General features: G+C 32.9%; 25 protein-coding genes and 4 pseudogenes across 65 annotated transcripts; 21 read left to right on the top strand and 8 right to left on the bottom strand.

Annotated features, from left to right (window-relative positions):
* Window positions 1-5,184: 5,184 nt before the first annotated feature.
* Window positions 5,185-9,475, top strand: LOC100781635 (oligopeptide transporter 3). The gene is made up of 6 exons (XM_003549226.5): window positions 5,185-5,819; window positions 6,379-6,476; window positions 7,361-7,930; window positions 8,114-8,369; window positions 8,462-8,644; window positions 8,737-9,475. Exons 1-6 carry the CDS (start codon window positions 5,319-5,321, stop codon window positions 9,352-9,354), a joined length of 2,226 nt encoding a protein of 741 aa, XP_003549274.1. The 5' UTR covers window positions 5,185-5,318; the 3' UTR covers window positions 9,355-9,475.
* Window positions 9,476-11,694: 2,219 nt separating this feature from the next.
* On the bottom strand, window positions 11,695-14,285 carry LOC100805688 (SNF1-related protein kinase regulatory subunit beta-2). Of its 2 annotated transcripts, none has more exons than XM_003549206.5 (4): window positions 13,859-14,285; window positions 13,449-13,627; window positions 13,211-13,373; window positions 11,695-12,232 (listed from the first exon to the last, which is right to left on the bottom strand). In XM_003549206.5, the coding sequence occupies exons 1-4, from the start codon at window positions 13,991-13,993 to the stop codon at window positions 11,900-11,902; spliced, it is 810 nt and encodes a 269-aa protein (XP_003549254.1). In that variant the 5' UTR covers window positions 13,994-14,285; the 3' UTR covers window positions 11,695-11,899. The 2 variants fall into 2 exon arrangements, with proteins under 2 accessions (XP_003549254.1, XP_006600288.1); XM_006600225.4 differs by having other exon boundaries at window positions 13,211-13,301; window positions 13,859-14,216.
* A 3,076-nt stretch (window positions 14,286-17,361) lies between these two features.
* Window positions 17,362-19,573, bottom strand: LOC100527138 (uncharacterized). The gene is given in 2 exon segments (NM_001248532.1): window positions 17,362-17,829; window positions 19,299-19,573. Coding segments are annotated over 2 exon segments (531 nt in total). The 5' UTR covers window positions 19,528-19,573; the 3' UTR covers window positions 17,362-17,527.
* A 4,263-nt stretch (window positions 19,574-23,836) lies between these two features.
* LOC100798445 (ATP-dependent DNA helicase 2 subunit KU80-like) lies at window positions 23,837-27,173 on the top strand (annotated as a pseudogene).
* Window positions 27,174-35,107: 7,934 nt separating this feature from the next.
* Window positions 35,108-37,419, top strand: LEC1-B (nuclear transcription factor Y subunit B-6-like). Of its 2 annotated transcripts, none has more exons than XM_041010896.1 (2): window positions 35,108-35,208; window positions 36,210-37,417. In XM_041010896.1, the coding sequence occupies exon 2, from the start codon at window positions 36,624-36,626 to the stop codon at window positions 37,227-37,229; it is 606 nt and encodes a 201-aa protein (XP_040866830.1). In that variant the 5' UTR covers window positions 35,108-35,208; window positions 36,210-36,623; the 3' UTR covers window positions 37,230-37,417. The 2 variants fall into 2 exon arrangements, with proteins under 2 accessions (XP_040866830.1, NP_001239679.1); NM_001252750.2 differs by having other exon boundaries at window positions 35,109-35,208; window positions 36,601-37,419.
* Window positions 37,420-43,445: 6,026 nt separating this feature from the next.
* LOC100797921 (sister chromatid cohesion protein PDS5 homolog A) lies at window positions 43,446-64,698 on the top strand. Of its 3 annotated transcripts, none has more exons than XM_006601327.2 (33): window positions 43,446-43,714; window positions 44,552-44,755; window positions 44,909-45,090; window positions 45,671-45,797; window positions 45,906-46,124; window positions 47,553-47,769; window positions 47,870-48,015; window positions 48,125-48,267; window positions 49,662-49,811; window positions 49,920-49,968; window positions 50,048-50,239; window positions 50,956-51,138; window positions 56,757-56,911; window positions 56,989-57,115; window positions 57,361-57,510; window positions 57,607-57,663; window positions 57,824-57,960; window positions 58,063-58,180; window positions 58,356-58,490; window positions 58,580-58,776; window positions 59,656-59,812; window positions 59,909-60,052; window positions 60,834-60,905; window positions 60,993-61,607; window positions 61,698-61,805; window positions 61,955-62,034; window positions 62,593-62,644; window positions 62,764-62,850; window positions 62,974-62,999; window positions 63,250-63,306; window positions 63,396-63,535; window positions 63,717-64,126; window positions 64,207-64,698. In XM_006601327.2, the coding sequence occupies exons 1-33, from the start codon at window positions 43,631-43,633 to the stop codon at window positions 64,255-64,257; spliced, it is 4,971 nt and encodes a 1,656-aa protein (XP_006601390.1). In that variant the 5' UTR covers window positions 43,446-43,630; the 3' UTR covers window positions 64,258-64,698. The 3 variants fall into 3 exon arrangements, with proteins under 3 accessions (XP_006601390.1, XP_014625191.1, XP_014625190.1); XM_014769705.1 differs by having other exon boundaries at window positions 61,946-62,034; window positions 63,420-63,535; XM_014769704.1 differs by having other exon boundaries at window positions 61,946-62,034.
* An 845-nt stretch (window positions 64,699-65,543) lies between these two features.
* Window positions 65,544-73,005, top strand: LOC100780213 (probable acetyl-CoA acetyltransferase, cytosolic 2). 4 transcript variants are annotated; one of them, XM_041011258.1, is made up of 17 exons: window positions 65,544-65,725; window positions 65,962-66,078; window positions 66,192-66,287; window positions 68,402-68,471; window positions 68,652-68,750; window positions 68,840-69,013; window positions 69,110-69,215; window positions 69,500-69,638; window positions 70,033-70,110; window positions 70,202-70,267; window positions 70,846-70,931; window positions 71,153-71,252; window positions 71,333-71,443; window positions 71,515-71,556; window positions 71,708-71,794; window positions 71,983-72,068; window positions 72,678-73,005. In XM_041011258.1, exons 4-17 carry the CDS (start codon window positions 68,447-68,449, stop codon window positions 72,706-72,708), a joined length of 1,230 nt encoding a protein of 409 aa, XP_040867192.1. In that variant the 5' UTR covers window positions 65,544-65,725; window positions 65,962-66,078; window positions 66,192-66,287; window positions 68,402-68,446; the 3' UTR covers window positions 72,709-73,005. The 4 variants fall into 4 exon arrangements, with proteins under 4 accessions (XP_040867192.1, XP_040867193.1, XP_006600285.1 ...); XM_041011259.1 differs by having other exon boundaries at window positions 65,708-65,725; window positions 65,965-66,078; XM_006600222.3 differs by lacking the exons at window positions 65,544-65,725; window positions 65,962-66,078; window positions 66,192-66,287 and adding an exon at window positions 68,133-68,169.
* On the top strand, window positions 65,969-67,120 carry LOC100797382 (protein C2-DOMAIN ABA-RELATED 11-like; annotated as a pseudogene).
* A 2,222-nt stretch (window positions 73,006-75,227) lies between the features above and the next one.
* LOC100796853 (WEB family protein At1g12150) lies at window positions 75,228-77,980 on the top strand. Its single transcript, XM_003550418.5, has 3 exons — window positions 75,228-75,367; window positions 75,689-75,869; window positions 76,101-77,980. The coding sequence occupies exons 2-3, from the start codon at window positions 75,717-75,719 to the stop codon at window positions 77,670-77,672; spliced, it is 1,725 nt and encodes a 574-aa protein (XP_003550466.1). The 5' UTR covers window positions 75,228-75,367; window positions 75,689-75,716; the 3' UTR covers window positions 77,673-77,980.
* A 137-nt stretch (window positions 77,981-78,117) lies between these two features.
* Window positions 78,118-83,009, bottom strand: LOC100797194 (phosphatidylinositol/phosphatidylcholine transfer protein SFH2). 3 transcript variants are annotated; one of them, XM_006600220.4, is made up of 12 exons: window positions 82,798-83,009; window positions 82,551-82,680; window positions 82,385-82,413; window positions 81,602-81,685; window positions 81,444-81,497; window positions 81,151-81,228; window positions 80,770-80,823; window positions 80,583-80,642; window positions 80,406-80,501; window positions 79,914-80,015; window positions 79,698-79,778; window positions 78,118-78,633 (listed from the first exon to the last, which is right to left on the bottom strand). In XM_006600220.4, exons 2-12 carry the CDS (start codon window positions 82,603-82,605, stop codon window positions 78,352-78,354), a joined length of 975 nt encoding a protein of 324 aa, XP_006600283.1. In that variant the 5' UTR covers window positions 82,606-82,680; window positions 82,798-83,009; the 3' UTR covers window positions 78,118-78,351. The 3 variants fall into 3 exon arrangements, with proteins under 3 accessions (XP_006600283.1, XP_006600284.1, XP_003551080.2); XM_006600221.3 differs by lacking the exon at window positions 82,798-83,009 and adding an exon at window positions 81,835-81,882; XM_003551032.4 differs by having other exon boundaries at window positions 82,551-82,804.
* Window positions 83,010-86,568: 3,559 nt separating this feature from the next.
* Window positions 86,569-88,312, top strand: LOC100527773 (uncharacterized). Of its 2 annotated transcripts, none has more exons than XM_006600093.4 (4): window positions 86,569-86,908; window positions 87,374-87,498; window positions 87,567-87,709; window positions 87,791-88,312. In XM_006600093.4, the coding sequence occupies exons 1-4, from the start codon at window positions 86,647-86,649 to the stop codon at window positions 88,032-88,034; spliced, it is 774 nt and encodes a 257-aa protein (XP_006600156.1). In that variant the 5' UTR covers window positions 86,569-86,646; the 3' UTR covers window positions 88,035-88,312.
* A 5,789-nt stretch (window positions 88,313-94,101) lies between these two features.
* Window positions 94,102-96,626, top strand: LOC100792810 (DEAD-box ATP-dependent RNA helicase 21). The gene has a single exon (XM_003551002.5). The coding sequence runs from the start codon at window positions 94,324-94,326 to the stop codon at window positions 96,442-96,444; it is 2,121 nt and encodes a 706-aa protein (XP_003551050.1). The 5' UTR covers window positions 94,102-94,323; the 3' UTR covers window positions 96,445-96,626.
* Window positions 96,627-100,047: 3,421 nt separating this feature from the next.
* Window positions 100,048-107,630, top strand: LOC100795800 (C2 and GRAM domain-containing protein At1g03370). 5 transcript variants are annotated; one of them, XR_005889387.1, is made up of 11 exons: window positions 100,048-100,975; window positions 101,283-102,542; window positions 103,351-103,533; window positions 103,886-104,169; window positions 104,283-104,399; window positions 104,515-104,777; window positions 105,900-106,068; window positions 106,180-106,449; window positions 106,599-106,832; window positions 107,034-107,177; window positions 107,285-107,630. XR_005889387.1 is itself a non-coding variant. In XM_026126532.2 (10 exons), exons 1-9 carry the CDS (start codon window positions 100,630-100,632, stop codon window positions 106,788-106,790), a joined length of 3,057 nt encoding a protein of 1,018 aa, XP_025982317.2. In that variant the 5' UTR covers window positions 100,048-100,629; the 3' UTR covers window positions 106,791-106,832; window positions 107,034-107,630. The 5 variants fall into 5 exon arrangements, 4 of the variants coding, with proteins under 4 accessions (XP_025982317.2, XP_025982316.2, XP_025982318.1 ...); XM_026126532.2 differs by having other exon boundaries at window positions 105,900-106,041; window positions 107,034-107,630; XM_026126531.2 differs by having other exon boundaries at window positions 107,034-107,630.
* Window positions 107,631-114,390: 6,760 nt separating this feature from the next.
* LOC100795262 (BTB/POZ domain-containing protein At5g47800) lies at window positions 114,391-120,977 on the top strand. Of its 4 annotated transcripts, none has more exons than XM_014769357.3 (8): window positions 114,391-114,810; window positions 114,921-114,988; window positions 117,315-117,649; window positions 118,070-118,181; window positions 118,272-118,341; window positions 118,433-118,837; window positions 118,926-119,669; window positions 120,309-120,977. In XM_014769357.3, the coding sequence occupies exons 4-8, from the start codon at window positions 118,123-118,125 to the stop codon at window positions 120,786-120,788; spliced, it is 1,758 nt and encodes a 585-aa protein (XP_014624843.1). In that variant the 5' UTR covers window positions 114,391-114,810; window positions 114,921-114,988; window positions 117,315-117,649; window positions 118,070-118,122; the 3' UTR covers window positions 120,789-120,977. The 4 variants fall into 4 exon arrangements, with proteins under 4 accessions (XP_014624843.1, XP_006600280.1, XP_040867191.1 ...); XM_006600217.4 differs by having other exon boundaries at window positions 114,902-114,988; XM_041011257.1 differs by having other exon boundaries at window positions 114,393-114,810; window positions 118,439-118,837.
* Window positions 120,978-124,009: 3,032 nt separating this feature from the next.
* Window positions 124,010-130,743, top strand: LOC100791045 (calcineurin B-like protein 3-like). 2 transcript variants are annotated; one of them, XM_006600114.4, is made up of 10 exons: window positions 124,010-124,257; window positions 124,494-124,631; window positions 125,817-125,971; window positions 126,292-126,374; window positions 126,628-126,687; window positions 127,366-127,474; window positions 127,666-127,718; window positions 128,466-128,546; window positions 129,129-129,241; window positions 130,079-130,369. In XM_006600114.4, the coding sequence occupies exons 3-10, from the start codon at window positions 125,848-125,850 to the stop codon at window positions 130,134-130,136; spliced, it is 681 nt and encodes a 226-aa protein (XP_006600177.1). In that variant the 5' UTR covers window positions 124,010-124,257; window positions 124,494-124,631; window positions 125,817-125,847; the 3' UTR covers window positions 130,137-130,369. The 2 variants fall into 2 exon arrangements, with proteins under 2 accessions (XP_006600177.1, NP_001241908.2); NM_001254979.2 differs by lacking the exon at window positions 124,494-124,631 and having other exon boundaries at window positions 124,172-124,257; window positions 130,079-130,743.
* A 5,072-nt stretch (window positions 130,744-135,815) lies between these two features.
* On the bottom strand, window positions 135,816-136,753 carry LOC100777379 (40S ribosomal protein S15-4). Its single transcript, XM_003550947.4, has 2 exons — window positions 136,593-136,753; window positions 135,816-136,518 (listed from the first exon to the last, which is right to left on the bottom strand). The coding sequence occupies exons 1-2, from the start codon at window positions 136,593-136,595 to the stop codon at window positions 136,054-136,056; spliced, it is 468 nt and encodes a 155-aa protein (XP_003550995.1). The 5' UTR covers window positions 136,596-136,753; the 3' UTR covers window positions 135,816-136,053.
* A 4,588-nt stretch (window positions 136,754-141,341) lies between these two features.
* LOC100794732 (subtilisin-like protease SBT5.4) lies at window positions 141,342-146,142 on the top strand. The gene is made up of 11 exons (XM_041011028.1): window positions 141,342-141,517; window positions 141,694-141,803; window positions 141,902-141,999; window positions 142,100-142,267; window positions 143,045-143,150; window positions 143,672-143,697; window positions 143,819-143,978; window positions 144,362-144,607; window positions 144,703-144,817; window positions 144,919-145,132; window positions 145,329-146,142. Exons 1-11 carry the CDS (start codon window positions 141,428-141,430, stop codon window positions 145,865-145,867), a joined length of 1,872 nt encoding a protein of 623 aa, XP_040866962.1. The 5' UTR covers window positions 141,342-141,427; the 3' UTR covers window positions 145,868-146,142.
* Window positions 146,143-147,291: 1,149 nt separating this feature from the next.
* Window positions 147,292-147,672, top strand: LOC102666271 (uncharacterized). The gene has a single exon (XM_014769501.1). It carries the CDS (start codon window positions 147,292-147,294, stop codon window positions 147,670-147,672), a length of 381 nt encoding a protein of 126 aa, XP_014624987.1.
* A 1,812-nt stretch (window positions 147,673-149,484) lies between these two features.
* Window positions 149,485-154,141, top strand: LOC102666034 (probable galacturonosyltransferase 4). 2 transcript variants are annotated; one of them, XM_006600213.4, is made up of 9 exons: window positions 149,551-149,845; window positions 149,917-150,073; window positions 150,204-150,280; window positions 150,402-150,480; window positions 150,564-150,811; window positions 151,647-151,915; window positions 152,104-152,461; window positions 152,734-153,309; window positions 153,683-154,141. In XM_006600213.4, the coding sequence occupies exons 2-9, from the start codon at window positions 149,971-149,973 to the stop codon at window positions 153,956-153,958; spliced, it is 1,986 nt and encodes a 661-aa protein (XP_006600276.1). In that variant the 5' UTR covers window positions 149,551-149,845; window positions 149,917-149,970; the 3' UTR covers window positions 153,959-154,141. The 2 variants fall into 2 exon arrangements, with proteins under 2 accessions (XP_006600275.1, XP_006600276.1); XM_006600212.4 differs by having other exon boundaries at window positions 149,485-150,073.
* Window positions 154,142-162,168: 8,027 nt separating this feature from the next.
* On the bottom strand, window positions 162,169-169,419 carry LOC100784510 (uncharacterized). Of its 3 annotated transcripts, none has more exons than XM_006600211.4 (14): window positions 169,238-169,419; window positions 168,379-168,593; window positions 167,593-167,674; window positions 167,372-167,475; window positions 167,120-167,246; window positions 166,905-166,999; window positions 166,107-166,230; window positions 164,842-164,922; window positions 164,170-164,268; window positions 163,892-164,071; window positions 163,132-163,269; window positions 162,995-163,048; window positions 162,623-162,751; window positions 162,169-162,545 (listed from the first exon to the last, which is right to left on the bottom strand). In XM_006600211.4, the coding sequence occupies exons 2-14, from the start codon at window positions 168,417-168,419 to the stop codon at window positions 162,354-162,356; spliced, it is 1,446 nt and encodes a 481-aa protein (XP_006600274.1). In that variant the 5' UTR covers window positions 168,420-168,593; window positions 169,238-169,419; the 3' UTR covers window positions 162,169-162,353. The 3 variants fall into 3 exon arrangements, with proteins under 3 accessions (XP_006600274.1, XP_014625506.1, XP_014625505.1); XM_014770020.3 differs by lacking the exon at window positions 169,238-169,419 and adding an exon at window positions 168,689-168,845; XM_014770019.2 differs by lacking the exon at window positions 169,238-169,419 and adding an exon at window positions 168,709-168,840.
* A 6,183-nt stretch (window positions 169,420-175,602) lies between these two features.
* LOC100808557 (uncharacterized WD repeat-containing protein C2A9.03) lies at window positions 175,603-179,367 on the top strand. 4 transcript variants are annotated; one of them, XM_006600209.4, is made up of 11 exons: window positions 175,610-175,797; window positions 176,105-176,134; window positions 176,338-176,485; window positions 176,580-176,747; window positions 176,825-176,911; window positions 177,127-177,261; window positions 177,351-177,461; window positions 177,852-177,943; window positions 178,077-178,182; window positions 178,599-178,685; window positions 178,774-179,367. In XM_006600209.4, the coding sequence occupies exons 3-11, from the start codon at window positions 176,342-176,344 to the stop codon at window positions 179,182-179,184; spliced, it is 1,341 nt and encodes a 446-aa protein (XP_006600272.1). In that variant the 5' UTR covers window positions 175,610-175,797; window positions 176,105-176,134; window positions 176,338-176,341; the 3' UTR covers window positions 179,185-179,367. The 4 variants fall into 4 exon arrangements, with proteins under 4 accessions (XP_003550920.1, XP_006600272.1, XP_014625524.1 ...); XM_014770038.3 differs by having other exon boundaries at window positions 175,664-175,797; window positions 176,105-176,130; XM_003550872.4 differs by lacking the exon at window positions 176,105-176,134 and having other exon boundaries at window positions 175,603-175,797.
* Window positions 179,368-182,451: 3,084 nt separating this feature from the next.
* LOC102665345 (sodium/hydrogen exchanger 6-like) lies at window positions 182,452-183,877 on the bottom strand (annotated as a pseudogene).
* A 763-nt stretch (window positions 183,878-184,640) lies between these two features.
* On the top strand, window positions 184,641-187,934 carry LOC100794207 (transmembrane protein 64). 2 transcript variants are annotated; one of them, XM_003550414.4, is made up of 5 exons: window positions 184,641-184,877; window positions 185,808-186,077; window positions 186,717-186,953; window positions 187,064-187,281; window positions 187,516-187,934. In XM_003550414.4, exons 2-5 carry the CDS (start codon window positions 185,823-185,825, stop codon window positions 187,766-187,768), a joined length of 963 nt encoding a protein of 320 aa, XP_003550462.1. In that variant the 5' UTR covers window positions 184,641-184,877; window positions 185,808-185,822; the 3' UTR covers window positions 187,769-187,934. The 2 variants fall into 2 exon arrangements, with proteins under 2 accessions (XP_003550462.1, XP_006600270.1); XM_006600207.4 differs by lacking the exon at window positions 184,641-184,877 and adding an exon at window positions 184,889-185,035.
* Window positions 187,935-192,705: 4,771 nt separating this feature from the next.
* Window positions 192,706-195,418, bottom strand: LOC100794019 (endoglucanase 25). Its single transcript, XM_003550632.5, has 4 exons — window positions 194,049-195,418; window positions 193,840-193,975; window positions 193,562-193,734; window positions 192,706-193,438 (listed from the first exon to the last, which is right to left on the bottom strand). The coding sequence occupies exons 1-4, from the start codon at window positions 195,195-195,197 to the stop codon at window positions 193,037-193,039; spliced, it is 1,860 nt and encodes a 619-aa protein (XP_003550680.1). The 5' UTR covers window positions 195,198-195,418; the 3' UTR covers window positions 192,706-193,036.
* A 2,344-nt stretch (window positions 195,419-197,762) lies between these two features.
* On the top strand, window positions 197,763-202,121 carry GSTZ3 (glutathione S-transferase GST 25). 2 transcript variants are annotated; one of them, XM_006600174.4, is made up of 11 exons: window positions 197,763-197,888; window positions 197,976-198,066; window positions 198,149-198,205; window positions 198,291-198,376; window positions 198,474-198,545; window positions 198,745-198,798; window positions 198,941-199,016; window positions 200,160-200,221; window positions 200,549-200,608; window positions 201,538-201,658; window positions 201,791-202,121. In XM_006600174.4, exons 1-10 carry the CDS (start codon window positions 197,886-197,888, stop codon window positions 201,634-201,636), a joined length of 660 nt encoding a protein of 219 aa, XP_006600237.1. In that variant the 5' UTR covers window positions 197,763-197,885; the 3' UTR covers window positions 201,637-201,658; window positions 201,791-202,121.
* Window positions 202,122-203,991: 1,870 nt separating this feature from the next.
* On the top strand, window positions 203,992-209,339 carry LOC100526991 (uncharacterized). 10 transcript variants are annotated; one of them, XM_014769290.3, is made up of 11 exons: window positions 204,001-204,116; window positions 204,189-204,267; window positions 204,339-204,383; window positions 204,477-204,562; window positions 204,630-204,713; window positions 204,801-204,854; window positions 205,024-205,099; window positions 207,515-207,576; window positions 207,941-208,000; window positions 208,795-208,915; window positions 209,107-209,339. In XM_014769290.3, the coding sequence occupies exons 1-10, from the start codon at window positions 204,033-204,035 to the stop codon at window positions 208,891-208,893; spliced, it is 729 nt and encodes a 242-aa protein (XP_014624776.1). In that variant the 5' UTR covers window positions 204,001-204,032; the 3' UTR covers window positions 208,894-208,915; window positions 209,107-209,339.
* A 4,279-nt stretch (window positions 209,340-213,618) lies between these two features.
* Window positions 213,619-215,918, top strand: LOC100793685 (leucine-rich repeat receptor protein kinase HPCA1-like; annotated as a pseudogene).
* A 1,176-nt stretch (window positions 215,919-217,094) lies between these two features.
* Window positions 217,095-219,460, bottom strand: LOC100806061 (START domain-containing protein 10). Of its 2 annotated transcripts, none has more exons than XM_014769373.3 (6): window positions 219,371-219,460; window positions 218,779-218,840; window positions 218,353-218,605; window positions 217,852-218,010; window positions 217,413-217,559; window positions 217,095-217,320 (listed from the first exon to the last, which is right to left on the bottom strand). In XM_014769373.3, exons 2-6 carry the CDS (start codon window positions 218,823-218,825, stop codon window positions 217,201-217,203), a joined length of 726 nt encoding a protein of 241 aa, XP_014624859.1. In that variant the 5' UTR covers window positions 218,826-218,840; window positions 219,371-219,460; the 3' UTR covers window positions 217,095-217,200. The 2 variants fall into 2 exon arrangements, with proteins under 2 accessions (XP_014624859.1, XP_003550552.1); XM_003550504.5 differs by lacking the exon at window positions 219,371-219,460 and adding an exon at window positions 219,257-219,321.
* Window positions 219,461-222,239: 2,779 nt separating this feature from the next.
* On the top strand, window positions 222,240-226,611 carry LOC100793151 (uncharacterized). 5 transcript variants are annotated; one of them, XR_005889386.1, is made up of 7 exons: window positions 222,241-222,462; window positions 223,316-223,399; window positions 223,685-223,723; window positions 223,966-224,012; window positions 224,577-224,690; window positions 224,817-224,923; window positions 226,293-226,611. XR_005889386.1 is itself a non-coding variant. In XM_014769367.3 (6 exons), the coding sequence occupies exons 1-5, from the start codon at window positions 222,352-222,354 to the stop codon at window positions 224,680-224,682; spliced, it is 387 nt and encodes a 128-aa protein (XP_014624853.1). In that variant the 5' UTR covers window positions 222,240-222,351; the 3' UTR covers window positions 224,683-224,724; window positions 226,293-226,611. The 5 variants fall into 5 exon arrangements, 4 of the variants coding, with proteins under 4 accessions (XP_014624853.1, XP_006600269.1, XP_014624852.1 ...); XM_014769367.3 differs by lacking the exon at window positions 224,817-224,923 and having other exon boundaries at window positions 222,240-222,462; window positions 224,577-224,724; XM_006600206.4 differs by lacking the exon at window positions 224,817-224,923 and having other exon boundaries at window positions 226,308-226,611.
* Window positions 226,612-229,572: the final 2,961 nt, after the last annotated feature.

Below are 229,572 nucleotides of genomic sequence, written 5' to 3'. Positions count from 1 at the left end.
ATATAAAAAGTATTTAATTAAAAAATTGAACATTAGACAATTGTTTCTTAACTAGTATTTTATATATTACGGCATGCCTTCTTGAATAGTAGGCTAGTGAATATTAGACAATTGTTTCTCAACTATTTGAACCATTTTATATTTTTTTAACATTTCTTTGAACATTGTGAAGACAGTGGAAAGTGTTAGTGTGTTACAATTGTAATTGCATTTTCCATCAAATGATACAGTAATTGAGCTATATAAACTTTGAATGACGTACAGATAAAAAAAATATAAACTCTGAATGCAATAATATTACTGTGAGATATGTATTTATTTTGATTTCTCATATTTGACTCTAGCTACTATTTTTTTTTCTAATCCTTACAAATAAATCTCCAACATTGATGCCATTGGAAATCATTGTTGCTGCCGTTGGATTTTTTTTTTTAAAAAATTACATTGACATAAAAAATCTCTCAGAAACCATGATTCGTGATCAACTCGTTCTATCTCATTCAGCAAAAAAAGCTCGTTGTATCTATTTCTTAATTACACCATCGATTTCTTCTGCTGCAAAACACTAGATCAGTCTTTGAAAGTTACTGAGAGAACGTGTTAAAATTTTTAATTATTTAAAAATAATTTTCTATTAATTTTTTATTTCTTTAATTAAAAGCAAGAAAATAAATTTGTATATACCTTTTTAATATCATGCATAATATAATGCACACACCATTTCTTATCCTTCGTTGGAAACAGGATCGGTGATTCTTTGATGACGTTCGACTGATATCCAGTTTTTACATTTAGCATTTATTTATTATTTTTTCTTGTAAGTGGATGGAAGTTTAGCAATAATTTCTTGTAACAATCATTAAGCCGAGTATACATATTGTTTTTTAACAACTCCGACTAAAAGAGACTTCTTTATTTTCTTAACAATTTTTTTAATGATCATTTTATAATACTGATGAATAATTAAATATTTTTAAATTCCATATTAGAGCATATAAAAATGCATGATTATTTACTTAAGTTATTTATTTTAAATTTGTGAGTGTGACAGATAGATTTAAGAACTTAATATAAAAAATTACTTCAATGAAATTTGTTTGACCAAATATTTAACTTGAACCATATTAAATTTTAAATTAAAAAAAATCTTTTTTTAATAATCACTTAAATAACGCATTGGCAAGTCACTAGTTCTAATAGAAATTTTTATTAAATTACATTGTTTAATTTTAAGCAACTCATTTAAGCATTTTTACTGGAGATGCTCTTAATAATTAATGTGTTTTTAACTTTTAAGATAAACTAGTGTAATAATTCGTATATTGCATAAGTATTAAATTACAATTTTATATTATTATAATGTATTTCTTAATTAATTTTTATTTTTATTAAAAAATAGTTTTTAGTTCAACAAAAAAAATTATTAGATTATGTTCAATAAAATCAGTTAAAAAATTAACTTATTAAATAAATGTTTGATAAAATTAAATATTAAAATAATTGAAAATTATAAAAATGATTAAAAATAATAAACACATGAAAAGGTTAAGTATGAAATTAAATTTGATAAATATATTAAAGATAAAATATAAAAATATAAAAATTTATACGCTAGAAGCCAACTTTTAAAAAATATTAGTTAACTTTTAAGTTCTGCTTCAAAAAATGTTAAAAATTACTCGTAAGATATTAAAAAAGATTATTTATCCAACAACCAAACAAATATAGTTAATAAAAATAATTAAAAATCAGTTAAAATACATTATCAAATATCATCGTTGTAGCTTTGTATATCAATATGTATAAATATATTATGGATATTAATAGAAATTTAAATAACTTTATATTGATAATTAGCTAATATGTATTTATATATCTTATAATTATTAATAATAATACAACCTATTAAATCAGTTTGTTTAAACTTATTTGTTGAAATAAATATTTATTTAAAAATAATAATTTTATGTTTTTTTAGTATGTTTATTTGACTGCTTATCCTATAAAAAACAGTTTTCTATTTATTTTAAGAAATAAATTTCATTTACTTCTTAAAAAAAATACTTACACAAAAATATATTTATTTTAAATTTATTTTAAAAAAATTTAAACAACCTCACCACATTATGTCATCACTAAGTCACGATTGAGTTTGCAGTTCTCAAACATTTTAAAGTTAACCAAGGACTAAAACGGACAACAAAGAAAAAATTGAAAGAATAAAATTAAATTAAATCATATTTACACGGAGAGAAACACGTATAAGCCAGTTTTCTTTTAATTGGAACATATTGAGTTTATTTAAATTTATTTATTAAAACAAATATTTTTTTAATAAATTTTTTTTTTATTCTTTAGTGTGTTTGTTTAAATTATTTCAGTTTAAAGAAAAAGTAAATTTATGTTTATTTAAAAAAAAAGAAATATTTATATCAAAAACGGTTATTTTAAAGTTACTTTTTAAAATTTTAAATAAATTAAGAATATCGAATATTAATTTCATATGTTTAGATTGAATTGCATTGAATCTTGAATGTCGTGATTAAAATTTAGAGCTTGTGCATTTTTATAGTCGAGTTGTGTGATTGACGATAAAGAGATGAATGATAATGACTTCTCTTAATTAATTTAGTATATATTTGGAAATTGGTAAAAAATTATCTTTAAGGTAAAAGTAATTTTGGCAAAGCATAAAGACCTGCATTAGAATGGATGCTGGATTAATTTTAATTGCAAATCAAAATTATATTTATTTTATTTTAATACGCTACATGATTTCTCGTCCCCCAAATATTTTTTTTTGTCTTTTTTTTTCTCTTATTTTTCAAGTACCACTCCTTAAATTTACTCAATATTAACTTGCCTTTTATATTTATAAATATAAAGTTTCTAACTTCAAGTTTTAATAATATGAAGTTAATAATTTTATGCAAGTTATCATCGAGGAGACATATCAAATTACGCTTTATTGATTTTATCTTTTAAAATTGTTTCATTCATTAATTGGTTTATTGTTTTCTTAATTCAATATGTTGTCGTTACGTATTTTAAAATAGAAAGAGTATTTTAAAAGTTGTACAAAAGATAATTTTTTATTGATTAAAAGTGTAAGAAAAAAAATATACACTAAAAACACATGCTTATTAAACACATGATTTTAAATAAATTTAATTTTTTCACAACCTCTTCTTTTATATTTATCATACATAATTTTTTTATATATTTTTTGTTGACACCAAATATTATATCTTTTTATTTTTTAATTATTTTTTCTCCACGCTAATAAGTGCGAGAGAATCATTATTTTAGCAATTTAATTTTAAACCTAGCCATATGAATTAATAAAGATATTTTTTTACGAAAAAACTAAGTAAAATAGTAAGGGATTGGTTTATTAAATTCATCGAGTTTGAATAAATAACAAACACTTCTAATAATCATACTAAAAAAAACTTAATTGTTTTTAGAGAGACATGTCTCGTGAAATTACATAACACAAGATAAAATTTATTTTATTATAATAATTAGGAGTGTAACCTTTTTGACTAAATCAAGAGTTTTGAGAGCACGGCACATATATCGCAAATGATTGGAACATGATAAACTTTATGTTTCATCGCCATACACTTGTAATTGTTACGAGCAAATTCAAGCAAAAAGAAACAATTAACGATTTGAAAACTTTCCTCCGTGAATTTTTTTAATTAATAGAAATGAGGAAATAGGCAAAAGTCTTCACTTAGTTCCAAAATCCTTATCCTTAGACTATTAAAACATGCCTTAGTAGCTAAAATAGCCCAAAAAAATAAAAGACGCGGTATATAAATGGAATAAATCTTTGAAACATTTGTAACTGTAAAACGTAGGTGCTGATCATAATATATTTCAAGTTCCAAACCAAAATCATATCCATTGTTTTGACTTAGGGGGTTCTTTAACATTCTTAATAAATAAATGGACAATAGCATGGACTTAACCCACTAACACTAACGTTTAACGTGAGGCCAGCACGAGCTTTGGTGCATTGTGCCAACGTGGAGTTCGAAGTGTTGTCTGATTTGGCGCCAACGTTGGCATGTGGGCCCTACTCAGCTAACGTGGTAGCTTCCTTTAGGACGGAGATTAGAAGGTAAGCATGTGACACTCTTCTCTGCACCTGTCATTCACACGCTGCATCAAATCTTCACTACATTAATGCATTCATTGCTCCCCTGTAGTTAACTAGAAAAATATTAAATGTATTTTTTTTTACTGCAATTAATGAATGCATTAAATTTAATATGCACTATTTCTGCAATTAATCCAGTGTGAGAAATATTAGAAATTTAATTGCAACAATTTCTTATTTTGAAGCACTTTTTACTTTTGAATTTTTTTTATAATGCTTAAATAAATCTAATTTTTTATTGACAAAATTCGTACGTTATTCACGATTATTGTCTATAAAAATCCATACTTTTATTGTAAGTTTATTAACATTTATAGTATGTAAAAAATTATCTAAAAATTAATTTCGTATTAATTAATAATGTAATTTTTTTATGCGGTATGACAATTAAACTCACAAGTATTTAATTTATGATTTTGTTACATTTAACTAAAATAAATAAATAAAAATTCCTAGTCTCTTGAGCTAGTTTTAATCTGTATTTCTAAAATAGGAGGATAAAATAGTTTATCGTAATGTCTGCCAAGGAAGTCTGCAGACTGCACACAGCAGCAGCGGTCAAGCATAGTTGGGAAACGCATGCATATATATAGAAACTGCATTTAAGGAATTCTGCTGAAAGTTCAATTCCAGAATCTCAATTCGTAAAATACTCAACAGTATAAACAGTGTTACCATTTTATTAACTTCATATTTTTAGGAGCAAACTACTATTTTGTCCTAAAAATATGAGAGAAAAAAATTACATATCGATAGTTTTATATTATCATTTAATTGTAAATGATTATGTATAATAAATTTAGTAATATTTGGAATGAAAAAAAAGGTATGCTTTATTTAAAGACTTATTTAATTTTTTAGAGACCAATGCAAGAACATTATACATTTCTAAAGACTAAAAATATAGGTTATTCCATTTTTTGAATTAAAATTTACATAAAAAGCTTCTCCCTTATGAGGGACACTTTGGGGATTTCACAGAAAATCCCTCATTCCTTTATAAGCACCGCGGAGGGACATTTTGTCCATGTGTTAGCGACGAAGCAGGAGAGACAAACAAAAACAGAGTAACTCTCACTCTCAGAAACAGAGCACTCTGTTTTTTCTCCGAGCTTATCCATCCTTTTCCACACCCAACAGAGATTCCTCAATGGCGACTGTGAAGAGCAGCAGCATGGACGCCGAGAAGGCGGCGAACGGGGAATCTCCACCGGAGCGGTGTCCGGTGGAGGAGGTGGCTCTGGTGGTGCCGGAGACCGACGACCCATCACTTCCGGTGATGACTTTCCGAGCATGGTTTCTGGGAATAGCCTCATGTGTGCTCCTGATCTTCCTCAACACTTTCTTCACCTTCAGGACTCAGCCACTCACCATCTCTGCCATTCTCATGCAAATCGCGGTTCTTCCCATAGGAAGGTTCATGGCCGCGACTCTTCCCACCAAAGAGTACGGCTTTCTCGGGTCGCGCTTCACCTTCAACCCTGGACCCTTCAACATGAAGGAGCATGTCATCATCACCATCTTCGCTAACTGTGGTGTTTCCTTTGGAGGAGGCGATGCTTACTCCATTGGTGCCATTACTGTCATGAAGGCTTACTATAAACAGAGTTTGAGCTTTCTCTGTGCCCTCTTCATCGTCTTAACTACTCAGGTTTCGGTTACTCTGCTTCAAATTTTACATCTTTCTTGTCTTTTTGGCCTTGCAATATTTTTTTAACTTTTTTTTTTTGGTATTTATGACTAAAAAAATATACGAGGTGAGGCTTTTAGAAAGTGTTTGTTTGTTTATATTTATTATTTATTTCTTAACGGAACTTTTTAAAAGATGATTATTTTTTCTTGAGGAAAAGCGCTTGCCAAACAGTTAATTTGTGCTTGGACAAAGATTTTTGGGAGATGGGGTTGCTAGGAAATAAATAATTCTGCATGTATATATAAAAATCAAAATGAAGCCTAGCTTTGAGATTTGCGAAGATTGAAGGTTCTCTCATGCTATGCTTTCTTTTTTTAATATTAAAATAAAACCCGTTTCGTCTGGATTATGTTTTATTGTTTGTTATCCTTACATATATTTAATTTATTTATTCTGAAAGACAAAAAAGCTGGAAGATTAGTTGAATTTGCAATATAATATTTTTTTTCTTCGGAGCATATATTCTGATGAACAATCTGTTTACTAGAACTTATCATTCAAAATTATTGAGTTGCAGATGATGGGGTATGGATGGGCTGGGATTCTGAGGAGGTATCTGGTTGATCCCGTTGAAATGTGGTGGCCAGCAAACCTTGCTCAAGTGTCGCTCTTTAGGTTCATTCTCGCTCTTTTGCTTCAATATTACGCTTTATTAAATTCAAACTGAATTATGCATAGAGAAGAACTGTACTGCACTCACAAACAAACATAAAATAGTTTTACAAAGTTATATAAATAAATAGTTATTTGTTACTGTATAAAACTATTTTACTATTTTACATTGTCTTCGATAATATTGTAATAGAGTTTAATTTTTATATATTATTATCTTCGTTGACATTTATAAGTAGACGTCAGTATAAAAATATTTTATTCTTATATTTAAATTTAGTATCTCTGCATAATTATGTGGTGATATTTCTTTGTGCCTGGTTAGACCTGGTGGTAATTAAACAATTGGAACTTTCCAATGAACTATATTTGTGCATATACATATATCTTGTCTGACTAAAAAGTTCACTTCACCCAAATGAAGGCATAAAAGATGCGGAATTTTACTTGCATTAATAAGGGTGGTTGTTACACTTACTGCAAAAGAATTTATGCGGAGTTAAATCAACAAAGATAAAAGCGAATAAGTCTGTCGTTGACTAAATGACTAGTAATTCCTAGCTTGTAATTGTAACAAGAAGACATTTATTTTAACATCATATGCCAATTGACAAATGTAAATATGCCACGACCTAAGCGCATCTTGAGCGTTGTAATATTCTCTTTGCAAGAGAGCATAACTTGAAAGTGAAAAGGTCAAGTGGAAGATAGTATATTAATATATGGTGTCAATATTCATTGTCTACTGTAGAATTGACATATAGGCAAATAATCAGTATCTTCTCCAAAAGAGCTTACGCAACAGCAGTAACCAATTAATTAATTGAAGGTTCTTCTATTATATCCCCTAATGTTATTTTGATTACATCATTAACCCTATGCTACAGGGCACTCCATGAAAAGGAGCCGAAATCAAAAGGTTTAACGAGGATGCAGTTTTTCCTCATTGCCATGGGTGCAAGCTTCTTGTATTATGCACTCCCTGGCTATCTCTTCATGGTCTTAACATTCTTCTCATGGATATGTTGGGCATGGCCACATAGCATCACTGCACAGCAAATTGGCTCAGGTTATCACGGACTTGGGATTGGTGCCTTCACACTTGATTGGGCAGGGATTTCAGCTTATCATGGCAGTCCCCTTGTTTCACCATGGTCTTCCATTGTTAATGTGGGAATTGGATTTATCATGTTCATCTACATCATTCTACCTCTCTGTTACTGGAAGTTCAACACTTTTGATGCACACAAGTTTCCTATATTTTCTAACCAGTTGTTCACGGCCAGTGGACATAAATATGACACCACCAAGATCTTAACCCCTGAGTATGTCCTTAATGTTGATGCATACAACAAGTACAGCAAGTTATACCTTAGCCCTCTGTTTGCATTATCTATTGGATCAGGTTTTGCAAGATTTACGGCAACCCTCACTCATGTAGCACTCTTTAATGGAAGGTAAGGTTACTATCAAAGTTTTTAACATAAATTTATCTGTTATATGCTTGCATGAAATCATTTGCAGACATGAAGTGCATCAAGTTAAATCAGTCAAATAGTATAGAGTTTCCTATAAATTAATTGGTCTAGTAAAATGGGATCTTTTTCGGTTGACACTGAAATAGTTTTCTTTTCCCACAGAGACATTTGGAGACAGAGTAGATCAGCAATGAGTAACGCAAAATTGGATATCCATGGTAGACTGATGAAAGCTTATAAGCAAGTACCAGAATGGTGGTTCCTCAGTATATTGTTTGGGAGCATGGCGCTATCCTTGCTAATGGCTTTTGTGTGGAAAACGGATGTGCAACTGCCATGGTGGGGTATGCTCTTTGCTTTTGGTTTGGCTTTTATTGTAACCCTTCCTATTGGTGTCATTCAAGCAACTACCAACCAGGTACCATCTCCACTATTATTTTGATGCAGAGTGGGAAGCAATAGAGGTTTAACATTTTAACACTTTTTTTTTTTTTTGTGGTCACCTTGCAGCAACCTGGATATGACATTATAGCACAGTTCATGATTGGGTATGTCCTTCCTGGACAACCAATTGCAAACTTGCTCTTCAAGATTTACGGGAGAATCAGCACCGTCCATGCTCTCTCTTTCTTGTCAGATCTCAAACTTGGCCACTACATGAAAATTCCTCCACGGTGCATGTACACCGCTCAGGTATTTTGCAGCTTCAAATCTCCTAATCTAAGTCCTTATTTTATAAAAAAATTGTCATTACTAATTTGATTTTGTTTGTAATTTCCAAACAGCTGGTGGGAACTCTAGTTGCTGGTGTAGTGAACCTGGCAGTGGCTTGGTGGATGTTGGATAGCATTAAGGACATCTGCATGGATGATAAAGTGCACCATGACAGTCCTTGGACATGCCCTAAGTACAGAGTGACATTTGATGCATCAGTTATATGGGGTCTGATTGGACCAAAGAGGCTATTTGGACCTGGTGGGCTGTACAGGAACCTTGTGTGGTTATTCCTGATTGGAGCAGTGCTTCCAGTTCCTATTTGGGTGTTGAGCAAAATCTTCCCTGAGAAGAAATGGATACCACTGATCAACATACCAGTTATAACCTATGGCTTTGCTGGAATGCCGCCAGCAACTCCTGCCAATATTGCAAGCTGGCTAGTGACTGGAATGATCTTCAATTACTTCGTGTTCCGCTACAACAAACGCTGGTGGCAGAAGTACAATTATGTACTATCTGCAGCACTGGATGCAGGCACAGCTTTTATGGGTGTTCTGATATTCTTTGCCCTGCAAAATGCTGGCCATAATCTCAAATGGTGGGGAAGTGAATTGGACCATTGCCCATTGGCCACTTGCCCAACTGCACCAGGAATTGAGGTTGATGGCTGTCCAGTATTCAAATAGAGAACAGCCATAATGATAATAGCTATAGGGTGAAAGGAATAACCAATTGCTCAGCAATTCTGTAACCTTTTGTGTTTGGATCATAAATCTCAAAATTTCAAGGAATTTGAAATGTCTATAATTTGAATTGCTTTGATTTTAATTTACTTTATTATTTAAATACTTTGTTTGGATAAATCAATTCAAATTTTTTTATTTTAAATTTTTTGTTTAGATAGGATAATTTAATTTCTTTCATATGTAAAATTTTAATTTTATATTTTAAATTGATGAAATTTTAATATTAAACTTTACATAAAATAAACACAATCTAATTTTGAAATATTATTTAAAAAATATTTTTAATTTCTAATAATTTATAAATACAAAATATTGATAATTTTAACTAAATGAAAGAAATTGAGATTGATGGCTGTCCAGTATTCAAATAGAGAACAACCATAATGATAATTGCTTTAAATTAATTGTTCAGCAATTCTGTAAATCACTAAATGCTTGCTTGTCTTTGTGGATGGTTTTCGTTTTTTTGCACTCTTCTTTCGATATCTCCATGATCTTTATTAGAAACTGTTTTAGACACGGAATTGCAATTTTATGGCCTTTGAATCCAATTCCAAAGGGAATAAGATGCTTGTAATATCAAATAAGATGGCGTGCCGGTGTTGTAACTCACTCCATTGAATAAGAACACATAATTGCTAGCTTTGTTTTCTTCCTTTCTCCCATCCCCACCACAAAATCAACCCTTTACCAGGTTTCACACAACGAGACCTAGGTAATAAGATAAAGAGCATATAGATATGTAATATTTGGAGGAGTATTATCATAACATTTTTAATACTCTTTCCAACACGTTCTTTTAACATTCTCATATACTAATGAAAATTTATCAAAAACCATCAAATATAAGTGAAATTCAACAAATCAATATGAAGTAAAACTCAAAAAATTATGATTTCTATTAAATTTTTTTATAATAATAATATGTTAATAGCATTTTTCTAATAAGCCGTTCTTGGAATTCGTACGTGCTACTGTTATATTGGAATACAGATCTTCTACAGTATATTAGAACAGTATTTGAAGCATTAAAACCTTTATTGAGCGATCTTAGCCTTAAATCATACAGCTAATGACACTAGATTCATTCTCTATAATATTCATAGATATAGATTGCTTTTAAAAGTTTAAGAAAATGGATTTTGATCCACGTTTAAAGAACATAAAATAAATGAAATGATACATCTATGAATATTATAGAAAATGAATTTAGTCTGATCAAGTATATGATTTAAAGCTAAAATTGACCAATAAAAGTTTTACCGTTTCAAATACTGCTATAGTCTACTGCAATAGATTTGCGCTCGTCATGCTGCAGCAGTAGGTAAGATCCTTCTCTAAACTTGCATCATTTTAGAAAATGAATATTGAAGTATTGAAGTTACCAAGGTAAGAAATATGAAGCTTAATTACACCGTACTATAAGCAAAAGCTTGCTTGGCCAAAAAAATAATAATAATAAAGAAGTAAAAGCCCAAATTTTTTCATCAGAAGAAAACTCCTTAGTACTCCATCAAACGCAAAACTTAAAGGGCTATAATTCTACTGAAGATCTCGTTGACCATTAATATTCCACTTTGTCAGTCCTCAATAAAACCCCAATTCCTTATTCTAAAAAAAATAAAAAATATCGCAATTCCTTAAACAGAAAAACCTGAGCATTGGAATAACTTGCATTCAACACTGCATAAGGTAAGCAAATGAGGACACTATAGATGTGGATTCTTAACAATTAAACAGATTTATAAGAGAGAGAGAGAGAGACACAAGAGACGAGTTACACTGGATTTTTAAATAGCAGAAAATTTGTGCATCCATCTCTCTCTAGAAAAGGAAGGGATCCATATATGGAAATTACATTAGAAGTTTCCACGGGTTTCATTCAAATTTTAGAATTTCCAGTATCAATTTTCATTTTCCAAAATTACGAAAAGCATCGACAAACAAATTCCAAAACACCCTCCCAGTAATTATCAGATTGAAAATTAAGCAGCGAGCATCATGTTATATTTATATTTAAGCTTTTATATGAAAATATAGGCGAACATGAATATGCACGTGTTAAACTTCGTGGCCAATATATTTAAAATAGAGCACCAAACCCAACCATCAGGGTACGCAGAAAATTAGAAAATAAAAAAGGGAACGGAAAAAAAATGCTAAAACAGAAAATGCATATGTGGAGGTTATCCTATCCAACAAATTGCTCTTCCAACTATATGTGATTAAAAACTGTTATAAATTATTTTTATCCTTTGAATCACCCAACCAAAATTCCTATTGAAAAGCATCACCAACTATGTAAGAATTGGAACTGAATTGTCAGATGATTGTCCATCAAGCAATGCATTATATATAATACAATCTTGACTTACTTGTAATGATACTTATGTAGCTTCTCATTTCTCTCCTATAACTATACTACGTGACGCTCTATAAACAAACTAATAGAAGGCGTTAAAACTGTGCTCCTTGTCATTTACGTTTATGGTTTACCTTGCAACGACTTGTACAGCACAACAGTGACATATTTGGCTAGAAACCGATGAGTTGTACCAAGGCCAACCACTGAAGGACTGCTCTTTCCTTTCTGTGCGTAAAGATGATTCAGCACTCCATGTCGAGGTCTTGACATAGGAGGTTGGATTTTCATATTTGTTGCAGGCACATTTAGCAGTGTCATTTGCAAGAGTGGAGGAACTAAAGGTGGCTCCTTAGCATAATCTTCAGAACTAAGATATAAGTTATCATAACTCGAGTCTGGTGATTGAGGAGGCTCAAAACTAGAAATGCTTCCAATGTCTTCAGGAACATAATCCTACATATATATTAGATTAAAATAGTTACCCTCAATGTAGACATCAATGGCTTTCAGCAGTAAAATAATGCAGGCACTTAATTTTAATCATAGAGGATATTCTACAAGATTCATTAAAGGCTACCATTTACGTGTTACTTCAATGTCATGAGATTCTATTTGAAAAATAAGTTGCTATATAAAAATGAAATAATTCAAATAACAATATGGAAAACTATTCTACAACTATTGCAAAAACAGATTCATGCAGATTAAAGGTAGCTATCCGATAATTAAAAAAGACTTCCACAGTTACCCAGCTACCAAGTGAAGAAAAAGTACCAAGAAGAGGCTAGAAGTAGACCGCAATTAAGGTGGGGGCTAAGAGTGGTCACAATAAGGAGGCTTTCCCACACTGTTAGCCTCCAAAAGAAATAACAAAACACGAGTTATCATCTCATCACCCCAGTTGACTTCCCTTCACAAGTCAAAATGAATGGAAAATATTCATATGGGACTACAGTTATGACAAGGCATCGGTAGTATATATTGGGACACATTGAAAAAGTATGTTCCTGAAATGAGTTTGAGATCAAATGCATCTGAAACAAAATTCTTGCATGAAGATAAGGGACATGCAGTCAAGGAGTATGAAAAGGAAGAAAATAAAAGACATCCAGCAGTCCAGGGAGAATGCTCAACCGCAGGGCAAAAAAAAATGTGAAAATGAACAAATGTTTGTACTCTTCTAAAAGGAGAGAAAAGTGCATTCAATGCCAAGTTTCTGAAAAATATTAAGGCTTTCCCTTCACAATTTAATCACACTGGATTCATATTTTTTGCACAAATCTTGCCATGTTAAGTTAATGATCCTTAACATAAGCATAATTCTTTTCCCAAAGACAAAAAAACTTCATCATATTAATATGAATTGACCATCATATATTGATTTATTTATTTATTTTGTGTTCAAAATAGGTCAATATATAAAAGAAATACCTGTAAGTCCAAGATGTTGTAAGCATCCCCAGCATCATCTTGGGCCCAAGGCGAGTCTGGAGTGTACCTCATCCGTCCATCCACAATAAATCTGTACAGGTAAACACCAGATGGCAGAACCTTCATTATTGCAAAGTCCTTCCCTGATCTCTCCAGGGGCATTCTGATGAACAAGGAATATAAGAATCTAAGAAACACACAAAGCAGTCAGTGAAGATAAATGCTAAGGTATCCAAACCTTGTTTTCCAATTATCCCACGATCCCTCCACAGCTACTTCCTTTCCATCATAACTCCAAGTAATCACTGTTGGAATTCCTACTTCGCGGTACACATCTTCATACCCTGAAGTTGTCTCCATCCAGGAACAACTTGGAACATGCATCTCATCAGGTCTTTGTAGCGGAACCACCGGAACCTATACAAGGGAAAGGGAATTCTTGCCAATTGATGAAAACAGAGAGTCCACGAGAGAAAAGGTAGCAAAAGGGCCACATCCAATAATATATAATCAAGTGAACAAACCAGAGACCAAACAACACATCTAAATTACTCGGAAAACAAATATGAGGGGGATGGGGATTTGCATCAAATAGGTAGTGTGCGGTGTGTGAGGGCGGTGCAACATTGAATGAAATAGATACCATACCTGAGGAGCGAATATGAGGGGGAAATGGATAGCCGTAGGAGAGGTGGGAGGAGACTGAGGCATGGCGTTCTCATCGGTTGCCCTTGCACTTGCAGAAACTTCTTCTTCTTCAGGAGTCACGTTCACATTGCCCATCCTCAACTCAAGGCAAGAGAAGAATAATGAATGAAAGGAAAAAAGTTGCAAACTTACAGAACAAGAATAAGAAGCCAAGCACTCGTCTCATTATTATTAATTAATTAATACTAATAAGAATATTCTCCGACGACTTTGGATTTGGAGGGGTGAGCATTGAGCCACACAACACCATCACCACCGCCTCGCCTCTTTTCTTCCATTCAGATGCATACATACATACGTTATTCGTACTCATTTAATGTCGTCAAAATTCTTGAATATCCTTAAAATTAAAAAACAATTCTAACATATTTTGAACAACTGTAAAATATTACCATTTTATTAGTTTTGCTGACCGGAAAAAAAAAAGAAATAATAAGAAAAATTATTGATTATTTAAAACTTTTTCATGAACACTTATAAATAAGATTAGATGAAATAGTTTTTTTATAAACGATAATTTATGCATTAATTAAATTCAGCTCTTCAATGTTCTAACATGAGAGACTTTTTAATTTCAATATGAATTAATTTCAATTTATCTATAAGTAACTTGTCGATCATGTCACTCATAAGTGTTTGACATAACAAGTCAAATCATTGTTGAGTAGGCCTTGTTGTCACATGTGTAGGGTCTAGCGACGGGAGGTTGTCATAGGATCACGATGATGATGGTGACGGTATGGCGGCGCAACGTGACCTTGTTGAAGTTGGTTAAAAGAAAAAAACATAGCGAGAAAAAAAAAAGACAATGATGAGAACATTTGAATAAATTAACAATGAAAAGAACAAAAATAATGAGCAAAAAGGAAACATCAGCACTTGAATAAATTAACAATCAAAAAGAGAAATAATGACCAAGGTGCCCACACCGACAATAGAGGATGCAAGCATTATCTGGAATGATTGGGCGTAAAGCGTTTGTAGGTGGCTTTTTAAGTTTGTCGTCAAATCCCAGGGCTCAACCCTGGGCAGGCGGTGGAAACTACCAAGCTGGAGTACGATAGGGGCAGAGGAAATTTCCTCTGAAGCGGTGAAATGCGTAGAGATCGAAAAGAACACCAACGACGAAAACACTTTGCTGGGTTGACATTAACACTGAAAGACGAAAGCTAGGGGAGCAAATGGGATTAGATACCCCAGTAGTCCTAGTCGTAAACGATGGATACTATACACTATGTGTATCGACCCGTGCAATGCTGTAACTAATGCGTTAAGAATCCTGCCGGAGGAGTATGTTCACAAGAATGAAACTCAAAGAAATTGACGGGGACCCACAAGCCAAGGTGGCCCTCGCCTGTGGTCAAGGTACGATATTTGGAGAGAAGGTTAAGAGAAGGAGACACATATAAAAAAAAAAGTGTGGGATAATGAAAAACCAAAAAATATGAATAATATTGTATTTTTATTTTGGTGAACAAAAAGTTATACTATTGTTTAGTGAGTTACAAGTTCCTGAATATTTATACAATTCATCATTTTTTATTTTAGATTATTCTTTAATTATTTTTTAAATGAAACATTAGATAAATATTTTTGCATTATACCATACTTTTTTTAAGCAAATCAAATACATCCATAAATCGTTTATTTTTTTAACGAATCACACGCACGTATAAAAATCTGATTTGTGAGATGCTTGACAAATAATTTGGATGATGTGTTAGTTTCTTTCGTTGATGTTGAAATTAGTTTCACGCAATTAAATTACTCCTCTTATGTATCAAATAAAAAATATGACAATAAAATTATAGATACATGCATCATGTGAATGATAAGGCTAAAACAACACACTTTAGTTTATCCCTGAGGAGGAAATGTTTAAAGTTGGTATGCTCAACTCATTTTCGAAATAGACAATAGGTAGTTATTAGATGAATTCCCATCAAATAAGGAATAGAATAGTTCGGCTCCAAAAAAGAAAGAAACAGGAACTTGGAAGCATAAAGGTATCCACGACTGATTCATCAATGCAGTCTTTGAGTGACACAACGATTCCCTATTGACTTTGTTACCCAAGACAAGATTGATAGAGGGGCCATGCTGGATCCACTAACTACGGGCCAGTCCTCTGGGTCCTTGGCATGATGATTAAATGCTACATCGGGCTATATGCAGAACCATAACCTTCCTTTTTTTTCATCCCACGAGAAAGGGTTTTTCAACTTTCCACGTGGAAGAACTATGAAGCATGGGAATCTCTGAGGCAAGACATCGAACACGTAGCCGACCAATCCCACTTGTCGGTGAACCAATCTCAGTCACTCCGTGAGTGCCCATTTCATTCTTTGAGTTTTGGCCAATACCGTATTACGTGCCAATTGGTTCTGACTTCTGAGACGTTAGTTTTGGATTCCCGGTTTTGTTCTTGTTCTTGTTAAAGTAATTCCTACTCACTATGCCAACATAGCATTACATCACATTCTAGATTCAAGGGTGGTGCCAATGGTGCCTTAACTAGATTTCTTCATGGCCTTTTGAAACCTTCCCTCCAGAAATGCATTAAGGTTCATCGGCCATTACATTAAATTAAGATCAGTGGCGAGATCCTGACTGAGCTTGGTGGGCCGTTACCTCGGTCAGTCATGGGCCAGACCTCAGTCGTTGGTCCCTTGGCCTCCGTAAGATGGTCAGACCTAAAAGTCGTAGGCGATTACGCATGAATATCCACTAAAATAGAAAAGGATGTGACATTTCTTGAAAAATTCCTATTCCTGATTTCCTTGATCCTAATGGCAAGGAACAATCACCAGGATTTTGACTAAATTTCTAGAAGACAAAATTACAATATAGGTTCTAAATAGTGACTCGTGATATCTTGCTTGACAAGAGATAAGTTAAATTAGTATAGACATTTTGATCCTCGATCAATTATGTATGGTCATTTATTGAGCTACAATCTTTACTGATCATAACCAAGACTGTAGCTTGAATTTACAATATGTTAAATTCATCTGGAGGTCTTTCAACTATTTAGCAATTTTCAATTAATAGGGTCATTGAATTTATATTTATTTTTTATTTAGGTTCAACGGATAAATTTTCATAGTCTTTGGAGCCACCAGTATGAGCCAACGCTGACTTCTCAATAATTACTGTAATTCTTAGGTTGGTGCATACAATTTTTTTATGGTTGAGCTATGCGGGTCTCTCCTAAGTCTGATAACTTGCAAATATGAATGTTAGTTGAGCTACTCTACATTAAGGTGATTCTTGGTAGAGTAGACAAAAATTCTCAAGGTTTCCGTGATGGATATTGCAAGTTGAAATAACTGGTTTTGAAAAATATTAATTAAGGAACAATTCAGATAAATTCTTTCAACAAATATTCATATTATATATGTGACCAAATAATAGTGGTCTTCACACAACAATGTACGTAACAACTCACGCAAGTCTCAAATTTGAGCCGCGTATGCTTTACAAATTAAGTGATGTATATATGTATAGAAAATACTATGCAGTAATGTACGTGTACAGTGTATGTACCCATGCAACCCAATACTGTGACTATAAGCGCCATAGAAATGAGCCATGCATGGTCTTAATTAATCATATATGTTGGATCCTTATGTTTCCTGCATTGTAGGTGCGGATGCCATTCCCAAAGGAAGAGAGTGTAAGTCCCTTGTGTTTCTTGATCACATGAGCTGGCCGACAAAGTGATGCCTTAGGAATCCGATGAATTTTCACTATGCACACCTTTTCCAAGTTAGGAATAGCATGAAGGTGGGAAGGGAGGTCGATCATAAAGTCTCCAAATTCATCTGTTACACCTGTTGCTACCATTGACTTCCCCTTATTCCACTTATTATTCCTGCCATGGCTCTTGCAGTTCACACCAACAGAAGCTCCTGCATCAAATCATAAATGAAATTTCGTGTATTCAATGCATATATAACGCATCATATGATTCGTAGAATCGTAGTGTACAGAAAACTTGTAGGGGACTTAACCTTGTCAGCTTAAATGTCATACGGTTGTCTTACAATAACTTATTTTGAAACTCTTTTATTAGGTATGTTTATCCATATCATATGTTATTAACAATGTGTTATTGCTGTAAAAAAAAACAACAGTGTGTTTTTGTCCGTGATATTAACAAATAAAATGTCTCAAAAGCTAGTTGGCGGTGTTTACTTATTTTCTTTTTCTTGGAAATCAAGTGCTGGTTTGTACGTACATAAATTATTATTATTATTAGTAATAATAATAATAATAATAGATTAGTATAATAGACTTTAATTATAAGAAAAGAAGGTGTGAGAAAGCTAGGGAATGAAAAATGATTGGAATATTTTGCAAAGATCAAACGCGCAGTACTCGTAATTAATATTCATCTTTACTAACTCAATTAACTGAACTTATTTAAGGGAGCGTGTGTAGTACTATTTTCTGATATATTAATGTCTCTTTATTTCAAGGATTGATTTTGAAGATATGAGCTTCTACATTCTGCAAATTAATCTTTAGTAAGAAAATATGATTGGTTAACTCGCATGTTTATGATCTCCACATCACTAATGAAAAAAAAATTGACATAAATAAGTAAATAAAAAACCACAACATTCTCACAAAATAAGAAAATAATGATTAAATTATTATCATCATAACATAAAAATAGTGCTTATTAATTAATTTATATATATATATATATATATATATATATATATATTAATTTCCATAAACCACAACTTATTTTCCCTTGACGTACCATTATTATTATATAACGTGAGGTAAAAAAGAATTTTCCTTCCCCCACCATTTGACAGAAATTAAGGTTGGGAATCATTGTCATGGTATTTTATCTGTGGCATCAATTAATTTATTTTTTCATTTATGTTACAATCAAACACAGACAGCTGATCAATAATATGTCCAATGCGATTTAGTGAATTAGAATCAAACCTAGCTTAGCTTGTATTGTTTTTAGAAGAAGAAATTTTACCAAACAAGCTTTTGCTTGCCACCAAACAAGGAACACCAACTACCGCATATCTTCAGTTTTTTAGGCAACGATGTTTTCTTCGGGGGGTGGCCGGGGTGCAAGAATCTCTTAACCCAGCCAACTTAATTTCTAATTTATATTCATTCTTAGTTTGATATACTAAGTTCATAATTAGCAATTAACAAGCTACTTAATGAAGTTAATATGGAGAATCAGAAACTGTATATGCCCTCTAATTAATTAAACTGGTCTATTTTGCTACAACCTTATTTATATAATTATTTATAAGGCATGTAGGTTGCATTACTAAACTTGATCCTTAATTAATTAGAAGGAGCTAGAAAGAGGTATTAGTTTAGAAATCCAGATATATACCTTGTATTGGCCATGCATGAGGTTGAGGTCGGTGTGGTGCCTCACAAGTAACTGAGCCTGTAATGAGGACTGTGGAAAGCTTCTCCTCTCCATAGCCAGCAATTTGCACCACTTCATCTCTACTTGATAATAACTCCAACAAAGGGTGGTTGTCCTCTCCTTCTGCCGGAGATGCAATTAGCACCAAGATGATCACAAGGCCGTGGCAGCCGCAAAAGTAGTTCATCATCTTTAATTTGTTTATATCAACTTTTTGGCTTTACGTAAGATATGTTGAACCCCCCCTCTAGACACACGACAACACAATATAATAACTGCTACTTCCTTTGCATTTATATAGCCCAATCCATTCTACCATTGCCCTCTCAAATTTACCAAATTACAGTTTTGCCCTTATAGGTTTGACTTTGAATGTTTAGCTAACCTATCTAGCCCCCATTCATTAATCAATCAAATTTATATATCCGGACGTCAAGTAACAAATTTTCGTGTGGTAACTAACATTAGATTAGTTCAAGTAGAACCGGAGACTTTATTTTTTTAAGAAATGTCATAAAATGAAATTTTTGTATAATTAAAAGAGAACTACATTTTTTTATGAAAATTAATTATCAACAAATTAAACCAAATTTATCAACAACAAATATTAATTATATTATTAGTTAGAGTTAAAATTAATTAAATAAACGGAAGAAAGATAAATGGTACTGTAATAAAGACTTTATTGTTGCCTCAATAGTTCTTGTCAATTTTTTTCAATCATTTCCACTTTCATCGAGCATAACGCTGCATATATACATATATCTTCTGCACTGATAGAAATAGGTAATGAAATTCCTCAATGCTTGATATTAAGATGGGAAGCATGGATTGGACAAAAGGAATGCAACGAGAGAAAGAAGAAGTTGGAAGTTAGAAAGGGAAGTTAAAGTATTAGGTTGGTGGCCTACTTTAATCGCTACGTATATATATTCAAGTCTTCATTAATAAAATTAGTTTAAGAGCAGACAAAAGCTTTAAGCAAGGACACGCTTATAACATAATCTTGGTGGCATAACTTTGAGCCTCTGTGTTTATATATTTGATGTATTTTTTCAAGCCTGTCCCAACTATATTATCTCTTCATATCGTAGCAATTCACAATTTTTGTCTAGCTACTTCAACGTAGTCAGTCCCCAACCCCATCTTCCCCCCGCCCAAAGGAAATTAAAAATTAGAGTGGCTGGTGAAATTATTTATTTTAACCACATCAATAAATATTGACCTTCCCAATTGTGACAAAAGTCATCCAACACCTCCTTTGGCGAAATACTAATAAATAGCATGATATACAACTTTACCAATCTAATTCACCTTGTGAATTGAAGACGTTAAGTTGGTAAAACTCAAATGTTGATCATAATTTTAATATTTTGACAGATATTATCGATTTATCATAAATCAGTGAATTAAACAGATTATATTGATCATTAGATTGATCATATGATCAATTCAATATAAGCCGATGTAATCTAATTAGATTTGTGATTGAACTAGTTATTGACTCAAATTACTCAAAAAGACATTACTTTATTGTTGTAATGTGGTTGTTGATTTGTTTTTGTTTTTTTATATTACTTATTCAATTTGTTGTGTTTAAAAAATTTCTATGTTTCATTATTTTAGGTTCTTGATATTGTGATTATGTTTATAAGTAGTGTTTTTTTTAGGATTTTTTTAATATAGGTATAAAATTTTCATATTTATTTCCATTAATTTAATCATTGATCTAGTAAATCACTATCCTAATAGGATCGATCATCGTATCAATTTTTAAAGCTATGATACTAACATTCGTTTCCTTAAAATTTGAAGACTTCAACTAGTAATGTCGTATACCAACATGAAAGGTAGTATTACCTCAAATTCAAATAGTAGTTAATATAAATGGTGGATGAGATATTTCCCTCGGAAAACACAATTAAGTCCATTAAAAGTTATTTCATTTTAAAATAATTATTTTTTAAATAAGTCCTTACTCCTTATAACAAATCCTATTCTATTGAAGAATTTCTATGGAACAATTTTTCTTGTAACTAGAACACAAAATTCTGGATTGGTGAAACCTTTGGGTGTTTAAGCTCACCCTTCAATAGGATTGGTGGAACCTCATCCTTCAAGCTTCAATTTGGTACAGCAAGAGTTACTCTTTTTATTAACGCCGTTTAGACTCCGTTGGGAGCAGTTTGCATTGGTTTAACAGCTGTCAAAATTTCTGTGTCAAGGAATTATTGGATTGGACCACAGAAGATGTGATAGTCCAGGAGCAGGGGAATAGTTTCTCTATTGAAGCGGGAAGACCGAAAGATCATAAAATGAACAAACGGCATACATATAACATAAAAATCACCTCCTTCAGCCAGCGTGATCTCGCTCTCTCTTCCTTTTTCACCTATGGCTCGAAACAAGGTACAATTTTTACTTCATTTCTTGATATCCTTTTGCATTTCTCAACTTTAGTTATCTGGGTTTAGAATTATACTTCAAATTTACACTTTTTCCGGGAAACCCCATTTAGAATGTGCCCGAACTAAAATGATATCAGAGTACAACTTTTTTGTGCCTCAAAACTATCTTCCTGTAGCATGCACTTGCTGCTTATATATATTATACAATAAAAATAGAAGCTTTGATTTTCTGAACGTGGCAAATCCTCCACGGCACACATTTTCGAATAGGCATTCCATCCAAGAGTAGAACATAACCTGGAAATATTTAATAGCAAACCCACTTGGCAGCAAACCTTTGGGGAAACAAGATGAAAGCCACCTACGCCCACCACCAAATGTCAAGATTAAAAAACTGATTTTGAGAAAATAATTGCTTATTTGCTTATTTGTTATCACCTTTCTTTTTATTATTCTAATTTTTATTACTTCTAAATGCATAAATTTTTATTTGTTTTTTATTGTCACAACTAAATTATGGAAAAAAAAGGAAGCGTTGCTTTTGCTGCTTGATGTGGGCCCATCCATGCATTCTGTTCTTCATGTAATTGAGAGAGTCTGCTCCATGTTTGTACAAAAGAAGGTATTGGTCATTCCCACTCTCTTTTCTATTTTGTTTTTGTTATTTCAATATCGTATGCTTGACTTTGTTAGTTGATAGCTTCAATAACATTCACTTTAATCCTTACTATGCAATGAATCATGTTGACTTGGTGTTTATTGGTTTCGTTAGTAATTGTGTTGTCATCTGATTACCAAGTTTTCCTTGCACTAAAAATGGTAACTATCTGTAATGCAGAAATGGGGAGCAAGAACTAAGAAACTATCGCATCTTCCTTGATTTTCTTGTGCTTCTTTTGTGTTTCATTTTCATTCTAAATTGAATATTTGTCCTAATGGCTACCCAGAGTTTTTTCATTTTGATTTCCTTAGTGTCACTGGAAAAATCCTGCCTGGACTGTGTTATTTGTTTTCTTTAATTCTGTCATTTTCCTGTGATGGAATTTGATTAAGGGTACCAACATGTTGTGGTTTTGAAAAATACTAAAGTTGTGGATGAAGATACTGTTGAGGCTTTACAACAACTGCCTCGACGAACAATTAGCGGTGATTGTATCGATAAAGTTATTGGTTTTATATTATGCTAGTTTTTACTTGTTAATTGTTATCTTCTTCTGTTTTAATATTTTGTCAAAATATTATATGATTTTGAGTTTTGCCCTGCATTAAAATATTAGCACGTTTGCTTGCTTCTGGCAAAAAGTATTTTCTTTTGCAAGTTCTTTACTTTCAGACTATAATATCTCAGATATTTGTGTTTCTGGTTACACGGTATTACTTAAATTACTTAATGCCATTGATTTTTCATTTTAGTTCTTTTATTTTCCTTTTCTAATACTTAGCTATATGTCTCTAATTGTGTTTCCTTTTACACTGTTTGATATAGTTTTTAGCTTTTTAGTTTCTAATAATTAGCTATATATCTCATGTTTACCCTTTTCTGTATACCTTGTGTTATGACAGGAACAAACCAGCAACAATACAGACAGCAAGCAGGCACAAGTGACATTATGCAGCAAGCAGACAGGGTGCTTGACACGAATCAGAGGCCTAAAAGGAAAACCACTAAGCCTCAGCACCTCAAGGATTTTGTATAAACAATCCTTGCAAAGCGTGCTGAGCTGGCAAGACCTTATTGGCCACAGAAACATAGACTGTCTGCCATTTATCTTTTTTCTGTTATGGTTTATTCCTTTTCTGTTGTTGAAGATTCCACTAAGGCCGGTAGTGCCATTCTTGTTAGAAATCTGTTAGAACCTTTTGTCTCTATCAGTAGCTGCAGTGCCTATAAGAATGAATGATGTATCGTGATGAAGCAAGCAGAAAATAAAACTTCCCTTTCTTAGCTTCTTCTCTGGAGGTTCCTAGACCTCGAATGCTAGGAATTACTAAATTGTTCTTGTTTTTATCCCTGATCATATCACCTTGACTTTGATGTTAGTTCTTGATGTTGTCATTGTTGGCGTGGATATGTTAATAAAAAAATTTGGAATGACAAACAAGGGAAAGAAACGTCTCTGTCTTATTACAAATGCCCTATGTCCATCAAAAGAATCTGATGAAGGAACAAAGGAAGAGCAAGTTACCACCATTGCCAAACAAATGACTGCCCATGGTATGAAAATGGAAAGTATAATTCTGAGAGGAAAGTTCAGTATGGCTGCCTATTGGTATGAAAATGAACGCTTGTTAGATATTTTTTCAAAGGAAACATCAACAAGATTGTCGTGTGTGGAGAATCCAGTTTCTTTGTTTGGTGCTCTTAAAACAAGAAATATAACTCCAGCTGCAGTTTTCAAAGGGGATCTTGAATTCAGTCCAAAACTGAGGATTAAGGTGAGATATCTGTATATAAATAAATTTAATTTCCAGCCCATGATGAATAAACTTTCTAAATGTCATTAATATTCATTTATCCTATGATAAGCCATGTCATTTTGCTTGTTTTTCATTTTCATTGTCATATTAATCAATTTGATATTTAACGTCTTATGTCATCTTACAAACTATTTTTCTACTGTAAATGATTATCAAATATGAAATGCTCCAATTTTGAGTTGTCCATGTACCATGACACTCCAAGGTGACTGTGGAGGAGCATAACCAATGTTTTCTCTTGCATCTGCATCTCAATATTTAACATCATATTTCTTTTAATTTTATGTTAGAATAATGAATATAATTTGTTTGGGAGTTATGTATATCATGATTTGTGCACTGAATTTACAATTGAAGATTACTTGTTTTCTGTGACTTTATTTTTCTTTCTTCTCCGTCTGGCAAGTAGGTGCTGCATGCAAGTGGGTTATTTATCCAATTTGTCTTTTAAATAAAACGTTCTTAGTAAAAAAAAATGTATTTCGTTTTCATGAAAATGTTAAATGATAATCAGGTAAAACAGCAGAAGACAAATTTCCAAGTCTGAAGAAATATTCTGATAAGGCTCCTCCAAATGATAAATATGCTAAACATGAAGTCAAAGTAGAATAAGTACAGGAGTTCTGAAGACCCTGACAAAGTTGTCCCCCCACACCAAAGAACTAAAGGCTATCCTTATGGATCTCAAATAGTTCCCATATCCTCTATGAGTGGGATGCTATTAAATTCAAACCGGAAAAGGGTGTGAAACTTTTGGGATTTACTGATTCTTCTAATGTATTTAGGTAAGATAGTATTTGCTTTAAAAGAATATATTTGATTCTAATTTTTAATGGAGATTTCCTGACTATTTGTTCCTGTCTGAAAATGAAATGTGCATTAAAGGCACCATCACATGAAGGATGTATATGTTTTCCTACCTGAATCTGGAAATACAAAAGCCATGCTTGCACTTTCTGCAGTAGCAAGGGCTATGAAGCAAATGAACAAGGTCGCAATAGTACGTTGTGTTTGGAGATGGGAACAAGCGAATGTTTTCATTGGGGTCTTAACACCCAATTTATCCGTTAGAGAAAATATTGTAGGTTTTTCTGTCTCTGCTTCTTGTATTTTTGTATTGGTTTGCTCTTCATTTTTATTTATTTCTTGCTTCTCTGATTATGCTGTGCAGCCTGATTCATTTTACTTAAATGTACTTCCTTTTGCTGAGGATTTGTGAGAGTTTCAATTCCCTTCACTAATTTCCCAGCATCGTGGCAGCCAAATGGATTACAGCTAGAGGCTGCAGCTAACTTGATAAAAACGCTTGATCTTGCTCCACATGGGCAACATGGTGTTTTGCTACCTGACTTTACTTCAAATCCAGTGTTAGAGGTACTTGTTTCTTTTTTCTTCTGTTTTTTCTCTCAAGGATTTGAAGTTTTAACTTTGACTTGGGATTTTTTTTAACTCAAAAAAGATAATCTTAAGATAAAATCAAACATAGGATCCAGATTTCTTCTCTCCAAATCCAGATTTTTTTCTCTCCAAATCCAATGGAGATTTTTTTAACTCAAAAAAGATAATCTTAAGATAAAATAAAAAATAGGATCCAGATTTCTTCTGTTTTTTCTCTCCAAATCCAATGGAGAATTTTTCAACTTTGACTTGGGATTTTTCTCTCAAGGTTGAAGTTTCAACCTTTTCAGTGCTTTTATTGTCATCTTGAGCTGAAATTAAAGGATCCAGATGCGGCAGTACCTCCTGTTGATAACACACTCAAGAAAATTACAGAGCCTGATCATGCTGACTTGCTTTTGCGAAAGAAATCTGCAATAGACTCATTTTGTAGCTCTTTTGAGCTAAAAGGAAATCCCTTGGTAAGAATGTGTGTGTTTTGCTCCTTTTTGTTACAAACAAACATCGATTATGATCTACAATACATTTGAAATATCTTGCTGTAGAAAAAGTCAAGGTGCTTATTTGGATGAAAGAGATATTTTTCAAATGATCAAGAGGTTATGGGAGCTCAACCAGCCAATCTCATTGAGAAAATCGGGGATCTGACTCCTGTCCAAGATTTTGAAGCCTTGTTTTCACGCAGGGATAGTCCAGATTGGGTAGAAAAAGCAATTAATGAAACGAAAAAGAAAATATTTGATCTGGTGGGGTACTCCCACGAAGGCGATAACTATCCTAAAGCACTGGAATGTTTAGTTGTGCTTCGCAAGGGTTGCATCCTTGAGCAGGCAACCATCTCCCATATTCCGGCACATAAAAGATGCTTAGGATTTTCCTTGTTCAACCTTTAATTTATTTGCTATCACTCTTTGAATTTCTTTGTTTTATCGGCCTTGGCTTTTTAACTTGTTATATTAACAATTCTTTTTGTCTGTGAAGGAACCAAAACAGTTCAATGATTTCCTTAAACATCTATGTAATTTCTGTCAAGAGAAAATTCTTCATAGTTTCTGTAAATATTTTGCTTCTAAGGAACTTACCTTGATCTCCAAAACAGAAGCTGTTGACATGTTTTTGTATAATCACTTTTCTCATTATTCAATTCATATGAATGTTTTTTCTTATTTATTTGATCATAATTTGTTACTTGGTTTCTTTATACAGTGAAGTTACTGATGACGAAGCCACAAGTTTCTTGATGACGAAGCTGTTGATTGATTCCTTCACTACATGTGCTGAAATATCTGAGAGCTTCATTTTTTTTGACTCAGTAATGAGTATGAACAACTGTTTTGGAAAAAAAATATATTGTAACTCATTGTAAATATTATTTGTACTCACCTTAGATTCTGGCACTTGATTTCATTTGTGAGAAATCAGAATTTGCAAGCTTGAATTCATCAAGCATACACGTTTAACACACGAAACTTTTGCACTCTAGTTTGGGATATGATGTCAAAACCATACTGTAGAAATATAAGGCAGTTATATAAATCTCTTAAATCTTAAAGCTTGTTGCAATGATTGTTCACATGATAACTAATATTCTTATTTAGGAGAAGTGCTAGGAAGACACTGGTGTTTAAAAGATTGTGCTAGAAAATGTGTTGATAACACTCTTCTCTTATTTAGATATATAATTAAAGCAATATTATCATTAATTCTAATTAAATTCATTAGTTGATGAATTAAAAAAAAATATTATTAATGCACTTCATAATTTTTGGATGTGTGCTGAAAATGAATAGACAGTCACGAAGACATAAGATAAAATAACTTTTGTGGAGTGATTACGACTAGACAGGATCCAAGATAACATTTGAAAAGAAAATAGTGTCTCGGGTTTGTCTTTTTGGGATCTCTTCATTAGAATTACTGGGTTGCGTCAGGTCTCCTGCACAAACCCTGACCCTTTAATTTAAATTGGAGAAGTGGCCAACAGTTGAACCCTAACTCTTTCTTAGCTTTCTTTGATCTAAGTTGTCAAGCCAGAGAGGAAGTCAGTCTTAATTTTAATTTGTTGCCTGCTTGGTGTTTGATTGATTGAATTTAGCTGCTTGAATCTTCATTTTTCTGTCATTGGGTTTGATTTGGTTTCAATTAAATTGTTTGGTTGAGTTGAAATAATTCTTTATTTTTGCAACCAGATTTTTGTATTGGATCATTAGACGTGTCAGTCCCTAATGGTTTTAGAATAAGAAAGTTTACCAATTCAGGCTTAAGAAACTTGTTTCTGGCTCAGTCTTTTACTCAAATTCTACTAATGTAAATTTTGTTAACTTACCTAATGTAGATCCGCGTTGTTCACACCATAAATCAAATAATAATTTGTTAGGATTGAATCCTTTCTAACTGTGTAAATCTTTGTCGAAGCCTTACAAAGATTTGCACATCTTTAGGCCTCCAACATTCAAGTAAAGATAGTTCTTGTTCTCAAAGAAGTTCGATGTAATGGATACAGGAGTAAATCCGAAATATTGTCCATCAATCTTTGCCAAGTAGATATCATTGGTGTACTTCAGAAGCTCAAACTTTTCCATAAATGTTTGGGCTGCATATTCGTCGAAGGGCATCCACTGTGGCAGAGAACAATATCAAGAATCAAAATGTGCATTTAGGTATAATGATTTTACATTTCCCCAAGGTCGTTCTTGTAAGATATTAAATTTATTGCCAAACTTGCATGGGTTAAAGTAAAGTAATCTCAGAAAAAGAAAGTTCCAAATGCACAATAATGAAAGGAATAAGAGATCCAAATTATGGTTTTATGATCCTTAAATATCTAGCATTCAACATTTTAAACGACAAATGAAGAACACTCGTACATTTGCAACCTCTATCTCTACCTCTTGTATTTGAATGCTAAAAGAAAGAGGGCGCAACAGACACACAAATAATAGATCTGACTTCTCAAAGAAAGACATGTGACTTTGTCTGTTCAACAGATATTCAAATAACATTACAAAGGAACTCCAATTATCTAAATTTTAAACTCGACAATAATAAATAAATAAATGAAAGTTCCTAAATTTTCCAACAACTAACAATTAAATGTGTAATATATACATAAGTACCACATAGAGATTACTTACTATTGTTTCTTATTTGACCTCTCTCACTGTTGCTACACAAATATATCTTGTAGGTTGAATAAGTAGAATACATACACATAAAATAACTTCCTAAACTATAATTGCGAAAGATATTCAAACATTTACCTACTCAACAATTCCATTAGAGTGTGTTTGGATGAAAAAATTTAAAATTCTGAGAAATTTTAAATTCTAAGAATTTCAAATACTTCAATTGAAATTCTTTTATTTTTAAAATTGTATTTGAATAAAATAAATTATGAGAATGAAAAAAATGAATGAAAAAAAAGAGAAGATATGATTAGTGTGCTAGTTATACGTGTTCCTCTATGTTCACACCTGATCGATATTTTAGGAGCTCAGACAGTATTTCTTGAAGAAGACTGTAAGAAGAAAATTTCAATTTCTCACTTTTAAAAGGAAATTAAAATTCCAGATTTTTAATTGTTTAAAATTCTATTTTAAAATTTTAAAATTTTAAATTCTTCGTAAAATGCATCCAAACGCACTCTTAGGAAATTTTTAAATATTTACTAATGTATACAATTTTTTGTTTTTAGTTAAAGTATGTTATTAGAAAGCTATATCATTAGTATATTTTAAGATAACTTATTACTTAGTAAAATACTCCAATCAAAAAATAAGTAACATTAACAAATTTCTCTCTCAATATATATAATAACAAATGAATCTTTAACAAAATCCAGGACATATTTGTCTAGTTAGTTCTAAATCATTCAACATAAATCTAAACACGCATTAAAAGTCTTTAAAAACTAAATACCGGTGATTATGGGATTTGTTTTGCGAAAACAAAATAAGCACACCTAGTTATCAAAGAGCCACTTCCATTCATCATTCTAGTTCTCCTGGAGATTATAGAGGATATGAATAATTGTAATTGTTATTGATCTGATGCAGTCACACAATGTACATAAATAGATGTGTTTGTAACAGAAAGACAAGCTGCTGACAACTAGACGATTACAAAACAAAATGATAAGTTAACTACAAAGTGAATGATAAGCTAACAACTAGATGACTACAAGATAATAGCAGAAAGATAAATGCTCTGTTGTTCCATTTGTTTTCATACCATACATATTACTTGGATTCTCTTACTCTTTCATTTCACACCCAAAATTCAATACACAAACCTCTTTTCCACTAAAACAATGAGAAGTAAAAAAAAAATCTTGTAATTTTATCTAAATTCGTTTCATTGGTTAAGTCAACCTATGTCTATAACAAAATGTCATTCATATAATTAGGACAAATTATGCGAGTAATTTGTGTTTTTATTTTTTGTTAATCTTTGATTCACTTTAATTACTGTATTTTAGGAGTGCGATGATGATATTGTGTCAACAATCACACAAGCCCTACACGCGAACATCTGAAATGGTATGAAGCTGCAATTAATATTTTATAAAATAAAATTGAAAAAAGAGAGTAAAATAAACGAACATAACACCAAGAGGTTGGATTTGATCATACAGTTCTCCCAAAAAAAATATTTCAATATAGAAATGGGGGATTTCAAAAGATGATATTACAATAGCTTTCTTACATTGGTTTTCCTTGCAATATAGAACAAGAAAAGACCTAAAACCTCCAAATTATCATTTGCCAAATACGTCATTCAAGCTTTATTATGAGAAAATTATCAACCGATTGCGCCATTTCACCAAATGAAAAGTGCGAGATAAAGTGAATAAAGGATAATAAAAGTAGGGATAGAGCAAATCCACAGAAGTGAGAAAACTGAAGGTTCTGGCGCCACATAATAAGGGAATATCAGAATTAATGACACTAGGAGCATAAGTATCAGCCCAATTGCAATCCTCCTGCAATCGACCAAGTTGCAAATTGTCATTCTATCAGATGAAGTGTTCACGCCGTTCTTGCTCATATGATTCCTTGTCACTGAATTTATAGACATTATTATCTGAAAACTAAAGAGTATACTCAAAATCATGGGTCTAACTTAATTGGTTATGTGAGTATTATAATTTTTTTTTATTTTTAATTCCTACGTATTAAAAAAAAACTCAGAATCTGAATTTAATTAAGAAAACAAAGGTAAAAATTAGAAAAAAATATTTTTCTTTCCAAAAGTGCAATATACTATTTGGGTAAGAGAGCCTTTAATTAAATAGGCTTAAATTCACTTATTGCACATTTGTGCAATTTTAGTTTCCCAAAAAAATTTCATTCCACATTTGATGTGTCATATTTTTTAAATTTAACAATTTTGATCCACTTTTATTGTGTTGTCATATTTTTTAACAAAAATAATTAACATCACACATTAGTTGTGATGTGACATTAACATACTCACATATCAGCTTAAGTATATGTTGTTGATGTGACATTAATAATATGCTACATGATTATTTTCTTTATGTACAACATGTTGTTAGTATCACATCAACATATGTGTTGAATTGTCATATAATATATCATGTCAACATGTTAATGTTACATCATCACTAATATGATAATAATAATTTTGATAAAAAATTTGACACCACATTAAGAGACGGTCAAATTTGCTAAACTTTGCAAGCATGGGAAACTAAATGTGCAATATAATTTTTTGAAAGTTCAAAATTGCACAATCATAGGGTAAGGACTAAAAGTATATTTAAGTCAATTAAATAAGTTACCTCAATGCAACTATATGCTTCACATATATTATGTGGAACTTTGATTTTTAAACACCTAAAATTTGATACTCACCTTACATGTTTTGATATTTTCTTCTTTGCTTTCACATTATATTACTTATAATATTTTTGTATTTTGTTTCCTATTTCTTTATCTTATGTTTGTATAAGTTACTCTACCAAAAATGTATCTACAAAACAAATTTTATTTTATTCCATGAGGATGTGGTAACAAAAATAAGTTTAAATACATGTATTTATTTATTTATTGTTTAGCTAGATCTTTTGGTTTTATCAAATAGATAATAAATGGTGTATATTATATGGTAAGACAAAACTAAAAAAATAAAAAATAAAAAACTCACATTAATGAATAAGGCTATATATTTAATAAAGAGAAAAAGAATTATATATTAACATTGTAAAAAGTTTTATGGTGTCATCCAAATACAGTCCATCATACATGATAAGAATGATGACTTTTATGATAATTACTTTAAAAATGATATAAACGATGATTTATGATTGGATGATGGTGTAAAACTATTTTATACTATCAGTACATACTCATCAAACTCTTTGATAAAACTAGATAAAAAAAAATTATCTGAAAATTGAAAACTAAAAATATAATTAGAAAACTCCAAAGTTTGTTAATAGTTGAAATATGGCATATGAAAATTATTAAACTAACTTGTTAAATTATAAGTGTTTGATAAATTTGTCTATTGAAACAACTAATAAAGGTAGAATAACATTAGTAGACATGCTTATAAGATGATTTTATATAAAATTTATTTATTTTATTGACAAAATCTTGTGATTTTTCTTCTTTTCACACAATAAATATTATGCAACCAAGCGAGTATTTATTTAGGATTTTTTTCTTCTAAATTGACATTTATTATGAAATGGAGGGAGTATTAAATATTAAATAGTAGTTATTGGAAAATTATTTTTTTCTTCTAAATTGACATTTATTATGAAATGGAGGGAGTATTGAATATTAAATAGTAGTTATTGGAAAATTACTTAAAGAATACAATATTAAATACTTTTTTAGATTCTTATTAAATTATTTTATTTCTTACATACATTTTATATTTAAACACTGAACTATAGAAGGAAATCATTAATATATAAAATATGGTGTATATTTTGTTTAGGTAACATGTGAAAATTAAATTAATACTCCCTCTCTTTGCATTCCTTTTTATATGTCTTTTAAGATTTTTATGTTAAAACTAGGAAAAATATAATATTTTTTATTTTAATAAAATATTTGAGGTTTTCTATTTTATTCTTTTTCATTTCTACTTCAAAATAAATATATATGCATAAATTAATTAAATATTAGGTGAAAAGTAAGGGTATATTTGATAATTAATGTTGTCTATAAATTAAAAAAAACATATAAATGGAAAAAAATTCAAAAATTTGACAATTAGAAAGAATCGATGATACTAATTAATTAGTTTGGTGTTAAATATCTATCGACTTTGTCGATTAATAAATTTAAGTTGATTTTTTTCTCATAATTATATTTTTTCATCTACAAAATTTGAACATGTGATAATAAATATTTATAATGTTCCAAAGATTAGATTTATCTAAAAGAGCAACCGGCTAAGGTCTTACATTGTCTCCATCAACAACATTAATGTAAAATTGTTATTTAATTAACATGGTAATAAAATTTATTGGTAGGTATTTTTTATATGATTATTTTAGGTGAATCAACTCATTTATTTCGTGTATATATAGACTCACCAAAAAGTGAGTCAAGTTAGATTAATTCACCTTTTAAGGAAACACAGTAGATTGGATTGGACCACTTTAAACCCTCTAATATATAAGATTGTAATATGTTATTATTTCTTACCAAATAATGATTTTTATAAAGCTCTCACAAAAATAATAAATAAAATACATAGATACACTAAAACATTTCCACCAAGCTCCATTTTTTCATAACACTTTTTTGTTTCTTTTTAGAAAAATCTTTAAAAAAAATTTCTTAGTCCCTTTTTCACAAGAATTTTGTTAAATTGTTTTTAACAAAATAAGTCCTTATAATTTTATTTTGGTCAATAAATAATAAATGCGAAAAATTAATTTTTCGTACTGTATCTTGATGAGAACAAAAGAAGATAAACTTCAACCGCCTCTTCCATTCAATTTACCTCTTCATAAACTGTCATTACTTAAGTGAAGGTGCACTGATTAGTTATTTAACTAGATAAAAGAGAATTATAAAGAAAAATAATTCAATTAATTTTATGGGTAATTGTTAAAAATTATATAAATTATTAACAAATTTAATATTAATGACAAAATTCATTAATTCTTGTAAACTTGTCGAATGGATTCAATTTGTTCAAGCCGCAAGTGAGAATAGATGTTAAAAATATGTTTCTAGTCCTTCAAAAAGTAAAGATGACACCATGTACTGGTTGATCGACCCAACACATTGGACCAAATGGTCAAAACAGGTCTCAGGCCATGTCCAATTCATATTCTCGTGGAGTGTGCTTTTTTAGGTTTAAATGAATTTATCTAAAATAAAAAATATTCTATATAAAAATGAAAAATAAATAAATTCAAAAGGCAAAACATTCAGTTGAAAAAAAAAACAAAAATTTATTCATCCTGTTTATGAAAGTTCAACTTGTGTATGAATTTAAATAAAATAAAAACTCTCTGTGATTTAGCAAGCAGGGATGTGGAGTTGAGTTGTAAGTGGAGAAGCAAAGCAAAACAATTAAGTTTGAGAAATGTGGGTCTGGGACTTGAAAAAAAAAAGGGATGAAGGCCCACGAACGATAATAAACTAATAATATTACTAATTTACTATATTATTATTAGTGCATCTTTTATTTTATAATTATATATTGGACTAACCAGTAACCAGGCCACTAGGCTAGGCTAAACGGATAGGAGCAAAAAAGATCAGCCTTTATTGGAACTATATTTTGTAGAATCCAACCCAGTTCTAATTATGGATTGATAAGATCAGTCCATCGATTCTGATCCATATTGTCATCTCTATTTAAAAGCATGTTCAACACAAAAGATACAAATGAATGTCTTCTATAAATACGTCCACCACCCCACTAATGAATTTCCAAATATAGCCAAAGTCCCTATATTGGTATATTTTATCATTGTCCAAAAATTAATTTGAAGATTTTTTTTAATATGTGAGGAATAATTTAGTGTATTTGTAATACTTGAAGGGTCATTTTTTATAATTTGTTTACTATAAAAGTAGTTCATTTAAAGTATTAAATATCTATCAACTTAATTCTTAAGTTGATATATTTTATCAACGTTAAAGAATTAATTTGGAGAATTTTTCAATATTTAAAGGACTATTTAGTATAATTTTCAATACTTTAAGGATAATTTATATAATAAATAATGAATTTGATTTATATTTGAGTTGAGAACAAAAGATTAGCCGTTCATTTGCCAAAATTGATGAGGCCTAACTAAGATCTAAAGGGTAATATGACAGAGGAAGGAAACAACCTACGGGTGTCGGTCTTGTCATTTAACGGATGTCTAATTGTCTGTTGACCGGCTATTGCCCATTTCGGTGTTCCTCGTTTACATCGCCCCCGTTGACACGTTGTTCCCAAAATTTAAGCACTATAAATCTCGACACTTGCCAAGTACTCCAACGCCTACTTCATCTCTCTTATAATCACACACACACCTACCTTAATAGCTATGGAAACTGGAGGCTTTCACGGCTACCGCAAGCTCCCCAACACCACCGCTGGTAAACCATATAGTATTACATTAAAATAACCATACTAATAGATACTATATGTTATACCTTACATTCTTTTTTATGTTTTTTTTTTCATCTATTCAATTTTTCTTTTAACTCTATATACGACTTGGCTCGTGCTGGATATACATTACTAATATACTTCTGAAATATATCAATGTATATTTAATACCATACTATATATAGTAGCTGTCTCGGTGATTCTACCATGCATGCAACCTATTCATCTCTTCAGTCTTCACTTTTTCTTGTCAATTCCACTGAACCCTGAGGTCATTTGGTGGAATCAGTTCTTTCATTAATTTCTAACATTTAATTTGCCGATCTCTTTCTTCTGCGCAAAATCTGATATCCTCCTAATCATATATATATATATATATATATATATATATATAGCTTTTGAACTTGTAAGCTATATACTAGCACTATATTTCTTTTCCGCAGATGATTTTATTTTCTTGATTCGTTTCCCTATTATAAGGCCTAATCTGAGTGTGAGGTGTGAGGTGTCTCTTCCACCCTACCTAGGTGGTTTCAGTAAAGCGCATAAGGTGAAATGAAGATGATGACAATAGTGGGTTATGGCTTTATATTTTAGAGTGGAACAAGTGGCACGCATGCATGCATGCAGTTACTGACTTGTGAGTTACAAGTGTCATCCATGCATTCTCCAAACATCAAATCAGAATACAAGGATCTGTCTCCACTACAAACCTTTTCATCTTCTTGTCTTCTTATTATACCCTCCTTCCCGGCCCTGGTGCTTTGGAGGGACATATATGTACATGAATTATGCAGTTCGAAGAATAAATATTACTGAACAAGCCCTAAGTTCTAACTCTTTTTGAAGGGTTTTTTTTTTTTTTTAAAAAAAAGGTGTCATCTAGTATTGAGTGTGGATGAATTATATAATTTTTTATTCAAATAAACGTTTGTCCACATGAGGAGTACTCTCGATCTGATTGTTGAGTTACGATAATTTGAAGCAGAGAAAATGAGTGTGGACCATGTTGGTGCGTTACATGCAGGCAGCCCCGGGCCTTTGAAATGCGTTTCAAACTGACGAATGCATGAAAACAAAAAATAAAGGCATGAAAAAGAGGACCGTGGTCTGTCCCCTTTAATATTAATGTTATGACTTGAGAGCTGTTTTTTTGTCCTTTTCCCCATACATACTAGTATTACTCTTATCAAGAAAGCAAGCAGGGCAAGTTGAAGGTCTCAAGTCTCAGTACGTTTCACACCGGCCTTCAATTCAAGTGTATCCGCTAACTTTACCTATCCCTCCAGTCCACCACCACCACCGATTCATTTTCAGTTAGTTTTTTCGATAGTAAATTAAAAAAGTAGTATTATATATAGCCTGAACGTTTTTGACAGGGTTGAAGCTGTCAGTGTCAGACATGAACATGAGGCAGCAGGTAGCATCATCAGATCACAGTGCAGCCACAGGAGAGGAGAACGAATGCACGGTGAGGGAGCAAGACAGGTTCATGCCAATCGCCAACGTGATTAGGATCATGCGCAAGATTCTCCCTCCACACGCAAAAATCTCGGACGATGCAAAAGAAACAATCCAAGAGTGCGTGTCTGAGTACATCAGCTTCATCACAGGTGAGGCGAACGAGCGTTGCCAGAGGGAGCAGCGGAAGACCATAACCGCAGAGGACGTGCTTTGGGCCATGAGCAAGCTTGGATTCGACGACTACATCGAACCGTTGACCATGTACCTTCACCGCTACCGTGAACTTGAGGGTGACCGCACCTCTATGAGGGGTGAACCACTCGGGAAGAGGACTGTGGAATACGCCACGCTTGGTGTTGCTACTGCTTTTGTCCCTCCACCCTATCATCACCACAATGGGTACTTTGGTGCTGCCATGCCCATGGGGACTTACGTTAGGGAAGCGCCACCAAATACAGCCTCCTCCCATCACCACCACCACCACCACCACCACCATGCTCGTGGAATCTCCAATGCTCATGAACCAAATGCTCGCTCCATATAAAATTATATAATTATGACTAGGATTCAGAACAAGACTTGATGATGATTAGCTTAACTCTCAGTAATTGGTGCTAGAGTACTACTGTTGTTGAGGATACTTTATTTTATAATTAAGGGCTGGGAAGGGAGTTAGTATATTCCTAATCCTAACTATGTGCATCTTTAATTTATGAAATCACTTTGTTTTAACCTTTGATGATTTCGATTTTCTTGTGTTTAATTAAATTGCTTTGATGAATGTTATGTTGTTCTAGTGGTGATAAGACCTGCTATTTTTGTTTATGCCTAAAGGCACTATTGATCAAAATTAGAGAAATTATCATTTAATAAGTGTTAAGTTCCATGTTAATTTCAGTCCACTAAATAAAAAATTTGCGGCTAAAAAGACAAAAAAAAAAAAAAAAAACCAGTAAAAAGCTCCACCTTAAACTCACGATCTTTCGCTTACGAAGCTAACGCACCACCACTATGCTATGGAAGCTCCACCTTGAAATTTTTTGACAATCAATTAAAAAGTTGGATTGTATACCGTACACAAAAACTTGCAAAGGGTAGGTTTTTGCGTAATTAAAGACCTAAATTTTTATTCTTTGACTAGCTCGACAGTTTTTTGTATTTTTTTTAAATTCATTTTTTAAAAAACATTATTGATTAAATTAAAAAGTTACTTCCAATATTTGAAATTATTATTTCATCTTAATATTTATACAAAATAATAATTCTACGTTTTAATTCCTGCCAAAAGTTGTCTGTAGTTTCAACCCTTTGTTCATAAAATGTTTTATAAATGATATTATATTTTTTATGTGGAGACTAAATAAAAAAATGCATTCTTAAATTTAATATATAGTTTTTTGAATAAGAGCTAAGATGAAGTATAATATTTTGAAAACCTTTGGTAAAAAAATTATGAAGATCTAGATATAAATTTTCAAATAAGAACAAAACAAAAAATATTAGTAATTTAAGAACAAAAATCCAATTTAACTAAAAATATTTTATAAAACATGAATTAAATATATATATATATATATATATATATATATATATATTAATTCTACTATCATTGTTATGGTGTGAGGTTGGTTGAAGGCATTGACCAATTAGTTGACTTGACTTAAGAAATGAAATCCTTGAAATTCGTTGGACTCTCTTCTTTTGTTGGTAATTAATGAAGGAACTATAAGTATGTGATCAGTGGAGGCAAGCAGCAATTTAATGTCACTGATCTTTCAGTGAAATAGTACACAACATTTCCCACCCTATCTTGCAGTTACAGCTTGCAGGTCCTTCATATTTTCCTACTCAATTGTCCACTTATGGAGCCCTTGAGCAGGGCATTGCGTCTTCCATTTACGGCATATATATAACAATAATATAATCTACAGGTTCGGTTATTTGAAGGGGGAAAAACTCCAATGGTTAATTAGCAATAAAGAACGATTAATTAGTTTTTTTTCCTAAAAAAATAACTATCAAAGTTTAATAGAAGAAATTTGAATGATTTATTAGCACAAAATGAATCAAAAACCATTGCGCTGGACCAATTGGCATGGACAGATGTAATCGAAGAAATTAATATTTGATAACATGATGAATCAAAGTTTAATTTTATATCCGAAGAGGTATTCATATATTTAATATCTATGTATAATATGTCTAATTAGAGTAATTATCTTTAGAGATTATATTAGAATATTTATCTATAGTGTGTCTAATTAAAATAATTATCTTTATGAGTCTATAAATAAGAAATTAGAATGTGTATTATATGCTATTCGGTTATTCTATGATCATGGTTGATTAAACACCTTAAAAACTTGAATTGTGATGCAACTATACTCATGTATTCTAGTTTATCTTTTTAATAAAGTTCTTCGATGTTATTTGATTAATTGTATCTTTCTATTGCTCTCAATTTTATATTGGATTTAATCACTCTAATTATTAGTTAATTGTGTGTTAGTGACAATTTTCTCGTAATTAACTAACCTATAGGATGATAGTGTTCATAAAGTTTGCATGACCAAATTTGACAATATGAATCCCCTTTTTACAAACTTTTCTGTTATTCATCCTTATCCTAAATTAAATCTCAAATGACTAATGCACGGTTGATTTAGGGGGGGGGGAGTATTTACAGGACCTTGACCATAGGCTAATAACTAAAATAAGAGGTATTAGACAATTAATTAATAACCGGAAGTTCTTAATTAAAAAAAGAATTAAGACAAAAATGGTACATGTGAAACAATAATCTAAGTCGCTTTTATTCATAAATAACTCTTTTTTGAAATTATTGTTTGTCTTTAATTTTATTTTCTGAATGTAAATACAAACAATCTCTAACTCAAGATAAAAACTCAAAATTATTTAGTTTATGTGATTTAAATTATTTGAAAATACAACTAATCTTTAGGATTGATATATATCTAGACTTTCGAGTTTACTGTTGCTATGGTTTATATACTTGCTCTTAACGAATACATATTTTGTGCATCAGTCTACAATTTACAAAGTTAACGTTGTTAAATTTTTTGTTAATGTGACTAATAATGTGTATTTTTTTTACCGTTCTAGAAATATGATTTATGACTATTTTAAATTTGCAGTATTTAAATTAATAAGTAATATTTTAAATTATGTGTTGTGAAGGTTTTAAACTCTCAAAATCCTAAAAAGCAAAACTATAAAATGACAACTTGTTTTCTATTAAAACTCAATTCTATTTTTCAATCTTGTTCAAACCTCAACAACCTCCATCAATCTTCTTGTTTGCGTTTTCTCTTGCTCCTCCAATTTCACCCTCACCTTTTCTTTTTTCATTCTCGCTCTACCCTTCTCAGGTGGTCATTGCCACCACCACCATGACAATGTAGTTATTTTTTGTTTTCTTTATGCTCGTCTTTGTTTCTCTCTATCACCCGCTTTATATCTTGCTTGGCACTCTTACCTTTCTTCATCTTTCTCACTCATATTCCCTTTCTCTATTTTCCATGTTCCTTGTCACATTGACGTGGATGGGGTTTCAACTTGCATTTTTCTTTTTCCGACTAATGTATGATGACCTGTGACTGGAATACGTGAACATGGTATTTGATTTTGCTTTACTAGATTTTGGGGTTTAACATCATCACATAAATTAGTTTACAACATTATTCTTTAATCTAAATTTTGGGATTTAAAACTACCATAATTCTGTTTTAGAATCCTAAAAAAGAACATTGTTAGCCATGTTGACATATTTTTAATAATGTCAATTTTGATAACCAAAATGATCTTTTTCAGTATTAAAGGATTAAATAAGGAATAAAAAATCAAGAGACACAAAAATATATTTAAGTGTTCAGTGTGAATCAATTGAATATAGTAATTATGTTAAATGACAACTTGCTTGGGTTATACTTAAGGAAATATAAATCTTGTGGTGAATACCTAACAAAAGCTTATTCTTGTCTAGCTAGATATTTGTAAATCCTTAATAATCCTTCTAAAGGATTGAGTCTTGCCCTCCGTATTTATGTTATAGACACTTAAGGTGTGTTTGATCTGTTAAGAAGACAGAATAAATAGAATAACATTGAAACAAGTAATTGAATCACAAGATAATTTTTTTGTATTGTACGATAATGGCCGATGAAATATTTAAATAAATTAACAACTTATGCCAACAGCCAAGGTGGTCCTCCCTGGCGACCAAAATACAACGTTTGAAGAGGGGGACACATGCAAAAAAGAAAAAAAATGTATGGATAATAAAAAGTTAAAAAATAAGAATAGTATTGTATGCTTATTTTTATTAGATATAAAACAGTTTATACGGGTTAATAAATTACAAGTTTTTGAATATTTGTGTAATCTATTATTTTTTATTATGTACTTTTCCTTTATTATATTTTGAATTAAACTTTGATAAATATTTCTGTATTGTTCATATCCTTATTTGTTAGAGAATCAAGTACATCCTTGGCATGTGTTTGTGTATGCTTAAAGATAACACAGTGAAAAAGCAAAAATCAAGTTGCTTTGACGTTCTTGCATTGGAACGTTAAATCTTTCTGTTGAACGTGGTTTTAACGTGTATTTAAATGCAACCTTAGTTTTCGTGTTTGTAATTATTTTTCTTTATTTTTTTCATTTATTAACTTTTCTTTGTCTATATATAAAAAACATATTATATTATTTATCAAATCTATTATTATTTTTCTTTAAAATTCTCTTTTTTCTCATAAAAAATGTACATTTAACAATTTTCAAGAACGTTGGAACAGGAATACAACATTACCGATTCACATAAAGGTAAAAATTATAATACGAAGGAAAAATATCAACGAACCTACTAATCAAACATCTTGCACAAGTAACTCTTGGAATTGGATTATGCTTCATAATACGCCCTTGATATTTTTTTTCCATACAGTATATAATTTTAAATAAAGAAGGAGTACTTAATTTGTTTGTGAAGTGATGAAATGCATTGTGTCAGAACTGATGCCACATCACACGATCAACCAATGCAAATAAAGGATCTACTAGAGTAGTGTCAGTATACTCAGTTGATTAAAAATAATTTTTTATATGTTTTTTTTAGTTCTGACGAAATATGAAACTTGATTTTAGTGACTTTTTTTTTAATTTTAATTTTATAAATCTAAAAACTTTGAAAAATAATTTTTTAATATTTACTGATGTCATGACATACATTTAAACATACTATCTCATAACAACTGCATAATATACTTACTATGTAATCACAAAACGATGATAGTGACCATCAAAAAAATATATATGAGAATTAAATTGAGCAATTTTTTTAAACGTTGAAACAAATATTTATTTATCTTATATATATAAGTAAAATTTACTTAAACCTTTAAGAGCCATTGATCAAAATTTTAATTTTATAATAACTGCTGATATAATTTAATCATGTAATTAACATTAACAAATAATTATTAATTTTATCCTTTATCTCAACACTTTTAAGTTATCATATGCATATCAAAATTTTATTTTTATAATAGTTATTGATATGATTCAATGTGATTTAATATTAATGAAAAATTATTAATTTTTAAAACTTAATATTATATATATATAAAATTATGAATTTAATATTTTTTGATTTATTATTTTTATTAAATAGAAATAAAGATAGCTAAACAAATAAGAGATCATGTAAGTGTTTCAAAATAGTATTCATTTTCACTTTTTCATTGACATTGTTTATGCCTCTACTGCTCTCACTCCTCTCATCAACAATAATAATAATAATATACAACCTTAATAAATACACTAAACTTTAGCATTCAATTTATGATACAAGTTAATCAATTTAAATCTTCAATAATATCATACAATAAAAATTAATATTTTTAAAATTATTTTAAACATTATTTTAAAATAGTTAACAACAATATCCATTTAATAAAAAAATATAGTTTTCAAAAAATTTAAAACAAATTTTTACTTTGCTGATAAATAATTTTAAAAATTACTACATAATAACATTAGATCATTAATCAATAAAATAAACAGAAATTTTTTAATAATTACATAATATTATATATTCATATTTAGTATGTTAATTTTTTTAATTATTATGATATAAGAAAAATAGACATAAAAATGAAAAATAAATGTTTAATAATATTTTTTTCCCATACTTCGTATTGATTATGTGAATGAAATGATATATAAGTGTGAAATTTTATAAAATCATTTATTTATGATTATGATCTATAAAATTAGATTTATATCTTTCAGAGTTAATTATTTTATTTAAATGTTAATACATTTTAAATATATAATTCATAAGAAAATATTTGATATGTAGTATTTTTTAATCATAACCTCATGAAAAAATTGATAGCATGTTTAATTTAAAAAATATACATAATACTTAAAAATTCAATTTACAAAGAATTGATGATAATAAATTATAAACTGATAACAGTCTTCCAACAATATTTTATAATACATGAGTTTAACAATTATTTTAAAATAATAATAAAATTATATTTATTATTTTTATTTTAAATTTATACATTTCACATATCTATTACATAATTTTTTTTTATAAATATTATTACATGACTATTATTATAAAAAAAAAGTTACGATAAGGGTGCGATGCGAGAGAGATTAGAAAAAGTAATTAATTAAATAATAAAATTACTGTATGTAAAAAAAAAAAAGAGATGGAGGATTTTGGAGTTAAGTTCGGTTCGGTGTTGGAAAATCGGAAGGCGAGTGGCTGAGTGAACAGAAGAAAACATAAACATCGGAGCGGAGCCAAAACCAAAACCCTCTTTTCTTTTCTCCTCTCTTCCGCTTCTTCTAAGTCCGTCCGTCCATGAAGAAAGAGCAGTGAAACAACACCGTCTAATCCAGCGAGGAATTATGGCTCACTTGCAACTGAAGGAGCTGGGATCCAAGCTCCAGACCCTTCCTACCTCCAAAGACGCTCTCGTCAAGCTCTTGAAGGTTTTGCATTTTAATTCCCCAATTCTCATTTTTTTTTTTGCCTTTTCCAATTGAAGATTTTGTTTTCTCTTCTCGTGTTGCTGGTTACTTTCCGTTTGGTCGCTGCCGAGTCGCTAACAGGAACAAAAGGAAAATAGAGTCGCAATTTCTCTCTTCAGCTGATTTGTGTTTTTAGGAAAATATATTTTATTTTTAGCTCAAGTGCCTTCAGTTTGGTGGCCTTTGCTTCCGCCGATTTTTTTGCTTCTTATGTTCGTTCTTTGATTGAGAAGAACAATTAATAGATTTACTATGTTTGAGGTGAGAGATATTTTTGTTGATTTGGATGAGAATCTATTTAGTTAGGTCAAATTTTGAATGCTCGCTGAATTTGTGTGCTGCTAACATAGGAGAAGCTGTTAACCTGGGCGTTTAATTATCTTGTGCAGTAGTTTATTAATAATAAGTTGTCTATACTTTGGATAATGATAATACTGATAAAAATAACTTGTCATTTACTCTTCTTCTTTCCTATTTTGCAACATTCATGCCTGTGATTTAGAATTGAATGGAATGAAAGGAAAGAAGTTGAAATAGGAAGGAAGAAGTGTAATTGAGGGATTGTAATAATGTAATATTCATTTTTATATGCATGGGAGATTGAAGGGGTTGTTTACTTGAGTTGGATTATGAGATCAACTGGAAAGATTTTTAGTAAAAAAAGGTGAAGAGAGAAAATATAGGTTCAAATACTACTTCATGTTTCATGGATCTAGTCGTAGTTTGTTATAAAGCTACCAGGCTTTTAGTTTGGTAATTACTAATCCACCCCACCCCTCAATATTTTTCCATATGCAGCAAGCCACCACGTGCCTTGCAGAGTTGGACCAGTCACCTTTGACCTCAACATTGGAGTCAATGAAGCCATTTTTTAATGCAATTGTTAAGCCAGAATTGCTGAAGCACCAAGATAGGGATGTCAAGCTTCTAGTTGCAACGTGTGCTTGTGAGATAACTCGGATCACGGCACCTGAAGCTCCCTACAGTGATGAAATTCTAAAGGTTCATTTCATTTACTTAGATTATCTAACTATAGTTCATGTTCTTTTCTACTGATTAAAAATACAATCATTTTGCTTTGTTTCAACCACAAAAAAGTTGGGAACATAATTTACGATTATCCTTTGTCCTGATCTTTGTTAGACATCCTTGCAGGATATCTTTCAGTTGATTGTTGGTACTTTTCGTGGTCTAAGTGATACCAATGGTCCATCCTTTGGCCGGAGAGTTGTCATATTAGAGACTCTTGCGAGATATAGATCATGTGTTGTGATGTTGGATCTTGAATGCGATGATCTAGTGAATGAAATGTTCCGAATTTTCTTTGCAGTTGTCAGGTTTGTTTATCATGACTTCTTTATTTATTGAATTATGAGATGTGTATGCAAAGATCACAAACTAGATAATTTGTAGTATTTTTTTTTTCTGGATACTTTTTTCTCTTTTAGCCGACCTCACTTAGCGGGATAAGGCTTTGATCCTTTTTTCTCCTGTCATAAAAAAAATAATGAGAAATGAATTAAAGATTATGAGACAAACTATACATCTTTGTGTCCTTGGAATGCGATGTTTTGATAGGCAAGTAAGTGAGCGTCTTGCTATATAAACTGATCATCTAGTTGGATAAGGCTTGAGTGTTGTTTTTGTTGAAGCTTTAAAGTGTTAGACACTGAGGTGAGAATTAAGAAGATATGACTAACCATCTCTTCTGTGTCAGATTTTCTATGTTTGTTCCCGTTGGTCCTAACAATGTCTTGCTATATAAACAGTCCACCTAGTTGGATAAGGCTTGATTGCTGTTGTTTTTGTTGAAACTTAAAAGTGTTAGACTTGTTCATTTCTTGTATGTCAGATTTTCTATGTTTATTCTTTTTTGGTACTAACGATGGTGCCTATATATTTTTGTTTCATGCTTAGAGATGATCATTCTGAAAGTGTTCTGTCATCCATGCAAACTATAATGGTGGTTCTCTTAGAAGAGAGTGAAGATGTCCGTGAGGATATTTTATCTATTCTACTGTCTAAATTAGGTTGTGAAAAAAAAGTAAGTATTTTTTTCATAAATTCATTTTCCTGTTAAATGCAGATAACTGATTCTCTTGCTGCTCTAATATTATTCAAGAAACTTGATGATGTAAGATTTTAATTACAGGGTGTTAATATGGCTTCGAGGAGGCTTGCTATGAATGTCATACAACAATGTGTAGGAAAACTTGAACCCATCATTAAACAATTTTTACTATCATTAATGTCTGGAGATAGCAAGCCGGTGAACAGTCAAGTAGAATACCATGGAATTATCTATGATCTGTATTGCTGTGCTCCTCAGATCCTGTCTGGAGTTCTCCCTTATGTGACTGGAGAGCTACTGGTAATTAGTACTTTAATGTTCTTTCCTGACTGATGTTAGAGTGATAGATACTGGTTCTGAGAATTGGAACTACTATGAGAAAGAAAAAAGAATTTTATTGGTATTTGTAACATGGATTGTATGTTTGATCATTGATAATACAAAATTATACTTAAACATACATCACATATATGCATAAAGCAGCACAAATAACAAAAATCACTGATAAATCACAAAATTTAACTACTAGTAATCTTAAATTGAAAATTCATACCCATAAGTTTACATATAAATCATAAGTACATAAAGTACTAAAAGACAGAGAATAGAGAGATAGTGATGAGATAATCTTCGATGCCGAAATCAGAACACAAGGCAGAGATGCAAATGACCCAAATTGGAAACCAAGGAAGAGACCAGAATGCAGTTGCAGATTGCTGAAATCAGCACACAAGGCAGAGATGCAGAAGGCCAGAGTGCAGTCTCAGATGGCTGAAATAAGCCCACAAGGCAGAGGTGCAGATGGCTGAAGTCAGAACCCAGGGCACGGATCGGAATGCAGGTGGCTGAATTCAGAACAGAGAAGGCCAAAGTCAGAATTCAGAATGCGCAAAGAGAAGACAGAGAGTAGAGAGATGCCCAGAGTCAGAATTCGCAAACAGAAGGCAGAGAGTGGAGAGAAAGAACAAGGAGTGAGAGGGTGGGGGAGATTTGAGAGTGCAAAGAGGGAGAGACCATGATAGTAGGGCATGAACGAGGCAATCATAAGATTAGGGTTGTTTTGTGAAATTGAGATGCAAAACCTGACCTGTAAAACCAGTTGCAATAAGCTAAATTTGCTTGCAAAAGATTGCTGATCTCACAATCCTAAAAAGATCAGTAATTTCACTCTGGTCACACCAGTTTACGGTTAATGCTCTGTTTCATGTAAAGAGCCCTTAAAAAGTGCAAGATCAGCAATTTTACGATCTTACTCATGATTTTTTGACAATATTGCACAAAATGACGTGATTTGAAGTGTGAAATCTGGTGTGGTGTGGCAGCCACTCTATGAAAAAATGCAACACTATGGCTTACCCATAGCTGTCTCCAGCCACATTACAGTATATGCTGCCATAGGTTGCGTACTATTAATAAATATGCTGGCTAGGTCTAACTAACTGGGCCCGTCCTTATTTCTCCTGTTGTACACGTTCCTAATTGGGAGTTGGATGCTAACATTGATGGCTCATGTCTTTTTGAGCAGTGCCATTTATTTCCATTATAATAACCTTATTGCTATGATAACGATTTTTTCAGGTTGAATTTATATGTTATACTTTGTGGAGGTTGAGTTTTGTAATGTATGAAGTTGTATTAAAGTCACTTAGGCATTTTTATTCCTCATTTTTTTGTTCACGGGTTTAGCAAAATAGTCTGGATTCTCACTTTTAATTTGGAAATTTGTAGACTGACCAGCTGGAAATCCGTTTGAAAGCTATGAACTTGGTTGGTGACATAATTTCTCTTCCTGGATCTTCCATTCCCGAAGCATTTCAGCCTATATTTTCAGAATTTTTGAAGAGGTTGACTGATAGAGTTGTTGACGTTCGCATGTCTGTCCTTGAGCATGTAAAGAACTGTCTGCTGTTAAATCCTTTCAGAGCTGAAGCTCCTCAAATAATATGTGAGTGCATTAAACACTTGTTCATCCAGTCAGTCTAAAGTTTCTTTGTTGCCTTTTGTTGTTGTCCTTTATCTGCTAATTTTAATTGAATCAAACTTAGCTGCCCTTTGTGAACGGCTGCTGGATTTTGATGAAAATGTTCGAAAGCAAGTTGTGGCTGTTATCTGCGATGTGGCATGTCATGCCCTAAATGCTGTTCCACTTGAAACTGTGAAACTTGTTGCAGAACGGCTTCGTGATAAATCTGTATGTATTGTATACCTCTAAATTTTTGTTTTTGTTTCTATATCTTAATTAACTGATTGATAATTTTAACTACAATATCTCAATTCATCTTTTTGCTTTGCATTTGTAGCTACTTGTTAAAAAGTATGCAATGGAGAGATTAACTGAAGTGTATAGAGTTGCTTGTGAGAAGAGCAGCGACACTGTCAATCCTAATGAATTCAACTGGATTCCTGGGAAGATCCTTAGATGTTTTTATGACAAAGATTTCCGGTGATACACTTGTGCTATATTCTTTATCACCTTTGCCCTTGTTTGCATCATGATCATCTTATTCTTTAATGTTGTTTTTTGTGTTGACAGTAAAGTAAGGACTGACCCCTTCTTTTGAAACCTTAGTTTAGTAGCCAACAAGCGGAAACACTTGTTTAGCAAATTGATTTGACCTATTTTCTAAAAGAAATGAATTATTTGTATTGCATAAACTAAAATATTTATTCAATCCAACTAAGGCTATGTACTGTAAAGTTTCATTACCCCAGATTCTAGTAGAAAATTGAGAAGTTTTATCACCTGAGATGACTACCCAATAATTATCAAACCAAGTGAAATGTATATGTTAGTATTAATTTATCATTTTTTCTATATAAGCAAATTTTTATTTAGAGAAAGCAGAGAAAATAATTAACATTTTAAATAATCATCCAACCACAAATTCCTATTTTTTTAGGGCAGAGTTATGTTTATATATGTTTGAAATATATTTTTGGTCCTTATACATGACTCAATTTCAAACTGGTTCCTATATGATTTTTTTTCTTTTAAAATTAGTCCCATACATACAATTGTTTTCAATCAGGTGGTCACCCTGTATGTTGTTATAATACTGTTGGAGTTGCAATATGATTATAGGGAACAAATTGAAAATGATTCTTACGTATAGTCACCAGAATATATAATCTAGTCCCAATATATAAAATTCAACGATTGCACCTAAATTGAAACCCTTTGTCATATAGGGACCAATTTAAAAATAAGTGTCTCGTATGGGGGTCAAAAATCTATTTTTTATAACCTTTTATTTGTCATGCTGGTCATCATAATATTTATTTAGTGTATTCCACCCATCCCCAAATTTGAGCTTGGATCTCAAATACACAAACAACAAGTATATTTTAGTATAAAACCTTATTACTGTGAGTGTAAAATTGGTAAATCATTAGAAGAGTGTGACCCCATTTTAGTAGTAGTGATTTATGAAAACCAAACTTTTGTAATGGTTTCGCTAAGCATGATTGGATGATAGTATACATAAAGTTTAATATATATTCTGTATTTTCATATTTTGATTATATTATGGATTTTATTTATTTTTGTATAATACTCATTAAAAAATATTATGCCTTTCAAGAAAAGATCTTATGATTCTTAAAATCCGTGCTGCACAGAATACCTAAGGTCAGTCTATTTTAGTGTTACATAAGGTCAATAATTTCCATGTTGTAGTTTGTTGCCGTGGGTTTTTTTTTTGTCAATACTCAATAGCATAACTTGTTCCAGTTTCTGCATGCTTTTTCAAGTACAAATTGGTTTTTCTATTGTGGTTTTTTGACAGCATTAGAGTTGTTCTAATCAATGGTGTTTCTCTATTTTGTTTCTTTTTGCAGATCTGATATAATTGAATCTGTTCTATGTGGGTCCTTGTTTCCTGTAGAATTTTCAATCAGTGATATTGTTAAACATTGGATTGGGATTTTCTCTGGATTTGATAAAGTGGAGGTAAAGGCTCTTGAAAAGATACTGGAGCAGAAACAAAGGTAAGCTTGATTGATTTCTGTCATGGGCTGATGGCTTATTCAACTCTGGTGTCTCAACATCTGTGAGCAATAAAAGTTTCCCTTTTAACTAAACCTCTTTGGTAGCAGGTTACAACAAGAGATGCAGAAGTATCTGTCTTTGAGGAAGATGAGTCAGGTATTTGACATCGGAGATTGGAATGAAAATCTAAAGGAAATTTGATGAGAAAAAGTAATTGATTCTCATTTAAATGCAGGATAAAGATATTCCCGAGGTCCAAAAGAAGATTGTTTTCTGTTTCAGAGTAATGTCCCGTTCATTTGCTGACCCCATAAAAGCTGAAGAGAGTTTCCAGATTCTGGATCAATTAAAAGATGCTAATATCTGGAAGATTTTGACAAATCTTGTTGATCCAAATACTAGCCTCCATCAAGCTCGGGCCTATCGGGTAAAATTACCAGTAGCTGATAGATATGTTATTGGGGGTACTTATTTGGCAAATCATGGTTACAGACTGTATGTGCATCAATCTTTGAAGATATGAGAACTAAAACTTTGAACTTGATGCTCAATTCCTGTGATATATATCACTTGTTAACTTGCCATGAATTTGGGTGACCATTTTCTCCATGAATATGTTTGATTTCAATTCTTTTCTGGCACTGTCATTAATTGCTACCCTTGATTGTACTGCCAATAGACTATGACCTTTATTTGTTTTTACTTTTTTGGCTATCAATCTGATTAATTATTCATTCACTCTGCCTGTGGGTACTAGCCATGATCAACATAGTAATCTAGTGCTAACCTGCATTACATAATGCATATTGTTTTTAACCTAATCTTCTTTAAACACAAACAGTTTAATGGGATTCAGAATTTGATGTTGATACGTCTGTCTATGTATCTTCTTTCCTGAAGCCATTATGAACATTTCTTATAAGTGAACTGCAAACATTCAATACCATAATTCCAAGATATTTACTTTTAGGCGCCTATGGTAAGGAGCAACATCACAAGTTTCAACATTTAAAAGATAATCTCATTGTTATGATTCTGAGAAACATTGTCTTATTTTTTATTCTCTCGTAGAGAAAGAAAGAAGCTGTAGCTTGTAGTTTGTTCTTTACTGATTTTACCTATTTATTTATTTTTTGTTTGCAGGATGATTTGCTTAAAATACTTGGAGAAAAACATCGTCTCTATGAGTTTCTGAATACCTTCTCTGTGAAGTGCTCTTATTTGCTTTTTAACAAGGAGCATGTAAAAACAATTCTTTTAGAAATAATAGCTCAAAAATCTGCAGAAAATGCTCAGCGTACACAATCTTGCTTGAATATGTTGGTGGTAAGAACATCTCATTTGGCTTTGTTTTTTTGCTCTGTTATTTAACATTTGTCTATGAATTATAAACAAATACTTCACAGCTTTTGCTTATAATAATTGCAAAGCAAGAATTTATGTCTTTGTTTGATGCTGGTTTATTAGAGTATGTACTTGTACAACTGTGAAAACAGTTTTGTAAAATGATTGTTAACAGCACCTCTCTAGTGTTAGATAGCAGATTCTGTGTCTGACTGTCTGTACGAGCTGTTAGCTTTGCTAACTGTACCTCACTAATATTAAGAAGTCAGAGTCTGATAGTGTTAGTTTAGAAGAGTCAGAGGTCTATATATATCTCTGTTGTAACAAACTCTAACTAACTTTTTAGATCACAATAATATCAGTTACATTTTTCTTTGGTTTTCTCTCTTCCTCTCAGTTTCTCGAATATGATATCTAGAGCCATTTTTTCATAATCATCGTCCTTTCGCAAGTTCCAGATCTGTGCATCCATGGCTTCTGCTCCTTTGAATTTCGTTTCTTAGTCGTTCCCAAACTCTATCGTCAAGAAACTTGATGACTCAAACTATTTCCACTAGCACTCATGTAGAACTAGTTATCAAGTCGCACAAGTTGCAGCGTTTCGTTGTTAATCCCATCATTTCGCCTCGCTATCTCACAGAGGATAATCGAATTGCTGATCGCGTGAATCCTGAGTATGAGGCTTGGGAGGTTCAGGATCAAACACTCCTCGTTTGTCTTCAATCTACTCTCTCGAAATCAGTTCTGTCGTGCGCTGTTGGCTTGAATCACTCCTATCAAGTTTGGGAGAAGGATTCATGAGTACTTTAGTCTTCATACGAAGTCCTGTGCTCGACAGCTTCGCACTACAATGCGTGCGGTTACACTTGACGGCAAATCAATCGATGAGTATTTGCGTAAAATCAAAAGATATGTTGATGAACTCACTGGCGTTGGAGTTCCTGCTCGTCATGAGGAGTAAGTCGATGCACTTCTCGAAGGACTATTGTCAGATTATGCGCTGGTAATCTCTGTAATTGAGAGTAAGAAGCGCACTCCATCCATCCCTGATATTGAAGCTCTACTCTATGGTCATGAAACTCATCTTACTCGCTACAATAAAGATGCACAGGTGATATCCGTCCTTGAACTACACTTAAGGCTATTCACACCAAAATTCGTATAAAACTGGTGATTCTGGTGGTTCTCAGAGTTCATATGGCCATGGCGGTAGTCACGGTGGTTTTCCTGACCGAGGTGTTGGACGTGGTGGTGGTGGCTTCGGTAGAGGATGTGGTGGAGGTCGATTTGCCAACTTTCAGGGTCAAATCTGTCTTAAATATGGACACACTGCCAATGTTTGTCACTTTAGGTCTGATATGAGTTTTCAGTCCCATGAGTCACACACCTTTGATCCTACCACATTACAACCAATTCCCTACTCCACTGGTTCAACTAGAGCCTCCAATACTTGGATTAATCCTAATTCCAAGGCTGCTGTTCCAGCCCCCAATCAACCCAGCGTTATGCTCACAAATTCTTCCTCTCATGGGAGTGGTCATGTTGGCTCTACCTGGATTCTAGACTCTGGAGTCAGCTTTCATGTAACTGGTGAATCATAAAATATTAAACAATTCACTCATTTTGATGGACTTGATCAGATTTTCATAGGCAATGGTGAAGGGTTTAAGTATCTCTAGTGCTGGTTCCTCTTCTTTTGTGTCCCCTAATGATGATGCCATAACATTTAAACTTAACAAATTATTACATGTTCCTTCAATTTCGAAAAAATTGTTAAGTGTGAGTCAATTTGCTAAAGATAACTTTGTTTTATTTGAATTTCATCCTCACTTGTGTCTTGTGAAATCTCAGGAGACCAATAAAGTCCTTTTTCAAGGAGTTGTTGGTGCTGATGGTCTTTACTCCTTTCATAATCTCAAGCTTCAAGACAACTCTCCTCTGCTGTTGTCTACCTCTACTTCAGTTTCAAATACTGGCCTCACTAGTTCAGCTACTGTTGTTAATAACTCTAGTGTAGTTTCCAATTCTGTTGTTTCTTCCTCTAGTACTGCTAACCTTTGGCATGCTAGGTTAGGTCACCCTAATGGTCATGTAATGAAACTTGTCTTCAATCATTGTAACATTTCTCCATAAAATAAAAATTTCACAGGTTTTTGTTCTTCCTGCTGTATGGGAAAATCTCAGAGATTACCATTTCGCACTTTTGTTTCTGTTTACTCCCCTTTGGAGCTTATTTTCACATATTTATGGGGACCTTCTCATTTGACTTTATATGTTGGTCATAAATATTATGTCTCTTTTATTGATGCTTTCTCCAGGTACACTTGGATATTTCCAAGGCTGAAACTATTTCTGTTTTTCAAGCTTTCAAGTCTATGGTTGAACTGCAACTTAACACTAAAATCAAGAGTATTCAATCTGATTGGGGGGTGAATACAAACTTTTCTCTACTCTCTTAACCTCTTATGGCATCTCTCGCAGACTAATTTGTCCCCACAGTCATCACCAAAATGGTGTGGTTGAAAGAAAATACAGACATATAGTTGACTTGGGCCTTACATTGTTGTATCATGCTTCTTTACCCTTACAGTTTTGGGATTATGCTTTTACTACAACTGTATCTGATTAGCAGACTTCCTACTGCTTCCCTCAACTTTGCCATTCCTTTTGTTACACTTTTTAATAAGGATCTTGATTATCTTTTTCTTAAAACCTTTGGTTGTACCGATTTTCCCTTGGTGAGACCTTACCATACACACAAACTAAATTTTCGATCTTAGGAATGCTTATTTTTGGGGTATTCCTCTTCCCACAAAGGTTACAAATGTTTGTCCTCATCTGGCAGAATCTACATTTCCAAAGATTTTTTGTTTAATGAATTAAGGTTCCCTATTCTGACCTGTTTCCCTCTTCTTCTAACCCCATTAAGAATCTTGATTCCTACTTCAACCTTAATCCCACCCTATCTCCACCTTCTGTTACTCCTACTCCTCAAAACTTTCAACTGTCTCTCTCTCATTCTCCTTTTGTACCTCTTGTTCCCCATGGGTTTTCCCCTATTCCAACTCATTCCCCCACAACCTCTATTTCTGTGCCTCATCCATCCACTTCCTCTGAACCTATCTCTATTCAACCTTGAATTTCAAAGTCCACTACCTCCTGTGCATCCACTTCAGAGTTTGTTTCAGCACCTAATTCTATACCAGTTAATACACACCCTATGCAAACGAGGTCCAAATCTGAAATTCACAATCCTAGACTACATCCTTCTTTATTTCTTACCCATTCTGAGCCCAAAACTATGAAACAAGCTCTTGAAAATGCAGATTGGCTTGCTGCTATGCAGCAAGAGTATGATGCTTTGCTGAAAATTAAAACTTGGGACTTAGTTCCCTTACCTCCTAATAGACAGGCCATTGGGTGTAAATGGATTTTCAGGGTAAAAGAAAATGCTGATGGTTCCATCAACAGGTTCAAAGCAAGATTGGTAGCCAAGGGGTTTCATCAAATTCATGGATTTGATTTTCATGAGACATTTTCTCGTGTGGTCAAGCCTGTCACCATTCGAATTGTTCTCACCCTTGCTCTGTCACATGGGTGGAAATTGTTTCAGCTTGATGTGAATAATGCTTTTCTAAATGGGTTTCTTGAAGAATCTGTTTTTATGATACAACCCCTTGGTTTTGAAGTTGCAAATAAGTCTCTAGTCTGCAAGCTCAACAAAGCTCTCTATGGCTTGAAACAAGCTCCAAGGCAATGGTTTGACAGGCTGAAATCTATGCTGCTGTAGTTTGGATTTGTTGGGAGCAAGTGTGATTCTTCCCTTTTCATCTACAGGCAACAAATGCATATTGTCTACCTTTTAGTCTATGTGGATGATATCATCATCACAGGTCCCTCTGCTTCTCTAATTCAGCAGCTCACAAACAAACTACACACTGCATTCTCTCTCAAGCAACTTAGTCATTTGAATTATTTTTTGGGTCTAGAGATCAAGTATCTGTCCAATGACTCCATACTGATGACTCAAACTAAATATATTCATGATTTACTTCACAAAACTCACATGCCTGAGGCTCATTCTATTCTTCTCCCATGGTCTCTAATTGCAAGTTATCTTGACATGGTGCTGATATCTTTCATGATCTAACTCTATACAGGTCTGTAGTTGGTGCCTTACAACATGATACCCTTACTAGACCGTAATTAGCTTTGCTATCAATAAAGTTTGTCAATTTATGGCTGCCCCTCTAGACTCTTACTGGGCAGTGGTGAAAAGAATCTTAAGGTACCTCAAGGGCACTTTGTTTCATGGCCTACTCCTTCAGCCTAATTCTATTACGAAGCCCTTGGTTCTTCGTGCATTCTGTGATGCTGACTGGGCATCCGATGTGGATGACAGGCTCTCCACTTCAGCAGCTGCTATATTTCTTGGTCCAAACTTAATATCTTGGTGGTCTGGCAAACACAGTCATTGCCAGGTCCAGTACTGAAGCAAAGTATCACAGTTTAGCTCAAACTTCCACTGAGTTAACTTGGATTCACGCTTTCCCAATAGAGTTACAAGTTCCATTTACTACTCCTGTAATCTTTTGTGATAACCAGAGTGCTGTGTCTATTGCTCACAATCCTGTGTTTCACAGTCGTACAAAGCACATGGAAATTGATGTCTTCTTCGTAAGAGAAAAGATTCTGGCCAAGCAGCTTTCCATTGTGCATATTCCAGTTCTGGATTAGTGGGCTGATTTACTGACAAAGCCTCTTTCTGCAGCAAGGTTTGAAGTTCTCAGAGGCAAACTCAATGTGAAGAGTGTTTCTTCTGAAAACTCTTCCCCTTGAGTTTGAGAGGGGTATTAGAGTATGTAGTTGTACAGCTGTGAAAACAGTTTTGTAGAATGATTGTCAGGGCTGTTAGCTTTTACTAACAACACCTCTCTAGTGTTAGATAGCAGATTATGTGTTTGTACAAGCTGTTAGCTTTGCTAACTGTACCTCACTGATATTAAGAAATCAGAGTCTGTTAGTGTTAGTTTAGAAGAGTCAGAGGTCTATATATATCTTTGTTGTAACAAACTCTAACTGACTTTTCAGATCACAATAATATCAGTTACATTTTTCTCTGGTTTTCTCTCTTTCTTCATCTCAGTTTCTCGAATATGGCTAATTGGAATTGTGAGCTCAGAGTGATTGTGTCTGTCAAGTGCAAATCATTCCACATGCTTAAGTTGTTAGGAGAATGCCTAGCAATTGTGAAAGCCCTTCAAGCTCAGTGTGCACAAAGCTCAAACCTGGCACTACAGTGGGGTGAAATTTAATTTAATGTGACTACTAGGATTGAACTCTTGACCTTGGAGAGGTTTTGATACAATGCCATAGAACCAGTTCATCCTAATTGTTTAAGCTGATAGGAGAGGGCCCAAGACTGGTTTTCATTAAGTGTCATGTGTTATGCTGCTTTTTATTTTTTAATATCTCACTCCAATAATTTAATGTTATTTAATTCTGTTATGAAACAGTGGTATGGTTTGAGTCACTTTGGACATGATAATTAAGAATACTAGAATAATAATTTTAACTTCGGGTTGACTTGTAAATTGCAGATAGTTGCTCGTTTCAGTCCATTGCTCCTTCGTGGCAGTGAGGAGGAGCTGGTGAATTTACTGAAAGATGATAATGATACAATTCAGGAAGGTGTTCTAAATGTTTTAGCAAAGGCTGGTGGTACTATTCGTGAACAACTTGCAGTCACATCAAGGTGCTACTATTAAAATTGTTAACCTTTTAAATGCATTTTCTTGTACAATTTTCTTACCATTTCCTTGTGTCATACAGTTCTGTAGACCTTATATTGGAGAGACTATGTTTAGAAGGCAGTCGGAGGCAGGCAAAGTATGCTGTCCATGCACTGGCTGCAATAACTAAGGATGATGGCCTCAAGTCTCTCTCTGTCCTATACAAGGTTTCATCTGGTTGATTAATTTATTTTAAGCGCACAATTTATTATTCTGATTTTTGTCAGAGGATGAGCCTTGGTGTGATGGTAATGTTACTGCCTTGTGACCTGGAGGTCTCGGGTTCAAATCCTGGAGATAGCCTCTATGCTTTCAGTGATAAGGCTGCCTATGTCTACTCTCCAAACCCCACTAGATGGGAGCCTTGTGCATTTTGTTGCCTTCATTCTGATTCTTGTCACCTTATTTGCAGAAACTTGTAGATATGCTGGAAGATAAAACACATCTGCCTGCAGTACTTCAGTCTCTGGGGTGTATTGCGCAGACAGCAATGCCTGTCTATGAAACCAGAGAGAATGAAATTGTAGAATTTATACTAAACAAGATTCTAAAAAGTGATAGTGTAAGCCTTTCAAATCCGTTTTGAATGGTGTGTTTGTTTTTGAAATAAGCATGAAAATAATTGATTTTCATCTAAACGTGTGCCTTGCTGTTTCAGAAAGAAGATAACATGAAAACTTCTTGGGATGATAAAAGTGATCTTTGTATGTTGAAGGTTAGTAGGAAGAATAGTCAACTCTGTTTAAGATTCTTTTGGTTATATATTTGTTCTGTAATTTGATAGATAAGAAAATGCTTGTAAGTTGGCTTCTTTTATTACATCTTATTCTCTCTATTTCTCTCTGCCCCCTCTTCTTTTTCTTTCTTTACTGCAGATATATGGCATTAAAGCATTTGTGAAGAGCTACTTGCCAGTCAAAGATGCTCATATTCGTCCAAATATTGACAGTCTTCTGGATATCCTTAGGAATATTTTATTGTATGGTGAAATATCGAAGGATCTAAAATCAAGGTATATATATAAGCTTCAGAGTTACATACTAATTAATTAATTTAAAATTTAAAATTGGACCATGGGTTTAAATACTATGTACTCATTTATGCTTACTTGCAGTTCAGTTGATATGGCCCATTTGAAGCTTGCTTCTGCAAAGGCAGTTCTTCGTTTGTCTAGACTTTGGGATCACAAGATACCTGTTGATCTTTTTCACTTAACTTTAAGGGTGTCTGAGGTGGGCTGTGTCTTCTGGTTACTTAATTTCCTGTTGAGTATTTATTGGTTTTTCATTGCATTATTTTCAAGATAAAAGACTACTTCTATTCATATTTAAAGGGAGGAATTAATTTGTTAAAATTTTCATTTAAATGTGGGAATAACTGCTTCTCATGGCCTTTTGAGTTTTGCAGATTAGTTTTCCTCAAGCTAAGAAGATTTTCTTGAGTAAAATTCACCAATATATCAAAGACCGCCTTTTGGATGCCAAATATGGGTGTGCTTTCTTATTCAACATATTTGGATCCAAGCCAGATGAGTTTGCAGAGGTAAGTTGTTGATTCATTGTCTTTTTCACAATTGTAAATTTTCTTTGCTTTGTCATCAAAATTGTGTTTTTGTGATTCTGTTAATGCAGGATAAACAGAACCTCTTTGACATTATTCAAATGTACCACCAGTTGAAGGCACGGCAACTTTCTGTGCAGTCAGATGCAAATTCCTTGATCACTTACCCTGAATATATTCTTCCATACCTAGTTCATGCTCTTGCTCACAATTCATGTCCCAATGTTGATGATTGCGAGGATGTTGGAGCATATGATGATATATACCGGTACCATCTTACCCACACAAGACATCTCTATGCTGAATACAATGATGCATTATTTGGATACTCTTTAAATAGTGTGTGAAAAGCGATGCTAGAATCTTCTCTGGACAACAGTCTTGAGTTCATTTGGGATTGAGCAGTTCTTCTAGCTTCTGTGGTGTTTAGCTAGTGATCTTTTTAGGAAAGTGTCTTTGGAAGATTGAGAGATGGGCACGCTGTGTTGCGCATGTTTCTTGGTCTTTTTTTATATTCTTTGTGATGTCTTTTATGCTAATGCTTTTGTTATCCTCTTACCTTTTTATGTTTCTCTTCTCTTAATAAATTCTTTGTTTATAACAATGGGCGTGAAAAGATTCAAAAGAGAGACCTAGGAGAGAAGGGATGGAGGAGCTTTAGTTTACTTTTGGTAATTCATAAATGTTAGTGTTATGTCTAATGATTTTATGACATTTTAATGTATGAAATGCTAATATTTGAATATCTGCAATTTAAATTTGAAAGATATGAAGAATGCCACATGCTTATTAAATTGAGGCCTTCTAAAAAGTTTGCCTTTATGTACTTAACTGCACTGTATTATTTCACGTAATGTGGTAAGCTTTTAAGAATCTTGGTTTGGTGCCACAGTAAGCTTATAATATAACCTGTCTGAACACATTTTTAAAGGTTCCAAACTTTTTCTTATATTATTTGGATTTGATGCCTACATGTATCTGTTTTTACTGATTTGTTGTACTTCTCAAATACGTGTTTATGATGCTGATTTGAAATTTGAATGAGGAATGCAACCAGTCTGATGCCTACAAATTTATCAAATCTCAAAATGTAAAAGGTTGGAAATGCTCATTGTTTTTGAATTTATATTTTGTTCTGAATTTTCAGGCAGTTGCACCTAATACTGTCAATGCTACTGCAAAGAGAAGAAGATGCTAAGTCAGAAGTAACTACTGACAAAGAGAAGGAACTTATATCTACTATCACTTCTATCTTTCTGAGTATCAAGCATTCTGAAGACATGGTTGACACATCAAAGTCAAAGGTTGGAATTAATTTTTTTCCCCTGACATGTTAAAAATTGCAAAAGTTAAAGTGATAAGTGACTGTATTCTTACATCTGTTATCAATGAATGTCCAGAATTCTCATGCATTATGTGAGCTTGGTTTAGCAATTACCAAACGCTTAGTGCAGAAGGATGTTGATTTGCAAGGATTGTCCCATTTGGTTTCTCTACCTCCATTGCTATACAAAGCATCTGAGAAGGAAGGAGATGACACTTTGGTATGCTCCTTATTTTTGGTCAAATTTTGTAGTTCCTTCCAGTATGCTATCTATTCTTGTTCATACTCTGTGCAAAGTGATTTTCCAACTGAGACTGTTTTGTAACAGTGGAGTTGCTTGCATTATTAACTTTATATACTCATTTTATATCTCGTTTGATCATTTTAAATTTATGCACCTTAAGTTGTAGACTTGATATTTTGACTCAACACTAGGTATTTGATTAATTAAATTTGCATGATGCTTGAATTTCATCATATAGACTTGGGTGATTTTGTTGCAGGAAAAAACATTTCCTTCCAATTATGCATCTTCTTCCTATTGCTTGATTGATGTGATTAGGGTGGTTTTGTTTAGGCTCTTTTCTGAATGAGAAATGATACTTGCACAACAAATTGTACAGCAAAAAGAGACAAAGAGAGAAAAGACAGAGAAGTTTGAAATGTAATAAATAAATAAATGATGGGATTGAGAGAAATAGACACAAAAAATGATGTTGAATAAATTTTATGAATTATTGTATGTGTATCACATCTCTTTCTGAACAGGCAATGAAGTTGGATTCTTTCATGAATATTGACACAATTTAATGACACTACCTCCCCTACAAGTAAAATCTAGTCTACTCTGAGTAACCTAAGAGCAAAGCTCAGTTAATGAAGTTGTCTTTTCCTTGAATCAGATAAACAGTATTATTATCTTTTAACATCTATTAGATCTTGGATTACTTCTAATTACAAATAAAAATAGTTCTTGTTAATGCCTCTGAAATATATGGCAGGTAACTGAAGTTAAAAGCTGGTTGGCTGATGAAAGTTCCTTGACCCACTTTGAATCTCTTGAACTAGAAATGGTATGTTCAATGCAGTGGGAAAGTTACATGACAGCTTTCATTGTTTTTTAAATCTTGAACTGTAAGATCATGCTCTTTTTATGTCAGGTTCAATCCCAATCAGCAGAGGATGAAGCTTCTAAGGAAGATGAAAAAGATGGAAATGAAATACCTTTGCGAAAGATGCTAAAGAACATAAAATCTCAGGGAACCAGTGGCAAAAAGGTGAAAAGGAATAAGTCTGTGCCAGCTGAAACAAAAAAGGCTGAAAATGATTTTGACATCTTAAATATGGTCAGAGAAATTAATGTGGATAACTTGGAGACCCCCACTAATTTTGAACCAAGTAATGGCCATGACCATTCTTTGAGTAAGAAGGAGCTGAAGGATCCAGAGTCTGCAACAGGCAAAAAGAGAAAAGCTAGAGAAACAACACCTGCTCCAGTGCCTAAACGTAGGCGGTCTTCTTCTGCTCATGGAAAATTGAGATTATCGACTAGTATATCAAAGGCATCTCGAAGAGTTTCAGGAGAAGACTCCCCTCAACCCAAATTACTGCTTGATGAAGAAGTTAACCCTGATGCAGATAGCAAAACCATGCAGAGAAAAATGGTCAAAGGAAGTGAGAAAGATTTGTCATTATCCTCATTAAAACGAAAAGTTAAGGGTTCTGACAGTTACCATAATGATGAGTTGAACAAACATGATGAACTTGACATGATGGTACAATCTTACTGTCAAGTATATTCTAATGTATTATCTAATAGATCAATGTCGTAGACTTCTGCTTATTATTTTTTGACTGTGTTACAGAGTCCTGATAGTACACAACTAAGTGATAAGACTGTAGGAAACAATAACAAGTCTTCCACAGGATCCGCTAAAAAGGGGAAAAGAAAAAGTATTTCAGGATTGGCTAAGGTAAGCTCTCTTTACTAGCCTTCTAGTCATCACATGTGGATCTTTTATGCTCCCCCAACCCCCTTTCCCTACCCGCCTTGTCTATGTTATAATTTGTGTTTGTGCAAATCCCTTGGAACACATAGTTTGATTTCATTTAGTATGTGCAGTGCATGACAAAAGAAGGTGAAATTGATACTGAAGATCTAATTGGCTGCAGAATTAAAGTTTGGTGGCCTACAGATAAGAAGTAAGTGCTAATGATAAATTTTATAGAGATCAGTTGCTGAAGCAAAATAAGTTAGTTCTGGTCATTATTGGGGAGCGCATGAAAAATATAGAAGCCTTATTTGAATAAACTTCTCTATAAGCACTTATAGGAGAAGAAAATAAGAAAAAAAATGAAATAAGCTCCCATAAGCTAATTTGTAGAAGCTTTCTCATATTAGCTTCTCTAAAAGCTGACTTTTAACTTGTGCATGAGTTAATTTTAGCTTATGTGAGAAGCTTATTTCATGTTTCCTTCTTATTTTCTTCTACTATAAAGTGTTTATAGAAAAGTTTATCCAAACATGGCCTTAAATTAAAGGTTTTTGTGCACAATTTTGAAGATGACTTCCCTTGCAAATTCAGCTGCTCCTTTTTGATGCTGCTTTCTTATATTTCTTTGTTTTTCATGCCTCCATCTGTTTACATTCTATGTGGCTCTTCATCTGACATGCTTTCTGTATGCCTTCTAAAGTCATTATTTTATTCTCTTGCCTTCTCAGAATTTCTAATTGAAGTTCTAATGTTTGATTCTCTGTAGATTTTATGGAGGCACCATTAAGTCCTATGACCCTTTGAAAGGGAAGCATGTGGTAAGCTGAATGATGCTGAACTTGCCCATAGAATTTTATACAAAGTTTTTCTTCCTGCTATCTATTAACTATTACTTATAATCGTGAAACAATTTTACTGTTGTCATGTCATGTGGAAGATATTATATGATGATGGAGACGTAGAAATACTCCGTTTAGAAAAGGAGCGCTGGGAGCTTATTGACAAGGGCCGCAAATCTATCAAGGTCTCTGGTTTTCTTTACTGCTCTTCCTTTCTCTGAAATATTTCTACATTTTCTATTCCCAATAAAATATCTGTTACCATTAAAAACTGAATATCTGATGCATTTTTTTTAATTTCTTTCCAGAAGTTAAAACTCTCTTCACTTGAAGCGTAAGTATATCCTTGGCATGCTGCTTTTTATTTTAGTTGTACCTGAGTGATTATATGTTTTCCTATAAATATAATAAGAAAATGGTTATACACACTAACATTTAGAAGACCAAAAAGTCGGATTGAATACATGTTATCCGCTTTAGGGGAATTGTCTATATAGTAGTTTATTAACATGGTCTTATACCCCATTGAGTGTGTGGTCTGCATTTTATTTACTGATTTTCTTGTTTACTTTCATGCTTTGTAGTACTGGGCAAAAGCATAAAGGTTCAAGTGGCTCACAAAGTAAAAGGGCAAAAAAAATGTGAGTGGAGGAATCTGAGATCCTTATTGCACATCTGTGATTTTGCTTTATGTTCTATTTATTATAATTTGTATAATTTTGCCTTATAGAATCAATGGTAAACAATCTCCCAGCAAACCTGTGAAACGTGCATCAAAAAATAAGTTGCATCAAGAGGATACCAAAGAGACTTCAAATATATCAAATCCTGAAGAGACCACAACCTCTAAAGCGGATAAAATGTACTCAGGTAATATATCTTAAAAGACATTATATGGTTGAATGTTAAATTTGCTAATTTTCTTTGGAAATGAATATTATACCTTTAATATCTCTACTGCACTTACTTGCGGTTACTATGCTTCCTCATTGTGTTAAGACTTGTGCTCATTTGTTTCCTTGTGTCTTTTTATACAAATTTTCTTTTCTAGGTGGATCAGATGAGGAATTTAATGGAGGATTCAATGAAATCACAACAAAGGAGAAGAAATCTAACAAAAACACAAAATCAGTTTCCAGAGGAAAGAGGCTAAAGAAAGAGAAAAACTTTCATTATAGAAAAGAAACAAATGAAGAGAAGCAGGATTATAGTGAAAGGCTTTCTGAAGATAGAGAAAGTGTCCCACAAGGTAGTTCTGAAGAGAAAGAAGTGGATGAATCAAGTGGAGCTTTGAGGCAAAATATTAATGGAGAAGAAGAATCTGATTCTGAAGGGCATCATGATAACAGCGATGCTGGCAGTAATCCTAGAGAAATGGAGAAATCACATCTAGAGCCATCAAAAAGTCCCCATGATGATGACAACAAAACAATCCCTGAGATTTCTGATGACGTGCCTCTGGTAAACAACTCAGCCGTTGCATCACTCATGTTATTTTAGTACTTGTTCTAAGTTGATCATTTAATATTTGATTGATGCAGAGTAAATGGAAGTGTAGGACGGGGAAGAAAAGCTCAGGGAAAGAACAATGAGCAGTTTAGCTATTGTTATTTGTCTGTCAAGAATGCAGCGGAGTTGATGCTGTGGTACAAGTACAGGTGTTAGCGTGAAGATGACTGCCAAATTGGAGATCTTTATTTATTGACACACTAATAAATATGCTTAGCATGTCATGTAGCCACCCTGTAGAGTATAAAATAACAGCAGTCATCCCCACGTTTATAAGGAGAAAATGTAGACACTTTTGGGTTCTTTAGGACTATATTTCTGTTAAATGACCTTTCATTAGTTCAGGGGATAGGTTTAGCATATGATTTATGTAGGTGTCGTTCATCCTTTCAAGACAATTGGTATAATTGAGTTGGGCAATTAACAATGTGTACAGTTATACGTGGGCATAATTGCATTTGTATCTTTAGGACTTTAGCATATTTGTACTTCACCGGTTACAATTGAAAAAGGCGACTTTACCATCCTGTGCTTAATTTATATTAAATCAGTTACACTAAAAACGGTGAAGAGTGCAAAATGTGTTTGGTAAATCGCCTAAAGTTTATGTCCTTGAGCAAGTTTTATTATCCAGAGTCTTTGAAAAGAATTGAGTAGATTATCCCAAGACAAGTTGGCGTGTGTTAGATTGAGGAATCACTTGGGACTGCATGGTTGGAAGAAAGGAAATAAGGGATAAATAGGATGAATGTAAATAAGGATGGTGAATGGAAAAAAGCTAGAAATATAGAAAATAAAACATAAAATAATTTTATATTGGTAATCAATTGAAAGTCATAATTGGTATGAATTTTAAGATACTTAGTTAAAAAGTTAATAAATTTATGATATGATTTGTTATTGAATTAATATTATTTTACACTCGTTACGTAGTTTCTCGGTCATGTGGTGGTGTGGAATACCAACACTTGGCAAGTTTGATAATTAAACTCTTTGAAACAAGGCTCTCACATCACAGCGAGGGTACACGTTTCTTTCAAAGTCAAGTTTTAGTGATAAATTAAATTGAGCAGGTGAATTAAATGATTATTATTATAAATACAAGACCAAAAAATTCAAGCAGTTGTAAACTTGGGTCGTCATTATAAAATTTTCCTTAATATGAGTTGAATGGTAAAAAGCAATAAGAAATGACGTGTGTCACGTGATTTGAATGTATAATGAAAGAGCGTTGTCAGATTCAGCGAGCACACGTTGATTTGGATATTTTAGTCTGGTCAACGGTCAATCCTGTCGTTTTTGTAATTGTTACCTGCAGCAGTCGGTGGACGAGGAAATTCCGTTGCCATTAAATTTGAGTGCTGAGTCAGATGAACATTTAACTAACAGCAACACCTATTCTTCTCCACCAATACCATCACCATCCCTTCCCTTAGTTGTCTCCTTTTTATTGTAATCTATCTCCAAAAAAGCCCTTTTTAATTTCCTAAGATCATCATCACTTCACTTGGCACTTGCTCCTAACATTCACTTGAGTTAAATCTATCCTCGGTATTCACTGGCTTGCCACTCTTTTCTCACTTTTTAAGTTATAAATATATTTACATGAAAAATCTCAAAGTTTCTTTCGTTTAGTTTATGTTATTGTTTGGTAGGCATGCTAATTTAACTTAATTTATTGCTTTTCTCAACATGTTCCTTTCTTTAAAAGTGTTTTAGTCTCTATCTCAGCTGCATGTTTTTTTGTTGTGGTGTTGTTGTTTATTAGATATTTGTCATGTTTTTAGCAGTATAATGGACGAACAATTGAGGATACTAAAAGTCATTGTTGTGCAAGGCAAAAAATTAGTGATCCGGGATTCAAGAGCAGTGACCCTTATGTTGTTGTCAAGCTGGGGAATCAGGTAACTTGGGTTTACATTTCAGTTTTGCCTTGTATCTTTTTTATGTCAACATTATGTAGCGTTTTTAAAACATCTGAACGTTGAAATGATTCACCAATTATCATGTATATCAGACCGCAAAGACCAGGGTCATTCATTGTTGCTTGAATCCTGTCTGGAATGAAGAGCTGAATTTCACTGTGACAGAACCTTTGGGAGTTCTGAATTTGGTGAGTTTCCTCTTATTTATTTGCATTTATAAATATACACTTTTATTTGTTGGCGATTCATTTTGCGTTTTGAAAAAAAAAGAGCTTGAGATTGAAAATTTAGGACTTGTTAGTAACAGGTCAGAGTCAGACCTCTACATATTTTCTTCTAAGTATCAATATGATAACCTAATAAGTAAAATGGTAAACAATAAGGGTGTAGTAATTAACTCACCACTTGTATCTTTGTGAGTTTGGCCACATTCAATTTGCAGCCAAAGATAAATATTACCACATTACTAACCGGTTTAGTGGTATATATCTCCTCCCAGACAATTTACATGCATTTTATTATAATATATTGATAAGTTTTGTGGCGAAATATTTGAAATGGTGAGTTTAATTAGGTTGTAATTAAGTTGGTTTTCGGATAGGAAGTATTTGATAAAGATTTTTTGAAGGCTGATGACAAGATGGGAAATAGTTATCTGAACCTTCAACCATTAAACTCTGCAGCCAGATTAAGAGATATTTTAAAGGTGTCTTCTGGTGAGACAACATTGAGGAAGGTGACACCGGACAGTGAAAACTGTCTTGCTCGTGAAAGCAGTATCAATTGTGTTAATGACGTAGTGCTACAAAATGTTTGGTTAAGGCTTCGTGGGGTCGAGTCTGGGGAGCTATAACTTACCATCAAGTTAATCACTTCTGCTGCTGCTTCAAATTAGTGCACAATTGTTGTTGAGCTCCTCATAGATACCAATTCCAATGCAATTTTGTAGTTAATTAGTTGGTGATGTGCTTGATCTCAAAGCCACTTGAAGCTGTATATTCAAATGAAAATGTTTTTGATTCATGGCTTCTTCTAAGTTGTGTTGTGTTTGTCTTCCCTTGTGTTTGAGATTTCAGAATTTGGTGATTTGTACTTAATGAAATAGAAATATGAATTTTCATGAAAGTCGTATCTTTTGGGGCCAATATCATTAGGCTTGTAAGATACGGGTGTTTTTTGTCGCAATTAGAATCAATCCAACTTTCCAATGTAAGCCAAAAACATTTCTGGACTAGACCAGGTTAAGAGACTAAGTATATTACGGGTCAAATTGGCTAACACAAGCGTCCACCTTTTTGTTTTTAAGATTTGACATTTTAAGCTTAGAATTTTATGGATTAGAAATATAAAAAAAAAAACTTAAATTTTCAAGCTTTTAAATCCAACTTCAACTTTTTAAGCTTATTTTGTCACTTTTCTCAAACCCAAAGAAACGAGACTAATATTCACTCTCTAAAAAAAAAAGAAACAAGACCAATAAAATAAGTAGTCAATTTAAAATGATAACTTAAATTGTTGTAAAACATAAAATTTGGGATGCTTCAACTCATTAATAATTATAAAATTGTCATCTTTGTTTAGTTTTTAAAAAGTAATTATAAAAAATGAAAAGCTAAGATAATAAAAAGTGAAAAATATTATTAATAAAACGAACTAATTAATAACAATCTATTTGAAAAAATAATTTGTTTACCAAAAGCAATGTGATCATTATAGCAGAAGAATTTTAATTTTATATGTCATCGTCTAAATATTATTAAAAATATTAAATTAATTTTAGTTCATTTTGGGTAAAGTTTTCTTAAGAAAGTAATTATATTTATTTTTAGATTCAAAATTTTATTTTATTCAAAGTGAATTAATCCAAACACACTATCCATTTCCAAAGAAAAATATGTGATTAATTAAAATAGTATTTTTTAATTAAAGCTTTAAGAACTAGTTTGGTATTTTTGGACTAGAGAAAAGAACTTGTCCGTACTAATCCTAAAGGATATATACATTACATTCGGAAGTGATTAGGATTAGAAGGACGCATTGCATCGCATGCAAAAGACAGGACTAGACAAGGTGAAGATGGGCAAGTGGGTCCCTCCCTTAACACCACACCATACCATGTTTAGTTTTCCAACCAAAAACGTTGTCTTTGATTTCTTTTCTCTTTAGCTGCTTCTTTTGTCTCTCCAAACTAACATCCAGATTGCTCTGTTACTGTGAGTGATTTGGGTTTTTGTTGTTATATAATTATAAAACTAAAACTGCATCATCCTTTTTCATATCATATTCTTTCTGTTGTTTTCAGATCAAAAGGCCTTCTTTCCTCATTTCGGACGCACGCTCCCCATCCATGTCTACTTGTGTAAAATCCCGAGGTATTTCTTTCAATCATCATGCCATGCCTTCTCTTCAAATTTACGTCCTTAGCTTGATGATGAATTTATTATGTATTCTGTGGTCAGGTGTGAAAATAATGGACCACCTTTGGTGAAGTGGACACATATATAATTGATAAGAATACTTAATCTCTCTCTCTATGTGTTTTTTGGGTACAGATGTTTGTATTGTTGGTGTTGCACGGACGCCAATAGGTGGTTTACTTGGCACCCTATCATCTCTTTCTGCCACAGAGTTAGGCTCAATTGCTATTAAGAGTAAATCACCATTACTAAGCTATTTTCCTGTTTCTTTCTTAAAAGGATCAGTCAGCAAATATTTATGGAAAATTCTTGCTCATCTGCAGCTGCTCTCAAGAGAGCAAATGTTGATCCATCACTCGTGCAAGAGGTGTTTTTTGGGAATGTTCTTAGTGCCAATTTAGGGCAGGCTCCTGCCAGACAGGCTGCATTAGGTGCAGGAATTCCTACATCTGTAATCTGCACTACTATTAACAAGGTCTGTGCATCAGGGATGAAAGGTATGTTCTTTTTTTGTTGTTGTTGATTTGGAAGGGTATTCCAGTATTCCCACTTAAATATATGAATTTTAATTGGAAGGGTCCTTTTCATTGCAGCTACCATGCTTGCAGCACTCACCATACAATTCGGTCTCAATGATGTTGTTGTGGCTGGTGGTATGGAAAGCATGTCAAATGCACCTAAGTACATTGCGGAGGCCAGGTTTGCTTTTCTTTCATGAATTGTTGATACTTAATACTTGGGCTTTCCGATAAAAGATAACGTTTTTTAAATCTGACAAAATCTGCTGCAGATAGTGGGAAGACTTTATTTTAGCTGCCATGCTGAAATCATGTTTCTTGTGGTGTTTCAGTAAATAGTCTATGCCACCTAACTGTAGTTATAAGTGCTTAAACATTGGATGAAATCCCACTATCATTACTTTTTTTTGGTTAGTTATTGATGTTGAGTATCTCCATATTCTGCATATATTGTGTCTAAAACAGGAAAGGGTCTCGGTATGGACATGATACCATCATTGATGGTATGGTCAAAGATGGCCTTTGGGATGTCTATAATAACTTCGGCATGGGAGTATGTGCCGAACTATGTGCAGATCAGCATGTCATAACAAGAGATGAGCAGGTAGTGTTCCTTGGTGAACAGCCTATTAAAATTTTGTAATACATTTCATTCTTGTTCATTGTTTCACTGTCCTTGAACTGCTTCGATTACCTTAATTCAACATCACAATTGCAGCCTGTCTATGTAGTGGAGGGTGCCATGTTCCTTCCCACCACTATCCTGTTTTTAGTTGTTATTTGAAAACAGGACCATTGTTGTGCTGATATATTTCCTAATCTTGATATGACAATTGTACCTTCTTGTCCCATGACATTATTCCTCCTTCTCAAACATTTTTTTGGGCAACACGGTGGAGCCAAGCTCAAAGAATGTTTTGTTTTTGACTCCTTCTAATCATTAGTTGAATCTAGGATTCATAATTTTGTTCTGCTCTGCAATGTATGTTGTTTTTCAGGACTCTTATGCCATTCGAAGCTTTGAGAGAGGAATATCTGCCCAAAATGCTGGTCATTTTGCTTGGGAGATAGTTCCGGTGTGAATATGATTCCTGCCTATATCAAAATGTTGATAACTTATGCAGTGATGTTGATTTGGTTTTCAATTAACACTTTTTGTGCATGCAGGTTGAAGTTTCCACTGGAAGAGGGAGGGCTTCCAAAATTGTTGATAAAGATGAAGGCCTGGGGAAGGTAAATAGATTAATTTGCAAATGCATTAATTAATCTAAATGGACCATCTAGTCTGTAGTGCATACTAATAGAATTTAGGTTTACTTTTTTATTCTGTGTGTGTGTGTATGTGTGAGACAGGACGTGCGTGTGTGTATAGTATATGGACCAGAGTTACCTAGAAATATATTTTTTTAAAGGTCCTGCTATCATTTTTTTTACCTTTTACTTATAGAACTACAGAAATTTGTCACCAAATTGAATCAAGTTCTGTATATGTGAGTTTTTGTATTTCTTTTGTTGTCTTATTAGAGGCTAGGGATGTTTATCTGTTAATATTTATTTATTGGTTTCATTGTCAACCATTGTTTGCATTTAGCATTCCATGATTTCCAAGTTTCTTGTTATATTGAATATGGATTTCAAATTGAGCTAATACATTCAAATAACTGTTGATGGTTGTGTATGATATACTTGTCATTTTGGAAGTTCATAACTTTAGAAGCCTTCAACTGAAATCTTATATGAAACTTGCTTCATTTGGAATATGGTGGGAACTCCTACATTTTGTTTAATATTTTTTGTGTTCATGTATCCAGTTTGATGCTGCAAAGTTAAGGAAGCTTAGACCAAGCTTTAAAGAGGTCGGGGGTTCTGTGACTGCTGGCAATGCTTCTAGCATAAGGTCCTTCCTTCTCTTTGTCTCTCCTCATATGTGTGTCTTTGCATACATGGTATACATATAGTAACACATGTATTCCTTGATGCCCATGTGAATTCTGTGAGGGTTGTCTCGTCTCGTTGCAAGAAGTTTGCTAATAAATTAATACTTATGCCTTGCAATAGTTATGGTTCTAAACTGCATGCTCTTCTGCTGATAATGGATTGGTTTATTGGCTTGACTAGTGATGGTGCTGCTGCATTAGTGCTAGTGAGCGAAGAGAAGGCACGTGAGCTTGGATTGCATGTAATTGCAAAGATAAAAGGATATGGGGATGCAGCTAAGGTGTTTTGACAAGTTAATGTTAACATGTTTAGGTCTTGATCAATATTAGCATTTAGAGCTAAAGCAGAAGTGTTTTGCAGGCGCCTGAATTATTTACAACTGCTCCTTCCCTTGCAATACCAAAAGCTATATCAAATGCTGGTCTTGATGCTTCTCAAATAGATTATTATGAAATAAATGAAGCTTTTTCGGTAAGGAATACAGCACATATTTTGCTCATTCAAGTGAATATGCTAATTGTGTTCCACCTTCTTCAATGCAGGTTGTAGCTCTTGCAAATCAGAAGCTTCTTGGTCTTGATCCTGTGAGTGTTTAAGTGCCTCTGCTCCTTGGCTCTTTTTGTATAACATGCCATTTTTTGGCTGTTCTAGCTGCTTCAGCATTTTGGTTCCTCCATTCTTCCCTGGTATAGTGGCTTAATAATAGATAATTTATGTACTTCCTATCAAATGCAGGAAAAAGTTAACGCGCACGGGGGAGCTGTGTCATTGGGGCATCCCTTGGGTTGCAGTGGAGCTCGCATCTTAGTTACATTATTAGGGGTAACATGTGACCTTGGTTCTTTATATTTCATTTTCTTTCACCCTTGGCACACAAATTCTTATAGTTCTCTAGTTAGTATTCTGTAAGCCATGCAGCTGTTATCCATTACATTTTATAATTCTTGCTTGATTGCTACACTTTCCAGATTTTTGTGATCTGTGGATATCTTAGCCAAGTTGTATTACAGGTATTGAGGCAGAAGAGAGGGAAGTATGGTGTTGCCGCCATCTGCAATGGGGGAGGAGGAGCATCTGCTCTTGTTCTTGAGCTCATGTAAGCCTTTTTAATTTGGTCAGCCATTGTTCAGTTCTAATAGTTTACAGTGTAGTTAATCCTGCTTGAACAATATGAGATCAGGTCCTTATTCTGGGGATGTCTACTTATTTCATTGTAGCTTAGAAAGTTCTCATTAATTAATTAATTAATTGTTGTTGCCACGGAATTAGTTTGGGGGATGTCGAAGATTAATGCTCAATAAATGTAGTTAGACATCATGTCTCCCAATAGTTGAAAATCATTGTCCCCTGTAGGCTATTGCTTGTTATTTTGAAGAATAATAGTCATAATGTAAATCAGTAAATATGAACAGTACGATATGACTGTATTATCTTTATTCTTTTAACAATAACATTTAACAGTAGTTGGCTCATGAAGTATGCTTTGTTTACATTAATTTATATTTGTGGATATCTTTACATTCTTTGTTTACAGACTTTTGTATATAAACTGTCAATTAGATACCTAAAATCGAACTCATTTGGCAGGTTGGAAACCTGAATCTTTTATAATTTTAGAAAATAAATGTGTTTTTTCTTTCTTTCTTTTTCCTGCTACATCCTGTTTTTCCAACCCCCAAATTATTGAGGTTTTTGCATTTTGCAGGCCGGTTGCTGTGGGACGTTCTTTATTATGACAAAGATCTCCTTACATCATACTACTTTGCAACACTTATACTTTTTATTTAAAATAACAAAACATGTAATAAGTTTAGTCATCAACAAAGTTTGAATGGTACTGGATTCGGTCTCTTTAAGCAAAGTCTCGGTAAGTCTTGTGGATAAAAAAAAAATGTGATTTGGAGAAAATATCAATCAAGTTTTTCGATGGAGATTAGTTATCAACAAAATTGATAGATGTTCCACACTAATACCATGGTGACAAAAAAAATTGTAATCTGTTCGGTCAAAGGAAAAAAATGATCTTTAGTAAAGCTCCACCTGCTATGATTGTTTGATGTTGTGTCTCTTTACTTTCATATTTTTTTGTATGAATTTGTTGGTGTGAATTTTGCGTCTGTTCAGCGGTAGCAACGGATTAACCACAGATGATTCTCTCTTAGCAATTGATTTGAGGGAGGCTTTTGTCCTTCTATTGGGTTCCTAATTCACTTAAAAGAACTTCCTAGCAATTGTGAAATTGACTTTCTATGCTAAATTACTATAAAAATTAAAAACAAATGTTTGATTAGGGACCTTTTTACATTAGAAATTTAAATATTTAAAGGGACTTGTTCCCAAAGAAAAGATAAATAATCGTTGTTAGTAAAGTTAGACATTTGTGTATTTCATAAATTTCAATAATTAATGAAATTAATGTCAATTAGATGAAAAGAGTAACATTGACTTGATTTAAAAAATTAGAGGACTAATATTTTTTAATAATAGGGACAAAATTGGTTAAATTAAATAAAAAGAGGATCTAAAGGAGTAATTTAGTCTAAAAAACGTGTTGGGTTATATTTTTATAAAATTTAATTAGAATGCACTGAAATATAATTCTCTTGCACTATTATTTAATGTCAAAATTGATAATATTGTTGATTTTTGTAACAATTATATTAAAAACTATATTTAAAGTTATTTTTATTTCATTAACAATCTGAACATCTTTACTTCTTTTTTTTTTGGTACAATAAAAAACTTTACTATGACAATACATAAAGATTGAATTCTATTTAATAACCCATTTTTTTAAATGAACCAATTTCATGTAAATTGTGACATAAAAAATTAGTTACTGAATAAGGCCACTTTATTCTAAAGAGTGACACGTAGGCAGGTTAATATATGAATTGAGATGCTTAATTCATCTTAAAATACTTGCTATTTTAAAAAATATAATTATTTTTCTGGATATTTCACCTAAATGCCTAAATATATTTACAATTATATTTTAATTCTTTTGACAATGATATTTTTATTAAGAATAAAGTATAATTTTGGCTACTCACTTAAATTTTTTATTTCAATTTAGTATCGTAAGTTTAAAAAGTTTCTATTAGATTAAGTTGATACTTCCATTAGTTTATCACACTAATTTAGTCAATAATTTGATGATATGTGACAAATTTTAAGAGATGTCAAGTCCATGTTTGTCAAGTTGGTCAAAATGAGCATTGTAAGTAAAAAAAAAAAATTATTGAACAATCATTTTAGTCTAACAAGAGAATTTAAAGACCAAAAGTGAAACATTTTAAACTTAGGAGACTAATGTTATGTTGTACAAGATATTTCAATTAGTTTTAAGTTTTTTTTTACTTATCGAAAAACTTGTATGATTGTTCGATAAACAAGCTTTTTCAGTAGTTTTTAGTATTTTTTTAGAATACTACTCGAAGTAACGTTTTAGAGTTTTTCTAAAACGTTATATTCTACTTTTTTATATTTTCTTTCATTTTTATTCTCAATATATTTATTCATTCCTTATTATCTTTTTAAAATAAATTATGATTTTATTATTTTTTATCATTTTACACTTTTCAACTACTTTAATAATTAATTTTACTAAATACTTACCGTTTGATAAGTTAGCTTTCATTTTTCAACTATCACATAATTTTTTAACTTCCAGCTAACTTTTCATAATTTTGCCAAACATAACTTAAGTTGAAACAAAAAATTTAGATAAAAGAAGAAAATTATGTTTTAGCTTTTTATTAAATATAATAATTTTGTTTATTGTATTTCTATAATTAGAATTTTCTTAAAATATATATATTATCTTATAAAACAAAATAATGAGACAGAAAGAATATAACTTAAAAAATCTTGGGATTAATTCTTAGTAACAATTAGAGGAACAAATCAAATTAGCTATGTTTGTGCTGTCTTCAATAACAGAGATAAGATCCACAAGATTTACCGTTGATCATATCCATAGTCCTAATAAAGTTAGATAATGAGACAGCAATTAGCCAACATCTTTAGTTGCACGTAACAGACCCTTGGTTAAGGTGTTTGTTTCCGCATATACCCCAATCCTTACACAATAAAAGGTCATTTTTGTATTTGACCACCCTGTTTGGTTGGTATATACTGTAAGCCCCACCACAAACCTTTCTGTCCCTTGAGCTAAAATAGAATAACTAATTCTACATCCCAGCACATTTAACCAACCAAAATTTGGGATGTTCTTTTCACAAAGACCCCTGAACTTTCTAATGTCAAAAGTTGGACTCAAGGAACCTATGCTTTCATCAGGGTTCTTTTGAGTTCCAACACCTTTGCTTTGGAAATTGATTCCACCTGATCAAGTGAAAGAGATTCTTCAGGCTTCATCTTTGTTTCTTTCACGTAAGAACATTGCTCTCCGGTTTTGTAACTTAAAATATTACCATAATTTTCGTTGAGTTTAACATGTAGCCTTCATTGGTGCCAATAACATGTAGTGAGTGCTATTCAAATTTATAATGTGGTACGATACAATCATTAACTTAAAATATTAAGTTGTGCTTTCGATTTACAGAAAATTTATAATGTGGTACGATACAATCATTAATATCAGAGCTGGCAACATTAGAAAGTTTAAATATTCTGCAGTTTCATATACCCATATCAAGAGTTGTCTTGCAGCTTAATTCATAGAATTCAATCTCATTGCAATTTATCTTGCAGACAATTTTTCCAATTTAGAGCAAAGAAAATGAATGGCCACAAAAAGTTGAATTCTCCAAGGGGAGAGGTTGGAGAGATAGACACTAGGGCACCATTCCAATCTGTCAAAGCTGCTGTTAGTTTATTTGGCGAAGTAGCCATCACTAGAGACAGATTTTCTGTCAAGAGAAGATCATCAGAGGTATGCATCAAATATTACATACCATTTTTTTCCTAAAAAAGATATCCTAGGATCAGGATAGAGGAGAAACTACTGCATGGTCCGATACCACCACATATCTATGGTTCCTGATCAATTTCTACATGACACATAATCGAGATTTTAATTCATGAGAAAGTTAATAGAATTCAGTTGCTTGAGACATTTTTGTCATGGAAAATGATTTTCATGCTTTTTCTTCATAATTTGCAGAATGTATTTGAAAAGGAGACGCAGCTTATCTTGGCCCAAAAGGAATTAAACAAGATAAAGAAACAGGTGGATAATGCTGAGGCCATCAAAGCCAAAGCACTTTCTGAGCTTGAGAATGCCAAGGAGATCCTTCAGAGTTTGACAAGCAAGCTGGCCAACGTGAGAGAATGCAAACAATCTGCAATGCAAGCAGCTGAATTGGTGAGGAACCAGAGCAAGCGATTTGAAAAGACACTATCGCTAAAAGCCGTGGGATATGAAGCTTGGAGAAAAGAACTAGAACATGCAAGAAAAGCGTACACTACGACTATAACTGAACTAGATTCTTCCAAGCAAGAACTCACCAAAATAAGGCAGGATTTTGATGCAGTTTTGGAGGCAAAGCTGGCAGCACTTCAAGCAGCAGGAGAGGCTCAGCGTTCAGCAAAATTAAACTCGGAAAGAATCAGTGAACTCTCAAATGAAATTGCAACCATGAAAGCATCAATTGAACAAGTGAGACTTGCCTCTGAACAATCCCAAGAAGAAAGTGAAGCCCAACTTGTTGGTTATTACAAAACTGCCAAGGAAGAAGCACAGAAAAACTTGGAGTCCTTAAAGAATGAATACGACACTGAACTCATGCAAAGTCTAGATGCCAAACTTGCTCAAACAAGTGCTGAGATTGAGTTTCTTCAAGAGCAGATTAAGAAGCTGCATGCTTCTAAGATGGATTCTGTGAGGCTTCTAACTTCAGAGCTTAAAGAAGCCACAAAGACACTTGAGGAGGTTGCTGAAGAAAAGAACTCCCTTAAGAAACTGGTGTTTTCTCTTAGGACAGAATTAAAGCAAGTTAAGAAGGAGCAAGATGAAGTGAAGGAGAAGGGACATATAGCAGAAGCTCTTGCTGCTAACCTCACTGGTAAACTACAAGGGAGCATGAGAGATGCAAGGCCTAAGCCAGGCACTGTTGATGACTTAGAAGCAAATATGTTCTATGTGCAGAGTGCGAAGATTCGGAAGCTACAATTGGAAACTGAAGGTGCAATAAGAGAAGCAGAAGAGACGAGGAGAAAAGTTCAAGAGCTGAAGCAAGAAGTTGAAAAATCAAGGGCTGTGGCTGAAGAAGCAGAGGAAAAACTTGAGCTCGTTCTGGTGGAGGCTAAAGAGGCAAAAGCAGCAGAACAAAGAGCCGTTAAAGAGATGAAGATTTTGTCTGAAGTGGGTAGAGTCCCGTACTCAAAATTCAATGGCAAGATCAAGATGTCAAATGAAGAGTTTGAGGCACTGAGAGCAAAGGCCAAGGAGTGTGAGGATTTGGTTGAAAAGAAAGAGGCAATTGTGATGGCAGAGCTGCAGGAAATCTATGCAAGAAAGAATGAAGTGGACAGAAAGGTGGAAACTAATCTGAAGGCAATTGAGGAAACAAAGGCTGCAGAGGAGACGGCTTTGTGGAGTGCAGAGATGGCAGATTCTGCAAAAGTGGCAATTGAAAGTGAACTGAGGAGGTGGCATCAACAACAACAAAAGGTGATACCAGGTGCTGCTTCTCAGAAATTGGAGCATTCTGCAGCACCAATCTTGACCATCTAGAATAAAAGTCAAATCTAGTAGATATAGATGGGAAAGGAAATAACTTGGTTATTGTGTTGCCTTTCTGCCTTTATCTTGGAAGATGGGCCATCACTTATGTATCATCAACTCTTCCAGTACGCTTGGAAACTGTGTTGATGTTTCCATCTTTCAAAAACAAATGGAATGTGCAAATGCAATTTCTCATTGTCAACAACCTGCTTTTTTTCTGGTTCCTAGGCCCCTTAATAAACAACTCTCTGGCTCTTGTATATTCCAAGTAGCTGTTCTTTATGCACAATCACGCAAAGCTGAACAAGGTTTTCAAGTACAGGACATAAAGCATACGATATTTCTCTTATGCCATTCAACAATGCTTTAACATAAATTATAATATTATATTTGAACTGGTAGAGAAAATCAAGAAATATCAAGACCAAACATGCAAAAGATCAGGAAACACAAGGATAAAATATTATATTTAGCATTGATCTCTTGCATTGTGATACGATGTAAAGCTGGGATTTGCATTAAGTTGACTACCCCTTAATTTCTCTTTTAACATACATAAACAATGCTAACTAATTCTGCCGAATCCTGATAGAAGTAATTCTAATGTGGAGTCTTCTTCCTACATTGGTTGTACTAAGCAAAAGATCTCTGATTTTAAGGTCTCAACAGTAGATCCTAAAAGAACGTATTAGACATCATTTCCGTTCTCAAACTTGTGTAACTCCGACTCTATAGTCTTGGCGATCTCAACTTCATCATCTGGAGGTACTGGAAAATCTACATGAAACGATCCCTGCTTGATGGGTTCAACAGCTTCACGGAGTCTGGCTTGCTGCTTGATGTGGTTGTAGAGCCCTTGATGGAAGGGATGATCCAAGGAATAGCAATTTTCACTACCACTCTCAGAATGTCTGGATGATCCAGAACCTTCTCTTCTACAGAAATGTGGTAGAGACGAGTAATCCATGATCTGCACACCAAATTTAATTTGTTAAAGTCATTAATACAAAGTAAAAATAGATAATAGGTACCATAGAGTTGGCCTTCAATTTTTCAAAAGAACTATCATGAGCATACTAAAAGGAATGAAAATAAAAAGTGGTTACTCACTAAAGAAAATGATTTTGATTAAATCCATCAATAGAAGTACAACTAATATTATGCAAAAAATGCTTATAAAATTTTAGGAAACTTAAACAAGAATAAATCTGTTATGAAGTGACTAGTATTTTCTTTTAAAAACATTTTGATAGGTACAAAAACAATTTTAATTAAATGCATAGATAAGATGAAAATAATACAAACATTAAATCCAAGAGTAGATTTTGTGAAAAATTCATCCTATAAAATATTATATAAAAAAGATTGAATTGTATACAGACAACTTGCATTACAGATCCACAGACTATCACTCTCCCCTAATTTTCTGTTATGTACTCCAATTCTGGAATATGCAATAATTTTATTTCTACAATTTTTAACTGCTGTTGGTGTTTCTAGTGATTAATAGCCATGTCTTGGAAGTTTGAAACATTTTGCAACTAGTTTCAGAGGCACCGTGAAGTGCAACTGGGTAATGAGGGTAAGGGGCTTTATTGCAATGTAAAGTGCATGCATGTGGTAGAAAGTAATGGCAGAGTTTTAAAGATAAGTTTATGGCACCACTGTCTCTTATCTGAGGCAAAAAATTGCACACATTTCATCTCTGTGCTGTTCTGCTAATGGCTTTTGTAAATGGGTCTCTTGTCTGGTAAGCAACCACTTAGTTTCGTTTTCCTAATGCACTTTTTCTGTTTGTGATTTTGTATTGCATTCTTTATTGTTACCTTTAAAAGGAAAAGCTATCCTCTAATTTTGTGATGCTCTCTCCAATTGTTAAATAAGTAGGTGCTCCTGGAGTATATGTTACCCACGACTGAGATCGATCATAATAATTGACAATTTTTTTCTTCATCATGGCATAATTTCAATTGTTGGGGTATGCACTTGAGGAGTCTTGTTCAAAGACATGAGGACAAAAAACAAAAAACTTACAGTCAACAGCTCATCTCGTCCACAACCTGGTAACACCTGTATTTTTCTTCTTGTCCTCTCTTGTAAAAGTGGCTTCACAACCTGCTAACGCTGAGTGTTTAAACATCATGCTGAGGTCTCAATAGGAACTCAACTGAAACTGCTATATTAAATAAAAAATATCATACAGGAAGCAAAATCATAAGGCAATATTTTTTTATGGTAGAAATTTCTCACCTTCCAACAAGCTGAAAATATGTATGGAGCATTTACAATGTAATAAGTATTTGTCTTCTCAGGGTAGTTCAGATCATCAATGGATGATATAATAGTTAACAACTGCATCAGCACGAGCAAATTTAATGATATATATATAACAGATGCAGAAGAATTGAACATTTTCTGCTTTAAGTTTGGTTTCGTGTAGCAATAACAGTAAATGTTTGACCTAAACGACAAATTGGAGAACAACTTTCAATCTTGTGTATGTTTGTACTTCTTTCAGACATGCTACATTTTTTTTTTTGGTGAAATAGTTTACTACTGATCATGATATGTTAATGATAATTTCCAAATGATCTCACACATGTTCACTATATCAACCTTATACATCCATATTGTTTACCATTCAAATTTAACTTTTAAGAACGGATTATCAATACATTCAATTCACAATTAATCATGGTATGGCAATGCTGCGGATCAAATAGCAGTATGAACAAAAAGTACCTTAATCTGATTCAGGGCTGATAACTTCAGACCAGTCATGTCTAAGACCTTTATACAAGTGGTAATAGGTCGCCCTTGCTTCTCTGATGCAGAAGGCTACAGACATATATGGGTCAAAACAGAAGGCCAACAAAGCTCAAATGGTTAATGAAGAAGACTCTAAAGACTAATACTCACCAAGACTATACGCTCACGATATTCATTAATTTGAATGTGTGACTGCACATAATAATGGACCTACAAACATAAAAACACCCAAAAAAAATGCCAGAACGATCTCAGAACACATAGCTTAAGAAAAACAAACAGATAGTGCTTCACAGAGGCAACATCCGTTTTCATTTTTTCCAATAATTAAACTTACAGATGCTTTGTCAAATGTGCTAAGCCCAACACCAATTGCAAAGACAGGCAGACCCTGAAAAGGCAGAACAAGAAGAATAAAAAATTTTAAAAAATGAAAAAAAAATCCAAGTCCTATCATATTAATCAATATCATTAAAAATGCACATGGTCATAAAGCCTAAGTTGCATTTTCTGATGAACAAACACTTTGAAATAAAGCAAGAATAAAAAATTTTAAAAAATGAAAAAAAAATCCAAGTCCTATCATATTAATCAATGTCATTAAAAATGCACATGGTCATAAATCCTAAGTTACATTTTCTGATGAACAAACACTTTCAATTAAAGCACAACTATGATGAAATGGAACGAGGAAAAGATTATGTTTGAGAATGAGCACCTCTCTTGAGTAACCTGATAATCCTATGAGTTGTGAATCACGCACCGCTCTGTATAAATCAGCAGGAACAATTGGTTTCTGAAAAACGAATCACCAAACAGACATACTTGATGTTATAAATCACCAACTTCAAAATTTACTGCTAATGCTCTAATAAGATACATTATGCTGTCATTATTTTCAAAATAACAGACGATAAAGAATATAACGGAGCAAGTCTCTCAATTATAGACAAGAAGTGAACTTAAATTGATAAAGAAATCATGCAAGGGATCAGCATCATAAAAACTTACAGATAATATATTGTCAATCTCATTTTGCACCCTCCAATTTAAACAATCAACCAACTGAAACATAATACTGACGTCAGGTACACTATGTTGCATATAGTGGAGAACTATTTGCAAGCAAAATGTTCAACCAAAGGACACTTCCACCATATATATCTTACCATTTTCTGTGCCTTGTAAGGATCCCAGTCCCTTGCTTTTAGAAACCGCATTAAAGTTGCAGTGACAAATCCTTGATGAACATTCTGGCAATTAAAGTTACGAAATTCCAAAGGAGGAAAAAGGAGAAGCTATTAGTTTTGTAGAATCAAAATGCCAAAAAATAGTTTGTATCCACATTAATAAAGTATTCAAAATTTAGGGCAGGAAGAGTTATAAGTTGGCAAATGCTAACCCATGATCTTATAGGCAGTGCTATTTTATCCTTTTAGTTCCTTAACCACTGCCATAAGACATAAGGGCACTGGTTAGCAAGACCCTCATTAGTTTTCTAGTTAAGTACTCGTTAATTGATTACTAAAAATTCCTAGTTTTCATCAAACCTCATAAGATATAGTTGGGTAATTATCTTTAATTATTAAATTTATAGCACTCCGCAAAACAGAAAGAAGTTACTAGTGATGAGGAGTACTTTACAAAATAGGTGAAAGCGTGAAACACAAGTTAGATTATATAGTTGAAAGAATCCGAGAAAGAGAATTGAAATCATCAGATCTCATTTGGGAGACATTACGTGTCAAATATCCAGCAACAGTGGAAGTTGGGAGTCAATAAAAACCAAGATTTAGGAGAAGTATAAAAAATCCATTGAAGGTTTCTGATTGGGCGGCCCGGAACCCAACCCAACCCGTACCATACATAATAGATCAAAGTAGCCAAATGAAGGAGAGAGAAAGTAAGAGTTGAGTCAAAGATAGAGATCAATGAAAATGCAAAATGCTAACCTGAAACGTTGTTCGCAAAGGCTCCTCAACTACCATTGTTGCAGATTCAAAACAAGAAACAAAAATAATTAAAAACTGAGAGAGAGAGAGAGAGAGAGAGAGAGAGAGAGAGAGAGAGAGAGAGAGAGAGAGAGAGAGAGAGAGAGAGAGAGAGAGAAAGAAAGACCTTGGTCAATGAATGCCTGGAACTGCTTGATGGCATCCTGGGAACCAACCCCCATTTCTTGTTCTTCTTAAACTCTCAACTTCACTTTCCTTTCTTTTCAGTGTTACTTCAAATGTGAAACACACCACACCTTGAAGCAAAACAAAAGCAAGAGGTTTAAAGATATAGCAAACAAGAACAACTAATAGAAAGAAAGACCATAAATGAAGATTCAACAAAGGCGGGCCTATCACCAAGTTCTTCCTACCTACAATTTCCACCCTTTCTTTCTCTTTTTAAATTCCATTTTCTCCTAATTATATTAACCTCCGATACTTTTTTACTTTTTCATTTTTATTATTAATCAGATCAGTTGAGAATAGATTGGAAATAATTATAAAAAAAAAGGCAAAAATGGAAGCTTCACTGTTCAGAATCTAATGAGAAATTGAAAGTTGAGATACCCAACCCCACAATTTCCAAACAGTGAAAAAAAGCTTTTTTATTTTTTGAGAATTTATTGTTAGATTCTTTGTCTGTTTTTGGTAAGACGTTATTATATTAGTTAGTTACAATTGCAATTATAGTATAATTGTTGACAAGTCATTGCACCGTTGATTTCAGGGACCCACTGCCTCGATCTGTTTTCAGCCGTTAAATTTTAGTTGAGTGCATCTTTCTTGTGTGTGTGTGTGTGTGTGAACATGGAATATACTTGTTAACTCCGACTCCGATAAATAAAAATTTAATATTAATAGAAAAAATTAAAATTTTAGATGTTCGTCTTGGCCCACTCAGTTAAGGCCTAAGTTATTGACGATCTTTTAAATCTATAACATTAATTGTTTTTTATTTTACATATTAACTTTTTAAATCTTAACCATTTGTACTCAAAATTAATAATAAGAATCTAACTTGATTGGTTAAACAAAGCATATGAGTATTATAAATCATTTAGTATTGTATTTAATTTTTATGAATAAAGAAAAATATTCTAATTTTTCATTTTTATATTATATTTTTTGTTTCTCTATAAATTTCAACTATTTATATTTTTAAATTAACTATCCTTCAATCTACTTTTACTATACATTAAACTATGACAAAATAAAATTGAGAATGACTTATTATTTTTTCAATATTCATGTCATTTATAACTATATATGCTTATCAATTATCATGCTCTTTTTCAAATGTAAATTCTTTTGAATTAATTATACATATTTTAATTATTTTAAAACATTTTTACAATTCAATATAAATTAATTATTCGTTTTTATATAATGAAACTCTCTGCAAGTATTACTTTTATAGTTATATTTTAAAATTTTTAAAAAATAGTCTAAAGCATGTTTTCCTTTTTAGTTAAAGAAAAAAAACACATGACTTCAAACGTCATTTTCAGGGGATAAAAAATATAACAAGTTAAAGGCCTTTTCCTAGCTATGAGTCGTCTTCTAATATGTTGATGCAAATTGGATGCATGCTCGACCTCCAACAATAGCATGAGTTGGCTAGTAAAGAATAAATGATTGTATGATCAAGCCCCACCAACCCCAATCGAGTGACTTGTTTAGAATCGTGCACAAATTAACAACACGGAAAAAAAAAAAAAAGTGGTGGGAAAAAAGAAAAAAAGAAAAAGGGTTATAGTACGCATGCACCTAAAAAGAAAAGGCCAACTAAAAGCACGTTATAAGATAGCTCTACACCATCTAACACTGCCTTTATTTTTACGGAAAACTCTCTTTTTTTTGTGGCGAAAGCGAATGAATTCTTTACATATATACTTAATAAATTTTAATTTATGAAAATAAAAAAAATTACACAACTAAAATTTTCATACGTGTAAAACTTCAGGTCACACGAAACACTCAATTCCGACGGGGTTTTCTATATTTGAAATACTTATTAGAGAGTGCTTAGTTTTATGGCTTTTATCTAAAAAACAAATTTATATTGAGTTGAAAGATTTACACTAAATTTTATAACAAAACTATTTTAAAACAGAAACATCTATACATAAATCATTTTAATTTTTTTTTATAATTTTTCATTTAAAATTAATTTGTAAACGTTGATCTAATCACGCACTTATTCATCAATGAAATCTTACTTTCAACCATACCTCAAGAGAAGGTAACTAGTGCACAGATGGGCAGGTAAATCGTCTTCCTCGGCTTGCTGGACGAATTAGAAGCTGACACTCGTGGTTTAGCTTTTCCTAGACTGTAGCTGCTTGTCTGTTTTCTTTTGTTCTCGGGGAGTATTCTGAATGATAAAACAACATAAAAATCACGCACTTATTACCAATAAAAACGCACACACACATGCGCATGCAATTAATTTGTAAACGTTGATATAGTCACGCACTTATTAATTTGTGTGCATGCACACTTGTTATCTTGAATTCCTTTAAGATTAGTGTGTGTGCGCGTGTGTATACCCTTTAAACCTTTTAACATGTGTTCTTCTCATAGGTTTACATCATTAATCTGATTTAGGCTTAACCTTAGGTGTCTTCTCTTGCCCCACGCAGATTACGATCACTGAGTGTCTGTTCATGAACTAATGAAAAAATGGGTACCCTATGGCTCCAAGACACTTTAAGGAGAGGTATGTATAAGACATATATGACATTCCGTGGTGACGTTTTGCACTACTTTCTAAGCTTATTAGCAGCAGGCTAAAGACCAAATGTGATGTAGGAGCTAGAGAATTCTCCGTGTCATTGCCAAACTTCAAACCGAAAATTTTAATACTTGCATGTTGAAAAAAAATAAAGAACTTAACTTTAATGTTTAATTATAATTATGTTGAAAAAATATTAACAAATTAATAGTAACTGCTATATATAAAAATAAATTTTAATTATAGTTTATGATAGTTTTAGTATATATGTTACTAATTGCAAGTTTTATAGAATTACTTAAAATTTAATATACGGAATCAGTTGATTGTCTTATATTACGATTTTAAAAATATTAACAAAAGAAGATAAACTTGTCGATGTCAAAACCTGGGTCTGGTCTTGACTGTTGTAACAGAAGTGCCGGCCTATCCACGATGTTGGATCAATTCATGACCGAGTCAAAGAAAAACAAAGTCAAATAAGAGCCGATATTAAGTGGGAAATCAGAAACTTCAAACAAAACAAATGACAAAATTTGTATTCATTCACATTATATTTTGCACTTTCAGCTGTGCCCAAACATTGACACATCCAAAGGAAATAATTAAGGGACAATTTAGGACGTAGAAAATTACGTCAACAGTGAAGCTATTATCTTTAGCCTCCGCATCATTCTTTGAATTGACCTCAAAATTAATATGCATTGTAAATACCATTCTAGACGCAGTTCATGGTTTTTGGGATGAGAGGAAACGATGCACTTGAATAATTTCAAGAAAGATTTGTTGGCATACGGATCCAACGACTACGAACATTTTTATACGGAGCCAACAACTATAATTAAAAGTATATATCGGTAAGAAACGATGCACTCAAATTTATAATATACCGAGAGATTTTTTTGGTCAAATTTTACAAATATAATAATGAAATATATATTTTTTTATAAAAAAAACGCCTTGTGTGATTTGGCAAGATTAAAAAAAGAAGTCAAAGTTAATGTTTCCAATTAGAGAAAACCAAGACATAACAGCAAAAAGTGTACGTTCTGCGAGATCGCCAAATAAAGGTAAAAAGTAAAAAAAAAAAAAATGCATTTCCTTCCTTCCTTCAAATCATACAAAACAAACCTTCCTTTGAGACGCATGCATGATGCTGCTAGGAGTCTCTCTCATAACGCGTTTCTTTCATACTTTGGAATAAAACTTCAAATATTATTATCTTAATATATTTGAACTCATTAAAGGAAGAGAGTGTGACTGTCTACCGGCCCACTCTTGAGTTCATAGCTAAAGAAGGTACGTAGAAAACTCTGACTTTCTCGCTTCATTTTTTATTCCCTTAATAATTCAACAACATGCATGTGATGGCATGTGATGTGATGCACGTAATTAAATTCCTCTCTCTTCTCTTTTAATTAAATTAACCCAACTTCTAATTTGTCGACCTTCAATTATTAATAGTATACTGTGTACGTATTTGTCGATGGACATGGACGGGCATAGAAGCAGCGGCACCGGCACCGGCGTGTGTGAGATAGAAGAAGTGGACGAGAATTCGAACGAGAGGCAACTCCATGATGATGATGATGATGATGAAGAGTACTGTGTTTATGTAGCAGTGGGTAAGAGCGACACAAGCATGGACGCTCTCTCATGGGCTCTCAACAACTTTGTTGCTCAATCACCATCTACCATCATTTATCTCATTCATGTTTTCCCTCAGATCAACCACATTCCAAATCCATGTAACTTCATTATATAACTATTTCTTCTTTTTTCACTCTTTATTTCTTGGTGCAACTTGGTCAAACCCAGTACCTACCTATATATGTATGAGGTTCAAGTTGTGGGTTGCAAGATGAATTGAACTAATTGATGTTTGATTGCTAACTTGCTTTTCTGTTTTTTTTTTCCTTCATCATTTTGCTTTCTTTACTTCAAACCAAGCATCTATTTTTAGTGTCAAATGTCATCTTGGACAAGGTGGCCAAACCAAGTAGAATGATCAAAGAACATACGTACTTTTTTTAGATTTGCCCCGTTTATATCAACAAAACGGGGGGGGGGGGGGGGGGAAAGTTCAGAATTTGAATGAAATTGTTACTTCCAAGTTGATTTCAAATGTAATTTCTTATTAACATATGTACCAACCAGTCCATATGGATCTAATTTGAATCCGTGTCTTGCCACTCTTTCTTGTGTGCTTGCAGTGGGAATAGGAATGATTCCAAGGAATCAAGTGAGTGCTGAGCAGGTGGAGAGTTATATTGACCAAGAAAGAGGCAAGAGGAGAGAGCTCCTTCAGAAATTCCTACAATCATGCTCTACTTCCAAGGTACTAATAATACATTATATAAATCTAATGGAATTATCAAACCCTTAATTAGTTATTCAATTCCATAGATAAAACAACAAAATTATTCAGAACAGGTTAAGGTAGACACCATCCTGATTGAGAGTGACTCAGTTGCAAAGGCTATCCTCGACCTGATTCCCATTCTTCAAATAAAAAGGCTAGTGATTGGAGCCAACAAACTTCATCTAAGGTACATTACATAATCTGACCGTATCAGTAGGCTTAATTATATTAATTATAAGCATTTCATTAATATTTGAGAACTGAACAGAAAATCAAAATCAAGGAGAGGGAAAGGCATAGCCGATCAGATACTGCAGAATGCACCACAAAGTTGCAAGGTGAGAATTATATGTGAAAAGAAGGAAGTAAATGAGCAGATGATGTCATTGTCACCCTTCCCACAGCCGCTTGCCACTTGCACCTCTGCTAATGATGCTTCTATAACCAGTAAAAAAGAAGATCATCAAAACGATTTGGTTTCATGTATTTGTTTCATACCCAAGTTTAAATGATTACAGTGTACATGTGTGGTTGTATAGCAGCAAAGGACAAAGGGTATAGATGTATAGCTCAGTCAAGTTCTTTGACTCGTAATGTAGCTCATCATGAATAATTTTAATAGTGGAGATGAAAATTTAGTTTGCAAATTAATGCCAGTCGTGAATCATATTGTATTATAAACTCCGAAGTTGGGTCCACTATTTATGAAAATAGGGGAATTGAACGCCATTGAACTTTTTCACTTTTATATATTGTAACATTTTGTGGAAAAGAGTAAGTTAACTTTATATATATATATATATATATATATATATATATATATATATTAATAAGTGTTGTCAGAGTTTTGTTATAAAATTAATAAAAGAAATTTTTTATTAAGATACATAAAATTATGTTATATATAATTTTTTTAGTATTTTTTATAATTTTCACATTAATTTTTTTTGTTTGAATTCTTTAATTAATATCTTAAGACATTTGATAACAAGATTCGTATATATATATATATATATATATATCTCAAGATTTAAAATACAACTTTTGGATTTTTATGATATGTCACGTTATTATTATCACACAATGAATATGTATACTTTGGAAGGAAATTTGAATCTATGTTTACACCTCAATGTAATATAGAGAAACAAATGAGAGAAAAATAAATCCGCTTTTGACTGGACTTTTTCTCAAATATATTTGAGATATATAAAATTGTATAACGAGAATAAATTTTATACCAAGTCAAATGGGAATAAGACTCTATCATTGAGTATATATTACGAGAGAAGTCCAGCGTTTTAGACATTCTTCACATCAAAAGTCTAATAACAAATATCTATTATTATAGTTAAAATAACATAATGCTAACTTTTGCTAATCGCTAGTATTTTAATAATCAAATAATATTAATATTAATAATCAACACAACATTAATTAACAAAAATCCTAACAGGCCAGTTCTTAGACCACGTTTCTAATGGAACTATTATATATTTATATTAATTGCTTGTGGCCGCAATCTAACTTAATTAATTTATTTTGTCCAATTTGTTGTTTTCTTTTTTTTTTAAAAGATTTTTTTGTTGTTTTCATTACCTTTTGCATATTATACCGTATGGGGTTTTTGACCTAGTCAAATATTTAGATATATACTATTAAGTCCTTTAATAAATTGAAGCATAATAAGTTCAGGTACTCATCTAAATTGGATACCCTAAGTACAACACGTCACTACATGTGTTCAGAAATTCGGTCAGATTAAATACCTGAATATCTCTTATGATTATAATAGTAATTCAGGTACACACCCATACCAAACCAAAAACTTAAGTATTCCTATTTTTTATCACAAGTTTTCAGGTACTCTGCTATCTTGAATACCCCCATTTTTCGGTAGGAGCATTCAATACCCAAATACATAAAAGACAATAAACATGCTTAAGGCTATAAGAGGTGATTATGATGTGAAAGCATTGTTATAAGAATCCTTAATGACAATTATTAGGATATTATCAAATATGATAATGACATACTTACAAGAACCAATAGGTTCTAAAGTCCATTAAAATATGTATAAGTAATGATATATTGAAGTAAGACATTGTTCATCACATTAAGTACGCATTCTATTTTTTTTGTCTGAGATATAACTTGAGCATTGGGATACTTTTGACAGGTATCCTGCCTTCCCGGCTAAGAAATACCGGATAATAGAGAAAAAGACTTGAAGAAGGAGGAAGCTTGGGGGAAGATTACCTGTCTATCCCTTGTGTAGGTACAGATATGTTTTTCTCCATCCCTGTCAAATATGAATTTTCTGTGTATGTATAGGTATGGCGTTTTCCTTGACAAAATATTGTTTGCGTGTGATCTTTTCCGTGTACTCCATTTTTCATTAATGCATGTTGTTATCTTGGTTACGTCAAGATGAACGGAAAATTCTGTTATTATTGTAATGTTAATAAAATAGTTAATTTAATGTTAAAATATCGTTTTAGTGTTACGTAATCCCCCTCAACCCTACCCTTTTTTAAATGATAGCGAACGCATCGAACAAAAAATATTGTTCATAGCATAGCATGTGATTTGACTTTATTGGAGGTGTGTATCCCTGGATACCTGACGACAAAAGGCATATTCGTCCATGGTTCTTGCTTAACTGTGAATATACAATATACGCATGGATGCACGACTTTTCTGAATAATTCAAAGTGAGAACGCGCTTTAAGGTGAAATAGGTAATTTTCAAACATGATTTATATGTTAAGTTTGTTTCCGTCTATTCCTTTCTTCAAAACAATATCCTGAGAATTGTATTAATATTTTTACAATTAAATATTAAGATAAAATCTCAATCGAGTTAATTTTGAAGGGACAGCTTGAAAAGGAATAATAAAGAATACAATTTCGACAATTTACTGCATCACCGATGAAGAACAAAAAATTATCGTTGGATTTATTAATTAAAAAATTAAGCGGTTGTGATGGTTTAATTGTTATGGATTGAAAGAGTCCTTGCAAATTTACACCTTGACCCCAAGTTCCCCTCTCCACCACCATTTCCTCCTCTTGCACTTTTTTGCTTTTTCTCTCTCTGCATAAACAGAGAACTAGAGAAGCGTTACAGCGGTACCTCAACATACCGAACATGTTCTAGCATCGACGATAGCGTATCTGGCTTGGCACGCGGCACAGAAGGAGAGAGTGAAACGGCATTTGATTTCTTATTTAATTTGATGTTGAGCTTGCTTTTGTTGGTTCGTTCGTGACGGAAGTGGGGAGTGAAGTATGTCTAACTGTTCAAGCGGGTCTCCAAGGGCATCGCATAAAGAGTGTGGAGGGGTGGGATCAATTTTTCAAATATAAAAAAATAGTGATAACAAGTGTAGATTTCATTTGCCACTTTTATGAATAGAACAAGTTTAAAATCGTCCCTCACGGTCACGGGTGTAGCACTAAAGCAGAAACTTGACCCTAGAACGCGTTTCAAAGTGAACGGAGTCTAAGGTGTGAGATTAAAAGATATTTCGCAGGCTGTGAAACAAAAAATAAATTGCTTTTAATTGTTAGATTTATTAATAAATGGATGAGATTGATTCCTCAATTTTCTACTTTTATTTTCTTCCTTCCCATATTTTATCCTTGTACCTTTCTATCTTCCTTCCCCTCTTCTCTATCAAAACGAAAAAACTCAACCGTCGACCATTCTGGCTGGTCTTTCCAACACGGATCATCGTGCGCTGCGATTGCCGTCCACCCCCTTCATCTCGTCTTGACACCTCATTCCAACCAAATCCAAGGGCGAACGAAATCATATCACCATGCTTGCCAAAAAAAAAAATGTTTTGCTTGCATACCGTGTGTAAAATGTTTTGCTTGCGCACGATAGACTGTGTCTTCAAAGTGAGTGTTACTTAATAGCTGTTGGTCAGTGTTGTGGGTGTTAGTGAAGAATACCTTATAGAGGACCAACAGGGGTGAAACTATTTTGTTGAGTAAAAATACAAGTAATATTAGTGTAGTGTGTATATAAAATCTAGTCTTTTTACTTTCATTCGAGTAATGTACGTTGTATATTCCAGTCAACCTAGACACTTACGAGCCACGGTATTACAATATAACCAACGTGTACACTATATTTTATCAAATACAGTCTATTTATCCTTTCATTTGTTATTCTGGCTTCTAGTTTGGTCCAAATTAGTTGGAAATAAAATCGGAGAAAGCAAACAACATCATGTAATCAACAAGGTCATGGGAAATGGAGCACGATGAGTACATCAGTTGTGGCGGTTTTATTGGGTTCAAGAGAAACCAAGTGATAGGAGATTCAGATTCAGAGGAGTTGTTTGAGATAAATCTGAAGAAGCCTTTGGATGCAATATTAAGAGAAGACTGCGAGAGCATTCTGTTCTCTCTTGATATTGACAACGGCGTCGGCAATGATGGTGGTGATGATGTTGTTTATGTGGCAGTAGGCAACGATGGAGATTCGAGCACGGAGGCTCTTTCATGGGCCTCGAAGCACGCCATGACACCCTCTGCCACCGTTTGAATCGTACACGTTTTTCCTCAAGTCAAGCTCATTCCAAGTCCATGTACGTAATTAATTATTAACTCTTCATTTTCTACTCCTAGATGCCCATAATCAAATAAGTCCCTTTCCGGCCGTATCAAATGGGTTACTACTTACCAACGGAATTGCTTCAAAACTTCTAGCTAGTTGAAGAGTTTTGTCTCCCTATAACTTATGTTTGAATTCTTATTAAGACTTGTTTTCACACGTAATATCCAATCATATCTTTAACAGAATTATCTCCAATAATACTTGTGAAAAAAAAAAAATTGATTACTCTGCTTATTACTTGTTAGTCCCTAACTAAGACTCACTCTCTAATATGTGAAATATGTCATAACCAAATTTCTTTCCAACTGTAAGTTGTTTAATGCAATGTAGTGGGAAAAATTCCAAGGAGCCACGTAAATCTAGAGAATGTTAACATGCACTTGACACAAGAGAAAGGCAAGAGAAAATTGCTCCTTCAAAAGTTCATTGATCTCTGCGTTGATTCGAAAGTAAAGAAATCCTTGCTTGGAAAACGTAACATATAAAATGAGCTCTTTAGGATATACTAGGCTTTTTATGAATTGATTGAAGATAGATTTTGATGATCAGTGACCTTAATTAATTACTATATATATGTAATATGGAACAGGTTAAGGTGGAGATGAAGCTCATTGAAGGTGACAATGCTGCCAGAGCCATCGTGGACCTTGTCGAAAATCTTAATATAAGGAAATTGGTTATTGGAATTACTCAATCTAATTTAAGGAACCGTGTCCGCGATCCATATATGTGACACTAAATTCATAGTAACAGCATTTAACTTCTAATTGTTTTATTTTTATTTTTTGGATGAGTAGAAAATCTGGGTCTAGAAGTCAAAATTCCATAGCGGCCAAGGTATTAAAAACTGCACAGGGTAGCTGTGACATAAAAATCATATGCGAAGGAAGAGAAGTGATCGACCAGATGATGAGTGATTGCACTTCACCACGCTCCGGCTCCATGGACGTCAAAGGGAGTTCGAGAGTTTCACAGCAAAAAAATGAATCCCGTGGATTTGTCCTTTTAAGCATTTTATGTCCAGTTTATGGTTATTTAGGTCCATCACCAGGATGAGATGAGTAAATATATGCATAAGAAGCACCCAAGGAAAAATCATATACTAACTGAAAAATGATGTTAGTAATTAATCTTGTTTTCATTATTATATTAGTATAGCTTCTCTTTAAAAAATATATATTAGTATAAATATTGTAGATTTTCCTTTATATCGTATGATCTATGTATTATTACATCAATGAAATTGTAGATTTACCTTAATATTGTATTATTAACAATATCTATCATATATATACCCATGGTGTATGCCAATTTTTTATATCAATGAAATTATCTAATACGTACTATGATGCATTACTCTACCGTGTCACGTACCATAAATTCATATATATACCCATGGTGTATGCCAATTTTTTATATCATTAAGAATGAGTCTATCCATTAAACTGTGGTAGGCCATTCGAACTTTGGAAAATATTTTGCTTTAAAATTTTTTGTCACTATAACATCTTGGTTTGTGAGAACTTCAATCTTACTTCCCTAGCATAGATAAATTAAAAACATGCAGATGACAAAATCCTAAACCACCATGTTCCTTCTTAATGGTGAGTTTCTCCTTATTCAACCAGTAAATTTTCTTTGAATTGTTATTGTTAGAATCCCATTAAAACGAGTTCATCATATTGTGCTCCACTTATGTATTATCAAATAATTAAAATTAACATTAAAATAAAAATATCTTTGAATTATCAATTAATTTGAATTTAAAAATATAAATATTAGTATTTGGAAATTTTCAATCATGATTGATTATTATAATTAGAATAATCACCTTAATTTGAATTAGAAAATATAATTATATTACTAGTTAGAATGTTGTAATGAGGATTGGTTACCATAAACATAAAGTTAATATAATAGTCCATTTATGTGAATTGGGCCTTGGGCAGGCCGAATATGTGAGAAAGCTGGGCTTGCCCTTACCTGAGTTTGAAGAAAAGGAAATAAATAAGTGAGGGAAAGAAATAGATGCAGCAGTGGCGGAGGTTGAATAGAAGTGTCTGGAATCCAATCCGAAGTGGTTTGGTGTTTGCGCGTTCACTCCTCTCTCCTCCCCTCCTGCAATTACCCAAGCGATCTCTCTCTCTCTCTCTCTCTCTCTGTTTCATATCATGAAACGCTCAAACGACGACGTCGCTGCCCCCGTCCCCGCCTCAACCTCCAAGCCAGTGTTCCTAACCAAAGCCCAACGCGAGCAATTGGCTCTCCAGCGCCGCCAGGAAGAAGTCGCCGACCAGAAGCGCCGCCAGGAGCAGCTCCTCTCCCGCAACCACTCCTCCGATCCCAAACCCTCCTCCGACCGCGACAGAGACAGAGAAAGAGACCGAGACCACCACCGAGACCGGGACCGCGATCGTGACAGAGACAGAGAACGCGAGCGCGAGAGGGCCCGCGATCGGGATCGCGAAGCCGAACGGCGCAACAGAGAGAGGGAGCGCGAAGAGGAGAGCCGGGCCCGCGAACGCGCCCGGTTGGAGAAACTCGCGGAGCGTGAGCGCGAGAAGGAGCTTGAGTCCATCAAGGAGCAGTACCTGGGCTCGAAAAAGCCGAAGAAGCGCGTCATCAAGCCCAGCGAGAAGTTCCGTTTCTCCTTCGACTGGGAGAACACCGAGGACACCTCGCGCGACATGAACTCCCTTTACCAGAACCCGCACGAGGCCCAGCTCCTCTTCGGCCGCGGGTTCCGCGCGGGCATGGACCGCCGCGAGCAGAAGAAGCTCGCCGCCAAGAACGAGAAGGACATGCGAGACCAAATCCGGAAGAAAGACGGCCTGGAGGAGAGGCCCGAGGAGGCCGACGCCCAGCGCCGCAAGGAGGCTGCCGCCGACCTATACGACACCTTCGACATGCGTGTTGACCGGCACTGGAGCGAGAAGAAGCTGGAAGAGATGACAGAGAGGGATTGGCGTATCTTCAGAGAAGACTATAACATCTCCTACAAGGGTTCCAAGATTCCTCGTCCTATGAGGAGCTGGAATGAGAGCAAATTGACCAACGAGCTTCTGAAGGCGGTTGAGAAGGCTGGCTATAAAACCCCTTCTCCTATTCAGATGGCTGCCATTCCACTTGGTTTGCAGCAGCGTGATGTCATTGGCATTGCCGAGACCGGTTCCGGTAAAACCGCCGCCTTTGTGCTTCCCATGCTGAGTTACATCACCCGCCTTCCTCCCATAAGCGAAGACAACGAGGCTGAGGGTCCCTATGCTGTTGTCATGGCCCCCACTCGCGAGCTCGCGCAGCAGATTGAGGATGAGACTGTCAAGTTTGCTCAGTATTTGGGCATCAAGGTCGTCTCCATTGTTGGTGGACAGTCCATTGAGGAGCAAGGGTTTAAGATTAGGCAGGGCTGTGAGATTGTCATTGCCACTCCTGGACGTTTGATTGATTGTTTGGAGCGCCGCTATGCTGTGCTCAACCAGTGCAACTATGTTGTTCTTGATGAGGCCGATCGTATGATTGACATGGGGTTTGAGCCCCAGGTGATGGGTGTCCTCGATGCCATGCCTTCCAGCAATCTCAAACCGGAGAATGAGGATGAGGAGCTTGACGAGAAGAAGATTTACCGCACCACCTATATGTTCAGCGCCACCATGCCACCTGCTGTGGAGAGGCTTGCTAGGAAATATTTGAGGAACCCTGTTGTGGTCACCATTGGCACTGCTGGAAAGGCAACTGATTTGATCAGCCAGCATGTGATCATGATGAAGGAGGCCGAGAAGTTTTCCAAGCTTCATAGGTTGCTTGATGAGCTTAACGACAAGACTGCGATTGTGTTTGTTAACACCAAGAAGAATGCGGATCATGTTGCCAAGAATTTGGATAAGGATGGGTATCGCGTGACTACTTTGCACGGAGGGAAGTCGCAGGAGCAGAGGGAGATCAGTCTTGAAGGGTTTAGGACCAAGAGATATAATGTTCTTGTTGCTACTGATGTTGCTGGACGTGGGATTGACATACCTGATGTGGCTCATGTCATCAACTATGATATGCCTGGGAATATTGAAATGTACACTCACCGGATTGGGCGTACTGGTCGTGCAGGAAAGACGGGTGTGGCTACCACATTCTTGACTCTTCACGACTCTGATGTCTTCTATGACCTCAAGCAGATGCTTATTCAAAGTAACAGTCCTGTTCCACCTGAACTGGCAAGGCACGAAGCTTCAAAATTCAAGCCAGGAACTATTCCAGACAGACCACCTAGACGAAATGACACTGTTTTTGCGCATTAGACAGATTTTTTTTTTGAGCTAGCCACTTCTTTAGAAGGCATCAACTATTCAACTTTGCAGGTCATATCAAGTTTTCTGGTGTAATGAACATTTTGCCAGTGAGGCCCTAGCAGCCTAATCTGCTTTTTGTGGTTATATGGTCCTGTATAAAATTTAATTACAGCAGCTCTTCTATTCTGGTATTGTTCGTTGTCCTTGCTTGTATTCTTCTTAGCTAGAGTTACTACTATTCTGCTTATTAATTATTTCTAACAGGAATTGATAGTTGTAGATGAGGATATTTGATTAATTTTGTCATTTGGCTTTGAGGTTTCTCATCTTATGCTACAATGGTTGTCTTTTCTGATTATCTTTCTTGCTTTATCCATGCTGTCACTTGTTTGATACTTTGATTAATGTTTTGGTTGTTGCTTAAGACTTAAAATAGTTTCTGAAAAATTGTTCAGCTGATGTCAAATTGAAGGTTGAATGGGACCATTTGTCAAATGTTGCTTCAGTTTTGGTTAGTTTCAGTTTCATTGTCGGTGCTGTAACCTCAGCCTATGTATTACTACTGCAGTCTTGTACCAGTGTACCTTGTATAGAGTAACTCATACACAATTTTTTTTATTCATTAACATGTAAAATGCTTTACAAATATCAGTCTATTTTAGCTATCAGCACCTTCTGTCTTAGTCAGTTACTAGTTAGGCATATACATAGACATTTCTTAGGCTACCATCTGTCTTAAATATAAAGGTGATGGGGAAATGATGGATGCAAGTTGCATTAAGTTAATGCAATATGGCTATGTTTGATACTGCATCTGTATGATGATAGTATTGATGGCTGCAGATGCTATGCTAGTTTGTTAGTTAGGAATTGGAATACAATGATTGCATGATCATAGAGATGTAATCATAGAATCATGATGTATAAAATCTTGGAATTTAGATTATTAAGCTAAATTGGACAACAATAATCTCGGCATGCAGTATCTTTTTTGCTTAAAGCACAATGCATTTTTACTCAAGTTTAAGATAGAGAACTGCCAGGGTCAGGAAGTTTTAGTCAAAGGCGCCAAAAAACAGTTGCCTTACTAAGGAAAGACATTAACATTATTAAAGAAACCAGTAAACTATTTTACTACTTTGCACTGATCTTCCATATAAATCTACTCAAGCAAACAATTCGTAGTAATAAAAGATATTCAATTAACAAAACAAAACAATTCGTTATTCTTTTAAAGTTTGATTGTTGACTCCTTTAGCACGGCAGATTAATAGCTGGTTAGGCTTTAAGAAATTTTTTTTTTACTGGCATTACTAAGGTGCTAAAGCCGAACCTCAACTTGAACTAGAAAGGTGTTCCTAAGGTGCCAAGATGTGCTGTGCTGATCCTTTTTTGGTGTCCTGTTTCAACGCCATAGGCACACCCCTTTCGGTGCCTTTGACTGCACTGGTCAAGTATAGTCTGGTTTCCTCACGGCTGTATTAAGTTATCTATTATATTGTTGATTAACTTTGGATGATTTGGTGTATACTTTCATATCATTACTTTATATATCTGCCTTGTTGATTTTAATAAAATCCCTGCTCATTACTAATTTGCTTTATTGTAATATCTTCTTTTTTCCAACTTTACCCTTTTCCGTATTATTTAACTTGCTGTATGCGGAATCTTTTTAGTTAAGCAACTTAAGCTAGCCTCCTGAAATATGTATAGAGTATTCGGCATCAATTAGATTTACACACACTTGAAGGTTTGTGAGATTGCACAAACTTTCCATATTTTTTCCATGTCTTCATTAACCTCCTCAATTTGTTACCTTTTATGTACTCTTATTGTTTAAAAACATTATACCATGTTCTTCTATATATAAAAAAGTTATTGTAAATGTTAGAAATGCAAGAATATTTTGTGCAATCTGGCAAAATCTCACGAAGTGATGCTATAATTTACTCAATTTTCTATTAACTCAATAAGGAGTTGTCTCTAATTGTTGTCTTATTCCAATATGAACTCAAGGCTTTGTTTGGGACATTATTTATTTATTTATTTAAATGAATGCTCTTTGGAAGGACTTAAAATTCGATTCTTTTAGAGTTTAATAAAATTTTGATAAAATTAATTATAAATTGTTGAACGTAATTTATTTAATGATTTTTTTTTCTGGTGTATGGTATTTTTTAAAAACTTATTTAAACACAACTTAGATCACAATTTTCCAAAATTAAATTGTCAAAATACTTTCTTTACGTGAATGGCATCTTTAACAAAGTTGGTTTTTAGAACAGATCATTATAATCAGTTTTATTTGAAACTAATGAACACTGCTCGAATAATTAATTCTATGCTGTCATTAATTTTTGCATTAAATTATTTATGGTGTCTACAATTTGTAGTATTCTTCAGTGCATTATATACTTGCACAATTCAGTTTTTTTTTTAGAAAATAGGTGTACTGCAATTTTTTATTATTAAAAGTGAGATAATTTATAATATTTATTTATAATATTATAATTATAATATTTATGTTATAAATTTATAATATTATAATTAAAAATATAAATTTATAACTATAAATATATATAAATGCTATAATCTATAATTTATAATGTAAATACTATAACATTATAATGCTATAAATTTATAGCATAAATATTAAAATAAATTATATTAAAGTGACGTGGTAAAGAAATGAGAAAAAAACAGGGCAAATGGACATGAAAGACAAAAATGATTGTACGAAAAAATATATTAAATTATAAGTGTTATTTATTAAATATTTTTATATTTAGTGAATAAATTTATTGTTTATAATACATGTTAAATAAGTAAAATGATTTAGTGGCTTATGGGACGAAGGAGAAAGAAATGAATTTGGATTCTAGTCTAATTTTTACATTGTATTAACATTAAACTTATTTTATAAATTATAAATCACTTTGATACATCATTAAACTTAGTTTAATTGGCCTTAGCATAAAAATGTGATGTCATGATTAACTAACAATAATAGAAGGATTATATATTAAAGATTGAAAATTATAATTTAACCAAAAAAAATATTAACCGTCTCTTTTTTTCCATTTTGAGAAAATAACCTAAATATATAAGACCCAACATTTTTTAATTTTTTTCTCCCCATTTTTTAAGAAACCAAAAAAAAGGAAAAAAAAAAGAATTTTGATATCTTGTAGTGCATTTCTTCCTATCCCTTTCTCACATTTCAAACAGGAAATTAAAGAAAACACAAGCTAAAAAAAATAAAATTGAACCAATCACACTCTTAGTAAAATTTAGTTAAATTCTATTTTTTAGACAAGTTAAATTCTTAAGTTTTTTATTACATGTAACGTCTATTTTATGCTTGTGCACAAAACAAAGTATTCCTTAGTAAGTGTCGTTCCCAAGCAAGAGGATATGTCAGAAAGGTGAGCTGGCATAGCCATTGGGTAAAATAAAACAAGACCCACTCTCAATTTCATAACCATGACATATTGACATCTATTAATAAAATATATTGTTGACCACTCTGAGTATGCAACTTTCGTAGGATTTCTTTAATAATAAAATATATAGCATGGCGTAACATTAACATAGTAGATTTGATGATTGCAAGGTCAAATAGCAAAATGGGAAAGAAAGAAAAACACAGAAAAGGCAAAGGGATAGGGAGAGAGAGTCTGTTATTAATGCTTCAACTTCAACCCACGATTCCGCCTCTCCCTCCTTCTCTAATTTTGATATTCAAAATTTCCATTAATCAATATTCTTTCTTTATTTCCGACCCTTCAATTGATTTTGTGTCTTTTTGGGGTTTGTGTCCCCTGTCACCCACTCTTAAAATTCACCGCTTTTTTTCCCACTTATTTTTTTTCCCTTGCCATGCTGACGGGTGATGGCCCAAATTTTCTGCACTTTTCCAAACCGTCAGCGATGAATTTGTAACATAAAAATGAATTGAACTCTGAATTTCTCTTTTCTTTTTATTTTTCTGCAGAATCAATATTATTTGTACATGCTTCTGTCAGATTTTTTTGGTTAATTTTTCCTCTGGGTTTTGCAAATCCAATTGTTCCTTTTTTGTTTGACCCTAGATAATCTTCTCCTTCTGCATGCACTACATTGCCCTTTTGAAAGATCTTTCTGGGTTGCGCTGTGCTGAAGAAAAAGTTGACTTTTTTTTGCTATAATTAAAAAATGAAGCTCGTGGTTCGTGTGATTGAGGCAAAAAACTTGGCAACGTCGGATTCCAATGGGTTAAGTGATTTGTACGTGCGGGTACAGTTGGGAAAACAAAAGTTCAAGACCAAAGTGGTTAAAAGTTTGAATCCAACGTGGGATGAACAATTTGCTTTTTGGGTTGACGATCTTAAAGATTCACTTGTTATCTCTGTGATGGATGAAGATAAGTTCTTTAATTATGACTATGTGGGAAGGCTTAAGGTGCCTATTTCACTTGTTTTTGAAGAGGAAATTAAATCCCTTGGCACTGCTTGGTATTTTTTGAAATCCAAAAACAAGAAGTGCAAGAACAAGCAATGTGGTATATTGTACTTCTCAACTGAACTCTCCACAAAGTTATCCAATTGTTTTGGGCATTTTTTTTATTTATTTATTTTTACATCTCCCTCCTCCTCTCAGTTTGCTAGGTTGTTTATTTTATTATGTTAAATTCATGTTTTTTTTATATTGCTTTCATGCTAATGTAGACGATTGATCACGAAATATAAATGTCATTTTGTCCAGTTTGAAGGACCATCTGCATCAAATTCTTTTAGAAAATATTGTGCTCATGTGAGGATCATGCTATTGAACTTAAAATGTGACAATTGCTTTCCTTTTCTGGACAGGTGAGATTCATTTGAGTATATTCATTTACCAAAATAATTCCTCTGGGGAGTTAAATGACATTGGTGAACAGTTATTACCTCCAAGAAAATGTCCTGATGCAGTTACCACTTCTCCTTCAATGTCTTCCACTGGCTTTTCAAACTTGTTTTCTCCTGTAAGGGAAGAAACTACATCTTGCAGTTCTAAGGAGGAGAAATCTTGTACACAACAAAAATCATTTACTGACCGAATTGCTCAAATTTTTAATAAAGGTTCTGATGTGTCTTCAATGTCACTCAGCAGAAGTATTGACTTAGACCAATCTGTAACAAACAAAGCTGTAGTTGGTGAGATCAAGATTGAGGAAGATCAGTCGTCTAATGAGACTTTCGAAGAAACTATGAAAGAAATACAGTCTGCAGATCAAGGAAGTGAAATTCCTAACAATTTATTGGGAGGAGTGCTTATTGATCAATTATATATTGTTGCACCAGAAGACTTGAATGTATTACTATTTTCACCTGATTCTAATTTTCCCAAGTCATTATCTGATGAACAGGGTATTACAGAACTGCAAATTTGTCCTTGGAAGTTAGAGAATGGCGGGGAGACATTGAAAAGATCACTTACTTACATCAAGGCTGCCACTAAATTAATTAAGGCTGTCAAAGCCTATGAGGACCAGACATATTTAAAAGCTGATGGGAAGAAATTTGCTGTTTTGGCCAGTGTCAGCACCCCAGATGTTATGTATGGCAGCACCTTTAGGGTAGAAGTACTTTATGTGATCACACCTGGACCAGAGTTGCCATCAGGGGAACAGTGTTCGCGTCTGGTGATATCTTGGCAAATAAACTTTTTACAGAGCACCATGATGAAAGGAATGATAGAAAGTGGAGCTCGGCAAGGTATGAAGGACAGCTTTGATCAGTATGCCAGTTTGTTATGTCAGACTGTAAAGGCAGTTGTCTCAAAGGATCTTGGTTCTAGTAAGGAACAAGCTTTGGCAACATTACGGCCAGAGCCCCAGTCAATCTTGAAGCTGGCAGGGCAGTATTTAGCTAACTTTACAGTCTTCACAACATTCTTAATGGTATCATACGTGCTTGTCCATATTTGGCTGGCAGCACCTGGCACAATTCAAGGGCTTGAGTTTGTTTGGTTTGACTTACCAGATTCTATTGGTGAATTTGTTGTGTGTATTGCCTTGGTTCTTCAAGGTGAAAGAGTGTTGGGTTTAATCTCACGCTTCATGCAGGCCAGAGCCAGAGCACGAAAGGGTAATCCCTTAGTTGCCTTTATTTTTTTAATGATCCTTTAATTTCAGAATTTGCTTAATTTTTAGCACTCATCTGACTGGGGTGTATATCTCAGATCAAATGAAAATTCTTGTCTTTTTCTATTGGTCAAAGAATAATTCCTTAAGATAGATAAACAAAATAAGTTGGGGAACAACAGAACCTCCTAAGAAAAACAGAAAGAAAGAAAAAAGGCAAGTCAAATTGCAGCAAGGAGTAATATTTAGTTAGCTCTAAAGAAATTTCGATATCCTATGTGTGTGAGTCTGTCAAGGAATGCCTTTTGAAAAAAACCATGAACTAAAATGCATTAGGAAACTTTTACTCTTTCCAATAAAAGATGGGAAGCAAAAAATCACTTGTTAAATAGCCACATTTACACTCTGTCCAAATAAATAATTGAAACGTACAAAACTGAATTAGATAAAGCCTTGTACTTCTGATTGAGAAAGCTTGTGTACATCAGTTTGCAAGTAGTAACAGGGTATGCGAGTTAATGTAATTCCTGTTTTTATTGTTAAACTTATATCCTTTTCTTTGTATAAAGAACGCAATATGAGCCTGACAAATGCTAAGGTTGGGGACCTGGAAATTTTCATTCAGTTACATTTTATTTGAATTAATTGATTTTGCTTCTTTTTTTTTATCACCCGACCTGTTGTTTCTTTTTTTGTGGGGAAGCCATGAATTTTTTCTGTTGTGTTTCTTAATTATTTGGCCCTTGTTTACTTTATTTAGTATCTATATATGCCTTTGCTGATATAACTTTTTTGGGGTACTCCAATATTAGGTAGTGATCATGGAATTAAGGCACAAGGAGAAGGATGGATGCTAACTGTGGCCTTAATTGAAGGAAGCAATTTAGCTACTGTTGATTCTAGTGCATTCTGTGATCCATATGTGGTGTTTAGTTGCAATGGGAAAACAAGAACCAGCTCAATTAAGTTCAAGAAATCTGATGCTTTATGGAATGGTGAATATAGTTGAAATCCGATAGTTTATCATTAATCTGAACCTCCAGTGATCTAACACACAAGTCTAATTTTCCCCTACATGTGATCTGGACTATTGTGAGCCAGTTTGTTTAAACTTAAGAAAAGCGTTTTTTTAAAAATCGTATTTTTAAGAATTAGAAAGGATTTGCTTCTTTAAAAAAAAGCAGAAAACTGCCTATTTTAAGAAAGCAGTCTAGACAAACACATCAAAAAGTAGAAAATTGAATTTTTTTTTATTAAAAAAAGTTGCTTTGTTTAAAAAATGAGCTTAAACAAACAGGCCAACTATGATAAAGTATTTTCTGTTGAGAAAATTGTCTCTCTTTACAGAAATATTTGAATTTGATGCGATGGATGACCCTCCTTCTGTGCTGGATGTGGAAGTTTATGATTTTGATGGACCCTGTGATGGAGCTGCATCTCTCGGACATGTTGAAATCAATTTCCTTAAAACAAACATCTCAGATCTTGCTGATATATGGGTTTCTCTTGAAGGAAAGTTGGCTTTGGCATGTCATTCTAAGTTGCACTTGAAAATTTTCTTGAACAACACTAGAGGTGGGGATGTTGTAAAACACTACATAAGTAAAATGGAGAAAGAGGTGGGGACGAAGGTAAGGATCCATCTATGTTGTCAGGCATTTGTTTTTATGTTTAATTTTTTTTCTACTTCTGTTTTATCACCCTTTTTTGCCTTCTTTTTCTTTTTCTATTTACAAAATTGTAGATTAATTTGCGGTCTCCTCAAACAAATTCAGCCTTTCAGAAACTCTTTGGGCTTCCACCTGAGGAATTTCTCATCAATGACTTCACCTGTCATTTGAAAAGAAAAATGCCCCTGCAGGTGTGGTTGGTCTGTGATGTGGTTTTAAAGCCACGGTCAAGTTCTATTTTGATTTTAACTGGCTCATGTTTCTTTTGTATTATCTCATTAAGTTGCTGCCAATTGTTCTTGGTAGGGCCGCCTATTTGTTTCAGCAAGAATAATTGGATTTCATGCAAATTTGTTTGGACATAAGACAAAATTCTTTTTCCTTTGGGAGGACATTGAGGACGTCCAAATCATTCCACCTACATTTTCATCGATGGGCAGTCCGATAATTGTTATAACTCTTTGGCCAGGAAGAGGTGTGGATGCAAGGCATGGTGCAAAAACTCAAGATGAGGAAGGCAGACTGAAATTCCGTTTCCAGTCCTTTGTGTCTTTCAATGTTGCAAACAGGTACACTGGGGACATTTTATGTTATCTTACAGGCTTGCTTCTTCTATATGCTTATTTGCATATCTGCAAGACCACCGTAACTTCTTTGTATTTTATTTTTCTGGTCTGTTTTACGTATTTTTCTTTACCTTAGTAATTTTTAGGTCTATTACTTCACCAGCATCATTTTGAATTTAATCGGAGAGGCTGTTTCTGCTGGAAATTATAAGAGTCAATGCACTAGGTAATAGTATATGTATCACATGATAAGATGCATTTAGTGTTCGTGGGAATTAGTATTTATGAAGTTGGGCTGAATTAATATTAACCTAGATGGATTTCATGTTCTCTTGAATAAGAAAGCATTCTCATTCTGAATTCTCTAAAACATTTTGTTCTATTTGTCTCCTTCTCTCCCCCTCTAAATTCAACAGTTTTGATTGTGAATTTATGTTAAAGATGCCAGTATTGACAATTCATAATTGCAACTCTTTTGATCAATTCCTATCTTGGTGTTCTAAAGAAAACTGCTAGCTTTCATTTATATTTTCCTTTGTTGTAAATTATATGTACTGGAGGAACACAAAAGTTTTTTACTTCATAGATTAGTTGGTAACTAAATTGATATCCAATTGTAATTTTGTGGAACTAGAAAATAAAATGTGAAAGTGATTTGCTTAATGTGCTTATGTGTTTAAAAAACTAATGTAGAAAAACTATGCTAATTTATGATTTTTTGTTTCATTACCCAGTCATACAATATCAAGTTACTTACTAATGGACGAAGAAGAAAAACTATGCTAATTTATGATTTTTTGTTTCATGTTTATCAAGCTTTGGTTTTGCAATTGTTTGTGTAATGCTTTGTTATGAGTATGAGTATCTGACAATGTTTTCTTCAATCATGTTTGTTTGTCATTTTTTTAAACTAATGTAGTTGTTTTTCAACTGCCACTACTCTTCCAACTAGATTTTGTGTGAAATGTTTTGACCACCTAAAAAAATGCCTTTGTTTTTGGAGGCTTGGTCATCCAAGTTGTCATAAGATGCTTCCACAAATTAGCTGTGAAATTAATGGTGACAAACTACATTATAAAAGATATCCTATTTTACAAGTCTAAAACTATTCTGGTGCTGATATAGGACTATCATGGCTCTCTGGAAGGCCAGATCCTTGAGTCCCGAGCAAAAGGTCAAGTTAGTTGAAGAAGACTCTGAAACTAAAAGCCTTAGAAGCGAGGAGAGTGGGTCGTTCATTGGCCTTGGTGATGTCAGCATGTCTGAGGTTCATTCTTGTGCCCTTTCAGTTCCTGTAATCTCTCTCTCCCTCTCAGAAAATTAATGGTTCCTTATTCAATTTTTTTGTTCAACCAGACTGATGCTTGTGTTTGATTATAGTTTTTTTATCTTTTAATTAATTTAGGCCAGTTTTTTTATGGAGCTATTTAGTGGGGGTGAGTTGGATCGTATGTTCATGGAAAAATCTGGTTGTGTTAATTATTCTTATACCCCTTGGGTGTCTGAGAACAGTGATGTATATGAGAGGGCAATATATTACAAATTTGAGAAGCGAATTTCACGTTATAGAGTTGAAGTAACGAGCACCCAGCAAAGATCTCTTTTGGAAGGAAAGGGTTGGCTGTTGAAAGAGGTTAAGAACTTCCATGGAGTTCCCCTTGGTGACTTTTTCAATGTAAGCAAGTCAAATTTAGCTTGTTCCTAGGTTTTCTATGGTCTATTTGTTATATCTTTATTTTTTATGCTTTCCCATTTTTGTCATCTTACTGTTAGTGTTTGTCTTCTGTACCATTAACTTGTGTGTCTTCTAACAATGTTCTACAGCTGCACCTTCACTATCTAATTGAGGATTTGTCCCCAAAGGCAAATAGTTGTAAAGTACAGGTATTGTTCGGAACTGAATGGCTGAAATGTACGAAACATCAGAAAAGGATTACAAAGAACATACTAAAAAATCTGCAAGAACGTTTGAAGCTGACATTCAGTCTGGTTGAGAAGGAGTTTTTGTCTAAATAAAGAATGAATCATACTGAATATGACCTCGTTCAATTTGGGAAGGTATCTGATATTCTCACAACACTATTACAATATAGATTTTGCATGTGTTTTCGAGCATTCCTTTAACATTTCATCTAAGTAAAAAAGTTTCTCAAATTCTTAGTGTTTTTTAGAATACTTTTTTTCTTGAATATCATTCAAGAAAATTTGGGATTACCTAGTATTCCACCGATCAATAAACTAAAATTCAATACTACGCAGTTCTTTCAGAACAAATATTATCCCCATTCTTCAGCTCGGACTGGAATACGATGGCCTCTGAGTAAAGTCCATGTGATTGTGCTAAATATCAGTGGAGCAGGCCTGCTAGTGATGTAATCTAAGTGTGAACTCTGGATCTGACTGGTAGATTTTACTTTTCTTTTCAATGGTGATAAAATCACTGGTAAATGATGCTGAAACTGGTTTAGCTATGATGCTGATTTGCTAGCAAATTTTGTTCTTCAAACCAGATTACTGATTGGAGAGAGAGATATTACTGATCGTTCAGTTGTAAATGATTGATTAGACTGTGCGGAAGATACTCAGATTGCATCAGCAGTTGCTACTAGCAGTCCAAATTTGGGTTTGTTGTATATTGCCACTCTTCAGCTGATAAGTTGGCATAAGTTGGCATCTTCTTAACGATTAACTAACAAGATCCTGTATCATGTGTCATGGCTACTGTTGTCTTTGCTTCCAAGGTATGGTTGACAAAAATGTTAACTCAGTCATTGTAAGAGAAGAAGTTTTGATTGTTGTAAACAATTTTGGGGCCTGATTACTTCATAAAGTATATATATCACATTTCCTCGTAAACTGTTTTTTAAAAGCACAATATGAGATAGGCCTACCACTTGGGTGAATTGCACCTATCAGCTTAGAAATGGGAGTTGCTATTGACCCCTACCACCGTTTAAAAATTCCAAAATTATCCTTCCCAAAATGCACAATAAAATTACGATTCTATTATACTAGAGGAGAGGATGTGCGAAAAACATTGTACAATGAAATCACAATTCTGTTGTGTAATATACAATGGAATCGTGATTTCATTGTATTTGTTTTGCATCTCTACTAGTGCAGCGGAATCATATTCCATTGTGCATTTGAATTTGTGGAAAAAGTGCACAACTAAAGGGGAAGGTGCAAATACAACATGTATAATGAAAGTATGTTTCTATTATACAGCGTACAATGGAATCACATTTTCATTGTGTAACAAATTTTGTTATGCAATAAAATCATGATCCCATTATATTTATGAAAAAGGAGAAAAAAAATACCTCAACAGTAAAGACCTATGTGAGTGAAAAGAGAGAAAGAGGAAATGAACGAAGAAAGAGAAAAAAGATAAAAGGAATGAAGAAAGGGAAGAAGGGAGTATTTTTGGTGGTGTGGGGAAAGGTATTTTGATATTTATTCTTGGCTTGGTAGGGATTAAGAGCAATTTTGTAAGGGCCCATAGTAGTCCCCCTTAGAAATGTGTCTCCTTAATTACAAGATAAGTCTTTCAAAAAAAATATGGTATGCTTTACGTTGATAGAATTGGATGTATCTTGTAGTACTATTATATCGAGAAAACTAAATACTTATAGTCAACTTCGAAACTAAAACAAGAAGGGGGGTAGAATTGCAAAACAAGGGGTAATCTTTTCTAAAAAAATTATATGTTGAACTTGATCAATACTTAAATAATTTACAATAGTTAATAGCTATTTCTTTTACTAATATTAGTTAGTTATTAGGAGATGAACTTAATCAACACAGATCACAATCAAACTAACTTGGTAGCTGAATCCAAAAACTACTAACAGCATAACCGTGAAAGAGTTTCTATTGGTCGGCCATTCACCAAAAGCAATAATTGAATGTCTCATTAATTACGGGTTTGCATTTGTATAAGAAATTTTTACAGAATTGGATTATATAGGATAGGGTAGGATGATGATTAAGCTGAGGAGCTATTTTAGGACAGTACCTTTTGGATATTGGATTAAAAATACTCCATGTATAAAATTTAAAACTGAATATCACCGAGTCACGTGGGGACTTCAAGGGGAAATAACCTACTATCATCCCTTGATTAAATTTAGAGTATTTTAAGAATAGTGGATAGTTACTACATTCATCCCTATAACAACAAATAAAAATAGCATATCTACTCACTACGAGTTCAGGGAAATTTAGAAAAGTATTCCATGCATGATTGGAAGATGTATCTGCCGATTGGTTCCCCAAGTTGTGTTTGCTTCCTCTGCAGCAACCTGCAAGATCCATTAGAATCTCATCATGGTGAAAACTTTCGTAAAAAAGTGATTTTTTTTTTTTATCATGGTTTGTACTGGACCAAACCTGCTAGTATGATTGCTAATACCATAAAGTCTAGCTTTGTTTTTTATTATACAACGTTAGTTTAATTAATACATAAAGATCCAATTTAACAATAAATTATATACATAGAATTTAACGTCTTTTCATTAAAAAACGAGTACTTAGAGTGTGTTTGAGAATGATATTTTAAAAGTGAGTTGAGATTAATTACTTTTATTTGGATGGTAAAGTCAATTTTGAAATGTATATATAATTATATTTTGTGATCAGTCTCACACCAAAAATCATTTTGATTCAACGAAAAAGTTATAATTATACACTTCACTAAAATAAATGTAACCTGTTGCAGAATTGATTTTGAGAAGTTAAAATTTGCTGATCTACTTTGTGTATATTTGGGTGAGTGTTTTTTTATTATTATTTTGGTGTTTAATAGTGAGTTATATAAAAGGGTACTGTACAACTTTTTTCCTCAATTCTATATCTCTGCCTTCAGATCTGACTTTTGCTTCAAGCTGTCGGATATGAGCCTGGAGTGGCTGGTTATCATCAAAATGTTTCACCACATCTAATGTATTACAAGCAGAGAATCATGATCTATATATTTTGTTTTCACTTGTGTTATTTTCTGTTTCATTGCTGAAGAATTTATTTAGAAAAGCAAATTCAAATACACAATCATACAAATCATAATCACCAATGGAATAATTATCATCCATTCCTAAAACAAAATACTTTTAATAGCTTTTCTTATTTGTAATTTTTATTTATTTAATTATATTTTTTTATCTAAGAACTTAGAAGAAATGAACAATATGGTTGAAAATATATTATATATACACCCAAAGCTCATTGACATCTCGGGCTCAATGCAGTACTGTGTTTATTTCAATTTGGTTTTGTATAAATTGGCATGCATTGTCGATGAGAATTTATATATAATGATTAGTTTAAACTATAATTGCCAAAAAGTAGGCATAATCAGCTATTCTTAAGTTTTCATACTTATTGGATGTGACACTATATACTTTTTTTTACCTGGACCAAAAATAAAAGATATTTTTCGCAAATAGTGTCCGTAAAAGGTTGAGCCTCTATCCTTTTTAAAAGCATAATTCATTTAACACTGTGTCTAGATCTCTATAAATTATAGACGTTTTCATTAAAGTAGATTTGCAGAAGATTTATTTCTGTTAAATAAAATGGTGTAAAATATAAGAGAAATATTCTCAACATATTTATAAAAGAGACATGGAATATAATTTTTTTTTATATAATCATAACTCATATGATAAATTTGTTAAATTTTAAAATAATTATTTTAAAATTATTTTAATAGTACATAAACATTAAACTCTATACACTAAATAATAGGTATACATACATATGATTTTTTATTTTTAGTTCTTTGGATGTCTTTTTTTTAATAAAAAAAAAAACCAAACCGTTTCATGACAATTTTTATTATTTCTCGGTATAAAAATGAAAGACAAATATTATAAATTTACAATAACTCATACTTTTTCTTTTTAACTAAGCTAGACACTTTGATGAGCACCCTTACTTTAGTTTGTCTCTCTGAAATCACTTAGTATATATGCTTCTCGGCCAGTATCTTGAAATACATGGGGATATCACGAAAAGTGATTTGAAATTAAGAACAAAACGTGGTTAGCTTTATAAATAGGAGCTCAACGGAATAAGTAGGATATGAAATATTATTTGGTCCTTGTTTGTAAAATAATACACAATATCTGACAAAGTTGTAAGTGCAGGATATGCAACAAGATTCTTGAACTAGGGAACCAAATAGGACCAATGCATTCAATGAAGCCCATTAGTCAAACAATTTCTTGGGGAAGAGCTTAACTTGACTGCTCAGACGTGGAATGGTAGTAGCTAGTAGGTCCAATGCGATGGAGTATGAATTGACTACGCCCATTTTCAAGCAAATTAAAGGATTTTCCAACCCATACTTATTACGCACTGGTACTGGATTCCCATATACACACCCTCATGTCTTTGGCATTATTCATCATGTCTAGACCAATTTATGTTTCATGCTTGCACCATGTCTTCCAAATATTGCTCAAAAGCCACGCATGACCATCATTCATACGTGCTTTCTTAAATGTCAAGTTTTCAACTCCCACTTCACTAACCCAGACATAATCATAACTAATTAACCACTTTTGTAACAAATTTTCCTCCTTACGATAAACACACATGCTTCCTTATCAAAGGCAATAATTTACGTGTAAATAATAGCTAGCCTCTTTACCATTATTCTTCTTTTACTGTATGCTGGTATTTATATTGTGACACAAAATTTACTGCAATTTGATAAATAAAAAAATGTTTTTAATCACTTAATTATTTAAGATTTTTGTTTTTAGTCCATCAGCTAAGTGTTAACCATCCCCATGCAAACTATTTTTCGGTTTGGTGTTTAGTTGTTGACATCAAGTTCTTTCCCTAAATGATGATGTGAGGATTGATTTGTGGTAAATTATTTTCTCACATTAAAAATCATCAGAAATTACTTGGTAAAAATATTTAAAATGTCTAGAACCATTTCTGGGGACTTTTAACCGCCAGAAAATGTTTGCGTGACTTGTTTGAAAAATACTCTTGGATCTGTGCCTCTTTGCATGACCCAAAACCCAGATCTGAAAAATTATAATTTCCACCACCCTCATTGCCGCTTACCGACATGGGTCAGCCTCAAGCCACCGGCACCGGACCACGACGAAAACTTAAAAAACGAAGAACGAAACCAAAACCCTCCAAATTCTGTACAAGTTCGTGCTCTTCCAAAAACGTTTTAAAATTTCAGATTTGGGAGGGCTTCGTGCAATACTTCCGCACTCGTCAATGTCCGGCGAGGCCAACGACGGCGGCGCCAGCAAGGCTACCGTAACAGGGTATCGTCTGGGGATTTTACGCTAGTTCAAAACTTCTGAAGCGGATGCAATTATATGAATGAAGGTTTGCGGACTCATGTTGCGTAATCCATTTGTGTTAAAATAAGATTGCATTTGTGAATGAATGTACTGGAACTTATTTTAATTGTACGCATTTGCACGTTTATTAGTTGTGGATCTAATGTGTAAATATCTAACCGCTAAAAAAATTTAATTGCCACAAATCAACCACCACATCATCATTTTAACAGAAAAATTTGGTGCAGAGACTAAAATCAAACGGAAAAATAATTTGTGGACGAAGACTAATCAATATTTAGTTGGGAGATTAAAAACAAAAACTTTAAATAGTTGAGAGATTAAAAATATATTTATCAAAAAACATGTATTGGTAAGCTAGGGCGCATCCAGTAGCTTCAAGAAAAGTAAGTTAGGTGTAGTGACTCGCTACCTTTTAAACTAGCAACAAAAAAAATGGTGACGAGTCATTTCCTTTGCCCTACTTAAATAGCTTCTGCCTTCTTTTTAAGTCACTTCGATACAATTCCACAATCTAAATTGGATTGAAAACTATATATATATATATATATATATATATATATATATATATATATAATTCTTTCTCTCTTCTGAATTCCTCGTACAAAAAAATAACTAATTTATTTATTTAAGAAATTAAAGTGTGAGGAGGAGGAGGCAATTTATATATGACAAATTATGATAATTAATGGATACGCATGCATCATGTTGTGATACGTTGATAATTTTCAGTTTTATTAAATTAACATTAAAAATATTAATTAAGCCTCGATCATCGGTTTTAATATATCTTACTAAAGCATCAATTGATGTAACAAAAAGTTCCAAGTTTCCCTTTCTCAAAGACATGATAAGGTAATCAACGGATTTAAAACCTGCGGGTAGGAAGATTTTCCCGGGCATAAATTAAGAAATCTAACCAAGAAAAAAAGTGAATAATGTGAGACAGCTAGTTGATTGAGTATTAACTTAAAAAAAGTCTGCGTCGTATTACATCAAAAGTTGGGCAGTTTCTTTCATCCCTTTAAAATTAAAAATAATGCATATATATCCACAGCATGACTCAATAAATATATCACGAATAAAAATATATTTAGAAAGTTTACCTTTTATAAACTTTTATCATCATGCAAGGGGAGATATGGCTGATGATCGAACAAGGTTAAGACGCAAAAAAGCACATCAATTAAAGTTCTGCACACAGAATGAACAATATGTATTGGCATTGATCGGACTGTACGTCAGAAGACGACTATCTTCACGTAAAGACACATGGTCGGCTTCACTTTTTTCCCTCCTTTTTAAAGATTAGTTCGGATACTCAAAATAAAAACAAAAATCTAATTAAGAAACCCGAAAGAAAATGATGATAAAGATCTCTATGATCATGATCATGTTATTGAGATCATGATGCTCATCATGCCCATCGTCATCTCCTTGTCATAGCATCATTTTGGTAGGACCACTAAGGAAATTAATTGCTTTGAACTTATTTTACATATACATGTAGATATATAGACACATGATGAGTTATTTATGTACATTTGTTTCTAGGTGTTTAAGATTGACACCACTATATATATACCAAACCCATTGTTTTTATCTTCCTAGCTAGCAGCTTATATCTTATAAGGCTATTAATCATTAATAGTTAGGACATCTTGGTTGAGGCAAAGGGATTGAACGGATTGGTGGGGTTGCTTGCGAGTGACAGAGAATCATCTGGGTCCCCAAAGGGTTAGCAAGACGATTGACGCACGAGTGAATGAACAGGAACTTAGAGACGAAGGGTACACGCATGAGGGATTAAGCAAAATGAAAGGGTGACACGGACGATAAAGAGAAGTGATTGTCTGTGTTTGGCCTCCAAAACAACCAACACACAAGTCAGACCAATCCCATCAGGAAGACATAACCAACTGCATAGGGCACGACACCTGGCCAACATGCATATAAACCATTGGACTAATAGAAGAAGAATATTACCCCATATGATATAATTGACAAATAATCATATTTGACCCGACTCAATTCTCGGATCAATGTATATAAAATAACATTAATTAAACTAGATAAACTCTTTTAACATATCTTAATATTTTAAGGAAGTAGTTTTTAACTCTCATTTCGAAGATAAAATAGAAGAATATCCCAAGGATTAGTGGGGGGAAGCGTGATGAGGAATGCATAGAGGATCTTTATCTATGAAGAGACTTTGGCCCCACACAAGCTTCTTTTCAATTAGTATAGGAGCACTCCAAAGTCATAGCCCACTTGCACTGCATGCTTTTAGTAATTCAATCATAGAGCACCAATTTTTAAGCTGTTGGGTGAAGAAGGAAAAGACACTGCTTCCTCCTATTTTATTTTTTTTTTTCATTTTTTCCCCATGTCTTTTTTCCCCCTCTTCTATTCCATTCTATTTACTATTCAATGAATTTATCATGGCATGCTTTTGATACATTACCATGTTGACTAACCCCAACGAACCACTCCTTCTCTCTCCCTGCTGTACCCCGTAACACTTGGTTAGGAGACATTGTGGTACACATTTTTCTTAAGTTGGTGTCTCCCTGGCTGTTTCTAAACGAAGCATAAGTTACAGACACACCCTATTCTCTCTCTCTCTCTCTCTCTCTCTCTGAGGATTACTTGCATAACACTACTGCTAAAGCACTCAACTTTCAGCTTCGCATGTTCATGTACGTTGGTGCTAGACCACTGTATCTCTCTAGCTTCAGTTTGATTACTGATTCTGTTTCATCTACTTTCTTCAATTTGTACACACTACAGCTACTTTTAAACTATGCAGCCTTTTCAATTGTAAAGCTTTTTCTGCTTCCCAAGATTCAATCAGTAACACCAATAATATAGAAACAGGTATGTTCTCTTCTTGCTTCACTCCTCGAAACATTTCCAAATCCTTTCTTAATTTGGTGTTTGATTTAGTTTTTTATTCTGTTAGTGTAGAGTATGTAGAGTATAGACTATAGTATAGAGAGAAAATATATATGCGATAGGGTATAAGTTATTAAGTTAAAGCATTAGGTTTTGACTTATCACTCCTTAACCAATAAAAAGCTTAAAGTTGCTTTTTCATTTTGTTTTAAAGATGAAGAATACTTTTGCCCGAGGGTAATAAGAATTTATGAAAAAGGAACACACTGTAGGTTCTGCTTAAAAACTTACAAAAGAAAAGGGACAAAAGTAAATGATAAAAACCTTCTAGTGGGGGTGACAGAGGGTAACTGGCAGAGAATTTATCAATTCCAGAAGAAGAGAATGTCCACATAATTGGCTAAACACCTTATTGAATGCCATCAAAGATTATAAAAATAGATTACATTGATTCAGCATAGAGTAAAGTTAGCTTAACCATACACTTTTCTGAATTTTAGTGTTCATGGAATTGGGATCTGAGAATTGCCTATATGAAAAAGGTGCCTTGGCTAGGCTTCGAATGCAATCTTATTTGAAAGAAAAACATGAATGATTTCTCATTTCTCTATCTAGTTGAAAGCAATAAGTGCCATGCCATGTTACAAAAACTGGTTTTTTACTTTTTGCTTTACCACCATTTGTCTGTCAAAGCACAGACCATCCTGCATGTCAGATTTTAACCAATGATGTGTGGGAACAGCCTACCGCTAATACCATAATTTAATTTATAAAAAATGATTTTAGATTCTCCTTCCCCTATTTATGATTATACAATTTTGGTTTCTCATATTTTAATGGTGCTAATTGGATCTTCAAGTTTTCTCTCATTTATAATCATGTCTTTCCATCCCAATTTCATCTCATGTTTAACTCATTAGTTTTTTCAAAATGGAAAGACATTACTTTGTTTGTTTATTTTTGTCATAAAAATAAAATTTACCAACAAGTATTATCAATTAAATCAATACAGTTAGAGAACTCTTTATTATGAAATTGTAATTCAAATATTATGTGATTTTTAGCTGGAATACTTAGTTAATATTATGTCATGTCCAGTTTGTGACATGCATTAAATATTTAGATGAAATCAAAACGAACAAACGTATAATCATAATATTTGAGGATTAAGAATATAATTGAGTATTTTTTTTTAAATAATTCAAAATTTGAATCAAATCTCAAACAAAACTTGAATGGCTGGATAGCTTTATGAAATGAAGCTGTACTGTACTCTTTCAGTAATTCGTGACTAAAATTGAAAAGAAAAGAGAAACAAATTGAAGAAAGGAGAAAAGGTTGGCTTCCACCTTTCTTGATTCCTATATGCTTAATGGGGAATAAGATAATTGAGATGACCACAGCAGTGGACCACTCTGGGCCTATTATAGGTTTAAACTGAAAAAAGAAGAAGAGTACATTGGTTAATATATCAAAATTCTCTAGAGACACGGCGAAAGTGACTTATCAAAGTAGCCACACAAGAAATTATCAGTATTATTTGCCTTCGGTTAGGAAGTTTTTGGTAAGATTAGTTTTTAGCCCGGTGCATCACTTTCTCTCGGATTTTCATATCATTGTCTGGACAAAGCCACGTATCTTTATATATATGGAATCAAAAGTATATCTTCTATAGAGATTGGTTGGGTGTGTATTAGTACATATCTGTTTCGGATTTAATTATATACATATACTTTAGAGCCACTGTAATGTAAAAGCTCGAATCATTTATGTTGGCTCACCTAACACTTAATTCCCAACTTCCAAACATGGCATAAACATGCTTTACCACTATCCATTCTCTGGCCAAGACCCAACCGCCAAGGTAATCATATATGTTTATGCATGCTCAGTGCATTTTCTGCCGTGGTGCTGCTTCTTTCTCCATTTGCTATTATTATTAAGTTGTGTGGGGTTGGATGAGTATTCAATACCCAAAATATATGCTACTGGCTCCATTCTACTTAAAAGTATTCTTTGAGTCTTTCTCTGACACAAATTTAAAGAAATTATTACTGTAGCTAGCTAGGAATCAAGTCATATATGCAAGGATATTATGGCAAGAGTCAACGTTTTAACATATAATTAATAATTATAAGTAGCACTTTCCCAAATTTCAGCTCCCTTTTACTATTTTATTCTATAATTTTGGGGCAAAAACTGTATCGTTAATTCGTCATTATCGTATTCGTATGAGTAACTTAAGAATATCTGCCAACGTTTACAAAATTTTCATGTTGTTCAGTTTGTGTTACATGTCATGTGTCAGGAACTGCAGAGGAGGCGGAAAAATCTGAAGCCTGATGTTAGTCAGTGAGAGTATTCGGCATTCGCAAGACTTTTGGTAAACTTCACCTACAACTCTATTATACTTCAATGAATAGAGAGAAACGGAGGTGCATGCCATTTTGCAAGAACTCTCTAAGCACTTGTTATTCTCGGCGGATGTCGGCATAAACTGGAATTTGGTGGTTTATTTATTTATTTTCTTTAATATGTGGAGAGGACATCATCTTCAATGAATTGAAGGGCTTTCAGGATTGTATATAAAAATCAATGAGGTTGGAAGTGGCAGAACTTTGGCAAAATTTATTAGAACTTGAGGTAAAGTCTTGTTGCAAAATTCTCTTTCTGCTTTTTTAAGAGGATTTTTCTCATACATAACCGACACAGCGACCAGGACAGGATATCATGTCATATTCTTCCACCTTCATGTATAGTGATTTCTGATTTCCTTGTCTTTCCTTCATCCCTTTGCTTGAAATGAAGAAATCTAAGTTGGTGCTTCCGTATTTTGCTGTTTCATGGTCATGCATCATGACAACCCTTTGGATTTAGTTCTGAGAGGGTTACACTTACATCAATGCCTTCTGTTCTCTCTCTCTCTCTCTCTCTCTCTCTCTCTCTCTCTCTCTCTCTCTATATATATATATATATATATATATATATATATATATATATATGACTTTATGAGATTGAGATCTATTGTAGTGTCGTTCAAGGTGTAGTCTTCTGAACTTGCAGGTTAAGTAGAGGTTTTTTTCTTGACGATTTGGTATTCATAACAACAAATAAAAATGAAGTTCATGAAACTTGGAACAAAGGCAGATACTTTCTACACTGAACAAGCTACCAGGTATTTTGCACTTTGCAGCAACCTTTTGGTGAAAAAATCTACATACAACAACCTTTTTACAAATTAACATGTATTCTCCTAATAATGCAGGACTCTGATATCAGAGATAGCTGCAGACCTTGTGATACAAATCAATGATATTACTTATCTGTTACACAAGGTATTGGGATTTGAATGAAAATGCTGTGGTGTGTGTGAAAAGATAAATCAAAATTTAATCATTGGTTCATCTATAATTCTGCTCTTTTTAGCTGCAGTTTCCGCTTCTTCCAAAATGTGGCCTCCTACAAAGGCTTTGCTATGACACAAGTGATTCCGAGAGTGTCTCTCTAGAGCTTCATGATATACCAGGAGGAGAAGATGCTTTTGAACTCTGTGCCAAGTTTTGTTACGGAATCGCAATCAACATAAGTGCTCATAACTTTGTATCCGCTCTCTGTGCAGCCAAGTTCCTTAGAATGAACGATTCCATTGAGAAGGGAAACTTGGTAGGCAAACTTGAGTCTTTCTTCAACTCATGCATTCTTGAAGGTTGGAAGGATTCCATTGCAACGCTTCAAACTACTGCTACGTTGCCAGAGTGGTCTGAGAACCTTGGTATTGTCAGAAAGTGCATTGATTCAATTATTGAGAAAATTCTCACACCCCCGCCACAGGTCAAGACCTCAGATCCATCAAACTTTCTCACGTTTGTGACTTTTTTAATGTTAATTTTTTTAGCTCATAAACGATGATTCTGTGCAGGTCAAATGGTCCTACACCTACACCAGGCCAGGTTACACAAAAAAACAACACCATTCTGTGCCAAAGGATTGGTGGACGGAGGATGTTTCTGATCTTGACATAGATCTTTTCAGGTGCATAATCATGGCTATTAGATCAACCTATGTGCTCCCTCCGCAGCTTATTGGAGAAGCTTTGCATGTCTATGCCTGCCGGTGGCTACCGGGCCTCACGAAGCTCAAAAGTTCTGGCAGTTCAGCGTCTCAAACAGAAGAATCTAATAAGGAGAAAAACCGAAAAATTCTTGAAACAATCGTGAGCATGATTCCTGCAGATAGAGGGTCTGTTTCGGTTGGCTTCTTGTTTAGGCTTCTCAGCATTTCAATTCACCTTGGTGTCTCTTCGGTGACCAAAACAGAACTAATAAGAAGAGCAAGCTTACAGTTTGAAGAGGCAACAGTGAGTGACCTACTTTACCCTTCAAAATCCTCTTCTGACCAGAACTATTATGATACAGAGTTGGTTCTAGCAGTGTTGGAAACTTTCTTGAAGCTTTGGAAAAGAATGTCCCCTGGGGCTGTGGATAACAGCTACTTTTTGAGATCAATCAGAAATGTTGGCAAGCTCATCGATTCCTATCTTCAAGTGGTCGCAAGGGATGACAACATGCAGGTATCAAAGTTTGTGTCTCTTGCTGAAACTGTGCCCAGTATTGCCCGGGAAGATCATGATGATCTCTACCAAGCAATTAACATCTATCTTAAGGTAAAGTACCCGTATAACACCTGCAGTCACTTGTTTAGTTTTCGTCGTCCCTTGCTTTAATGCTGGAAAATTTTACGTGAAAAAAAAATCAAGTATTAGGATTACTTCCCTTAATATATTTTTTGTTTAACAAAAATAAAATTATGTATAAATATTATAACTCTATGTTAGAGTATAAAGTGCGAGCGATGAACTCCATGGTAGATTAATGCCTAAAGTTTTGAATTGGATGTGGTGCCAATTTGGTTAATATAGTTGGCCTGTGATCTTAGACAAAGATCTCTCAAAGGCAACAACATATTATGAGGAAGAGACTCACTTGAGAGAGATAGTTAGAATACAACTACAAATAAAAAAATATTGAATAACATATAAGTAAAAAAGACTAACAAGTTTACTTGTGTAGTTAATTTGTACCCTTATGTATGTAACAGTATCATATATTTTACTAACATTTAATTAGCTAAAAGTACATACTGTTTTTGTATACTTAAAACAAAAATATTGTGTAGTACATTGTATCATATTATTTAGCTTATTATGTTCCAAAGACTATACCAAGGGAAGCCAATTCAGTGGCCAGTTTTTATTATTCTTTGGTTTATCTTTATATGTGATTTTAGTTATTTGCATGAACAGGTACATACTGACCTGAGCAAGGCAGACAAGAAGCGTCTGTGTGGGATTCTAGACTGCCAAAGATTGTCACCAGAAGTGCGTGCCCATGCAGTAAAAAACGAGCTTCTGCCATTAAGAACCGTAGTGCAACTTCTCTATTTTGAACAAGACAAAGGCTCTAAGGCAACCACAAGTCACAAACTGCCAAAGCCACATGAGATACTTCTGGGAGCAAAACATAGACCAGCTACAACTAACGAAGAATTCAACGGAGAAGAAATTAGAGAAAGGGACCACCACAAAACTAAAAGATCAGATGGTAAGTTGTTGGCATTGGACTTGGAAAAAAAGATGGTTATAAAAGGAGACATTGAGGAGACACGGTCTGAGAAAGCCAGGGGAATCAAAGATGCAAGTAGTTCAAGCGGCAAGGTGGACTTGGATCCCAAAAAAATCATTAGAAGGACAAGAAGTAAATCAGAACATGGCGTCAAAAAGTAACATTCAGATCACCATAATAACAATAATAATAATCTTTGGAGAATTCCTCCAAAATCACTGTCTGCAATTTGTAACTTCAATTCTTATTATTTCTTTCTTACCGTGTCATAAATGTAACCAAGCAATGTATAAATCCTTTGTACTATCTCTTTCCCTGAAGAGTTGTATGTAGGGAATTTTTTTTTTTTACATCCTTTTGTTTGATAAAGAGAGACAAAGAGAGATCATGTGTATTAAAAAATGTCTTTCTTATTTTATTATTAAAAAAGGATTAAAAAGTTATATAAAATATAAAAGTAATACAATATAAAATATCATTGTCTGTTTAACCAAGAGGTCAATGTTACAAATGCACTTGAATTTTCAGGCTCTTTTGCAACTTCCAGCCCGTTTGAAAAATCTATGTAGGGAAATCACTATTATACCCGTCGCCTGTGGGACCCAAAAGTGAGTGAAAAAAAAAAAAAATAGCAAAGAGAGGGACGTATTGAGGTTGGTAAAGTAAAATTCATATTTTTTATATGAGAAAGATAGCTTATACATATCTGGATGGTAAAGGAAATCAACATTGACTATAACTAATTTTAATTACTAACTGCAATTACCAAAAAGTTAAATTAACGAATAGGTGTCTGAACTATTTAAGATTTTTTAATTAGATATCTAAAATAAATAATTTTAATTGAGTCCTTAATCTTATACAATTTTTGTAATTGATTTCTGGGATTAATTTAAAACGGCTTGAAACCCTCAGAAATAGATAATTTGTGACTATTTTACAAATTTTAAGGATCCAATTATAATTTTTTTTACATAGGAACTTAATTAATAAAGGCTCCCAATTAGTTCAAGGTTAATTTAACCTATTAAAGATTAACTCTAGCATAATTAATGTTGTGTTTGATACGCATTAAGCTATAGAATAATGAAAACAACATAAGAAAAAGATGCCAATTAAAAGATAATTTTTTTTTCTTGTATATCATTTGATGAATAATAGATAACACAAATAAAATAATATAAAATTTATTAAAAATATTTTTAAAAATTTTATTTGTTCATTTTTATAATATTTTTTAATTTATTTTTTGCATTAATTATTTTTTATGCAAATACCCTTAACTACTTTACAATAAATGTTATATTTTTTTAAAAATGTATTATCTCTCTTATGTGAATTGGATAAAAAGATCGACACATTAATTAATTAAAGTAATTAAGTTAAAAGATATTATGATTCCTAATAAATTTAATAGTAATTTTGGTAAAATAACAAAAAATTATTAACAAATTTAATACCCATCCACTAACTTTATTAACCAACTTTCAGATTTTAAATTAGTTAAAAGATTTTTATATTTAAGGATGAATGAAATATAAATAATACTCCCTCTGATTTCTCTTATAAGAAAAAAAAATAGTTTTACCTTTATTAAAAAAGTTAGTTAATTTCATTAAATTGTTTTATTTACAATTGAAAAATAAATATTTTTTCTAAAATAACTTTCATTGAAACTTTATATTAAGTATAAATCCCCCAAAAGATATTTTTAAGATAGTTTCATTAAATAAAATAAAAATAATTAAGTTGTATTTATATTTGAGAACAAAAAATTAAAGTTTTTTTGGTATAAAAGAGAACAAAGGGAATATATTACATGTATATATATATATATATATATAATATTATAAATGTATAATATTATTTATAATATTTATGGTATATTAAAATGTACAATAATATATAGTATTTCATATATGCATATAATATTTATTGCTAATTTAACGTGTGTTTAGAAAAAAAAATATTTTTTAAAACGGAAATAAAATAAAATAGAGATTAGAATAAAAAAAAAATCAATATGTTTTCCTTTTTTAAAAAAGCTGGCATCTCATTATTACAGTTATGAATTTATAGAGAAAGAAAGAGTGGAGAAGAAACATTTGTCTCCTGTATCACAATTTTTAACAAATTAAACCGACCCTTAAGTCGGGAAGTTAATGTGCATAATTTTGAGCTTGCGAATGAAAGATTGAAACTGGGGGATTGGAAGATCTTTGTTAAACACATCAACTAATTGGTGTTTGCTCTGACATGAACTAGTTTGATAGTGTTGGCAGCAACTAATTCTTGGATGAAGTGATGATCAACATCTTGATTACGACATTACAAGATAGAAAAATTAAGAAGCAGAAATCAGTATATTTTAAATTAAAATGAGACAACAAGCGCTGAAGCCGTAAGATCTCACCTGTGAAAAAAAATTAACGTGCTTTAACATTTATTGCTTGTATGAATAAAAACTCTTTGATAAATTTTTATTATCTCAAATAAAGATTATAATTTTTATGAACAAACTTGTAAAATAATTTTTGAGTAATGTATCATTCTATACTATAAATTAAAGTTTTCATAAAATAGCGAAAATGTTTAAAATGAGACGTGCATAAGGTAGATGTTTAAAAGAGAATGCATATCCTGGTGAAGAATCTGGTCCCATTCCGCATTCTGTGCTTCGATCTTCAGCCAACGTCGACATTCCAGAGACCAGTTCATGCGATGAGGTCATCATTAATTACCTCAACAATCATTTCGACACTCTTCGATAGCACACTCAAACAGCTTATAAGCTTTAACTAACTTTAAGCTAATTGTGTAATCCATTTTAAATTATAAATTTTGAATAAGAAAAAAAAAAGAAATTGTTTCTAATTTATAATTAATTTTTAAGTTAAATTTATTTGGGATAATGTTTTTTGTTAGATCGATAATTTTTTATCGTGAATTTTACTTCTAATTTATTATTACAATAAAAACATTCAAATACAAATGTCTAATACTTAAAGTGACTTTTCATCAAAATAAAATTTGTAAAATTAATTTCGAATTCGTTCAAAATGTTATCCCAAATACACAATATATAGTTTTATTAATAAAATTACTACGCATATTCTTATTCTTATAATACAAATATTTACATAAAATTAAATTTAAAAAAATCATAATTAGTTATGTTTTAAAAAACTTAAAATTATTTTATTGTTAACACTAAAAATGTAACATTTAAAGGAATAGAAATATATTTATCTAAATCTAAAATTAATTTTTGAGGAAGGAATAGTTGCAAGCTAAACATGAAAATGGAGGCATGGGAAGGTTGGTGCATTTCTCCCCTCCCTCTTGAAACATGAAATATGGTTCTTTCAATCTAATTAATTATTGTCATTTATGCCATTCTTTCCATAAATATAAATATAATAATTAATTCAGTCAGTTTTGTTATTTTGGGTTGGACAGAACAATCACAGGATTGTTCATTTTTGCAGCCATTTCAGCGTATAAAAACCAAAAACCCACCCACCTTGCATGTTTGCTTGTTCCTAAATTACAATTTTCAAAGCCAGACAGACAAACATGTCCGAGAATATTGAGTCCAATTCTCCTTCGCTTTCCCTCTTTATCTGAAAGGTAAACCCCACTTCTCCATTTCTAAACCTCTCACCTCAATTCTTTTCAAGTTCCGTTTTATTATTATTATTTAATTACTCTCCGTAGATCTAGTCATGAATCCCTAATTTTTAATTTTGTTGTGTATTAATCAATAATCAATGGTGATGTATCTGTTTATCGTTGTACGACCAGTATGCTGTTTAAATTAAATCTTTTTCATTGCCATGTTTTTGCCTTGCTTGTTGCATGTCCAGCTATAAGTCCCATGTTTTGTGTGAAAGAGTGTGCGACTGTCGCTGAATTCTGTGCTCTGCTGTTGAAACTGTGGTTTTCGATTTCCTGGTTTTGGAAGTGATCACTTGGCTAATCTATTCGATTGGGAGATTAAATTCGTGAGGCTTCTCTCCCATATCTCGTTTCTGCTTTCCGTGGTTGAGGATGAATCTGTTTTGTTGCCTCTGGTGTAGAATCATACTTGAATTGCTAAAAAATTTGTAGTAGTGGCACACATATTACTGTTGAACTCTTTTCTTTAGAGGGTATAAATACTTTCCTTCCGCACACTGCATGGAAATTTTAGGTGGAGGATGGAATGCTCGGTCTATTTAGGTTTGGTATTGAATTTTAATTGAATCGTTAAGTTCCCTGGTAAAGTGTGGTAACAACAAAAAGTTGATGTTTTGTTATAGATTTTGAAACATTATGTATGCAACGTGTTTTCTTATACATCAATTTATTGTTCCATGGAATATCATATTTACTTCCTGTTGTTGATGGAGAGACTATTGAATCTGTGAAGATTAAAGCAATGTGATGACAAAGGTGGCTGGCTTGCATTAATTATTGCTGAAGTGCAATGTCACTGGGATAGCTGACAATGTTATTAATGCCAGCCATTTCCGCAAATACATGCTTCTAGTTATGCTAATTTCATAAGCATTTGTGGTACTACATTATCCTTAGTTTCTTCTCAGACAGGAAACAGTTGGATTCCTTGAACTAGATAAAGTTGTATCCAAATCTTTTTCTATGCCTCTTGTCCTGAGCTGAATAGCAACAAATATGTTTCAAAGGAAATGAGAAATAAAAGGTTTTCATCCATTAAATTGTGTTGGCTTCAAAACATAGATTGAAAATGTTTCTATCTGTTGTCACCACGGGCTTGAATCTGTTTATTGCCGGTGGTTTTGCTTGTCAAACATTGTGTTAAATCAAGCATAAGTTCAGGCTTGGTTATCTGCAATTTTCTCAGGAAAAATAGTAGTCATTTGTGTGTTGCTCCCTTTTCTTGTTTGCACCATCATTATAGGTATGTTTGCACATGAAGATGTATGCATAAAACTTAATTGACTTGCACTCATTTTCTTTTATATGTTGATAAATCTCTCAAAGTGTTATATCAATTGCAGTAGTAGACTCAAAATGATTGCCTTACATTTAACATGTCACTTGATTTATCAATTTGAGTTCTATGTTTCGCATACTTGTTTTCTTTATCAATGACTAAAGTCAAAAGAGAAAAAAATCTATACATTTACACATTTAATTAGTTTACCTTCTTTCCTCCTGGATTTCAGGTATGGAGTGTTTTGACTTCTGGAAGAGATAATGGTGCAGTGCCTAGACGGATTAAAGCATTTGTGTGCTGCTCTGGTAAATTGTTGTGATGCCGATTCGTCAAAGCAACCTACAGGTTTAGAAAATCCAGAAGTTCTTGCAAGAGAAACAGTGTGTATGTCATATCTCTAATTTCTTTCTATCATCTGAACGGCAAATGAAGCTCGCTTCAACATTACCATTTTATTTCCTTTCAATTCCTTTTAGTGGCTATAATAACTGTTGAAAGCCATTGAAGACTTAGATAACAGTTAGATGGCAATGAACCTGTACATTCTTATTGTTCAGATATCTAGGCTCTTGTTAAGAATTGATTCACTATTATAGAATATTCATCTGTTTTTTCTCTCAATTTTCTTCTTTTGTCAAAAGCATAAAAAATTGGAAAGAAATATTAACAAAATAAGATATTTATGTGTTTTATTGTTGATGCAGTTAGTGTAAGTGAGATTGAAGCGCTATATGAATTGTTCAAGAAGATCAGCAGTGCAGTGATTGATGACGGACTAATTAATAAGGTTTTTTTATATCATCTTTTGCTCTGTCCTTCTATCAGTTTGTGTTATGAACTTGTGATATTTGTATTTTCAACATTTCTGGACTGTGACATTTTTCCTAGTATATCCTTTTAATCATATCTTTACAAGTGTGTTATGTTTTATGTAAAATTCAGAACTCACAACACTTTATATTGTTTATGGCATTGGTTGTTTGTAGATCTAAACATTGACTTTTTGTTTGTTTTGATGGTTTCCTGATTTTACATGGCAGGAAGAATTTCAGTTGGCATTGTTCAAGACGAACAAGAAAGAGAGCTTATTTGCAGATAGGGTACATAGAACATTAACTTCTTGTTTTTCTTTTTCCAACTGTTTTTTACATTTCCACCCTGAGGAAAAAGAAACAACAATATAAAAATATTGGCTTAAATATGTTTTTGATCCCTTGACTCAAATTTGGGCCACTTTTGTTTTTGGTCTCCCAAATTTAAATGTGTTTTCTTAGTCCCTCTTGACTGATTTTTTGTGGTTTGGATGCACAATTTGTAGCAGTTTTTTTACCGGAAGAGAGACTAAAAAGAACATTTATTTAAATTGAGGGACTAAAAAACGCAAATTTAAATTTGAGGGACAAAAACAAAAGTGACTTAAATTTGAGGGACCAAAAACACATTTAAGCCAAAAATATTTGTATGCATTGTTTTTATGAAAACGCCATAACTGTGGATAATATTTTCAATTTCCACAGTAAAATTAATTTTTCAACTACCTTTGTTTTCATTATTATAATCTGTTTGATGTGTTTTACATGTAACTATGTTACTATATGGGCTAACAAATGTGGCATTTTATACCATTATGGCATTTATCTTTGATTTGTGAATGCGGATGGCTCTTTTTGCGTAATATTTATGATCTGATTACTTAAGAGTTAGTTGTATGCCATATACATATGATGTGAACCTTAGAATTTTTATTTGTCCTGTTCATGATTTTGTACTGTTTGTAGGTGTTTGACTTGTTTGATACAAAGCACAACGGGATACTTGATTTTGAAGAGTTTGCACGAGCTCTCTCTGTCTTTCATCCCAATGCACCAATTGATGATAAGATTGAGTGTAAGAATGACAAATGTTTAGAAGACTTTAGCTATGTGGTCTACTTTTTTATCTGGGTTTTGAATAGGAAGAGCATTTATTGGAGAGGGAGCTAGATCATGTTTTGTTTCTGTAGTTTATTTATTTCCTTAATGCATTAGTTATTAATAGTAATGCATATGTTGGGCATTTCCAACTTTTCTTTTTTGCAGTTTCATTCCAATTGTATGATCTCAAACAGCAAGGTTTTATTGAAAGGCAGGAGGTAATTTTCTTTTCTTGTGATGTTGAATAAATGAAGTTTTGTCCACCCACCATGTGGACTACTTTCTTTTACTTTGTTTGGGTCTCCTGACATTCAATGAGGGATAGAGTTATATGTTAGTAACTTGAATCAGCCTTAACTTACATAATTTGTTTTTCTAACCCCACTGCATATGTATTTTTAATACTTTCGTGGTCCAATGCCCTGTATTGAAAACCAGTCTAGCTGAAGAGTTTTCAAAGTTTGATTGGCCATCTTTATCTAAAGGCCAAGGCTATAACACTGGGAGAAACAAAGGGTTGAATTATAGGTGATATATTGTTCAGGAATTAAACAACTTTATCATTGTTTCTGGTAATATTTAGGTACATGACCTTATTTTGGAACTGAATTTGACAAATTGTTCTTATCAGTTACTGATGTGAGAACTGAGAACAACCTAGATGAAATTGTAAATTAAATTATTATACCTGAGTTAAAATTACCATTTTTTTTATCTTCTAGCTTTAACATTGGAAGTTATGCATTCTCAAAATTTATGCATTACTTTTATTTTTTCTTTTTCCTCTTTAAAACTTGAGTATCTTCCTAGAATTTAACTGCAAATGAATTTAAAACCATGTTTTAGAATTGTAGAGCAAAAAATTGTTTCTTTCCTCGAAATCTGTTCCATACGCTGATATATGTTTCTTATAGCAGCATATATTTGATAATATACATTGATGATTGATGTCATTTGTGTAATAGGTAAAACAAATGGTAGTGGCCACTCTAGCCGAATCTGGCATGAATCTTTCAGATGATGTGATCGAAAGTATTATTGACAAGGTGCTTCATTTATCTGATAACTTAATTGCATATCAAATTTTATGTTCATTACTAGACTGTATAATTGAAGCATTTTATAAGCACTTTTTTTTTTCTTTTCTTTTTTGCTTGTTTTCTATTTTTTCGTGTTAGAATAAGTATAAAATTTATTATTTATATTTTGTCTCTTGAAAGTCTGTAGAAGTAAAAGCAATATTATGAAGCATGTCAATTAAATGCAAAGCATGCATACTTTGGAAAACAGCTGTTTAATTTTTGTAAGTAATTTAAGTACACATGTTCTGTTTGCTGGTGCATGTTCATCCTTCATCAGTTCATTGTATCTCACTTTAGTTATTAATTTCGACAGCTGTGTGTACTCTATGTGAATAATGTGATGTTTTCCTCATATTTGGTCCGAAGTTGCTACTTAATTTCTCTGCTAAATATAGTAAACCTTTTTTCAGCCTTATTCTTGTGAAAATCACAGGTTACCAGAGTTTTGTGTGTGTTGAGTTGATAATGATGACATTGGTACATAAAATCATTCTTGTGCTACTATTATCTTCTCTGTATGTCACTGATAGTTCTTGAGTTATTTAGACATTTGAGGAAGCTGATACCAAACATGATGGGAAGATTGACAAGGAAGAATGGCGAAACCTTGTCTTGCGGCATCCATCCCTTCTGAAAAATATGACTCTTCAATATCTCAAGTGAGTTTCTTTCCATTACTAACCACTATTTGGATTTTGAAATTATCTTGCGAGGGAAATGTAACCAAGCTTATTTGAATGTGTTAAAATGAATCATAATGTTATTAAGGCAAATGTTAACCACTAACCCAAGGCACTAGTAAAAGCATGAAAAATGTTTTTTTTATTACTTTTTTTTATCCTACTATGATTTCATTGCATTCCCAATGGGATTTTCAATAAATAAATAAATAAATTCTATTATTGATTCTTTAGCCAGTGCCTCTGGGCTGAATTGATTACGTTACTAATATTTTTATAGCAAAAGTTTCAAATCCTTACCAATTCAAATGTTTTTAAAACTAGTTGATAATACTATTATAAAGAAAATGAAATTATAATAAAATGGAAATGTTATTCTTCCCTTATCTCTTATTCTCAACACTTCTCATAATTGCATGTGCGTATTGTTTGCCACTTTCAAGTTGGTAATGAAAAAGAAAGAAACCTAGCGTATTTCTTTGGAAATAAAAACTGTAACTAGAAGTTTGGAAGCTGCTTGCTAATATATAGTATCATTAAAAGAATAATTAAAAAAAGCAAAATATGTACACATACATGCCCATGACCTATGTGGACTATGTATGTAAAATTGTAAACTTTATGGTTCATTAATATTCATATTAAAAGTTTGTTTAAATGGTAGCTATTTGGATTTTGGCACTAATACAATTACCTTTTAATTTATTTTGTCCTGGATAACATTTCTAATATGTCTATGTATTATACTTCTCAGGGACTATTTTATTTTATCAAGCTCTAGAATCTAACATCTGACTTAAATTGTTTCCTTGGCAGAGATATCACCACTACATTTCCCAGTTTTGTTTTTCACTCACAAGTTGATGATACTTGAGGCAAACTACAGCATCCATGTCAGTTTCAGTGTTCTTGACTGGGAATGGTCTTCGATTGACTTGTGAATGATGACCGGGTTCTATGTGAAGGATTCGGTACGGGGTGGATATGGAGTTTATTTATATTTTCATTACAAGTAGAACTTTGTCTTCCCGTTTTTGGATGGATGAGGTTTGTAGATTGAACAAATGGGTTTGATTATTTATTTATTTGCTTCATTTGAGAATAAAAGGGGGAACAAAATAGAATATTCAGGCATTTCAGCATTAGCACTTTGGAATTAATTTTGGTGAGAAATATGTTTACCATAAGTCTTGTGCAATTGCTTCAGCAATCTGTGAAGAGTTCTTTGAGCACATGCCCTGGGTTGAGAATTGCTGCTCCAAAAAACTTAAGTGCATGTCAGTTGTTGTGCTTAAAGCCAACTCTAGCTTTCCTCCTTGACAGAAAGATAATGCCCCTCTCTATCCAATTTATTTCACTCTTATATTTGCCATTATTTTTGGCTAGGCTATTGATGATTAAAAATCAATTAGCAGCGTATGTTTTCTTGTAATTACATTTTTTTGCAAGGGTATGTATTTGAGAAATTAATTGAAAACAATATTTTATGAGTGCCTAAAATCACACGGAGGATTTATTTAATTATATGCCACGAAGAAATGTTCAAATGTGATGATGGTGGGAGAAGTGTAAAAGGTAAATCTCAGTTTTAAAAATCGACCTGGCAATTGAACCACGGATGACTAGTGGCTGGGACCTAAAAACAAAATGTTTGAAATTTATAGGAATGATTCTAGAAAAAAAAATAAGGAGAAAAAAAAAAACCCAATTATAGAGATAAATATATATATATATATATATATATATATATATATATGTTTAAATTTTATTTTTTGTTTGAATTTATAACATTAACTTTGTAATTAAAGTCATATATATGACTATTAGATAAATTTTATTTTATTTATTACATGAAATAATATATATATATATATATATATATATATATATATATATATATATATATTTTAAATAATAATGTTTCAATTTTAATAAGATTTAAATAATTTAGTATTTTATTTTATCTATTCATTATTAATATGTGGTGAATTTAAAGTATTTCAAATCCATATCCTTTGATTATTGGTTACTAAATTAAACTACTCGCAGGATTATATCAAACTTAAGTTCAAGCTAAACAAAAATGGCTTATATTTAAGATTTTTTATTTTTATACCGATATTTATTATATAAGATCTTTTTCACATTTTCATTGTAAGAATAAATATAATCTATAAAAATTAAGGAATTTAATTTAATATTTAAACAGTTAACAGTTTTAAATGAATAAGTTTTTTAAAATAATCTATAAAAATATACTTCGTATTAGTTAAAAATGATTAGGTTTATTTAATCATTTTGTCAAACAAGGTTTATTTAATATCTAAAACATATTAAATTACCTAATTAAAATATTGTATGGAATTCATGAATTATTTGGATAAAAAAAATTCAAAATAAAATGTTGAGTCTAGAAAATCAAGACATATCTCAAGATTAAAAAAAACCACTTATACAATCAACAAGGTCCTCCCAAAAAAAAATTACCAAAGAAAAATAACTAGTAGAATTCGCACTTATTGATTATCATACAATTTACTTGGTTGTAAAGTAGTGTCGTTTGATCGTTTCAAATTTTCCTTTTGCGTGAGTGCTGATGGTGATGAGGAAAATAAAATAAGAATAGTTAGTAACAAGAAATTAAAGAGTTAGTATAATTTATTTATTTTTGGACAGCAAAGAGTTAGTAAGATCAGTTATAGTAGAAGTTTAGAAATTAATTATAAAGATTAACTTAAAGGAGAAATTTATTTGGAGTTTAGATGTAGAATAAATAAAGTCTACACATTTTAATTTGTAGATTTGTAGTAATTAAGCAAGATAAAAAAAACAAACAAACAAACAATACGAGATGTTATGCTTTTATTTTAAAAATGTCATCACAGATGCCTCATTCCCTACCTTGGCAGGTTTGGTGAAAAAGAAAGTATAGGGATAGAAGGTTGTTCATTTACTGGAAAGCACACTTGAATAAAATCATGAGAGCAAAGATTTGACTTTTTTAGAAAAATTATAGGATGAATAGTAATTTTTTTACAGAAATTTTATTCGAATATTATTATGCAATCAGTTTTTTAAAATTATGAAATCAATAATAATTTTTTATTTTTTAAAAGATATTTTATCTAAATAGTTAACTAATTTTTAGTTATTATATAATCAGTTTTTATTTTTTTGGAATTTGTTAAACTCTATTTTTTCTTGTAATTAAAGTTTTTTTAAAATCTTATATAAACATTTGTCTTTGGACTCACTCGTTATAATTTTAAAATTTTAGAAACACACAATAACAGGAGCTAGAGCCACAACATTAGGAGACAAACACGGAAAGACACATTGTATGGTAAGAAAGAAAGGTATTTCTAATTTTTCATATTTTATAATTGATGTTCACAAATATATGCATCAGCAAGGTCTCACTAGTGAGGAATGGTTGATTTGGAAGAGAAGAAACAAAGCTGATAACATTGGAAGGGTCAAAGTAGATGTATTTGCGTTAACCCTCTCTGTTCTGGCTTCTTTTTAGACACCTGTAATATACTGTACTACTTGATAATGTTCATTCGCATTTCATTTCATTTTTTATCTATCCAATCATCTCTCTTCCAAATTATTTTTCATTACTATTCACGGTCAGCCCGAATTCACACCTTTCTTATTTTACTTTGTAGACTCCCATTTAGAATTCAGGAGGATTGAAAGATTTTTTTTTCACATTTATGGATCATGACCCATAGTTGACCGTTCATATTTTTGCCAAGATATTAAAAATTAGTTACATTAGTTAAATAGTTACGTTATATATTAAGTTTATATTATTAAAATACAATAATTAAATATATTACTAATTAATTTAAAAAATTACAAAATAAAAAGGAAAAATACTGTTTATGATTCGGGTTTGGGGTTATCAAATTCTAAACAGGAGTCAGCAAAAAGAAATAAATGGGATTGGGTATAGTAAATGGGGGTGTAAATAATAAATATGGGTCTGCAAGAAAAAAAAACAAAGGAAAAAGTAGAAGTTGTGTTAGGACCACGAATTCTAAAAGTAATCTGCAAAAAGTATTTTAAAAAGTGCGAATTTAGGAAGGGAGACCCAAATTCTCACTTAATAATAATGAGGGATAATTATATTAATAATTTGAGGGTAGGAATAGTTGGGTAGATAAAAAAAAAATCAATTTCATTCTAAGTTCATCAATTATAAATAAGTATGCTGGTTTCTATAACAATTATTAAAATATTGACTTAATTGAAAATCAACAAAATGTACAAATTCTCAAAATCATATATGAAAATATTTTAAACAGGTATGTGGGGTGAAAATTTCTACATTAATAACACATGAAACTTAAATTCTTATGTATTTTTTCATGTATGTAAAGTATTTTATATAAATCAATATGCAGATTTAGACTAAAATATTTTTACAGTGTATGAAAAGGTATAGTTGCTTTTATTTTTAGTTATTGTGAAAAAAATCATTTTCGATCATTGCAACAGTATGTTTTAATATGGTCAATGTTGTTGATAGAGGTGGGGAAAGAGAGCCCAAAAATGACACTAGATTATAGGCTATGTAGTGGAAAGTTTCTTTTATATTTTTTTTACTTTTTATCGTTATTCCCTTGTTACTTATGTAAATAATAAAAAAAAAACTAATTTTATTTTCTTCAGTTGGTTGTGGATCGATGATACTTTGCCTGTCGGCTGTCGATAGTAACCACTAATATCAGCAGCATTTTGTACAATACGAACTTACTCTTCATTTTTTTTATCCTTCAATAGTAGCTATGACAAATATCATCATAGACTCATACCTGAACTCATTCCAAATATGACCAGGATCAGGGTGCTTGAATTTTGTCTGATTACTAAAGTCGGGGACGGAGACACTAATACTGCCTTAACCCGTCTCCGAACCGTTCCCTGAATATGATATAAATTTATTAGGGGTGTTTGATTTGATTATTTTCTATTTTTGTTTTTATTTTCACTGAAAATAGAAAATAATGATAAAAATACATTTGATTGAATTTTTGAAAACATTTTCAGTAAAAATATTTTCTCAAATAAACCAAAAACAAAAAATAATAAAATCTCATTTTAAATTGAAATCAAGAATCTCATTTTGGATAAAATGAAAATGCAGTAACAAAAAATATAATTTTAAACAAATCTAAAAACATATTTCCTTTTGAAAATGTATTTTTAATATTTTTATTTCTTGAAAGCAAAAAAAGAAGTCAAACCAAATATGTTTTTAGAATTCTAATCTTTTGAAAATGAAAACAATTTTCAAAAAATGAAAACAAGAAATGAAAACTGAAAATGAAAATGCAAACCAAACACACCCTTAAATTACCCATATATAAAGAAAACATAGTCGTTGTGTGTCTATTCATTCACTTTTTCTTTCTCCTTTGCTGAATGCTGAAGACGTAAGGAAAATAGGATTCACAGCAAACACTGTTGGAATTTGGGTAGGAGGCATTCTCTAGAGCCGTCGTAGGAGAGCACCTCAAGATCAATGCAGAATGTGATTGTTGCCACGCCAGAAGGAAAGGGAATGAATAGCAAGAGTTTCAATCAATGGACTCCACTATACCGAAAACAACTGGGTCGGAAAACACAATGGGGGATGAGATAGGCACCTATTATCTACCACAGCATATTCACCAGTTCACACACATCTTATTTCTCTCCTGCCCCCGTGTCGTTAGTTAGTAATTAACAATTTCTGCTTTCTTTTTTCACCAAATAAGTTTCAAGCTTAGATTGTTCTTTAAAATCACAAATGCCAAATATAAGGTTTCCCTTTCGTGGCCCTTCATATTCTGATTTTCATTCTTCATTATTCCGCTCACAATAAAAATATTGGTAAACACGAATTCTAGTGTTTGTTTATCCATGGTCACTTTCTTATCCACCAGATCGTGCCTAAGTCAAATCCTTGGATTGGCATTCAACGTACTTTAAAACAGAAATACACGTTGTGTTACTACCTCTAAGAAACTACTCAGTCAAATTATATCTCAGATAAAAAGTCACCAAATAGTGAAAATCTTACTTTTTAGCCGCGTTTCAATTGATACATAAATAATGAATCTATGAAAAAGTGAAAATGTACACATTGATATCAAAATGTTCTTCACTAAGAATACACACCACACGAACATTTGAAATATCAAGGGACAATATAGTGGGTTTTTTTTTTCTCAAGGGCTAAATTGGGTTGAGTAATCTTTTTCATATATGGAACTGAATATTTAGCATAAAAGGAAATGACTACTTTCCATCTCGCGCATATAGACCACGGGTAAATTTACTAATAGTTAAAAACGTTCAAAGTTATTATTGGTTGGTAGTTGCTAGAATTACATTACTTTCACTAAGCATGCATCACAGGTGCTGATAATTAAATCAAAACAATTACTATCTACCAAAACCCGTATAGAGAATGTTAGTATTTCTAGCTAGTAGCTACCATGACACGAATGGAGGTGTATAAAATTGCGTTCAAATTCTCTGAATCCAGCGGGGCCAGTCATCCAAATAAGTTTGCATTCATCCATTAACGCATTCACAAACCCAAGTAGAAAAAAGACTACTTGGACAAATATTGATGCATAAATCTCCCATGCTTAAAATGAACAAGTTATCGAAGTTGACAAAATCAAAAACTAAATAAAATGTTGATACTATGGAATCAAGTCATGATAGACAGACAAGTGAAAAATAAAATGCTTAAATAAAAAGAAAATCTGACAAGAGTTTCGGTAAGGCTTTCACTTGAGAGGAATGAACCTGGAAGAGTGAGTGGCACCAATACCAGGCCTACCATGCTTGACGGGTTTATATGAAATAGAGAACTCAGCGAGATAATGGCCAATCATCTCGGGTTTGATTTCAACCTGATTGAAAGTCTTGCCGTTGTAGACTCCAATGATGCTACCAATCATCTCAGGCACAATAATCATGTTGCGGAGATGGGTGCGCACTGGTTCTGGCTTCTCACCTGCTGGTGCTTCCCTTTTAGCTTTGCGGAGCTTCTTAATCAAGGCCATGGGCTTCCTCGTCAGACCTCTCTGGAACCTTCTACGTGCACGCGCACTGAACATCTTCACCAGTTCGTCGGTGGACATGTCCAGAAGCGCGTCCAGATCCACGCCCCTGAAGCTGAATTTCTTGAACGTTCTCTTCTTCGGCTGCGCTGCCCCTGCCGCTGCCGCCGCATCAACCTCAACGTCTGCCTGCAAAATGCATATTCAACATTCATAAACAACAAATAGGTCTCACTCTCGTCGGAGAAAGAAGGAGAACTCACCATTCTCGCCGGCTGCTAGGGTTTTGGCTTCGAACAACAAAATGAACAAATAGAAAGCACTGACAAAGGCAGGCTAATAACCTCGACCTCTTATGCTGTAACCCTAGAAGAACAAACTCACCTTTGATGGGCTCCCAGTTCTACGTTTATTGGGCTTCCATATCCTTTACTACCCCAAAAGCCCATTCAAATTTTATTAATATTATTGGATGGGAGTTACTCCTTTTAGCATGCAAATTGCTCTTCACTTCTACCAAAGGGTTTAAAATGTAAAATAGAATTATGATTTTAATTTTATATAATTTTTGCACCTCTTTATTATAATGGAATCATAATTTTATTGTACACTTCAATAATAGAATCACAATTCTATTGTATATCTTTTGCTAAATTATAATTTTGGTCCCCTTGTTTTTTATAAAATTTTAATTTTGGTCCCCTTGAAATATTGTTGGAACATTTGGTCCTCCTAATATTCAAACTTTGTGATTTTGTTTATTTTGTTAATTTCTAACATTGACCGTTATAGTTGATTATCTATTAGATGACATAACATATTTAAAATGACTTTATTAAAATAAAACAAAAAAAATAAAGGAAATCTAACAAAATAGAGGGAAGAAGGGGTCTCCAGATTTTCTTTAATTTTTTAATTAATTTTTTACTTAATTTAATAAAATAATTATCATATTTATGTTTTAATAAACTCATTTTAAATGTGTCATGTCATTTAATAGACTATCAACTATAACATTCAATGCTTGAAATTAACTGAATGATCAAAATTTCAAATATTGAACTAGGAGGACCAAATTTTGTAATAAAATTTTAGGAGAACCAAATTCAAAAAAATTTGAAAAGAAGGGGAACAAAATTAAAATTTAACCTATATTTTTCATCCCAAATATAGCGAGAGAAACACATTTTCAATGTATAAAAAGGGTGCAGAAAATTACAAAATGGAGACATCCTTCCACATACACAATTCAAAATAGGAACACATCGCTATTGTGTAATTTTTCCGCACCCCTTTTTATACATCAGGTTTTCGTTGGGTATTTTTCATGAAAATATAATTAGAGATTTAAGTTACATTTTTTAACTTAAATTAATTTTCATACAAGTTATATTAATGATGACGTACATTACCTTTTTAATAGTAATAAAATTAATTATTACCTAAATTATCTTTTTATTTAAATTTAAATTAATGATGAATTGATCTACTTAAGATTAACAAAGGTAATTATTATAATAATTAAATTGACTATTTTTATAAACGATAACTTGTATCCAATTAATTTAATTTAGTTTAAAAATATATATCAAGTTCTATTAAAAATAGTAAATTATATCACAATTATTTTGATTACTTTATAAGATATAACTTGCATTTATAATTAATAAAAAAAATTATAAAAACAAAACTCACAACGGAAATACGATTTTGTTATATTTTTTAACAATAAAAGATACACAATAAAATCGTATTTTCGTTGTACATTATTTTTTGTTTTAAAAATACAAAAGAAAAATATGATTTTGTTATATATTTCAAAAAACATGACAACATAAATCATATTTTCGTTGTGTATTCTTTTTCTAGGTGATTTAAATTTTTGTAGGAATTAAGAAAAATGTTTGTAGGGACCAATAGTAATTTTCTTATTGGATTATTTATTTTTGTTATGTTCACTAATATAATATGATAAACTAAAAAAATTAATCTATTAAGAGAAAATTAAACATATGATTGGGTGAGTTTATCATTGATATATCATAACATATCATTTTTATATAAAAAAAAATCCTCTAGGGCTTAAATCCAAAATATATAGTCCATTATAATTATCCACAAGTAGCCGAATAAAATAATATTTTTACTTTAATTTTTATTAAAAAATCAAACTAATCTTTATAAAATTTTATTTTTTTATTTTGTTAGTTTATTTAGTTTCCATAAAATACTCATTTCCCATTAAATATTTAAATAATATATTTTTACCCCGTATATTTTGTCGCAAGAACTAATTCAAAATGAATCAAATATCATAGGTATTAAAAATAGATATATTATAGAAATTAAAACAAAATAATAAAAATTAAAAATTAAATCATCATTTTGAAAATTAAACATGATTTCAATCCCTTAGTCAACATAATAAGGAATTAAAAACTTAACTTATAAAAAATATTAGGCACTCAGCAAAAAAAAAAAAAATATTAGGCTAAAATATAATTTTTGTCCCCCTTTTATCCATGACTTTAGTTTTTTTAATTGAGACATTTTGTCTCCCATTTTTAAAAATCCACAATTTTAGTCCATATTTTTTAATTGAGATATTTTGTCCCCTACTTTTAAAAATTTGATATTTTAGTCCCCTTGAGTAATTTCAAGCTCGTTGACTATGTACTTTTTAATTATTATTTTTTATAAATTAAGTTATTTAGTAATTAAATAATTGAAAAATATTTGTGATGTAGATAATAAACAAACATGTGTAAATGAACGTTTACAAATTATATAGATTGACGTTTGAAATTTGTCACAATGATTAAAATTCTAAATTTTTTAAAGTTAGAGACGAAATGTCTCAATTAAACAATGAGGGACTAAAAATACAAAGTTTTTAAAATGGAAGGATGAAATATCTCAATTAAAAAATGGAACTTTGGGAGGACTAAAAGCATGAATTTGTAAAAAATAGGAGACAAAAATTATATTTTAGCCAAATATTATATTATTTTATTAGGCTCTCCTGGATAAAGTTACAAGTCATTAAACTATCAAAGTATGAGTTACATCATCATTTACTGTTATTGTTGTCTATGATTCTAATTATAAGACTTATTCAACTAATATATGTCCTTTGAAAAATTTTAATCATACTAAATTTGTCAATTATTTATATCATCATTCAAAAATTATATTTTTCTTATCTCTATATCCACTTAATTATTTTTTTTATTAATGTTTGAGGAGAGAATAATCAAGTTATAGGAAAAAATAACTAATGCATTTATAAATTAAAAAATATTCTTATAAAAAGGGACAAACAAAATTCTAAAATAATCTTATAATTAAGGACAAACAAAGTACTTGATAGCAACGAGTCAAATTTTTAATAGAAATAAGTACAAGACCATAAACACTAAAAATATTGTTTAGAGACTAAAATAAAAAATTAAAGAAAAAATATTAAACCTTTTATTTTTACTCCCTGTCATTTTTTTTTACATGAGCTAATCTGAAAATGAATTGAATATTATAGGTATTAAAAGAATAAACTAGGGACCAAATATAGTAACAAGAATTAAAAATATTTAATTACTCTAAATATTTAATTAAAAATATTAAACCTTTTATTTTTACTGCCTGTCATTCTTATAGTCATACAAATTTTATCTTTGTCTCTATTTTTTTTATAAAAAAAACCTTTGGTCATCATACATAATATTTTTAGTTTCTTTAAGTTTCTCTAAATGATTATATATATATATATATATATATATATATATATATGCATGGAGTCATGGGTATTTAGTTCACAACACAACACATATATGCATGACAAGACAGAGTTCATTATAATATGATTATTCTCTTCTACTATGGCATCTTTCTTCACATCACAGCACAGGCATTGTAATGTGTAATGGTACAGGCACGTAACACAGGCCGAAAGAAGAAAAGAATAGAGGAAACACAACTAGTTAATAATATCTCAATGATAGGATAGGAGAGGCATGAATGATGGTGTGGTTGCCGGTTGGAGAGGGCTTCTGCCATACGGGGCCAGACCAGACCTAGCTAGCTTACTGTCGTCAAACTCACTCAACCCCAGACCCAGTTCATAACTAGTTTGCTTTGGCAGAGAATGTTTCACAAATTAGTTTAATTGAATTGATTGAACCTACGGGGAGCTCATTGGAGGGTCATGGTCACGATCATTAGTTAGTTGTTTTTTAGCATGTTTTTCTGTGCAAAATCCCGCATGTTGTAATTTCTGATTCAATCAATGTGTACACTTTATTCATTTCTTTATTAGCCGGGATCATGCAAATCATTGACATATATAATCTGTAAATTATACCAACATATTTCATGACATGACCGTAAAGCAAAATCAATCTTCTTTTTGTGTATTATGTTGGTTTTGGTGGAAAAGATTTTTTTATTTAAAAAAAGAAGACACAAAAAGAGAGCTTCTCGAGGTTTGTGCATCAGCATGGCTGACTATATACACCCGCAGCAGCTTAAAAATAAAATAAAAATGAAAAAAAAGAAAAGAAAAGTAAACTCGTTATGTATAAGCTGCTGCATCAGCAGCAGAGGGAGTACAACTGTACATGCTGAATAGTTGTCTTAATACCTCTTCCATAGCAGGAGAATTCTCTGCATTTGTACTAGTTGTTTTAAAATAGTTATCTCTTCCTGATTTCTTGATATATTCCTTAAACGGTTTGTTTAGCCACTATATATCTTTGCTTAAAATCCCTTATCTTAATTGAATTATGATCATGATGAGATTTCCATCTTTTGCGGCATTTTGTTCAGCCTGTGACTCATCCTTTCACTTATTAATAAGAGCTTTGTTGCGAGTTACCTTTTCACTTCAAACCCCTCCCCAAAAGCCCTTTTTCCAGAGCAGCAGGGGAAAGAGCTAGATAACTTGTTACTCTTTCTCTACTTCACTCACCTTCACTTCTCTCTCTTCTCTCTCTCTCTCTCTCTCTTTTTTTTATTCACGTTTGTGCATTATCTTTTGATTAAAGAGGACTGAGCCTGTCACCTTTAAAGCAATTAATATTTTGGTGAAAGCTTAGTTAGCAGAATGTGGTCTGGAAAGCATTCAATTTTCCTCTTACTCTCCCTCATTCTTCTCTTTTCTGTGCTCCATGCACCTGCTTTTGCGATAAAAAAGGTTAGCTTTATGTCACTGTTATCTCTCTCACTTAAACAGTTTTGTTGCTTATCATTTTTTGTGCAAGCCCACTCACTCCATTCTATCAAGTTTTCCTATTTTTGCTTTTGTGCAATCGTTTAAAGTTTTAACTGACTAATGGGTCAATTTCTTTCTTTTTCTTTAAAAAAAAAAAGTCTTACATAGTGTACATGGGATCACAAGAGCATGGTGAAGAAGTCACAGATGCTGCTTTTGATCGAGTTGCAGAAACTCATCGTGAGTTCGTTCAATCCTATGTGGGAAGGTACACACTAATAGAGAAAGGGAAACTTGCATTGCACTCCCTATTTATTTTGTTGGTTCAAACTCCTTTGAATTAACGTTGTGTGTATTGTAATGCAGTCCTCAGAAAGCGAAAGAAGCAATAATATACTCTTACACAAGGCACATCAATGGCTTTGCTGCCATGCTGGAAGAGGAAGAGGCTGCTGATATTGCAAGTAAGAATACCACACACACACAAAAAAAACATTGTTCTCTTCTCAGCATGAGGAATGAAATTCCAACCTTAACAAAGTTACTGTTGTGTGTGTGATGCAGAACATCCAGACGTTGTGTCAGTTTTCTTAAACAAAGGAAGAAAATTACACACTACTCATTCGTGGGAATTCATGGACCTGGAAATGAATGATGGGGTAATTCCCTCTGATTCACTGTTTAGAAAGGCCAGATATGGTGAAGATACTATTATTGCCAATTTTGACACTGGTAATTTTGCTCCCTTGCTTCTGCTATTGTAAATTTTCGCCCTTTCCCGAGCCCCAACTACCTTAGCTAGCTAGGTCACTCATGTATTATAATCATTACTATTATTAGAAGATTATGTCTGGGGATTAGAATGTGTTGTGGTATCACACATTCACAAAGCAGGCATTCCTTACGTATCAAGGGTTAAAATTTTGAAAGGTCCTGTTTCCTATGATCTGTTTGCTCTTTCTTGTGTGCTGCTGACTGATAAAAGTACCGTAACTTTCTCTGTTGTCTATCATTGTGCCATTGCCCAAGCATTCTTTTTTATTTTTTTAGAAAAAATATAGGAAAATGTGCAATCACTATCCACTTGTCAAAAGTATCATCTGTCTTGTTTGCAGCCGTGGAAATCACTTTGGCGTGGACCCTTTTCATGTGTGACAAATCGCGGGCGTTCCATTATGTTTTTTCATTATCCCATTTCAAATAGCACTTTTTTGTGCCATTTTTTTTTGTTAATATAGCTTTCTAACTAACTACGTTTCAATAATTTCACGCTCTGTTATTTCTCATACATAATGTTGGTGGGATACGACATTAACCCAAATATTGTACCTAAACAAATTTCGTACTGTTCCATCAAAACTACTCAATTCTTCCTTTCCTTGTCTTTTCCCTTCCTACCTTTTCTTTTATCACATCCAATGTTCCATATCCTGTGTGCATAAATTATGTACAAGTAACATTTCTGTTAATTATTGTTTTCATAAAGTTTGACTAAAATTAGTATTGTAGGTGTATGGCCTGAATCCCCGAGCTTTAGTGATGAGGGGATGGGACCCATACCATCAAGGTGGAAAGGAACTTGTCAACATGATCACACCGGCTTCCCTTGCAACAGGTGATCAAGTTCTTTTTTTTCACTTATTTTATCAATTTCCACCACATTTTCCCTATTTATACTGTCTATATCCGAGATTATAAATAAAGATTATGAATAGTTTAGCTGTATTTAGATTTTCTCTGCAAATATACTGCCAATTCAACTTTATGTCTCGTGCAAAAAAGAAAAGAAAATATTAGCACTGTTTTCATTTTGCAATTTCTGTCTTTTTGGTGCTGTCAGGCTCAAACTAAAATTTTGAAACTGTTAATAGATTCCATCTCTCATGCTCTAATTGTATGTTAATATAATATAATTAATTAATGCGACAAAAATGTCAAATACCAAAACAAAAATGTGTGAAAAATACAAAAAAAAACTGGCTTTTGTTAATGTCCTTCAAGTAAGAAAAATGCAGAGAGAAGATAGAAATATCAGCTGCAAATGCTGCAGTTGTTTCTTAAGCGCAAAATCTAACCGTACACTGAGCACAGCACGAGACTATGAGGGTCATGGATCTCACACACTATCAACAATAGGAGGAAGCTTTGTTCCTGGGGCAAATGTGTTTGGCTTGGGAAATGGAACTGCCGAAGGTGGATCTCCTAGGGCTCGGGTTGCTACTTACAAGGTGTGCTGGCCACCAATTGATGGCAATGAGTGCTTTGATGCTGATATCATGGCAGCCTTTGACATGGCCATACATGATGGTGTTGATGTTCTTTCCCTCTCTCTTGGAGGGAGTGCCATGGATTACTTTGACGATGGCCTTTCAATCGGGGCCTTTCATGCTAACAAGAAAGGCATCCCTCTGCTTTTGAACTCCACAATGGACAGCACTTCAAGGTTTTATTTTATTTGTGTTATTCATCATAACAACTGAAATATCATCTGTTAATTTTCTCATCATCCCCAGGAATTACTTTACTCACTTTAGAGGAGCTAATTCCATTCTTTCAGAATATCCTTTGTCCAATTTTTTCTTTTCTCAGTTACATTTTCTGTTAGATTTCATCTTAAAACCAATTGACACTAAGTAAAGTTGTCCAATAGATATATAAGCTGCACCCCAAAGACTGAGGCAGACGATGTGGGACTTCCTAACAGAAAACACGTAAGAACTGCTTTCAAACATCCTATTTAGCACACATGTGTAAAAGATTTCCAATGATTTATCGTATTAAAAGTACAACATGGCGTAATTAACATGCTTGTCCTTGTGCATGTAGTACTCTCTGTATGCGAGGAACAATTGACCCTGAGAAGGCGAGGGGCAAAATATTAGTTTGCCTTAGAGGTGTCACTGCAAGAGTGGAAAAGAGCCTGGTTGCTTTGAAGGCTGGTGCAGCAGGGATGATTCTTTGTAATGACGAGCTTAGTGGTAATGAGCTTATTGCTGATCCTCATCTCCTGCCTGCATCACAAATTAATTATGAAGATGGTCTAGCTGTCTATGCCTACATGAATTCAACCAAGTAACTAACTCTTCAATCATTATTAATTCTCTTCTTTCTTAATGTTGTGTCTTGATAGTTAACCTAATAACATAAATATATTGATCATGTAATAGGAATCCGCTAGGATATATTGATCCTCCCAAGACCAAGTTGCAGATAAAGCCTGCTCCATCCATGGCAGCTTTCTCCTCTAGAGGGCCCAACATAGTCACACCAGAGATCCTCAAGGTTTACCCATTCTTCCATTATGGCAACTCATGAGTCACTTTCAAATAATCCATTGTAACTTGTGGCTTTAGATTAATAATATTCACAACATCTTTTTCCAGCCTGATGTCACTGCTCCCGGTGTGAACATTATTGCTGCCTACTCAGAAGGGGTTAGCCCAACAGATATGAACTTTGATAAGCGCAGGGTTCCTTTTATCACCATGTCTGGAACATCCATGTCTTGTCCTCATGTGGCTGGAGTTGTTGGCCTTCTCAAGACTCTCCACCCTGACTGGAGTCCAACAGTTATTAAATCTGCATTACTGACAACTGGTAATTAAGAGCATTATTACAATATTATTTATATGTGTTTCCTAGTTTTTTTTTTCCTTTTCTCTTTAGGACAAGAGATTTCTATTGTGTTGTTTTTCAATCAAAATACAAAGTGTTGTAATACTAAAAGTACTACTTATCTAAGTTTTGTCCTTTATTTTGTTGTGGCATATCTGACATCAATTTAATGTTTCAGCTAGAACAAGGGACAACACTGGTAAGCCAATGCTTGATGGGGGGAACAATGCTAACGCAACGCCATTTGCCTATGGATCTGGCCACATCAGACCAAACCGTGCCATGGATCCCGGGTTGGTGTATGACTTAACCAACAATGATTACCTAAACTTTCTTTGTGTCTCTGGCTATAACCAGAGTCAGATAGAGATGTTCTCTGGTGCTCATTATCGTTGTCCCGATATAATAAACATCCTGGATTTTAACTACCCTACAATAACAATACCAAAACTCTACGGCTCAGTTAGTTTGACACGGAGGGTGAAAAATGTTGGGTCACCAGGCACTTATACTGCAAGACTCAAAGTACCAGTAGGTCTTTCCATATCTGTGGAACCTAATGTGTTAAAATTTGACAACATTGGTGAAGAGAAGAGCTTTAAGCTGACAGTGGAAGTTACAAGACCAGGTGTGGCTACTACATTTGGAGGTATAACATGGTCAGATGGCAAACATCAAGTGAGGAGTCAAATTGTAGTTGGGGGAGTTAGAGGGTAGATCATCATCAACTGATACACATAATTAGGATGACATCTTTTTTTCTTTTTCTGGTTTATATTATTGGGAGATCGGGAAAAGGGAAATGCATAACTTGGAATTGTTGGTTTCGTCATTTTCTGTTGATTAGTTACTCTAACTTGGAAGAACTGCAATTTGTGAATTTGAGAACAAAATAAAAAAAAAATTGTAACAAACAAATGTTCATTCATTGTTTAGTGTCACTCGAACTTCTCATGCATGTCATACATAGACTTGTGTTATTGAGCTGTAAATGGCTTCATTGTATTTTATCATCTGTTCAGAAAGAGTAAGTACCAATTTTGGTTTGCATAGAAATTAATCTAGATAGTTTGAAGGGAACAAGGAGAACTAGATCGAATATATAGTTGTCTTTGATACGACTAATGATTTGTATAAAATAGTTCCATTTCCTTTCTATCCTTGGAAAAGTAGGATTGACATAAAACAAACACACTCTTGCCAGAGACCATAGTAAGTGGGCATTTCCAAATGCTGCCTCATTTGATAGTTGAGTGGTCCCATTGAGGTTTCTCTTCTGTGATAGATTATGGACCATTGACTCATTGTAAGGCAAAAAGAAAAAAATCCCAAAATGGCTACCACAAGTCGAGTATAAACAGCATGTATCTCAAGCCAGCGCTTGCTGAATAACGACCTCAATAGTTAGTTACGGGAAAAAATTAAGAGAAACAACTCCAAAAAGAAAACAAAAAGTGGGGTGGGGTGGCTACAAAACATCATCTTCCGTGATTAGGAACGGAGAGTTAAATAAATAAATAAACCCCCTTCATTGTGGTGGCCAAAATTAGAGACGCAAAAGAAGGAGCCAACAACACCTATCTCAAATTACTTTTCTTGGTATTTGAATTTTTAGGCCACGGGGGAAGGGTGGATGGCATGAAATAAAATGTGTGACAGTGCATGTGTTTGTGCCATGAGTTGAGAGAGAGAGAGAGACGGTTTCTGCTTAATATGGCGTGACGTGTGTGAAACCATTACCATTTTCTAATCATTCTACATTAGCATACGTTACCACCCACCGATCGATACATAGAAAATAGATATACCTACATACCTACCTAGGTTCCTCGCTCTCTCCCTTGGCCTCCTCAAGACTCGTCTAAAGGTACCCAAACTCCATTACTCTTAGGATCATCATGTTTTTACATAATCGTTCTGAAACACTTGAATCAAACATTTCTATTATAAATCGCATTCTTGCAATTAATGTTGATTGAATCTAAAAAGATGGCAAAATGCATGCATGTTTCAATTAAATTAATGATCGATCTTGCAATGCTATATATAATATAATATAACTGGATAGTGTATACCAATTAATTAAGTTGTTTGTAAATGTTGCAGTGACACAGAACGCTATCTGGGTATATTATTTACAAATGGAGAAGCAGAAGATGAAGAGAGCGAGAGAAGGAGATGATGAAACTCAGAACGCAAAGAAAAGAGATGCGTGTGGCATGAAGGACGTGAAAAAGGAGGAGGGTTGTTCTTCGGAGGCACTTGGGGTATTTGATTTCCCTTGGCTGAAAGATGGTGTCACGTCTAAATCAGAGGACTACTTGTTGGATTTTGAAGACAATTTCTCGTCATTGCTAGAACAAGAAGACTCTTCCTTTCAAGCTGCAACTGCAAGTATTCATTTCTCGTCAGAAGCAAAGTTGGAGAATCTTGCATGGCAGCCATTTGAAAGTGATGTGTTAGAGCTTGAAGCTGATGATGTGGATTGCATTTGGACCTCTCTGCTCAAACAGCCTCTCTGACCACACCAGCAGCAACTATATATATTCAGTATAATTGTTTGATGTTAATAGTTCATCTTAGATGGAGTTCACAACAAGGTAAATTGGAGTTAGGTGTAAAATACTAAAATATTCAATATTAGTCCCAGATTATCTTCTTTCTGTTCCATTATAATTTAAACCCTTTTCCTTTCTGCATGGCTCTTAATGCCATGATCACCCATTTTGTCCAAATTAAATTACATGGACATATATGATCAACTAAATCTAGAGCTGATCTCGTAGCCAAATACATACATATATAAACCCTGTTAATATTCTGTAAAAGAAGAGAACGGTTATATAAAATCCATATTTTACTTCACAACCGCTGTCTAGTGTGAAAAGGCATTGACTTTACAATTACAGCTCATCCACTCCTGACTCCACCGCTTGCTTGAAAGAAGTATGGTTTATGGTGCAATCAATCTCTACGAGCCTAATTGCAAAACAGCAGTTAGTGATGCATACTGTCAAATTGGTTTTCATCCAAAGTATGCTGCTACCGCTCCATCAAATTCTTTACACTCTTTCTTCTTGTTATTTTATTGCAAATGAGTTTGTCTATAAATAATTGGCTTAGGCACTGAGATCATGCAAAGAGTAAAGTAGGATTTATTGGGATAAATTTCTCTATAAAGAGGAAAACCTAAAAAAAAAATTGAATTTTTCTTATAGGTTAAAATTAATTTATGTACATCAATTAGTGTAAAATAGAGTAAAGTAGTGAATTTATGTCGTTGCAAGAAGGTGATGAGTACTTCCATTTGTAAAAATTGTCTATGTTTTAGTAAAACACATGGCTTAATGGTAATCATATGTCGTGTTAATGGTAACCAAATGCGACAAGACAAATAAGAATGCAAATGCAACATGATTTGTATGATTATATTTGAATGATTTAAGAATAATTTTTTAAGAGTTGTACTATTTTTTAATTAATTAATATCATTTTATTGATTTATTGATTTTACACGTAAGCATAATTTTAGTAATCACATATTCAAATTCAAAATTGATTAAAAATATTCAAACAACATATATGCAAAATCATTTTTTTATATCTATTATTTAAAGAAAAATCACATTGCTTTGAACTCTGTTATAGCCATAATTGATTTTACAAAATCACATTAATGTTTTCTAATCACATAATGACCTTTTGACTACCTTTGAAATGGAGTAGTAAGAACAATATATCTGCATTACTCGCCAAATTATAGGTCAATAGGACATATATATTACTACCTTGAATACACAATATTTGAACCTCCAAATTCTTTGAATACAAATTGATGTTATGGTCGCATATATTTTTTTTATGGATAAATATTAATTTGTTAGTTTTTTTAGGAGTACCAATTAGAAAATTTAGATATGTGATCTCTCATTTTTCTCTTCTCCCTTCATCCTTCTGCAAATCACTGGATCAGTTTTTGTTGTTGACACATATCACATCCTTGAATCTATTAATTAGGACATTGTGAATCTCTCATTCTCATCAACTAGCACTTGGAGATCAATCCTTAAATTTTTTTCCTTGATGTATCACCAAAGTGGTGGATTTGATATGCTCTGTCTTTATTCTAGTTTCTAATAATATTCTAATCCCAATGTACACAGAGCTATAAGTGAGTATAAGTTGTGAAGTTCGGAAGACGCCAATGAGGCGTGTGTGTGGATTGCCTTATTTGGGCAAGGGCAGCCTCACGTGAACTAAACACGTTCATCCGTGCGATCATTAATAGAAAATCAAAGGAATAAGAATATAATTAATAAAATCTATTTCGGGTTTTAAGCATGCATGCATTATTCACCATTCAGTGTGGGTTTTTCAATTTAAGGCTTATCCAGGAATGAAAAAAGTTGACGTTAGCAAATAAATGACACTACAAAAACACACACACACACAGAGACTGCAGCCAAACAAATCCATTCATTCATTATCTTAGTTAAGTGTATTAATTTTTGGTGCTATAATGATCTTCATCTCTCTCTCCTCTGTCTTCATCAATCCTCGTTGCTTTATTTGAGGCCACATTATACGCATCTCTCCCTCTCTCTCCTTACCACCCAAAATGCGTCTTCCTCGCCAGCTCAATTTACGTGATTCAGATTCGCTTCTTCCTCTCCCTTTTCTACAATTCTCAGATTTGTAAGTGGGTCGGTTTTTCTGCTTAAAAAGTCTCTTTCGGTCTGAAATTTCTTTGTTTTTTGGCGTGTCAGTGCCCTATGAGATAGAATCTGCGCGAGAAAGCGACAGCAATCATTGCAGTAGAGATGGTGGTTACCAGAAATATTGTGTTGTTGCTGCTTTCTATTACTTTTGTTGCTCCAATTGTGCTCTTCACTGATCGTCTTGGCACCTTCAAATACCCCTTTGGTGTGTTTCTCTTCATTTGCTAACTGATTGGAAAATGCTTTGTTTAATAAATAAATGTTCCTAATCTTGTATTCTTTTGCAATGACCTAAATTCTTTTACTTTGGATTGTCTTTTGTATGCATGTTGCAGCTGAGCAGGAGTTTATTGAAGCTGTAACTGCTTTTGTGAGTGCAGCTGACTCTGGCCATTTGAATCTCCTGCCCCAGGTAAAGTTTCCATCTTTCCTTTTCCTTTTACCTCATTACACGTGCACATGCCTCTGAAGATTTTTGTTTTCCTTTTATACGGGTGAACTAAATCCTTGATAATTTCTCATTTTGGAAACAGGAATCTTCTACGGTCTTTAAGGAACCAATCGGGCTTGTTTATACGGAGGACACTTCAAACACAGAGAATTTGCTTCATGGTATTTTGTTTAGCAATATTTTGTTTCCTCCCCTTCTCTGCTGGGGTTCTGTTTCTTGTATTCTAATTGTCTGGTTGGCCTAGGCTTGCACTTTGCCAAACCGGGGGAGCATGTATCTGCCAGGGTATTGTCAGCTACAAACGACGAAGGTCAAACCAAAGGGGAGAACCCCATCAAACTGGTGACAGATGGAATTAATCAAGGAAATCAAAACAGCTACATGGTGAAAGCTGATACAACTGGTGATAGTGTTAATGGGGAAGATGCTATTGATGTTGATGACAATGATGGGAAACTCGCTAAATCTTCTGATCTAGTATCTGAAACAACGGTAAGTGATAAATTTGCCTCTTGTTTTTTCCACTTGTTGCTTTGTTCATTTTGGGTACAAAAATTTCTTTAGGTTTCTGATCATGCTAAACATATTATATACATGTATGTCTAGTAGTGGGTTATTCATCATCTATCAAGTATAAACGCCTGACTGCTTCTGGTTCTTGAACCTTCAATTAATAATCCTATGAGGAATTTAATATCTGACTGTTTAGATTGAGCTTTGCCATACTTCATTCATAATTGCAAATCAAAATTGGTTCATGTTTTAATGTCCTTTCCGTTTAGTTGATGACTTAATAGTAATTGCATAGCATGGTAATCTAAACATTCAGGTTTCTGTGTCCTTGATGAACACTTCTTGGACCAGACTTGTATGCATTTCTGATTGAGGCACAAAAATATTTTATATAAGGTGCAATCGTGGAAGTTTAATTATATAAATAAACATAGACATGTTGATTAGGTTCAATCTTTTTCCTTCTAAATAATTAAGTATGTTTCTTTTAGTGTTTCAAAAAAGAGTTTAGTCTGAGACAATCTAAATGAGTAGAAGTAATCTCAAACCGCTAAATTATATTTTTATATTTGAACTCTTAAGCCATGGTCATTGTTTCCTGGCCCATACTTGTATAACTACAATTATTTCCTTCCCTGGTCTCTTGAACAAGGAAAATGAACAAATAAGTGTTGACATCAATGTGCATTCCTTCATTTACGAAACATACTTATTCAGAAATTTATCAAATTATATTAATGTAATAATAAAGGCAAATCAACCTCAATGTAGATTGTAATTTTCTTCTTTGCATTTGGTGCACATCTTCTTCCAGGACACTAAGCAGGAGCAAGAACATATTAAATCTTCTAGCCAAGTAACCCAGAAAGAACCTATATTATCAGAAGCCGATAAGCATAATGACCAAACACCACCTGATGCTCGGGTGCAGCAACTAAAAGATCAGCTCATCCAGGCTAGGGTATATCTTTCCCTTCAGGCAGTAAGGAGCAATCCCCATCTCACTCGAGAGCTTCGATTACGGGTAAAGGAAGTCTCACGAACACTGGGAGATGCAAGCAAAGATTCTGATTTGCCCAGGAAGTGAGTGTAGCTTTAAGAATCTTGTTATACATGTCATCAGGTTTTCCTGTTTTTTATAATTATTGAGTTAGTTATTTCATCTTTAGGTTTATTTTACACCTATAACCATGTTGAGTAGCTCAATTCTTCTATGAGCTACATTTTATTCAGTCTTTAGTCTTACATTATACTTAAATTATACCATGCAGTGCAAATGAGAGAATGAAGGCAATGGAACAAACATTGATGAAAGGAAGGCAAATTCAAAATGATTGTGCTGCTGCTGTGAAGAAGCTTAGGGCTATGCTCCACTCAACAGAGGAGCAGCTTCATGTGCACAAGAAGCAGACCCTGTTCTTAACTCAGTTGACAGCAAAAACATTGCCTAAAGGTCTCCACTGTCTTCCGTTGCGCCTTACAACTGAGTATTATAGCTTGAATACTTCTCAGCAACAATTCCGCAACCAACAGAAGTTAGAAGACCCCAGACTATACCACTATGCAATATTCTCAGATAACATATTGGCAACAGCTGTTGTTGTGAATTCTACTGTTGCCCATGCTAAGGTAAATGGTTTTCACAGAAATTTCTTGAGCTATTTTTATCACCCAGGATCATGAAACACAAGAAAATTTGGCATGTCTTTGCAGTTACATTGCTACTGTATCTATTTTAAATTGAACTAATTTGTTTCCATTTCATTTGGCCCTAGATTTAGTGTAGAGTTAAAAATGTAAAAAAAGAAAAAGAAAAGAAATGAGCTATTTGATATTAACAGTGGCACTTTCATTTCTGATTATATATCATTAATAATGTTATTTTATTAATAAATTTGCAGGACACCTCAAAACATGTTTTCCACATTGTTACTGATAGGCTCAATTATGCGGCAATGAGGATGTGGTTTTTGGTGAATCCACCACAAAAGGCAACCATTCAAGTTCAGAACATTGAAGACTTTACATGGTTGAATTCAAGTTACAGTCCAGTTCTTAAGCAGTTGGGTTCTCCTTCTATGATAGATTTTTACTTTAAGACTCATCGGGCAAGTTCTGATTCAAACTTAAAGTTTCGGAATCCAAAGTATTTATCCATATTGAACCACCTCCGTTTCTACCTTCCTGAGATCTTTCCAAAGCTCAACAAAGTGCTGTTTTTGGATGATGATATAGTTGTGCAGAAGGATCTGACTGGTCTTTGGTCAATTGATTTGAAGGGCAATGTTAATGGTGCCGTAGAAACTTGTGGAGAACGTTTCCATCGTTTTGATCGCTATCTCAACTTCTCAAATCCTCTTATCGCAAAGAATTTTGACCCTCGTGCATGTGGATGGGCATACGGCATGAATGTTTTTGATTTGGTCCAGTGGAAGAGGCAAAACATCACCGATGTGTACCACAAATGGCAAAAGATGGTAAGCAATGCACTATTTTTTTTTTAAAAAAATATCACAATGTGTACATATACTATATAATGTTAGAATATATGGATTATATCTTATCATATTTTAGATTGTCCTCTAGATTTTGTTTCCTTATTTCCTCATTATCTCCTAGGTTTGGTTATCCTATATTTCCTTATCTTATCGTGATTTATTTTCTTAATTAGTTAGGATCATAATTTAGTACAAGTAAAGGTTAGAGCAGTAGGTTTTACACGCATCAATACATTGTAATACATCCAAGTTAATATCAACAAATGTTTCAGTCTCATTTACCTCTTCAGTCAAGTTCTTTTTTATTTGAATTGTGAACTGATTTTTCCTTTATAATTAAACTGGCACACAGAATCATGATAGACAACTATGGAAGTTAGGAACACTGCCGCCTGGTCTTATAACATTCTGGAAACGCACTTTCCAACTGCACCGATCTTGGCATGTGTTGGGTCTTGGCTATAACCCCAATATCAACCAAAAAGAAATTGAACGGGCTGCTGTTATACACTACAATGGAAACATGAAACCGTGGCTGGAGATAAGTATTCCCAAGTTCCGAGGTTATTGGACAAAGTATGTTGACTACAATCTTGTGTATTTACGAGAATGCAACATCAATCCATAGAAGGATCTGGTGGCATGTGTAGGGCATGAAATTTATTTAAAGCTTTTATGATTATTTTTTATACATTTTCCTCCCTGTATGGAAAAAGATCCCAAGCCAAAATCAAGAGTATGAAATGTGTCTGTTCGTTTCCTTTGGCTGTATGGTTAAGAAATGTTAATGAAACGAAAAGAATTGTGGTGATGCTAAGCCTAAGGGTGGGTCCCATGTTGAGATGTGAATAGAAGGAAATATGGGATTGGGTTCACATCACCATTTTTGTACCACTTGAAAGATTTGTCGTCAAACTTGGGTGGGGCTCATCAAAGCACTACTCCTTCCCACGTAACTTCACTTCACATTTCTCTCCTGCAACATTTTTCTTTTTTTGAAAAATACAAGCTTTATGGTGTCGGTGGATGACATTTTTATAATTTTCTTTTTAAGTTTTTATGCCTAAGCTAATTCTCTTCTTTACAATGTACCCCAACCAAAAAGGATTAGTATGCCTCATATTTCTTTTGCAATGCAAGTGAACAAGTAAAGTTTTTCCTTGTAAGCGTTTGTATATTTTTAGTGATTTATTTTTGCGTGAAGTTCTAAACACAGAGATTGTTCTGTGGTGATATATATATGAGATATTTGGTATTTCCCTTTCAATGGCTGCTTTCAGAATGCTATGCTATGTTTTGAAGGCCCATTGAACTCGGTCTAAAAACCCATAGCCACGGATTCGCTCGAATCTCTCTCCTTTGTGCTATCCAGTGTCTACTATTTGCGGTTGAAACTTGAAAGTATGAATAATAATAAAATAAATACTCTCATTTATTGTCCATATTTTATTGGATAATTTTATCATTAAATCATTTTTTAAATTTTTACTTTTTTACCTATATTAACTTTCCACTACTTTTATATTGTTATTTTTTATTCTGTAATTTTTTTATTAACTGTATTTCATTTCTGTTTTTTTTATTATTTAAAAAAATTTAGAGAGACACAAAATAATAATAATAATAGAGGACAAATCTCATTGCATTGATAAAATGTATGATTTAAGCTGAAATGAGATTAACATATTCAACACTTCAACAATATAATATATTTAAAACTAATATATTCAAAACGATTAAAATATCATTTTTAAAAAGTTCTTTTATAAGATTATTAATTATAAACACATAAAGTTTAAGTGCATGCAAACATAGTATTGACAATAGCAAAAATGAATAATTAAATTTAAATATTATATTTTTTATACAGGCATTACATTATTATTATTTGGAGAAAAAAAAAACAAGTCAGAGTAGTTTTTAATAGGATTAATATATATTTTTGGTGGAGCAATGTGACCTAGTCCCAAACAAGAAAATCAAATTAAAATCCACGAGGAAAGTACATCAGCCATTACCTAGGGATACACAGATAAAAGGACTAAAGGCAACAAACATCTGCTCAACCTTAAATTTATAAATTTTATGAATTGTGGTCCATATGATTAATTACCTTGCGAAGACATATGCATATGACTGTTGTATTTATTTTTTCTTGTGGTCCATATTGGAAATGAAAAGATTCAGAAGCGACACAATGATCAAGATATTAAATAATTACAAAATGGCAGAGAGAGAATAGGAGCTTGCCGGGGCTCAATTCATCATTTTTTCGGATATAAGAAAGAAACAGCCTCACAAAAACACCCGTGTAGCTTCTTTCTATTGTTTTCTTTTATCCTTTTTATATGATCAGATTAATTTACCTTTTTTCGTTTCTTTTATCATATTCAAATTGATAGTACTCTCGTTAAATTCCCAACTAATAGGGAAAACAAATTCTTTACTTAAAAACGCATATACTACTAAGTCCTTTATCTATTTTTTTCTATGGGTACATTTAATTTGTTGATAAGTAAAATAATTAAATAGCATAAAAATGCTCGTTTCGTGTTATTTAATTAAAAATAAACATGAAACAAGGCAAAATATAAGATGAAATGAAAATTTTAAATATATTATTCAATACTTCAAGAGACAATTTTTTGGTTCACTTGCAATATCATTCAAAAAAACCTAAAAAAAAAAATAAAAGAAAACTACTATTCATTTTTTTTTCTTTTTCTTATATCTCTCTTTTCTAAACAGTAATCCTCTTCTCTTAGAGTGAATATCCTCTCAAGTATTATTATTTTTTTTTTGGAAAGAGATAAACACAAAGATATTGAATGGTAAAAAAAATTGTTTTAAGCAACATTTTAAAACCCTTCTTGATAACGTAAACAAATATTTTGTTTAGTTTGAAGATTAAAAGTATTTAAAGAAGCATAAACAAGGAAAATGCTTCTCATACAATTCTTTTTGCTTCTCATACAATTTTATGCCATTATCTATTCATCTTTAGAGCAATTACAATTGAAATATAAATATTACTATTTTTCATTTATCTTTTATGGGGACCAATTTTTGTGTGGAATATATGGATAATAAAGTATTTTTTAAAAAAATTAATGTATCTGTGCATTCAAGATTTGAAATTAGATTTAGTTAAATTAAAGCAAGTCTATACTCATTGATTCACATGCTGGGTTGCAAAAGATAAGGTGTATATATTTATAAATAAATAATAAAATGTAGATAAATATGAGATATAAAATACGTGATAAAGGAGTGTATTTAGTTGTATACTATGTTTTACAAATGAAGCGTTAAAAACAAGGGAGAATGGGGAAAGGAAAGTAGTATTGGATTGGATGGTGTTAATGGTAAATGTGGGGACAGTGATAGGAAGAAGAAGTTGGTTTGGGCGTGGAAGGGCCTGGACCGGATTGTAAGTAGTTGTGTCCGTACTCTCTACTGTGTAAGTAAGTAAGCATGTGTGTATGCATTACATTAAACTTATTTTTATTTTAAAAAGTACTTATTTTAATAAAATAAATATATATATTTTTAGTTTATTTGTCTAAATTATTTTTGTTTTAAATTTTTATTTATTTTGAAAATCAAATATGCTTATTAAATAAGCACTTATTTTAAATTTAAACAAATTCCCTATGTATTACTATATTATAGTGACTGAGATTTATGAAGTTGGAAGAGGTCCTTGTCTGTCTCTGCTCTAGTCATTTTTTCCTCTTCGGTAATGGTAATGGGTGAGAGTGAGGGAAGAAGAAGGAGAGGAGCATGCAAACTCTTCATCTAGTTTTATCCAACATAGTCAATGTCATTTGGTATGATTAAAAGTCAAAACTTCCAACAAAATCCTTTCTAGTCTTTCTCACTTCCTTTTTACAAACATGCAATCCATATAATTTTGATCCTTTTATTTTATAAACTTGACCTTGAACAAATTTTAAAAATCTAATATTTGTTCAGTAATTAAAAACCAAATTTTAAAAAAATTTAAAAATCTTGAACAGCCAAACTTTTATTCAAACACCAAAAACCTTAAAAAAAAAAAAGTTGAAGCACATTGACAAGTCAAATTTTTATTCATCAACTAAAAAATGAATTTTGAAAAAAATTAGGAACTAAACTTTAAAACTTTTAAAATCCATTTAAGGTGGTTGCGAGTTTTAATTTTTTATTTTCAAATGCAATTTTCAAAATAAAACATATTTAACAAAAATAAAGCTGAAATGGTTCAAACTGAACCTGTTGAGTTGAAAATATATTAACTTTACTTTGAGGTAGAAACTGAATAGTATTTTAATGTTTTTTTGGTATGATACAAAACATGATCTGAACCTATTTTCTATAGTTCTACTTGCAGTATATCTGAAAAACATGATCATAAACATTTGTACATATGCATCTCCATGTAGGAGTCTGACACAATTTATCTCCTACCCTGTGGACCTCATTATAGATTTTACTTTCCAAAGATACAGCACAATGAAAAAGCAATTTTCTATGAGATTATTGTAAAGAGCTTCAGTTGCCTGTGGGTGTTCTTCCAAGGATAACAGCAATTAATCATGGTTGTAATCAAACTCTACGAAGTCAGTATATAATGGAGTGCCATCCTTTGCTTGGTGAAGTAGGGAAAAACATTCTTCACAGAAATAACAAGGGTTTTCTGGTGTCCATTTGTCATCCACCGTGGCCTTTGCAGCTCTGAATATTTTGCAAACACTGCATTTCTGAAAACGCAACTTCAACTGAAACGTGATTATTGGATAAACAGCTCGATTATGCACGTCATCGGGATGAATTAACCTCATATCTCGTATCACTAAGGTATGGGTGCAGTCACCCTGCACGTATACTAAAGACTCTGTAAAGGAATCTGATAACCGAATAAATCAAAAATCAAAGATAAAAAGATTTTTAAAAAATATCGGATCCAATTTGAATATGGACAAATTTATATATATATATATATTATAACTTATAAAAAATACATTTACTTAAAGAATTTTTTTTTCTACTTGAGTTTTTTTTTACTACCTATTTGAATTAAAATGGATAAATATATTATTATTAGTTATATAGTGGCCTATGAATGATATATTTGATATTTAAAATTATTTATTATTATTATATATATTTTATTTCTTATTTAATTTTTTCTAAAAAAATAAAAGTAAGAAAAAAAATAATATAATTCAAAACGTTTTAAATGGGATAGGATCAAATTAAATTTTTTGAAATAAGCGGATTAGATTATAAATCAACAAAACCAAAATTATTATATCGAATAGTTTTTCTTTTCCCTTTTTTCTTGTTCATCTTTCTTGCATATTTTTCAAGTCTGATATAAATAGTATGAATGATAAATTTATCCTTTCAAATATTTAACTCAACGGTATACTAAAGACTCTCTACCTGAAACTTATGATTAAACTAGAATAACATACATTTTTCAAATTCAAGAATTTAAGTAGACTCGTGAAAGATTGATAGACTCGACTCGTGAACTCGTAAGAATTCACTTCATATAAAAATAATAACAAAATATCTATAAATAAGATACCAATTAAACATTTCAATAATATAATAAAACAAAATATTAAATCATAAATTTTATAATACTTAAATAGTTAAGTCTGGATCACTATCAGATAATAACTTGCATATATTATAGTAGTGATAGAGCATTCCTACAGGGAATTTAATGTTATTAGAGAATAAGGATTTAATCTTATTAGATGTGAGAATTGTTTAATTTGGGAATACTAGGTATGTTGAACATTATACAAATAGAAAATAATTCAAAATGACCTACATTCTTATCTAATTTTTTTTAATACATGATGATAAACTCAAGAGTATACTAAATTTAGTTAAAATTTAGCAAGTATACTAAAAAGATAATTTATATGAGAGAGGGAAAGTGATCTCATAAATTTATAAGAATTAACGAGTTAACTCGAGAGTTTAATAATTATAACTACTTTACCTACTTTACTTCAGTTGATCCAAATGCTTAGTGATAATTTTTTCCAGTGTTTTAATTAAACATTAGTATCATTAAAGTTTTTTTGCAAAAAAAAAAATCAAACCAAACTGGATCAAATTGACCCACATGTCACCGGTCCAACCATCAATCCGACCATATCACTCCGAGTCAAAGCGTGCGAATTATATAGTCGATCCAATATTTTAAGCCGTTGGTTCACCGGATCATTGTAAGTCCAATATTTAAAATTATGGGTTTAACAACATTGTTGCAAGAAGATAATTAAATATATTTGAATATAATAATTGCAAACATACCAATATAATTAAAATTAGTTTGAGATAAGAAAAATGCTTTGAAAATAACTTTTCTTGTAAAGTTCCCATTGTTGTTTTGTGATTGTCGTCGACAACTAAAATCTTTCATGCTGTTATATTTTTTTTTTATCAGTGTAGGGGAATAAAAAACAGTAAGACCAAAACTATAATCTAACAAAAAAGATGTCTAGGACATCAGAGAAATAAAAAACAGCAAGACCAAAACTAATAAACTATAATCTAACAAAGAAGATGCCTAGAGCATCAGCTAAAGAGTATGAAGAGAGTCGTGGAGAATAAGTGTCCCAGACAAAGAGTAGATGAATAATCTTTATCTTTGGCAAGTCAATCTGCATATATATTACTTGTTAATAAATATGACAAGTTTAACATTTTTGTCTATAATGTTTTTTTAATCAAATTACTAATGAAATATTTTAAATAAAAATGACATTAAATATAAAAGAATGATAATAAACACGCAATAAAATACTATAAAATATAGTGTTAAGTGAATAGTACAATTAAAGTGAAGATAAATAAAAAAAATAACATTTTCACTTCAAATAAAGTAAAAAGGTTAAGAATATAATTTATTAAAAATATTAATAAAAATATTTTATGATTTTAAATTAATGGTAAATATATTTTTATTTAAAAATATTTATTCACTTTAAAAGATTAATTTCATAAAAAATATTGAACAAAACATATGATTCGAATCATATATAATGCCACTTCCAACAACAGCAAATGCAGCACTCCAAAAGGTGAAATTAAACGCAAGATGCTAACATATTTTAACAGCAGCAGTGCTTTGGAATAGGAATCTTACTTACGTGATGACCATGGCCAATTTATTCGAGCAATGGGTCTGCTGCAGGAGGGAGCTCAATATTAACAACATATTGTTTGAGTCAGATTGCAAAATGGTTGTGGATTTTTTTCAGCAAAATTCTCAAGGCATATCAGATTTAACAACTTTCTCATATTCGTCACAGTTTCAAAATTTATTTTATTGTGAAACTAGTTTCAACCACTTCTAAAATAAATATAAAAATTGGTTTTTATATCAAAACTAGTTTTAAATTACATTTAATTACTATTTTAGTCTCAAAATTTGAAATGTGTTTCTTTATCCCTAAAATTTAAAACTACTTTTTTTAATTAAAATTTTGACAAATTATTATTTTTAGTCTCTATCGTAATAAATTGATATTTTATGGCAATTTTTTTAGTTGTGATAAATTATTTTTTTTTAGTCACTTAATTTGTATTTTAAATTTGTCCTAAAAAATCATCACAAAATATTAAAAATCATCATAAAGTGTTAATTTATTTTTCCAGGAACTAAAAAAAGCAAATTATCAAAATTCAGGACTAGAAATAGCATTTTTAAATTAAAAAAAAAAACATATCCTCCAAATTCTACTAAAACACTAATTAAGCCTAAAAACAATTACCATACTATTTTTTCTACTGAATATTTGGATTATTGATTTTATTTGTAAGTACATATTTTTAACAACTTTACTTTTAAAAGAATATTGATTATACTATAGTTAAAATGTTTTACATATATATAGCAAGTGTTTATCTCTATGTGAAATATATACGAGTCGTGTCAACAAATTTTGAAACCTTATATAAGCGAAACTTTTATAGAGATTTAATATAATATAAATTATCAATTCTTATGTCAATCTTTAGGTTTTTAAACTACAAAGTTATTTATCATTTTATAATCAAACAATTCTAATATTGACTAATATATTTAATTTATTTTTAAAAAAATACATTCAATTTCTCCTGTAACTTCGAATAAAAAAATTAATTCAGCAAAAAAAATCGAATAGAAAAAATCTTATAACATTATTAATCTTAAATAAGATTTAAATAATTGTAATTTTAAAAAACTTCATGCAGTGCCAATATTGTCAATAAAATTCTATAAAAAAAACATATACTTAAAAAAGAATATCATGTTTTGATATAGTCTAATAATTTTATTGGGGTGTTATTTTTTTCTCTAAATATTTTTCTTGTTACTTTCAACTTTTTAAAATAAATGAAGACTATCAATATCATAATGGTCACTATTTTTTTTCAGAAAATAAAAAATAATATAAAAAATTTACAACAACTCACACCATATTCAATTAATTGAGTTAAAATCCCTTAACTTTTCAAGATTAAGATAATATTTTTGCAATGCATCCTTTTAAAATTTATATATTCAAATAAAAACAAAAAATAGTTTCATATGGTAAAAAATATTCAAGCTAAGTAAAAATTTCAATGAGATTGACATAATTTTTATTTGTAAACAATAATGTATGATGACAATGATTACCTTTCTTTTATTTTTTAATACCAGCATCCAACAAATATGTTCTTGATTTAGATTTACATAGTTTTATGATTTTCTATACATATTTAATTTAATATGTGTGTTTTACACATGGTTAGAATAATCTTATCTATATATTGGATACACGTATTGTATCTGATACCTGCACATCAATGTGATGAGTCACCTTCATAAGTATGAAATAATAATGAGAGCAGGGAAATCAAAGCCAATGTTAGGCAAAACCTAAAAAGAAAGTTGAATGTGAAGAACTACCTAGAAACAGTGTTGTAAAATAAAACATTAGAATTAGACGATGGATGGGTGATATGATACAAAGAAGGAAGAGGTGTGTCTAAGTTGACTTGTGCCTTCCATGGGTTGATCCCTTTAGAAGGCAAAGCCTCAGGCGCCTGCTTAGAGCCTCCAGCTTCTCAAACCTCTCACTCTTTGGCTTCTTCCCCTTCTTCTTCTTCTTCTTCTCCTCATGCTTTTTGTCATCATCTTTTTCTTTTTCATTCGTGCTTCGCATAGGTGTTGCAAACACCTTCACAGTAGTATTCTGACATTATTATTTACAAAATGAAGCATGCCAATGACAATACAGCAGAACAAGTTGTGTACCTGAGAGAGGGTATCATCTGCACAAGATTCTTCATCACTGCCTCCTAACGAAGAACATCTTCCCCAACTTTCTCTGTTTGAGCTCGTGTACGAGCAACAATCTTCACCCTCGCCATTTAGCTTCTTATCCTATCAAATTCAAATAAAGGAATGCTAAAATGTGGACGGACATACACTTGTCAGTTTTAACTCCAAACTAGTCAAGTCAATATCTCTTCACACCAAATCAGTCCAGTCCTGTAGGGAGAATTAGGTACTAAACTCTACTAATCAAATTATTCACCCTTTCAATTCAACCAAGACTCAAGACCACCAGTGATAATGTGTCTGAAACATTTTCTTAATTCCAGATACAGTGTTTGATACGATTACCTGCACATCTGTAGCCTCATCATTGCCATTAGTATCTTCTCTAAAAAAGGACTCCTGCATTACAAGTGATGAATGAATTAAACGTAACTAAGTTTTTGAAAGAAAAAAGCATTAACTGAAGGTTAAGCCATCCCTACTGTGTCAGTCACTGGTGCAACTTCTGAAAGAAGTTCGCTAACTGATTTTGTGCTGGAAATTGCTGGAAGCACAGAAGATGAACTTGCAGCGTCGGTTGATGCAGACCTCAGACTAGAGAGAATCTCATATAATAGGCTCTAGCATGAAAGCAAGAGCAAATTAGTTCCTGTTCTTTAAAAAGTGCTCACAAAATAAAAGCTTAATCATTTGACCATATTAAAACGTAACCACATAATAATTATTTGTGTTAATATTTTCAAAAAGTAAAAAGACAGTTGACAGCCAAAGATAAAAGCTAATTATGATTCATGTATCATAAAAAATGTTTTAGAGGTTTTAGGCAAGTTAAGGCCAGGTGATTCTATATTTTTTTTTTGTTTTTCCATTTTGTTGAACTTGAGCAAGGTGAAACTGAGGTTGAAAAAAAGTACTACCTGGTCAATTAGGGATGGAAATAAGGATGCTAAGGATTGTAATTTGCATCTTGCTAATGTATCATTTCATTAGTTCACAAGCTGCACTCTAGGCACAAAGTATAAATCCATCTATATTTCTTATGGATCAAGCTTCTCATTAGTGCAATAAGAATTTCAATATAAATAAATATTAGCCATTTTAATTGTTTGGTATTTTGATCACATATTCTGCAATTGATTAAGAAAGCGCAAACAGTAGGCAGTGGTCGTAGGCAATAAACTTATCGAAGACAGAATTTAACTGAGTATGAAACCAAGACATGAATTTCTAAATGCAAATTACCTCGTCCACACCAGAACCAAGCTTTAGATCCCCCAAATTATAATATTTCTCAAGCTTATGAGCTCTAGGAACATTAGGAGGGTGAAGGACATTGTAGAAGAAAATAGAAACTGAATCATAAAAGAATTGTGGCCGAGACGAGTTGTGATCACCGTCAAATTTTATGACATTTTTATCACCCTACAAAAAAAAAAGAATAGGTATTTTGGCTACCAATGGAAAAAGGGTGCAGATTGCTTTAAAAAATTTCATTCTCCAAATTTGGAATAAATTAATACTGCATAGGCTTCAGAGATGAGATCAGAATGGTGAGGCTGAATGAATTTGTCATCGCTTGCATGTCCAAATAAAACAGGAATGAATGTCTTTGGTGCAACCTGTGGATTTAATAAGAATTAATTTTAGACATGGAAAGAAAACAACTCTACTTAAAAATTTGTTTAGCCAGAAAATAATACCTTTCATGCTCAGATTCCATGGTGAAAATAAACATGCCATGACTGACATTCTAGCATGACTAATGTCCAAAATATAGGACAACAGAACACCACACAAACTCACAAACACAAACATATATATATATATAGTATAAAATAAGCCTTGCAAAAAAAATTTATTAAGAGCCATTACTGTAAAAAAGTCATCCCAAAATAAGATGAAGTATATATATTGACCTTCTCAAAACAACTTGCTATGTTTTATTTTTTTTCTATGATATGGAATCTCAAACAAAAAAAATTCTAAGAGATGTTTCTTTTAATATTTTTATATTATATTTTAAGCGGACGTTTTTTTCTGAATGTTAAAAAAGTAATTTGGATCCAAGTTAATGAAGTTTACATAATTACATAAATAATTTTAATAATTTAAAAATGTTAAACAACTTGAAATATGCTTCACCATTTTTCTAAAGAAGAAAACAAAAGAAGAACTGCACAACTAATACATACCTGCAAACAGTTCAGATTCATAATATCAAACTTTGCCTTCTTCTCAATAACCCGCCGCATGTACTGTACAGCCATTTTAACCTAATTGAGGCAAATCCAGCAGAATACAAGACTTAATAAACACACCAGAAAATCCAAGTTAACAGCTATAGGTTTTATTTCCATGTTGCTTGAAGGATTTGGAAAAGAAAAGCAACCAGCATGAAAGTAATAAAACCATGTAAGCTAACCAATATCCCCCTAAGATAATAACCCCTAAAAAAGCAAGCTGCATGTATATTTCCATTTGCCAGTAAGCACAATATGATTATAGGATCTTTGTGGCACATTTTTCTTTTTTTTTCTGGATGGCCTGAAAGATTTCACTGACTGCAGAATATAGAGCAATCATTCCAGTCCGTTCAATCAAAATGGGATAAGGACATGATTATCCAAATATCAAGGAAAATGAAGTTAAACCTAAAAGTAAATCAACACATAAATATTGAGTGATAGAACTGAAAATCAATATAGCTGGGATCACCCCACCCTCACATCCCCAAAAAATCATTTCAAAAACTGCAATAATTGCCAAAAATTGCTACAACTAATGTGTCCCTATCTATCATATTCAAAATTTTCCAAAAAGAAAAAAGACCAATAATTACCGCAGAAACCCTTGATCCAATATAAAGTCTAAATCAAAACTGCATTCTTCAACCCTGTGCATTCCTATTCCTTTTATACCCATCTTTACAAAAATAGAAAAAATTTAATTTAAGATGTCTGTATTGAAGTCACAGTGGGTGTTTGCTCAAGTCAATCAATCAAAACAATATGTAAAACAGAAGACCCTCACCAAAAGTCTATCAAATTCTTCAGCCAGCTAAATGCAAATTGAGGTATGTATAGACCCAGTAAAATGGGTGGAAAATGGTGTAAACACAAAGCTGAGTGCAGATACCCTAGGTCCTAGAAATTAGTTAGAATTAGAACCACTTAACCTCACAATGCATGGCAATCTTTTGTAAGTACAAATGAACAGCACATTAGATGCATTTATAACAATGCAATATTTTTAAAGACTTTTGCAGTCCCAACAACTCTGACTAATGATGCACCCCCCTTTTACTACATGCAGTCATGCACTACAGCCTACAGGTTCATATCACTACATGACTGTTTGGAAGGAACCATACAGAGTCCCTTTTTTCCTCTTTTGAGTGAGCATTTACTACAAAGGGTGCTGGCATCCAAAGAGAGAAAGTGAGTGAGAGAGAGATTACAGTGAATTTAGGCAGCCGAATTTTATAAACATCCACAAGCTCCATCATGAGATCATATAAGTTCGAAAAGGCACTATCCAACACCATTCCAGCAATAGAAGGGTCTTCAGCTCCATAAAGAAGACTACATCACACCAAAGTAAAAGGGAATAGTCAATTAAACTAGAAATTTGAATATATGGGTGGCTAATAATTACTTATATACGGAGTAAAGGTAGGACCATGAGATACTACAAAACCCAGTGACTTGGTCATCAATTTTTTTCAAAATATGTACTCAAAAGGGGAAAAATCATCTATTTTCCTCTTCTTTTCCACTTTCTCAAAGGATCCAGCTAAGTGCTAATGAATGCTCTCAATCACTGGTTAAGAATCAATAAAATAAAAAAACTTTATTGGAAATCATGATAGAGGTGCATTGATAATATGTTTTTCCAATAAAATTTCCACTTTTGATTTCTTAAACAGCATCCTAAAGGCATTTGTTAGCATTCTCCCTTCACAAATAATTAAAAAAAAAAAAACTCCCATAGGAAGGCCTCAACAGTTTTGCCCCCCCCCCCCCCCCCCCACACACATACAGAGATAGATGCTGATCCAAAAAAAAAAAAAATACAGAGATAGAAGGAGAAGTAAAACTTAGGTCATGAAATTATACTAGAACAACACATTAAAATCATTCAATGAGGAGCATTCTTTCTTTTTTTGTAGGGGTATGCATAGCAAATATAAAGCATCAAAGGAGCAAAAATTCATATAAAAGACAATATCAAACAAGTTAATTGGGAGATGTAATACCTAGTAACAGCACCCATAGATCGTCCCCAAAGACCTATACGAGATATTTGTTTGTTGCTCCTCAAATATGACACCACCATCTTGAGATCATCTTTCTACCACACAAAGGAATGGACACGTTTTGGTAGTTTCAGAAAAGATGGAATATGCAGAAACTCAACATAATAGCCAGAAATTAATAAACAAATAAAAACATGCATAATGAGATAACTTACTTCATGCCAACCAAGACTAACATAGTCTCCATCAGATAAGCCTGACCCCGAGAAGTCAAGGGTAAAAACAGTAATATTTGAAGGAAGAAGAATTACAGCAGCTTCATTGGCATCTGCCCTACATCCACTGCATCATTGTATGTATGCACACATATCACAAGGGAGAAGAATAGAATAGCTAAAAAACTCTATGATCATGCATATACAATTTTTTAAAAGCATCAAGACAAGAGTCATTTTAATAACAAGTACCTGTTTCCATGGCAATATATAACACAAGGAAGAGAAGTATCTTCAGGGAAAGGAGAAGGAAGATAATGACTACACTTCAAGGTATAGCCTCTGGTGTTCTTGAGCTGCACAATCAGAAAACAGATAATCTAACAGTAAGCAAACAATTGGAATCATGATTTAACTATATACAGACAGCAATAATTGCAAGCAATCATCAAATAAATAATGTCCATACTTGCCTCCAAATCCTGCCTTTGGTATGTTCGACCTGTAAGGGTGAATTCCTTTTCCCATAGGTACTGATCAGGGTTATACTCCGCCCTGTAAAAGTGATAAAGTAGATACAGTTGTAACTAAATTTGCTGGAAAAAGATAATTGCAAGTTGAGCAATGGATGCACAGCCACTTACAGCTAAAACAAGTTAGTAAATAAAAGGTGTTAAGTTCAATAGGGAAGACTGTCTAACATAGTTCATTGAAGATGATTGAGTGTGTGTTTGTTTTACAGGTTTCACAACTTTCAAAACATCTCAACGGAAAAGTATATCTCTAATTAGATTGGGTTGAACTGACGTTTAAACACTGAGACCAGTTTGTTTTGAACACAGTATATAGTACAAAGGAAATTTAATCAAATAAAAAAAAATCTACTAGTTCAAACACTGCTATCAAGGAAAAAAAAACAACATATTAAATAAGTAAAGACAATTTTGGTGCATATCAAGTACTTTCCCCCTTAATTTCTCAACCACTAAAATGACATGGCCATGAAAATTTAATACGATTTTGTATAAGTAAAAACAGGTAAGGAAATTAAAGGCAAGAGATAAACATGAAAACAAAAAAAAAAAGTACAAAAACACACGTAATTACTAGGGTGGGGAACAAAATAGGAATCCTCTTGCTAGGAGAAAGAGCCCTAATGAATATGAGACAGTTAACATTCTCTGTCCCGTACCCATCACAATGGTACCTGCTTACTTGAATAGTGCCATGCCACCAACCAGAGAAGGAAAAATTAATACCTGGGAGGCCTAATAACGAAATTGATGAATTGCTCAATCATCTTGCTCCTACATGTAGCTCACTGCAACTCCACCTCATGACCTTGCAAGTTGACCTCAAAGTCAATTAGCCACCATCTTCGCAGCTCAAAGCTCTCAAATCTCAGATAATTTTATTCATGGATTTCCAAAGCCAGACACACATTTACACGAGCTAAGCTACCAGTGCCCAATTCCTGCGACAAACAACACCAACTGGCTGCTAAGAAAGAGACTTTTGTTTGCATTGAAAAAAACAAATAATAAGAGTGAAACCCAGTGCCACTAGTACTTAAAAGTTTCAAATTTTACAAGTTGGTCCCCAAGTAATTATATGAATTGGAGAGAGAGTGAGAGAGAGAAAAGCTCTTCCAGATCCAAATGCCCTCAAAAGTAATGCATATCCTAAAACCAGAAAGAAGCACAGTAAAAACTTTCATTCACTGACCCCCCCCCCCCCCCCCCCTCCCCCCCCAACCCCCCAAAGAAGAAAAGGGAGAGAAAGAGAAAGGAAAAAGTTTTGTTTAGACCCCTTGTAGTTGTAGGATGATTGCAGGGAGCAAACAACTTTATTTATCCAATGTCAAAAAAATTCAAACTTGGGTCACTGGGTACACGTCAATTCAACAGAAGGGTCCCAAATGCAAAACAAGAAAAAAAAAGTGTTTAAAATGAGAAAAGTTCGTAAAAGGAAAATGTGGGGTAAGTTAAGAGGCTCGAATTCCATGTCAGATGAGATCCCACATCCAAATTGCGACATTGAAGTCTATGGATGCAGTTCCCCTCTTACTTTCTTTCTCAACGAAGCTGCAAAGAATGGGGGAAAAGCTAACAACTTTACCGGAATGGAAAAGTGGGTACGAGTTACCATCCAAAAGCAAATGATTGTCTGAAGAAGAAGAAGAAGAAATGATGAAGAGAATGAATTGAAAAGAAGTTGGTTCTTATTTGTGGTTTTGAGAAAGTGGATTAAATGGGAAGATGGCAAGTGAAGATGAGAGATGAATCAATGTAAGAGTAGGAATAGCCAGCTGTCTTTCTTTCTGTATATTGTTCATCAAAACGTACTTTTTTTTTACTTTCTTATTTAATTAATTGGTCTAATGTTCCAACGTTGTCTTTTTTTTAATTAAAATTCTTACCTCTTCCTGCTCTTCAGTACATCCAATGTATCGGTAAGAAATTAAAAATATTTTATTATGATAAAGTAATATTAATGTGTTTTTATTCTAAATTTTAATAATTTTTTCTTAATTATATTGTATTTTTAATCTACCAACTTTGAGATAACCTAGTATGATCTTAGATTTAAGAGTTTGATTTATGTATTTTCAAAATAAAGTTTTTTCTGTTTACTAAATATAAATTATTTAAATATAATTTTTGAAGTAATTATCAAAATAGTTAATATATTTGGAGTAATCTAAAAATCTATAATTAAGAATAAATTGAAAAATATTTACACTCCAAATATATCCTAATTAAACTTATTTTTTATTGCGTACATAGTAACATGACAGGAAATGAAAAAAAATACTAAAAATATAATATTTATTGTATTAAAAGTATATATTATGAGATATGTGAAGGGTATGAGAACCAGATTTAAAAAGCATAAATATTTTGAAATGTTATTAATCTTTTGGTTTTTTTTTTTTTTACTGGAATCTTGTGGTTGTTTAATTTGAGACAATAACAAATTATTTTCTACACTACATAATTCGTTTAAATATGAAGCAACCTTAATGAAATGAATTTATAAATTAAAAATGTTATAAATTTATTAAACAATAATTATATTTCTATTTACTGAAAAATAATTATATTTTTATTTAAAAATAAATAATTTATTTATCATTGAGAATATTGTAACAAAACAACATATTTATCTACAATAAATATTTTGTAAGAAGACAATGACAAATTCTCGATAAGAAAATCCAGAAATCATAGCAATTTACATATTTGTTGCAAGGAAATACTTTCTTTAGAAAAATTATTGTGAAAAATGATTTTGAATTTGAGAGCTTGGTAAGAAGAGGAAAAAAAACACAAGACAACTAGATATTAGTTTGACCATTTTTCATTATGGTGATACAATATGTCATGTCTCTTTCTCTTTATTTTCTTTGTTTTTCCTATTTTGTAAGGAAAAAAAGTATTTTGTTTTTCTTTCTCATTATTAGCATTATTTGTTTATAAATGGTATTTTAATTTTTAAAATCTTTAATTTAATAATTTAAAGAAATTAAAGACAATAAAAACAAAAAAATAAAATGCAATATGTAAAAAAAAGACAAAATTAAGTATGTATTTTTGTCTTAAGGCGTCATAATGCTACTATCTTCGTTTTTAACGTCACATCAACATAAATATTGTATAGTGTGTTAGTCACCATGTTAATATGTATCTAAAACTTGTGATTATAACAATACTCTTTTTAAAGAAAGAGTGTCACATTACTTCTAACATTTTTTTTAGAAGTAGGATTATTTTATTTGATTCAGAACAAAAGAAGAGCTGATTTAGAATATGATAAAATTGATGAAAGCGAAAGCATGAAACATAGAAGCCTTGGGAAGTGAATTTGCCGCCTTACATCTAACGAAGCTCCACATTTTTCAAGAAAAACATCGATTTAAGATGAGCCGCTAGTGCTTGAACTGATATTATATTGTTCACTAAGAACATCTCCAGTTTCTTCTGGAGCAAACCGACGTGACATACAAAATTTCTTCAAGGCAAGATCCGTTCCTTCACCACGCCATTAAAAAATATTACTTTACACAGACAAGTACAATTAACGAACAACCCAAAAAAGAGGGGGAAAACTGAAATTGAAGAAAGAGAAGAACAACACAGCCTTGCCGTCAAAACCCCCATTTGTGCAAACCTCGGAACATTGGCAATCTCATGCAAGCACCTCTTCTTAGCGGGATTCAGTGCCGTAAACGAGTTTTCTTCCTCATTAGAACTTGAAGTCCCGTGAAAATTCCCACTGTTGCCGGTGGATTCCAAAGGACAGAAATAGAAGGGTTGCAGGGGATTTGGTTGAAACAGAGGAGTTGTGGGGGAACGAGAGGGTTAGCTGCTATCAGTGTTCTCCAGAAGGGAGCTGCTGTGAATGAAATCCAGAGAGGAGTTGTTGCTCTCTCACAAAGAGGAATTGAGAGGAGGAGAGTGAGAGAGAAAACGTGAGGGTGAGGGCCTAAATTGAAAAGTTTTTTTTTTTTTAGAAGCATTTAAAAAATCTAACGTTGCCCATCAAAAGACTGAAAGATAGCAATTTGACAGAAATTTCTACAGGTAGTCATCAAAAGAATCCCCACAAATATTTTTTTTCTTAATTCTCATGTTCATCGAAAAAAAAATTGAATAATTTAGAATTTAATAGAAAAATAAGTAAAATCTAATAAAAAAACTATTTCCATCAAAGATTGAACTCGAATAACACATAAATGATTTAATCTTAACTTTATATTAATCACCGTTGCCCATCAAATATGATAATTCATTATGAGTAAAAAAATAATTGTTTACCATTATGTGAAAATCAATATAAATATGGATTCAATTCATATCATTTTACACACAATTTCTTAACTTCTACTTTTATTTCTTGTTCTTTTTAAGATCCTCGATAGATTTTATTTTTTATGAAATGGATCCTAATCTTTGATAATATTACAATCTTTTGCAAAATCAATCATCCCTTACCGATGACAATTCTCAAATTTTCCAACATTATATGTATCCACCATTTTCAATCAATCCCAACAAGTGGTATCGGCCTCTTTCATCCAATGAGAAACCCCTACCACTTAAAGTTATCAAATTCCATCATGTTTTATGTATTCACCACCTCGAACCAACCTCAACATGTGTTATAGGCCTCTGTCATCCAATGTGGAGCCTCTAATAATGAATCCGAATCACCAATCAGCCTAGAAAGTATTCAACTAACTAAAGGAGGAGAAAATTTGAGTAAAAAAAATTTGTAAACTATTATCGATGCAAGAGGACATAATTCTCATTCGATCATGGCTCAATGTGTCAAAGGATACAATCATAGGAGTTGTCTAGTCATTAACCAAATATTGGGCAAGAATCAAAGAGGCATGTAACAATGATGACAAGCACATCCAGTTTTTGGAGAGGAAAGATACATCATTAAAATCTCGATGGAATCAAATCCACCCTACAATTCAGAAGTTTATAAGTTGTTACAAACAAGCGCTCAATCAAAAGATAAGTGGGAGTTTAGAGAAAGACATTATGGATTTTGCAAGTAAGATTTACAAGCAGGATATAGGTAAAAAATTTGAAGTTGAGCATGCTTGATTGTTGTTGAAAGATGAACTAGAATGACATGCATAATTTATGGATAACTCTTCAAGAAGAAGCAAGGTTTTTATGCTTCAGATGCATACTCGTCATCTTCTAACCCGAAGACGCCCATTAAAGTTGATGAATATCACACAACAACATTAATATCCCGCCCGATAGGACAAAAGGCAACAAAAAGGAAGAGCAAAGAAAAATGAGCTACAAGCACTAGTCCTGATGTTGATTTGTTTGGCTTAAAAAGTGCAATGAAAGAGAAAAACACCAAATACGATAAAGTTATTGAGTTAAAAGTGGCACGAGAAGGCGTATGGAGTATGAAGTCTTCATGAAGGATAGCTTAGCATGTCAGAGAAGCAACTCCAAGACCATGAAAAGTATCGTGGCTATCTTAGGCAAAAATGAGGATTTTAAATGAATAGGCCAGTGTGGATTTGTTATTATTTAATTTTAGTTGTCTAGGCCAATGTTGTTTTTGTTAGTTAATTTTAGTTTTAGATCATTGTTGTATTTTTATTTTAAATTTAGTTGTTATGTATTATCTATCCTCGACCTTGGTCTCACTATGGAACTAGTTGTTATGAAAGATGCTATATAATTTTGCCATCTCTTCTCATTCTCGCATCTTATCATAAAATTACAAAATCTTCTTATCTGATTTCCAACACTTAAGTTAGTCATACAATGGATCCAAATATGAATTTTGATAGACTTTGGGATCAAATCATAGATGAGGAACTTGAAGACAACATCAATGAAGAAGTCATAAGGTTGATACTTTAGAGGCAACAACAAGTTGACAATACTACTTAGCGCAGACAAAGAAGAAAAATGATGAATCGAAATCGTGAGGACATAATCGATTGTTTAATGAATATTTCTCACTATATCCTATATACATAGAGACTCAATTTTGAAGAAAGTTTTGCATGCAAAGACATATGTTTCTTCGAGTTGTAGAGGCCCTTGGTAATCAAGACGAGTATTTCCAAATGAGGGTAGATGCAACGCGTAGAAAAGACATATCATAATTGCAGAAGTGCACTATCGCTCTTCATATATTGGCTTATGGCTTAACCATTGATAGTGTGAATGAGTATATTCGGATTGTTGAAACCACTATTATGGAATGCTTACAAAATTTTGTATAAGGCATTTGTGCAATATTTGGGAATGAGTACCTGAGGAGGTCAAATAATGAAGAAGAAGTCAACATTGACGAAGAAGTCCTAAGGTTACAACAAGTTGACAATACTACTTAGCGCAAACAAAGAAGAAAAACGGTGAATCAAAATCGTGAGGAAGGACATGATCGATTGTTCAATGAATATTTCTCACCAGATCCTATATACATAGAGGCTCAATTCCGAATAAGGTTTCGCATGCAAAGACGTGTTTCTTGGAGTTGTAGAGGCCCTCGATAATCAAGACGAGTATTTCCAAATGAGGGTAAATGCAACGCATAGAAAAGGCATATCATCGTTGCATAAGTGCACTGTCGCTCTTCATATATTGGCTTATGGTTCAACCACTGATAGTGTGGATAAGTATATTCGGATTGTTGAAACCACTATTATGGAATGCTTACAGAATTTTGTATAAGGCATTTGTGCAATATTTGGGAATGAGTACCTGAGGAGGTCAAATAACGAAGACACTAAAAGACTATTACAAATGGGAGCAACACGTGATTTTCTAGGTATATTATGTTCCATCGATTGTATGCACTAAGAATGGAAAGATTGTCCAATTGCGTGGAAATGTAAATTTTGTCGAGGTGATCATGACAACCCAACAATGATTGTTGAAGTCGTTGCATCACAATATTCGTGGGTTTGACATGCATTTTTTGACATTGTGGGTTCAAATAATGACATCATTGTGTTAAATGCATCTAATGTGTTTAATGAAGTTTTGTCAGGGCACGTGCTTGTAGTGCAATAGGCAGTGGATAGAACCCAATATGATATGGGGTATTATCTAGCTGATCATATTTATTCAGACTTTGGTATATTTGTAAAGACCATGTTGATTCTACAAGGAGAAAAAAATTTATTTACACAACAACAAAAATCAACAAGAAGGGATGCAAAACGTGCACTTAAAGTGTTCTAATTTCGATTTGTAATTATACGTGATTCATCACACTTATGGGATATTGATACGATTCTCATAAAACTAAAAAAATTCCCTACCAAACATATAAAATTATATATATATATATATATAATATAACATTTAATTTTACTGTTCAATTCATATATTACATTTATAGAAACAATATTTTTTTTTGTAAACCAATATTTGAAAATCTAATAGATACTACTATAATAGATGAATGGTGATCGATACAATACACCCCACTAAAAATTGTTAGTTAAGTTTCTCCATTCTTAATTTTGATAGAAATCCTGATGTTTATTACAGAAATCATGATCCTCATCAAACATTAAAAAAGTCTAAACTTTCTTTAAATAATGTTTCATTTTATTATAGAAGCAACAAATCCCAATATTTAAAAAGAAAATCTAAATGAAATAAATATATTTTTTCTTTGGTAAGAGGGTCAGTTTCATTGAGTTAAAAATTAATTTTATTTATGATATGTGATTATTATTAATATAAAAGTTTTTTACGCACCATAAAAATTAAATATACATTTTTTCAATAAATAAATTAATCATCCAATATAAACATAATGAGATCATTTTGAGTTAAACAAATGCATTATAAAGTGGTTTAAGTTTACACTATATGCCATTAAATTCTAAAAACAATAGTAACTCCAATCCTATATAAAATTATTCCTTAATAAATATTAGTTATCTTGAAATACTTATTTTTTTTTTTTGAGTATGAAAAAAAACTTAAACATCTGGGGATTAAGAAGTAAAAATGGAGAGAAAAAAGGGACAGGAAAAGGTGCAGTGGCAGTTTGTTTGGGAGGTAGTGACAGTCCTATATATGCGAGGAAAGTGCTTCCTTCAATTGTAGATGTAGACGCAGACGCCCCAGATCAGATCCTCTCTCTTCAATTCAACTTCAAGCCAAGCCAAGGTCCTTCCTTAATCCTTTCTTTCTTCTCAGATTCAATTCAACACAGTCTCTCTTCATTCCTTCATTTCTTTTCATTAATTCTTCCATCTTCAACTCTCTCTCTCTCTCTGCCGCCCGCGTCTCCGCTTCGGTTTCTCTCTCGCTGCCCCTTTAGTTTATTATTACGATTACTATTTTTCGATTAACTTTTTTTTTTTTTTTTTTTTAATTTTGGGACTCTGGGATATGAATTCATCGCTTTGTTCGTGATTAACTGCCTGCCTGAAATGATGGGAATTGCCCAAATTGATGCATTATTTCTCTTCAGATTTTCCATTTCTCGATAACTCCATTGTCGGTTAGCTTCATACTAATATATATGTTTTTCTAATCTTTAAGTATCCTATTTTTAGGGTTAGGTATTATTTTTTTTCTTTTTCTTTCTAGACCGAATTGAAATTGAAACTTCAGTTCTGCTTCTTCTGCAGTTTCAAGGTTGTTTGTTTATTTTCTCACGAGGTGAAATTGATTGATGTGTTTGTTCCTCTTTTTATGGAGCAGCAACATGGCTCAACAACAGGAGGACGAAATGGAGTATGTTGCTGATGATAATGAAATGGCGGAAGTAGAAGATGACATGTATTTCCGTGGTAGAGTGTTTGGTGATTCAGAGTCCGAATCAGATGACGATGATGAATATGACTCCATGGTTCGTTCGTTTGTTTCTCCTCATAAGCAAACCGTCCATGCTCTATTATATTCTTAACTCTTAAGGATGTTAATTATGCATTTATGTTGGGCAGGAAAATCGGATGACAGATACCTCTGCTGCAGAAGCCAGGAAAGGAAAGGATATCCAAGGTATTCCTTGGGATAGACTTAGCATTAGTCGTGAGAAGTATAGACAAACTAGACTAGAGCAGTACAAGAACTATGAAAATATACCGCAATCAGGCGAACAGTCAGAAAAGGTATAATGTCTGTAGCTTTTGAGTAATGATTTTTGGGAGGATTTTATTTTCTCATCTTCTCTATCTCTTGTCTACAGGAATGCACACCAACACATAGAGGAGGAAAGTATTATGATTTCTGGCAAAACACTCGATCTGTGAAATCAACAATACTTCATTTCCAAGTATGTTAGTATAGTATTTAATTACATTGAATCATTTCAGATGATGTGATAAGTTTTGTTTAGCCGCTCTGTGTTATCTTGTCGTTGGTGGAAACCCGAATGCTTGCATATAATAGAATTAAATTATCCTACTATTACCTTCTAAAAATTCAGAGTATGCCATGATCAATGAGTTAACTAAAATTAATGTTATACCTCTAATCTGTCATTTGCAGTTGAGGAACTTGGTTTGGGCAACATCAAAGCATGATGCATATCTTGTTTCGAGTTACTCAATTATACACTGGTCGTCTTTAAATTCCAAGAGATCAGAAATCCTGAATGTATCAGGGCATGTAGCTCCATGTGAGGTAATAATTTTTGCAATGCTTTGTTATAAAAAATGATCACTTAGAAGTTAGAAAAGACATCTAAGCTTTTAAATGCCTGTTGGTAATAGAAACATCCTGGAAGCCTTTTGGAAGGATTTACTCAGACACAGATTAGTACACTGGCTGTGCGGGATAAGTTGTTGATTGCTGGGGGGTTTCAAGGAGAACTTATTTGCAAGGTACTTCAATTATTATGGGGGTTGTACTTTTTATTTTTATTCCCTATAATGATTAGTATTTTTTACTTTGTTATTGTTTATTGGATGTGCTATTGCTGCCCACCATGATACTTAGTCACTGTCATTTATTGTGCTCAATATTTTATTTCTGCTTTGGATGCTCAAATTAGATTGTGTATTATTTTGTATTCATTATATATGTTAGATGTTTTACATTGTTTTTAAATGGTATAGAGATTATTTTGCCTTTATATGGATATAAATAATGGAATAATTATTGATCAGCCAAACTGAATAATATGAATTCATTCTCAATTATGTCAACTTGGTTTATCCAATCGATATAATTTGTAATTCTTGTCTGATTAAATGACACATCTTGTCTTGCAGTACGTAGATCGACCTGGTGTTAGCTTTTGTTCTAGAACTACTTATGATGACAATGCAATAACAAATGCTGTTGAGATTTATGATCATCCAAGGTCTTGCTTCTTTGCTCTCCTATTTTTCTGTTATTTTCTCTATTTATTTAGGATCTTTAGCAATTCATATGGTGTTAGCAACTACTGCTTACACATCTCAAGGTGGCATACTAACAATTAATTGATATTCCAGTGGAGCTGTTCATTTCATGGCTTCAAATAATGACTGTGGAGTTAGAGACTTTGACATGGAAAGATTTCAGCTTTCCAAGCATTTCTCCTTCTCCTGGCCCGTAAATGTGAGTAATATTTATATTTATAATTTTTTTATTTGCTGTAAATTTTTTGATTTTGTAAAAATCCCTGTGGGATTTGTTTTTTATTATTTAAAGTAGTGTAATTTGGCTATCAATCTGCCTTGAATCAGTTTATTAATTATTAATGATGGGTGAAGCCACCAAAATGGACTTTAACTTGATAACCTTTTTTTGCACTACAATTAAGGAACTTCAAAGAAAATAGTAGAATAATGATGGGGAAATTATTAAAGTTTAAAAAAGGAGAGAGAATTGTGAGTATGTCTAAATAATTATATTTTTTCTCTCTACATGCTCATTGCCATGCACACTGCTAGTGTTGGAAAATATGATATTAATGTCTTATAATAATACATAGAAGAAATGATGATTTGAATTGGTTTCCTTTCTGTCCACAGCATACTTCATTGAGCCCGGATGGGAAACTGGTTGTGATTGTTGGAGACAACCCAGAAGGGATACTAGTGGATTCTCAAACTGGAAAGGTGGTGTTCTCTTTTGGTTTGTGTTACAAATTCCGTATGCATTGTGTCTGGGTAAATTATGAATAATTTAAATTTTGGTTCTTTGTAGACTGTCAAGCCTTTATGTGGACACTTGGATTACTCATTTGCGTCTGCATGGCATCCTGATGGCCGCATTTTTGCTACTGGGAACCAAGACAAAACATGCCGTGTTTGGGATGTTAGGAACTTGTCAAAGTCTGTCACTGTGCTTAAGGGCAACCTTGGAGCTATACGTTCTATACGGTTTACATCTGATGGTCGGTTCATGGCAATGGCCGAGCCAGCTGACTTTGTGCATGTATATGATGCACAGAGTGGGTTTGAGAAGGAGCAGGAGATCGATTTTTTTGGGGAGATCTCTGGTGTATCTTTTAGCCCTGACACAGAATCACTTTTTGTTGGTGTCTGGGATCGCACCTATGGAAGCCTTCTTCAGTACAATCGACGGAGAAACTATATGTATCTTGACTGCATGTAAATTGTAACTGCATTCCTTGTGTTTGTAAAGTGCCTACAGTTTATGTTCTTCTGTCTAGGAATTTGAGAATTGTGGCACCACCTGACTGAGAAGAAAAATGACCGGTGGCATGCTTCATTATACAATGTAGGATGATATGGTCGTTACATAAACTTCGTTGTGTTAAATAACTTTGATTGCCAATCTCTGGAACCTTTTTTTTATTATTATATTTTACTAATGATGGAAGAATATGTGCTAAATTTGTACGACGGTGACTGCTACGTACATAGTTTTACTGGTCAATCTTTTGGTGACATTTGCGGTACACTTTTCCACAGATCCATGTAGGTGTGCAAGTGTGTTATCCATGATTCAAAGAAGCTGATTAAACATTGCCATGGGTGAGTTGCTTTTAAGTTGATTAAGCTGGCTATATGGATAAGGTGAACAATATGATTACACAATCCGGTTATCCATGGTTCAAAGAAGCTTTAATGTTGAATAAGTAAAAATGTTGGTCGAACGGATAAGGTGACAACAAAATGGTCAATTCTCAATCCAGGGAGCATTGTCAAGTTAATTTTATTGCTAACCTTAGAAATATATTTCAGTGGCTTGCAATATGTACTGCTTTTGCAACCTCATTTCAGATGTTGATGGACTACGGATTTCTGGCCCCTTTTGATCAACTACCAGCGTAGGAGTACTTTCTTTAGTGTTGGTTTATTACATGCTTTGTTTCATGTTTAACCAACATAGAGTCGATATGAAAGCGTCATTCCGGTAGGTGTTCTCAAGTTAAAAGTTAAATATTGACGGTTCTAGGTATCAACACAAGTTTGCTGCCTGTGGTTAAGAGATTCCAGTGGTACTTTCGTTAGAGGTTTACGTTGAATATTCACAAAAAAAAGAGGCTTACATTGAACACCATAAATAAATAGTGTATAAAAGGTAGCATGAACTTTTTTGGGTACAATTCTACTGTGTTTTCATTGTTGAAAACCTTTTCAAAGTCGGATGAATGTATTGCATAGTTGAAACATTTTGGTATTTCTCTTTATCATCCTCGATGGTTGTACACGCATATTCGTTTGATCTTTTTAACAATCCCAAAGAACAAATAACGCGAATATTTTATATGAAGATCATGTGTTCGGTAATATGTATGTGGTAAATGGTAAGTACATGCCTAATCTTGGACTAGCGATATTTAATTAGAGTCAGTAAACACGTATGGTTAGATCAAGTTTATAAACCTCCAGCTCCAGCTTCGTAACAGAACCATAGTCATCAACTTGCATATGTCTGTCTTTCAACCTAACTCTGCCTACTTGACGTAAGATTCTGAATCCTGTGAGTTGGAAACATGGAATGATCCATCCTTGTATTATGGCAATTAATTCCTCTAAGTTGTCTATAAATTGCATCATTTAAGGTGCGTACAAAAAGGAACCTTCAAGTAGTATTATTGAGTATGTTGTTCCAAAAATATCATGACGAATAGTGGTCATGGTCATCCAATCCCACGTTCTTGAAAGTCAGAGGCACAGCTGCTAAGAACAAGTTGGGGAAATATGAAGTCAACAAAATTCATTCATAAACATCAACCAAGTATAGTACATCGACATCATAGATGAAAAATAGTGTTAGAAACGCAGCTGATAAATATCACATGAAAATTTTGCAATCATATAAAGGAGGAAATTATGACTTACTAAGAAGCATACGTGATTAGATACTTTATGGATTAAATACTACAGTGTAAGTTCAACAGCCTCGAGACAAGATTTTAGAGGTTAAAAAATATTTTTAGTTTTCAAATGCCCAAGATACGGTCATGAAAAACAAGATAATAAACAAGGGAAGAAATGCATCCGAGAAATCTCTGATTCGAAAATCAGGTAGTTCATATTTTAGAATGTAAGACGACGACTTAGTTTGTTGAACAAGTGGGACACATGATGAAACAGTGGAGTGGACTATAATTTAAAAAGTAAATCAAGTCGGATATAATCTATATACCAATTCTTAAGAATTTGACGGACAATATTGATTAGAAATTAATGCCAAATTAAATTTACCTTCATCTTCCTCGTCTCCATTTTGACTAGTTAAGAATGGGGTGGGGTAGTTTTTATCTAATGCTGTAAAAGATGCAGCACTACAATAGAAAAGCAAAGTAGAATTATATCATTAAGTAAACATAGGTTTAGAATATCTTCAGTTTCAGAGCACAGACGATACCTCCTTTGGAATTCTTGAAGCTTCATCTTGATTTTGTTCCCTGATGACGGCTCTTGATCATCAGGAGATAAATAACCATTGTTTCCCTCAAAATTCTTGTGGATGAAACCAAAAGAGAGAATAGAAAGAAACATGTAAAGTAGATTCATTATAATGGTCCTATCGTTTGCCAGGATAAGATGCACAGTCCCAATTCAAATGTTTAATTTAGAATTTAACATAGAATTCCACAACAAAGTTTATAAATAATGAGGTTTTTTGAACTTAAAATTGAATTAAGGGCTTTACATATGTCCTATCTAACACTTAATGCTTGGTTGGGTATGCGGAACTTCTGTTCTGTTCGGTCCTGGGTCATGGTCAGCCAGTACTTAGCTTTAGACTATTTGATTCCTTTTCCCTAATGGAATTGCTCATAACTTGAATTTTAGATGCAATTTAAAAATATAATCACAACTCACAGGTCAATTTGCATGCTTCTGCTTCTTTTAGCGACAAATATAGCCTAGTTATTCTCTCTTTTTCTCTCTCACACACAGACGATTTAAATAATTGTTTTTTATTAACTTTCTGAGGGAGCATAAATAAAAAAAAATATATATATATATTTTCCAAAAAAGAATTCATCCCAAACATGTGTAAAAGTCAGCTATGAGCTACTCTGCTATATTTCACAACGAAAAAGCTCTGCAATTGTGTGGAAACAATAATGAGCCATTTAGAAAAACTTACCGAAGCCGAGGGACTCTCGATAGGACTGTCACTACCTATATATACAACTTCTAAAGCTTCCAGCATGGTGCCTGTTAAATTTTATTGTTCAGTAACTAGCCAGGTATAGTGAATGTGGAAAAGGTGGGGAAAATAATTGGTTGTTCCTAGTAACTTCAAGGAGAAAATAAATGTGGACAATCCTAGTTAATAGTTTTTTAGAAGTGCAAGCATGTACCTGAGAAATAAAATAATTTGCACCATGCCAGCATAAAGAAAGTTATAGAAATTCTACAATAAAGTCGTGAATAAATGGTCCAAGGAGTTTTCTTACGAGAAGTATGGGAAAAGAACAAAAAGACAGCTCTCCAAGTTCTGAAGACTAAATTGAAAATATTTCCGATCAGTAATTTCCAGATTGTCAATATCCGATCCTGCACACTTAAATAGGTTTTGATAGTTAAGGTTTCAATTCACTATATTTTGACTTTTAAATCTCTAGAGTAAAGAGTTATTATGTTTATATCTATCTGTATATATATATAATATGACAACCATTAATTTAAAAGGATATTAAAGCAGATATAAATCCAACTCCAACTCCTGCAGATCCGTAAAAAACAATGGCAAATTAGGAACATTGAAAATATAACAATTTATAATTAAATTCCCTCTTCTAATCTCTTCTGCTAGAAGAGTTGTTATATTACTGGGTAAAAGCAACGTAAAGCCATTAGGTAATTCAACTATAATTAAACCTATCTTTAAAGCCAATAATACTGGTAATTAAACTAAAAAAAAAAAAACACTGCATAAAGAGAACATTAGGTAAGATTTATAAAGCCAACCAGAAGACATTGACCCAACAAAAGTCTCCAAAAATCTAACAACCACCATGAAGAAATTTTGTCCAGATGGATGAGTCAGAATGTACTTTAATACTTGAAAGATATTTGGGTTAATTTTCATATACCTGTACAAAGAAATAGCCATCTGCCAGTAGTGAACAGCAGAGGTTTGAGAGAGAGAAATGATCAGCCAGCAGTTACGTACCATCCATATTTATAACACAAATGATGCACTTCACCAGGATATTTTTTTTTTTTTTTTTGGGTAGCAATGGAAACTTACTGCATCATTCAAAACAGATTCTCCAAAAACCAAGGCATATAGATTGACATCTGTGCCAAGCTCCTGCAGTAAGGCAGGGAAAAGTACACATGAGGAACAAATTGAATTGGATGTAAGGATTATTGTATGATATAAAAATACCGAAAAGCACAATGAATTAGAAATAGAAAGACAAGCTAGTTGGATATGCAGCATGCAGTAATGGTAAAATAGAATTAAAGAAGTACGTAAAAGACATAACCTGAAATATGGAGAAAACAGTAACAGGATCAGTGGCGGATATAAGTGCACCAAACATTAGACACTCGACAAAAGGCAGTCTGTACATGAGGTACATCAACCCACCAAGATAACTGCAGGCGGCAGAGAAACTCATGTAATAAATGATATGAAAAGGGCAAAGGGATGATGATAAGAAAAACTTACAAGGAAATGAAGGCATTAATTAATTAATGGTGACGAAAAGTAAAGAATAAGGAGAATGTGATGAGTTGAGGAGGCAAAAGGAAGAGGAAGAAGAACTCCTCGTAAAAATTGAACCACGTACGCCCTGCATGTAATGTAGGAGAGCCAGTGTACCAACCAGTAAGCCAATGAAAAGAGAAGCGCTTCTTCCCAACATCATTATCCCCACTCGGAAATCATATTTCTTAAAAACCAATCAATTTTGTTTAATTCACTGTTAGAATCTTTATAACTTTCTTACGAATTAAAGAATTAAATATATATTTCTCAGTTATTTTAATTATTTATTATTTATATAATTTAATAAAAAATAACATAATATTTTTACTTGTAATAAAAAAATTTAAAAACTCACAAAAATAAGATTTTCATCTTTTTTATGAATTTTTTTTTGTGACCAATTGATTAAAAAACATTGTCCAAGAATATTTTTTTAAAAAAATAATATCAAATGCGAAAAATTAAGATTCTAACCTAGAATTCTCAAGAAATTAAGGTGATTCTCTAGATATTGAACCGTGATCACCTGATATAACATTTTATTTTCTTTAAATATACTCTCGGTTCTTTTGTAAGAGATCTCAAGTATTATCATAAATTTTGATTTTTTAGATCAATTATAAAACTAATCCTTAGTCATAGGATTAAAATTTATTTATTTCTCTCTAAAAATATATATTATACAAGAATCAAAACTCAAATTCTTTTTCGTAAATTCAGTATATATGATCAATTGAATTATAATATATTATATAAGATAAGATATCTAAATACATATTATCGTTACTTTTTTTAGAGGATTATTATTACTTGGTAGTAATAGAAATTATTTTTAAGAGTGCAAAAAAATATGAAAAGATTAAAATTAAATTAATATATTGTAAAGAATAAAACCAAAAAGAGAAAAAGAAATGGGAAGTAAGGAGACAAGATTTGTGGTTGTTTGGTTGGGGAAGGAAACATTGGTAAAAGCAAAGGTAAGGAGGGGAGAGGTTTCACTTTCTTAGTTGAAGTTAGTTGGTTAATAATGAGTGTGTTGGCGTGAATGGGACGTTTCCGTCAGTTTCAGAATCGCACCCAACCCAACCCCGTTTTTTCTCTTCACTCACTTGTCTTGTGTTGCATTCGTTAATTACCAGAGCTCAACTCCTTCCCCCAAGGTTCGTTTCTTTGTCTCTCTTACTTTCATCAATTCACCAATTTTAACTCTTCTATATATCCTTCCCCTACCTATTTCCCCCTTTTTCTTTACCATACAAGCCTACTCAATAAGAAGCTAGGTTCCATCTAAGTGCTGCAAATTTGAGATTATTTTTAGGTTGTGTTTATATTTTGTCGTCTCTGTCTTCACTTGAGATACTTCCACTGCAGAAATGCATTTTTCTTTTTCTTTTTTTAATTTTGCTTAGGAAATTATGTAGATTTGCAATTTTGAAAAGTTTCAAACATCGTGTTTTGGAATCACTTAGCAAGGAAGTTTAATTTCTTATAGCATCAAATATTGAGGGTGTTTCATCATAGACATGGTGGTACCTGCTATCTTAGATTGAAATACAACATAAACCTAGCAACATTGCTTTCTGCATTTACTTTTTGCTCATCAACCATAAACTTATATTATGCTCCAAGAAAATTTATTCCACCCATAAGATTAATGTTATTTTGCACATATAATAACTCCTGTATGTAGCCCAATTACTACATTTTCTTTCTGTTTGGCTCGCATTATCTTCAAACAGAGAACACCCTACTGAATTTCTGAATCTTTCAATATTTGTTAGTAACAGTTATCCTTAATTCTGCACATGCATATAATTAGAAGACATGTTCGACATCTTCTTTGGTATCCTTGTATTTCTTTTTGGGTTAGTTTATTATGTCGGCTCTATTGTCATATAATGGGAATGTTACTTGCCTGCAATGAGAGACTATGGAATTCCTGGTGTCACTCTTTTTGATAAATTATTATTTGCTGACTGTTTTTGCAGAATTTAATTATGTAATGTAAATTCAGATATGCACTTTGAATTTTTAATCATACAGTCTCAGCTTGATGCTTATGTTCTGTTTTTGTTCTGCTACTATTATAGCTTTCTGGCATCTCAATGATGACACAAGAATCATCAGAGGTGTTGGGAAAACATGCAAGCTCAGGTTCTCATGTGAGGGGGAGTAGTGAATATATTAGACTGGTCATATCCGATGAACAAAGGGTGGTTGAAGCTGAAACCTTGCTGACTCGAGCAGAATCAAGAATCAAGTCTTTCTGGTGGTGGATGAAATCCTTTTTATGGTGTGTTGTCTTTGTGATACTTGTTTTTATTCTTGTCAAATGGGGAGTGCCACTTTTTTTTGTAAAGGTATTTCCTCTTACTTTACAACTATTCTGGTACTACTGTTGCATGTTCTGTTCAGTAACAAACTGGTATTGTAGTTATTTGGCGGACATGCATTTGTCGATATTGTGGCAATCCTGTGCCACCTTCAGTTTTCTAATATTTTTAAAATGATATATGAAATTTGGTATTTCACTTGGCATCGAATATGAAGTCCTCAGTTATTGCTGCTAGTTCCATGCTCTCCCCCCCCCACTTTATGTAAATTATTCTGCACCAGCATATAGTTTACCATGGCTAGTTCAAATGTGATAAAAAAAAACATCTAGATGAAGACTTAATGTGTGATCCATACGATATCATCCACTTTGCTGTGACTTCATTTAGACAATGAAAAATACTGGGGTTTTAAAATTATAGACACCATTTAGCAAAAATACCATCCATGCTATATTTCTGCATTGAATTTCATACATGCTTTATAGTAATAAACTTGAAGGGCTTGTGGAATTCCATAAATAATGATATTTTTGCTACTTCTATAAGCAAGCTTAGAGACTATATTCTAGATCTTGTCGAATGACATGCATTCCATATGATGCTTAGAACATTTGATTAAATTCATATTTTGAAACTTTTATCTTTGTAATTTTGGTATTGCAGGTTCTTTACCCAATCATGGAATGGGAAGCTACTGCCTTTGGCCGTCCAGTTCTTGCTTTAGTACTTGTTGCCTCTCTGGCTTTATTCCCAGTGTTCTTAATCCCTTCTGGCCCCTCCATGTGGCTGGCTGGGATGATTTTTGGTTATGGCCTTGGCTTCTTTATAATAATGGTTGGAACAACCATTGGGATGGTCCTGCCTTACTTAATTGGGCTACTGTTCCGTGACCGCATTCATGTAAGTCATTTTATTTCTTATATGATCAACACTCTTCTCAAATTTTGTGTTGTATTTGTTCTGAGTAGGTTTTGACTTTTGTTTGTGATTGTTGTTTCTATATTCTCCAGCAATGGTTAAAGAGATGGCCCCAAAATGCTGCAATGATTAGGCTTGCTGGGGAGGGGAACTGGTCTCGTCAATTTCAAGTGGTTGCACTGTTCAGGGTTTCTCCTTTTCCCTATACTATATTCAATTATGCCGTGGTAGTCACAAATATGAGGTTTTGGCCCTACTTATGTGGATCAGTAGCTGGAATGGTACCAGAAGCTTTCATCTATATCTACAGGTTAGTTTGTCTTTCTATTTATGGTCCTTCATGGCTTAATGAGTTCCCTACCGTACCCGAGTTTTTTTTAGCACCACATGTATGAAAATGAGAATTGAGAAGTTGAGAACCAAATATGACTTTTGATGGATATAGTCATATAGATGTGGCTCAGCTTCGAACTTGTTTTCTTTTTAATTCTTTTAAATAAACTAACATCTTTTCTTTTGTTTTTTCTTTTTTTCCTTCTCTCAGTGGTCGGTTAATAAAGACATTGGCAGACGCACAGTATGGGAAGCACCACTTGACTACTGTGGAAATCGTATACAACATTATTTCTTTCATTATTGCAATAGTTACCACTATTGCCTTCACTGTCTATGCCAAAAGGACTCTAAATCAACTCAAAATGGCAGAGTTGAATGATGAAGTTACCTTTGTTTCTGTAGAGATGGAGAAGCTTCCCCTTGAAAGGCCTAAACAGCTTAGTTTGTCAAAATTTTCGTGACAATGTATACTCGTGTATTTACAAGTTGCTTTAGGATTACAGTAATAATACTCCCTCCCCCCCCTTTTTTTTCCCTTTCGGTTTTCATATGATGATCCTTGTAACTAGGATGTCGGAGTGGGATAGAAAAACCAAAGGCCAATAACAGTTACACTTTTTTTCTCCATCAAACTTTTCCATTATGCTCCCCATAAATCATTGCAGTAATTTGGATTGTGATATAATAATAATATTTTGGGAGGTTAAAGGATAAAATAAGGAATTAAAAAAAAACTAAAGTAAAAATCCTAGTTCAACTTTGATGATTGGATTTAACTCTTGCAAAGTGAGTAGAGTGCATTTAGAAGATAAAGTGCAACTATATATATAATAAGTAATAAGTAATCAATAGTAAATGATTAGTTCTATGAGAATTAATTACTTAATGCAATTATTGTGAAATCATATTTAATTGATTCTAATAAAATATTAAAAGGCCTGTAATGATGAGTATGAAGTGTTGAAGGCCGTATTGAATTGTATTGTGCAATACGTTTTGTACAGGTTCTCAAATTTGGACCAAGTATTATGCAGATGTAAATTTGTGACCTCTCTTGAATTAACTCTTTTGTTGTTCAGTTTCGGTGCTTACACGACAGTCTCAATCCCCGTTTGTAACCCTGGCTGGTTGGTATTGACACTCCTGCTCTGGCACTGCTAGTAGGAGCTTGGACAGCAGAGAAGATGCTGATACCCCATTCCATCATTTTTCTCTGGTTCATCAAGTGTTCGTGGTAACGCCTATTCATCAATTGTGTTTCGGTTTAGCTTCGATATGTCTCTCCTTTACAGTTGTTATTTGGTAGTATAATAGATGTACCTGTATGGACATTATAGGTGCCCTGGCCCAAGCAGCAGATTGATTTATCAGCCGCATGTTTGTAACTATATCTATTAGCCATTGTTTCAACTGTTTTATATTGTTGTTATCTCTCATTCTCTTGTTATAACAACTTTATCTTTAAGTAGTTCAGTTTCCCTTAAGAGTGATTACACGGGATGATCATCTACAGGTTGCCAATGGTAATAATCTTCCCATCACTCATATTGGTTCCACCACCATTCCCACTTTCTTCTCTCATTTAAAACTATCTAATACTTTATGTGTTCCCACTGTTATGCAGAACTTAATTTATGTCTCTCAACTGTGTCAAACTAATAATGTGTACAAGCTCTCCCCACGATCACCCACCCCCCACACCTCACTTGCTACAACAGCCAACTCCATTCAACTTTGGCATCACTGCCTCTCAAATTCTTCATCATGCACTCAAGACCAACAACATCTCCTTTACTGGCACCTTCAGTAAATGTCATAATTGTCTTTTGAATAAAAGCCCCAAACTACCCTTTTCTAGGTCTAATATCTCTAGTAGCTACCCCTTAGAAATTGTGTAGTCTGATGTTTGGGGCCCTGCTCCTTTTAATTCAATTGATGGTTTTCGTTACTATGTCATTTTTATTGATCACTTCTCCAAATATGTCTGGTTTTATCCTATGAAACTTAAATCTGATGTCTCACTATTTTTTCCAATATTTAAAAATCTGGTGGAAAAGCAATTCACCACAAAAATCAAAACCTGTTATTCTGATAATGACGGTGAATTTATAAAACTTCGTTCCTTTTTTCAACAGCATAGCCTTTCACATCTAACTAACCCTCCTCGTACACCTGAACATAATGGTCTCTCCGAACTTAAACACCCGACACCTAACTGAAATTGCCCGTTGTCACCTCAATCATGCTTTTCCCTTCCTCCTAACTTTTGGCCATATGCTTTTCAAACTGCAGCATATCTCATTAATCGATTACCTACCACCAGCCTAGACATGACCACCCCTTACCATGTTCTGTTTGACAAACCACCCAATTACACAAAGTTTAAAACATTTGGCTGCCTGTGTTTTCCCAGGCTTAAACCCTATACAAACAGCAAACTAGAGATCTAAACCATGCCTTTTCCTTGGCTACAACCCCACTCAGCGCTTGCATCTGTTACAATTTAAAAATAACAAAACCCTATGATTCCCAACATGTTCAGTTTTTGGAAGCTATTTTTCCTTTCTCATCCTCTCCTAAAAATCCTCCGACACCCTCATCAATCTCAAATTCTGAACAGTTACCACCTGTGCCTCATATACCCTTAACCAATATTATCCCTCATGCCAATATCCAATCTTCCCCACTACGTCGCCGATCACCCAATTCCACCACACCTACATCTCCCCCTCCCGTCTCTCCTCCCAACATAACCAGAACAGACCAACACACACCACCACAACCTACACCTTCTGAAGCCCCCTTACCCGTGTACACATCTTCTCTCCTCAGTCCTCTGCAGTGGCTACTCCTCCGGCATCTCCAACTACCATCAAACCAACTCACCCAATGATCACTCGAGCAAAAGCGGGTATCTCCAAACCCAAGTAGCTGTTCTGAGTAACTAAATATCTCATTCCACACTCCGTGGAACCAACGTGTGTGTCTAAGGCTCTCCAACATGTTGAATGGAAACAAGCCATGTCTGATGAGTTTACAACTTTAATTGAAAATGGTACGTGGTCTCTTGTCCCTCCTCAACCTTATTTCAACATCATTGGTCACAAGTGGGTGTTCTGATTGAAACGAAATCCGGATGGTTCCATTGCTCGTTACAAAGCAAGGCTAGTTGCTAAAGGTTTTCATCAATGTCGGGGCATTGATTTTAAGGAAACCTTTAGTCCTGTCATTAAGCCTCAGACCATTAAACTTGTGCTCTGCATTGCTATCTCAAATCACTGGACTCTTAGCCAAATGGATGTTAACAATGCCTTATTACATGGAACACTGACTGAGGAGGTCTACATATCTCAACCTACCGGCTTTGTTCATCCTAACTTTCCACATGTTTGTAAAATGCATAAAGCCCTGTACGGTCTCAAACAGGCTCCGCGCGCATGGTACAATGAGCTTAAATCATTTTTGGTAGCCTATGGATTCTTCAACTCCAGGTTTGAGCCGTTTCTTTTCATCTACAAGCAAGGTTTTGTTACTGCATATTTTTTGGTGTACGTGGATGATCTTCTGGTAATAATTCCCATTTTCTTATCACCTTTAAAAGTGCCCTGGCTAAGCAATTCTCCCTCAAATACCTGGGGACCCCAAGTCACTTCCTTGGTGTTGAGCTATTACCGTCACAATCTGGTATATTCATGACACAACATCGTTATATACGTGAACTACTGCAGAAAGCTTCTATGATTGATGCCAAGCCTGTTTGCACACCTCTGTCCACTTCGTGCTCTCTTAGCTCAGTTGGAGATGACTCCACCTGTGATGTCACCTCTTATCGCAGCATCACAGGCTCACTTCATTACTTATCCATCACTCGCCCGAATGTAGCCGTTGTTGTCAATAAACTCACAATTTATGAAGACTCCTATTGCCACCCACATGCAGGCTCTCAAGCGAGTACTTCGCTATCTCAAGTCTACAATATCACATGACCTCCAACTAGTTCCTGCCAAAAGTCTCACACTCAATGCCTTTTGTGATGCTGATTGGGGTGGAGACACAATTGATAGAAAATCCATTGGTGCGTACATAGTTTATCTTGGTCCTAATGCTATATCATGGTCCTGCAAGAAACAGCCCACAGTTGCTCACTCTTCCTCCGAGGCTAAATGTCGCACCATAGGTTCCACTGCTACTGAACTTCTTTGGTTACAACAGGTTCTGCAAGAACTTGGCATTACCATTCAGCAACCATCAACTATTTTCTCGGACAACATTGGTGCGATGTGTTTATGCGCTAATCCTGTTTTTCACTCACGGATGAGGCATCTTGCTATTGACTATCACTTTGTTCGAGACCTTGTTGTCAAGAATCAGCTCAAAGTTTCCCATGTACCCTCCAGTCACCAATTTGCAGACCTGCTCACCAAACCTCTCTCTGCCACGCAACACAACTTTCTCGCATCCAATATTGGAGCCGTAGAATCCTCCTCCATCTTGAGAGGGCATATAGGTGTACTGGTCCAAGCAGCAGATTGATTTATCAACAGCATGATTGTAGCTATATCTGTTAGCTATTGTTACAACTGTTTTATATTGTTGTTATCTCTCCTCTTGTTATAACTTTATCTTTAAGTAGTTCAGATCCTATTTTGTAACTACTGGTTATTTGATTCTGTTATCCCCAGAGCTGTATATATACAGTCCTGATGTATCACTCAATTTATCAATAAAAGCATATACATTCAGCTCTTTCTTTAGACATGATATTGGCGAACATGTTTCAGATAATGGTTTCCTTCCACAACATTCGCATGAAAAGGAAAGGTGTTCCCCCATTTAATGATGTCCTAGACATGGGTCACTCCCTAGCAGCTTCGTGCTTGGCTCTAGATTCAATGATACTCCACTTCTCCAGGGTCCGTCATGGCAAAAATTATCAAGAAAAATACTTCATAAGTAGATTATTTCAAAAAGAAATATTAAATTAAAAAACATTTTATTGATTCTTTCTGGTGACTGAATGCAGGAAAGAATTTTTAGCGGCTGTTGAAGTTCAAACTCTAAAATCAGCACAGCATTCAGCAATGGTATTTGGATATGATGGATCAGTGGTAACTGATTGTGGTTGTTTGATTTGAATAGTCAAGTGTATGCAGCAGGTCAAGAAGAGTTGCTCTCAACTCAAAAACAATCTCATACACACTCACTAATTTCGTTGGAAACGAAACAAATGTTTATACCTACTTCTGCAAAAAACCCATGACTAACTAGATGACCATTTTAAGAAACCACAACATTTAGAACAACCTAATGACCATTTTGCAAATTTTTTTTAAAAAAAGAACTCCCCAAACTTGCCAAGCAAAAAGAAAGTTGAGCAAGGTAACTATAAGACATTATAAATCAAAACGTGACACCTACATTACATGCTGTTCGTTTTGCACGTTTAAAGAATTCAAGATTTGATACATACATACTATGTATATCACAACAACAAAAAAACAAGTAGACAAAAGACAGTCTCAAGTACCATTATGAAATTTTAATGCTAATCTTAAACCAAAGATTGTTCCTAGACAAACTAGAATCACTAGGCCTAGTTTTCACTACTTCCATTTTTTCACGTGCGGCCGTCCTTGACTTCTTCGATCTACTACCTCCATCTTCAAAATCATGAAGTCACTTTTGGCACTTGATGGAAAGGAGGACAATGAATGACACAATACAACACCTCATGGTTTCCATGGTGCTGGAGGTGGTGGTGGTGTGGGAAACATTGGGGGAACAGCAGAGAAAAGGGTGTTTTTGTCTATACCGGTGGTTTTATCACCGGACAATGCCACAAGTGCAGCTACTAAACCTGCATTTCCTGCTAGAGTTGGCTCAGTGTAGTTGTAGTTGGTTCGGACATCATGGAAATGATCGTGCTTGTCAGGACCAGCAACCATAGCACCAACAATTGTATGTGGGTTTGGCTTGGATGAGTCCCTCCATTTCCATCCTCCTTTACAGTTGTACTTAACCTTGTTCTTCGGTATAGACGCACCTCTATGGTGAACATGTTTTGGATAATGATTACCAAAACCTACAATATAGCTCATTTTCCGAGGGTTCTTCCCAAGGATGTAATCAATCTACACAGAAAAGGGAAAAGAAAAAGATATTTAGCCCAGACAGCCGCTTGACTTGTAAGAATTTCTTTTCATAATTATAATTATTATCATTAAGGAGCAGAATACTAGCACCGTAGCACCCACCTGGGTCTTTGCAAAGTCTCGAAGGACATCAGTCGAGAAGAAATTGGGTCCACAATACCATCCAGGTGTATCAGCAGCATCGAGATAATCACTGTAAAGAGCAGCCAAAAAGGCTGCATTGACAACATATTGGAGAGGCTGAGGCCTGCCATGGTTCAATTGAATCAAGCCACCTGGTGCAGAATACAACGTTCGTTAATAGTTGTTGACTTAATCCTATAAGAAATAACGAACAAGAATCGGAAATAGGGAAATTTTTAATTTTTAATTTTGTTTACCCCTTGTTCTATTAAAGCTGGTGAACATTGGGAGGTAGGAGCACATGACTATGCCGGTCTGATTGTGAAATGTGCTTAAAATTTCTTCATAGGGATAACCAGGACTGAGGAACAACCTCAAACGACTGAGAAGAACCTAAATAAAATGAAAAGAGGAGATAAGTAGAATAGTTTGTTTATTGTTGGTAAAGTGAAGAAATAGAGAGTACCTGAGCACCAGTAAGCTTGTTATCCCAGCTGAGGACGCCATAGTCGGGGCCTCCCCAGAAGGCGCCAGCGTGTTTGGCGAGGCGAGGAGTGGTAGCGAGCTTGAGGTAAGAGGAATTACCAGTGGCAAAGTACATCCATGCCCCTCCCCAAACGAACTCATCCCAATAGCTGGTGGAATTGTAGAATACAGAAGCCTCCCTCCCATTTGGACTGTACCTACCTCTCGAATCCCTAGAGAACTTAAAGAGCGTGGTCGCCCCGTGAACCAGCTTCTGCGAATAGGCCCTGTTGTCCTTGAACACAATCGATGCCGCCGCCAACGCCGCGGCCATCTCGGCGGCCAGATCGGAGCATGTGGTGCAGGTCTGGGTGGGGCGGTCGTAGTCGATGTCCTCGGGACGCATCCAGCAGTAGTGGTCGTTGGGAGTGGTGCTACCTTGGGAGGTGTCCCCTGATCCAACCTGCATGCCCAGCTGGGTGATGGTGTCGGCGGTGCTGTTGAAGTTCTTGAGAAGGTAATCGGTCCCCCACTTTATGATGTCCTTCACGTGACCCAACTCACCCGCAGCCTGGTACTTGCCGCTGTACTCGATCACGCTCCAGCTCAGCATGGTCATGGAGAAGGACATGGGGAAGTTGAATTTTATGGCGTCGCCGGCGTCGTAGTAACCGCCCACCAGATCCTTAATGACGGGCGGCACGCCGTCACCCTTGCCGTCCTGCAACCCGGAGTTGCCTCTCCAGGAAACATTGTTGTGGCGAGGGAGCTTTCCGGATTTCTGGGCGTTGAAGAAGAGGAGGGCCTTGTGGAGGGCGATGGTGTAGTTGTCGGGAGGGGGTGGCTTGTGGTGGTGGCGGGGGACGGTTTTGACGATGAGGGTGATGAAGCCGGCGAGGAAGGCGCAGACGGCGAGAGTGCCGAGTGTCCAGATGAAGAGCTTGCGGCTGACGATGATGCAGCCAAGATCTACGTACCTTTTCTTCTTCTTTTTCTGTTCTCCGGCGCCCAAGAGCCAGCTCTGTTGTGTCTCGTCTAAAGCGCCTCGGTCCAGCTCCTGGAGATTCCGGCTGCGCTCGTCGTCGGTGGCGGAGTCTGTGGCGTGGATCTCCAACGGCCCTCCCCACGGATCCCTACCGTACATACTCATTTTCAATCCCCTACGCTAAACACAAGACTCAGATGCTACTCTCTCTCAGGTACTGGATAGTTTACAATAAAATTACTATTTACTAGTACATAACTTTATTCCATCTTTTGCAACCAATAAGCAATTTGGACCGTCCAATTGCGCCCACTCGCTCACCGGAATCATATATTCCAAATTGAAGAAGAAAATAAAATACTCTCAATATAATTGTAGAAATAAAAATATGTTATTAAAAAAGAGAAGAAAATAAATAAAGAAGCCTACAAATTTTGGTTTTAGAATTTTTTTTATTATCTTTTTTCACTTTCTTTCTAATTAAACACAACATATATAGCATTCTTTATTTTTTCCTCACATTTTAATACACGTTATACTTATTGGAAATGTAATTGGGATCTGGAATGGTGTCAAGTGTGAAGTTATAAATTAGTAATATAATGATGTCATATTAGAGAAATAAATGTAAGAATATTAATGGATTCTATATAAATAATTGGTCCCATTTTCTTCTTGCTTCAAATTTTCAAAAAAAAAAGGTCAAATTTAATTTTAAATGAAACCTAATTGAAGTATTTTTTAAAAATAAATTAGATGAGTAAAATACTAATAATTAAGGGAGGATGATTCAATTAGGATTTTAAATGACTTGAAAAATAGATGTTCAGTCAAGATTTTTAAATAATATATATAAATTTTATAATATTCAACTAAGATTGTTAGGACATTTAAGGGAAACAATAAAATTTATTAGTATTTAATTAAAATTTCTTACAACTTAAAAAAAAGTCATATGGTATTCAAAGGTATACATATTTCTATTGGACATGTGGTCTCAATAACTTAAGAGAAAGTGAATTAAGTTTTAAAATTTTTCATTAACAAACTTTTAATCCTCTTCTAAATGATAGACTCAGAACGCAGAAGAAGAAACAATAATTAATTTAATAATGTTTTTTAAAACATGCAAAACAAAATTAATTGCAATAATATAAATGAGATAAGAGAAGAGAGAAATACAAACTGGATTTATACTGGTTCAGTCACTTTTTGTGCCTACGTCTAGTCCTCAAGCAACCTACTTGAGATTTTTCACTTGTAAAAATTTTTTTTACAACACTTCTGAACACCTAAGGAATCCCTTTCCCTTGTGTTCAAGAAACTCACAATTCAAGAGACAACAGTCTCTTTATTACAATTGACTTCCTGAGAATAACACAAAGATTTTTTTCCTTTAGAGTGGATAATACAATTTGAAGTCCCTGGATGGATGAACTCTCAATAGATTTGCAAGTATTTGTCTAATAGTTGTTGAGAGAGCATTTGACAATGAAGTTCTCTTTGAATATCTCTCTCTTGCTTTTTGAAGTTAGACACACCTATGTATATAAGTCCTTCGTGCCTTTTCAAAATGGTTGGTTTGAAGATATGTGTTTTTTCGAAAAAATTTTTCTAAAATTTTCACTGGTAATCGATTACAGGTTTTGGTAATCGATTACACAGTTATATTTTGAAGGGTCATAACTTTTGAATTTCAAGAGTTTCGTTGGTGTTAATCGATTACAAATCGATTATAGGTTCAAAACTCAAAATCAAAAATTTTTTTAACAGCTATTTTTAAAAATTTTCTTTTGGTAATCGATTATGCTGCTTGATAATCGATTACCAGAGCCTTGAAAACACTTTATTTTGAGGCAATGCTTAATCTTGAGTTAATCTTAAAGCAAGACTTTGTTTGTTGAAGCAATTTTGTATTAATCTTGAAGCAATGCTTATGCTTTGAAGCAATCTTGTTTGATTCTTCTTTATCATTATCAAAATCATGTATTCATATATTCACAATTTCGTTGTATTCTTTTTTTGGGATGAATTTTATAAGAATTTTAGTAAAAAGACAAATCAAACAATCTCATAAGACTTTTTTTTTTCTCTTTCTAATAATTGACATGTTTTTCTTTTTCCATCATACATAATTAATTGTTTCTTTATTCAAAGAGGTAAACATTCATAATTTTTCAATTCTTTATGTCCTTGAATAATATGAGAGATCTTCATAATTTGTTAAATTAGAAACATCTTGATTACATGTTTATTTTTAATGAACTTTAGAAGTTGACTCATGTATAAGTGAATAAATATATAAATATTTTTTTTGTACATGCTATTAATAGACATAACATTATATAATTTTTATGACTGTTAACATAATTAATGATTAAAAGGAAATGAACCTATGTGCTTGTAGATATGTATGTCAGGAGAAATTAATTTATTATATAATAAACTTAAGATTCTTTTGTATAGAATGAATTTTATTTAAAGTGTTATGTAAGAAAAATTTAAAATTTTTTATTAATAATTTTGAATCTTTTTAAAATTTACATAATCTTTTAAAATATGAAATATTCATAATATTTTTTTTATATATTATGAATTCATATTTTATAAATTTATTAAAATTTTAATTGTAAAATTATTGTAATTTATTTTACAAAATCATTATAAAATTCTTATAAAGTCTTTTTAAAATTGACAATTTTTTTTTATAATAAAAGCATATTTTAAAATCCTAATCGAATAAGCGTATTTTATTTTAATCGTCGGCGGGTGATTTTGTCTTGACCTTATAGATAACTCCTAACTGGAGAGTCCAGGGTGTTGGAAGGATCAGCACGACACTGAGCATCAGCAATGGTATGCAATGCAACTCGACGCTTTGTTCATCATCAGTCTCAAACTGATTAATTTATGATTCTTGTTGTTTGTTTTGAATTGGAATAGGCAAGCGCAAGTGTTGGTAAAGAACTGACGCTGTATTCGTATTGGAGGAGCTCTTGTTCCCACCGAGTCCGAATCGCTCTCAACCTCAAAGGTACTCTCCTTTCACTACACTCCCTTTCCTTTTTTTCCCTTCTCTCATCTCACTTTCCACTCACCTTTGCATACACATACAGGGCTTAAATACGAATACAAGCCCGTCAATCTGCTCAAGGGAGAACAATCTCGCCCTGGTTTCTTTTCTAACCCTAACTTTCCCAATTTACAAATTATTCATTCATTAACATCAACAAATGACAAATGTTAACTCTTTTTCAGAGTTTCTCCAGCTCAATCCTGTTGGTTGTGTCCCCGTTCTAGTGGATGACCACGTTGTTCTCTATGACTCTTTCGCCATTATTATGGTCACTCCTCTCTTTCACTTTTCCAAATCATGCGTTCCCTGTTACTTAGTTTCTCTTCAAATACGTATCACATTGTTTTCTCTTCACATGCATGCAGTATTTGGAAGATAAGTATCCTCACAATCCTTTGCTCCCTCATGATATTTACAAGAGAGCAATCAATTTCCAGGTACAATTACATCCCATTTCTCCAAAAATGAAACTAACCATAATTTTATTTTTCTTGTCCAATATTCAAGGAAAGGGGTGTCAATCAGATCATATTTGTATTCAATCAGACTCTCTTTTCCTCATATTAAGCTGTTTTATAAAACTCGGGAGTTTCATAACCAAATAAATGGATTCTCTTCTGATGTTTTGGTCTGCAGGCTGCTAGTGTTGTTTCCTCAACAATACAACCTCTTCATAACTTGAGTTTACTGGTATGTTATATGTGCCGTTTCTTCATTCTTTGAAGTTTTTTAACATTATTGTTGCTGTATTTATTTATTTATTTACCAAGCAAACATTGCTGGATGCTGGAGTGCATATACTAATATTGTTATTTTGCTTTTCACTTTGCAGAACTACATTGGGGAGAAAGTTGGCCCTGATGAAAAACTTCCTTGGGCCCAAAGTATAATTAGAAGAGGCTTTAAAGGTGAGGTTTGGCTAATTTGCTCGCACTGTACTATAGAGTAAAAAAACCCAGCAGCAAAATAGAAAGTTCTGAAGTTAAGGGTCATGCATTTGTTCAGAGTTAAACAATTTACTGTGATATAGTAATATACTACTTTGTTTCCCACTATAATATGACAGATCATTCATGAAACAAGGTTTATTTTATCAATATTAGTTCTATAGATCCCATATGTCCTAATGTTAAGAGCCGTATGTTAAGAGCACTACAAGATGGTATCAAAGCCTATTCTAGATCCGTAAAAAAATAAATCAAAAAGGCCACACACCATATTATCTGCGCACCAAACCCAAAAGTGCTGGGCGTGAGAGGGTGTATTAGAAAAAACCCAAGTCTCACATCAGCTAGAGATAGTACCAAGATAGAGTACAAAAGTGGTGGACAACCCTTACCTTATCAACTAGCTTTTGGGGTTGAGTTAGTTTCAAATCCACATTCTAAGAAGCCCGGTGTTATGTTGCTTAAAAAATTCTCTTCCTATACTGTGTATCCTTGTTTTCTGAAATATTGTAAGTTTTTTATTCTATATGCAACACATACTGAATTTGACTATCATATTGACAGTACGAAATTGAATAACATTGTAATTAAAGTGGACCTTATGAATTGGGCAAGAGAGAGAGAGAGAGAGATGTATGATAGCATATTCTATCCAATGTTCCAAGTTACCCTCAAGTTGGTATTTCATGAGAGTTGGGACTATTAACCAGCTGTATTGCTTATAGTTAATATCTGTTTATTACCATAGAACCTTAATTATGTTTTTGTAAGAGTTTCCTTAATCTTTGAAAACCAATTGCTCATAAAAAAAGTGTATGTAAAAGGTACAAATCTAACTTGAACAACACAAAGTTGATCTTTCAATTGATCAAATGGCAAAGTTAATGGCCCTGGTGGAAAAAACATAAGCATTCAGGTCTTGACTATCTTTTAATAGACTAGTATGCCATGTTAATAGTTGAAGAAAATATTCACTATGGTATTTCGTCCTCTCTCCTCCCCCTCCTTACTGATAAGATATACCCTGTTTATGTTATGTCCTTCCTTATGAAATTTGGTTTGTTTTTAACTTAATCAAATGCTATTGATAATTACATGTTTCAGCACTGGAAAAGCTATTGAAAGACCACACAGGAAGATATGCAACTGGAGATGAAGTTTTCCTGGTATGTTGCCAGTCATTGGAGTTCAGTCATTTGAAAATTAATAAATGGAATAGATAACTCCTTTTCAAGGGTACAATAGCCTTAATATCTTGACTGGCATTATCAGAATTCCTATGTCTGAGTCTGACCATGGGATGGGACACCATAATAAATGTTTTTATGCTCTGATATTTTGTATTACAATTAGAATGTCATTCAACTCCAAAGTCAATGATAACAAGATTTTGAAAATTAGTAGGATTAGCTGTTGAAACAAACACCAAGTTTGTATGTTGCATTTGCACGGCATAGTTATTTATAATTTAACACGAGGATTATTATTTGCAGGCAGATATATTTTTAGCACCTCAGTTACATGCAGCATTTAAGAGATTCAACATTCACATGGTAGTATTCTGTCCTTGGTCTCGTGTATCTTTTATGTGGGGTATAAAGGATGGTGATAAAATGCGTGACTTGTATTCCTATGGTACCATCTGTAAGACTGTAACACATAGGTTACATACAGACAACCATACAATAAAAGGATAATTATAATATAATTATAATGTATAAAAGAGTAAATATTCGCAATTGTTCTTTTAGTGTGAAAATACTTCTTTAGAATTTCAGAAGCCTTGTTGAAAATGTCATGTTTTATCACCATGTTGTATTGCTACGGTGCCATCAGTATATAGCCCCTTTGGTCAAGGATGTGATCTTCATTTTCTCCCTTTTGTAATTATAATTTGGGTACATTATCCTCTTATAGTTTTACATTGTCACCCTTTCAAGTTACTCAAAAAAGTCTCTCTCTCTCTCTCTCTCTATATATATATATATATATATATATATATATATCTATTAACGATCAAGTGTCAGGTTGTCAGCCATTTATTTTATGTTCCTCAATCAAGTTAATAATATGAGTGTGTGGAATGCAGAATTGATCTCAGTTGTAGTTCAGATCTATTTCTCAGAAATACATGAATTTCTCACTTTTACTATGCTTAGATTGTTCATAACTCATAAGTTAGTAAAATACTTGTAATAGATTTCAAAAATAAAACTGGACCTTGAATCATAATGAGATGTGTTAATTGTAGGGAGTTCAATTTTTGGATAGAACCAGTCAATATAGAAATGTCTGTCTGTCTCTCTTTCCGTTTTAAATATATGGAATAGGAGGTGAAGTATCTCTTGACATGATATCTTTTATAAATTTCAAAATTAGAACTTTTGTTTTTTGTAGTTTGCAAAATCTTTGGTCGTATGTTAAATTGCATTGCCCAAATTCATCGTATGACAACTTACTTTCCTCATTGTTGTCCAAGCAGAACGAGTTCCCTATTCTAGCAAGATTGCATGAGACATATAATGAGATCCCTGCATTCCAGGAGGCTCTGCCAGAGAACCAGCCTGATGCAGTACACTAGTTGAACCAATAATTTGGGACAGGTAAAGCTATCTCTAAAGCACTTTGGAATATAATCCCCATTTGTTATTTGCCTTTTTTTTTTTTAACTTTTCAAATGTTGTCTATTTTATAATATACCAATTTTAAGTTTTTTTTTTTAATTTGGGGCACAGTTTTTAATTTTCAACTCTATTATTGATCCCACCCCAGAAATATGAGTTGATATTAAGTTGGAGAAATTGCAGCAGGAGCTACTTATTCAGCATCCGGATGAATTCGTTGTTAAAGTATTAAAATATGATACTCAATATAGCAATAAGGTTGCCACATGCAATATTTATTGCACACATCATGTACAATTGAAAAAAAAAAAAATTGGTTTCGGGTGTATGTCTATAAAGCCTTATGTTTATTTTCCATTTCATATTCTTCCCAGAATCCCAGTCAATGTAGCTTGATGGATGATTCTTAATGGTGTTTATGGTTGAATTGGTGTTTCAAAAAGTTCATTTGAGTTTATGATGATGATTTTTGTAACATTGAACTAATTTTAAGACTCACCTTGCGAGCTCGAGTCTTGAGATCATGTTCACCATTTTCTCCAACCTCAGACTAGGGTGAAGTCCTTTACCATGCATTAGATTGAGAGATCATCCTCATGTTCTGAGGACGAGGAACACAATAACGTGACATGTGGTAGCACACCAACCACTAACCTCACCATTTCTCTCATCCTTGCGATAGTTATATCAGATCGACTCTAATTCATCATGTTTTTCGTCATAAACATGAAAATTTTCAGATTTTGTTTATGTAAAATTTTTAGTATGTTTTTTTGTTTTTGCACCATTGAAATGTGTCAAATTTTGATCCCAAATTTGGTTTGGATAAATCAATCTACATGAGAATTTTTGGGGGTTAAAAATTGTTATTAACTGTGCAAAAAAAAGGAAGTCATAATTTATAGAAATAATGCAATTTGTGGTAATTTTTAGTCCCCAAAAATCCAATCGTCACATATTACAAAAAAATCGCCTCAAATTGCATAATGTAGTTCAAACCTAGCTAAAATTACTTTTTTGGTAAAAGTAGATGTAAATGTTTGCTTGACACTTTTGCCATCATAAGAAGGTTAAATTATTTTTTTTTTGTCTCTTTTTTATTTGCATTATCCGGTTTGGTATTTCTATTTTCTAAAATCTTCAATTTCATCTTCTAATTTTGAAAAAAGAAATGTTCAATGTTATTCTTTGGTCCAAATTGATACTAATGGTGTTGATTAAATTGGACAGAAGGGCAATATATTTTTTTTCTTAAAAGAGATCAAATTGAATAATATTTAGCAAAATAATTAATATCTATGTTTAATCTTTAAATGAGTGTTTTTAGTTATCTGAAAATTGTTTAAGATAAACTAAAACAATAATTTTTTTTAATAACCTAGTTTTCTTTTATTGTTCTTGGATTGGTTTGACCAATTCTTGGTAGCTCAAAGATGAGCTAGGTTTTTAACGTTAATGGATTGATCACAAGATCAATTCCCGCCTGGATCTTTAGAACCAACTGATGCAATCCGAATTTTAAAACAATAATTATAATTGAAATCAATCATGGAAACAAAACTTAAGTATCTTAACAATATCAAGAAGGACAACAAATAGATTACTTGAACTAGAAAAGTTATAAAAAAAATCAAGAAAGGAAGAAGAGATGGTCCAATAAAAGAAAATATTAAGTATGTAAAATAAAATTTAAATTTATCTAAATAGTATAAAATAATAAATTAGTTAGATAAAAATAATAAATAAAAGGTTAAATTCCTCTTTTAATCTTTCTTTCATTTATATTACTTAATTTGATATTTCTAATTTAAAATATTCAATTTAATATTCCAATTTTTTTAAAACTATTCAATGTTATTCTTCCATCTAGATTAACACCAACAACATTAATATAATCGGACAGAAGGGCAACATTTAGCATGGTAAAGAAACAAGAGTTTGATTTTTATAAATGAAAAAAATTTCATACACTCCAGTTTAAAAAAAGAGAAAATGACCTATGTACAAATTATTATTTATGATAAATTTATTGAGTTTTATAAAATCATCTTAAAAATTATATTAATGATAATTTATAATTGAATGATGTAATAAAATATTAATGCATCAATGTTAAACTCTTAAAAAAAAGTGAGGTAGAATTTTATGATTTTTCAAATGATTCAAGCAGACTAAATGTATGTTTGTTTGGTGGCAGAATAAAAAAAATGAAAATAAACTAAGAATAAATATTTGAATTAAAATTAAGAAAAAAAGTGTAAATCCATGTTATTTTTTTTTAAACAGGAATTTTGACTCTTCTAAATAGAAAAAACTAAGAAGGGAACAAATTGGACACGCATGTTGGGACGTGATGTATTTGTACAATGATATAATAGAAGAAAGTGAAGTGAAGGAAAGGGTGGGAGGGAGTGCTACTGATACTGAAATTGAAATGGTATGGTAGTATTACTCTACGCCACCAATTTGATTTTGCTTTTCCCTTAGTTATCGTTTGCTACATCTTCAGGAGGAGAAGAAGCTCAAACTGTATTCCTACTGGATAAGCTCCTGTTCCTTCCGAGTCCGATTTGCTCTCAACCTCAAAGGTACTCTACTACTCACTTCTTCTTTCTTACTTCCATATCTCAATCTCTCACCTTCCCTTTTCTTTCTTTAGGACTACCTTACGATTACCTAGCAGTCACTTCATTTTCTGACCCTGGTTTGTTTTTCTGTTCATGTTCCTCCTAATTCAATGCAATATAATTTTTGTTAAGCTCAGATCAATTCAATTTCCTCTTTTACCCGTGTTCAGAGTTTCTTAAGCTCAACCCCATTGGATTTGTTCCCGTGCTTGTCGATGGAGATTCAGTAATTGTTGACTCTCTTGCCATTATTATGGTCAGACTCACTCACTTATTCCCTCTTTTCTTTTTCTTCCCTTCTCCATTTTCTCATCTCTTCTCAGTCTCACATCCAGTATTTGGAAGATAAGTATCCTGACCCTCCTCTGCTTCCTCGTGATATTCACCAAAGAGCCATCAATTTCCAAGTACTACTGCAACTCTTTCAACTTTCAAAACTATATTTTTATATTTGTTTCACTAACACTTCCCTTCTCTTCTAATCATTTTCACAGGCTGCCACTATTGTTTCCTCATCTATACAGCCTTTTCAAAATTATACTGTAGTGGTACATTTTAAGTTTCCTTTTTCTTTCTTTTTATTTAATAATAAAACATATGTAGATGTTACCTTATTGCTCATTTATTTCTTTCTTTTTTTAATCAACTTTATTCTCGATGCTAGGGTGTGTATCATGCATTTATTGTCAACTTGTTATGTTCCTTTTGTATTTGTAGAAGTACATAGAGGAAAAAGTTGGCACTGATGAAAAACTTCCTTGGACCCAAAGTGTAATTGGAAAAGGCTTTATGGGTGAGTTTAAATTAAAGTATCAGTGCTTCATTTCTTCCCCCTCGTAGCTAACTACTACATTTCAACTATGAAATATATTCTGTCTGCATTCTTAAAGTCTGAATTTCTGTGTTTATTTAGTTTTTCAAGTATTAGGCTGAGTTAGTTAATTACTATAGTTAGTTTTTTTTGTTAATAACTGCTTGGCAGTTTCCCTGTTAGAGTCTGAGTTATTCTTACCATTCGTAATATCATGTATCTAAGGAATCCTTGTACCATTGCTTCCAACAGTGAATACAGAATTCAATTTCTTTCCATCAGTTAGTATCAGTAGAGATCCTTTCTTTTTGCTTTCTGATTATTCAATCCCTTCAAGCTTTTCTCTGAGAACTGTCAAACATTTATTAACTGAAAACTAACAAACTAAACTTAATATCCAGGAATGAAATTTCAATTAAGACTTATGAGGGTAATAACTAATAACAGATAAGATTGTTATGTTTCTGTTTTCCCAGCTTTATAGCTCTGTTTCTGTTACTAGCTTAGCTTGTTATCCTAGAAGTGCAGATTGGTGGTTGCTGTTTAGCTTATCTCTTAGTAGAGATAAGGTTGTTACTAGTTTGATTGGGGGTTTGTTTCTCCTGCTGCACATATACTTATCGCCCTTTCCTAATTCCTTCCTTTCAAGAACCCACACCCATTTCTTGAGCCCTCCCTCATCATCCCCATTTTTCATCTTTCATCCTTCCACCCTTAATCCTCCATTGTTCCAAAATTCATCAACTTTATTGCATCCTTGTGGCACTCTCAAGCATGAGAAGGTGGTTGGAGTAAAAGTGAACAACACTCATCTCCTTAAAATTCTCTATTTGATCTCTTTAAGGTAAATTTATAACCCATTGAGTTAGATGATTATTTTATAGCCTAGTTTAGTTATTGGTTGTGTGAGACGGGTTAGAAAACTAAGTATTAGGAATTATTGTGATTTCCTCAAAATCCTATGTATGTTAAATTTGAGAATTTTGTCTAATCTCTTGTTCTTTTTATTTTAAATGCTTGGATCCTATGGAAAAATGATGGTTGATCCTCCCAATGGCATTGGAAGGCATTGATTGCGTTCTTTTTGGTTGTGAGTAGTTAATCTATTTAGTGGCACTTTTTAAATTCTTTTAGGAGAAGCAAGTAAACTCCAAAATATACTCTTTTGTGATCTTTGAATTCTAGGAGTACTTGAGAATGAAGTAAAATATTTATTTTCGCTTGATTAGAATTTATTCTGAGATTCTTAATAGTTTTGATAAGGTATTTAAAAATGGATCTTGAATTATTTGATCTATTTATTTTGAGTTTATGATTGATTACCATTCGCTACAATGAAGAGATAATATAGTCTATGAGTTGAATACTCATAGTGTATATGTTTTTAATTTACGACAACAAAGAAATAATGTAACTTATGAGTCGAACACTCATAGTATATATGTATTTTTTTTTTCCATTTGCTACAACGAAGAAAGAATGCAGCCTATGAGTTGAATATTTCTTAAAGATCCATTCGTTGCAACGAAGAGATAATACAACCTACGAGCTAAATGTCGTAGTTCTATAATTACCGTTCGTCACAACGAAGAAATAATGTGGTCTATGTGCACATAGTAGAATGAAAGTTTTTACAAAGTTGTTATTCTTGAATACAAGTTTATATGTAGTTTTAAAAGTTTTAAGGGAATATACAATAGTTTCTAAAAGTGAGTTGTATTTATTTCGCTTTTATTTAATGTCATTTAAATTATTTTTGGATGTAAAGACTCGTGCTATGTTTGTGCTCTCTTCCTTGTCCACTTTGTATTTTATACTCTCACTAAGTCTTCGTGACTTACACAAGAATTTGTTTATCTTTTTGGTAGGCCTCTATTGCATTTGATGGAGAGTATTTTTTTTGCGACTCCAATGTAATGCAACTATAGAGATAAGGGTAGGAATAGATATAGAGAACATCCCTTTATTTTGAGATGTAGATGATCTTATCCTATAGATATATTTATGGTGTAATTATAATGTCTTGAGACACTTTGATAATTAGTATGTATGACCGATATCACTATTAATTGATATTTTGGACATTATGTCATGGGCCTATGTTGTGATCTATGACCTTGATATCTAACTGTTGGATCTGGATATATGATATGTTTTCACAGGTTATTCAATATAAGATTTATCCTGTTTTTAGGGGAAATTTTGCCAGATTTTCGGTGATCCCGTTTGATCGATCTTTTAATTGTGATTTGGAGTGAGATACTCTTAGGCTAGCCAGAGTAAGGAAATTATAGTCCATATGTCGGTCATGTTTCAAGAGTGAGTCATGACAATTTAATAGATGGTTTTTGGTTAGGATTAATTTAATATTGAAATACTATTGTTCATGTGTTTCAGCACTCGAAAAATTGTTGAAAGACCATGCTAGGAGATATGCAACTGGAGATGAAATTTTACTGGTATGTTAAGAGTCCATGGAGTTCAATAGGATCAGATTGCTTCTTTCCACAGGCTATGAAATGTTACTGGTATGTTAAGAGTCCATGGAGTCCATGGGGTTCAGTAGCCTAAAAATCATGGTTAGCAATACCATGCATTGCTAGGCCTGACCACAGGCTATAATATAGTAACATTTGCACTTATCCTCTGTAGTACAATTTGAATGCAGTTCAACTACAAAGTAAACACAAATTCCTAAAAATGACTAGGGTTAGCCATAGCAATAAGCACTTGCTCTTTATCTTTGTCAGAGTATACTTTTCAGTTTCATGTTGCACTTCATAACTATTTATAATCTAACAGAGAAATGATTATTGTTTACAGGCAGATTTGTTTTTAGCACCTCAGTTAGATACAGCAATTAAGAGATTCAACGTTGACATGGTATTATTCTGTGCATGGTTCAATGCGTACCATTTTGGTGGCGAATAAAGGATGATAATAAAATGTTTGAATTGAATTGCTTTAGTGTCGTTATTATAGCTTCTTTGATAAAGGGTGTGATGTGATCTTCACTTTCTTCCTCTTATAAATAATTTTTTGAAGGCAAGGCAGTTTTAGGCTTTTAGACTTCTGTTTGGTCTACCATCATGTTCCTAACCAATAGTATACTGTGTAAACGACTTTGGACCTTAGCAATTAGCTCCAACTTTTTGGGTGTCTTTTTAATGATTAATTGTTTAATACTAACCCTTTAATGTCCTCCAAATTATGCTAGTAATGTAGAAGCATGTTCTTAGTTATCATACATAACTTTTATATAATGAGCAATTAAAATTATATTCAAGAGTAATATACAGTATTTTATCCCTTTTTATTTTGCATATTGTTTTAGAATTTAATTAGAATCGTGTGACAAAACAAAAGTTTTTTACATTCTCATCCATGTAATTGAAATTTTTTTACTTTTATAATTATTTTAAAAGTTTAATTTCAATATATTATTGGTGACTCGTAATTTGTGAAGTTGTTTATACGGTCAACTAATTAAAAATCACCCTTAATTTTGAATTATTATATTTTATATCAAACTCATTGTTTTAAAATATTTTCATATTGCATAATTTCCTTTATTTTTATAAATAGCATGGTATTTTGTAATATACAAAATCTTAGGTCATAAAACAATATTTATTGTCTAAATTCGTGATCCAATATTCCTTTTATTGTTCAAACAGAAGGAATTCCCTACTCTATCAAGATTACACGAGACATATAATGAAATGGCAGCATTTCGGAAGGCTTTGCCAGAGAACCAGCCAGATGCAGTACATTAGTTGAACCTATAATTTGGGAGTGGTAAGTGATCTATACACGACATATAATTTTTTATAGCCATATTTTGCTAGTTCTGTTAATGTGCTGACTGCTGAGGGTAATATTATACATTATATATTTATATTATATAAATTATAATAGGCTTTTATGACTTTGAACACCATATTTAGATATTCAATGCTTGATTTTAATTGATTGATCATTGATCACAGAAATGTGACCTGATATTAGGTTGGAACTATTGTAGCAGGAGCGACTGGTTGGCCATCATTAGTAACTCTTGCAATAAGGTTGCTAGGTACACCATCATGGACCGTGGATAATAGACTAATAGTGATTTGGTTTGTATAACTAAAAAGCTCGTGATTCTTTATTTTCCGTCTCATATTGCTGCTATTATACCTTGATGCATGCTTCTTAATGGTCACATGTTTCTTTGATGGTTTCTTTTACTTGCATTTTGGACCTTTAATTATGGTCGATGCTTGATTTTGATTTCTCAACGAGAATGTACGTGAAGTGTTACGCGAGAATGAGAGGGGGAAGGGGAAAGAGAGAGAACAAAGTTTTTCTAATTAAATTACTTAAATAGCCCCAAAACAAATTGCTTAAAGTAAGGTAGTGTCTCTTGATTATAATGAGAAATGAAAATAATAATGTTACTGGATCATTTTTTTTACAGCCTTACTAGATCATATTTAAATGATCAAGATAAAAAATAAATGAATGTGATTTTTTAAAGTGGTCATGTTTATTGTTACCACTAACTAATACATAGAGGTTAATTTTTATGATAACACATGATTACTAATTATGAGAAATAATATCCAACTATAAATATCTAAATCATATACAATCAACACATATAGTTAAGACTAAAAAAACACGTGATTTTATTAAGTTATTAACTCATAATCTTAATCATTCATTCATATATAATTTAAATCTATTTATTTTATTACAAAAATAAATAAATTTGATTTAAATTTGTATTTCTCTTATCTCAATGTAACCATAGGAGTCGTCCTCCCTCTATGTATTTCATGTTCTGACATACTATAACATTTTGACAACGGCAACTGAACTGTGTGACAAAAGAGGAGACCACACAGAGAGCCACACTAAGAAATGATAGCTTTCAATTTTTTTATTATTTTGTTTATATATGTACATCACTTGATTGAATGCAGCGGATATGTCAAACATAAATCTTGGTTAAGGTTAATGAGTTGAAAAGTCTAGATAAGGTTTTTATTCTTTGTTGATGATAAGGCGTTAAATTTGAATGAGACTCGTTGATCAATTATATGCTCAATTCATTAATTAGTGTTTACCAATTCATATTAACTTTATTATATTTTATTAATTTAAATAACCTATTAGGGTGGTTCTAGTTGTAAAAGTTTGAGATTCAAACTTTTTTTAGGGGTTTCATTCCCCCGTTCTGTTCGTATGGCCTTCAGCCACCCTTGACGGAAAAAAAAGCAAACTTTATAGTGGCATTGTGCACTAAAAATGTATAAAGTTTAAAATTAAAATTATCAATTTTTTTAATGAAAATAGTAAAATTTTTAGTGCATATTTACATTTTTTCTACATAAAAAATAGGGGAAATTATTTAAAATGGGCTGATGCGTTGATTGTCTTACGGGAAAGGATGCACCATAGATATATATATGCTGAAATTGTGTGTTGATCTTTTCGTTCTATAAAATATTGAAATAAACTCAGGAAAAAAAAATACAAATTAACTTGAGAGCATGTTAAAATTCAAGGCGTGAAGTCCTTTTCCTTCTAGCCGCGCGCAGTCTCATCACATAGGGTTGGTTTAAACATGACAGACTGTCTTATTGACTTTTTCTGACAATAGCGAATGCAGTGGGATACGGGAAATTAAGTTATGAGAGTCATAATATATTTACTATACTACCTACGTATTTCAGATGATAATGGGTGAAAAAGCTGCAATTATTTGTTGGTTCTGCTTGCAGTACCACAAACAAATAATAAGGATTGTAGGATCAATTTTGACCTTATATGCCTTACATAATATGCATATCTCTGTCTCTAGTTTTTTCTAAATCACAACCTACTCATTATTCAGTTATGTTATCATCCATATAGAACTTTGTTTCTCTAGCTAAAATATACAAGTGCCTGGCAGAATAAACCTCTCAATTGGAAGGGATCATCAGATCCTTGTAATGATGGTTGGGATAGAATCAACTCAATCAAGTGCATCAATTCACGTGTTGCTAATTTGTAGATTTAATTTTGAGCCACGGGAAGTCAAAAATTCCAAATGAACATTGCAACACACAAAAGGGTAAAATGAAAATTTCGCAAAATTGGTTAGGCATAGAAGAAAATTGAATATTGCAGAAAGAATAACCCTTCCAAGTTTCCAACAAAGCCCGAAGAGGAGAAACCCAGGCGCCATCTTCCCGCAGCGTCTCCACCTTAACCCATAGGCCTCCAAGTGTTGTTTTCAGAAATTAAATCAATTTTTTCGCGTTAATTTTCTACACCCTAGATGATTATGAGTATTTAAAAAAGTAACTTTCAATTACTGAAATTCCCTAACATTAAAAAAAAGGCGTTAATTTTGTAAAGAATCACAACTTTTTTTTATTTTACGTATTACTCACCTACTTAAGTTTTAAAGCTTTTTTTTATTTATTTTTTATTTCTTACACACTCTTACAGTTGATTCACATGGGTAAACATTGGCATATCTACTACACACTGAAAGAAAATTTTGCTAATATATGAGTATCCTAAAGACTAATTAAAGAATATTCAATAAATATATTTCTAAATAAGTTAATAAACTTAAATTTATAAATAAGTTAATGAAATTTACATTTTAACTAGACTAGAGTATTGAAATCTTATATAATAAAACAATATTTATTTAAATAAATAAACACATTAAGTTTTAAAAATAATAAAATTTTAAAATTTGACCTTTTTCATGTACAAAAAGATCTATCTTTTTAATTAACAGTTTTGTTGATCATTACTAAATTAATAAATACTTTTTATAAATTATGATAAAATATATTAATGACATTAAATATTACATTTTTAATATAAATATTTTAAAAAAATAATATAATGGTTGATAAAATGAACTAAATAGATTATGGAAATCTAGTTTAATACGTAGGTGGCCAAGTGGGGATATAGTATGATTGACTTGACGTATTCCAATACTTTAGGCTATGTTTGGATTTGGATTGATAATAAGAGTTATAATGGAGTGAGAGGGATTTATTTTTAAAAAAATGGTGTTGAGATTCATTTTATTCAATTGTTTATATTGATTTTTCTTGATTTTAATTTGGGAAGAATGTGATAGAGTTGAAATATTTTAATTTGGTCTATAACCAATTTGAAGGTGTGTTTATAAATCCCCTAACTAACTAAATGAAGTAATTGAATAGTTGCATTGCACGATTACGTCAGTGGCAGTCACCACCAGCTAAGCTATCTACTTAGCTAACTAAATCAATGCATTCTCCCCCACGCTCACACTGACACTACAACCACGCTCTTATACTCAACTTCATTTTTCTTGGCATGTGAATGCCATGTTTGTTATAATGTTCATTTATTAAATGCTTATAGTTCATAGAACTAAGCTTTAGTAAGTTCAAAACCAGAAGCACTGGACCTGCTTTGGTTGGTAGAACTAGAAAAAATGGACAAGTTAAGATAAACCAAATTTGTGTCTTGCAAGTTTTAGAAAAAGTTTGTCAGTATTAATTATTTCTTCTGCTCATCTTCGGAGCAATCAAAAGTTAGACAACTCTATGTATAAGATCTCAGTGACTGAATCGTATTCTTTGGCTGTAATTTCTAATGCAGGGATCAAACTTTTGTCTCTTATGGATACCTGGAAGAACACCCCTCCTAATTGGGTGGGTTCAGATCCTTGTGATGATTGGGAAGGAATCAAGTGCAAGAATTCACGCATCACATCAATGTAGTGTCTCTTAACGGATATCCTCGGTTGTTGTTCCATTCTTCAGAATTTGTTTTTGAGATATTAACTTGATTGCTAGTATTTCAGAACATTAGCCAGCACTGGTTTGGCTGGTCAGCTTTCTGGAGATATTGGTTCACTATCTGAATTAGAGACTTTGTAAATATTTTTATTTTGAGTATGTGCTTGTACTATATCAAATTTAAGTCACACCTGGAGGATGTCAAACACTGCTCAGTTTCCACCCTATTAACTGTGACCAGAAGGCAATGATCAATCCATGAGTGTGTGTCATATACCTCAAGTGAGGACAATTTGCCACTGGGATTTGCATGATGAATCCAGAAAGTATTAGTGTGTTAAGCTAACACTTAGCAAATGACTTAAGACTTGTATTTTATTTCCACAAGACATAATTTCCATGTTTTTTTACGTAATTTATTATTTATCAAGAATTTATTTTTAAAAAAATAGTGATGCAGAAAAAAAGGATCAGGAATCCTCAGAATCCATGTAACAAAATCTGCGTATCTGACCACATACAAACCAAAAAAGACTCAACTGCGGAAACCAAATGTTGCATTTCATTCTATCCAAATGCATCTTTTGCATGCAAAAGGAGCATTCCATAACATCTAACCTCCTTTCTATCAGAACCCATACATAAGGCACAGAAAAATGTCTATTACTTGCTAGAAACCCAAAGAAAAATGTCAATATGAGATTTGCACCTTAATTTGGTTCACTTAGCCTGATTTTTAACTGCACTTTTCCTTGCAGACTTAAAGATAACCCAGTTTGCCAAGAAAATGGAGAATTAGAAAGCTACCGCTCCTCTTCTCAACCCAATTTCTCATATTCAACACCACCAAATAACTGTCAACCTTGTACCTGCAGTTCAGAACAGATTCCTAGTCCCAACTGTATATGCGCATATCCATATTCGGGAACCTTAACTTTCAGGTCGCTTCCCTTTTCCGACTTTGATAATAAAACTTACTCCTCAATGCTTGAAGAGGGTCTTATGCAATCTTTTAAGTCTCATTTTCTACCTGTGGATTCGGTTTTGTTGAGCCATCTAAGGAAGGATTCAACTCAGTATCTCGAATTGAGCTTACAAGTCTTCCCATCATGACAGGATCATTTCAATCGAACAGGGGCTTTTAGCATTGGTTTTCTGCTTAGCAACCAGACTTTTAAGCCTCCTGAAGTATTTGGACCATTTTGTTTTCGTGGAGATAAATATGAACACTTTGGAAACTCTGGTAAATTTCATTCACACACTGTTTAATAAAATTAATAGTACTAATTGCTCCGTTTTTTGATAATCTTTGTTCTCCAACTTTCTTATCATGTAGAAGGATTGAGTGAATCGAGTAAATCTTCAAGCATTGGAATCATAATTGGGGCAGCAGTTGGTGGTTTGGTCCTGCTAGTGTTATTACTTCTATCAGGTCTCTATGCATTCCGCCAAAAGAAAAGGGCCGAAAAAGCAATTGGACAAAGCAATCCTTTTAGTAAGATAGCTCTATACTTTGCTCTTGCTTTCTAATCATTTGCATGGTATTGATTTAATTAACATGCTTAAATTTCACAAAATGCAGGACGCTGGGATACAGCTTCGAGCAACAGGGAGATCCCTCAGTTGAAAGAAGCAAGGATCTTTTCTTTTGAAAAGCTTAAAAAATACACCAAAATTTTTTCTCAAGTCAATGACATTGGATCTGGGGGTTTTGGGAAGGTATATATTGAATATTAGTACTTTTAATTAAGCTACAAAACTGAATAAAAAGTTTCCTTCTGATATGTGTTTTCCATCCATTAAATGCTTCTTTTTATAATTTTAGTGAAAACTACTTAGATATAGTGTAGCACATGTGCTTTTAATTAAGCATTGCCTAACATATAACGTACTTTTACTGTAAATGTCCACACATATAAGCACCATGTTAAAGTGAAACCAAGGCATCCGATAGGTCCTCTTAAAAACTAATTTATAAAGGGGTGGTCTACCCAGCTATATAAACACTTATCATGTTCATTAACCACCCGATGTGGGACTTGCAACAGTGATAGCAATAAAACGAGCTCAAAAAGAATCTATGCAGGGAAAGCTTGAGTTTAAAGGGGAGATTGAGCGCCTATCGAGGGTTCACCATAAGAATCTTGTCAGCCTTATGGGATTCTGCTTTGAGCACGAAGAACAAATGCTGGTTTATGAGTATGTTCAAAATGGAAGTTTAAAGGATGCTCTCTCAGGTACTTAATTAACCACCTGGTTACCTTGAACAAAGTTTAGTCGGATATTATTATACACCTGACCAAGCTTGTACCTCCTGATAAAATGGATATGGTCAATGCAGGGAAGTCAGGAATTAGATTAGATTGGATTAGAAGGCTGAAAATTGCCCTTGGTACTGCCCGTGGTTTGGCTTATCTTCACGAACTTGTTAATCCTCCCATCATACATAGGGACATCAAATCAAACAATATTTTGCTGGATGACCGCCTAAATGCCACAGTTGCTGATTTTGGTCTCTCCAAGTCTATGGTTGATTCTGAGAAAGATCATGTTACCACTCAAGTTAAAGGAACAATGGGTTACTTGGATCAAGAGTATGATATGTCTCAACAATTGACTGAGAAAAGTGACGTTTATAGCTTTGGAGTGCTAATGTTGGAGCTGATTTCAGCAAGAAGGCCGTTGGAACGAGGGAAGTATATTGTGAAAGAGGTTAAGAATGCACTTGATAAGACAAAAGGGTTATATGGTCTTCATGAAATCATTGACCAGGCCATTGGTCTACCATGAAATGTGTTCAAGAGTCAGGTTCTGACAGGCCTGAAATGAGTGAAGTGGTAAGAGAAATCGAGAACATATTGAAGTCAGCTGGTGCAAACCCCACTGAGGAATCACCCTCCATCTCTTCTAGTTATGAGGAGGTCAGCAGAGGGAGTTCAAGCCATCCTTATAATACCAACGACACCTTTGATTTCAGTGCAGGACCTCCATATCCAAAACTTGGCCCTAAGTAGTACCTCAAATCCAAGTCAATTTGTTTATATTTTATATATAAGTTTAGCTAAATGTCATCCCAACTTTTACCAGTATTTTGAATATCATTCATTAAAGTTGACTGTATGTCTTCTTTAGCTTCTTTTGTGAGTAGTCTTCACTTCGAGCTTCATTTCCCGCGCGCAAACTAAACAAATGTTCATGTAATAATTTAAAGACAATCATAAGGGAGTTGGTATTGTGATACACAGATACACGAAGAAATATGGTTTCATGTCCTGTATGCGTATTTTTCATTATTCTATACAAATTTGGTCATTGTGAAGCACTGCGTGGATGTTCAGGGATTGCAAAATTAATACATAATAGTTAAAATATATTTCATTAGTAATTTTTTTTTTCTGCTTTCATTTTTTAGAAACAGTTTTTATTTTCAAATTTTAAAACATGTGTTTATTTGACTTCTTGTAATTATCTGTTTAATTTTAGGAAACAAAAATATTGCAAATGTATTTGTTTTGTTCTCATCCGTCTCTTCTTGAACTTTGAACGCTTGACTCTTGTGTTTTTTTATCATGTGATTGATGATAACAATTATCTTCTCTCTTTTCTATCTTATTTGGATTCTTTGTGTTTTTTTTTGTTACCTTGACAGATGACTCTCAAATAAGAATTCAAGGCATTATTCAAGCACATCCCCTTGGGTTGATGTCTTCATCAAATATTTGAGAGTAAAAATTTAAAAATTAATATTCAATATTATTAACACTTAAATTTTAAATATATTTTTAAATTAAATAAATAATTGGTCATTGTTTACTGAAATAAATAATTTATCATTAGTTGTTGATATTTTCATGTTTGAAATAAATTTAACTTTAAAGGAATAAAGATATTTAATCTTCTGAAATAAATAAATCTCAAATAAAATTAAAAGGGTAAAATATATTTTTGGTTCTTTTAAAAAATTTGAAGTTTAATTTTAGTTTCTCTGAAAAAATAATTATCCGTTTTTTTTGTTCTAATTTTGAAATGCATTATTTTTCATTCTTACATAAATCATTTTTTTCCTCCATAAAGCGCTGTTTAAAACATTCATTTCGAGGAAATTAGTTATGATACCGATAAATGCGGAAAACAAAGCCTTTCTAGCTGACTGAGTTGTAATATGTTAAGTAGAAATTTAAATCTTTATCTTGAATGCCGAAATTAATTATATTTATAGTAAGTAAATATCAATGATGGGCATTAATACTATACTTGGTTACACTCGATCGCTTTCTCTCAAACTTTACAAAGTAATCAAATTTCACCTTCACTAGGACATGCTTGGGCTAATTTTTTAAGGTTTTCAATGATCATAACCAGTTTTGTGTTAAATCGATTGACAAAGCACTTGGGCAGCCATCCTGCAGGATCCAACTGAAAGAAAACAAAGCCATGAGGAAGAAAGCATTGAAGATCACCTTCTTTTGTTTGTGGAGAAGAAACGTGAACATTTTTATTCTATGTACCTGAACAACATAAGTGACCACACATGAATCATCTTCAAGCTTCTCTACCACCCACCCTGACTGTAGCAACAGTCCTCTGATTGCATTACTTTGCTTCGGATGTAACCCTGCAGCTATTTCCTTTGGCAGTGAAGCAACTGCTACCACCTATAACACCCGATTAACATTTTGTTCAATGATTTGAAAGACACAACAGCTTGTTTAGATAATTTTCTCAATAAATACTTATAGGTAAATAAAATAAAATAACAAGATATATAAAAATAAATGGGTTTTTCCCGTAAACTAAAATCAACTTATAGTGCATAAGTTGATTTTAGCTGGAAGAACTCAATGCATTTATTTTTTCAATAAGTGCTTATGCAGGACCTAAGTTTTGATGAATTAAAGCAATCCAAGCTGTGCTTAATTTATGCCTGATAGCATATTTAGTACTAACCAAGGTGCCATCTTCCATAGTCTCACGCCGCTCATAGACAATGAATTCTCTATTCCTGAAGAGAGGCTTGGAGTTATCACCAAACCTAAGACGAATTATGCTGAGGTTGTCTTCAAGATCTTTTATGTACCTGGCTTCCACCAGATCAGAGTCCCATTGCTGGCTTAATAGAATAATGGAAAAACCAAGATCAGAATTTATGTAATCAGTAACTAACCATTATGTAGTTTCAAATCAAATTGAACCCTCGTGATGTAACGTGATGTACAAATAGGAGGAATAAAAAAGAAAGTAAAAGACAAGGCATCGTGCAAATTTTTTGTCATTCCTATTGATGTCAGCCACAAACTAATAAAGAAGATAGGATTAAGGACAATGCTAGAGACAAAAGTTTTCTTTTCAACATGCCGGATGGGAATCTAATCCTCTTAACTCTCCTATGGTTTACTTTTCTTTCCCTCTTTTTTCCCTTTCACCTCCCATTAGAAAATTGGTATTCACCTTTGCAGCATCAATGGCATTGGCCACTGTGATGAACTGTTGGGGAGAGACAGATCTAAGAACCCAACGGCTGCGAAACGTGTGGAGTGAGTCTGACCTTCGTTTTGATATCTCCACTCCATTTTCAAGAGTTAGCACCTTCCATCCATCGTTGCCATTTCCTTTGTTTGTGACCGAAGCTGCCAATAACTCTTGTATGCAGCTTTCACTCGCAAACTGCACATACCTTCTTAGGGAGTCCTCACTAATTGACCTTTTTAACAAAATCATGGGGAGGGTTTTATTAAGTTCTATACCAAACAAAATTCATAATAAGATTGAACGTACAAAACTGTCTAACACCAAGTCTCCTACTAGGTCGCTCTCTAAAACAAATACTTCTCATGAGAAATCAAAATGCTTAATTAGTTTGGTTTTGGTATTCACCAGGATCGGCTGCAAGGTGCAGGACTGCTGCTCATTGTGGCTGGCATGAGGGTATCAATTGCCTGCAGGTGTTGAATTCTTTAAGACAATAAAACACTTGGTAGATTGGAAGGTACATACATATATGTATACATGTGTATATATATGTAAAAGGGTGAGAGGGCTGTGTGATGATATGAGTGGTTCAAAGAGAGGTTGAGAAGTGCAAAATAATATGAAGTGGGCAGAGGTGATTGCTGCACATGCAGTGCCAGAAGAACCTTACATGATTAGAGCAATAACCCTCTCTCTATATAAAAGATAGATTCTTTTTTCTTCCAAAAAAGCAGCAAGAACAAGGGTAGAAAATATGATGCACATGGAGTGTTGGTGCTTTTGGGAGAGGAACAAAACATTGGAAAAGAAAAATACAAGAATTTCATTTCATCCACAGATATATAGCAAAGCAAATAAAGAATATAGGATTAGAGAGCAATACCATCATGCATAGGAATTTTGGAGCTAGAAAGACATATTCATAATATTATGGTGTATGGTTAGTGAACAAAAAAGGTGTATTATATTATATTCTTCTCCAAAAGACAATCCCTACCACTTTCGAATTCTGAGGCCCCAGTCACGTGCCATGATAGTTGATAGAGCTGGATTGCATTTCAAACAGCAAGGCAGGCAGAACCGGTCCCAATGAACTCTTTGGCACGGTATTTGGGATTGTCCTTAGCGTAACGTTAGGTGTAGTACCAACAACTAACTTCCCATTCTATTATTATTTCACCAAAAACTTCTTTGCTACGCTCTACACTCTTTTGTTTTTATATATTACTATACTATACTACATATATATGTTTCTGATGTGTGACCAGACTTCTGTTCAATTTCACATGCTCTAGTTTGTGGAGCAGTTAAAAGACCAAAGTGGGCGCGGAGTGCTCCTTTTTCACTCATTTAACAAAGTAACAACAACGTTACCCTATGATAAGTGATGTACATGTGTAGAATGCTAGTGTCTCTCAAAAAGACAACCAAAAGTATAATCAAAGCAAGGAAATTGATCATTTTAGATACGCCTTCTATAATTACATTACATTCATTATTACATCCACCTTATCAAAAAGATAAATAAATAAAGGAGTGATTATTTTTATTTGAATTAAGAAAGATTGTTCAAGTCTTATAAGAACATTTTAATTAATACTACTACATCCCAAGAGTGAAACATGACTAAACTGTGATGACAAGGCCCAAAATTTTCAGCCTCCTCGCTGCATCTTTACTAGCCTGTTTGCATCTCTTGTTAGGAGAACTATCATACATACATACTATGACAATTTAATAGACCAACAGTACACAAATAATTTTTTAAGAGGAACAGAATTTTATGTAACATGTGACAACTGTAAATTGAAAATACAAAATGGTATACGGTAGCACCAAGGAGCTCCAACTTGCTTAATGCTTAATTAGATAAATTATCTCATTTTGTATTGATCTATATATCCAGGTTGTCCTGTTTCCAACATGAGCCACATTGCCAACTGACCCTGCCTTAAAATGCCTACAAAAGCATTTATTACAAAGCGGATCATCGGACTGCTTTTCTCCAAACCAATGATTGCCCATATATCAGAAAAAAAAAAAGACAGAGAGAGAACAGGCCGGGGAAGGGGGAAAGAATTTTGAATATCAAGTTAATTATTCCTAACAGGATGACTCTCATCATGTCAAGATGATCCACTCAAAGACAATACCGAAAATAATACTAAAAATGAGATCATGTTTTGCTTTTCCATGCTTCAAACCCAAAAATGCAGCACGATTTTCAATCATTGTTTTTTCGTACAGCAATTTTCAATGACTTGAAGCGGCAAAGGAAACGCCCGTGGATTTAGATTCCTTACGTTATCATTTAGCCCAGAAGGTGAAGAAGAAAAACTGAACGTTGCATATGTTATAGGATAAAAGGTTAAATTATTCCCTTAATCATTTCCTTTGATTTGTCTCTATTTTAAGTTTTTAGTCCTTCTATAAGAAAATACAGTATAAGTTTTAGTCCTTACACAATACACGTTTGGTCTCTGTCACTATCACCAAATAAGGCTTGTTGGCACTTTAAAACTATTACAAAAACTTTTTGACAATAATAAACCGTTACAAAAAAATTATGTAAGAATTAAAATTTGTAATTTTTTGGTGTAAGAATTACTAAAACTAAAAATAAAAACATCCATAGAGACTATTGAATAGTTTAACTATGATTCAATAACACATGATCTGACACCTGGTTCCCCAATGGTTAGACTCACCACATTTATCCTGAATGGTGCAAGGTCAAATTTAAGAAAGAAAGTTGGAGAATAGATAGTCTTGCTTTTCTCGAACACTAATAAGCCTTAATTCCCATAAAAATCAACGACCTACTCCATGGGGAGTTGAACCCAACCTCTCCTTTGACAGGGGTACAGCAGACTCGTGGTCAATTGTAATTCAATCACTATCTTTGAATTTTGCCTCCACAACTGCATCATTTATGTTACATAATACTTCTGAATTATGACACTTAAGATTTTGATATAAATATTTAGAAATGTAATGAATTTGTTGAATTTAAAAAAAAAAAATTAAATAATTTTATAATATATTTTTAATTAATGATTTATTTTACTCTTCTTATATATTAAGTATTTTATTGATTAATAAATCATTAATTTTATAAAATAATATATTTTGGAACAATTTTTTTTTCCTAAAAAGTTATACGGAATATAATACGACACAGAGGGAGTATTAGTGTACATAGGGAAAGCTTATACTGGTTCACATAACATAGCACCAAGTCCACTCGGAACCTGGAACATGACTAACCTTGTAACCTAAACATGGCTATTCGATATGCATCCACAGACCAATAATGTACATGAAGAAGCCCCACGAAGCAAAAGTGGGACTCGGCATTATTTGACATGTTTGGACAGCCCTGGTAACGAAATAAATCTCAGAGCAAACGACAGGGCGATTCAAATACAACGGATACAAATTACAAATAATGTTATCAAATATAACTATCATTTAATTTTATGAATATTATTAAATAAAATTAACTAACTTAACTATATTCATTCTTGTTCTGAATTATTTACAAAATTTTATTGATGGGATTACTTGTGATCTGTAAAGCAAAGAATTTGGCCGTTTGTGTTAGTGAATGTAAGAATCCATAAAAGTGAGATAATTGAGATTGAATACTACTACTACTACAGAAGAGTGCATGTAACAATTCAGGGAGGACTGGCATGACATTGACGTGCCTTGGTGAGTTGGTCTTTTTTTGCTGATGGACAGAACGGGGCCTGGCAAACGAGTTGAGTCTAGCCCAGTATTGGTGCCAGGCCAGGCCCTTTAAAATTGGATTATTGAATTGCAAAAGAATAAATCACAGCCCTCAAAACCAAAAAAAAAAAAAAGCATTAGTAATATTTGGATGAATGGAGAAAAAAAGACGAAGCGGAGAAGAAGCTGAGCGAATTGCAATATGAAATTGAAAGCGGTTCCATGGTGGCATAATTGGTTAGTAGCATGATGGTACTAGTGGCCAAAAGCAAGAAGCAGACTCAGGATTCTGAATCCACTCCTCCAATAATCACATCCAACGTCAAACAAAACCTCCGCTTCCTAAAGCTATGGAAGGTAATACTAATAATTATCATACTTACTCATCCTTATGCTATTTCAAATCAAACAGAGCTTCCAGAATTGAAATTCTAGCACCGCAAGAAGAAGGTCGAGAAGGAAATAACTTAATTAAATCCTTTGGGTCAGTTTAGATAAACTTCTTAATAAGCCCTTGTAGCATGTAAGAGAAGAAAATAATAAACATAATGCATCTCAGCTTTTTGGAGAAGTCGGATGAGAGAACTTTTATAGAAGTCGAAGTGCACAAGTTGATTTTAACTTATGAAAGAAGTGAAGTTCAATTCATTTTATTTTCTTCTCCTATAAGTAATTGTTGAGAAGTTTATCCAAACTTGCCTTATTCGATAAACATTTATTAAATGAGAATTTATTCAAAAGCTTGACTGCTTGACTGTGAAGCTTACAGGAAGCTTATTGAAATAAAGCTAGAAAGATATTATAAGTCAAAACCACTTCTATAAACCCATGTAAGCGCTTCTAAATGCCCCTCTAGATCTGCAGTGGGATTTTGTTTTTCAAATTTTCTCTTGATCCTGTTTCCAGATGTACTAGAATCTCCTGCTTGCCTTGCGTTTGAATGTGAAATTCAAACAGTGATTAATGAATTGGTATCTAAAATGATATTATTTTCTGCACACATGGGCCTTGAATTGCAATGATGTCAGGCATGTAACTTTAAAGTATTTTAATGAGAGAAGCAAGGTCATCTCCATTTACAGTGCTTCCCAATTTTGCTGCAGTATAAGTGAATCTTCTTGCATAGGAATTGACACTACCAACAGAGACCTGCTTCATCTTTATGAACACTGTGCATCTTTCATTTCCTTTTATTCTTTGCTCATTTTAGGTTGCAGCTTTAAAGGAGGATGGTTGCCCCAAAGTCTGGGTAGTCACTTCTGATCACTGTCATCAGCAAGCAGCACATGGAGCTGTATGGTTCCTTCCTATAAATCGAAAACTTGAGTGAAATGGATGCAACTTGATTGTCAATTGTCTTCACAATTCTTTTCCAGCTATGAGTATTTCACTCTCCTTATCAAAATATGCAAACTATTTAATTTCGGCATAAATAAAAGTAATTCTCTGATCTTATCATTATTACCTTTTCATGATTGTTTAAATGCGGATTAATACCATCACCTGATTATCAAGTAACACTGTCTGCATTGTGCTCTGTTTATTGATGCAAAAGATTTATACTGCTGCTGACTTTCAGGGAGCCTTTATTTGGAGTTGCAAGGCATTGGTTACTGAGGTAAAACATTAATTTGAGGCAGGATGGTTCTGTATGTTATCCTCTCATATTGTCTGGTTTACTTTGTACATTTAAAATCCCAGGTTTTCTGATGGAATATTAGATTTAATAGTTTACATCATTTAAAATTACATAGACATGCAGTTAAATCCTAATCTTTATTTGCTTTGACATGGCTGATGATTTTTATATTCTTCAATGATGTTTCACATGGTCCCTTGTATTAATTGTTTTCGTAGTAGATCAAGGCATCACAAAAGGAGGTTGAAAGGATGCTTCAAGAGCAAAGGTGTGCCCTGACTGCAATAATTTGAGAAATATTTATTTTTCTGTCTGAAATATGGTCTGGTTATGTCTTTTATGTTTTGTTTTGTTTTTTCACAGTATGGTTTATGAGTTAGTGCGTGGATAACTGTAACTTGAGATGTGATATTAATGCACTGCTAATATCTAAACCAGTATAATTCATTATCTTTTGTTATATATATATATATATATGTATTCTTGATGGGCTTCCTGCAAAAAAAAAAAAAAACAATGAGAAAGAAAATAAAACATTATTTTGCAGGATCTTGCAAGGATAAGGTCATGCAATCACAGGAACCACCAGCATCCTAAACCCCTACCCTCATCCCTCCATTAAAACAAAACTTCCAATTGAGAAACAAAAATGACTAGAAACCTTTAAAGTTTGAATATTTTGCTTTCTAAAATACAGCGCATGACATTTTTTACTATTGAATTTAATCAATTTGTCTATGGTGCAGCTTATGTTGGCGTTATGAGAACATGCTAAGCTATCACAATGACAGATCTTGCTGATTGGTTTGCTTATTCATGTTATTATGTACAGATCCACTTCTTTTCAAGGTAGATTATTGAAGCACAATCTTGATGCAGAAGTAGTGGATGCTCTGAAGGACCTGAGGCTAAAATTATCTGAAAATGAGTTGAAGTAAAATATCAGGTTAAATTTCTAGTCTGATAGTTTAGTTTGACAGGTGAATTCTCTACAAGGTTTTAATACTTTATCTGGTGCTAAATGCTTTTCATTTTTTGGCATGTGGGCATGCATTTATTATTAACACTGAAGCTGGAACCCTTCACATTTGGTTGGATTTCTTTTTGACAAAATGGCTAAAGCCAAACAGCATCAACTATGGAAATGGCACTGATTGCATCAAACAGAATCGAGATATTGTATTTACTGATACCATTTAACATCAAGACAACATCCTTTTGAACTATAATGTCCAAGTAACCAGTAAAGTGAATGATGAATAACATACCCATACGAGGACTATTAAGATAAATTTTTGCTCAAGAAAAAAAAATGCAACATCACTATACTTTAGGACAGAAGTATTACTAATTCTTCTCTTTCCATGATCTCGAGGAAATAATGCTACTAAGCAGAGGAGCAAAATTCTTTTAGGAGTAATTGCTTTTTATTGTTTGTTAATTAGCTTACAAGCATTTCCATATTTGTTTCATAGACATTTATGAAAATGGCATTTTGCATATTTGTTCAATCTCCACTATCCAATTGATTATTGAAATGTATTTCGTAATTTGCATGTTGGATAGTTTTATTTCTTGAAACCCATAAATGAAAGCAAGACCTATGGCCTCTGAAGCCCAAACTTGTAGTATAAGCCCAAGTTGGGGATTAAAGACAAGTCACAATTGACCCAAGCTAATTGAACTTGAGGGGGAGTGTTGGAGAACAAGTCTCGCATTTGTGGATTAGAAACAAGTGAAAGGGTGTATAAGTAAAAAGACCATGAGTCCACTGTGTCTAGATACTTTGGATAAATAGTTCACTCTGACAATAAATGAAAGAAAGACTGCCTTATCTAAAAAATGAAAGCAAGACCTATGACCTCTGAAGCCCAAACATAAAGTATAAGCCCAAGATGGAGATTAAAGACAAGTCACAATTGAGCCAAGCTAATTGGATTTGAGGGGGAGTGTTGGAGAACAAGTCTCAAATTGGTGAGTTAGAAACAAGTTTAAGGCTGTTTAAGTAAACATCATGAATCCATGGTGTCAAGACATTAAGACGTTTTGGACAATAGGTCACTCAAGTTAAGCTCACTAGTATACTCTCCCTCACTCTTGGACAAGGGCCCGCACACATTCTAATAACATAAATTTGGATATACTACAATCACTGCATTTATGTGTGTAGTAGTGGAAAGGAGCGAGAGGGAGCAGGTCTTGCTGGTCAACTTATTTATTTAATTATTTCTTTCTCATTTCAAGTTCATTGTTGCAATTACTCTAGTAGAATTTAGTCAGTCGTATCAGTTGATATAATAGGGTGCTAATCAGTTTAGGGAGACAAACTGAAGCTTCATCAATTTTGTCATCCCAAAAGTTCAAGTTCTATACTCGGTTGATTATTGTGAGCACGATGTTTTGCATAAAATAAAACATTGTAATCTTGCCATATTACGTGATCAGTAACCAACTCCCATGAGTTTCAAGACATTTGATATCTGTTATGATCGCTCCTTGAGCTTGAAGATAGACATCTAAATATTTGGTCTAATTGATGGTTTCTCAGTAATCTGTTTTGCAGACCAAACTTTGGAAATACCCTGCTCGATAGCCAACAAGGTTCATCAAATGTGAAAGACCCTGCCCCAAAAATTGACAAGCATCCCAGTTTGAGGCCATCACTGACCATTTGTTATTTGCCTATTTTATAGTAATCACAATTACTTTCGTTTGTACAAGCGAAGAGAACCAGCGCTCTGAAGTATAATACATTTTTTTAAAATTATATTTTTCTATGTGTACAAGTGTAATATGTATTAGTTTAAATTGTATTCATTGTGAATTTTTTTAAATAGCAATAAATAAAGAAGTGCCTCGTGATTGTATTTCGTAGTGTTTTTACTTACAGCTAGGTGTAATGTAAATTTATACGTTAATCAATTAAATGTGGCTATTTACATTCAAAGTTATTCCAAGATGCATATTATGTAATGCGTGTGGACGAAGAAACAAGAAAAAATATGGGTTATTGGAGGTCAAATTCATGCTGTAACACTCGAGATTTAATTGTTTTTCATCTTTGTTATTTTATTTATTAATCATAGACAGTATTTTGTTTGCACCAGTGATCAAATAGAAAGAGAGAAATGTGATTGTTCCATTTAGCTGATAGTAGACAGGGACAGAGGTAGTGACTGGTCACAGACGATGGCACTCGTTGTAGTTGTAGTACACATGTCACCGCTAAGGAATGAGTGCGACATCAATGCACTGGTCGTCTGACTCATACCCCACCACTGTATCCGTATCGTTTTTGTTGCATGTTATTGTTTCGTCTCCTTCCTCCTTCAAAAACCAAAATTATGATTTATCGGGGGTTATAAGTTAATTACTATAAATGTTGTAAGACTCAGTTCAACTAGTTGTTTTTTTGGCCTGCTACTTTGGTTCTCTCTCGTTGCCATACATACATAAAGCATTACCGCGTGACATTAAATCATTAAATTAGATTTGACTTTCAAACTATGCTTGGCTGGCGAAATGGCAATTAAATTTTCACGAACTGTGTGACTAGTTAAGATCCGTACCCGTTTTTGAATTGCAGTGACCAAAATAGATTGTTGTTTTTGGGTGATGTGGTGAAAAAGAGATTAAATGACATATCGAAAAGTAGAAAGAAAAAAAAAAGAACAGAGCATAAGCATAGATTAGTTGTATTGTATCCAAGCTTGGTTGCATATAATCACGGGATGCTTGCCTGCATATTAAGTATGGTCCTACAAATTCTGGAAGGCAGTGAGAGAGACAACAATTTCTTAACCAACAACAAGTTAGTTCCAAAGTCTTTTTTAAATCTAAAGAGGAATAAATGCGGAGTCAGAGGGTCAAAAATGGGTCAGATGGTCAAATGCTTGACCATTCACTGCTTTTGATTTGGATCCAATGACCCATTAAATGAAATCGATCCAACGGTTTAATAGTGGACCCGCCAATGCTTTTGTGTCTTTCATGCAATCCCCTCCCCTGCCTCATCCCTTCTGCTTTTGTCCATTTATTATTCTCAACTACGAATTTCGCAGTTTCCCTTTCTTTTTTGCAATTAATAATATTTGGCAAATTTCTATTGCCAGTGTGAGGAACCTGTTCAACCAACCACAAAAATAGATACTCTACCTTTCCTTGACGTAGTAGTAGTAGTAGTAGTATTACAGTTACACACATTACAAAATTGAATAATTTGTTTTTTAGTTTCTGACAGGTCTCTGAGAGTGAATCCACCTGTGAGGCCTATCTGAGCCTGACTTGACCCAGGGAACTTGTTGCCCCGTGGGGGCTATATGCACCGCACCGCACACATCTTTTAGTGACACCCCCTATGCCCCCAGCTTCACAGCCACCAAAATTCCACTACAAATGTTTTTTTTTTTTAACACTAGATGCATTCTATGTTATATCATATGAAAGGTATTAATAATACTCTAAATTTTTCTAATTAAAGTAAACATTCAAAACAAATAAGAGGATAAATTAAAACAACTTCATTCAGTAATAAACGACTAATGACGGACCATTTGCTGAAATGTTGCTACCAAGGATACTGCTTTTTCGCATCTCTTCAACTCACATGTGGAATTGTCTTCTTTTTTTTTCTTGGATCAGAGACTATGAATATTTTTTAATTTATTGGATTAGAAACTCATCATGCGTGACTGTTATTATTCTAGAAAAATTTTATACCACTCTGTCAACCATATAAGTTACATGTGAAACTGTTTGAATACTTACCCTCTTTGTTTTCACACGTTAGATTTGCATTCTCGGTATCAGTTAAGAATGCTGAAGTATTAACAAAAATGATGTAACTGATTTTTTTAATTATATATCTGACATAAATAAAATGAAATATGTAAATGGTGGATATTTTCTTGCAGCATTATCAGTTACTGATCTAATAACGCAATAAGATTTTATATACGTATAATTAACAAGCTCTTTTGTGTGCAGCAATTTTATTTTATTTTTCTATCTACAAAAAGATGGGAGAGAGAGGATCGTGAAATGAAAAAGTTGAAGCAATCATCTATGATTCGTCTTTCACGAACTAATTACAGTCTCTGAAGAAATGTCGTACTAGACTTAGCTATAAAAGAGTCGTACCACCAACAGATTGTGCCCTTTCTTCGCAAGTAGAAGGAAGACAAGTGTCCTACGAGAAGAACGAGAATTCTAGACTTTTTCTTGATACGTTCTATTAATATTATTTAAAAATCATCTTTTATTACTTTTCCTGTTTTTATAAGTGAAATATTATTGAAAACAAAAAAAGAAAAAAAATAGCATTTCCTTCACATAATTATTTCCAACCTCAAAAAAATATGTCTAAATGATATAAAATAAAAAATTCTTTTCACGTTCCTTCACAAAAAAAAATTAAAAAATACACTTCAGGAATTATTTTTAATTTTTAAGAAAAAAAAACCAAATCTAAGTTGCTTTAGATTGAGTTTAGTTAAATTTAAAATTAGAATCAATTAGTTGATTAAATAATAAAATGAAAAAATATTATGTTAATGAGGTTAGCTGCTTTTGAGCAAATAATTTTTTCTTCTCAAAATTGATAGAATTTAATGTGTACGCTCTCCTGATTCAAAATAGATAAATGGATTTATTTTTATTTTTATTTTACTAAAAATAGTTTATCTATTTTAAAGACAAATCATACTCAAACTGGATAAAATTAGAATGACCAAAATAAATCATAACTATAGAAGTAAAACCAACAATAGATTGAAGTTAGATACCTAAATGAATACTCACTGATAACAGAATGGGCATATAGTTAGTAC

The sequence above is a fragment of the Glycine max genome, chromosome 17, assembly GCF_000004515.6.
Source record: "Glycine max cultivar Williams 82 chromosome 17, Glycine_max_v4.0, whole genome shotgun sequence".
NCBI lineage: Eukaryota > Viridiplantae > Streptophyta > Magnoliopsida > Fabales > Fabaceae > Glycine > Glycine max.
Note: the sequence above shows the minus strand (reverse complement) of the source record. Positions and strands in the feature narration are given on the sequence as shown.

What these genes read in the sequence shown, in the direction of transcription:
- LOC100805688 (XM_003549206.5), bottom strand. Translation starts at nt 13,993, where the DNA reads ATGGGCAATGTGAACGTGACTCCTGAAGAAGAAGAAGTTTCTGCAAGT. An exon ending in CCCTCATATTCGCTCCTCAG is followed by an intron (nt 13,628 to 13,858) that starts GTATGGTATCTA and finishes TCCCTTGTATAG; the next exon opens with GTTCCGGTGGTTCCGCTACA. An exon ending in ACAACATCTTGGACTTACAG is followed by an intron (nt 12,233 to 13,210) that starts GTATTTCTTTTA and finishes ATATATATGTAG; the next exon opens with GATTATGTTCCTGAAGACAT.
- LOC100808557 (XM_003550872.4), top strand. Translation starts at nt 176,342, where the DNA reads ATGGCTCAACAACAGGAGGACGAAATGGAGTATGTTGCTGATGATAAT. An exon ending in ATGATGAATATGACTCCATG is followed by an intron (nt 176,486 to 176,579) that starts GTTCGTTCGTTT and finishes TATGTTGGGCAG; the next exon opens with GAAAATCGGATGACAGATAC. An exon ending in TGGATTCTCAAACTGGAAAG is followed by an intron (nt 178,686 to 178,773) that starts GTGGTGTTCTCT and finishes GGTTCTTTGTAG; the next exon opens with ACTGTCAAGCCTTTATGTGG.
- LOC100794019 (XM_003550632.5), bottom strand. Translation starts at nt 195,197, where the DNA reads ATGAGTATGTACGGTAGGGATCCGTGGGGAGGGCCGTTGGAGATCCAC. An exon ending in ACAAGCTTACTGGTGCTCAG is followed by an intron (nt 193,976 to 194,048) that starts GTACTCTCTATT and finishes CATTTTATTTAG; the next exon opens with GTTCTTCTCAGTCGTTTGAG. An exon ending in GAGACTTTGCAAAGACCCAG is followed by an intron (nt 193,439 to 193,561) that starts GTGGGTGCTACG and finishes TTTTCTGTGTAG; the next exon opens with ATTGATTACATCCTTGGGAA.
- LEC1-B (NM_001252750.2), top strand. Translation starts at nt 35,157, where the DNA reads ATGGAAACTGGAGGCTTTCACGGCTACCGCAAGCTCCCCAACACCACC. An exon ending in GCTCCCCAACACCACCGCTG is followed by an intron (nt 35,209 to 36,600) that starts GTAAACCATATA and finishes CGTTTTTGACAG; the next exon opens with GGTTGAAGCTGTCAGTGTCA.
- LOC100784510 (XM_006600211.4), bottom strand. Translation starts at nt 168,419, where the DNA reads ATGATTGAGCAATTCATCAATTTCGTTATTAGGCCTCCCAG. An exon ending in TGAATCTGAACTGTTTGCAG is followed by an intron (nt 164,269 to 164,841) that starts GTATGTATTAGT and finishes TTAAATCCACAG; the next exon opens with GTTGCACCAAAGACATTCAT. An exon ending in CAGATGATACCCTCTCTCAG is followed by an intron (nt 162,546 to 162,622) that starts GTACACAACTTG and finishes ACTACTGTGAAG; the next exon opens with GTGTTTGCAACACCTATGCG.
- LOC100791045 (NM_001254979.2), top strand. Translation starts at nt 125,848, where the DNA reads ATGGTGCAGTGCCTAGACGGATTAAAGCATTTGTGTGCTGCTCTGGTA. An exon ending in ATGACGGACTAATTAATAAG is followed by an intron (nt 126,375 to 126,627) that starts GTTTTTTTATAT and finishes TTTACATGGCAG; the next exon opens with GAAGAATTTCAGTTGGCATT. An exon ending in TCGAAAGTATTATTGACAAG is followed by an intron (nt 128,547 to 129,128) that starts GTGCTTCATTTA and finishes TGAGTTATTTAG; the next exon opens with ACATTTGAGGAAGCTGATAC.
- LOC100526991 (XM_014769290.3), top strand. Translation starts at nt 204,033, where the DNA reads ATGTATTTGTACAATGATATAATAGAAGAAAGTGAAGTGAAGGAAAGG. An exon ending in CACTTCATTTTCTGACCCTG is followed by an intron (nt 204,384 to 204,476) that starts GTTTGTTTTTCT and finishes ACCCGTGTTCAG; the next exon opens with AGTTTCTTAAGCTCAACCCC. An exon ending in AAAGAGCCATCAATTTCCAA is followed by an intron (nt 204,714 to 204,800) that starts GTACTACTGCAA and finishes TCATTTTCACAG; the next exon opens with GCTGCCACTATTGTTTCCTC.
- GSTZ3 (XM_006600174.4), top strand. An exon ending in CTGGAGATGAAGTTTTCCTG is followed by an intron (nt 200,222 to 200,548) that starts GTATGTTGCCAG and finishes TATTATTTGCAG; the next exon opens with GCAGATATATTTTTAGCACC. An exon ending in AGAGATTCAACATTCACATG is followed by an intron (nt 200,609 to 201,537) that starts GTAGTATTCTGT and finishes TTGTCCAAGCAG; the next exon opens with AACGAGTTCCCTATTCTAGC.
- LOC100796853 (XM_003550418.5), top strand. Translation starts at nt 75,717, where the DNA reads ATGAATGGCCACAAAAAGTTGAATTCTCCAAGGGGAGAGGTTGGAGAG. An exon ending in TCAAGAGAAGATCATCAGAG is followed by an intron (nt 75,870 to 76,100) that starts GTATGCATCAAA and finishes CATAATTTGCAG; the next exon opens with AATGTATTTGAAAAGGAGAC.
- LOC100794732 (XM_041011028.1), top strand. Translation starts at nt 141,428, where the DNA reads ATGTGGTCTGGAAAGCATTCAATTTTCCTCTTACTCTCCCTCATTCTT. An exon ending in ACCGGCTTCCCTTGCAACAG is followed by an intron (nt 143,151 to 143,671) that starts GTGATCAAGTTC and finishes TATCAACAATAG; the next exon opens with GAGGAAGCTTTGTTCCTGGG. An exon ending in TCACACCAGAGATCCTCAAG is followed by an intron (nt 144,818 to 144,918) that starts GTTTACCCATTC and finishes ATCTTTTTCCAG; the next exon opens with CCTGATGTCACTGCTCCCGG.
- LOC100797921 (XM_014769704.1), top strand. Translation starts at nt 43,631, where the DNA reads ATGGCTCACTTGCAACTGAAGGAGCTGGGATCCAAGCTCCAGACCCTT. An exon ending in TTTTATGACAAAGATTTCCG is followed by an intron (nt 48,268 to 49,661) that starts GTGATACACTTG and finishes TTCTTTTTGCAG; the next exon opens with ATCTGATATAATTGAATCTG. An exon ending in GTATTTCAGGATTGGCTAAG is followed by an intron (nt 61,806 to 61,945) that starts GTAAGCTCTCTT and finishes GATTTCATTTAG; the next exon opens with TATGTGCAGTGCATGACAAA.
- LOC100780213 (XM_006600222.3), top strand. Translation starts at nt 68,146, where the DNA reads ATGCAAAAGACAGGACTAGACAAG. An exon ending in TCATAACAAGAGATGAGCAG is followed by an intron (nt 69,639 to 70,032) that starts GTAGTGTTCCTT and finishes GTTGTTTTTCAG; the next exon opens with GACTCTTATGCCATTCGAAG. An exon ending in GGCAATGCTTCTAGCATAAG is followed by an intron (nt 70,932 to 71,152) that starts GTCCTTCCTTCT and finishes TGGCTTGACTAG; the next exon opens with TGATGGTGCTGCTGCATTAG.
- LOC100527773 (XM_006600093.4), top strand. Translation starts at nt 86,647, where the DNA reads ATGGACATGGACGGGCATAGAAGCAGCGGCACCGGCACCGGCGTGTGT. An exon ending in AATCATGCTCTACTTCCAAG is followed by an intron (nt 87,499 to 87,566) that starts GTACTAATAATA and finishes TCAATTCCATAG; the next exon opens with ATAAAACAACAAAATTATTC. An exon ending in GCCAACAAACTTCATCTAAG is followed by an intron (nt 87,710 to 87,790) that starts GTACATTACATA and finishes AGAACTGAACAG; the next exon opens with AAAATCAAAATCAAGGAGAG.
- LOC100793151 (XM_014769367.3), top strand. Translation starts at nt 222,352, where the DNA reads ATGATGGTACTAGTGGCCAAAAGCAAGAAGCAGACTCAGGATTCTGAA. An exon ending in GCTTCCTAAAGCTATGGAAG is followed by an intron (nt 222,463 to 223,315) that starts GTAATACTAATA and finishes TGCTCATTTTAG; the next exon opens with GTTGCAGCTTTAAAGGAGGA. An exon ending in AGGATGCTTCAAGAGCAAAG is followed by an intron (nt 224,013 to 224,576) that starts GTGTGCCCTGAC and finishes TATTATGTACAG; the next exon opens with ATCCACTTCTTTTCAAGGTA.
- LOC102666034 (XM_006600212.4), top strand. Translation starts at nt 149,971, where the DNA reads ATGGTGGTTACCAGAAATATTGTGTTGTTGCTGCTTTCTATTACTTTT. An exon ending in ATTTGAATCTCCTGCCCCAG is followed by an intron (nt 150,281 to 150,401) that starts GTAAAGTTTCCA and finishes TTTTGGAAACAG; the next exon opens with GAATCTTCTACGGTCTTTAA. An exon ending in ATCTAGTATCTGAAACAACG is followed by an intron (nt 150,812 to 151,646) that starts GTAAGTGATAAA and finishes ATCTTCTTCCAG; the next exon opens with GACACTAAGCAGGAGCAAGA.
- LOC100794207 (XM_003550414.4), top strand. Translation starts at nt 185,823, where the DNA reads ATGATGACACAAGAATCATCAGAGGTGTTGGGAAAACATGCAAGCTCA. An exon ending in TGTTCCGTGACCGCATTCAT is followed by an intron (nt 186,954 to 187,063) that starts GTAAGTCATTTT and finishes TATATTCTCCAG; the next exon opens with CAATGGTTAAAGAGATGGCC. An exon ending in GCTTTCATCTATATCTACAG is followed by an intron (nt 187,282 to 187,515) that starts GTTAGTTTGTCT and finishes TCCTTCTCTCAG; the next exon opens with TGGTCGGTTAATAAAGACAT.
- LOC100795800 (XM_026126531.2), top strand. Translation starts at nt 100,630, where the DNA reads ATGAAGCTCGTGGTTCGTGTGATTGAGGCAAAAAACTTGGCAACGTCG. An exon ending in GTGCAAGAACAAGCAATGTG is followed by an intron (nt 100,976 to 101,282) that starts GTATATTGTACT and finishes TTTTCTGGACAG; the next exon opens with GTGAGATTCATTTGAGTATA. An exon ending in AAAGAAAAATGCCCCTGCAG is followed by an intron (nt 104,400 to 104,514) that starts GTGTGGTTGGTC and finishes TGTTCTTGGTAG; the next exon opens with GGCCGCCTATTTGTTTCAGC.
- LOC100792810 (XM_003551002.5), top strand. Translation starts at nt 94,324, where the DNA reads ATGAAACGCTCAAACGACGACGTCGCTGCCCCCGTCCCCGCCTCAACC.
- LOC100795262 (XM_014769357.3), top strand. Translation starts at nt 118,123, where the DNA reads ATGAAGTTCATGAAACTTGGAACAAAGGCAGATACTTTCTACACTGAA. An exon ending in TACACTGAACAAGCTACCAG is followed by an intron (nt 118,182 to 118,271) that starts GTATTTTGCACT and finishes CTAATAATGCAG; the next exon opens with GACTCTGATATCAGAGATAG. An exon ending in TTACTTATCTGTTACACAAG is followed by an intron (nt 118,342 to 118,432) that starts GTATTGGGATTT and finishes TGCTCTTTTTAG; the next exon opens with CTGCAGTTTCCGCTTCTTCC.
- LOC100806061 (XM_003550504.5), bottom strand. An exon ending in GCACCTTGCAGCCGATCCTG is followed by an intron (nt 218,606 to 218,778) that starts GTGAATACCAAA and finishes TTTGTTAAAAAG; the next exon opens with GTCAATTAGTGAGGACTCCC. An exon ending in TGGTCACTTATGTTGTTCAG is followed by an intron (nt 217,321 to 217,412) that starts GTACATAGAATA and finishes GTTTTCTTTCAG; the next exon opens with TTGGATCCTGCAGGATGGCT.
- LOC100781635 (XM_003549226.5), top strand. Translation starts at nt 5,319, where the DNA reads ATGGCGACTGTGAAGAGCAGCAGCATGGACGCCGAGAAGGCGGCGAAC. An exon ending in TCATCGTCTTAACTACTCAG is followed by an intron (nt 5,820 to 6,378) that starts GTTTCGGTTACT and finishes ATTGAGTTGCAG; the next exon opens with ATGATGGGGTATGGATGGGC. An exon ending in GTAGCACTCTTTAATGGAAG is followed by an intron (nt 7,931 to 8,113) that starts GTAAGGTTACTA and finishes CTTTTCCCACAG; the next exon opens with AGACATTTGGAGACAGAGTA.
- LOC102666271 (XM_014769501.1), top strand. Translation starts at nt 147,292, where the DNA reads ATGGAGAAGCAGAAGATGAAGAGAGCGAGAGAAGGAGATGATGAAACT.
- LOC100797194 (XM_006600220.4), bottom strand. Translation starts at nt 82,605, where the DNA reads ATGGGGGTTGGTTCCCAGGATGCCATCAAGCAGTTCCAGGCATTCATT. An exon ending in GCACATTTGACAAAGCATCT is followed by an intron (nt 80,643 to 80,769) that starts GTAAGTTTAATT and finishes TTATGTTTGTAG; the next exon opens with GTCCATTATTATGTGCAGTC. An exon ending in TATTTTCAGCTTGTTGGAAG is followed by an intron (nt 79,779 to 79,913) that starts GTGAGAAATTTC and finishes CAGCGTTAGCAG; the next exon opens with GTTGTGAAGCCACTTTTACA.